This window comes from Pristiophorus japonicus, chromosome 12 (assembly GCF_044704955.1).
Source record: "Pristiophorus japonicus isolate sPriJap1 chromosome 12, sPriJap1.hap1, whole genome shotgun sequence".
Lineage (NCBI taxonomy): Eukaryota > Metazoa > Chordata > Chondrichthyes > Pristiophoridae > Pristiophorus > Pristiophorus japonicus.
In genome coordinates, this window is record NC_091988.1 from 204,000,834 (window position 1) to 204,269,415 (window position 268,582).

At 48.1% G+C, this 268,582-nt stretch overlaps 5 protein-coding genes across 18 annotated transcripts in view; all 5 read left to right on the top strand.

Annotated features, from left to right (window-relative positions):
- The first annotated feature begins 1,258 nt into the window (after window positions 1–1,258).
- On the top strand, window positions 1,259–14,669 carry mrgbp (MRG/MORF4L binding protein). 2 transcript variants are annotated; one of them, XM_070895142.1, is made up of 5 exons: window positions 1,259–1,441; window positions 4,426–4,547; window positions 7,080–7,161; window positions 13,342–13,416; window positions 13,905–14,669. In XM_070895142.1, exons 1-5 carry the CDS (start codon window positions 1,330–1,332, stop codon window positions 14,078–14,080), a joined length of 567 nt encoding a protein of 188 aa, XP_070751243.1. In that variant the 5' UTR covers window positions 1,259–1,329; the 3' UTR covers window positions 14,081–14,669. The 2 variants fall into 2 exon arrangements, with proteins under 2 accessions (XP_070751243.1, XP_070751244.1); XM_070895143.1 differs by having other exon boundaries at window positions 13,908–14,669.
- A 7,579-nt stretch (window positions 14,670–22,248) lies between these two features.
- LOC139277674 (tyrosine-protein kinase HCK-like) lies at window positions 22,249–94,172 on the top strand. Of its 5 annotated transcripts, XM_070896476.1 has the most exons (11): window positions 22,249–22,465; window positions 45,326–45,450; window positions 49,829–49,918; window positions 64,711–64,814; window positions 71,802–71,948; window positions 73,996–74,148; window positions 78,744–78,926; window positions 80,909–80,985; window positions 81,095–81,248; window positions 87,330–87,461; window positions 91,746–94,172. In XM_070896476.1, exons 1-11 carry the CDS (start codon window positions 22,451–22,453, stop codon window positions 91,910–91,912), a joined length of 1,347 nt encoding a protein of 448 aa, XP_070752577.1. In that variant the 5' UTR covers window positions 22,249–22,450; the 3' UTR covers window positions 91,913–94,172. The 5 variants fall into 5 exon arrangements, with proteins under 5 accessions (XP_070752577.1, XP_070752578.1, XP_070752579.1 ...); XM_070896477.1 differs by lacking the exon at window positions 73,996–74,148; XM_070896478.1 differs by lacking the exon at window positions 45,326–45,450 and having other exon boundaries at window positions 49,829–49,989.
- A 22,530-nt stretch (window positions 94,173–116,702) lies between these two features.
- On the top strand, window positions 116,703–240,800 carry cpne1 (copine I). 7 transcript variants are annotated; one of them, XM_070896469.1, is made up of 16 exons: window positions 116,703–116,780; window positions 205,462–205,617; window positions 206,178–206,357; window positions 207,211–207,285; window positions 208,200–208,271; window positions 209,770–209,853; window positions 214,330–214,419; window positions 216,094–216,192; window positions 218,938–219,024; window positions 219,563–219,622; window positions 222,085–222,218; window positions 223,619–223,673; window positions 225,260–225,311; window positions 228,094–228,227; window positions 232,627–232,863; window positions 236,970–240,800. In XM_070896469.1, the coding sequence occupies exons 2-16, from the start codon at window positions 205,486–205,488 to the stop codon at window positions 237,081–237,083; spliced, it is 1,605 nt and encodes a 534-aa protein (XP_070752570.1). In that variant the 5' UTR covers window positions 116,703–116,780; window positions 205,462–205,485; the 3' UTR covers window positions 237,084–240,800. The 7 variants fall into 7 exon arrangements, with proteins under 7 accessions (XP_070752570.1, XP_070752571.1, XP_070752574.1 ...); XM_070896470.1 differs by lacking the exon at window positions 116,703–116,780 and adding an exon at window positions 117,465–117,552; XM_070896473.1 differs by lacking the exon at window positions 116,703–116,780 and adding an exon at window positions 122,113–122,190.
- On the top strand, window positions 116,705–142,154 carry rbm12 (RNA binding motif protein 12). Of its 3 annotated transcripts, none has more exons than XM_070896465.1 (3): window positions 116,705–116,780; window positions 134,140–134,225; window positions 136,049–142,154. In XM_070896465.1, the coding sequence occupies exon 3, from the start codon at window positions 136,074–136,076 to the stop codon at window positions 138,573–138,575; it is 2,502 nt and encodes an 833-aa protein (XP_070752566.1). In that variant the 5' UTR covers window positions 116,705–116,780; window positions 134,140–134,225; window positions 136,049–136,073; the 3' UTR covers window positions 138,576–142,154. The 3 variants fall into 3 exon arrangements, with proteins under 3 accessions (XP_070752566.1, XP_070752568.1, XP_070752567.1); XM_070896467.1 differs by lacking the exon at window positions 116,705–116,780 and adding an exon at window positions 117,482–117,552; XM_070896466.1 differs by lacking the exon at window positions 116,705–116,780 and adding an exon at window positions 122,111–122,190.
- A 21,170-nt stretch (window positions 240,801–261,970) lies between the features above and the next one.
- The window catches only part of snta1 (syntrophin, alpha 1), a 50,667-nt gene continuing 44,055 nt past the window's right edge, over window positions 261,971–268,582 (top strand). Inside the window, 2 exon segments of the mRNA XM_070896481.1 lie at window positions 261,971–262,371; window positions 262,373–262,481. Of these exon segments, the coding sequence (XP_070752582.1) occupies window positions 262,018–262,371; window positions 262,373–262,481 (463 nt within the window). The 5' untranslated portion in view covers window positions 261,971–262,017.

A 268,582-nucleotide genomic window follows, 5' to 3' on the forward strand; every position in this document is an offset into this window, starting at 1 on the left:
CCCTTCAAGTCTTTATCCCTTTAGAAATTTCTGATTGAATCAGCTTCGAACACCTATCAGGCAGGGGGAGGGGTGGGGCAGCTCTGACCTTGAGTGACCTTTAGCACCTTTTTGTTATTCGTTCCCGGGATGTGGGCATCACCGGCAAGGCTGGCATTTATTGCCTATCCCTAATTGCCCTCAAAGGTGGTGGTGAGCCGCCTTCATGAATAAGTGGTTTACTGTTCTGTTTCAGAGGGCAGTTAAGAGTCAACCACACTATCGTGGGCCTGGAGTCACGTATCGGCCAGACCGGGTAAGGGCGGCAGATTTCCTTCACAAAAGAACATCGTGACCAGACCGGTCCGACAGCTTCATGGTCACCATTACTGACACTAGATTTTGATTCCAGAATTATTTTTATTTATTCGCTCCTGGGATGTGGGCGTCGCTGGCAAGACTGGCATTTATTTATTTTTTTTCCGTTGCCAATCTTTCCAATTCTTTGTCAGATCACAAACGCCAGAGGTCACCTTGCACATGCCAAGGATCACTCTGCGCCAATGCTCTTAGCCAAAAGGCCGAGAGCCACTGCACCGTTCCTGGAAGTACTGCAATACCAGGTTCGTGCCATGGAGGTGGATGGGTCAAGCCCCCCACACACACCTCCGTGGAGGTGGATGGGTCAAGCCCCCCACACACCTCCTATTTCCAAAAAGCAGAGGAGAACCACCTTCCTGATCCAGGGAGAACCACTTTGGGGTCATGGTTACTCCCCTGTCAGGTCAGTTACGCACGATCTTAGCCAAAAGCCCGGCATTTATTGCCCATCCCTAATTGCCCCTTGAACCGCTGCAGTCCGTGTGGTGAAGGTGCTCCCACAGTGCTGTTAGGGAGGGAGTTCCAGGATTGTGACCCAGCGACGATGAAGGAACGGCGATATATTTCCCAGTCGGGACGGGAACGTGGAGGTGGTGGTGTTCCCATGGACCTGGGGCTGATGGGATGAGTTTAATCAATTTCATTAACTGAATGGAATCTCCCAGCGGCGGGCTGCGATTGGTCACCGCGCCGCGTGATCCAGGGCGCTGCTCTGCTGCCCTCTAGCGGCTGGAGCCCGCAGTGCAGCGGGCGGGCGGCGCAGCGGCTTCTGGGAGTGCTGGCAAGGGGCGGCGCGGGGGCCGCCGGGAGTGCTGGCAAGGGGCGGCGCGGGGGCCGCCGGGAGTGCTGGCAAGGGGCGGCGCGGGGGCCGCCGGGAGTGCTGGCAAGGGGCGGCGCGGGGGCCGCCGGGAGTGCTGGCAAGGGGCGGCGCGGGGGCCGCTGGGTTTAGGCCTCAGGCCGCGGGCGGCGATGGCCGAGGTGGCGGTGGAGCGGGAGCGGGAGCGCGAGGAGGACGCGGTGTCGTGGACCCCCGAGGTGGAGGTTTGCCTTTTCCACGCCATGTTGGGCCACAAGCCGGTCGGTGAGTCCGCGGGCTCGGGAGCGCGAGCGGCGGCTCGGGGGCGGCGGGGGCGGGGCCCCCACTGACCGGCCCCGCCCCCTCCGGGCCCCGCCCCCTCCACAACTCACCCCTCGCTGCCCAGGGGTCACAACATGGGTCAAGGCCCCCGGGGGGGGGGGACACAAAGATTATTGGAAAAGCGGGTTGTGTAGAGGACACAGAGAGGCTGCAAGGAGATTTAGATAGGTTAAGCGAATGGGCTAAGGTTTGGCAGATGGAATACAATGTCGGAAAGTGTGAGGTCATCCACCTTGGGGAAAAACAGTAAAAGGGAATATTATTTGAATGGGGAGAAATTACAACATGCTGAGGTGCAGAGGGACCTGGGGATCCTTGTGCATGAATCCCAAAAAGTGAGTTTGCAGGTGCAGCAGGTAATCAGGAAGGCGAATGGAATGTTGGCCTTCATTGCGAGAGGGATGGAGTACAAAAGCAGGGAGGTCCTGCTGCAACTGTACAGGGTATTGGTGAGGCCGCACCTGGAGTACTGCGTGCAGTTTTGGTCACCTTACTTAAGGAAGGATATACTGGCTTTGGAAGGGGTACAGAGACGATTCACTAGGCTGATTCCGGAGATGAGGGGGTTACCTTATGATGATAGATTGAGTAGACTAGGTCTTTACTCGTTGGAGTTCAGAAGGATGAGGGGTGATCTTATAGAAACATTTAAAATAATGAAAGGGATAGACAAGATAGAGGCAGAGAGGTTGTTTCCACTGGTCGGGGAGACTAGAACTAGGGGGCACAGACTCAAAATACGGGGGAGCCAATTTAAAACCGAGTTGAGAAGGAATTTCTTCTCCCAGAGGGTTGTGAATCTGTGGAATTCTCTGCCCAAGGAAGCAGTTGAGGCTAGCTCATTGAATGTATTCAAATCACAGATAGATAGATTTTTAACCAATAAGGGAATTAAGGGTTATGGGGAGCGGGCGGGTCAGTGGAGCTGAGTCCACGGCCAGATCAGCCATGATCTTATTGAATGGCGGAGCAGGCTCGAGGGGCTAGATGGCCTACTCCTGTTCCTAATTCTTATGTTCTTATGGGTCACGGTGTGGGTCACAGCCTGGTCGGGGCTGCCAGGTAGTTGCAGTCCCCCTTGCAGCAGGCGGCACAGCCCCGCCCCTATAAGAGAAGCTCCTTGTCGCCATTGCCAGCTGCCCATGTCGGGCCCGGCACAGCAAGGATTGGCGGAAGGTCGAGGAACGCTGGCTCTTGGTTACCGTGCAGCAGGCGGTGACACTGCGCATAATGTGACTGGGCACCGTACGAGGAAGTGTCAACATTACACTCTGGCATTCGTGGATCTTTCTGGTGCCACTGGTTCTGCCGACTTGACTTCCTTTCGGAAAAGAATAATAAATAAAAATTACAGCGGCACAGAAGGAGGCCATTTGGCCCATCGTGTCCACGCTGGCAGACAAACAGCTATCCAGCCGAATCCCACTTTCCTGCTCTTGGTCCATAGCCTTGTAGGTGATGGCACTTCAAGTGCATCGTTTGCCAAAGTATGTTGACCGCTGCTCGCAGATGTAGATGTGAGCTATCGCTAGGTTGGCACAGAGTACCTGTCGAGCACTCTGACCTGGGGTGGCATCTTCCCCCGTCCATCTTTGACCCTCACCCCTTTAGTTCAAATTGAGAGATTCCTTAACCTTAACGGACTGTGTCCTTCCCGTCAGCTTGTGAATGCGCAACAGTACAGCAGTACCCTGGACCCCTATTGCACACACGACCAGCTCTGCACCACCAAACGCTGGGTCAAGTGAGCAGGAGATTCCAAGCCCCAAATTCATATTTAAATATAGTTACTCGCTCGCCCATTCCCAACTCCGCCATTCCCTGTCGATGGGAAATTGAGCACGGCAAAAGGTGGGCAGGGATCCTATGAGATGTGGTGCGGTGTGATTGAGACTAATGGGTGTGGAACTCTGAGCTTGTCTTTCTATTCATTGTGTCAGTGAGACTTGAGCATAAAAATCCAGGCTGACACGCCAGTGAGGGAGTGCCGCACTGTCGGAGGGGCAGTACTGAGGGAGTGCTGCACTGTCGGAGGGGCAGTACTGAGGGAGTGCTGCACGGTCGGAGGGGCAGTACTGAGGGAGTGCCGCACTGTCCGAGGGCCAGTACTGACGGGGGGGGCCGCACTGTCCGAGAGGCAGTATTGAGGGAGCGCCGCACTGTCGGAGGGGCAGTACTGAGGGAGCGCCGCAATGTCAGAGGGGCAGTACTGAGGGAGCGCCGCACTGTCGGAGGTGCAGTACTGAGGGAGCACCGCACTGTCCGAGGGGCAGTACTGAGGGAGCGCCGCAATGTCAGAGGTGCAGTACTGAGGGAGCGCCGCACTGTCGGAGGTGCAGTACTGATGAGCGCTGCACTGTCAGAGGGGCAGTACTGAGGGAGCACCGCACTGTCGGAGGGGCAGTACTGAGGGGGGGGGGGGGCAGTATTGAGGGAGCGCCGCAATGTCAGAGAGGCAGTATTGAGAGAGCGCCACAATGTCGGAGGGGCAGTACTGAGGGAGTGTTGCACTGTCGGAGGGGCAGTACAGATAGAGATCTGCACTGTCGGAGGGGCAGTACTGAGGGAGTACAGCGCTGTCGGAGGGGCAGTACTGAGGGAGTGCTGCACTGTCGGAGGGACAGTACTGAGGGAGTGCTGCACTGTCGGAGGGACAGTACTGAGGGAGTGCTGCACTGTCGGAGGGACAGTACTGAGGGAGTACCGCGCTGTCGGAGGGGCAGTACTGAGGAAGCGCTACAGTAAATCAGCCTTGTCACCAGTTCAGGTGGGTGTTGAAGATCCCATGGCTCTTTTCAGAGCAGAGCAGGGGACTTCTCCCACTATCCTGGGGCCGGCAGTCGTTTTTCACCGACACCACCAAAGGCAAATTAACTGGCCATTTATTTCATTGCTGATTAAATGCAGATTTCTCTCTCTCTCTCCAGGAGTTAACCGGCACTTCCACATGATCTGTATCCGGGACAAATTCAGTCAGAATATCGGACGCCAAGTCTCCTCAAAAATAGTTTGGGAACATCTGAATGTCATGTATGACATGCAAGCGCTAGTAAGCGGCGAGTTACAAATGTGCTTTAAGTTTGTGGTCTGGCGAGTTGACGGGTCACTGACGCATGGAGAAGTGCGATTGCACCCACATGGTAACACAAACCGCATCACACACGCCGTTGCATTTCACACCCGTCGAGATCTCAGTGTTGCAAGCAATTGGTCATAGAGTTATATAGAAATTGCAACACAGAAACTGACCATTCGGCCCAAGCAGTCAGTTGGTGTTTGCCCTCCTCATGAGCAGGATCCTAATCCCCTGTCGCAGCCCTATTCCTGTACCCCTTGATCCCCTTTCCTTCAACCACCTGTCTATAACCCATTCTCCAATACTGACCAATTCCGGAAGTGGATTTCGCAGCCCCCTGTGTAAAATAGTTTCTGCCGATCTCAAAATCTCTTAAATTTAGGCTTGTATCTGTATCCTATCGTTCTACACCCTTCAGTCACTGGACACGGGCTGCTTCTATCTATTCTTCTCATAGAATCATACAGCACAGAAGGAGGACCTTTGGCCCGTTGTTGAAGGGACAATCCAATCACTCCTACTCCCCTGCCCTTTCCCCATTGCCCTGCAAATGTTTCCTCTGCAAGTGTATTACTCTGTCCCATCCTTTCATAATTTTAAACACCTCTATAAAATCGCCCCTTAATCTCCTCTCTTGCCCCAATTTTTCAAGTCTTTGCATTTAGCATTTCCTCAAACCAGGCAGGATCCCAGTGAATCTGTGCTCCCGTCTTGTGCGCCAACACCCTTCCTATAGTGTGAAGCCTTGCTGTAAGGCACCTTATCACATCTCTCAGCACTTTACGTGCAATGAGTTATTGTGGAGTGTAGTACCTGCAACTATAGCTGTCACCCACGTGGGACCAAATGTAATGTCGAGCTGAAACAGCTTTCGAGGGCAGGGGGATAATTGGACCAGGGCATGCTGGGTAATTTGGACCCCCGTTACAAAGTCGTGCATTCGGTCCTTATTTTATATACATTTCCATGAAAATTGCTATGGTAATATTTATGCAAGAATTTATGTTAACTTGTCATGCTGTAGTTACACCCTCCCACCAGAGGTGGTGCTGCAACACCTCCTCCAGTGGGGCAAGGTGTCACTACACCGTGACATATTGACATAAGCAGGTTCCCAGTATAAATGTGGCAGAGCAATTTACAATGGGAGAGGTTGCCACAAGATGAAATAATTTTAATATTATTAATATTAAGGAAAGATAGGTAGTAAGGAAAGGCTGTTCTCTCATGAATGAAAGAAAACATGGTTTGCTAAGCACCTTTGCTTGAGGGTAATGCTCCTTTAAGTGTTTGAACTCTTAAAAGATATTTTCGCACAAATATTCTCTCATTGCTGTATGCTGAATTTACACATAGTGCTGTGGGTAAATAGATAGTGATTATCAATCATAACAGGAATGTAGTAAATTATCACTAACTGCAGAGTAACTTGCACAGTTAATGTTTGATTTAAAGGACATGTTTGTAGTGCATTAATTTTCATCACTGCTAGAAAAATGGCTGGTGTATGTGAGCAGGTTAGACTGTTTTGTGTTCCTGTGATTCAGCCAGTCTCAGTTTAGGGCCATTTGAAGTATTGATGACATTTGTATCACAATCTACTTAAAAACTGCCCTGCCCCAGTCTCCAGATTCCCCGGTCCCTCTTTCTCCTGAAGCCACTGCTTTAGGGCGGGTACAGTTCCACAGGCACCAGCAGTCCGCTCACACCTTCCAGCTGTCTGAGCATGGGCAATGTGGGCGGCCCTGGCCAGGCCGGCATTTATTGCCCATCCCTAGCGGACTTGAGAAGGTGGTGGTGAGCCGCCTTCTCGAACCGCTGCAGTCCGTGTGGTGAAGGTGCTCCCACAGTTAAAGGCACTATATAAATGCAAGTTGTTGCTGGTGTCAGGGAGCCATGGGAGTTTTGGAGGGAGGGACTGCAGCTTTTAAAGAGCCATTTTGCTACAAGCTGTTTGCCTTCTACAGTGAACAACAAGAAGTTATATTTATATAGCTCCGTCCGGGTAGGAAAACGCCCAAGATGCTTCACAGGAGCGATTTTATTTCCTCACGTCTCTACGAAGCAGTTTACGATATTTTTCTATATTTTGAGCATAAGAATTAGGAGCAGGAGTCGGCCATACGGCCCCTCGAGCCTGCTCCGCCATTCAATAAGATCATGGCTGATCTTCGACCTTGACTCCACTTTCCCACCCGATCCCCATATCCCTTGATTCCCTTAATATCCAAAAATCGATCGATCTCAGCCTTTTACATACGCAATGACTGAGCCTCCATAGCCCTCTGGGGCAGAAAATTCCAAAGATTCACCACCCTCTGAGTGAAGAAATTTCTCATCTCAGTCCTAAATGGCCGACCCCTTATTCTGAGACTGAGCCCTGGTCCTAGATGCTCCAGGGGGAAACATCCTCCCTGCATCTACCCTGTCAATCCCCCTCAGAATCGTTATAGAAATGCAGTGCTTTTATTTTCTAAGTTTGGAATCTCTTATCCTCTTTTCCAGCACGAGTCTGAAATCCTGCCTTTCCCAAATGGCGAGCGGAATTTTGTTCTTCCAGAAGAAATTATTCACGAAGTGAAAGAAGGTATGGAACTGTGAACAAGCAGAGTTCCTCACTCGCGGGCTGGCCTCTTTCTACTGGATACAGTTCTAACCCGCCTACGTCACCATCCTCCGCAGTAGGAGCTGCCCGTCTCCCCGGTGACTGAGCCTGGCACCCTGCCTGCATCGTGTGTATCAGGCTCGCCCTCACCTCTTGTCATGTGTGTGGGACGATCCTAGCCCACCCAGGCTGTATCAGGGCAATAGAAACATAGAAAATAGGTGCAGGAGTCGGCCATTCGGCCCTTCGAGCCTGCACCACCATTCAATAAGATCATGGCTGCTCATTCCCTCAGTACCCCTTGCCTGCTTTCTCTCCATACCCCTTGATCCCTTTAGCCGTAAGGGCCATATCTAACTCCCTCTTGAATATATCTAACAAAATGGCATCAACAACTCTGCGGTAGAGAATTCCACATGTTAACAACTCTCTGAGTGAAGAAGTTTCTCCTCATCTCGGTCCTAAATGGCTTACCCCTTATCCTTAGACTGTGACCCCTGGTTTTAGACTTCCCCAACATCGGGAACATTTTTCCTGCATTAACGATTTAGAAGAAGGAATTGAGTGTAATATCTCCAAGTTTGCAGATGACACTAAACTGGGTGGCAGTGTGAGCTGTGAGGGGGACGCTGAGAGGCTGCAGGGTGACTTGGATAGGTTAGGTGAGTGGGCAAATGCATGGCAGATGCAGTATAATGTGGATAAATGTGAGGTTATTCACTTTGGGGGCAAAAACACAAAGGCAGAATATTATCTGAATGGTGGCAGATTAGGAAAAGGGGAGGTGCAACGAGACCTGGGTGTCATGGTACATCAGTCATTGAAAGTTGGCATGCAGGTACAGCAGACGGTGAAGAAGGCAAATGGCATGTTGGCCTTCATAGCTAGCGGATTTGAGTATAGGAGCCGGGAGGTCTTATTGCAGTTGTACAGGGCCTTGGTGAGGCCTCACCTGGAATATTGTGTTCAGTTTTGGTCTCCTAACCTGAGGAAGGACGTTCTTGCTATTGAGGGAGTGCAGCGAAGGTTCACCAGACTGATTCCAGGGATGGCTGGACTGTCATATGAGGAAAGACTGGATCAACTGGGCCTTTACTCACTGGAGTTTAGAAGGATAAGAGGAGATCTCATAGAAATGTATAAGATTCTGACGGGACTGGACAAGTTAGATGCGGGAAGAATGTTCCCAGTGTTGGGGAAGTCCAGAACCAGGGGACATAGTCTTAGGATAAGGGGTAGGCCATTTAGGACCGAGATGAGAAGAAACTTCTTCACTCAAGAGAGTTGTTAACCTGTGGAATTCCCTGCCGCAGAGAGTTGTTGATGCCAGTTCATTGGATATATTCAATAGGGAGATAGATATGACATTTACGGCTTAGGGGATCAAGGGTTATGGAGAGAAAGCAGCAAATGGGTACTGAGGGAGTGATCAGCCATGATTTTATTGAATGGTGGTGCAGGCTTTAAGGGCCGAATGGCCTACTCCTGCACCTATTTTCTATGTTTCAATTTCCCTAATATAATTTCCTGACTAATAAGGATTTCCTTCAGTTCCTCCTTCTCGCTAGACCCTCGGTCCCCTAGTATTTCCGGAAAGTTATTTGTGTCTTCCTTCGTGAAGACAGAACTAAAGTATTTGTTCAGTTGGTCTGCCATTTCTTTGTTCCCCATTATAAATTCACCTGAATTTGACTGCAAGGGACCTACGTTTGTCTTCACTAATCTTTTTCTCTTCACATATCTATAGAAGCTTTTGCAGTCAGTTTTTATGTTCCCAGCAAGCTTCCTCTCGTACTCTATTTTCCCCTCCTAATTAAACCCTTTCTCCTCTTCTGCTGAATTCTAAATTTCTCCCAGTCCTCAGGTTTGCTGCTTTTTCTGGCCAATTTATATGCCTCTTCCTTGGATTTAACACTTTCTAATTTCCCTTGTTAGCCACAGTTGAGCCACCTTCCCCGTTTTATTTTTACTCCAGACAGAGATGGACAATTGTTGAAGTTCATCCATCTGATCTTTAAATGTTTGCCATTGCCTATCCAGCTTCAACCCTTAAAGTATCATTTGCCAATCTATTCTAGCCAATTCACGTCTCATACCATCGAAATTACCTATCCTTAAGTTCAGGACACTAGTCTCTGAATTAACTGTGTCACTCTCCATCTTAATAAAGAATTCTACCATATTATGGTCACTCTTCCCCATGGGGCCTCGCACAACAATATTGCTAATTAATCCTCTCTCATTACACAACATCCAGTCTAGGATGGCCAGCCCTCTAGTTGGCTCCTCGACATATTGGTCTAGAAAACCATCCCTAATACACTCCAGGAAATCCTCCTCCACCATATTGCTACCAGTTTGGTGAGCTCAATCTATATGTAGATTAAAGTCACCCATGATAACTGCTGTACCTTTATTGCACACATCCCCAACCTCACTACTACTGTTTGGTGATCTGTACACAACTCCCACTAGCGTTTTCTGCCCTTTGGTGTTCCGCAGCTCTACCCATACAGATTCCACATCATCCAAGCTAATGTCCTTCCTTACTGTTGCATTAATTTCCTCTTTAACCAGCAAAGCTACCCCACCTCCTTTTCCTTTCTGTTTATCCTTCCTGAATGTTGAATACCCCTGGATGTTGAGTTCCAGCCTTGGGAACTCTGGAGCCATGTCTCTGTAATCCCAATTATATCATAATCGTTAATAGCTGTCTGCGCAGTTAATTCGTCCACCTTATTACAAATACTCCTCGCATTGAGGCACAGAGCCCTTCAGGCTTGTCTTTTTAACACACTTTGTCCCTTTATAATTTTGCTGTAATGTGGCCCTTTTTGATTTTTGCCTTGGGTTTCTCTGCCCTCCACTTTTACTTTTCTTCTTTCTATCTTTTGCTTCTGCCCCCATTTTACTTCTCTCTGTCTCCCTGCATAGGTTCCCATCCTCCTGCCATATTAGTTTAACCCCTCCCCAACAGCACTAGCAAACACTCCCCCTAGGACATTGGTTCTGGTCCTGCCCAGGTGCAGACTGTCCGGTTTGTACTGGTCCCACCTCCCCCAGAACCGATTCCAATGTCCCAGGAATTTGAATCCCTCCCTCCTGCACCACTCCTCAAGCCACGTATTCTTCTGAGCTATCCTGCAATTTCTACTCTGACTAGCACATGGCACTGGTAGCAATCCTGAGATTACTACCTTTGAGGTCCTGCTTTTTAATTTAACTACTAGCTCCCTAAATTCAGCCACAGGGACAAGCTACCAGATCTGGGATTGTTGAATTATAAACCATTTTAGTTTTGTTATAATAGTTTTTTTGCTAAATCTTTAGAGTCCAAAATCGCCTCTTTGCTCAATTGTTCCTGTATCCCAGCAGTGCTGATTGGTGCCGGGACCGGTCCCTCTCTGGTGCCGAGACCGGTCCCTCTCTGGTGCCGAGACCGGTCCCTCTCTGGTGCCGAGACCGGTCCCTCTCTGGTGCCGAGACCGGTCCCTCTCTGGTGCCGAGACCGGTCCCTCTCTGGTGCCGAGACCGGTCCCTCTCTGGTGCCGAGACCGGTCCCTCTCTGGTGCCGAGACCGGTCCCTCTCTGGTGCCGAGACCGGTCCCTCTCTGGTGCCGAGACCGGTCCCTCTCTGGTGCCGAGACCGGTCCCTCTCTGGTGCCGAGACCGGTCCCTCTCTGGTGCCGAGACCGGTCCCTCTCTGGTGCCGAGACCGGTCCCTCTCTGGTGCCGAGACCGGTCCCTCTCTGGTGCCGAGACCGGTCCCTCTCTGGTGCCGAGACCGGTCCCTCTCTGGTGCCGAGACCGGTCCCTCTCTGGTGCCGAGACCGGTCCCTCTCTGGTGCCGAGACCGGTCCCTCTCTGGTGCCGAGACCGGTCCCTCTCTGGTGCCGAGACCGGTCCCTCTCTGGTGCCGAGACCGGTCCCTCTCTGGTGCCGAGACCGGTCCCTCTCTGGTGCCGAGACCGGTCCCTCTCTGGTGCCGAGACCGGTCCCTCTCTGGTGCCGAGACCGGTCCCTCTCTGGTGCCGAGACCGGTCCCTCTCTGGTGCCGAGACCGGTCCCTCTCTGGTGCCGAGACCGGTCCCTCTCTGGTGCCGAGACCGGTCCCTCTCTGGTGCCGAGACCGGTCCCTCTCTGGTGCCGAGACCGGTCCCTCTCTGGTGCCGAGACCGGTCCCTCTCTGGTGCCGAGACCGGTCCCTCTCTGGTGCCGAGACCGGTCCCTCTCTGGTGCCGAGACCGGTCCCTCTCTGGTGCCGAGACCGGTCCCTCTCTGGTGCCGAGACCGGTCCCTCTCTGGTGCCGAGACCGGTCCCTCTCTGGTGCCGAGACCGGTCCCTCTCTGGTGCCGAGACCGGTCCCTCTCTGGTGCCGAGACCGGTCCCTCTCTGGTGCCGAGACCGGTCCCTCTCTGGTGCCGAGACCGGTCCCTCTCTGGTGCCGAGACCGGTCCCTCTCTGGTGCCGAGACCGGTCCCTCTCTGGTGCCGAGACCGGTCCCTCTCTGGTGCCGAGACCGGTCCCTCTCTGGTGCCGAGACCGGTCCCTCTCTGGTGCCGAGACCGGTCCCTCTCTGGTGCCGAGACCGGTCCCTCTCTGGTGCCGAGACCGGTCCCTCTCTGGTGCCGAGACCGGTCCCTCTCTGGTGCCGAGACCGGTCCCTCTCTGGTGCCGAGACCGGTCCCTCTCTGGTGCCGAGACCGGTCCCTCTCTGGTGCCGAGACCGGTCCCTCTCTGGTGCCGAGACCGGTCCCTCTCTGGTGCCGAGACCGGTCCCTCTCTGGTGCCGAGACCGGTCCCTCTCTGGTGCCGAGACCGGTCCCTCTCTGGTGCCGAGACCGGTCCCTCTCTGGTGCCGAGACCGGTCCCTCTCTGGTGCCGAGACCGGTCCCTCTCTGGTGCCGAGACCGGTCCCTCTCTGGTGCCGAGACCGGTCCCTCTCTGGTGCCGGGACCGGTCCCTCTCTGGTGCCGGGACCGGTCCCTCTCTGGTGCCGGGACCGGTCCCTCTCTGGTGCCGGGACCGGTCCCTCTCTGGTGCCGGGAGCGGTCCCTCTCTGGTGCCGGGACCGGTCCCTCTCTGGTGCCGGGACCGGTCCCTCTCTGGTGCCGGGACCGGTCCCTCTCTGGTGCCGGGAGCGGTCCCTCTCTCTGGTGCCGGGAGCGGTCCCTCGCTGGTGCCGGGAGCGGTCCCTCTCGCTGGTGCCGGGAGCGGTCCCTCTCGCTGGTGCCGGGAGCGGTCCCTCTCGCTGGTGCCGGGAGCGGTCCCTCTCGCTGGTGCCGGGAGCGGTCCCTCTCGCTGGTGCCGGGAGCGGTCCCTCTCGCTGGTGCCGGGAGCGGTCCCTCTCGCTGGTGCCGGGAGCGGTCCCTCTCGCTGGTGCCGGGAGCGGTCCCTCTCGCTGGTGCCGGGAGCGGTCCCTCTCGCTGGTGCCGGGAGCGGTCCCTCTCGCTGGTGCCGGGAGCGGTCCCTCTCGCTGGTGCCGGGAGCGGTCCCTCTCGCTGGTGCCGGGAGCGGTCCCTCTCGCTGGTGCCGGGAGCGGTCCCTCTCGCTGGTGCCGGGAGCGGTCCCTCTCGCTGGTGCCGGGAGCGGTCCCTCTCGCTGGTGCCGGGAGCGGTCCCTCTCTGGTGCCGGGAGCGGTCCCTCTCTGGTGCCGGGAGCGGTCCCTCTCTGGTGCCGGGAGCGGTCCCTCTCGCTGGTGCCGGGAGCGGTCCCTCTCGCTGGTGCCGGGAGCGGTCCCTCTCTGGTGCCGGGAGCGGTCCCTCTCTGGTGCCGGGAGCGGTCCCTCTCTCTGGTGCCGGGAGCGGTCCCTCTCTGGTGCCGGGACCGGTCCCTCTCTGGTGCCGAGACCGGTCCCTCTCTGGTGCCGGGAGCGGTCCCTCTCTGGTGCCGGGAGCGGTCCCTCTCGCTGGTGCCGGGAGCGGTCCCTCTCGCTGGTGCCGGGAGCGGTCCCTCTCGCTGGTGCCGGGAGCGGTCCCTCTCGCTGGTGCCGGGAGCGGTCCCTCTCGCTGGTGCCGGGAGCGGTCCCTCTCGCTGGTGCCGGGAGCGGTCCCTCTCGCTGGTGCCGGGAGCGGTCCCTCTCGCTGGTGCCGGGAGCGGTCCCACCTTACAGTGGACGCTGTGAGTTCCGTGTGTGATATTTTGATAATCTTGCGTCATAGGGAAGAGCGGACCGGAGGAGGAGGTGAAGGATGAGCATAAGGAGGAATTGCCAGAGCCAGCACCTGTGGAGGAGGGTGAGTACCCACAATATGTGTTGCTGTGTTTCAGTGTCACGGTGAGAGGGAACGGTGCCCAGTAAGTCTTGGGTCGAGTTTAACATTGTTTGAGGGACATTAGCGAGTTTCCCCAGTCAGTCACTGAGCAGTCGAGACCAGGCCTGTGCAGAAAAACCTCACGGCCTTCTGACTCAGGCCGAGAGTGCTACCCACTGAGCTATGGCTGACATTTATTAATATAGATATACACACATTAATGAGAAAAGTAGGTGAATGCCCATTGTGCGAGGCACAATTGTGGTTAAAAAGCATAAAGGGGAAGAAGCAGTGGATGGAGGTGGGATGCGGTGACACCAGGTTCTACATTCAATAAGCAGTGTGCCATGGTTCAGTGCTGTGAGACCTGCCCGTCGGCACACTCTCACTGCCGGCACTCGTGTCTCTGCCCCACCTGTGGGATGCTCCCCTGTTATTTTGACAATGACCTGTTTAGATTCTTGCGTCAGCAGGTAATGTGAAGGTGGTGGAGAAGCCGGCGGTAAAGGAGAAGGCGCCAGTGCCCGGCGAGGCCGGGGCGAAGGAGGTCATCGACAAGCGCAAGCGGAACCGCGCCACCGCCAACCTGCTGAGCGTGAACAGTAACCCCTCCAGCCCCAGCGGGGCCAAGCGTCGGCGAGTGTAGCGGGCGCGTGGCTGCCATCGGCGCCATCGGCACCGTGCGGTCGGGGGGGTGGGGGAGGGGCGGTGCCGAGTGCGGACATGTCGGCATGTTGGGAATCTGCGGCTAACCGGCAGCAGGTGTGGGGAGGGAGGGAGGGAGAGGAAACAACATTTTGCAACAGGTACTCGGAGCTGTGGATGGATTGCGTGCAGCAGTTGGCTGTTTATCCAGACTGCACTAATTACGTGTCCTGTCACCGCTACATAATGACTGCGGAGCATACTGGCCACAGGGTGAGTACACTCTGTCTCTCGCCGTCCCCTTACTTTGATCTGTTACACGGTGCTCTGAGAGATCTTCTAATCCCGACTGCTGGTTCCTATTCGAGTGGCTGCCATGTTGGACTGGATGTCACTTTGCCATGAACTGTTTGGCCTCCATTTCTCTTGCAGCGACAGTTTGCAATTATTGGAAAGCGTGTGATGAACCCAGGGCGGGATTCTTCCATTTTAGCCTTATTCTGTTAGTCATGATTCCCAGTTATATCGCCACACCCAGTTGTGGATGCATTTTTCAAAGAATTTCATATTAAAACCAGATTGAAAATCTATTTTTGGATTGGCTTTGTGAGATTGGAGGGGCGGCTGTGACCTGGGAATGTGTTGTGCGAGGCCTGGGGCAGGGAGCTGGGTGCTGAACAAGTGACCCCTCGCACTGATACCGACAACCATCTCACCTGATTGACATCATTTTGGCGACTGTTGATCGACTGAAATAAGTTTGACAAACACTTTGTGAATAACTGATGGACCTTTCAAGGAATATATTTTGGATTTGTTTATTTTAAGTGAGGCCTGCTTTAAATTTAAAACGTTGCTGTCACTGTCACTGTCGAGTCAGACAATGGATCTTCTGGTTAGAATTTTATATGGTTCTACCACAATATAACCGGCTTTAAATGCATTTATTGGTTATCAGGGGAATTAAGCGTTTAATGATAACTATTATTAAGAATATAAGAATTAGGAGCAGCCTGCTCCGCCATTCAATAAGATCTTTGACCTCAACTCCACTTTCCCGCCCGATCCCCATATCCCTCGATTCCCCGAGGCTCCAAAAATCTATTGATCTCAGCCTTGAATATACTCAACGACAGAGCCTCCACAGCTCTCTGGGGCAGAGAATTCCAACGATTCATCACCCTCTGAGTGAAGAAGTTTCTCCTCATCTCAGTCCTAAATGGGCACCCCCTTATCCTGAGACTGTGACCCCCTGGTTCTAGACTCCCCAGCCCGGGGGAAACATCCTCCCTGCATCTACCCTGTCAATCCCCCTCACAATCTTATGTTTCAACGAGATCATCTCTCATAGTAACAATTACACATATACTTTGTGCCAACTTACTGATACAGGATTGGAGAATTCACCGTGTCACAGAATTCGAGCTGAAGCTATCCAGCTGTGGGGGGGGGGGTGTATCCCAGGTATCCAGCTGTAGGGGGAGGGGGCAGTATCCCAGGTATCCAGCTGTGGGGGGAGGGGGGGGAGTATCCCAGGTATCCAGCTGTGGGGGGAGGGGGCAGTATCCCAGGTATCCAGCTGTGGGGGGGGGGTGTATCCCAGGTATCCAGCTGTGGGGGGAGGGGGGGGGAGTATCCCAGGTATCCAGCTGTGGGGGGGGGTGTATCCCAGGTATCCAGCTGTGGGGGGAGGGGGGGGGGAGTATCCCAGGTATCCAGCTGTGGGGGGGGGGGGTGTATCCCAGGTATCCAGCTGTGGGGGGAGGGGGGGGGAGTATCCCAGGTATCCAGCTGTGGGGGGAGGGGGGGGGAGTATCCCAGGTATCCAGCTGTGGGGGGGGGGGTGTATCCCAGGTATCCAGCTGTGGGGGGAGGGGGGGAGTATCCCAGGTATCCAGCTGTGGGGGGGGGTGTATCCCAGGTATCCGCTGTGGGGGGAGGGGGGGGTGTATCCCAGGTATCCAGCTGTGGGGGGAGGGGGCATTATCCCAGGTATCCAGCTGTGGGGGGAGGGGGGGTGTATCCCAGGTATCCAGCTGTGGGGGGAGGGGGGGAGTATCCCAGGTATCCAGCTGTGGGGGGAGGGGGGGGAGTATCCCAGGTATCCAGCTGTGGGGGGAGGGGGGGGAGTATCCCAGGTATCCAGCTGTGGGGGGAGGGGGGGTGTATCCCAGGTATCCAGCTGTGGGGGGAGGGGGGGAGTATCCCAGGTATCCAGCTGTGGGGGGAGGGGGGGGAGTATCCCAGGTATCCAGCTGTGGGGGGAGGGGGGGGTGTATCCCAGGTATCCAGCTGTGGGGGGAGGGGGGGAGTATCCCAGGTATCCAGCTGTGGGGGGAGGGGGGAGTATCCCAGGTATCCAGCTGTGGGGGGAGGGGGGGAGTATCCCAGGTATCCAGCTGTGGGGGGAGGGGGGGAGTATCCCAGGTATCCAGCTGTGGAGGGAGGGGGGGGAGTATCCCAGGTATCCAGCTGTGGGGGGAGGGGGCAGTATCCCAGGTATCCAGCTGTGGGGGGAGGGGGGGGAGTATCCCAGGTATCCAGCTGTGGGGGGAGGGGGGGAGTATCCCAGGTATCCAGCTGTGGGGGGGGGGGGGGAGTATCCCAGCTATCCAGCTGTGGGGGGAGGGGGTGTATCCCAGGTATCCAGCTGTGGGGGGAGGGGGTGTATCCCAGGTATCCAGCTGTGGGGGGAGGGGGTGTATCCCAGGTATCCAGCTGTGGGGGGAGGGGGTGTATCCCAGGTATCCAGCTGTGGGGGGAGGGGGTGTATCCCAGGTATCCAGCTGTGGGGGGGGGGGAGTATCCCAGCTATCCAGCTGTGAGGGGGGGGGGAGGGGGGAGTATCCCAGCTATCCAGCTGTGGGGGGGGGAGGGGGTGTATCCCAGGTATCCAGCTGTGGGGGGGGGGGGGTGTATCTGGCCCCCATTCATAGTTCACAAACATTCCTTTCCCCGGGGATGTGGGACCTGGACAGCGATCAGGTTTGGGAACTGTGGATGTTTGATTTTATTTCCCCATCCCTAGTCCAAGGCACTGAGGCCAGCTGGGGGTCCAGCATGGAATGGAACTCTGACCCATGGACTCGACACAGACCGAGGATCGAAGCTTGGACTTCACACTTTTACTTTGCAGTCACATCGCCAACTCACAACGCACCAACCCCCCCTCACCAATGGCTCAACCCAATGTAGACTCATCACCAATGGCTCAACCCAATGTAGACCCATCACCAATGGCACTACCCAATGTAGAGCCCTCACCAATGGCACTACCCAATGTAGACCCATCACCAATGGCTCAACCCAATGTAGACCCATCACCAATGGCACTACCCAATGTAGAGCCCTCACCAATGGCACTACCCAATGTAGAGCCCTCACCAATGGCACTACCCAATGTAGACCAGCCTCCCTTGCTGAGCACACACTTTATGCTCAGTCTCCGGATATTCCTCCCGCCCTCAGATCTCCCATCATCGTTTTGTACATGCACTGAGCATTCTTCAGACACCAGACACACATAGGAACAGGAGGAGGCCATTCAGTCCCTTGAGCCTCTTCCACCATTCAGTGAGATCATGTCTGATCTGTATCTTAACTCTATCTACACACTGTGGTCCCATAACCATTAATACCCTTGCCTGTCAGAGGGGCAGTGCTGAGGGAGTGCTGCACTGTCGGAGGGGCAGTGCTCAGGGAGTGCCACACTGTCGGAGGGGCAGTACTCAGGGAGTGCCGCACTGTCGGAGGGGCGGTAGTGAGGGAGCGCCGCACTGTTGGAGGGAGAGTGCTGAGGGAGTGCCGCATTGTTGGAGGGGCAGTACTGAGGGAGTGCCGCACTGTCAGAGAGGCATAAGAACATAAGAAATAGGAACAGGTGTAGGTCATACAGCCCCTCGAGCCTGCTCCGCCATTCAGTAAGATCATGGCTGATCTGATGATGGACTCGGCTCCACTTCCCTGCCCCGCTCCCCATAACCCCTTATTCCCTTATCGTTTAAGAAACTGTCTATTTCTGTCTTAAATTTATTCAATGTCCCAGCTTCCACAGCTCTCTGAGGCAGCGAATTCCACAGATTTACAACCCTCTGAGAGAAGAAATTTCTCCTCATCTCTAATTTAAATGGGCGGCCCCTTATTCTAAAATTATGCCCTCTAGTTCTAGTCTCCCCCTTCAGTGGAAACATCCTCTCTGCATCCACCTTGTCAAGCCCCCTCATAATCTTATACGTTTCGATAAGATCACCTCTCATTCTTCTGAATTCCAATGAGTAGAGGCCCAACCTCCTCAACCTTTCCTCATAAATCAAACCCCTCATCCCCAGAATCAACCGAGTGAACCTTCTCTGAACTGCCTCCAAAGCAAGTATATCCTTTCATTAATATGGAAACCAAAATTGCACGCAGTATTCCAGGTGTGGTCTCACCAAGACCTTGTATAACTGTAGCAAGACTTCCCTGCTTTTATACTCCATCCCGTTTGCAATAAAGGCCAAGATACCATTGGCCTTCTTGATCACTTGCTGTACCTGCATACTATCCTTTTGTGTTTCATGCACAAGTACCCCCAGGTCCCGCTGTACTGCGGCACTTTGCAATCTTTCTCTGTTTAAATAATAACTTGCTTTTTGATTTTTTTTTCTGCCAAACTGCCTGACCTCACACTTTCTGACATTATATTCATCTGCCAAATTTTTGCCCATTCACTTAGCCTGTCTATGTCCTTTTGCATATTTTGTGTGTCCTCCTCACACATTGCTTTTCCTCCCATCTTTGTATCATCAGCAAACTTGGCTACGTTACACTCAGTCCCTTCTTCCAAGTCGTTAATATAGGTTGTAAATAGTTGGGGTCCCAGCACTGATCCCTGCGGCACCCCACTGGTTACTGGTTGCCAACCCGAGAATGAACCATTTATCCCGATTCTCTGTTTTCTGTTAGTTAGCCAATCCTCTATCCATGCTAATATATTACCCCCAACCCCGTGAACTTTTATCTTGTGCTGTAACCTTTTATGTGGCACCTTGTCAAATGCCTTCTGGAAGTCCAAATACACCACATCAACTGGTTCCCCTTTAACCACCCTGTTCATTACATCCTCAAAGAACTCCAGCAAATTTGTCAAACATGACTTCCCCTTCATAAATCCATGCTGACTCTGCCCGACCGAATTTTGCTTTTCCAAATGTCCTGCTACTGCTTCTTTAATAATGGACTCCAACATTTTCCCAAACACAAATGTTAGGCTAACTGGTCTATAGTTTCCTGCTTTTTGTCTGTCTCCTTTTTTAAAAGCGGGCTTTACATTTGCAGTTTTCCAATCTGCTGGGACCTCCCCAGAATCCAGGGAAATTTGGTAAATTACAACCAATGTATCCACAATCCCTGCCACTACTTCTCTTAAGACCCTAGGATGCAAGCCATCAGGTCCAGGGGATTTATCTGCCTTTAGTCCCATTATCTTACTGAGTACCACCTCCTTAGTGATTGTGATTGTGTTAAGTTCCTCCCCCCCCCCCCATAGCCCTTTGACTATCCACTGTCGGGATATTGTTAGTGCCCTCTGCCGTAAAGACTGATACAGAATATTTGTTCAGAGTTTCTGCCATCTCCATGTTCTCCATTACTAATTCCCCGGCCTCGTCCTCTAAGGGACCAACATTTACTTTAGCCGCTGCTCACTGTCGGAGGGGCAGTACTCGGGGAGTGCTGCACAGTTGGAGGTGTCATCATTTAGATGAGACATTAAACTGAGGCTCCGTCTGCCATCTCAGATGGACGTAAAAGATCCCACAACACTATTTCAAGAAAGAGCAGGGTAGTTCTCTTCCAGTTGCTCGTGCAGTGCCCCAAGCACTAAACGACTGCCCTGAAATAGACTGCAAGTGTTTGAAGAATGTGGGTCGGAGACTGTGCTTTCTCAAACAGTTTAACACACTTTGTGTGAGTCTCTCAGCCTGGTTTAGATCACACTGGCACTATACCTTCTACAGTGTGAGCTGTTCCCAGGGAGTTTCACCCCACCCCACTCTGCTGCCAGACTGGGAGTTGGCCTGGAGTTATACTGGAAGCTGCTGCGTACTATTACACACAAGGGCGGTGTTTCTCTTGGGGACCCCTGCAGTTTACTGGATAATGACACCAAATTCTACCGACCTAACCTGGGGTCAGATCCACCCATGTCCGATCGTGTGTGAGGAGGACACAAAAAATCTGTAAAAGGACATAAACAGGCTAAGTGAGTGGGCAAAAATTTGGCAGATGGAGTATAATGTCAGAAAGTATGAGGTCATGCAGTTTAGCAGAAGAAAATCAAAGAGCAAGTTATTATTTAAACGGAGAAAGATTGCAAGGTGCCACAGTACAACGGGACCTGGGGGTACTTGTGCATGAAACACAAAAGGATAGTATGCAGGTACAGCAAGTGATCAGGAAGGCCAATGGTATCTTGGCCTTTATTGTAAAGGGGATGGAGTATAGAAGCAGGGAAGCCTTACTACAGCTATATAAGGTATTGGTGAGGCCACACCTGGAATACTGCGTGCAGTTTTGGTTTCCATATTTACGAAAGGATATACTTGTTTTGGAGGCAGTTCAGAGAAGGTTCACTCGGTTGATTCCGGAGATGAGGGGGTTAGCTTATGAGGAAAGGTTGAGTAGGTTGGGCCTCTACTCATTGGAATTCAGAAGAATGAGAGGTGATCTTATCGAAACATATAAGATTATGAGGGGGCTTGACAAGGTGGATGCAGAGAGGATGTTTCCACTGAAGGGGGAGACTAGAACTAAGGGGCGTGATCTTAGAATAAGGGGCCGCCCATTTAAAACAGATGAGGAGAAATTTCTTCTCGGGGTTGTAAATCTGTGGAAGCTGGGACATTGAATAAATTTAAGACAGAAATAGACAGTTTCTTAAACGACAAGGGAATAAGGGGTTATGGGGAGTGGGCGGGGAAGTGGAGCTGAGTCCATGATCACATCAGCCATGATCTTATTGAATGGCGGAGCAGGCTCGAGGGACTGTATGGCCGACTCCTGCTCGTATTTCTTATGTTCTTATGTAAACAAGCATGTTTGTATTCGGTGATATAAAGGTGAAGTTGCTAGTGATCAATAAAGACTGGCTCCGAGTCCCCATGCTGTTGCACAGGATGCACAGTCCCAACACAGCCCCCCGGTCTCCACACACGGGTTGGAGGCCAGCAGCTTTTGCTTTACCCTCTGCGTTCTACTCTCAAGGTGTGAACATCGGAGTACTGGACTGCCAGGGTGGGAATGGCACGCCAAGTCCGGTCCCTTTGGACAATGCACTGCTGGGTTCAGCGATGTTCATGTGCACTGTGAAACATAAGAAACCTCTGCTAGCTAAACAAGCTCCCAACCTATGTGAGTGTTTGCTCATACTAAAGTGGGCTGCATTTTTGGCTTTACTCATTTCGGGGCGGTAAAGTTTGCGCCTGGGAACAGTTTGCGCCTCAGTCAGCTGGGCCCTGACTGTGGGGCGGAGCGCTAAGGGAGGCGGTGTGCACCACTCTGTCTGCTCGGCCAGCTGAGCAAGCGAAAATCCTGAGCTAAACAGCCGGCCTCGGAGCGCTCTGAGAGAGGCCTGGGGAGAGAAAAACACCAAAAACATTCCCGATAAATAACACACACCACCACAACATAAATCACAAGAAAAATAAACTCAAAGGCAATCGCACTTCCCTGAGGTGGACAGCTACAGCTACAGCTCGGAGCACCCGCTTTCCCAGGCGGTCCCAGCAGGGGGCGCTACGGGTCGGACAGGAGCCGAAAATTGAGCCGATGTCACAACCAGGGGTGTTACACAGTGGCTCGTCTCTCCCGGGCGTAATGCTCCGTTGCCCCATCCAAACCGGCCCCGAAAACCCCAGCGGGGCGCTGGGAGCTAGCCGTTCGCCCGGCAGAGCTCATTGCCGCCCCTCCTGGACAAAAACAGAGAAAAAAATCCAGCCCACTATGTCTGATATATAAAAACAGAAAATGCTGGAAGCACTCAGCAGGTCGGGCAATGTTAACTCTGTTTCTCTCTCCACAGATGCTGTCTGACCCGCTGAGCGTTTCCAGCATTTTTCTGTTTTTATTTCCGATTTCCAGCATCCGCGGTGTTGTGCTTTTGTGTGAGTGCTTGCTTAGTTCAGAGGCAAAGCTTCTGAAACGTCTTCTGCTCGAGGCAAGGTCTGATGTACTTTGCACTTTCTGGGCACTGATAAGATAGCTTTAGTTCCCGGGTGACTGGCCATTCCTCCAGTGTGACTGTGTGCGTTGTTTCAGTGTCACAGTCAGGACAGTTCTGGGACTGATTGATCGGCACGGGAACGCCTGGCACTGTGCGGGATCCCATTCATAGATGAGCCAGGAAACGGTGAGTTTACAGCCACCCCCAGTCCTTGTGTTATTTTGTTAATTCTGTTTGGCTTGATGCAGTGATTTGGGACTATTCAGTGGAGAATGTTCCAGATCCGGAAGCAACGAGCCCATTGCTTCGTCAGACAAAAAAACAATTGTTGCGAAAGTAGGAGTTTTCTGCACAATCAGACTCCTCGACCTAGAATTAACCCATTAGAATGATGTATTCCAAATGCTATTGCAATCTCATTTGACTTGTTTAATCAGCCCTGTTTCTGAACAATTAATCTCCCATGGTCCTTTGGCCACTCCCCTGCAACCATTTTGATTTATTAATTATTTCAACATTCAGCATAATAAGGTCAAAGAGAAATCTGTTTGTGGAACGGTGTAACGAGTTTGTGTAAATGTTGCAGCATCAACAGCTTGTGTTTATAGAGTGCCCTCTACACTCAGATAACACAGGGGGGCCATTCAAACCAAAACCAACCTCGAAACAAAGGAGGAGATTTTAGGGAGGGCGACTGAAAGCTTGGTCAGAGAGGCCGAGAAGTTTAGCGCTGCAATGTTTGCAAAGCTGTATACATTATGACCGGGTCTTTCCTGCCTGACTCACTGTCCTGCCATCGAGACTACACTCCTTGCCAGCACAGCTCCTCCCCAAACCGCATTCTTCCCTCAGCCTCCTCTCCCCACAAGCTGCTTCCCGACCTTGACCTTCCTAGCCTGGCTCCAAATAACTCCATTGCCCACTGCTTCTCTCCCTCTTTATTTCTCCCTTCCCCCCCTTTTTTCCCTGTCTCTCTCCCTCTCCCTACTTCTCCCCCTCTTACTTCGTACTTCCCTTCACTATATCTCCCCCTCCCTCTATCCCTACCTTTCTCCCTCCATCTCTCCCTCCTCCCCTCTCTCTCTCTCTCTCTCTCTCTCTCATTCATTTCTCATTGCCCACACGATTTACTGGAATCTTTTCAACATCTGCCATTCTCTTCCTTTATCATTCATTTTTGCTCCTGGTTTCTTTGCTGGTGGCACTGATCTTGTTGGGGTACACTGCCATTGCTGCCCTCCAATGCCTCTCCCAGTCAGCCACTCTTCATGTGTGAGTCCTGGCAGGCTAATCGACCATGGGGAGAATGGCTGCAAGCTGCTCCTGTCCTTGTCCACCATCCACCTGGGTGCACCTACCATCAGGGGGCACTGATTAGCTGCTTTGGAGCAGGAACTGTGGCTGATTGCTTCTCCCTGCTCTCCCTTTCTCCAGCTGTGGACAGTGAGGCCGATTACAACACCCGAGTCCCACCCCGGCTGCGATTGGCTAATTCAGCACGAATCCCGAATCTATCGGAGTCCTCCAGAGTAGCAATCCACTCCAAACCACAGTTTGGGTCTCCTTACCCAAGGACGGATATACAAGTATTTGCCTGAGAGGGGGTGCAGCAATGGCTCTCTAGATTGATTCCTGAGCTGAGAGGATTGTCCTGTGAGGAGAGATTGAGTAGATTGGGCTGCTACTCTCTGGAGTTAAAAGAATGAGAGGTAATCTCATAGAATCATAGAAATGTACAGCACAGAAGGAGGCCATTCGGCCCATCATGTCCGTGCTGGCCGACCAAGAGCTACCCACCCTAATCCCACTTCCCAGCTCTAGGTCCGTAGCCCTGCAGGTTACGGCACTCCAACAGCACATCCAAGTATTTTTAAATATGATGAGGGTTTCTGCCTCTACCACCCTTTCAGGCAGTGAGTTCCAGCCTCTGGGTGAAGAAATTTCCTCTAAACCTCTCCCCAATTACTTTAAATCTATGCCCTTTAGTTATTGACCCCTCTGCTAAGGGGAATAGGTCCTTCCTATCCACTCTATCCAGGCCCATTGTAATATTATACACCTCAATAAGGTCTCCTCTCAGCCGCCTCTGTTCCAAGGAAAACAACCCCAGCCTATCCAATCTTTCCTCATAGCCAAAATTCTCCAATCCAGGCAACATCCTCGTAAATCTCCTCTGCACCCTCTCTAGTGCAATCACATCTTTCCTGTAATGTGGTGACCAGAACTGCACGCAGTACTCCAGCTGTGGCCGAACCAGTGTTTTATACAGTTCAAGCATAACCTCCCTGCTCTTGTATTCTATGCCTCAGCCAATAAAGGCAAGTATCCCGTATGCCTTCTTAACCACCTTATCCACCTGGCCTGCTACCTTCAGGGATCTGTGAGCATACACTCCAAGGTCCCTTTGTTCCTCTACATTTCTCAGTGTCGTACCATTTAATGAGTATTCTCTTGTCTTGTTAGTCCTCTTACCTATCTTAGTCCATTCTTACTATCTAACTGTAGCCAGAGAATCTCCTGCAACAGTTTCTCTTCCTGCCCCCGCATCGTTACCCCTGGTGTACCCCAAGGATCTATCGTTGGCCCCCTCCTATTTCTCATCTATATGTTGCTCCTTGGCAACATCATAGAAACAGAAATTTACAGCGCAGAAAGAAGCCATTTCGGCCCATCGTGTCCTTGGTCAGCAGCCCTGAAGGTTACATAAAAACCTATGAACAATGGCAGAAAGGTAAACAGCATCCAGCCCAACCAGTCCGCCTCACACATGACATCCCTTGTACCGCAACATTCTACACTCTACCCGAACCGGAGCCACGCGATCTCCTGGGAGGCAAAAAACCCAGGCCAACTGGGGGAAAAAAATCTGGGAAAATTCCTCTCCGCCCCATCCAGGCGATCGAAACTAGTCCATCGTATCAACGCCGACCAACAAAAGGTCATCCAGTCTAATCCCACTGACCAGCTCTTGGTCCGTAACCCTGCAGGTTACGGCACTTTAAGGTCCCATCCAATCATCTCTTAAATGTGGTGAGGGTTTCTGCATCCACCACTCTTCCAGGTAGTGAGTTCCAGATCCCCACAACCCTCTGCGTGTAGAAGCCCCCCCTTCAAATCCCCTCTAAACCTTCCATCAACGATCTTAAAACTATGCCCCCTCGTAATTGACCCCTCCACCAAGGGAACTAGACCCTTGCTATCCACTATATCCAGGCCCCTCAAAATTTTATACACCTCAATGAGGTCTCCTCTCAGCCTCCTCTGTTCTAATGAGAACAAACCCAACCTATCCAATCTGTCCTCATAGCTAAGATTCTCCATTCCAGGCAGCATCCTCATAAATCTCTGCACCCTTTCTAGTGCAATCACATCCTTCCTATAATACGGCGACCAGAACTGCACGCAGTACTCCAACTGTGGCCTAACCAGAGTATTGTACAGTTTAAGCATAACATCCCTTGTCGTCTTGACTAATCCTTGCCACTGGACCAAGACCTAGCTCTGTCAAGCCCGTGTGGTGGCTGATGTGCAACGGCCATTACACATTTAAAAAATCCACGCACAGGCATCTTCCACCCTTCAACATGTAGATCTGGATCTGGAATATTAGGTCCTTCATTGAAACACCTGTGAACTCATCCCTTTTTGGTGTGGAAGCAAGTCATCCTCAATACGAGGGACTGCCTATGATGTATTCTATGCCTCGGCCAAAAAGGCAAACATTCCATATGCCTTCTTAACCAACTTATCCACCTGCTACTTTCAGGAATCTGTGGACAAGCACTCCCCTTAAGTGGCCTACCGTTTAATGTGTATACCCTTCTTAGCCCTCCCAAAGTGCATTACCTCACACTTCTCCGAATTAAATTCCATTTAGAACATAAGAACATCAGAAATAGGAGCAAGAGAAGGCCATATAGCCCCTCGAGCCTGCTCCGCCAGTTAATACGATCATGGCTGATCAGATCATGGATTCAGGTCCACTTCCCTGCTCACTCCCCATAACCCCTTATTCCCTTATCGTTTAAAAAACTGGGTATTTCTGTCTTAAATTTATTCAATGTCCCAGCTTCCACAGCTCTCTGAGGCAGCGAATTCCACAGATCCACAACCCTCTGAGAGAAGAAATTTCTCCTCATCTCAGTTTTAAATGGACGGCCCCTTATTCTAAGATTGTGCCCTCTAGTTCTAGTCTCTCCCCTATCAGTGGAAACATCCTCTCTGCATCCACCTTGTCAAGCCCCCTCATAATCTTACACGTTTCGATAAGATCACCTCTCATTCTTTTGAATTCCAATCAGTAGAGGTCCAACCGACGCAACCTTTCCTCATAAGTCAACCCCCTCATCTCTGGAATCAACCGAGTGAACCTTCTCTGAACTGCCTCAAAAGCAAGTATATCCTTTCATAAATATGGAAACCAAAACTGCACGCAGTATTCCAGGTGTGGCCTCACCAATACCCTGTATAACTGTAGCAAAACTTCCCTGCTTTTATACTCCATCCCCTTTGCAATAAAGGCCAAGATTCCATTGGCCTTCCTGATCACTTGCTGTACCTGCATACTATCCTTTTGTGTTTGCAATCTTTCTTCATTTAAATAATAACTTGCTCTTTGATTTTTTCTGCCAAAGTGCATAACCTCCAACATTATATTCCATCTGCCAAATTTTTGCCCACTCACTTAGTCTGTCTATGTCCTTTTGCAGATTTTTTGTGTCCTCCTCACACATTGCTTTTCCTCCCTTCTTTGTATCGTCAGCAAACTTGGCTACATTACACTCGGTCTCTTCCTCCAAGTCATTAATATAGATTGTAAATAGTTGGGGTCCCAGCACTGATCCCTGCGGCACCCCACTAGTTACTGATTGCTAACCAGAGAATGAACCATTTATCCCGACTCTGTTTTCTGTTCGTTAGCCAATCCTCTATCCATGCTAATATATTACCCCCAACCCAGTGAACTTTTATCTTGTGCAGTAACCTTTTATGTGGCACCTTGTCAAATGCCTTCTGGAAGTCCAAATACACCACATCCACTGGTTCCCCTTTATCCACCCTGTTCGTTACATCCTCAAAGAATTCTAGCAAATTTGGCAAACATGACTTCCCCTTCATAAATCCATGCTGACTCTGCCCGACTGAATTTTGCTTTTCCAAATGTCCTGCTACTGCTTTTTTATTAATGGATTCCAACATCTTCCTAACCACAGAATTTAGGCTAACTGGTCTATAGTTTCCTGCTTTTTGTCTGTCTCCTTTTTTTTTAAAAATAGGGATGTTACATTTGCAGTTTTCCAATCTGCTGGGACCTCCCCAGAATTCAGGGAATTTTGGTAAATTACAACCAATGCATCCACTATCCCTGCCGCTACTTCTCTGAAGACCCTAGGATGCAAGCCATCAGGTCCAGGGGATTTATCTGCCTTTAGTCCCATTATCTTACTTAGTGCCACTATTCTGCCCACCTGACCACTAGATTGATATCCTCCTGCAGTCCATGACTTTCCTCTTCATTATCAACCACATCCGAAAACACAGCGTCAGTTTCCACATGTACGCTGCTGACACCCAGCTCTACCTCACCACCACTTCTCTCGACCACCCCACGGTCTCTAAATTGTCAGACTGCTTGTCCGACATCCAGTTCTGGATGAGCAGAAATTTTCTCCAATTGAATATTGGGAAGACCAAAGCCATTGTTTTCGGTCCCCGCCACAAACTCCGTTCCCTCGCCACTGACTCCATCCCTCTCCCCAACTTCTGTCTGAGGCTGAACCAGACTGTTCGCAACCCTGGTGTCATATTTGACCCTGAAATGAGCTTTCCCCAGCATAACTAAGACAGTCTATTTCCACCTCCATAACATCGCCCGTCTCCGCCCTTGCCTCAGCTCATCCGCTGCTGAAGCCTTCTTCCGTGCCTTTGTTACCTCTAGACTTGACTATTCAAACGCACTCCTGGCTGGCCTCCCACATTCTACCCTACGTAAACTAGAGGTGATCGAAAACTCGTGTCCTAACTTGCACCGTCCCGTTCACCCATCACCCCTGTGCTCGCTGATCTACATTGGCTTCCAGTTAAACAACGTATTGATGTCAAAATACTCATCCTTATTTACAAATCCCTCCATGGCCTCGCCCCTCCGTCTCTAATCTCAACCAGCCCCACAACCTCCCGAAATGTCTGCACTCCTCTAATTCTGCCCTCTTGGCCATCGCTGATTATAATTGCTCCACCATTGGTGGCTGTGCCTTCTGTTGCCTAGGCCCCAAGCTCTGGAATTCCTTCCCTAAACCTCTCCGCCTCTCTAACTCTCTTTCCTCCTTCAAGACGCTAAAACATACCTCTTTGACCAAGCTTTTGGTCACGTGCACTAATTTGTACTTATGAGGCTTGATGTCTGTTGTGTTCCTAACACAGATGAGACTGCACACAGGTAAAGTAACAGTGACCTCAGTCTTTATTAAGACACTCCAGAGTGAGGAACAGGCCTTAGGGGCCGGCTTATATACAGTGCTCCAAAGGGATGCTGGGATCCCTTGGGACTTCAGGGGATGCGCTCCCTGGTGGCGGAACATGGGAGTGCATTCTTTACAGATACACAACAATGTCAAATTGTTTTATCTCATAACACTCCTGTGAAGCACTTTGGAATGTTTCACTACATTAAAGGCGCTATATAAATACACATTGTTGTTGCTACCTTCAGGGATCTGTGGACCTGCACTCCAAGGTCCCTCTATTCCTCTACACTTTTCAATGTCCTACCATTTAATGTGTATTCCCTTGCCTTGTTAGCCTTCCCCAGATGCATTACCTCATACTTCTCCACATTAGAAACATAGAAACATAGAAAATAGGTGCAGGAGCAGGCCATTCAGCTCTTCTAGCCTGCACCGCCATTCAATGAGTTCATGGCTGAACATGAAACTTCAGTACCCCCTTCCTGCTTTCTCGCCATAACCCTTGATCCCCCGAGTAGTAAGGACTTCATCTAACTCCCTTTTGAATATATTTAGTGAATTGGCCTCAACTACTTTCTGTGGTAGAGAATTCCACAGGTTCACCACTCTCTGGGTGAAGAAGTTTCTCCTCATCTCGGTCCTAAATGGCTTACCCCTTATCCTCAGATTGTGACCCCTGGTTCTGGACTTCCCCAACATTGGGAACATTCTTTCTGCATCTAACCTGTCTAAACCCGTCAGAATTTTAAACGTTTCTATGAGGTCCCCTCTCATTCTTCTGAACTCCAGTGAATACAAGCCCAGTTGATCCAATCTTTCTTGATAGGTCAGTCCCGCCATCCCGGGAATCAGTCTGGTGAACCTTCGCTGCACTCCCTCAATAGCAAGAATGTCCTTCCTCAAGTTAAGAGACCAAAACTGTACACAATACTCCAGGTGTGGCCTCACCAAGGCCCTGTACAACTGGAGCAACACCTCCCTGCCCCTGTATTCAAATCCCCTCGCTATGAAGGCCAACATGCCATTTGCTTTCTTAACCGCCTGCTGTACCTGCATGCTAACCTTCAATGACTGATGTACCATGACACCCAGGTCTCGTTGCACCTTCCCTTTTCCTAATCTGTCACCATTCAGATAATAGTCTGTCTCTCTGTTTTTACCACCAAAGTGGATAACCTCACATTTATCCACATTATACTTCATCTGCCATGCATTTGCCCACTCACCTAACCTATCCAAGTCACTCTGCAGCCTCATAGCATCCTCCTCGCAGCTCACACTGCCACCCAACTTAGTATCATCCGCAAATTTGGAGATACTGCATTTGATCCCCTCGTCTAAATCATTAATGTACAATGTAAACAGCTGGGGCCCCAGCACAGAACCTTGCGGCACTCCACTAGTCACTGCCTGCCATTCTGAAAAGTACCCGTTTACTCCTACTCTTTGCTTCCTGTCTGACAACCAGTTCTCAATCCACGTCAGCACACTACCCCCAATCCCATGTGCTTTAACTTTGCACATTAATCTCTTGTGTGGGACCTTGTCGAAAGCCTTCTGAAAGTCCAAATATACCACATCAACTGGTTCTCCTTTGTCCACTTTACTGGAAACATCCTCAAAAAATTCCAGAAGATTTGTCAAGCATGATTTCCCTTTCACAAATCCATGCTGACTTGGACCTATCATGTCACCATTTTCCAGATGCACTGCTATGACATCCTTAATAATTGATTCCATCATTTTACCCACTACTGAGGTCAGGCTGACCGGTCTATAATTCCCTGTTTTCTCTCTCCCTCCTTTTTTAAAAAGTGGGGTTACATTGGCTACCCTCCACTCCATAGGAACTGATCCAGAGTCAATGGAATGTTGGAAAATGACTGTCAATGCATCCGCTATTTCCAAGGCCACCTCCTTAAGTACTCTAGGATGCAGTCCATCAGGCCCTGGGGATTTATCGGCCTTCAATCCCATCAATTTCCCCAATACAATTTCCCGACTAATAAAGATTTCCCTCAGTTCCCCCTCCTTACTAGACCCTCTGACCCCTTTTATATCCGGAAGGTTGTTTGTATCCTCCTTAGTGAATACCGAACCAAAGTACTTGTTCAATTGGTCTGCCATTTCTTTGTTCCCCGTTATGACTTCCCCTGATTCTGACTGCAGGGGACCTACGTTTGTCTTCACCAACCTTTTTCTCTTTACATACCTATAGAAACTTTTGCAATCCGCCTTAATGTTCCCTGCAAGCTTCTTCTCGTACTCCATTTTCCCTGCCCTAATCAAACCCTTTGTCCTCCTCTGCTGAGTTCTAAATTTCTCCCAGTCCCCAGGTTCGCTGCTATTTCTGGCCAATTTGTATGCCACTTCCTTGGCTTTAATACTATCCCTGATTTCCCTTGATAGCCACGGTTGAGCCACCTTCCCTTTTTTATTTTTACGCCAGACAGGAATGTACAATTGTTGTAATTCATCCATGCGGTCTCTAAATGTCTGCCATTGCCCATCCACAGTCAACCCCCTAAGTATCATTCGCCAATCTATCCTAGCCAATTCACGCCTCATACCTTCAAAGTTACCCTTCTTTAAGTTCTGGACCATGGTCTCTGAAATTACTGTTTCATTCTCCATCCTAATGCAGAATTCCACCATATTATGGTCACTCTTCCCCAAGGGGCCTCGCACAATGAGATTGCTAATTAATCATCTCTCATTACACAACACCCAGTCTAAGATGGCCTCCCCCCTAGTTGGTTCCTCAACATATTGGTCTAAAAAACCATCCCTTATGCACTCCAGGAAATCCTCCTCCACCGTATTGCTTCCAGTTTGGCTAGCCCAATCTATGTGCATATTAAAGTCACCCATTATAACTGCTACACCTTTATTACATGCACCCCTAATTTCCTGTTTGATGCCCTCCCCAACATCCCTATTACTGTTTGGAGGTCTGTACACAACTCCTACTAACGTTTTTTGCCCTTTGGTGTTCTGCAGCTCTACCCATATAGATTCCACATCATCCAAGCTAATGTCTTTCCTAACTATTGCATTAATCTCCTCTTTAACCAGCAATGCTACCCCACCTCCTTTTCCTTTTATTCTATCCTTCCTGAATGTTGAATACCCCTGAATGTTGAGTTCCCAGCCCTGATCATCCTGGAGCCACGTCTCCGTAATCCCAATCACATCATATTTGTTAACATCTATTTGCACAATTAATTCATCCACCTTATTGCGGATACTCCTTGCATTAAGACACAAAGCCTTCAGGCTTGTTTTATTAACACCCTTTGTCCTTTTAGAATTTTGCTGTACAGTGGCCCTTTTTGTTCTTTGCCTTGGGTTTCTCTGCCCTCCACTTTTCCTCATCTCCTTTCTGTCTTTTGCTTTTGTCTCCTTTTTGTTTCCCTCTGTCTCCCTGCATTGGTTCCCATCCCCCTGCCATATTAGTTTAAATCCTCCCCAACAGCACTAGCAAACACTCCCCCTAGGACATTGGTTCCGGTCCTGCCCAGGTGCAGACCGTCCGGTTTGTACTGGTCCCACCTCCCCCAGAACCGGTCCCAATGCCCCAGGAATTTGAATCCCTCCCTGCTGCACCACTGCTCAAGCCACGTATTCATCTGCGCTATCCTGCGATTCCTACTCTGACTATCACGTGGCACTGGTAGCAATCCCGAGATTACTACTTTTGAGGTCCTACTTTTTAATTTAGCTCCTAGCTCCTTAAATTCGTTTCGTAGGACCTCATCCCTTTTTTTACCTATATCGTTGGTACCAATGTGCACCACGACAACTGGCTGTTCTCCCTCCCATTTCAGAATGTCCTGCACCCGCTCCGAGACATCCTTGACCCTTGCACCAGGGAGGCAACATACCATCCTGGAGTCTCGGTTGCGGCCGCAGAAACGCCTATCTATTCCCCTCACAATTGAATCCCCTATCACTATCGCTCTCCCACTCTTTTTCTTGCCCTCCTGTGCAGCAGAGCCAGCCACGGTGCCATGAACTTGGCTGCTGCTGCCCTCCCCTGATGAGTCATTCCCCTCAACAGTACCCAAAGCGGTGTATCTGTTTTGCAGGGGGATGACCACAGGGGACCCCTGCACTACCTTCCTTGCACTACTCTTCCTGCTGGTCTTCCATTCCCTATCTGGCTGTGGACCCTTTCCCTGCGGTAAGACCAACTCACTACACGTGATACTCACGTCATTCTCAGCATCGTGGATGCTCCAGAGTAAATCCACCCTCAGCTCCAACTCCGCAACGCGGTCGGTCAGGAGCTGGAGGTGGACACACTTCCCGCACGCGTAGTCGTCAGGGACACCGGAAGTGTCCCTGAGTTCCCACATGGTACAGGAGGAGCATAACACCCGACCGAGCTCTCCTGCCATGACTTAACCCTTAGATACACTTAAACTGGTAATAACAATGTTAAAAGTTACTGACCAATATAAGAAGAAAAAGAAAAACTACTCACCAATCACCAGCCAATCACTTACCCCCTAGGCTGTGACGTCACCTTTGTATCTTTGCCTTCTCCCTGTAGCTGCACCGGTACGCCTCTCGCCGACCCCGGACTCGCGCTGCTCCGAGCTCCCGCCTCCTCGACTGACTGCTCGAACTGCTCGACTCCCGCTGGCCTTTATAGGCCTCTCGCCGACCCCGGACTCGCGCTGCTCCGAGCTCCCGCCTCCTCGACTAACTGCCATTGAATTCCATTTGCCACTGTTCTGCCCACCTGACCAGTTCATTGATATCTTCCTGCAGTCTACGGCTTTCTTCTTCATTATCAACCACATGGCCAATTTTAGTATCATCTGCAAACTTCTTAATCATACCCCCAAACTAAACTCCAAATCATTAATATATACTACAAAAAGCAAGAGACCTAGTACTGAGCCCTGTGGAACCCCACTGGAAACATCCTTCCAGTCACAAAAACACCCATCAACCATTACCCTTTGCTTCCTGCCTCTGAGCCCATTTTGGATCCAACTTGCCACTTTGCCCTGGATCCCATGGGCAGTCTGCCATGTGGGACCTTATCAAAAGCCTTGCTAAAATCCATATACACTACATTAAACACACTACGCTCATTGACCCTTGTTACCTCCTTAAAAAATGCAATCAAGTTAGTCAGACATGACCTTCCCTTAACAAATCCATGCTGACTGTCCTTGATTAATCCATGTCTTTCTAAATGAAGATTTATCCTGTCCCTCAGAATTTTCTCCAATAATTTTCCCACCACCGAGGTTAGGCTGACTGGCCTGTAATTACTCGGTCTATCCCTTTCTCCCTTTTTAAACAACAGTACAATGTTAGCAGGCCTCCAGTCCTGTAGCCAGAGAGGATTGGAAAATGATAGTCAGAGCACTCTGTTATTTCCTCTCTTACTTCTCTTAACAATCTGGGATTCATTTCATCCGGGCCTGGGGATTTATCCACTTCGAAAGATGATAACCCCTCAATACTATGTTTTATTTCATCTAATATTTCACACTCCTCCTCCCTCATTGCAATGTCTGCATTGTCCGTCTCTTTTGTGAAAACAGATGCAAAGTATTGATTAAGAATCATACCCACATCTTCCGCCTCCACATATAGATTACCTTTATGGTCTCTAATAGACCCTACCCTTTCTTTAGCTATCCTCTTGCTCTTAATGTATTTATAAAACACCTTTGGGTTTTCCGTGATTTTATTTGCCCTCTCTTTGCTTTCCTAATTTCCTTTTTAATTTCACTCCGACACTTTCTATACTCTTCTAGGGTTTCTGCAGTATTGAGCCCTCGGTACCTGTCAAAAGCCTCCCTTTTCTTTATCCTACCCTGTATGTCCTTCGACATCCAGGGAGCTCTAGATTTGTTAATCCCATCCTTTTTCTTTAAGGGAACATACTTGCTCTGAACCCTGTGGATCTCCTCCTTGAATGCCTCCCACTGCTCTGACACTGATTTACCTTCAAGTAGCTGTTTCCAGTCCACTGTGGCTAAATCACATCTCAGCTTAGTAAAATTAGCTTTTCCCCAATTGAGAACTTTTATTCCTGGTCTATCCTTGTCCTTTTCCATAACTACCCTAAATCTAACTGAATTATGATCACTAGCACCTAAATGTTCTCCCACTGATACCCCTGCCATCTGCCCAGTTTCATTCCCTAAAACTAAATCCAGAACCGCCCCCTCTCTTGGGCTGATTACGTACTGGCTAAAAATGTTCTGAATGCATTTTAAGAATTCTGCTCCCTCCATATTTTTCACACTAATTCCATCCCAGTCACTATTACTGCCCTATTGTTTTCGCACTTCTCAGAAATGTGCCTACATATTTGCTCTTCTACCTCCCACTGACTGTTTGGGGGTCTATAGTACACTCCCAGCAGTGTGATCGCCCTTTTCTGTTCTTCAGTTCAACCCATATGGCCTCATTTGATGATCCTTCTAACATATCATCCCTTCTCACAAATGCAAAATAGATACACCGCTTTGAGTGCTGTTGAGGGGGATGACTCATCAGGGGAGGGCAGCAGCAGCCAAGTTCATGGCACCGTGGCTGGCTCGGCTGCACAGGAGGGCAGGAAAAAGGGTGGGAGAGCAATAGTGAAAGAGGATTCAATTGTAAGGGGAATAGATAGGCGTTTCTGCGGCCGCAACCGAGACTCCAGGATGGTATGTTGCCTCCCTGGTGCAAGGGTCAAGGATGACTCAGAGCGGGTGCAGGACATTCTGAAAAGGGAGGTTGAACAGCCAGTTGTCATGGTGCATATAGGTACCAATGACATAGGTAAAAAAAACGGGATGAGATCCCACGAGGCGAATTTAGGGAGCTAGGAGCTAAATTAAAAAGTAGGACCTCAAAAGTAGTAATCTCAGGATTGCTACCAGTGCCACGTGCTAGTCAGAGTAGGAATCGTAGGATAGCTCAGATGAATACGTGGCTTGAGGAGTGGTGCAGAAGGGAGCGATTCAAATTCCTGGGACATTGGAACAGGTTCTGGGGGAGGTGGGACCAGTACAAACTGGACGGTCTGCACCTGGGCAGGACCGGAACCAATGTCCTAGGGGAAGTGTTTGCTAGTGCAGTTGGGGAGGAATTAAACTAATATGGCAGGGGGATGGGAGACAGAGGGAAATAAAAAGGAGGCAGAAGCAAAATATAGAAAGGACAATAGTAAAAGTGGAGGGCAGAGAAACCCAAGGCAAAAAACAAAAGGGGTCACATTACAGCAAAATTCTAAAGGGTGAAAGTGTGTTTTAAAAAAAACAAGCCTGAAGGCTCTATGCCTCAAAGCGAGGAGTATTCGGAATAAGGTAGATGAATTAACTGCGCAGATAGCAGTTAATGGATACGATGTGATTGGCATCACAGAGACATGGCTCCAGGGGGACCAAGGCTAGGAACTCAACATCCAAGGGTATTCAGCATTTAGGAAGGATAGACAGAAAGGAAAAGGAGGTGGGGTGGCATTGCTGGTTAAAGATGAAATCAATGCAATTGTAAGGAAGGACATTAGCCTGGATGTGGGAAATTGGTATGGGTGGAGCTGCGGAATACCACAGGGCTGAATACGCTAGTGGATGTTGTGTATAGACCACCAAATAGTAGTAGTGAGGTTGGGGACAGCGTCAAGCAAGAAATAAGGGATGTGTGCAATAAAGGTACAGCAGTAATCATGGGCGACTTTAATCTACACATTGATTGGGCTAACCTAACTGGTAGCAATGCGGTGGAGGAGGATTTCCTGGAGTGTATTTCTCCGAAAACGGAAAAGAGTGACTGAAGTAAATGTTGGTCCCTTAGAAGATGAGAAGGGGGATTTAATAATGGGAAATGTGGAAATGGCTGAGACCTTAAACAATTATTTTGCTTCGGTCTTCACAGTGGAAGACACAAAAACCATGCCAGAAATTGCTGGTCACAGGAATGTGGGAAGGGAGGATCTTGAGACAATCACTATCACTAGTGGGGTAGTGCTGGACAGGCTAATGGGACTCAAGGTAGACAAGTCCCCTGGTCCTGATGAAATGCATCCCAGGGTATTAAAAGAGATGGCGGAAGTTATAGCAGATGCATTCGTTATAATCTACCAAAATTCTCTGGACTCTGGGGAGGTACCAGCGGATTGGAAAGCAGCTAATGTAACGCCTCTGTTTAAAAAAGGGGGCAGACAAAAGGCAGGTAACTATAGGCCGGTTAGTTTAACATCTGTAGTGGGGAAAATGCTTGAAGCTATCATTAAGGAAGAAATAGCGGGACATCTAGATAGGAATAGTGCAATCAAGCAGACGCAGCATGGATTCATGAAGGGGAAATCATGTTTAACTAATTTACTGGAATTCTTTGAGGATATAACGAGCATGGTGGATAGAGGTGTACCGATGGATGTGGTGTATTTAGATTTCCAAAAGGCATTCGATAAGGTGCCACACAAAAGGTTACTGCAGAAGATAAAGGTACGCGGAGTCAGAGGAAATCTATTAGCATGGATAGAGAATTGGCTGGCGAACAGAAAGCAGAGAGTCGGGATAAATGGGTCCTTTTCGGGTTGGAAATCGGTGGTTAGTGGTGTGCCACAGGGATCGGTGCTGGGACCACAACTGTTTACAATATACATAGATGACCTGGAAGAGGGGACAGAGTGTAGTGTAACAAAATTTGCAGATGACATAAAGATTAGTGGGAAAGCAGGTTGTGTAGAGGACACAGAGAGGCTGCAAAGAGATTTAGATAGGTTAAGCGAATGGGCTAAGGTTTGGCAGATGGAATACAATGTCGGAAAATGTGAGGTCATCCACCTTGGGGAAAAAAATACAGTAAAAGGGAATATTATTTGAATGGGGAGAAATTACAACATGCTGCGGTGCAGCGGGACCTGGGGGTCCTTGTGCATGAATCCCAAAAAGTTAGTTTGCAGGTGCAGCAAGTAATCAGGAAGGCGAATGGAATGTTGGCCTTCATTGCGAGAGGGATGTAGTGCAAAAGCAGGGAGGTCCTGCTGCAACTGTACAGGGTATTGGTGAGGCCGCACCTGGAGTACTGCGTGCAGTTTTGGTCACCTTACTAAAGGAAAGATATACTAGCTTTGGAGGGGGTACAGAGACGATTCACTAGGCTGTTTCCGGAGATGAGGGGGTTACCTTATGATGATAGATTGAGTAGATTGGGTCTTTACTCGTTGGAGTTCAGAAGAATGAGGGGTGTTCTTATAGAAACATTTAAAATATTGAAAAGGATAGACAAGATAAGAGGCGGAGAGGTTGTTTCCACTGGTCGGGGAGACTAGAACTAGGGGGCACAGCCTCAAAATACGGGGGAGCCAATTTAAAACCGAGTTGAGAAGGAATTTCTTCTCCCAGAGGGTTGTGAATCTGTGGAATTCTCTGCCCAAGGAAGCAGTTGAGGCTAGCTCATTGAATGTATTCAAGTCACAGATAGATAGATTTTTAACCAATAATAGAATTAAGGGTTACGGGGAGCGGGCGGGTAAGTGGAGCTGAGTCCACGGCCAGATCAGCCATGATCTTATTGAATGGCGGAGCAGGCTCGAGGGGCTAGATGGCCTACTCCTGTTCCTAATTCTTATGTTCTTATGTGGATTGGGGCCACTATCAAACTAACGTGTATAACTGCACAACAGAGGATATTGTTCTAAGCCAACACAATCACCAACAACAACTGACATTTATATAGCGTCTTTAACTCCGTAAAACATCCCAAGGAGCTTTACAGGAGCGATTATTAAACAAAATTTGACACCGAGCCACATAAGGAGATATTAACGCTGATGACCAAAAGCTTGATCAAAGAGGTAGGTTTTAAGCAGTGTCTTAAAGGAGGAGAAAAAAAGAAAGACTTAGATTTATATCACAATTTTCATGACCACCGGACGTCTCAAAGTCCTTCACAGCCAATGGAGTACTGTTGGAGTGCAGTTACTGTTGTAATGTAGGAAATGCGGCAGCCAATTTGCACACAAGCAAGCTCCCACAGACAGCAGTGTGATAATGACCAGTTATTCTGGCACCAATCTTATGGTCTACATCATCATCATTATCATAGGCAGTCCCTCGGAATCGAGGAAGACTTGCTTCCACTTTTAACATGAGTTCTTAGGTGGCTGAACAGTCCAATATGAGAGCCACAGTCCCTGTCACAGGTGGGACAGATAGTTGTTGAGGGAAGGAGTGGGTGGGACTGGTTTGCCTCACGCACTTTCCGCAGCCTACGCTTGATTTCTGCATGCTCTCGGCGACTAGATTCGAGGTGCTCAGTGCCCTCCCGGATGCTCTTCCTGCACTTAGGGCGGTCTTTGGCCAGGGACTCCCAGGTGTCAGTGGGGATGTTGCACTTTTATCAGGGAGGCTTTGAGAGAGGCTTGTAATATTTCCGCTGCTCACCTTTGGCTCATTTGCTGTGAAGGAGCTCCACATAGAGCGATTGCTATGGGAGTCTCGTGTCTGGCATGTGAATTATATGGCCTGCCCAGCAGAGCTGATCAAGTGTGGTCAGTGCTTCAATCTGTGGAATCTGTGGAATTCTCTGCCCAGGGAAGCAGTTGAGGCTAGCTCATTGAATGTATTCAAATCACAGATAGATTTTTAACCAATAAGGGAATTAAGGGTTATGGGGAGCGGGCGGGTAAGTGGAGCTGAGTCCACAGCCAGATCAGCCATGATTTTGTTGAATGGCGGAGCAGGCTCGAGGGGCTAGATGGCCTACTCCTGTTCCTAATTCTTATGTTCTATGTATTGGGGATGGTTTTCTGGACCAATATGTCAAGGAACCAACCAGGGAGCTGGCCATCCTAGACTGGGTATTGTGTAATGAGAAGGGACTAATTAGCAATCTTGTTGTACGAGGCCCCTTTGGGAAAAGTGACCATAATATGGTAGAATTCCTTATTAAGATGGAGAGTGACAAAGTTAATTCGGAAACTAGGGTCCTGAACTTAAGGAAAGGTAACTTCGATGGTATGAAGCGGGAATTGGCTACAATAGACTGGCAAACGATACTAAAAGGGTTGACGGTGGATAGGCAATGGCAAACATTTAAAGATCACATGGATGAACTTCAGCAAATGTACATCCCTGTCTGGAGTAAAAATAAAACTGGGAAGGTGGCTCAACCGTGGCTAACAAAGGAAATTAAGGATAATGTTAAAGCCAAGGAAGAGGCATATAAATTGGCTAGAAAAAGCAACAAACCTGAGGACTGGGAGAAATTTAGAATTCAACAGAGGAGGACTAAGGGATTAATTAAGAGGGGGGAAATAGAGTACGAGTGGAAGCTTGCAGGGAATATAAAAACTGCCTGCAAAAGCTTCTATAAATATGTGCAGAGAAAAAGATTAGTAAAGACAAATGTAGGTCCCTTGCAGTCGGATTCAGGTGAAATTATAATGGGAACAAAGAAATGGCAGACGAATTGAACCACTACTTCGCTTCTGTCTTCACGAAGGAAGATACAAATAACCTTCCGAAGGTACTAGGGGACAGCGGGTCTCGTGAGAAGGAGGAACTGAAGGATATCCTTATTAGGCGGGAAATTGTGTTAGGGAAATTGATGGGATTGAAGACCGATAAATCCCCGGGGCCTGATAGTCTGCATCCCAGAGTGCTCAAGGAAGTGGCCCTAGAAATAGTGGATGCATTGGTGATCATTTTCCAACAGTCTATCGACTCTGGATCAGTTCCCATGGACTGGAGGGTAGCTAATGTAACACCACTTTTTAAAAAAGGAGGGAGAGAGAAAACGGGTAATTATAGACCGGTTAGCTTGATATCAGTAGTGGGAAAAATGTTGGAATCGATCATGAAGGATGAAATAGCAGCGAATTTGGAAAGCGATGACAGGATCGGATCAAGTCCGCATGGATTTATGAAGGGGAAATCATGCTTGACGAATCTTCTGGAATTTTTTGTGGATGTAACTAACAGAGTGGACAAGGGAGAACCAGTGGATGTGTATTTGGACTTTCAGAAGGCTTTTGACAAGGTACCGCACAAGAGATTGTTGTGCAAAGTCAAAGCACATGGTATTGGGGGTAATATACTGATGTGGATAGGGAACTGGTTGGCAGACAGGAAGCAGAGAGTCGGGATAAACGGGTCCTTTTCAGAATGGCAGGCAGTGACTAGTGGAGTGCCGCAGGGCTCAGTGCTGGGACCCCAGCTCTTTACAATATACATTAACGATTTGGATGAAGGAATAGAGTGTAATATCTCCAAATTTGCAGATGACACTAAACTGGGGCGGTGTGAGCTGTGAGGAGGACGCTAAGAGGCTGCAGGGTGACTTGGACAGGTTAGGTGAGTGGGCAAATGCATGGCAGATGCAGTATAATGTGGATAAATGTGAGGTTATCCATTTTGGGGGCAAAAACACGAAGGCAGAATATTATCTGAATGGCGGCAGACTAGGAAAAGGGGAGGTGCAACGAGACCTGGGTGTCATGGTACATCAGTCATTGAAGGTTGGCATGCAGGTACAGCAGGCGGTGAAGAAAGCAAATGGTAGGTTGGCCTTCATAGCGAGGGGATTTGAATATAGAAGCAGGGAGGTCTTACTGCAGTTGTACAGGGCCTTGGTGAGGCCTCACCTGGAATATTGTGTTCAGTTTTGGTCTCCTATTCTGAGAAAAGACGTTCTTGCTATTGAGGGAGTGCAGCGAAGGTTCACCAGACTGATTCCAGGGATGGCTGGGCTGTAATATGAGGAGAGACTGGATCAACTGGGCCTTTATTCACTGGAGTTTAGAAGGATGAGAGGGGATCTCATAGAAACATGTAAGATTCTGACGGGACTGGACAGGTTAGATGCGGGAAGAATGTTCCTGATGTTGGGGAAGTCCAGGACCAGGGGACATAGTCTTAGGATAAGGGGTAAGCCATTTAGGACTGAGATGAGGAGAAACTTCTTCACTCAAGAGAGTTGTTAACCTGTGGAATTCCCTGCCGCAGAGAGTTGTTGATGCCAGTTCACTGGATATATTCAACAGGGAGTTAGATATGGCTCTTACGGTTAAGGGGATCAAGGGGTATGGAGAGAAAGCAGGAAAGGGGTACTGAAGGAATGATCAGCCATGATCTTATTGAATGGCGGTGCGGGCTCGAAGGGCTGAATGGCCTATTCCTTCACCTATTTTTCTATGTTTCTATGTAATTGTTTCTTTAATCAATACCGTGACCACCTCTTTTATCCCCCTCTCTATTCCGTCTGAAAACCCTGTAACTAGGAATGTTGAGCCGCCACCCCTGCCCTTCTTTCACCCATGTCTCAGTATTAGCTATAATATCATCCTCCCACATGTCTATCTGTGTCTCCAACTCATCTGCCTTATTCCCTAGACTCCTTGCATTGAAGTATATACCATTTAGCACTGCCAAACACCCTTGTCATCTATTTTCTAGCCTTTGTTTCCTCTGCCTTCCAAACTCGCTTACTAATTTTCTGCCTTCCATTTCCAACTTTTCTTTTCTCCCTTCTGAATCTACTCGTAGGTGCCCATCCCCTTGCCAAGCTAGTTTAAACCCTCCCTAACAGCACTAGCAAACCCCGTCCCTCGTGAATATATTGGTCCCGGCCCTATTGAGGTGCAACCTGTCCGGCTTGTACTGGTCCCACCTCCTCCAGAAACGATCCCAATGCCTCAGGAATCTAATGCCCTTCCTCCTGCACAACATATAAAATTCTTACAGGGCATGACAGGGCAGATGCTGAGAGATGTTTCCCCCGGGCTGGAGAGTCTAGAACCAGGAGTCATAGTCTCAGGATAAGGGGTCGGCCATTTAGGACTGAGTGAGCAGAAATTTCTTCACTCAGAGGGTGGTGAATCTTTGGAATTCTCTGCCCCAGAGGGCTGTGGAGGCTCAGTCATTGAGTATGTTCAAGACAGAGATCGATAGATTTTTGGACACTAAGGGAATTAAGGGATTATGGGGATAGGGGAGGAAAGTGAAGTTAAGGTTGAAGATCATCCATGATCTTATTGAATGGTGGAGCAGGCTCGAGGGGCCATATGGTCTACTCCTCTCCTAATTCTTATGTTCTTACGTAACGCTCTCTCCTCGGATCCAGAAGGTTGTGGGTTCGAGTCTCACTCAAGACTTGAGCACAAAATCCAGGTAGACACTCCCAGTGCAGTACTGAGGGAGTGCTGCACTGTTAAAAGTGCCATCTTTCAGATGAGACATTAAGCCGAGGCCCCGTCTGCTCTCTCAGGTGGATTTAAAAGATCCCGCAGCCACTGTTTGATGGAACAGCAAGTGAGTCCTGGCCATTATTGATCCCTCAACCAGATTAACTGATCATTACCTAATTGCTGTTTGTGGGAGTTTACTGTGTTCAAATTGTTGAAGGTTGGGCCTCTACTCATTGGAATTCAGAAGAATGAGAGGTGATCTTATCGAAACGTATAAGATTATGAGGGGACTTGACAAGGTGGATGCAGAGAGGATGTTTCCACTGATGGGAAGACTAGAACTAGAGGGCATGATCTTAGAATAAAGGGCCGCCTATTTAAAACAGAGATGAGGAGAAATTTCTTCTCTGAGGGTTGTAAATCTGTGGAATTTGCTGCCTCAGAGAACTGTGGAGACTGGGTCATTGAATAAATTTGAGACCGAGATAGACAGTTTCTTAACCGATAAGGGAATAAGTGGTTATGGGGAGCAGGCAGGGAAGTGGAGCTGAGTCCATGATCAGATCAGCCTGATCCTATTAAATGGCGGAGCAGGCTCGAGAGGCCGTATGGCCTTCCCCAGCTCCTATTTCTTATGTTCTTATGGCTGCTGCCTTTCCTACATTACGACAGTGACTGTTGTAGTCAGTATTGCTCGTTTCGAGGGACTGCCTATGATGATGAAGGTAGGAAACGCGGCAGCCAGTTTGCACACAAGCCCCCACAAACAGCAATGTCCAGATAATCTGACCAGGACACCGGGATAGCTCCCCTGCTCTTCTTCGAATAGTGCCATGGGAACTTCTACCTCCACTTGAGAGAGCAGACAGGGCCTCGGTTTAAAGTCTCATCCGAAAGACAGCACCTCCGACAGTGCAGCGCTCCTTGAGTACTGCCCCTTCGACAGTGCAGAGCTCCCTCAGTACTGCCCCTTCGACAGTGCGGTGCTTCCTCAGTACTGCCCCTCCGACAGTGCGGCGCGCTCTCTCAGTACTGCCCCTCCGACAGTGCAGCACTCTTTCAGTACTGCCCCTCCGACAGTGCAGCTCTCCCTCAGTACTGCTCCGACAGTGCAGCGCTCCCTCAGTACTGCCCCTCCAACAGTACAACGCTCCCTCAGTACTGCCCCTCCAACAGTACAGCGCTCCCCAAGTACTGCCCCTCTGACAGTGCCTCCAACAGTGCAGCGCTCCCTTAGGAGTGTCAGCCTAGATTTTGTGCTCAGGTCTCGGGAGTGGGACTTCAACCCACAACCTCCTAATTCGGAGGCGAGAGTGCTACCCACTGAGCCACAGCTGACACCAGTTATATGTGATATCGTTGACTCCTCATGCTCAGAGTGACTAGTCAGAGTGTTCTTGTACACCACTGAAAATAATGTAATTGGCAATATAAATATCGCACATTCACACACCCACTCACCTGCACACTTACACTTACACCACAGACACCCATGCACCCAGCACTTCAACAGCACCTCCCAAACCCGCAACCTCTACCACCTAGAAGGACAAGGGCAGCAGGCACATGGGAACACCACCACCTCCACGTTCCCCTCCGAGTCACACACCATCCTGACTGGGAAATATATCGCCCATTCCTTCATCGTCGCTGGGTCAAAATCCTGGAACTCCCTCCCTAACAGCACTGTGGGGGCACCTTCACCACACGGACTGCAGCGGTTCAAGAAGACGGCTCACCACCACCTTCCCGGGATGGCAGGACTGACATATCAAGAAAGACTGGATCAACTGGGCTTGTATTCACTGAAGTTCAGAAGAATGAGAGGGGATCTCATAGAAACATTTAAAATTCTGACGGGTTTAGACAGGTTAGATGCAGGAAGAATGTTCCCAATGTTGGGGAAGTCCAGAACCAGGGGTCACAGTCTAAGGATAAGGGGTAAGCCATTTAGGACCGAGATGAGGAGAAACTTCTTCACCCAGAGAGTGGTGAACCTGTGGAATTCTCTACCACAGAAAGTTGTTGAGGCCAATTCACTAAATATATTCAAAAAGGAGTTAGATATAGTCCTTACTACTAGGGGGATCAAGGGGTATGGCGAGAAAGCAGGATTGGGGTACTGAGGTTGCATGTTCAGCCATGAACTCATTGAATGGCGGTGCAGGCTCGAAGGGCCGAATGGCCTACTCCTGCACCTATTTTCTATGTTTCTATGTTTCTCAAGTGGCAATTGGGGACGGGCAATAAATGCCAGCCTTGCCAGTAACGCCCACATCCCATGAACGAAAAAAACCCACATGTGCATGCACACTCACACATACACTTACACCAACACTCACACAGTTTGAGTCTGTGAATACATTATGGAGGGACATTGTGTGATAAATACTAGAGAAGAGAGCGATTGAGTTTTCTCCATTTCAGATCAGTTCACTGGTGGCTTGCAAAGTCTCTGATAAGCAGGAGAGAAGGTTTGATCCCGAGCAACTGCGCGAGGAAGGGGAGCAGGAAGGTGAAGGGATGGATGGGACGGAGGAGAACAAGGAGAGGTAGGTTCCGGTGACTCCGTCTGTGTTATCCAGCTTGCGTCTGTGTCTAGTACATTTACGACACTAAGCTCAGGGACTAAGGTCCAGGGTTGGTGAGTAGCAGAGAAGGCGAGGTTCATTCGGAAGTCATGAATCGTGGGTTATAAAAATCTGTGGATTGTAGGAGGAGGAGAAAGCTGAGCAAAGCATGAAATTCCACAGCCTTGAGGTCGTAGGTAGGGATGGATTTCAGGAGCTGGTGCGATGAGCTTTGATTTCAACACACTGAGGATGTAAGGAGGAGGGAGGCGTTGGATGGGTCACACACAGAAACAGAACCATGGCCAGAGCCAACCTGGCTCCTTGCTGGAACCAACGGTAATTACCATTTGGCTGGTAGAGACTGACCAAACTGATCATACACAGAAAAACCCTTATAGCTGGGAGAGGAATCTTCCATCCCATCGATCTATGCAAAGTTCAGCGCTGAGCCCTGGTTTATGCTCATTTAGCTGCACTAGTCATTCCCCAGTTAGTTCCGAGTGTTAACGGTTTCATTACGGCATGCCATTCGTGTAGGCAGAATTGAAGTTGGCATGGAGTTTATTCAAAAGCTTTCTTTATAAGGCACTCGGCATTCAGATGACATCAAAAAATAACATGAATCTCGAGTTATTATTTAAATCACGAGAAAAGGTTAAAATAATTGGGTTTACTTGCTCTGTAAAACAGGAGATTGAAGTGATTAAATTGAAGTACAGGTATTATGAAGGTTTCAAATGTCAAAGTTAAAAATGAGGAAGTTCGAAAGCAGTCAGGTGGAATTGTTTCACCCAAATGGTGCTATCTTACACATCCAAACCAGGGCATGAGCCCCTAGGAATCTAGGGATCACTAGATGATAAAAGACCAAGGTCCATCTAATTCGCCTTCTACATAGAAACATAGACAATAGGAGCAGTAGTAGGCCATTCGGCCCTTCGAGTCTGCACTGCCATTCAATATGATCATGGCGGATCCTCTATCTCAACACCATATTCCTGCTTTTTCCCCATACCCCTTGATGCCTTTTGTGTCTAGAAATCTATCTATCTCCCTCTTAAATATATTCAGTGACTTGGCCTCCACAGCCTTCTGTGGTAGAGAATTCCACAGGTTCACCACCCTCTGAGTGAAACCATTTCTCCTCATCTCGGTCCTAAATTTCCTACCCTGTATCCTGAGACTGTGACCCCTTGTTCTAGACTTCCCAGCCCCGGGAAACATCCTCCCCGCATCCAGTCTATCCAGAATTTTGTACGTTTGAATGAGATCCCCTCTCATTCTTCTAAACTCTTGTGAATACAGGCCCAGTCGACCCAATCTCTCCTCATACAACAGTCCTGCCATCGCAGGAATCAGTCTGGTGAACCTTCGCTGCACTTCCTCTATGGCAAGTATATCCTTTCTTAGGCTCTGTGGGGGGAAGGAAATCAAAGATTGGCAGCGGTTACACTCTGAAATTTTTGAACTCAATGTTTGTAAAGTGCCTAAACGAAAGATGAGGTGCTGTTCCTCGAGCTTGTGTTGAGCTTCATTGGAACAGTTGGGGTGAAGGAGTGGCGAGGTCGGGGCGAAGGAGCGGCGAGAGATTGTAGAGGGACGTGATCGGGGCCCAGGGACAGCACGGCCCAGCCCACACTGCAATATGTGTGCGCACTGGGTCCGTGCAGCAGAGCTGGTCTCCAGTCGTCCTGGTTAATCCTTGATACTGGACCAAGACCTAGCTCTGTCAAGCCCGTGTGGTGGCTGGTGTGCAACGGCCACCACACGTTTAAAAAAATCCATGCACAGGCATCTTCCACCAAGATTTAGTTCGGGACCTGGAATTTTTAGGTCATTCATTGAAACACCTGTGAACTTTCTGACGTGGAAGCAAGTCATCCTCGATTCAAGGGACTGCCTATGATGATGATGATGATGATCCTTTCTTGGGTAAACTGCACACAATACTCCCGGTGCGGTCTCACCAAGGCCCTGTATAACTGGAGTAAGACATCCTTGCTTCTGCACTCAAATCCTCTTGAAATGAAGGCCAACATACCATTTGTCTTCCGACCTGCTTGCTGCACCGGCATGTTTGCTTTCACTGACTGGTGTACAAGGACACCCAGGTCCCTCTGTACATCCACACTTCCCAAGCTATCACCATTTAAATAATACTTTGTCCTTATGTTTTTCCTACCAAAGTGGATAACTTCACATTTATCCATATGTTTGCCCATTCACTATCTAAATCGCCTTCAGCGTCTTTGCATCCTCCTCACAACTCATGATCCCACCTAGTTTGGTGTCATCAGCAAACTTGGAATTATTACATCCTGGTAACCACCCGATACAGTGATAACACGTACATACGAAACATATGTACAATGACGGATAGGTAAAGACCACCTGATCCATTGAGCCTGTCCCACACAATTGCAATACCTTTGTATCACAACTTATACTCTCCACTCTACCTAGAAACATGTGATCTCCTGGGAGAAGTAAAAAAATAGCTAAAAACCCAAGCCAATTTGGGGGGAATGTATCTGGGAAATTCCTCTCCGACCTATCGAGGCGATCGAAGCTGGTCCAGGAGATCACTCTGGCCCTGAATTCCCACAGTGCCTATCCTTCTGTCCGAGGTGATCTCTGCCGCAGCCAGAAACAGTTCCAGCTTTTGCTCGAAGGAAGTCAGCGCGAGTCTGCATCCACCACGTGAAACAGCAGCTTGTTCCAGAGATCCACTATTCTCTGGGACAAGCACCACCTCCTGACGTCTAACCTAGATCTAGCCCATTGCAATTTATATCTGTGCCCCATGGTCCTGCCTAACCTGTTTAATTGGAACAAATTGTCAGCTGGAACACCATCTATTCCCTTCGTTATCTTATAAACCTCAATCAGACCCTCCCCCCGCCCCGGCCATAGTCTACGCTGCTCTAAGATATAGAGTCACAACTCTTTCAGCCTATTTGGATAATCGAGATGCTTTACACTGGGAATTAGTCCAGTGGCCCTCCTCTGCACTCTTTCCAGAGCCTCAATATCACCCACTGTCGAGGAGACCAAAACAGTACGCCTCGTCTTATACTCAATTGTCCGATGGATACACCCCAACACCCTATTTGCTCCAGCTATCGCTGCACGGCATTGCTCGTGTACCTTTAAGGACGTATTCACTAGAATGCCCAAATCTCTGTCTATCTCCACCATCTTTAATGTCTTTCCCTGGAGGGTGTATGAATGTTGAGCATTTGCCCTGCCCACATGCACAACACTGCACTTATCCAAGTTATACATAATTTTCCAGTCTTTAGCCCAATCTCCCAACACAATAATATCTGCCTGAATCAGACGAGCCTCTTCTACAGTTCTAGCACTCGCACAGATCTTGGTATCAGCAAATTTGCAAATTGTGCCGCCAACCCCTGAATCCAGATCATTAATAAATGGAGTGATTGACCAATCACGGTGATCGATCTCTATCAATGGGTCCACAACAGACCCAGACAGAAGGTGAGGAAACCCCCAGTGGGGGGAGAGCTTTGGGAACCACAGGTCCACAGTCACCTGTTCCCCCCCGAGCTCGCTGCACTCACCCCACGGCAGATACCGGAGCCCAAAATGTTCATTTCTGAAAGAAATCTCTTTCATTTCCATCTGAATGAATCCAAAGTGCTTGCCCCATCTCCCTAGGGAGCCTGTTCCCATAGATTGACCCATAGGCCAGGCTGACACTCTACATCAGTAGGGCACAGTATGTGGGAGCCCTACATTGTTGGAGGTGCCATCCTTCGGTTGAACTAAGACTCTGATTGCCTGTCGAGATGAGTGTTGAAGGAAAGCGACATGGTTTCCCGCTGTCCTGGCCAACATTCCTCCCGCAACCAGACCTCCAAAACAGCTTAACAGCTCCTTCATCACTGCTGCTTCTAGGACATTGCTACCGCCGTTACCTTCATAACACCAGTCAGTGCACGCCAAAGTAATTCATCATGTGAAACTCTTTGAAGCCTTCCAGCACAGTAAGGTGCTGTCTAAACTTAAAATCTATCTTTATAGATATAAGTTAGTCAGTAATAAATCTAATCAAGAATTCAGAAGAAACTTCTTTACCCAGAGAGGGGTGAGAATGTGGAACTCGCTGCCACAGGGAGGGGTTGAGGCGAATAGTGTCGATGCATTTAAGGGGAAGCTGGATAAACACATGAGGGAGAAATGAATAGAAGGATATGGTGATGGGGTGAGATGGAGAGGGGTGGGAGGGGGCTGGTGTTGAGAATAAACCCCGACACGGAGTGTGGGGCCGAATGGCCTGTTTCTGTGCTGTACATTGTGTGTAATGTTTATAATTTTGGTTTCCATATTTCAGACCAGAAAACTTTCAGCCTACACAGTCTCTGGCCAGGGGAGAGGATACGAGTGACCACTGTGCAGATATCAAGCCTTTGGAGGAGGAAAAGTAGGTGCCTGGCTGCTGTTAGCCAAACTGATTTAAATACATCTGAACCCACAGGAAATGCTCGAGGAAAGGTGAGTGAGTGAGTACGTGTTTGAGCAGTTTGAAGTTGCATTTATAAAGCAGAGGAGGGAGGCATCGTTTGAGATTGACAAGGTGATGAACAAAGCAGGAAAGGCAGGAGATGGTCAGGAGGGTCCATGCCAACAGGACCACCCCATGCACAGCAATGCAGTGCCCGACAGAGTTTAATGATCTTACCAGGTCAGGCAAGATAAGGGAGTCCACCACAGCTTTCAAGAATGTGCTAAACTAAGCAGATTACACAGAAACAGGCCTTTCGGCTCAATCCATCCATGTTGTGGTTTATCCTCCACACGAGCAGTATCCTAACCCCATGTGCCTGCCCAGTTCCCGTATTCGTTTAACCTCCTATACAGCATATTCCTAAGTATTGATGGAATCTTTGCTTCAATCACTAACTCATTCCACAGCCTCACAATCCTCTTGTGTAAAAAAAAAAGTTTCTCCTAATCTGTCTTAATTCTCTTACATTTATATTTATCTTATATTTATGTCCCGTTGTTCCATACCAATCAATCAATGGGAACGCTGCTTCTATCTACTCTGCCGCATCCCTTTTATATTCTATTCCTCTTGCCATAAACCCCTATAGTCCATTAGTTTTTTTATTGCCTTATCCACTTGTGCTGCTTTTAATGGGCTCAATTTTCCCCACGCCCGTTTTCTGGCGTATTGCCAGAGTTACGCCCATCTTTCTAGGCCAGAAATGCAACAGAAATATTTTACCAAAGTTTCCCCGATGTATAATTTGAATTTGGCGCCATGCAGCTTGTCCAGTCGCCTCGGGGGGTGGAGCCTACTGTCTGCGACGAAAAACAAAGCCGCACCTTCTGCACATGCACGGGAAAAAAAGTTATGTTTTTGACGTCGTTCCAATGGACGAGCACGCTCAGTACAGCTCTGAGTTGGCATTCGGCCGTTTTTAAAGAGCCAATTGTGTGTGTGAGAACGTTAAATGCTGTGTGAGAGGTGTCTACTGTATAAGGTCCATATCTCTGAGCCATACAGGAGGGCGGCCATGTAGAGTAGACACCTGAAGTCGCTGGAGAAATACCACCAATGATGCCTCCGCAAGATCCTACAAATCCCCTGGGAGCACCAACGTTAACGTTCTTGACCAGGCCAACATCGCCAGCATTGAAGCACTGACCACACTTGATCAACTCCGCTGGGCAGGCCACATTGTTCACATACCTGACACGAGACTCCCAAAGCAAGCGCTCTACTCTAAACTCCTTCATGGCAAACGAGCCAAAGGTGGACAGAGGAAACGTTACAAGGACACCCTCAAAGCCTCCTTGATAAAGTGCAGCATCTCCACCGACACCTGGGAGTCCCTGGCCAAAGACCAGTTCGCCGTAAGTGGAGGAAGTGCATCCGGGAGGGCGCTGAGCCTCGAGTCTCATCGCCGAAAGCGTGCAGAAACCAAGCACAGGCAGCGGAAAGAACGTGCGGCAAACCAGTCCCACCCACCCTTTCCCTCAATGTCTGTCTGTCCCACCTGTGACAGGGACTGTGGTTCTCATATTGGACTGTTCAGCCACCTAAGGACTCATTCTAAGATTGGAAGCAAGTCTTCCTCGATTCCGAGGGACTGCCTATGATGATGATGATGTGTGAGAGCATTGGGAAATCACAGCTGCAGCAGTACACGATGCAACACGGTGCAAGGACCAAGAATTTCCTACAGGGTGAAGTGGAGGCACTAGTTACTGTGAGTGAGATCAGGTGGCAGGAGCTGGACACCTGCAGAGGTCACATAAAAGTTCCACCCAAAGAAATGAAGAAACGTTGGAACCAAGGTGCAGAAGATTACTATGCAATGGTGACCACCACGAGATCTGGAAGCCAGTGTAAAAAGAAGTGGCAGGACCCTGGTCAAGTAGTTAGTGTAAGTAATATTTTCATTTATTCAATGGAATTGCAATTGCAATTGTAAATGTGACCAGCTGTATATGTCCCACCCAGCAGAAGACATCCTCTCTAAAAAGTTATATTTTCATCTTTGCAGAGGAAGGTGGCACATAATAAAAAGGAAAGAACTCGAACAGGAGGAGGCCCGGTAAATCTGCACCCACTGACACCCTGGGAAGAGAGGGTCGCTGCTTTGATGGGTCCTGCCTGGAAAAAAGCAATCATCACTGCACAAGCTGGGCCCACACTCGAGGGAGAGGGGAAGTCCTGCAAATTCATCGCGGTCCTTCAAATCAGCCTGCTGCGCTATGTGAGCCTACTCATGTCACCCACCCTGACCCCTCCTCTGCTGTTAACCATTTGACTGTTCTGTTAGATTTTGCAGAACTTGAGGCCAACCCTGACGATGCTGAAGAAGATTCAGTGGCGGACGAGCCTGAAGAGGAAAATATCTTCCAATCCATCCATGAGGGTGAGGGGGATGGGGAGGGGATGGAACTGGATGAAACTCCCACTGTTGTACTGACTTGGAGGAGGTGCTGCTCATTGTGATGACAGCTGCTTCCGTGACTAGTGGTTTGAGTGTTGGTGGGACATTCCACCTTCTGAGGCTGTGGGTCCCAGTGGTGGGGTGTGAACCACACCCAGGGTCCCCCCGTCCCAGGCTGTGGGTCCCAGTGGTGGGGTGTGAACCACACCCAGGGCCCCCCCGTCCCAGGCTGTGGGTCCCAGTGGTGGGGTGTGAGCCACACTCAGGGCCCCCCCCGTCCCAGGCTGTGGGTCCCAGTGGTGGGGTGTGAACCACACCCAGGGCCCCCCCCCCCGTCCCAGGCTGAGGGTCCCAGTGGTGGGGTGCAGCGAGGCACACCCAGGGCCCCCCCCGTCCCAGGCTGTGGGTCCCAGTGGTGGGGTGGGAGCCACACCCAGGGCCCCCCCGTCCCAGGCTGTGGGTCCCAGTGGTGGGGTGCAGCGAGGCACACCCAGGGCCTCCCCGTCCCAGGCTGTGGGTCCCAGTGGTGGGGTGCAGCGAGGCACACCCAGGGCCCCCCCCGTCCCAGGCTGTGGGTCCCAGTGGTGGGGTGGGAGCCACACCCAGGGCCCCCCCGTCCCAGGCTGTGGGTCCCAGTGGTGGGGTGCAGCGAGGCACACCCAGGGCCCCCCTGTCCCAGGCTGTGGGTCCCAGTGGTGGGGTGCAGCGAGGCACACCCAGGGTCCCCCCGCACCAGGCTGAGGGTCCCAGTGGTGGGGTGGGAGCCACACCCAGGGTCCCCCCGCCCCAGGCTGCGGGTCCCAGTGGTGGGGAAGGAGAGCTCAACCGCGCTCTCCTGAGGTGCAGGATGTAATAAATAGGGTTCAGATGATGTCATTGCGTGCGGGGAGCATTGACCTTACCTGATCACTCCTGGACACCATCAGTGGGGTGAGTGATGAGGTAGCAGTACTGTCGGGAGAAGTAACAGCAATGGCACGGGAAATGGGACGATATCTGGGACCATCAGTGAGGGAATAGTGGCCATGAGGAAGGGAAGGTCAGAGGTAGTGCAAACCACGTCAATGACCATGAAGGAGGGAATGTTACAGGTAGTTCAGGCAGTTTTGCTCAACATGAGGAAGGGAATGTTGCAGGCCATTGAGACACTGTTGGGACGCGTGAGGGACGGCATGTTGGAGTTAGCTGCTGCAATAAGGGAACACGCCCAGACCCCGCATCCATTGACAGAATCAACTGTCACTCGCACTCCAATCCCCACACCAGCCTCTGAAGAGCCCAAAGCCGGGCTCTCCACATTACCGCCTGGGCCCTCCAACTTACCGCCTGGGCCCTCCAACTTACCGCCTGGGCCCTCCAACTTACCGCCTGGGCCCTCCAACTTACCGCCTGACGCAGACGCCCCCCACCCTCAAGAGGTGCGCAGTGCCCGAGATGTTAGAAGGAATAAGCTTTGTACCAAGCCCAGAAACACTGCACCACCGCCTGCAGGCAGGGGTGATAGCGTGCGCAAGACCAAGCACAGCGGGCCGTCTTACAATAACGGGGAGGAGAGATGGGGCAGCCTTTCTTTGCTACTGCTGTTATTGTTATTATTGTTACTGTTGTAACTGTTCTCAAATTAAAAGTTTATTGTAAGTTATGTAAATTTACAAATTTATAAGTGATCTTAAAGTTTTTAAGTGATCTTAAAGAGTGATATTAAAGTAAAGTTTGATACAAGATTCATTTTAATAAAGTTAAGTACGTTGTAAACTTTTGAATAAAATATATTTTACATTAAAATGGAATCATGTTCCATTAACACTGTTGTGTATCTGTAAAGCATGCACTTCCATGTTCTGCCACCAGGGAGCTCATCCCCTGAAGTCCCAAAGGATCCCTTGGGAGCACTGTATATAAGCCGGCCCCTAAGCCTGTTCCTCACTCTGGAATGTCTTATTAAAGACTGAGGTCACTGTTACTTTAACCTCCCTGTGTGCAGCCTCATCTGGGTTAGGAACACAATAACTGGAGATGAGAATACGAATCCAACGCAAAGATGCAGCAAACTGTGGGCATCCTGGAGAAGTTCTCGGAGGGTGAGGACTGGGAAGCCTATGTCGAACGGCTAGACCAGTACTTTGTAGCCAACGAGCTGGACGGGGAAGGAAGCGCTGCAAAAAGGAGAGCGGTTCTCCTCACGGTCTGCGGGGCACCGACCAACAGCCTCATGAGGAATCTTCTGGCTCCGGTGAAACCCACAGATAAGTCGTATGAGGAGCTGTGTACACTGGTTCGGGAGCATCTTAACCCGAGGGAGAGCGTGCTGATGGTGAGGTATTGGTTCTACACGTGCCAGCGATCTGAAGGTCAGGAAGTGGCGAGCTACGTCGCCGAGCTAAGGTGACTTGCAGGACAATGTGAGTTTGATGGCTACCTGGAGCAAATGCTCAGAGACTTTTTTGTACTGGGCATTGGCCACGAGACCATCCTATGAAAACTTTTGACTGTAGAGACACTGACCCTCAGTAAGGTCATTGCGATAACACAGGCGTTTATATCCACCAGTGATAACACCAAACAAATCTCTCAGCACGCAAGTGCGAGCAATGTTCATAAATTAACTGGAACTGTGTTTGCGAGCAGAAATGTACAGGGCAGAAACCATGAGTCTGCAACTGCCAGCAAGCCTCAGGTGACCCAGATGACTGAGTCCCCAACAAAGGATGAATGCAAGGCAATTCACACCTTGTTGGCGTTGTGGAGGCTTCCATTCAGCCTAATCATGCCGTTTCAAAGGGTATGTTTGCAAGAGCTGTGGAACAATGGGGCACCTCCAACGAGCTTGCAAATGAGCTGCAAGCTCTGCAAAACCTGCTAACCACCACGTGGCAGAGGAACATCGGTCCATGGTGGATCAAAGCAATTTCAAGCCTCAGAGAGGAGGCAGATGCTGAAGTACACGGGGTGCACACATTTTCGACGAAATGTCCACCTATAATGCTAAACGTAAAATTGAATGGAGTACCTGTAGCCATGGAACTGGAAACTGGCGCTAGCCAATCCATCATGAGTAAAAAGATGTTTGAGAGACTGTGGTGCAACAAGGCATTCAGACCAGCCCTGAGCCCCATCCACACGAAACTGAGAACGTACACCAAAGAGCTTATCACTGTCCTGGGCAGCGCCATGGTCAAGGTCACCTACGAGGGCATGGTGCACGAACTGCCACTCTGGATTGTCCCGGGCAATGGCCCAACACTGCTTGGAAGGAGCTGGCTGGACAAAATCCATTGGAACTGGGATGACATCCGAGCGCTATCACATGTCGATGAGGCCTCATGTACCCAGGTTCTTAACAAATTTCCTTCCCTTTTTGAGCCAGGCATTGGAAACTTTTCCGGGGCGAAGGTGCGGATCCACTTGGTCCCAGAGGCACGACCCATTCACCACAAGGCGCGAGAGGTACCTCACATGATGAGGGAGAGAGTGGAAAACGAGCTGAACAGGCTGCAACGCGAGGGCATCATCTCCTCAGTGGAATTCAGCAAGTGGGCCAGCCCGATTGTTCCAGTACTCAAAAGTGATGGCACGGTCAGGATTTGCGGCGATTATAAAGTAATTATTAATCGTTTCTCGCTACAGGACCAATACCCGCTACCTAAGGTAGACGACCTATTTGCGACGCTGGCAGGAGGCAAGATGTTCACCAAGCTCGACCTGACTTTGGCCTACATGACGCAGGAGCTGGAGGAGTCTTCGAAGGGCCTCACCTGCATCAGCACGCACAAAGGACTGTTCATCTACAACAGATGCCCGTTTGGAATTTGGTCGGCTGCAGCGATCTTCCAGAGAAACATGGAGAACCTACTCAAGTCGGTACCACACACGGTGGTCTTTCAGGACGACATATTGGTCACGGGGTCGGGACACCGTCGAGCACCTACAAAACCTGAAGGAGGTCCTCCAGTGATTGGATCGCGTAGGGCTGTGGCTGAACAGGTCGAAATGCATCTTCATGGCAACAGAAGTGGAGTTTTTGGGGAGAAAGATCGCGGTGGATAGCATTCGGCCCACAGACGCCAAGACAGAGGCTATCAGGAACGCACCCAGGCCACAGAACGTCACGGAGCTGCGGTCGTTCCTGGGACTCCTCAACTATTTTGGTAACTTCCTACCGGGGTTAAGCACCCTTTTAGAGCCCCTACATGTGTTGTTGCGTAAAGGTGAGAATTGGGTATGGGGAAAAAAAACAAGTAATTGCTTTTGAGAAAGCCAGAAACATTTTATGCTCCAACAAGCTGCTTGTATTGTATAACCCGTGTAAAAGACTTGTGCTAGCATGTGACGCGTCGTCGTACGGAGTCGGGTGTGTATTACAACAAGTTAACGTTGCGGGGAAGTTGCAACCTGTCACCTATGCCTTGAGGAGCTTGTGTAAGGCCGAGAGGGCCGACAGCATGATTGAGAAAGAGGCATTAGCGTGTGTGTTTGGGGTAAAGAAAATGCATTAGTACCTGTTTAGCCTCAAATTTGAGCTGGAAACCGATCACAAGCCCCTCACATCCCTGTTCGCTGAAAACAAGGGGATAAATACTAATGCCTCAGCCCACATACAAAGGTGGGCACTCGCGCTATCAGCATATAACTATTCCATCCGCCACAGGCCAGGCACCGAGAACTGGCGGATGCTCTCAGTCTATTGAAAACAGAAGAAAAGCTGGATAAGCATGCAGGTTGACTTCTGGGTCTCAAATCTAGCCCAGATTAAAAAGGGATGAATGTCTTCTCTCATTGGGCTGCAAGGGTCCAACAAGGAAAGTCAGCCCAGTTCAACAGCACAAATAGTCCAAACCGACATGGAACTGAATTTATATTAAAGAGCCCATAAAGATGTCTGTTGTAAGAGATGCAACGGGGGTGGAAATGGTGCAGCCTGCAAACTTGTTGATGGTGGCGCAGCCCGCAGATTTGTTGATGGTCATGGAAGTGTTTGAAAATGATAAATCACCTGTCACGGCCTGCCAGATTAGGACTTGGACCAGCCAAGATCCTCTGCTGTCCCTAGTAAAAAAACTGTGTACTGCATGGGAGCTGGGCCAGCATCCCCGTTGAAATGCAAGAGCCAATCAAGCCGTTCCAGCGGCGAAAGGACGAGCTGCCCATTCAGGCAGACTGCCTGTTGTGGGGTAACCGCGTAGTGTTACCAAAAAAGGGCAGGGAAACGTTCATCTCGGATCTCCACAGCACACACCCGGGTATAATAATGTTGAAAGCGATAGCCAGATCCCACGTGTGGTGGCCTGGTATCAACTCTGACTTAGAGTCCTGTGTACAGCAATGCAGCGTGTGTGTTCAGTTGAGCAACGCGCCCAGAGAGGCACCACTAAGTTTGTGGTCCTGGCCCTCCAGACCATGGGCGAGGATCCATGTCGACTATGCGGGCCCGTTTCTCGGTAAAATGTTCCTGGTGGTGGTGGATGCTTTTTCAAAATGGATTGAATGTGAAATAATGTCGGGAAGCACCGCCACCGCCACCATTGAAAGCCTGAGGCCATGTTTGCCATCCATGGCCTGCCTGACATACTGGTCAGTGACAATGGGCCATGTTTCACCAGTGCTGAATTTAAAGAATTCATGACCCGCAATGGGATCAAACATGTCACCTTGGCAGCTTCCAATGGGCAGGCAGAGCGGGCAGTACAAAACATCAAACAGAGCCTTAAACGAGTCACAGAAGGCTCACTCCAAACCCGCCTGTCCCAAGTACTGCTCGAGACCCCACTCGCTCACAGGGGTGCCCGCGGCTGAGCTACTCATGAAAAGGACACAAAACCAGACTCTCGCTGGTTCACCCCAACCTGTATGATCCGATAGAGAGCAGGCGGCAGCAACAAAATGTAAACGATGGTCGTGCCACTGTGTCACGAGAAATTGATCTGAATGACCCTGTGTATGTGCTAAACTATGGACATGGTCCCAAGTGGATCGCGGGCACGTTGATAGCTAAAGAAGGGAGTAGGATGTTTGTCGTCAAACTAGACAATGGACAAATTTGCAGAAAGCACCTGGACCAAACGAGGCTGCAGTTCACAGACTGCCCTGAACAACCCACAGCAGACACCATCTTTTTCAAGTCCACAACACACACCCAAAGGATCAACGACACCATGCCGGACCAGGAAACCGAACCCATCATGCCCAACAGCCCAGCAAGACCAGGCTCACCTAGCAGCCCTGCAGGGCCAACAACACGCCAGCCCAGCGAGGGCACAGCCAACACACCAGAACAGACATTTGTACCGAGGCGGTCCACCAGGGAAAGAAAGGCTCCCGACCGCCTCACCTTGTAAATAGTTTTAACTTTGACTTTGGGCGGGGGGGGAGTGATGTTGTGTATCTGTAAAGCATGCACTCCCATGTTCCGTCACCAGGGAGCTCATCCCCTGAAGTCCCAAGGGATCCCAGCATCACTTGGGAGCACTGTATATAAGCCGGCCCCTAAGGCCTGTTACTCTGGAGTGTCTTATTAAAGACTGAGGTCACTGTTACTTTAACCTCCCTGTGTGCAGCCTCATCTGTGTTAGGAACATAATAAACACAACACAACATTACGGAACAGCTCCAAACAGTAAACATGTCCATGTGGAATAGTTGTCACTGAGCCCTCAGGCATCAGTAAAGCGTACATGGATGAGCTGCTGGCGTAAGGCTCGAGCAATCGTTAAAGGAGCACAATGTCCTGCCCTCCTTACCGTCGTGCTCCGGCCTATATGAATTTGGCGAAAAATCGACAGCAAAAGCATAAACTTTTGGACTTAAGTTTTGGACATTGCTTGGACACATTTGCTGTTACTGCAGAGAAGCAGGCAGCCTGATGTCCCACAGGAATACACATCAGGTGGGGAGGGGGCGCAGGAGTCAATGGTGGACGGGCCTTTTGTTGTGTAAACGGTGAGAGATTGGTCAGTGCTCAAGACACAAAGAAAGCTATTCGACCACCCAGATTGGTCGGAGCCTTATCGAGGAAACAGCCCAGTCACAAAGGAACAGGCCGAAGACATGATTTTGCTCTTTCAGTTACACTGCCTCAGGCGAAGGACAGTTGAACTTTAGGTGCGAGAAGATGCATTTTGCAGGTGGCAGGTTTTGGCTGCCATCTCTCTCTTTCCCCCCTCTTCTACGCCGGCTTGTGTCGTTCAATGCACAAGAACTGAGCACTCCGTCTGGGACAGAGAGAAGAAACACCATCGACGAGCAAAGAGAACCTCGCTACTTCGACTGGGAAGCTGACCTTGAGCCTGGACTTGAATAACACAGATTGGTACAGAACCAGAAGATACATCTCATCAGGAGAAGCAGCAAGTAAGCCAGAGAGGTAATTGGTGAGCATTTATCCCAGCCCACATATCTTTAAGACCACCGCATAGTGTGAAAGGGTGGCGTGTGTCTCAACCAAGCCTCAGAGGTTTAATGGGGAGGTTTTTGCAAGGATCATAAGTGTATGCACATTCTATTGGACAGAGTCAATGGTGCACTTCTGAATCCGAGCAGGGGTGTTTTAGACATGGGTACTTCGCTTTGGGGGCCTGTTTAGATGGGCCAGGGCTGTGTGTTGTACTGTGTTTGTTTGTCTTATACTACCAGGGTGTGTTTTACTTGGGTGCAGGTGTGTGCTTTAACGAATTAGAGCATTGTGACGGTTGAGACCAAAAGATCTGGCTATAACTGTGTATTTCTGTTCACCACTATAATTCCGGTGTCTAGAACTGTTGTAAGGGGGGTGATTCGAAACCACCATGGGCAAAACCACTTACAGGCCTCAGGTACTTGCATGGCTTCCTCATCCTCGTCATCCCCCTCCTCCTCCTGCTCGTCACCTGCATCTTCCACGTCATTATCATCAGCCACTCTCACCGCAGGTGGGTCTTCCACTACCAGCTGCTGCTGCCTCACGATGCCTAAGTTATGCAGCATGCAGCACACAACCGTGAACTGACCGACAATCTCAGGGGAGTACAGTAAGTAGCCTCTGGAATAGTCCAGGCATCGGAAACGCTGTTTCAATATACCAATGGTCCTCTCTATGATGCTGCGTGTTGCAATGTGCAACATGTTGTATTGACGGTCAACTTCCGTCTGGGTTACGCATGTCATCACACACGAGCTGCACATTAAAGGAGTGGAAGCCTTTTCTGTTCCTGTACATCTCAGAATTCTCCAAAGGTGCTCGCAAGGCAATGTGGGTACAATCAATGCAGCCCTGTACCTTTGAGAAACCAGCAATCCTGGAGAAGCGCACCGCCCTGTCATGGATTGCTTGGGGGGTCATGGGGAACTTTATGAAGTCACTCCTACACGCGTACAGTGCAGCCGTGACCTGCTGAATGCAGACATGTGTTGCATGTTGAGAGATGGTGCACACATCCCCAGTTGTAGCTTGAAACGATCTGGAGGCAAAGAATGAAAGTGCAGCTGTAACCTTCACTTCAACTGACAAAGCAGTTCTCCTGATGCTTCTATGTTGCAGGTCTGCTTTTGTCAACTCACAGATCTCAGCTACAACTTCTTTGCGGAAACGCAGCCTTCTGACACAGTCTGCATCACTCAGTTGCAGGTACGAACGTCTGTCTCGAGGTGGGCAAGGCCTCCTGCCCAGCACCCTATGGGCTCTGATGTTCCTGATGTGATGAAGTCAATCAATTGTCTCACACATAGCACCATGATGCAGAAAGCTCGGCATTGTCAGCATTGCCCCCATAGTTAAATTTAACCTTTGAAAGAAGCTCAAAACGGCAGGAAAGCAGGCATCACAGGTTCGCAGTTGTATCTCTCCAGGTCTGTATGGATGGACCACACCCAAGGTCGTAACTTCTCTCTTCCCCCGCCACCCCCCCGCTTGAGTCTTGTGACTTCTCTCTCTCTCTCTCTCTCCCCCTCCCCGGGCTCCAAGCCTTCCGATCAGTACCTTGCTCTCTCTCTCTCTCCCCCCCCCCCCCCCCACCCCCACGGCTTGTTTTGTAGCCGAGCCCCGTGTCTGGGCGCGGGGCCGATTCTGCCGGCCAAACCTACGACCATCCAGCCCCGCTTCAAGACATTCGGTGGTGGCGTGTGAGTGAGTAAAAAAAATGAGAAAACTTGTGAAATCCAACAAATGTACATTTACTACGTTGACAGGTTTAAAAAAAAAAGTTGAACATTATTATTGATTTTGACAGTGTTCTTGACTCCCTCCAAAATCTTCGATTCAGCACCGATTTGTGAATGTCCGCTGGTTTTCTTAACCCACCAGAAGGTTTTTCGGGAGTGGCCAGATACGTCGACTCCCAAACTGCGAAAAAACCGGCGCAGACATGAGGGAACATCAAAAAAAAAACTGGCCTAGAAAAATCGTAACTAAGTCAGTTATGCCGGCGCAGATAGGTCGCAGGGGGAAACTTGGAAACAAATAAATATGCCAAAAAAAAGGCGCGAATGACCGGGGAATATTGAGCCCAATGTCTTGTGAACCTCAGCCCCCAAATCCCTCTTCTCTTCCACATCACCTGTGCCACTCAAAATATTCTAATAATTTTTTTAAATCAAAATATATCGCCTCACATACTTCACTCAGAGGGTGGTGAATCTTTGGCATTCTCTGCCCCAGAGGGCTGTGGAGGCTCAGTCGTTGAGTATATTCAAGGCTGAGATCGATAGATTTTTGGACTCCAGGGGAATCGAGGGATATGGGGATCGGGCGGGAAAGTGGATTGAGGTAGAAGATCAGCCATGATCTTATTGAATGTTGGAGCGGGCTCGAAGGGCCAAATGGCCGACTCCTGCTCCGATTTCTTATGTTCTTATTTACTGACATTGAATTCCATCTGCCATTTCTTTGCCCATTCCACCATCTTATCCCCTTGCAGATCCCTTTGGTCCTCAGATTTATTTACACTGTCCCCTATTTTAGTATTGTCTGTAAGTTTTGAACCCCTAACCCTCTGGCCCAATATCAAATCATTGATGTACAGTGAACAGACACGGTCCCAGAACAAACCCTATGGAACACCACTACCCACTTGCAACCACTCCGAGAAACCGCCCTTAACTCCGACTCAATGTTTCCTCCCTTCTAACCGGTTTTTACTTTTCATAGAATCACACAGCACAGAAGGAGGCCATTCGGCCCATCGTGCCTGTGTCAGCTCCTTGAAAGAGCAATCCAATTAGTCCCACTCCCCCGCTTTTCCCCACAGACCTACCAATACTTACTTTTCAAGTATTTATCCAATTCTCATTTGAAAGTTATTATTGAATTTGCTTCCACCGCCCTTTCAGGCAGTTCATCTAGTGAATTTTATATCCTCACCCTAATTCCATGATCCTAATGTCCTCCAATAATTTCCTGTGTGGGAACTGAAAGCCCATGTACACCCCATCCACCACATTTCCCCCACTCATTATGCCTGCTACAACAACAACTTGTATTTATATAGCGCCTTTAACGCAGTACCTCCCAAGGTGCTTCACAGGAGTGTTATCAGACAACAACAAAATTTGACATAATCACCTCCCCTCTCTGTGTGAAAGTTCTTCAATGCCCATGTAGTATAGACCCTTACGCTCCCAACTTTACACCCACAAGTATTCATTAACTCACATCCGTTCATGGTTGTACCACGCCAAAACCAACCCCGCCCGCCATCACCACCCCTCCTCACCCCACTCAGCCACCGCCCCATCGTCTCAAATTGTTCGGTTTATTTGCCAGATTCAATAGTGACTTTCAGACGGGAATTGGATAAATACTTGAAAGGGAACAATTTTCAGGGTTGTGGGGAAAGAGTGGGGGAGTGGGACGAATTGGATCGCTCTGTCACAGAGCCAGCACAGGCTCGATGGACCGAACGGCCTCCTCCTGGGCTATATGAATCCGTGAGCTACCAGCTTGAGTTTGAGGTATCTGCTTTGCTATGTATCAACCAGCAGAACTCTATGATTGGATACCAGCCTGTAACCCACTCCTGGGTATTTATTACCTGTAACCTAACTGAAACAATTAAGTCAAATTTGTGTTTGTCGCAGTTTAGCCCTATGAATAGATTGCTACAATCCCGCAGTAAGTGTCAGCTTGGTTCAGAGTTTAGAAAGTCATGGGTTCAAGCTCCATTCCAGGGACTTGAGCACATAATCTAGTCTGACGCTCCCAGTGCAGCGCTGAGGGAACGCCGCACTGTCGGAGGGGCAGTACTGAGGGAGCGCCGCACTGTCGGAGGGGCAGTACTGAGGGAGAGCTGCACTGATGGAGGGGCAGTACTGAGGGAGCGCTGCACTGTTGGAGGGTCTGTACTGAGGGAGCGCCGCACTGTCGGAGGGGCAGTACTGAGAGAGCGCCTCACTGTCGGAGGGGCAGTACTGAGGGAGCGCCGCGCTGTCGGAGGGGCAGTACTGAGAGAGCGCCTCACTGTCGGAGGGGCAGTACTGAGGGAGCGCCGCGCTGTCGGAGGGGCAGTACTGAGGGAGTACTGCACTGTCGGAGGGGCAGTACTGAGGGAGTACTGCACTGTTGGAGGGGCAGTACTGAGGGAGTACTGCACTGTCGGAGGGGCAGTACTGAGGGAGCGCCGCACTGTCGGAGGGGCAGTACAGAGGGTACGCTGCGCTGTCAGAGGGGCAGTACTGAGGGAGAGCTGCACTGTCGGAGGGGCAGTACTGAGGGAGTGCTGTACTGTCAGAGGGACAGTTGAGAGGGAACGCTGTGCTGTCGGAGGGGCAGTGCTGAGGGAGCGCTGCACTGTCGGAGGGGCAGTAACTAAGGGAGAGCTGCACTGTTGGAGGGTCAGTACTGAGGGAGCGCCGCACTGTCGGAGGGGCAGTACTGAGGGAGTGCTGCACTGTCGGAGGGGCAGTACTGACGGAGTGCCGCACTGTCGGAGGGGCAGTACTGAGGGAGCGCTGCACTGTCGGAGTTGCCGTCTTTTGGATGAGACCCCTCGACCCCTCTGTTCTCTCAGGTAGATGTAAAAGATCCCATAGCATGATTTTGAAGAAGAGCAGGGGAGTTCTCCCCGGTGTCCTGGCCAATATCCATTCTTCAACCAACATCACTGAAACAGGTTAACTGGTGATTCATGTCACTTGTATTCATGGGATCTTGTGGTGAACAATTTGGTGGTAATATTTAACAACAACAACAGTGGCTGCACCCAAAGATTATTTGACTTTGGGATGACTTGAGGACATGAAAGGCGCTATATAAATGTGAGTTCTTTCTTAAAGGTAGAGTTTTGGATTTGCTGTTGTCCCATCAGAACTGGTGATGTAGTTTGTGATTGTTTACTCACAGGTGGTTCTTCAAAGCAATAAGTGGCAAAGAGGCAGAGAAAACAATTCTGGGACCAGAAAATAAAGTCGGATCTTTTCTGATCAGAGAGAGCCGATCAAATAAAGGTGACGATCATCGACTTTTCAGGAGTGTAAAATCTCCGATTAGACATAAGGAATAGGAGTAGGAGTTGGCCATTCGGCCCCTCGAGTCTGTTCCACCATTCAATGAGATCATGGCTGATCTGATCTTGGCCTCAATGCCACTTTCTTGCCCGCTCCCCATAACCCTTGACTCCCTATGTGAACCATGTGAACATGTGCTGGAAGCAGTTTGAGAACATAGGAGTTGTTTAAATCCCGACATGGCCTTGTCCTTTGAGCATAGTGGGTGGCACTTGCTCACTGTGACAGAGTGACAGTATATCTGGAATCCCCAGCAAGCTGGGCTTTTGGTCTCCCCTCTGCAGATGTGCACAGATATGGGGCATTCCTTTCTGAAGACCACTCGCACACTTCCTCCACCCCCCCCCCCCATAAGCTTGAGCTTGTCCAAACCTCTGCTGCCTGTGTCCTAACTCGCACCTTGCCCCGCTCACCCATCACCCCCTGTCTGCCTACGCTGACCCACGCTGGCTTCTTGTCCGGCAACACCTCGATTTTAAAATTCTCATCCTTATTTTCAAATCCCTCCATGGCCTCACCCCTCCCTGTCTCTGTAATCTCCTCCAGACCCACAGCCCTCCGAAATCTCTATGCTCCTTCAATTCTGGCCTCTTGCAAACCCCCAATTTTATATCGCTCCACCATCGGTGGCTTTTCCTTCAGCAGCCGAGGTCCTAAGCTCTGGAATTTCCCCCCCTAAACCTCTCTGCCTCTCTCTCTCTCTCTTTCTCTATAGTGTCAGCTGTACCTCAGTGGGCAGCACTCTCAACTTTAAGTCAGAAGGTTGTGGGTTCAAGTCCAACTCCCGGACTTGAGCACAACAAATCTAGGCTGAGACTCCAGTGCGGTGCTGAGGGAGCACTGCACTGTCGGAGGGGCAGTACTGAGCGAGCGGCACACTGTTGGAGGGGCAGTACTGAGGGAGCACTGCACTGTCGGAGGGGCAGTACTGAGCGAGCGGCACACTGTTGGAGGGGCAGTACTGAGGGAGTGCTGCACTGTCGGAGGGGCAGTACTGAGGGAGCGCCGCACTGTCAGAGGGGCAGTACTGAAAGAGTGCTGCACTGTCGTATGTGCCGTTTTTCAGATGAGACATTTAACTGAGCCCCTGTCTGCTCTCTCTAGTGGACATAAAAGATCTCATGGCATTATTTCGAAGAAGAGCAGTGGAGTTATCCCCAGTGTCCTGGCCAACATAACAAGAAAACATCATCATCATCATCATAGGCAGTCCCTCGAAATCGAGGAAGACTTGCTTCCACTCTAAAAGTGAGTTCTCAGGTTACTGTACAATTCAATACGGGAATTACAGTCTCTGTCACAGGTGGGACAGACAGTGGTTGAAGGAAAGGGTGGGTGGGGAGTCTGGTTTGCCGCACGCTCCTTCCGCTGCCTGCGCTTGATTTCAGCACGCTCTCGGCGACAAGACTCGAGGTGCTCAGTGCCCTCCCGGATGCTCTTCCTCCACTTAGGGCGGTCATTGGCCACAAATTACCAGGTGCCAGTGGGGATGTTGCATTTTATCAAGGAGGCTTTGAGGATGTCCTTAAAACGTTTCCTCTGCCCACCTGGCGCTTGCTTGCCGTGTAGGAGTTCCGAGTAGAGCACTTGCTTAGGGAGTCTCGTGTTGGGTATGAGGACGATGTGGCCCACCCAACGGAGCTGGTTGAGTGTGGTCAGTGCTTCAATGCTGGGGATGTTGGCCTGAGCGAGAACACTGACGTTGGTGCATCTGTCCTACCAGTGGATTTGCAGAACCTTGTGGTACTTCTCCAGCGCTTTGAGATGTCTGCTGTATAGGGACCACGTCTCTGACCCATTTTGGAGGGCAGGTATCACTACTGCCCTGTAGACGCCTGTGTCTGCACACATACAGAGGCTTAACTCCAGGACATAGTCGACGTATTTACTGAGGCGTACGAAAGCATGGGCCTTACGCTAAACATCAGTAAGACAAAGGTCCTCCACCAGCCTGTCCTCACCGCACAGCTCTGCCCCCAGTCATCAAAATTCATGGCACGGCCCTGGACAACATGGACAACTTCCCTTATCTCGGGAGCCTACTATCAACAAGAGCAGGCATTGATGACGAGATCCAACACTACCTCCAGTGCGCCAGTGCAGCCTTCGGCCGCCTGAGGAAAAGTGTTCGAAGACCAGGCCCTCAAAACTGTCACCAAGCTCATGGTAATACCCGCCTCCTGTATGGCTCAGAAGCATGGACCATGTACAGTAGACACCTCAAGCCACTGGAGAAATACCACCAACGATATTTCCGCAAGATCCTACAAATCCCCTGGGAGGACAATCCCCAGGGAGGACAAACGCACCAACATTAGCATCCTTGACCAGGCCAACAGCCCCAGCATTGAAGCACTGACCACACTTGATCAGCTCTGCTGGGCAGGCCATATAGTTCGCATGCCAGACACGAGACTCCCAAAGCAAGCGCTCTATGTGAAGCTCCTTCACAGCAAATGAGCCAAAGGTGGGCAGCAGAAATATTACAAGGACACTCTCAAAGCCTCCCTGATAAAAGTGCAACATCCCCACTGACACCTGGGAGTCCCTGGCCAAAGACCGCCCTAAGTGGAGGAAGAGCATCCGGGAGGGCACTGAGCACCTCGAATCTAGTCGCCGAGAGCATGCAGAAATCAAGCGCAGGCTGCGGAAAGAGCGTGCGGCAAACCAGTCCTACCCACTCCTTCCCTAAACAAATATCTGTCCCACCTGTGACAGGGACTGTGGCTCTCATATTGGACTGTTCAGCCACCTAAGAACTCATGATAAAAGTGGAAGCAAGTCTTCCTCGATTCCGAGGGACTGCCGATGATGATGATGACGTAGACCATAAGATTGGTGCCAGAATAACTGGTCATTATCACACTGCTGTCTGTGGGAGCTTGCTTGTGTGCAAATTGGCTGCCGCATTTCCTACATTACAACAGTAACTGCACTCCAACAGTACTCCATTGGCTGTGAAGGACTTTGAGACGTCCGGTAGTCATGAAAATTGTGATATAAATCTAAGTCTTTCTTTTTTTCTCCTCCTTTAAGACGCTGCTTAAAATCTACCTCTTTGATCAAGCTTTTGGTCATCAGCGTTAATATCTCCTTATGTGGCTCGGTGTCAAATTTTGTTTAATAATCGCTCCTGTAAAGCTCCTTGGGATGTTTTACGGAGTTAAAGGCGCTATATAAATGTCAGTTGTTGTTGGTGATTGTGTTGGCTTAGAACAATATCCTCTGTTGTGCAGTTACACACGTTAGTTTGATAGTGGCCCCAATCCACATAAGAACATAAGAACATAAGAATTAGGAACAGGAGTAGGCCATCTAGCCCCTCGAGCCTGCTCCGCCATTCAATACGATCATGGATGATCTGGCCGTGGACTCAGCTCCACTTACCCTCCCGCTCCCCGTAACCCTTAAATCCCTTATTGGTTAAAAATCTAGCTATCTGTGACTTGAATACATTCAATGAGCTAGCCTCAACTGCTTCCTTAGGCAGAGAATTCCACAGATTCACAACCCTCTGGGAGAAGAAATTCCTTCTCAACTCGGTTTTAAATTGGCTCCCCCGTATTTTGAGGCTGTGCCCCCTAGTTCTAGTCTCCCCGACCAGTGGAAACAACCTCTCCGCCTCTTATCTTGTCTATCCCTTTCATTATTTTAAATGTTTCTATAAGATCACCCCTCATCCTTCTGAACTCCAACGAATAAAGACCCAGTCTACTCAATCTATCATCATAAGGTAACCCCCTCATCTCCGGAATCAGCCTAGTGAATCGTCTCTGTACCCCCTCCAAAGCCAGTATATCCTTCCTTAAGTAAGGTGACCAAAACTGCACGCAGTACTCCAGGTGCGGCCTTACCAATACCGTATACAGTTGCAACAGGACCTCCCTGCTTTTGTACTCCATCCCTCTCGCAATGAAGGCCAACATTCCATTCGCCTTCCTGATTACCTGCTACACCTGCAAACTCACTTTTTGGGATTCATGCACAAGGACCCCCAGGTCCCTCTGCACCTCAGCATGTTGTAATTTCTCCCCATTCAAATAATATTCCCTTTTACTGTTTTTTTTCCCCCAAGGTGGATGACCTCACACTTTCCAACATTGTATTCCATCTGCCAAACCTTAGCCCATTCGCTTAACCTATCCAAATCTCTTTGCAGCCTCTCTGTGTCCTCTACACAACCCGCTTTCCCACTAATCTTTGTGTCATCTGCAAATTTTGTTACACTACACTCTGTCCCCTCTTCCAGGGCATCTATGTATATTGTAAACAGTTGTGGTCCCAGCACCGATCCCTGTGGCACACCACTAACCACCGATTTCCAACCCGAAAAGGACCCATTTATCCCGACTCTCTGCTTTCTGTTCGCCAGCCAATTCTCTATCCATGCTAATAGATTTCCTCTGACTCCGCGTACCTCTATCTTCTGCAGTAACCTTTTGTGTGGCACCTTATCGAATGCCTTTTGGAAATCTAAATACACCACATCCATCGGTACACCTCTATCCACCATGCTCGTTATATCCTCAAAGAATTCCAGTAAATTAGTTAAACATGATTTCCCCTTCATGAATCCATGCTGCGTCTGCTTGATTGCACTATTCCTATCTAGATGTCCCGCTATTTCTTCCTTAATGATAGTTTCAAGCATTTTCCCCACTACAGATATTAAACTAACCCGCCTATAGTTACCTGCCTTTTGTCTGCCCCCTTTTTTAAACAGAGGCGTTACATTAGCTGCTTTCCAATCCGCTGGTACCTCCCCAGAGTCCAGAGAATTTTGGTAGATTATAACGAATGCATCTGCTATAACTTCTGCCATCTCTTTTAATACCCTGGGATGCATTTCATCAGGACCAGGGGACTTGTCTCCCCTGAGTCCCATTAGCCTGTCCAGCACTACCCCCCTAGTGATAGTGATTGTCTCAAGGTCCTCCCTCCCCACATTTCTGTGACCAGCAATTTTTGGCATGGTTTCTGTGTCTTCCACTGTGAAGACCGAAGCAAAATAATTGTTTAACGTCTCAGCCATTTCCACATTTCCCATTATTAAATCCCCCTTCTCATCTTCTAAGGGACCAACATTTACTTCAGTCACTCTTTTCCGTTTTATATATCTGTAAAAGGTTTTACTGTCTGTATTTATGTTTTGCGCAAGTTTACCTTCGTAATCTATCTTTCCTTTCTTTATTGCTTTTTTAGACATTCTTTGCTGTTGTTTAAAATTTTCCCAATCTTCTAGTTTCCCACTAACCTTGGCCACCTTATACGCATTGGTCTTTGATTTGATACTCTCCTTTATTTCCTTGGTTATCCACGGCTGGTTATCCCTTCTCTTACCACCCTTCTTTTTCACTGGAATATATTTTTGTTGCGCACTATGAAAGAGCTCCTTAAAAGTCCTCCACTGTTCCTCAATTGTGCCACCGTTTAGTCTGTGTTTCCAGTCTACTTTAGCCAACTCTGCCCTCATCCACTGTAGTCCCCTTTGTTTAAGCATAGTACGCTCGTTTCTGACACAACTTCCTCACCCTCAATCTGTATTACAAATTCAACCATACTGTGATCACTCATTTCGAGAGGATCTTTTACTCGGAGATCGTTTATTTTTCCTGTCTCATTACACAGGACCAGATCTAAGATAGCTTGCTCCCTTGTAGGTTCTGTAACATACTGTTCTAAGAAACAATCCCATATGCATTCTATGAATTCCTCCTCCAGGCTACCCTGTGCGATTTGAGTTGACCAATCGATATATAGGTTAAAATCCCCCATGACTACTGCCGTTCCTTTTTCACATGCCTCCATTATTCCCTTAATTATTGCCCGCCCCACCATAAAGTTATTATTTATTACATGGTGTAATGGATGCAGTCTGTGTTTTTGATGCATGTTTTATGACCGATCCAGTCAGCTAAATGATTGACGCAGGAAGACATTGTTTCAGGGAATTCTCAGATTGTATTAAAGGGCTAATTCTGTCTGCCTGGTATCTGAGCCTCAATAAGACCAATCAAACCACAGACCAAGAAAGGCCATCAGCCCAACAAACCCACTCGTTCCACAACCAACGTACAATCCACCCGAGTATGGATTTTGGATCAGGATTCATCGAGATGTGCACAGTCCAGTTTTTGAGTTAAGCTATTCAGAAATACGTGAAATGCAAACAGGAAATCAGAGCAGGTCAGCGAGCACGGGGCGATGGGTGAAAGGGACGTGTTCAGAGTCAGGAGAGTTTGGGGTAACAACAGCCAGCGGTTAGTGCAGGAATCATCACAATACACATTACGGATCAGCAGAATGGATACCGAGCTGAAGCAGAGAGTTAGGGGAAGTGCAGAGAGGTAACAGCTAGGGTTTCCCACCCTCCAGGACTGCCCTTGGGAGTCTCCAGGAATTGAAGGTGAATCTCCAGGGCACTGCTGCCAGCAACATGCAGGAGATAAATCATCGGGCAATAAAAAACATTCCTGCACTGATGGTGTGGCAGGCACAAGGACGTTGCACCTGAGGCCAGAATTGGGGCGGCAGAGGGTGTGAGCTGGGCATGGAAGGAAGGTAGGGAGGGTGAGTCCCAGGAAGGGATTTGTAAATGAAGAGAAGGAATGAGGGGCCACAGTTGGTCAGTGGGGACAAACGACATAGACAAACGGTAGGATTAGACCATGCGAGGGAGAGATGGCGCAGGAGGATGGAATGGTCAACAATGTCAGACACTGCAGAGAGGGGGAAGAAGACAGAAAGGGAAAGTGCTCGCCAAGCATGCCATTGGTGTCCGACCACGGCAAGGGAAAACAGGCGGAAGATATTGGAACAGGAAGTGGGGGTGAGGTGAGCATGGAACTGGTGATGAAGATGCATTTGGGGATCTGAAACAGGTTTCTCCAATCTCCTGAAACATTTCTCTTGCCGTTGTTGCATTAGGTTGCTATGCTCTGTTGGTGAAACATTGGGATCCCAAGCTGGATGTCAGAGTGATGCATTACAAAATATCAACCAGTCCCAGTGGCTATTACATCAATTCACGAGTCAAGTTCATCACCCTACAGGAGTTAGTCAAGTATTACCACGGTAAGCTTTGGTCTTGCTTGCCTTTTCTGAAGAAGCATAATGGCTAGTGGGAATCAAGTACAGGTGCTGTCAGTTTGGGTGACTCTTATAATAAGACAGTGTAAAGAAAAATCATTTTTGATAGTTAATAAACCTGCAAGTTCCAAAAGACATTTAGTACTCAAAAGGGTCAATCTCCCCTCTCGGCTGGATGTAAAAGATCCCACGGCACTATTTTGAAGAAGAGCAGGGGAATTATCCCCGGTGCCCTGGGGCCAATATTTATCCCTCAATCAACATCACTTAAAAACTGATTGTCTGGCCATTATCACATTGCTGTTTCTGGGAGCTTGCTGTGCTCAAATTGGCTGCCATGTTTCCCACATTATAACAGTGACTACACTTCAAAAGTACTTCATTGGCTGTAAAGTGTTTTGGAGCGTCCTGAGGTTGTGAAAAGTGCTGTACAAATGCTAGTCTTTTAATTGGACAGCTCTTTCAAAGAGATGGTACAGGCACGATGGGCTGAACAGCCTCTGTGTGTATGAGTCTGTGAACTGGGGATTGAGCCTGGGTCCCTCCTCAATGGCCCAGTATCACACCACTCACATTTACTACTGCTCTGAGCTGAACACCTCTTCAACTTTTCATTTGCCTGGTTTATTTCCTTCCCACCTAAACTATCCACTCCTAAATCTCACTGCTGACTCTCGTTGGTGGATGGCTCGTTTGGGAGCCAGTCGCGGCCATGGGCTCCTCGCTCAGAGGTGGTCATTCCACGCACTTTGACCTGGACATTGTGCTGGTTGATCTTTGGTCAGGGAGGGGAGGTGGGAGGCACGAGGGGGAAGGGGGGGGTGGGAGGAGGGGGAGGGGAAGTGGTGGGTGGGGGAGGGGGTCCGGGGGTGAGCAACCACTGGCGGGCTAACCCTGATGCCCACACAGCACACTTCTGCATAGCGATCAGGGCTAATTTTTCCCCTTACTGGTGCCGAGGTCACTTGGAGTCCTTCTGCTGCCTGAGATGAGATAACCACTGTCCAGGGCGGAACTGGGACTTTCCTAGTCTCTTGGCTCAACTCCGTCCTCCTAACAGAGCCATTGGGGGGTCACGGAGAAAATTTTAAGGAAGAACCTGTGTTTGTATAGCGACTTTCACATCCTCAGGATGTCCCCAAGCACTCCACAGCCAATGAAGAACTTTTGAAGGATAGTCGCTGTTATGTAAAATTTCCAGCCAATTTGCACACAGCCAGTTCCCATAAACAGCAGTGAGATAAATCACCAGTTAATCTGTGTTGGTGATGTTAGTTAAGGTATAAATATTGGCCAGGACACCAGGAGAACTCCCCTGGTCCCGTTCAAAGTACCGCGGGATTTTTTATATCCATTTAAACAGACAGATGGGGACCTTGGTTTAATATCTTGCCTCCCAAAAAGAAAAGACTTGCATTTATAAAGCACCGTTCATGACCTCAAGACGTCCCAAAGTGCTTTGCAGCCAATGAAGTACTTTTGAAGTGTAGTCACTGTTGTAATGTAGAAAACATGGCAGATAATTTGCACACAGCAAGCTCCCACAAGCAGCAATGTGATAATGACCAGATAATCTGTTTTAGCGATGTTGATTGAGGAATAAATATTGGTCCGGAACACCGGGGTTAACTCCCCTGCTCTTCTTCTAAATGGTGCCGTGGGATCTTTTACATCCACCTGAGAGAGTAGACAGGGCGTGGGTTTAATGTCTCATCTGAAAGACAGCATATCCGACGGTGCAGCGCTCCCTCCGTACTGGAGACTCAGCCTCGTAATCTGTGCTCAAGTTTCTGGAGTGGGGCTTGAACCCACGATCTACTGGCGCAGAGGTGAGTGTGCCACCCACTGAGCCAAGCGCTCACTCCACTCAATGCTATTGCCAATTGGGCCATCAGGGGGAGCTGCAGAGTAAATGTTAGTTGGAGTTTCCCCGTGTACAGGAAGTGTACAGGAAGTGTGTTGTGGTGTCTGAGAGACCAAGCGTTGCACCATCAAGGCAGCTAACATGTCTGAACTGAACTTATCTCCTCAGGAGATGCGGATGGTCTGTGCCAAAGACTGGCAAGCCCCTCGTTCAAAAAGAAGACTAAAAATGTCTCAGAAGCTGATGACTTTGAGATTCCAAGAACGTCCATTACATTGGAAAGCAAACTTGAAATTGGACATCTTCGCGAGGCGAGGATGAGTATGTAAAGCTTTACACAATTAGGGTCTTGCCTTAAATTTTTAAAAATTCATTCTCAGGATGTGGGCATCGCTGGCAACGCCTACTTGCTCTGAGAAGCTGGTGGTGGGCCTTCATAAGAACATAATAACATAAGAAAGAGGAGCAGGAGTCGACCATTTGGCCCTTCAGGCCTGCTCAGCCATTCAATAAGATCATGGCTGGTCGGATCATGGACTGCACTTCCCCGCCCGCTCCCCGTAACTCTTTACTCCCTTATCGCTCAAAAATCTGTCTATCTCCGCCTTAAATATATTCAATGACCCAGCCGCCACAGCTCTCTGGGGCAGAGAATTCCACAGATTTACAATGGTCAAAGAAGAAATTCCTCCTCAGCTCAGTTTTAAATGGGAGGCCCCTTATTCTAAGACTATATCCCCTAGTTTTAGTTTCCCCTATGAGTATAAATATCCTCTCTGCATCCACCTTCTCGAGCTCACTAATTATCTTACATGTTTCGATAAGATCACTTCTCATTCTTCTGAACTCCAATGAGTATAGGCCCAACCTATCTATTCAACCTATCTTCATAAGTCAACCCCCTCATCTCAGGAATCAACCTAGTGAACCTTCTCTGAACAGCCTCCAATGCAAGTATATCCTTCCTTAAATACGGAGACCAAAACTGTACGCAGTACTCCAGGTGTGGCCTCACCAATACCCTGTACAGTTGTAGCAGGACTTCTCTGCTTTTATACTCTCTCCCCCTTACAATAAAGGCCAACATTCTATTTGCCTTCCTACTTGCTGTACCTGCATACTAACTTTTTGTGTTTCATGCACAAGGACCCCCAGGTCCCTCTGTACTGCAGCACTTGGCAATTTTTCTCCATTTATATTATAATTTGCATTTCTATTTTTTCTGCCAAAGTGGATAACCTCACATTTTCCCACATTATTCTCCATCTGCCAAATTTTTGCCCACTCACTTAGCCTGTCTATATCCCTCTGCAGATTTTTTGTGTCCTCCTTGCAATTTGCTCTCCCACCCATCTTTGTATCATCAGCAAACTTGGTTACATTACACTCGGTCTCTTCATTCAAGTCATTAATATAGATTGTAAATAGTTGGGGTTCCAGCACCGATCCCTGCGGCACCCCACTAGTTACTGGTTGCCAACCAGAAAATGACCCATTTATCCCGGCTCTCTGTTTTCTGTTAGTTAGCCAATCCTCTATCCATGCTAATATATTACCCCTAACCCCGTGAACTTTTATCTTGCGCAGTAACCTTTTATGTGGCACCTTATCAAATGCCTTCTGGAAATCCAAATACACCACATCCACTGGTTCCCCCTTATCCACCCTGCTCGTTACATCCTCAAAGAACTCCAGCAAATTTGTCAAACATGATTTCCCTTTCATAAAACCACGTTGACTCTGCTTGATTGAATCATGCTTTTCCAAATGTCCTGCTACTGCTTCTTTAATAATGGACTCCAGCATTTTCCCAACCACAGATGTTAGGCTAACTGGTCTATAGTTTCTTGCTTTCTGTCTGTCTTCGTTTTTAAATAGGGGCGTTACATTTGCGGTTTTCCAATCCGCTGGGACCGTCCCAGAATCCAGGGAATTTTGGTAGATTACAACCAGTGCATCCACTATCTCTGCAGCCACTTCTTTTAAGACCCTAGGATGCAGGCCATCAGGTCTCGGGGACTTGTCCGCCTTTAGTCCCATTAATTTACCGAGTACTACTTCATTAGTGACAGTGATTGTATTAAATTCCTCTCTCCCTATAACCCCTTGATTACCCACTATTGAGATGTTTTTAGTGTCTTCTACCGTGAAGACTGATACAAAATATTTGTTCAACGTCTCTGCCATTTCTCTGTTCCCCATTATTAATTCCCAGTCTCATCCTCTCGGGGACCAACATTTACTTTAGCCACTCTTTTCCTTTTTATGTACCTGTAGAAACTCTTTCTATGTTTTTATATTTCGTGCTAGTTTGCTTTCATAATCTACCTTCCATTTCTTAATCATTTTTTTAGTCGTTCTTTGCTAACTTTTAAGTTTCTCAATCCTCTGGCCTCCCAGTAGTCTTGGCCACTTTATATGCCCTTGTTTTCAATTTGATACCATTCCTTATTTCCTTAGTTAGCCACGGATGGTTATCCCTTCTCTTAGTCTTTCCTTCTCATTGGGATATATTTTTGTTAAGAGTTATGAAATATCTCCTTAAATGTCTGCCATTGCTCATCAATCGTACCACACTTTAATCTATTTTCCCAGTCCACTTTAGCCAATTCTGCCTTCAGACCTTTGTAGTCTCCTTTGTTTAAGCTTAGGACACTGGTTTGAGATCCAACTTTCTCACCCTCCATATGAATTTGAAATTCAACCATCCTTCCTGGAGGATCCTTTACTACAAGATCATTTATTAATCCTGTCTCATTACACAGGACCAGATCTAAGATAGCCTGCTCCCTGGTTGGTTCCACAACATACTGTTCAAGGAAACCATCCCGGATACACTCTATGAACTCTTCCTCAAGGCTGCCTTGGCCAATTTGCTTTGTCCAATCAATATGAAGGTTAAAATCGCCCATGATTATTGCCGTTCCTTTTTTACAAGCCTCCATTATTTCTTGATTTATACTCTGTCCAACAGTGTAGCTACTGTTAGGGGGCCTATGGACTACACCCACCAGCAACTTTTTCCCTTATTATTCCTTATCTCCACCCAACTGATTCAACATCTTGATCCTCTGAGCCAATATTGTTTCTCACTCACGCACTGATCTCATCCTTTATTAACAGTGCTACCCCACTTTCTTTTCCTTTCTGTCTGCCCTTCCGAATTGTCAAATACCCCTGAATATTTAGTTCCCAGTCCTGCAAACCACGTTTCTGTAATGGATATTAGATTATACCCATTTATATCTATTTGTGCCGTCAACTCATCTATTTTGTTACGAATACTGCGTGCATTCAGATAAAGAGCTTTAAAATGTGTTTTTTTACTATTTTTTTTTCTGTTTTGACCCCACTTTCTTCTTGAATCACTGTGGGTTTGATACTAATGTGGGGCTCAGTAAGCCACTTTAGAGAGCATTTAAGAGTCAACCGCGTTACTGTGGGACTGGAGTCACATATAGGCCCTGACTGGGTCAGGACAGCAGGTTTCATTCCCTAAAGGACATTAATGAACTGGTTCTCACGACAGTTCAATAGCTTCATGGTCACTTTTACTGATACCAGATTTTTATTTCTAGATTTTTTTAAAGTGAATCCAAATTCTGAAACTGCCAAGATGGGATTTGAACTCATTTTCTCTGGATTATTAGTCCAGGAATATAACCACTGCACTGCTGTACCCCTCAGCTACTCTCTCTCTCTCTGCTCGCTCCTGGTGGTGCTACGAGCTTCTTATATTTTAGAATGTGTTCCTATTGCCTACTATCTACATCCAAAACTTTGGTGCCGTACCGTAACTCGCTCCAAGTCCCGTTCACCCATCACCCCCTGTGCACGCTGACCTACGATGGCTCCCAGTCGGCAACACCTCGATTTTAACATTTTCATCCTTATTTTCAAATCCCCCCCATGGCCTCAGCCCTCCCTATCTCTGTAACTTCTTCCAGTCCCACAACCCTCTGAGATCTCTGCGCTCCTTCAATTCTGGCCTCTTATGCATCCCTGAATTCCATCGCTCCACCATTGCCTGCGGCAGCCTGGGCCCGAAGCTCTGGAATTCCCTCCCTAAAACTTTCCGCCTTTCTACCTCTCTTTCTTTCTTTAAGACGCTCCTTAAAACCCATCTGTTTTACCTGCCCTAATATCTCCTTATGTGGCTCGGTGTCAACTTTTGTTTGATAACACAGCTGTGAAGCACCTTGGGACGTTTTACTGTGGAAATAAACCATTCGGTCCATCTAGTCCATGTCAAATATTTCTAATCACATTTACTCACCCTGTTCCCATATCCCTTCAACCCTTTTTCCTTTATCCGCCTCTCCAATCTAATCCTGAATGTTGACACAGTTCCTGCCTCAGCCTCTGACGCTGGGAGTGAATCCCACAGCCTATGACTCTTTGTGTGATGATGTATCTTCTGCACTTTGTTCTAACCGTGTCAGGCAGGTGTCAGTGGGTAGCACTCACGCCTCAGTCAAAAGGCCGTGGGTTCAAGTCTTGGTCCAGCAACTTGAGCACAAAATCGAAGCTAACACTCCCAGTACAGAGCTGAGGGAGTGCTGCTCTGTCGGAGGTGCCGTCTTTCAGATGAGACGTTAAACCGAGGCCCCGTCTGGTCTCGAGGGTGGACGTAAAAGATCCCATAGCACAATTTTGAAGAGCAGGGGAGTTCTCCCCGGTGTCCTCAGCCAATATTAATCCCTCAGCCAACATCAGTAACACCGATTATCTGGTCCTTATCACATTGCTGTTTGTGGGAGCTTGCTGTGCGCAAATTGGCTGGTGTTTCCCACATTACAACAGTGACTACACTTCAAAAAGTACTTCATTGGCTATAAAGTGCTTTGGGACATCCCAAGGTGGTGAAAGGTGCTATATGAATGTTTAAATAACTCTTTATTTATTTATTTATTTAGCTTTGAACAACAGCTGTCTCAGAGTGTCTGTGAAGGTATGGAATGCGGAAAGCACCACAGCCGACTCCTTCCTCAAAGAGGTCAGCATTCGGAAAGCTCTTCGGCACGATCACCTGGTGCAGCTTCTCGGAGTGGTGACACGATCCGAGCCCATGCTCATCATCACCGAGTTCATGAGCCAAGGTAACACCGGAAGTCCTCTGGTAGGCTCGGACGTTCTAATATCCAGGTGCCACGTGTGCTGCCTGGGGTGGTACTCAGGCGTGTGGACCAAGGTCTATCCCTGGCCTGTGCTGAGCCAGGGAGCACATTAGGCAGGAGGAAGATCTGCTAATCATCATTCGTTGATCCTCCCTTAGAAGTGCTTGAGTTTGGATGTTCATAGCACAGGAGACCATTCGGCCTGAAACCATGTGCCAGCTCTTTGAAGGTTCTACACCCCAGCTTCTCCCAGAACCCTGCAAATGAGTCCTCTTCTGTAATTGTCCAATTCCCTTTTGAATGTTCCTATAGAATCTGCTTCCAATGCCCTTTCAAGTAGTGCGTTCCAGATCTTATCGACTGTATGCGTGAAGAAATCACTCCTCATTTTCCCTCTAGTTCTTTTGATCTAATGTCAGGTAATGGCACAATTGAACCTGGCTCTGGTGCCTCTCCCCATGGTTGGATAGTCTCCCAGTGCCCACTTTCTAGGCCTCCACTTGAGGAATAGCCAATTGTGTGAGGTAACAGAGGGCCCCCACACCAGTAGAACTGAACCCGAACAAAAAAAACACACAGTCTGATGAAAAATGGGAGAAAACTAAAAGTAACTCAATTCAATGATGGAGACCAACTCGCCAAAGCACCTTCGGCAGCACCTCCCAAACAAACCCGCGACCGTCACCACCTAGAGGGACAAGGGCAGCAGGCGCATGGGAGCATCACTATCTCCAAGTTCCCCTCCAAGTCACACACCATCCCGACCTGGAACTCCCTCCCTAACAGCACTGTGGGAGCACCTTCACCACACGGACTGCAGCAGTTCAAGAAGGCGACTCACCACCACCTTCTCAAGGGCAATTAGGGATGGGCAATAAATGTCTGCTTTGTCAATGACACCCACATCCCAAGAATTAATTAAAAAATAATAATCTTCGAGGTTTTCCATAATTCCACAGAAATTAAATCTCTACTTACAGTTGCCCAGACACTCATTACTTGTGGCTCGTTTATAAAGGACTGAATCATCACGGCCATTCTAGCCAATATTTCCTTGACGACAGTAGCACAGGATGTTGGACATTTAATTTCTGTGGGTCAATGGAATCCCAGGAAGTTATTATCTCCACTCTTGATGAACTGAAGAAAAAAGGATGAATTCTGGCAGAAATACTGACACAAGTGTGAAATAGATCGGCCTATCAGATACTGAACACAGCAAGATCCAGCAAGATAACCTGATCAGCTTCTATATTTAACGGACTGAAGGATTGCATCTGCCACAAAAAGCTACACTTGTCTTAAAAGTCAGGGCTGGATTTGAACCCATGACCGTAAGGTGAAAGAACTGTGTGCTCACCCACTGTCCCGCTCACCACCCCCATCATTGCCCCAAACTATGAACCTTGGGGTTTTTAGGAACAGGACAAAGATAGTTTGGCTCAAACAAACCTGCCCCATTTTCCCACAGATTAACGACGAATTAAAGCACAAAATCATCTTCATAATCTTCAGAATTTTTGCCATCTTCAAAAACTATTTCTTACCAGTCGACCCTCCGTGTATTTATACACAGGGAGTCAAGACTGAGTGTAGTTTTCAGGTGAACTGGGGTTAATCGATGAGGGTTAATATCAGGTGTAATTCAGTCTCCATTTTAAAGTTGTATACATTCTGTCTTTAATTTTATATATTTCCATGATAAATTTCAATGTCTACATTTAGAATGGCAAATGTGTATGTAAACTTGTCACACTGTAATTACACAACCCTGCCAGTGGGGGGAGGTGGGGGGCACTACAGAAATAAGGTGATATCTAAATGCAAGTCTTTCTTTTCTATTTCAATGTACCAGGACCCAGGGGGGGCGGGGGAATTTGGTTCAAGTGCCAATCAGTCTAAAGTCAGCACTTTAAACAAGGAGAATGATCACACTTGTGATAACAGATCTCTTTTTTCTGAAGGGAATCTAAACAGTTACTTAAGGAGCGATCTAGGCAGGCAGTTGGAGGTGGTGCTGCTGATTGACTTTGCAACACAGGCAAGTGTTTCTCATACCTGGGTGAAGTGCGGCAGCCTTCTGGTTGAACGGGACACTGTGGGAGAAAATGGAGTGAAAGCAAACTGAATAACGGCCTCCTTTTCAGCAGGTTGTGGATGGAATGATTTATATGGAAGAGAACGGTTACGTGCATCGGGATCTGAGGTCAGCCAACATTCTTCTGTCTGACACACTGGAGTGCAAGATTGGAGATTTCAGCCTAACTCAGAAACTCGAAGGCCACAGACACCTCCTCCTCAAAGGTACATGCCACTGAGATTATTTAATGGAAGATCAGAAACATGCTCTGGATAATAAAGAAGCTTAGAAAATGTATCCAATGCATAGCTGACCCCCGCAGATGAAGAAATTCCAGGTTTTATCTCCGCTCGGTGCTGGGTTACCCGACTCCAGCTAGGGCTTAGGTACAGAGGCGAAGCTAACCTCAGCACCCTTGAGCAAGGCAGAGGAACATAAATCACCCAGGCTTCCTGCTCCTGATTGGCCATGCACCCTGCTGGAAAGTGCCCTTGTGTGAAGATCAGCAAAGGTAGGATCAGGATGTGAGGCCTACAATGGTCAAATACCTAAATGACATTGAGTGCCTAGGGTCACACACTAACTATTGCCACCTGGGTCAGCCGTGGCTCAGTGGGCAGCACTCTCGCCTCTGAGTCACAAGGCCATGGATTCAGGTCCCACTCCAGAGACTTGAGCACAAAAACCTAGGCTGACACTCCGAGTGCAGTGCTGAGGGAGCACCGCATTTTCGGACGTGACGTCTTTCAGGTGAGACGTTAAACCAAGATCCCATGGCATTATTTCAAAGAAGAGCAAAGGAGTTCTCCCCGGTGTCCTGGCCAATATTTATCCTTCCTACAGTACAACAGTGACTACTCTCCAAAAGTACTTCATTGGCAGTAAAGTGCTTTGAGACGTCCGGTGGTCATAAAAAGGTGCTATATAAACCCAAGTCTTTCTTTCCATCCACACCCTGTGGAAAAGGGGGTCGTTATTCAGTTTGCTGCCGCTCCATTTTATGCCAACATTACTAAAAAAAAAAGATTATGTGGTCATTAACACATTGCTGTTTGTGGGAGCTTGCTGTGCGCAAGTTGGCTGCCGCGTTCCCCACATTACAACAGCGACTACACTCCAAAAGTACTTCATTAGCTGTGAAGCGCTTTAGGACATCGTGAAAGGGGTTGCAGAAATGCAAGTTCTTTCTTTCATCCATGGGACCCCCAATTTGCATTTTAAATTGGCCCTACCGCTCGACTCAACGTGCCGCTCCCGGGGGTGGGTGGGAGGGGGAGGAATGGACATTGCTACGGTAACAGGGCAGTAAGTCAAAAAGGGCAGTAAGTCTGAGGTTTGAGAGGATTTTAGAATTCAGCAAAGGAGTACCAAGCAATTAATAAAGAGAAGAGTACACTAGCGAGAGACATAAAAACAGACTATAAAAGCTTCTATAGGTATGTAAAAAGGAAAAGGTTAGTGAAAGTAAATGTGGGTCCCTTACAGGCTGAGACAGGAGAAATTATAATGGGGAATAAGGAAATGGCAGAGAAATTAAACAAATACTTTGTGTCTGTCTTCATGGAGAAAGATGCAAAAAACCTCCCGGAAATAGTGGAGAAGGGTCGAGCAAGAATGAGGAACTGAATGAGGAACTGAAAGAAACTGGCATTAATAAAAAAAATAGTACTGGAGAAATTAATGGGACTGAAAGCCGATAAATCCCCTGGACCTGATGGCCTACATCCTAGGGTTTTGAAAGAGGTGGCTATAGAGATAGTGGATGCATTGGTTGTCATCTTCCAAAATTCCGTAAACTCTAGAACGGTTCCCGCGGATTGGAAGGTAACAAATGTAATCCCACTATTTAAGATAAGAGGGAGAGAGAAAACGGGGAACTACTGACATCAGTAGTAGGGAAAATGCTAGATTCTATTATAATGGACATGGTAACAGGGAACTTAGAAAAGAATAATAGGATTGGTCAGAGTCATTACAGATTTATGAAAAGAAAATCAAGTTTGACAAATCTGTTGTAACTGGCAGGATAAGGGGAACCAGTGGATGAGGTGTATTTGGATTTTCAGAAGGCATTCGATAAGGTGCCACACAAGAGGTTATTAAACAAAATGAGGGCTCATGGGATTGGGGGTAATATACTAGCATGGATTGAGGATTGGTTAATGGACAGAAACAGAGAGTAGGAATAAACGGCTCATTTTCAGGTTGGCAGGCTGTAATTAGTGGGGTGTCGCAAGGAATGGTGCTTGGACCCCAGCTATTCACAATCCAAATCAATGATTTAGATGAGGGGACCAAATGTAATACAGGTGCAGCGCCCCGAATCCAGAACCCTCGTGACCGAGGCCGTTCCGGAGCTTTCATTTTGCCGAACTTTGGAACATCTTTCTGACATTGCGAATCCGGAAACACCCGAGCCCAGGTTCGGGTATTTCCAGATTTCGGAACGTCAGAAGGGGTGGGTGTGTGATGCTCACCGGGCAATGAGGTCGTCGGGCGGGGCCCCGTCACTGTGCAAGTGTTCGGGCCGGCCCCACCTAAGAGGAGCTGGTCGGGCGGGGCCCCGTCGTGGAGGAGGTGTTCGGGTGGGCGGCGAGGAGGTTCCGAGGTTGGGCAGCAGCGGCGAGGTGAGGCCCAAGGTCGGGCGGTGAGGGGTGGTGAGATGAGGTCGGGCGGCGGCGAGTTGTGGTGCAGCGAGGCCCGAGGATGGGCAGCGGCAGCTCCTCGAGGTCGACAGGGTCCGGATTCCGGAACATTTTACGGATTCCGGACGACCCTGCCACCAATCGGTCCGGAGTCCGGATTCCAGAACATTCTGGATTCCAGAACTCCGGATTTTGGCCACTGCACCTGTATATCCAAGTTTGCTGATGATACAAAGCTAGGTGGAATGTAAGTTGTGAGGAGGATGCAAAGAGGCTTCAAGGGGATGTAGACAGGCTCAGTGAAGGGCAAGAACATGGCAAATGGAATATAATGTGGAGAAATTTTAATTTATCCACTTTGGTAGGAATAACAGAAAAGCAGAGTATTGTTTAAATGGTGAGAGATTGGGAAATGTTGGTGTTCAGAGGGACCTGGGTGTCCTTATACACCAATCACTGAAAGTTAACATGCAGGTACAGCAAGTGATTAAGAAAGCAAATGGTATGTTGGCCTTTATTACAACAGGATTTGGGTGTAAGAGTAAAGACTTACTGCAATTATATAGGGCCCTGGTGAAACCGCACCTGGAGGATTGTGTACAGTTTGGGTCTCCTTACCTGACGAAGGATATACTTGCCATAGAAGGAGTGGACAAAGAAAGAAAGACTTGGATTTATATAGTGTCATGATCACTGGACATCTCAAAGCGCTTCACAGCCAATGAATTACCTTTAGAGTGTAGTCACTGTTGTAATAGAGGAAACGCGGCAGCCAATTTGTGCACAGCAAGCTCCCACAAACAGCAATGTGATAATGACCAGATAATCAGTTTTTTTGTCATGTTGATTGAGGGATAAATATTGGTTCACAATAAATAAAGGTTCATCAGACTGATTCCTGGGATGGGGGGATTGTCCAATGAGAGAGATTGAGTTGACAAGGCCTATATTCTCTAGAGTTTAGAAGAATGAGAGGTGATCTCACTGAAACATACAAAATTCCTACAGGGCTTGACAGGGTAGATGCAGGGAGGGTGTTTCCCCCGGGCTGGGGAGTCTCAGAATAAGGGGTTGGCCATTTATGACTGAGATGAGGAAAAATTTCTTCACTCAAAGGGTGGTGAATCTTAGAATTCTCTACCCCAGAGGGCTATGGAGGCTCTGTCGTTGAGTATATTCAAGACTGAGATCGATAGATTTTTGGATATTAAGGGAATCAAGGGATATGGGGATAGTGCAGGAAAGTGGAGTTGAGTTCGAAGATCAGCCATGATCTTATTGAATGGTGGAGCAGGTTCGAGGGGCCAAATAGCCGACTCCTGCTCCTAATTCTGATGTTCTTATGTCATTGCCTGCCATTGTCGGGATGTAGCCACCATGTTTCCGCGAGGTGGGATGCCACCCGTCTGTCTGTCTCAGTAGCACCACGACATGCATCCACCAGCTGCACTATCAACAGGGCCATTCATAGAATCGTAGAATCGTGCAGCACAGAAGGAGGTCTGTCTGGCGTAAAAATAAAAAAGGGAAGGTGGCTCAACCGTGGCTATCAAGGGAAATCAGGGATAGTATTAAAGCCAAGGAAATGGCATACAAATTGGCCAGAAATAGCAGCGAACCCGGGGACTGGGAGAAATTTAGAACTCAGCAGAGGAGGACAAAGGGTTTGATTAGGGCAGGGAAAATGGAGTACGAGAGGAAGCTTGCAGGGAACATTAAAACGGATTGCAAAAGCTTCTATAGATATGTAAAGAGAAAAAGGTTAGTAAAGACATACGTAGGTCTCCTGCAGTCAGAATCAGGGGAAGTCATAACGGAGAACAAAGAAATGGCAGACTAATTGAACAAGTACTTTGGTTCGGTATTCACTAAGGAGGACACAAACAATCTTCCGATATAAAAGGGATCAGAGGGTCTAATAAGGAGGAGGAACTGAGGGAAATCCTTATTAGTCGGGAAATTGTGTTGGGGAAATTGATGGGATTGAAGGCCGATAAATCCCCAGGGCCTGATGGTCTACATCCCAGAGTACTTAAGGAGGTGGCCTTGGAAATAGCGGATGCATTGACAGTCATTTTCCAACATTCCATAGACTCTGGATCAGTTCCTATGGAGTGGAGGGTAGCCAATGTAACCCCACTTTTTAAAAAAGGAGGGAGAGAGAAAACAGGGAATTATCGACTGGTCAGCCTGACATCGGTAGTGGGTAAAATGATGGAATCAATTATTAAGGATGTCATAGCAGCGCATTTGGAAAGAGGTGACATGATAGGTCCAAGTTTGCATGGATTTGTGAAAGGGAAATCATGCTTGACAAATCTTCTGGAATTTTTTGAGGATGTTTCCAGTAGAGTGGACAAGGGAGAACCAGTTGATGTGGTGTATTTGGACTTTCAGAAGGCTTTCGACAAGGTCCCACACAAGAGATTAATGTGCAAAGTTAAAGCACATGGGATTGGGGGTAGTGTGCTGATGTGGATTGAGAACTGGTTGGCAGACAGGAAGCAAAGAGTAGGAATAAATGGGTACTTTTCAGAATGGCAGGCAGTGACTCGTGGGATACCGCAAAGGTTCTGTGTTGGGGCTCCAGCTGTTTACATTGTACATTAATGATTTAGACGAGGGGATTAAATGTAGTATCTCCAAATTTGCGGATGACACTAAGTTGGGTGGCAGTGTGAGCTGCGAGGAAGATGCTATGAGGCTGCAGAGTGACTTGGATAGGTTAGGTGAGTGGGCAAATGCATGGCAGATGAAATATAATGTGTATAAATGTGAGGTTATCCACTTTGGTGGTAAAAACAGAGAGACAGACTATTATCTGAATGGTGACAGAAAAGGGGAGGTGCAACGAGACCTGGGTGTCATGGTACATCAGTCATTGAAGGTTGGCATGCAGGTACAGCAGGCGGTTAAGAAAGCAAATGGCATGTTGGCCTTCATAGCGAGGGGATGTGAGTACAGGGGCAGGGAGGTGTTGCTACAGTTGTACAGGGCCTTGGTGAGGCCACACCTGGAGTATTGTGTACAGTTCTGGTCTCCTAACTTGAGGAAGGACATTCTTGCTATTGAGGGAGTGCAGTGAATGTTCACCAGACTGATTCCCGGGATGGCGGGACTGACATATCAAGAAAGACTGGATCAACTGGGCTTGTATTCACTGGAGTTCAGAAGAATGAGAGGGGATCTCATAGAAACATTTAAAATTCTGATGGGTTTAGACAGGTTAGATGCAGGAAGAATGTTCACAATGTTGGGGAAGTCCAGAACCAGGGGTCACAGTCTTAGGATAAGGGGTAAGCCATTTAGGACCGAGATGAGGAGAAACTTCTTCACCCAGAGTGGTGAACCTGTGGAATTCTCTACCACAGAAAGTTGTTGAGGCCAATTCACTAAATATATTCAAAAAGGAGTTAGATGAAGTCCTTACTACTAGGGGGATCAAGGGGTATGGCGAGAAAGCAGGAATGGGGTACTGAAGTTGCATGTTCAGCCATGAACTCATTGAATGGCGGTGCAGGTGCGAAGGGCTGAATGGCCTACTCCTGCACCTATTTTCTATGTTTATAGGTCATTTGGCCCATCATACCTGTGCCGGCTCTTTGAAAGAGATATCCAATTAGTCCCACTGATTTCAATATTAATGTCTTGTGCTTCCAGATGAAAAAGTTGCAGTTAAATGGACAGCACCTGAAGTGTTCAGGGAAGAATCATACACCACAAAATCTGATGTCTGGTCCTTTGGGATTTTCTTAATGGAACTGGTGACATATGGGCAGACACCATATCCAGGTAAGTGACGCCTTTAACCCAAGGGGCCAATAATCTCAGTGGTAGAATGCTGCACTCGAAATTGCAGGCCAACAACAGTGTGTATGATCTACAAGACGCACTGCAGCAACTCGCCAAGGCTTCTTTGACAGCACCTCCCAAACCCGTGACCTCTACCACCTAGAAGGACAAGGGCAGCAGGCGCATGGGAACACCATCACCTCCACGTTCCCCTCCAAGTCACATGCCATCCTGACCTGGAAGTATATTGCCGTTCCTTCATCGTCGCTGGATCAAAATCCTGGAAATCCCTCCCTAACAGCACTGTGAGAGCACCTTCACCACACGGACTGCACCACCTCTCAAGGACAATTAAGGATTGTTGATTGATTGTTCATATAACATCAGCTGATAAAGCTTGAGTGTTGATGGGCAGGCATCAACCAATTCATTGTCTAGGGAATAAGGCAAATGAGCTGAGGATACAGATAGACATGTGGGAGTCTGATATTATAGCTAATACTGAGACATGGCTGAAAGAAGGGCAAGGGTGGTAGCTCAACATTCCTGGTTGCAGGGTTTTCAGACGGGATAGAGAGGGGGATAAAAGAGGGGGTCACGGTATTGATTAAAGAAACAATTACATTTGTGAGAAGGGATGATATGTTAGAAGAATCATCAAATGAGGCCATATGGGTTGAACTGAAGAACAATAAAGAGGTGATCACACTGTTGGGAGTGTACTATAGACCCCCAAATAGTGGGAGGGAGATAGAAGAGCAAATATGTCGGCACATTTCTGAGAAGTGCAAAAACTATAGGACAGTAATAGTAAGGTATTTCAACTCCCCGAATATTAACTGGGACAAAATTAGTGTGAAAGGTATAGAGGGAGCAGAATTCTTAAAATGCATTCAGGAGAACTTTTTTAGCCAGTACGTAGCAAGCCCAACAATGGAGGGGGTGGTTCCGGACTTAGTTTTAGGGAATGAATCTGGGCAGGTGGAAGGGGTATCAGTGGGAGAGCATTTTGGTAGTAGTGATCACAATTCAGTTAGATTTAGGGTAGTTATGGAAAAAGACCAGGAATAAAAGTTCTCAATTGGGGACAAGCTAATTTTACTAAGCTGAGATGTGATTTAGCCAAAGTGAACTGGAAACAGCTACTTAGAAACCTAGAAAAATGTTGACGATAAAATACTTGAAGGTAAATCAGTGTCAGAGCAGTGGGAGGCATTCAAGGAGAAGATCTGTCGGGTTCAGAGCAAGTTATGTTCCCTTAAAGAAAAAGGATGGGATTAACAAATCTAGAGCCCCATGGATGTTGAGGGACATACAGGGTAGGATAAAGAAAAGGGAGGTTTATGATAGATACCGAGGGCTCAATACTGCAGAAACCCTAGAGGAGGATAGAAAGTGCTGGGGTGAAATTAAAAAGATTAGGAAAGCAAAGAGAGAGCATGAAAAAATATTGGCAAGTAAAATCAAGGAAAACCCAAAGATGTTTTATAAATACATTAAGAGCAAGAGGATAACTAAAGAAAGGGTAGGGCTTATTAGTGACCGTGAGGGTAACCTGTGCTTGGAGGCGGAAGATGTGGGAATGGTTCTTAATGAATACTTTGCGTCTGTTTTCACAAAAGAGAGGGGCGATGCAGACACTGCAATCAGGGAGGAGGAGTGTGAAATATTAGATGAAATAAACAAAGTGAGAGAGGAAGTATTAAGGGGTTTAGCATTTTTGAAAGTGGATAAATCTCCAGGCCCGGATGAAATGAATCCCAGGCTGTTAAGAGAAGCAAGAGAGGAACTAGCAGAGGCTCTGACCATCATTTTCCAATCCTCTCTGGCTACAGGTGTGGTACCAGAGGACTGGAGGATTGCTAACATTGTACCTTTGTTTAAAAAGGGAGGAAGGGATAGACCGAGTAATTATAGGCCAGTCAGCCCAACCTCGGTGATGGGAAAATTATTGCAAAAATTCTGAGGGACAAGATAAATCTTCATTTAGAAAGACACGGATTAATCAAGGACAGTCAGCATGGAATTGTTAAGGGAAGGTCGTGTCTGACTAACTTGATTGAATTCTTTGAGGAGGTAATGAGGGTCAATGAGGGTACTGATTTTAGCAAGGCTTTTGATAAGGTCCCACATGGCAGACTGGTCACGAAAGTAAAAGTCCATGGGATCCAAGGTAAAGAGGCAAGTTGGATCCAAAATTGGCTCAGAGGCAGGAAGCAAAGGGTAATGGTTGATGGGTGTTTTTGTGACTGGAAGGATGTTTCCAGTCGGGTTCCACAGGGCTCAGTACTGGAACACTTGCTTTTTGTGGTATATATCAATAATTTGGACACGAATGTAGGGGGTATGATTAAGAAGTTTGCGGATGATACTAAAATAGGCTGTGTGGTGGATAGTGAAGAAGAAAGCTGTAGACTACAGGAAGATATCAATCAACTGGTCAGGTGGGCAGAACAGTGGTAAATGGAATTCAATCCAGAGAAGTGTGAGGTAATGCATTTGGAGAGGGCTAACAGGAAAGGGAATACACAATAAATGGTAGGACACTGAGAAGCATAGAGGAACAGAGGGACATTGGAGTGCAAGTCCACAGATCCCTGAAGGTAGGACAGGTAGATAAGGTGGTTAAGAAGGCATACAGGATACTTGCCCTTATTAACCGAGGCATAGAATAAAGAGCAGGGAGGTATGCTTGAGCTGTATAACACACTAGTTTGGACACAGCTGGAGTACTGTGTGCAATTCTGGTCATCACATTACAGGAAATATGTGATTGTACTGGAAAGGGTGCAGAGGAGATTTATGAGTATGTTGCCTGGACTGGAGAATTTTAGCTATGAGGAAAGATTGGATAGGCTAGGAGTGTTTTCTTTGGAACAGAGGAGGCTGAGGAAAGACCTAAATGAGGTGTATAAAATTATGAGGGGCTTGGATAGAGTGAATAGGAAAGACCTTATCCCCCTTAGCAGAGGGGTCAATAACCAGGGGGCATAGATTTAAAGTAATTGGTAGGAGTTTTAGAGGGGATTTGAGGAGAAATGTTTTCACCCAAGTGGTGGGGTCTGGAACTCACTGCCTGAAAGGATGATAGAGGCAGAAACCTTCATAGCATTTTAAAAGTACTTGGATGTGAACTTGAAGTGCTGTAAACTACAAAGCTACAGACCAAGAGCAGGCAAGTGGGATTAGGCCGGATAGCTCTTTGTCGGCCGGCGCGGACACAATGGGTCGAATGGCCTCATTGTGTGCTGTAAATTTATTTTATTTTATGATTGTATAAAATTGAATGATTTGGTGCATCATTAGGGAACTGAATGATGTGAAAGTCACAAAATCTTGGGCTCTGGAACCAGATAATTGACATGACCAGAGACCATTATAAATGAGCTGCTAGGCTGACTGAATTGTACACACCAGGAAGGCCCCAGGCTCTGGAGCTGGAATACAAATGGGTGGAAGTTATGTTGCAGTTGTATAAAGTACTGGTCAGACCCCATCTGGACACTGTGTTCAGTTCTGGGCCCTGCACCTCAGGAGGAATATATTGCCTTTGGGGTCCAGTCAGCCTAACTTCGGTGGTGGGGAAACAATAATCTGGGACAAAATTAATTGGCATTTGAAAAAGTGTTGGCTAATTAATGAAAGCCAACGTGAATTTGTTAAAGGCAAATCATGTCGACTAACTTGATCGAGTTATTTGAGGTTGTGTAAGTGAACTTACAAAAGGGGTTTGATGAAATGCCACAGAATAAACTTGTTAGCAAAATTGAAGCCCATGGGATTAAAGGGACTGTGGCAGCGGGGATACAAAATTGACTAAGGGACTGTAAGCAGAGAGCAGTGATGAACGGTTGTTTTTCAGACTAGAGGGAAGTATACAGTGGTGTTCCCCAGGGGTCAGTGTTAGGATCACTGCTCTTTTTGATATATATTAAAGGCCTGGACTCAGGTATACAGGGCACGATTTCAAAGTTTGCAGATGACACAAAATTCGGAAATGTAGTAATCAATGAGGTGGATGGTGATAGACTTCAGGAGGATATAGACAGACTGGTGAATGCGCTGTATAAATCCAACTTGTTGTTGGGATTTGAATAAATCTGTGGATTATTAGTCCAGACTTCTGGATGACTAGTCCAGTAACATAACCACTGCCCCCTGTGCCCCTCCCTTGCATGTGAAGGATGCTACCATTCAAAGAACAACAGAGGATCCCCCACAAGGTAGCTCCTGCAAGCTGCATTGTTACCACAGTGCAATTTACTGAAGTCTCATTTCTTTCAGGTCTAACCTTTGCCCAAACTGTTGACTTCTTGGAGAGTGGTCTTCGCATGCAACGGCCAGTGGGGTGCACAGAGGAGTTGTATCGTGTTATGTCGATGTGCTGGGAGGAACATTCTTGGTGTCGGCCATCGTTTAAACAACTGCGGAGCTTTCTGGAAAATCTTTGACCCTTTCGTTGCTGCCTCGCAATCCACAGTGTGACTGAAACCCCAATCAGATTAGAGCTGCCACTGTGTGTCTGAACCTTCCCCTCACTCTATTCGAGTTAGTCCGGTCTGGAAATCAGTGTGTCATGTCCCACCTGACTGACTTTCCTCCTTCCTGTCTCGACGGGGATTGAGATTATATGTAACCTGCCCGATTATTGCCTTGTCTGAGATCAGCATCCACTGTAAATCTAACCTAGGATGTCCCTCAGGAGAGGTCATTGGGAAGAGAAGGGGAGTGGCAGGCAATGCCTGTCATCATTAAACTTCTGGTCCTAGAAATTGGTTCGCATCGTACCCATATTTCAGGTGAAAAACTGGTGCTGATGGGTCAAAAATGGCGCACACACGGCTCCTTCCACGCCATATTAGTCAGGGAGCCCTGTAGTCTTCCAGGGCAGTCTCCTGAAACAGGCATCAGACCCACTGCCGATGCAGATTGGCGGCACAACTCCTGTTTCAGGCCAATTCCCGAAATTGGTCGGTGTCTGAGCGCGGTGTGCGCCGTGCGTGCTGCCGTTAATCCTCTTGGGCGCCAAGCGGCCAAATCAGTGTTTATAACAAGACCGCTGGGCCAGGAGTGCTCCTCCCAGATCCACATTAACACTGGGGACTGCTGCCAACCTCCGCTCGCCCCCACCCTCCCACCGCCGTTCCGATCGCCCCCACTCCCCCTTCTCGGGTTCTCCATTGCTCCGGTGCTGACTGGTACACTGCCCCATGGGGCGTGACTGGTACTCCACCCCCCCCCCCCCCCCCCCGCAGCTTGGGTCCCAATAACACACCAACAGTTCAGTTTCGACTTGGAGGTTCACGTAAAAAGAAAAAGACAGACTTGCATTTATATAATGACTGTCACGGCCTTAGGGCATCCCAAAGCACTTTACAGCCAATGAAGAACTTTATTTGATGTGTAATCATTGTTGTAGGAAACGTCTAGGCCTTGATACTGTTAAAGGGACAGATTCACACAATGAGATTCCAGGTCGAGTTAAAATGTTTTCTTTCAATGGCGAGAGAGAGAGAAAGCCCTTTTAAAAAATATATATCTGCTGCAACAACCAAACCCCTAGTCATTCACATTCGATAACTAATATCCCACATAGAAAAAGGACTTGCATTTATATAGCGCCTTTCACAACCTCAGGACGTCCCAAAGCGCTTTACAGCCAATGAGGTACTTTTGAAGTGTAGTCACTGTTGCAATGTGGGAAACGCAGCAGCCAGTTTGCACACAGCAAGCTCCCACAAACAGCAATTTGATAATGCCCAGATAATCTGTTTTAGTGATGTTGGTTGAAGATCAATTTTGGCCAGGACACCGGGGATAACTCCCCTGCTCTTTAGCCAAATAGTGGCTGTGGTGTCCTTACACCTTACTATAGAATCACACGAGGCATGTACTGCAGACAAGGTCACTACGTGACCTGAACCTTTATTCCCAGGACCAAGAAGTGCTGACCCATCGTGGAACCTCCCTTTATATACCTGGATGACCAGGTGAGGAGTGTCTCCCACAAGTTGATCCCCTGTGGTTAAGGTGTGCATTACTCAGGTGTATACAGTGTACAGTGTTGTTACATAAAGGTTACAGTTATGTGAAGGTTACAAACATGACAGTGGCCATGGGATCTTTTACAGCCACCGTGAAAGCAGACGAGGCCTCCGTTTAAAGTCGCATCCAAAAGACGGCATCTCCAACCGTGCAGCACTCTCTTGGTACTGCACTGGAGTGTCAGCCTAGATTTCGTGCTCGGGCCTCTGGAGTGGGACTTGAACCCACAACCTTCTGACTCAGAGGTAAACGTGCTACCCACTGAGCCATGCTGATGCCGAGAGAACGAAATCCACTCATCTGATATTTTAATGTGATTCTCCGCTCTCTATTTTTTTTTTACTTATCTGTGAAGCGGGATGGTAAAACTAAAATTGAAATATCCATCCAACCAATGGTGGATAGAAACAGGAAGCTAATCAGTTACATACCCATGCATCTGTGAACATGAAAATCGATGCAACTTAAAGCTACATTACAGAAAAGATGCAGACTCCGCAATTTCCAAATTTGCATCCATGTGTCAGTGTACTGTGCCCTGCCTCTTTAATTTGTTGAATAAAGACTCGGTAAGTGTGTTCTTACATTTAAATGAACTGTTTTTATTGTGTGCCCCACTCTTTGATAAATAAACAGCTCCGTACACTGTGTGGAACTTGAATTATAGTCTGGAGATCTTGCGTGTATTTATGGCTGAGGTGACACACAGATATAATCACACACATAGGAGTTCTCACACACACGGATTCTCAGATATTGTGGCTGAAAGGTCATCACATTCCTCCTGAAATAAAGCTCCAGCAATCGCACACTGCTGATTTGTACGAGAGCTTTGGCAGCTGATTGCTTACTAGTGCGGCAATTCAGGGTCAGTGACACAGGCATTTGCTGGAGATAAACTTTATTGTTTGCAGGGCTGAAAGTGCCTGACAAATCAAATCACAATGAATTATCTGAAATCATGAAGTGTGGCAGAGATAAGCAAGATGAGCAAATCAAAACCAATGTCTGAATGAAACCAGTTCGAATCTGCGAGTAGGGAAGATGGCTACTTTCTAAATCGGCAGTGTTCTTCAGTTGTGGCTTTCTAACTCAGGAGCAGTGGAACAAATTGTGATTTAAAGGCACATTACCTCTCTATTTTATTGCCCAGGCTCTCCTGAACTTGTTGGCTTACAATTGGAGTGCAGCTCCAACAACACTCAAGAATCCAACACCATCCAGGACAAAGCAGCCCGCTTGATCAACACCCCATCCACCACCTTCAACATTCACTCCCTCCACCACCGGCGCCCCCTGGCTGCAGTGTGTACCATCTACAAGATGCACTGCAGCAACTCGCCAAGGCTTCTTCGGCTGCACCTCCCAAACCCACGACCTCTACTGCCTGGAAGGAAAAGGACAAGGGCAGCAGGTGCTTGGGAACAGCACCACCTCCACGTTCCCCTCCAAGTCACACACCATCCTGACTTAGAAATATATCGGCCGTTCCTTCATTGTCGCTGGGATAAAATCCTGGAACTCCCTAACATCACTGTGGGAGCACCTTCACCACACGGACTGCAGCGGTTCAAAAAGACGGCTCACCACCACCTTCTCAAGGGGCAATTAGGGATGGGCAATAAATCTTAGGGGGCGAATTTAAAGGCACCATCTTTGGGAAAAAGATTAATTGGCCATTACTGTTTGCAACTTACTTTTACATAGGCAGACTGGCTTTTTGACAGGTTTCAGCTATTTTCAGTTGAAGGAGTGTTTGGACTTTCATTGAGGACAGATTTGAAACAACAACATTTATATCGTTTCATGGGGGCTGTGTTGCCACTCGACCTCCTGCTCTGACAACACCGACGGAGGCAACTTAGGCAGAGAGAAAGGAAGAGAGAAGGACAGCTAAATGTGGCCAGAGGGAGGAGGTCCAACAGGGCAGTCAACAGGAGAACGTACCCTCCCAGGGTTTTCTGGCAGCAATTCTCCTACATCAATCTCACTGAGGAACTGTGTGTTTGAAGGCTGCGCTTCAGCAAGGATGTGGTCACAGAGCTCTGCCATCTCCTGCACCCAGACCTGGAGCCTCAGATTAGGGTGAGGACAACTCAGTGGCAGTCAAGGTCACCTTCTCGCGCTCAATTTCTACGCCAGCAGATCCTTCCAGTGTGCAGAACATCTCCCAGTTTGCTGTCCATTGCTCCATCCGTGAGGTCTCAGATGCTCTGTACAGAAGGAGGAGAGACTACATTTCCTTCCCCATGAGCAGAGAGAAGCAGCACAAGTGTGTATGACACTTTCCCGGTTTAGCGGGCCTCCCCATTGACTGCACCCACATCGCTTTGCGGGCACCGCATCACAATCCTGAGGTATTCCGTAACGGTAAAGGCTACCACTCACTGAATGTGCAGTTGGTGTGCGACCACACACGCCGAATCCTCACCGTCAATGCTCGCTATCCTAGCCGCAGCCACGATGCCTTCATCCTGCGCCATCAGCACATCAATTTCCCCTTCCATACCACAATCCCAAAACTGGAATGAGAGACACCACCAAAGATGCAACATGCCAATTAAAATGTATCTCATAACATTTAACAATATAATAAACAACAATTATATTTAAGAATCACCTTTGTGCAATACCTTATATTCTCCTCTGAACTCTCGGTTCACCTATTCGAGAGCTCCTCCATAGTGTGTCCCCTGTAGCTGCAGCAGGGCTGGTGGAAGGCTGCTGTGTGTCAGGGCTAGAGACGACAGATGGCCTTGCAGGACGCCCTCGACCAGCACTGGGCTGCTGGGTAACAGGCAGCGACAAGTGAAATGGTGGTGTGGCAGTGGTGGAATCAGGAATGCTGTCATCCTGAGAGAGGACAACAGGTTCCTGCTCCACTGACCCACTGCCAATCCCGCAGGGCAGCACCTCAGCTGGAGCACAGACTGCTGGGCTGCTGCGACACTGTGAGATCCCCGGTGGACTGTGGTGGACCCAGCGGTGACAGCAGCAGTCAGAGCTCACGGGGCGTCCAGCTGAGACTGCACGAGAGCAGTCTGAGACTCAACGCCACCAATCACTGTCTGCAGTACAGCACAAAATGTTGCATTGCTTCCGCCTGTGCTGCAATGGAAGCTGCCACATCGCCCATGACACGCATCATGAGGTTTGGGTCCACACGGTCTCTCTGGGAGTCCACCATCCTCTGCAGACTGGAAATGATGGGCTCCATTGGGTGCGCAGAGCTCTGTGCAATGTTGGAGGCGGACTCCTTCATGCTCCTTACCATTGCCGACAGGCTCTCGGGCACCCTTGCCATTGCACCTATCATGTCGGAGTGCATGGCCATCACCCTTCTTGTGAATGCCTTCGTATCGAGGTCCTCATCTGAGTCCTGTGCAGCAGAACTCACATGCGAACTCTCCCTCTGGGGAGCTGGCTCTCTAGCTACCCTTTCCCCTTCACCGTGCTGCAGCCTGCTAGACCCCGATGCATCACCCTGTGTAGACCCCTCTACTAAGCTAACCTCTAAGGAGCGCATAGTGCCAGTCTCTGGGCTAGTGCCTGCGGGTGAGAGATGTAATGATGCAGTACTTGGCTCCTCCTCATCTCCCCCTCTTCTCCCTCATCAGTGGCGGGGGGGGGGGGGGGGGGCTCAGGTACAAGCTGCACATCTGCTTACTGATTATCTGAAAGCATAAATGGCACAAGACCTGCATTCAGGTGAGGGCAGCGGGGCAGGAATGGAGCAAGGATGGCAGACAGTATCAGGAGATGGAAAGTGATAAAGCCTTCTGGTGTGTCGAAGAAGTGGGATGAGAAAAAGAGAGAGGATAAAGATACCGTTGTTGCCCCTAGCGGGGTCGATGTCTCCACCGGCCACGGTGCCCACCACCTGCGGGCCAGCGAGCCGCAGCACTCTCTCCCCCAACTCAGACAGCTCCTGCTCCCTCTGATTATGTGACATTTTGGCCTGAAAAAGAAAGGAACTTGTGTGAGTAAGAGTCCAGCTATGTGTGTGGGAGATATGTCTACCGTCATTGAATAGCTGTGAATGTCGGCAAGGCGTGAGATGAGGATGTGAGTTTGAGTAGCTGCACATGTTTGGTGGGCGAGGGGTGCTTTGTGCAGTGTGCACAGACAGAGGTTCAGATACTGGGTGGGGGAGTGGTGGGTGTTGCGTATCTGTAAAGCATGCACTCCCATGTTCTGCCACCATGGAGTGCATCCCCTGAAGTCCCAAGCGATCCCAGCATCCCTTGGGAGCACTGTATATAAGCCGGCCCCTAAGGCCTGTTCCTCACTCTGGAGTGTCTTAATAGAGACTGAGGTCACTGTTACTTTAACCTCCCTGTGTGCAGCCTCATCTGTGTTACGAACACAATTAACTGGCGACGAGTATACGAATCCAATGCAAAGATGCAGCAAACTATGAGCATCCTGGAGAAGTTCTCGGAGGGTGAGGACTGGGAAGCCTATGTCGAACGGCTAGACCAGTACTTTGTAGCCAACAAGCTGGACGGGGAAGGAAGCGCTGCAAAAAGGAGAGCGGTCCTCCTCACGGTCTGCGGGGCACCGACCTACAACCTCATGAAGAATCTTCTGGCTCCGGTGAAACCCACAGATAAGTCGTATGAGGAGCTGTGTACACAGGTTCGGGAGCATCTTAACCCGATGGAGAGTGTGCTGATGGCGAGGTATCGGTTCTACATGTGCCAGTGATCTGAAGGTCAGGAAGTGGCGAGCTACGTTGCCGAGCTAAGGTGACTTGCAGGACAATGTGAGTTTGATGGCTACCTGGAGCAAATGCTCAGAGACTTTTTTTTACTGGACATTGGCCACGAGACCAGCCTACGAAAACTTTTGACTGTAGAGACACCGACCCTCAGTAAGGCCATTGCGATAGCACAGGCGTTTATGTCCACCAGTGATAACTCCAAACAAATCTCTCAGCACACAAGTGCTAGCAATGTTCATAAATTAACTGGAATTGTGCTTGCGAGCAGAAATGTACAGGGCAGAAACCACGAGTCTGCAACTGCCAGCAGGCCTCAGGTGACCCAGTTGACTCAGAGTCTGCAACAAAGGATGAATGCAAGGCAATTTACACCTTGTTGGCGTTGTGGAGGCTTCCATTCAGCCTATTCATGCCGCTTCAAAGGGTATGTTTGCAAGAGCTGTGGAACAATGGGGCACCTCCAACGAGCTTGCAGATGAGCTGCAAGCTCCTCAAAACCTGCTAACCACCACGTGGCAGAGGAAGATCGGTCCATGGTGGATCAAAGCAATTTCGAGCCTGAGAGAGAGGAGGCAGATGTTGAAGTACACGGGGTGCACACATTTTCAACGAAATGTCCACCTATAATGCTAAATGTAAAATTGAATGGCTTACCCGTAGCCATGGAACTGGACACTGGCGCTAGCCAATCCATCATGAGTAAAAAGATGTTTGAGAGACTGTGGTGCAACAAGGCACTCAGACCAGCCCTGAGCCCCATTCACACGAAACTGAGAACGTACACCAAAGAGCTCATCATTATCCTGGGCAGCGCCATGGTCAAGGTCACCTACGAGGGCACGGTGCACGAACTGCCACTCTGGATTGTCCCGGGCGATGGCTCCACACTGCTTGGAAGGAGCTGGCTGGGCAAAATCCACTAGAACTGGGATGACATCCGAGCGCTATCACATGTAATGAGGCCTCATGTACCCAGGTTCTTAACAAATTTCCTTCCCTTTTTGAGCCAGGCATTGGAAACTTTTCTGGGGCGAAGGTGCAGATCCACTTGGTCCCAGAGGCACGACCCATTCACCACAAGGCGTGAGCGGTACCTCACATGATAAGGGAGAGAGTGGAAATCGAGCTGGAAAGGCTGCACGCAAGGGCATCATCTCCCCAGTGGAATTCAGCGAATGGGCCAGCCCGATTGTTCCAAAAGTGATGGCACAGTCAGGATTTGTGGCGATTATAAAGTAACTATTAATTGTTTCTCGTTACAGGACCAATACCTGCTACCTAAGGCAGACGACCTATTTGCGACGCTGGCAGGAGGCAAGACGCTCACCAAGCTCGACCTGACTTCGGCCTACATGACGCAGGAGCTGGAGGAGTCTTCGAAGGGCCTCACCTGCATCAACACGCACAAAGGACTGTTCATCTACAACAGATGCCCGTTTGGAATTCGGTCGGCTGCAGCGATCTTCCAGAGAAACATGGAGAGCCTACTCAAGTCAGTACCACACACGGTAGTCTTTCAGGACGACATATTGGTCACAGGTCGGGACACTGCCGAACACCTACAAAACCTGGAGAAGGTCCTCCAGCGACTGGATCGCGTAGGGCTGCAGTTGAAGAGGTCGAAATGCGTCTTCATGGCAACAGAAGTGGAGTTTTTAGGGAGAAGGATCGGGGAGGATGGCCTTTGGCCCACAGACGCCAAGACAGAGGCTATCAGGAACGCGCCCAGGCCACAGAACGTCACAGAGCTGCGGTCGTTCCTGGGACTCCTCAACTATTTTGGTAACTTCCTACCGGGATTAAGCACCCTCTTAGAGCCCCTACATGTATTATTGCGTAAAGGTGAGAACTGGGTATGGGGAAAAAAACAAGTAATTGCTTTTGAGAAAGCCAAAAACATTTCATGCTCCAACAAGCTGCTTGTATTGTATAACCCCTGTAAAAGACTTGTGCTAGCATGTGATGCGTTGTCGTACGGAGTCGGGTGTGTATTACAACAAGCCAACTTTGCGGGGAAGTTGCAATCTATCGCCTATGCCTCCAGGAGCTTGTCTAAGGCCTAGAGGGTCTACAGCATGATTGAGAAAGAGGCATTAGCGTGTGTTCGGGGTAAAGAAAATGCATCAGTACCTGTTTGGCCTCAAATTTGAGCTGGAAACCGATCACAAGCCCCACATATCCCTGTTTACTGAAAACAAGGGGATAGATACTAATGTCTCAGCCCGCATACAAAGGTGAGCACTCACGCTGTCAATGTATAACTGTACCATCCGCCACAGGCCAGGCACCGAGAACTGTTCGGATACATAAGAACATAAGAATTAGGAACAGGAGTAGGGCATCTAGCCCATCGAGCCTGCTCCGCCATTCAATAAGATCATGGCTGATCTGGTCGTGGACTCAGCTCCACTTACCCGCCCTCTATCCGTAACCCTTAATTCCCTTATTGCTTAAAAATCTATCTATCTTTGACTTGAAAACATTCAATGAGCCAGCCTCAATTGCTTCCTTGGGCAGAGAATTCCACAGATTCACAACCCTCTGGGAGAAGAAATTCTTTCTCAACTCGGTTTTAAATTGGCTCCCCCGTATTTTGAGGCTGTGCCCCCTAGTTCTAGTCTCCCCGACCAATGGAAACCACCTCTCTGCCTCTATCTTGTCTATCCCTTTCATGATTTTAAATGTTTCTTTAAGATCACCCCTCATCCTTCTGAACTCCAAGGAGTAAAGTCCCAGTCTATTCAATCTATCATCATAAGGTAACCCCCTCATTTCTCGAATCAGCCTAGTGAATCGTCTCTGTACCCCCTCCAAAGCTAGTATATCCTTCCTTAAGTAAGGTGACCAAAACTGCACGCAGTACTCCAGGTGCGGCCTTACCAATACCTTATACAGTTGCAGCAACACCTCCCTGCTTTTGTACTCCATCCCTTTCGCAATGAAGGCCAACATTCCATTTGCCTTCCTGATTACCTGCTGCACCTGCAAACTAACCTTTTGGGATTATTGCACAAGGACCCCCAGGTCCCTCTGCACCACAGCATGTTGTAATTTCTCCCCATTCAAATAATATTCCCTTTTACTGTTTTTTTTCCCAAGGTGGATGACCTCACACTTTCCGACATTGTATTCCATCTGCCAAACCTTAGCCCATTCGCTTAACCTATCCAAATCTCCTTGCAGCCTCTCTGAGTCCTCTACACAACCCGCTTTCCTACTAATCTTAGTGTCATCTGCAAATTTTGTTGCACTACACTCTGTCCCCTCTTCTAGGTCATCTATGTATATTGTAAACAGTTGTGGTCCCAGTACTGATCCCTGTGGCACACCACTAACCACTGATTTCCAACCGAAAAAGGACCCATTTATCCCGACTCTCTGCTTTCTGTTCGCCAGCCAATTCTCTATCCATGCTAATAGATTTCCTCTGACTCCGCGTACCTTTATCTTCTGCAGTAACCTTTTGTGTGGCACCTTATCGAATGCCTTTTGGAAATCTAAATACACCACATCCATCGGTACACCTCTATCCACCATGCTCGTTATATCCTCAAAGAATTCCAGTAAGTTAGTTAAACATGATTTCCCTTTCATGAATCCATGCTGCGTCTGCTTGATTGCACTATTCCTATCCAGATGTCCCGCTATTTCTTCCTTAATGATAGTTTCAAGCATTTTCCCCACTACAGATGTTAAACTAACCGGCCTATAGTTACCTGCCTTTTGCCTGCCCCCTTTTTTAAACAGAGGCGTTACATTAGCTGCTTTCCAATCCGCTGGTACCTCCCCAGAGTCCAGAGAATTTTGGTAGATTATAACAAATGCATCTGCTATAACTTCCGCCATCTCTTTTAATACCCTGGGATGCATTTCATCAGGACCAGGGGACTTGTCTACCTTCAGTCCCATTAGTCTGTCCAGCACTACCTCCCTAGTGATAGTGATCATCTCAAGGTCCTCCTTTCTCACATTCCTATGACCAGCAATTTTTGGCATGTTTTTTGTGTCTTCCACTGTGAAGACGGAAACAAAATAATTGTTTAAGGTCTCAGCCATTTCCACATTTCCCATTATTAAATCCCCCTTTTCATCTTCTAAGGGACCATTTACTTTAGTCACTCTTTTCCGTTTTATATATCTGTAAAAGCTTTTACTATCTGTTTTTATGTTTTGCGCAAGTTTACCTTCGTAATCTATCTTCCCTTTCTTTATTGCTTTTTTAGTCATTCTTTGCTGTTGCTTAAAATTTTCCCAATCCTCTAGTTTCCCACTAACCTTGGCCACCTTATACGCATTGGTCTTTGATTTGATACTTTCCTTTATTTCCTTGGTTATCCACGGCTGGTTATCTCTTCTCTTGCCGCCCTTCTTTTTCACTGGAATACTCTCAGTCGGCTACCATTGCCCACCATGGGGGTGGAAATAGCGCAGCCTGCAAACTTGCTGATGGTCATGGAACTGTTTGAAAATGATAAATCACCTGTCACGGCCCGCCAGATTAGGACTTGGACGAGCCAGGATCCTCTGCTGTCCCTAGTCAAAAACTGTGTACTGCATGGGAGCTGGGCCAGCATCCCCGTTGAAATGCAAGAGCTAATCAAGCCATTCCAGCGGCGAAAGGACGAGCTGTCCATTCAGGCAGACTGCCTGTTGTGGGGTAACTCCGTAGTGCTACCCAAAAAGGGCAGGGAGACGTTCATCTCGCATCTCCACAGCACACACCAGGGTACAGTAATGATGAAAGCGATAGCCAGATCCCACGTGTGGTGGCCCGGTATCGACTCTGACTTAGAGTCCTGTGTACGACAATGCAGCGTGTGTGCTCAGTTGAGCAACGCGCCCAGAGAGGCACCACTAAGTTTGTAGTCCTGGCCCTCCAGACCATGGTCGAGGATCCATGTCAACTATGCGGGCCCGTTTCTCACTAAAATGTTCCTGGTGGTGGTGGATGCTTTTTCAAAATGGATTGAATGTGAAATAATGTCAGGAAGCACCGCCACCATTGAAAGCCTGAGGGCCATGTTTGCCACCCACGGCCTGCCTAACATACTGGTCAGTGACAACGGGCCATGTTTAAAGAATTCATGACCCACAATGGGATCAAACATGTCACCTCGGCCCCGTTTAAACCAGCTTCCAATGGGCAGGCAGAGCGGGTAGTACAAACATGAAACAGAGCCTTAAACGAGTCACAGAAGGCTCACTCCAAACCCGCCTGTCCCGAGTACTGCTCAGCTACCGCACGAGACCTCACTCACTCACAGGGGTGCCCCCGGCTGAGCTACTCATGAAAAGGACACAAAACCAGACTCTCGCTGGTTCACCCCAACCTGCATGATCAGGTAGAGAGCGGGCGGCAGCAACAAAATGTAAATTATGGTCGCACCACTGTGTCATGGGAAATTGATCTGAATTACCCTGTGTATGTGCTAAACTATGGACATGGTCCCAAGTGGATCACGGGCACGGTGATAGCTAAAGAAGGGAATAGGGTATTTGTAGTCAAACTAGACAATGGACAAATTTGCAGAAAGAACCAAGCGAGGCTGCAGTTCACAGACTGCCCTGAACAACCCACAGCAGACACCACCTTTTTCGAGCCCACAACACACACCCAAAGGATCAACGACACCACCCCGGACCAGGAAATTGAACCCATCATGCCCAACAGCCCAGCAAGGCCAGACTCACCCAGCAAGGCCAGGCTCACCCAGCAGTCCTGCAGGGCCAAATACACGCCAGCCCAGCGAGGGCACAGCCAACATACCAGAACAGACATTTGTACTGAGGCGGTCCACCAGGGAAAGAAAGGCTCCCAACTGCCTCACCTTGTAAATAGGAGGGGGGGAATGATGTTGTGTATCTGTAAAGCATGCACTCCCATGTTCTGCCACCAGGGAGCACATCCCCTGAAGTCCCAAGGGATCCCAGCATCCCTTGGGAGCACTGTATATAAGCCGCCCCTAAGGCCGGTTCCTCACTCTGGAGTGGCTTAATAAAGACTATTACTTTAACCTCCCTGTGTGCAGTCTCATCTGTGTTAGGAACACAATAGTGGGGAGTGGTGGTTCGCGCAGTGTGCACAGTCAGAGGTTCAGATACTGGGTGGGGGAGTGGTGGTTCGCGCAGTGTGCACAGGCAGAGGTTCAGAGGCTGGTATGGAGGTGTGGAAGCATGTACTCACCTTCACAACCCAACTGAGGTCCTTGAACTTCTTCCGGCACTGTGTGAGGGTTCGATCTACAACAGTACTGGCCGACACCTCCTTGGCCACTTCTCTCCACATGGCCCTGAAGATCTGTGGCAATGGCCTCCTTCCAGATGCAGGGAACAGCGTATCACTCCTTCTCTCCATTGCCCCCACCAATGCCTCCAATGCCACATCATTGAATCGTGTTGCCCTCTCCCTTCCGGCAGGATTTGCAGCAGCAATCCCAGAAAGTTGTTGCACTAGCTCACAGCTCTCCCTCAAATGCAGCATGGCTGAAAATGAGCAGGTGAAGCTTGATATAACCTTCCCTTTAAGAATTGGAATCAACCAGTGTCAAGGATTGAAGGATGATTGAATACAAGTTACCTGAAATTGGGTAATGCTCTGCTATTAGCGCCCCTGCAGTGCCCCACTAAGGTCATTAGCGCCTCATTAACCTCCCTTCCTTCCTGGGGTGCTAAAGCCCATTTAGCAGAAGTTAGGATTCATTTGCGCCTGGCACTAACTTTTCAAAATTTAAAAACTGAGGGCTACTGAATTTTCCCGCATAGAAACTTACAGCACAGGAGGCCCGTGGTACCCGTGCCAACTCTTTGAAAAGAGCAGTCATGCTCAGTCCCACACCCCCAGCTTTTTTGCGTAACCCTGTAAGGTCCTCATCCTCAAGCACCTGTCCAACTCTCTTTCAAAATTATTTATGGAATCAGCTTCCACCACCTTTTTAGACAGAGCCTTCCCGTCCCGACAACTCTCTGAGTGAAAAACATTCTCCTCATTTCTCCTCTAGATCGTTTGCCAATGACTGCTGTTATTAGCTGAGAACAGTTCATTAAAAGGGAGCTTCTCTTGGTTTTCTGCTCTTGCCTGATTGGCTTCCTGTACTTTTGGCTTGGTAGGATTGCTACCGACAGTTTTCTGGTATTTATGGATTAGGCTTTCTAACCGGGGGCCCTAGACCATCCCAGAGGTCCACGAGTCATCTGATATCTGTGCACATGATATCCGATTTCTGAATTTTTATTTACTAGCCTGCAGTTTTTAAAATTCAATCTCGGGATGTGGATGTCACTGGCAAAGCCAGCATTTATTGCCCATCCCTAGTTGCCCTGAGAAGGTGGTGGTGAGCCGCCTTCTTGAAGAAGCAAACCATTCTGTTGAAGCTTGGCTTGCTAAACCAGTTAAGAGGGCAGTTAAGAATCAACCACCTGAGAATCGTAGAATACTGCAGCACAGAAGGAGGTCATTCGGCCCATCGAGTCTGCGCCTGCTCTTTCGAAGCGGAATCCAGATTGTCCCACTTCCCCTCTCTTTGGTCATAGCCCTGCAATTTCTTTCTCCTTCAAGTATGACCTTGGACCAGGTAAGGATGACACGTAAAGAAAATTAGTGAACCAGTTGGGCTTTTACAACAATCTGGTAGCTTCATGGTGTGCTGTGTATTAATCAAATCATTTTTTGCAATGGGAGGCACTATTTTCCTTTGTGTACCTGGCATTATCTTCCAGGGCATCCTCGGGAGAGCGTCACTATTTGCAGGGGATCCCCACACAAAGAGGTTTGAAATTCTGGTTCATCTTTGACATTGAACTGGTGAAATATCAGTTTTAATAAAAAATAAATGATCAAAAAAGCAACCCTTAATGAAGCATTACCGCTTGGCATCAACAATAACATCTGCAACAGAGTATGAGAAACTATTAACGTTTCATATCGTTTCACATTATAAAAGGCTCCATTGATGGCGAGACAGCGAAAACTCTATTCTGCATCCCACATCTATCAGGCAGACATTCAGAAGAGCCTGTAAGTTTCACGCATCTAAGAATTGACAGTGCAATGGCTCTGATTTTAGCAGCACCAATAGCATGTTGTGGGGATGTACCCTGTAAAGGGCAGGAATTCCCTGTGGAGGGAAGGTACTGCCATTGGAATTCTCTACTGGGATGTCATGGTGTGTCAAGGATATCACTGGTCATTGCCGAGGAGCAAGTTGTAGGAGAAATGCCCCAAGAATTGTCTTAAATGTGTCCTCAAAATGGAGTCAGTAGAGAACTGAATGCTGGGAAAGAAAAGGGATAATGCTAGTTCTTTTTTTTATTCGTTCATGGGATGTGGGCACCACTGGCAAGGCTGGCATGTATTGCCCATCCCTAATTTCCCTTTGAGAAGGTGGTGGTGAGCCGCCTTCTTGAACCGCTGCAGTCCGTGTGGTGAAGGTGCTCCCACAGTGCTGTTAGGGAGGGAGTTCCAGGATTTTGACTCAGAACGATGAAGGAATGGCGATATATTTCCAAGTCAGGATGGTGTGTGACTGGGAGGGGAACGTGGAGGTGGTGGTACTCCCATGTGCCTGCTGCCCTTGTCCTTCAACCATGGAGGTTTATAGAAAGAAATTATTCCTTAGTGGGACAGAAAAACAACCTTCAGGACCACAGGCCTGGAGACATCCTGCCTTGTCTGGAATTGTGCGAGACCCTTTACTAACAGAGACCTGAAGTTGGGAAGTAACCAGGTGAGCTGGCATGTCTCAGCATTGGTACTTCATTGATTTAGATGTCATCAAGGGCAACAACATGGCTGTGGGCGATGATTGACACCAGAAGGGCTGAACTCTTGTGTCACTCAGATTGGTCAGTGGAACTGAGGAGGTTCCTTAGGAAATGAAGGATATGTAGATAGTCATTTTGACACTAAAGTTCAGTCTCACCTCTCAGTCTTTACTTTAGTTCCAATTCTTTTAGTAGTACTTTGTCTAGTATAGATGTAGAAATTGGAAGTGCCTCTCTGACAGAGAGAGGTTACAGCAGTTAAGATTGTACGCTCTCCCTGCCAGTTATAGGCAGAGATCAGTGTGTCGTCATTTAGATTCTTGTGTTCTTGAGATCGAGGGAGGTGAGATTTAAGTTAGCTAGTCGAGATCCAGCTACCAGTGTGTAAGGTGAGTTAACCAGGAGCAGAGGGTCTGGGAGGAACAGGTATTACCTCTCCAGATACCGGTTCATCACTCGGACACCTCAGGAGGCTAACACCATCATCCCAGAGGAAGGCAAGGCCAGCAGTTCATCTGGATCTGCTCACAAAGATGAAGTTGTATAAATTCTGGAAACATTGCTAACTACAAGAAAATAGACTGTAATCTATCCAATAGACTGTTAACTTGCCAGCTACCTGAAGATTCTAAGGAAAGGTCATTGACCTGTAACATTAACTCTGTTTCTCTCTCCACAGATGCTGCCTGATCTGGGCGGGGGCGGGAAACCAGGGAATTAGAGACCTGTTGGCGTCTGTTGTTGGAAAATTTCTAGCATCTATGGTTGGGAACAGGGTGAATGAAACACCTCAAAAATTTTCAGTTGATCAGAGAGAGCCAGCATGGATTTGTGAAAGGCAGGTCGTGCCGGACAAACCTGATTTAATTTTTTGAAGAGCTGACTAAAGTAGTGGACAGGGGAAGGAAAGTCTGTGGATGTTGTTTGTATGGACTTCCAGAAGGCATTTGATGGGGTCCCACATGGGAGAATATTGACTAAGGTAGAAACCCACAGACTTGAGGGCAAGTTATTGAGCTGGTTAGAAAATTGGCTGAGCAGTAGGAGTCAGGCAGTAGGGATGAAAGTCAGGTACTCAGGTGGTGACTAGTGATCCCGCAGGGGCCTCAACTATTCACAGTATTTATTGGCGACTTAGATGAAGGCACAGAAAGTCAGATAATCCAGATTTGCCGATGACACAAAGATAGGCGGCATTGTAGATGAAAACATGAAATTGCAGGTGTATATCGACAGATTGGGTGAATGGCAAATGGATTTAAATGTAGGCAAATGTGAGGTCATTTACTTTGGACCTAAAACAGATAGAACAGGGTACTTTCTAAATGGTGAAGGGCAAAAAACAGTGGATGTCCAAAGAAACTTGGGGGTCTCCAGGTACATAAGTAATTAAAATGTCATGAACAGGTACAGAAAATAATCAAAAAGGCTAATGGAATGCTGGCCTTTATATCTAGAGGACTAGAATACAAGGGGGTAGAAGTTATGCTACAGCTGTACAAAACCCTGGTTAGACCACACCTGGAGTATTGTAAGCAGTTCTGTGCACCACAATTTAGGAAGGAAAGTACTGTGAGCAGTTCTGTGCACCACACCGTAGGAAGGATGTACTGACCTTGGAGAGGGTGCAGCATAGGTTTACCAGAATGATACCTGCAATTCAAGGGTTAAGTTAGGAGGAAAGATTACACAAATTTGTGTTGTACAGGTGCAGAACCCTTGGGACTGAGGCCATTCCGGATTCTGGGCTTTCAATCATCTTTCTGATGTCACAAATCCGGAAATACACAAGCCCAGGTTTGAGTATCTCCGGATTTCGGAACGTCAGAAAGAGGGGGGGCGGGGGGTGGGTGGGGGGATCCCCGCCGAAGAGCTGTTTGTGCCGCCAGCTCGCCGAGGAGGAGGTGTTCGGATGGAGCCCCACCGAGGAGGAGGTGTTCGGGCGGAGCCCCACCGAGGAGGAGATGTTCGGGCGGAGCCCCACCGAGGAGGAGGTGTTCGGGCGGAGCCCCGCCGAGGAGGAGATGTTCGGGCGGAGCCCCACCGAGGAGGAGGTGTTCGGGCGGAGCCCCACCGAGGAGGAGATGTTCGGGCGGAGCCCCACCGAGGAGGAGATGTTCGGGCGGAGCCCCACCGAGGAGGAGATGTTCGGGCGGAGCCCCACCGAGGAGGAGGTGTTCGGGCGGAGCCCCGCCGAGGAGGAGATGTTCGGGCGGAGCCCCGCCAAGGAGGTGGTGTTCGGGCGGAGCCCCACCGAGGAGGAGGTGTTCGGGCGGAGCCCCGCCGAGGAGGAGATGTTCGGGCGGAGCCCCACCGAGGAGGAGATGTTCGGGCGGAGCCCCACCGAGGAGGAGATGTTCGGGCGGAGCCCCACCGAGGAGGAGGTGTTCGGGCGGAGCCCCGCCGAGGAGGAGATGTTCGGGCGGAGCCCCGCCGAGGAGGAGATGTTCGGGCGGAGCCCCACCGAGGAGGAGGTGTTCGGGCGGAGCCCCGCCGAGGAGGAGATGTTCGGGCGGAGCCCCGCCAAGGAGGAGATGTTCGGGCGGAGCCCCACCGAGGAGGAGGTGTTCGGGCGGAGCCCCGCCGAGGAGGAGATGTTCGGGCGGAGCCCCGCCGAGGAGGAGATGTTCGGGCGGAGCCCCGCCAAGGAGGAGATGTTCGGGCCGGCCAGTGAGGAGGCCCCGAGGTCGGCAGCATCGGCGGGTCTAGATTCCAGAACATTTTATGGATTCCGGACGACCCTCCCACTGATTGGTCCGGAGTCCAGATTCCGGAACTCCGGATTCTCGAAGCTGTACCTGTATTTCCTAGAATTTAGAAGGTTAAGGGGTGATCTGATCGAAGTTTTCAAGATATTAAGAGGAACAGATAGAAACGTAGAAGTCTACAACGCAGAAGGAGGCCATTTCGACCCATCGTGTCCGTGCCGGCCGACAAAGAGCCACACGGTCCTCGGTCAGCAGCCCTGAAGGTTACATATAAACCTATGAACAATGAACAACGACGGAAAGGTAGAGAGCACCCAGCCCAACCAGTCCGCCAGACACAGCTGCGATACCCAATGCATCGCAACATTCTACACTCCACCCCAACCGGGGCCATGCGATCTCCTGGGAGAGGCAAAAACCAGATAAAAACCTAGGCCAATTGGGGAAAAAGAAAATCTGGGAAAATTCTTCTCCGACCCATCCAGGCGATTGAAACTAGTCCAGGGGATCACCCTGGCCGTATTAGATTCTCTTAAGTATTTACTGATATGTCCTTACTATACAGTATAAATGCACACGAGGCCCATACTTGTGAGAAGGTCACTCTGTGACCAGTTACCTTTATTACCAAGACCTCAAGTGATGAAGGTGGGTGGAGCTTCCCCTTTTATACCTGAAAGTCCAGGTTAGGAGTGTCTCCCACAAGTTCACCCCTTGCGGTCAATGTTCTCAAGGTGTACAACTTAGGTCAGCTTATATATGAGTTACAATGATAGTTGAATACATGACATCACCTCCCCCCCAAAGTCTTATTGGGATCACAGGTTAAGTCTCTCTGGTGGTTTACGCTCCCTTGTAGAGCGCCTGAGTTGGGGCTCCGGTTGTTGGACGCTGGCCTGAGTGTCTGCTGTTTGCGGTGCCTCAGGCCTGTCCGGACTGCCCACAGTGACTGGGCTCTCCTCCCTTTGGTTCCGGTGTTCGGTCACCTGTGGTGGAGTAAACTCTACGTCGTGTTCTTCCTCTGCTTCTTCTATGGGGTTGCTGGACCTCCTTTTAGTTTGATCCACGTGTTTGCGGCAGATTTGTCCATTGGTAAGTTTAACTACCAAAACCCTATTCCCCTCTTTGGCAATCACAGTGCCTGCGAGCCATTTAGGCCCTGCAGCGTAATTAAGGACAAAAACAGGGTCATTGACATCAATACATCGCGCCCTCGCATTCTTGTCATGGTAGTCACATTGTGACTGACGCCTGCTCTCAACAATTTCTTTCATAGTAGGGTGTATAAGGGATAACCTGGTTTTGAGCGTCCTTTTCATTAGCAGCTCTGCGGGTGGAACCCCTGTGAGCGAGTGTGGTCGAGATCTATTGGCCAACAGGAGGCGTGATATGCGGCTTTGTAGGGAACCACCTTGTATTCTGAGCATCCCGTTTGATTATCTGCACTGCTCGTTCCGCCTGGCCGTTTGAGGCCGGCTTGAACGGTACCGTTCTGACACAGTTAATTCCATTGCCTGCCATGAAGCCCTGGAATTCAGTGCTTGTGAAGCACGGGCCATTGTCGCTGACCAAGACATCCAGTAGACCATGGGTGGCGAACATTGCCCGTAGAATTTAAAATGGCACTCAATCCATTTGGAGTAGGCATCTACTACAACCAAAAACATTTTTCCCATGAAAGGACCTGTGTAGTCCACATGGATGCGTGACCATGGCTTGGCGGGCCAGGACCAGGGGCTAAGGGGGGCTTCCCTGGGTGCGTTGCCCAGCTGATCACACGTGTTGCACCTGCAAACACAAAGTTCCAGGTCTGCATCTATTCCTGGCCACCAAACGTGTGACCTGGCAATTGCCTTCAACATGACAATGCCCGGGTGCTCATTGTGAACCACCTCTCTGCCCATCTGGGGCATGACTACTCGGTTTTCCCACAGTAGGCAACCGGCCTGAATCGAGAGTTCATCCTTGCGCCTATGAAACGGTTTAAATTCTTCAGGGCATGCCTCGTACGTGGATGCCCAGTACCCGTTCAGGACACATTTCTTAACTAAAGATAGTAGCGGGTCTTTATTTGTCAGACTTTAATCTGACGGGCTGTCACAGGTGAGCCTTTGCTTTCGAAAGCTTCAACAGCCATGACCATCTCAGCATCATGCTCAGTTGCCCCCTCATGGTGGCTAGTGGGAGCCTGCTGAGTGCATCGGCGCAGTTTTCAGTGCCCAGTCTGTGCCGAATTGTGTAGTCATAGGCGGCTAACATGAGTGCCCACCTCTGTATGCGGGCCGATGCATTTGCATTTATGGCCTTGTTGTCGGCCAAAAGGGACGTTCGGGATTTGTGATCTGTCTTCAGCTCAAATTTCCTGCCAAACAGGTACTGGTACATTTATTTACCGCATATACACATGCTAGCGCTTCCTTTTCTATCATCCCGTAGCCCCTTTCTGCCTGGGACAGACTTCTGGAGGCATAACCTACCGGCTGTAACTGACCATTGGCATTCACATGCTGCAACACACACCCGACCCCATAGGACGACGCATCGCACGTTAAAACAAGTTTCTTACACGTGTCATATAACGTTAACAGTTTATTGGAGCATAACAAATTGCGTGCTCTATCAAAAACCCTTTCCTGGCTGTCCCCCCAGACCCAATCGCGACCTTTGCGTAGGAGCACGTGTAGCGGCTCTAACAGCATGCTCAATTTGGGAAGAAAGTTACCAAAATAGTTTAGGAGCCCCAGGAACGAACGCAGCTCCATCGTGTTACAGGGGTCTGGGTGCTTTCTGGCTCGCTTCCATTTTGGACGCAGTAAGTCTGATCCCATCTGCTGCTACCTCCTCCCCAGGAATTCTACCTCTGGAGCTAAGAAGACGCACTTCGCCTTTTTCAGTCGCAGCCCTACCCGGTCCAGTTTGCGTAGCACCTCCTCCAGGTTGTGGAGGTGTTCTTCAGTATCGCGACCCGTGATGAGGATGTTATCTTGAAAAACCACCGTCCTTGGAATCGACTTGAGGAGGCTTTCCATATTTCGCTGAAAGATCGCGGCGGCCGAACGAATCCCGAACGGACATCTGTTATACTCAAACAACCCCTTGTGTGTCGTGATAGTGGTCAGCTTCTTCGACTCACTCGCCAGCTCCTGGGTCATGTAAGCTGAGGTCAGGTCCAATTTTGAAAAAAGTGTGCCACCGGATAGCGTCGCAAAGAGGTCCTTCGCTCTCGGTAGCGGGTATTGGTCTTGGAGTGACACCCGATTGATGGTGGCCTTGTAATCGCCACATATCCTGACCGACCTATCCGCCTTGAGCACCGGTACGATCGGGCTCGCCCAGTCACTGAATTCGACTGGCGAGATGATGCCTTCCCTCAACAGGCGGTCCAATTCGCCTTCTATCTTTTCCCGCATCACGTACTGCACCGCTCTGGCCTTGTGGTGTACTGGCCTGGTGTCTGACTTTATGTGAATCACTACCTTGGCCCCCATGAAAGTGCCGATGCCGGGTTGAAATAATGAGTCAAATTTGTCCAGGACCTGTGAGCATGATACTCGTTCCACAGCTCCACAGAAGAAATTGCATTGACATCACCCCATTTCCAGTTCATGACAGCAAGCCAACTGCTCCCCAGTAGTGCGGGACAATCCAGAGTGGCAACCTGTTCTCCGAATCTTTGTGGGTCACGACTACTGTGGTGCTGCCTAGCACCGGAATGATATCCTTTGTATATGTCCGTAGCTGTGCGTCATTCGGCAATAATTTTGGCCTCCTGGCCTCGGACGCCCACAAAATTTCGATCTGTTTGATACTCATCAGGGACTGGCTGGCCCCCGTGTCTAGCTCAATTAATACTGGGATGTTATTGAGGAGCACTTTCATCATTACCGGTGACGTCCTGGTATATGAACTGTATACGTGCTCCACATGAACTTGCTGAACTTCAGCTTCCAGTGATTTCCCCCAGTATTCATTTGGCCTTGTAGGGCTTACATCGGGCCCATCCTCCTCGTACATCAACCTGGCTGCAGGCTTCCTGCACATATGCGCCAAGTGACCGCTGACGTTGCAGTTTCTGCAGGTATATTGCAGATAACTGCAGGCTCTGGCTGGGTGTTTGGCTCCACACCTCGAGCATGAGCTAGAGGCCCCATTGTTGGAAACAAAAGGTCCATTACCAGTCTCTGACTGTCTCTGTAACTGTCCTTAAGCGCACCATTAACAGGTGTTGATGGCCCCATTACTGGCCGCATTGTCCATTGCGATGGCATGAATCGCCGTTCAGCTAGCCATTGTCTCTGTTGAATTCGCCCTTTGGGTTCAACTACATGCTCGGGCATGTCCGATTGCCCTTGTCTGCCTAGAGAACTGTGTGCCACGTTAACAATGTTGACTCCCTGATCGTTTGCCGCGTTTGAGCCAAGATTTTTGTCATACATAATTCTGGTCTCTTCCTCTCCTGAGATAAATGTCTGGGTTATCAGAGCCGCCGCTTCCAAGATCAAGTCTTTGGTCTCAATCAGTTTCCTGAAAACCCCAGCGTGCCCGATGCTCTCAATAAAAAAGTCTTGCAGTATCTCCGCTCTGCATGCACCTGGGAACTTACATAGGCTCGCCAGTCGCCGGAGGTCTGCCACGAAGTCTGGAACGCTTTGCCCTTCTCGCCGCCGGTGCGTGTAAAACCGGTGTCTCGCCATGTGCATGATGCTCGCCGGTTTAGGGTGTTCCCCGATCAACTTACTGAGCTCTTCGAACGTCTTGTCCGCTGACTTCTCTGGCGCTAGAAGGTCCTTCATCAGGGAGTACGTTCTGGATCCACAAACCGTCAGATGAGCCCTGTATTGGTCAGCCGAATCCTGTCCCAACCATTGCTTAGTGACAAAACTTTGCTGTAGTTTCTCAATAAAGTCGTCCCAATCATCACCAACACAGTACTTCTCTTCTGTGCTGCTAGTGGCCATGCTCGTGGTTTAAATCCCAGTTTCTCGACGCGAATGATATGTCCATATTTTACAGTATAAATGCACACAAGGCCCATACTTGAGAGAAGGTCACTCTGTGACCAGTTACCTTTATTACCAAGACCTAAAGTGATGAAGGTGGGTGGAGCTTCTCTTTTTATACCTGAAAGTCCAGGTTAGGAGTGTCTTCCACAAGTTCACCTTTGTGGTCAATGTTCTCAAGGTGTACAACTTAGGTCAGCTTATACATGGGTTACAATGATAGATGAATACATGACACTTACCATTGTATCTGCGCCGGCCAACAGGAGATTATCCAGTCTAATCCCACTTACCAGCTCTAGGTCCGTAACCCTGCAGGTTACTGCACTTTAAATGCCCATCCAAGCACCTTTTAAATGTGGTGAGGGTTTCTGCATCCACCACCCTTACAGGCAGTGAGTTCCAGATCCCCATAACCCTCTGCGTGAAGAAGCCTCCCCTCAAATCCCCTCTAAACCTTCCACTAACCACCTTAAACCTATGCCCCCTCGTAATTGACCTCTCCACCAAGGGAAATAGGCCCTTGCTATCCACTATATCCAGACCCCTCAAAATTTTATACATCTCAATGAGGTCTCCCCTCAGCCTCCTCTGTTCCATTGAGAACAAACCCAGCCTATCCAATCTGTCCTCATAACTAAGATAGGGCAGATAGAGAGAAATAATTTCTGCTGCTTGGGAATTCTAAGACTGGGGACACAGTCTACAAATAAGAGCCAGATCTTTCAAGAGTAGAATTAGGAAATACTTGTCATCATCATAATAGGCAGTCCCTCGAAAAAAGGATGACTTGCTTCCACGCCAAAAAATGATAAGTTCACAGGTGTTTCAATGAAGGACCTAATATTTCAGGTCCTGAACTACATCCTGAAGGGTGGAAGATGCCGGTACATGGATTTTTTAACGTGGGGTGGCCGTTGCACACCAGCCACCACACGGGCTTGACAGAGCTAGGTCTTGGTCCAGTGGCAAGGGTGAAATACTTCTACACTGCCTGAAAGGGTGGTGGCGGCAGACATAGAAACATAGAAAATAGGTGCATGAGTAGGCCATTGGGCCCTTTGAGCCTGCACCACCATTCAATAAGATCATGGCTGATCATCCCCTCAGTACTCCTTTCCTGCTTTCTCTCCATACCCCTTGATCCCTTCAGCCGTAAGGGCCATATCTAACTCCCTCTTGAATATATCCAATGAACTGGCATCAACAACTCTCTGTGGTAGAGAATTCCACAGGTTATCAACTCTCTGAGTGAAGAAGTTTCTCCTCATCTCGGTCCTAAATGGCTTACCCCTTATCCTTAGACTGTGTCTCCTGGTTCTGGACTTCCCCAACATCGGGAACATTCTTCCTGCATCTAACCCAGTCCCGTCAGAATTTTATATGTTTTTATGAGATCCTCTCTCACTCTTCTAAACGCCAGTGAATACAGGCCTAGTCGATCCAGTCTCTCCTCATATATCAGTCCTGCCATCCCGGGAATCAGTCTGGTGAACCTTCGCTGCACTCCCTCAATAGTAAGAACGTCCTTCCTCAGATTAGGAGACCAAAACTGAACACAATATTCCAGGTGAGGTCTCACCAAGGCCCTGTACAACTGTAGTAAGACCTCCCTGCTCCTATACTCAAATCCTCTAGCTATGAAGGCCAGCATGCCATTTGCCTTCTTCACCGCCTGCTGTACCTGCATGCCCACTTTCAACGACTGATGTACCTTATATAAGACTCAATCTTATTTTTTAAAACGGAGTTGGATAAGTACCGTAAGGATTTTTTTTGCAGGGCTACGGGGACAGGGCGGAGGAGGGGAGGGGAGTGGGAGTGAGTGGGAGTGGGAGTAGCTGAGGTGGTCGGGCTGGCAGGGCCCGGCTGTAACCATTTTCGGACCCTGGGCTGGAGGGTGCAATGACGTAAGGGGGTGTGATGACGCAATGACGTCCGGTGACGCAGGGCGCCGCCGCCGCCATGTTTGGCGAGTGAGGAATCGAGCGGGAGCGGCGCGAGCAGCCGGCCGTCCGCTCACACCCTCACAGCCGCCTCCGTCTTAAGCCCTTTTATCCCCTCCCTCCCCCCCGTGTCACCGGTAAGGGCTCGGTAACTCAGCTCCCTGCGGGGCCGCCGCGGGTTGTTTCTCTGTGTGTGTGTGTTTTATTAAATTAAATGCAGCTTTTTTTTTTCTTCCTTACCTCGGGAGTTTTGTGTGTGAGGTGGGAGAGAGGCAGCTAGGCCGCGGGGGCCCGGGGAGGCCTCACTCACTCACTCACTCGCCGACCGGCCGCTCCCCGGGGGGCTCGGCTCCCTTCTTCTCCTCCCCGGGGGGCTCGGCTCCCTTCTTCTCCTCCCCGGGGGGCTCGGCTCCCTTCATCTTCCCCCGGGGGGCTCGGCTCGGCTCCCTTCTTCTTCTTCTCCCCCGGGGGCTCGGCTCCCTTCTTCTCCCGCGGTGGGTGGTCGGGGCAATCCGCCAATGGGTTTGGGTGTGTGAGGAGCAGAACATGGCGGCGGCGGGGCTTCGAGGCGAGCCGCCCGCTCCGAGCGCGCCTCGGGAGCAGACAAAGAGTGTGCGGCCGCAGCAAGAGGGCCCGCTGAGGAGGAGGAGGAGGAGGAGGAGGAGGAGGGGAGGGGGGGGGGAGAGGCCGCGACACCGCCCGGGAGTCCTCCCAGCGCCCAGGCACACACTGCTGTTGCTCAAGCCCTCGCCACACGCTCCTCGGGCTGCTACTCACATATCTGATCTTGACACCCAGGGAGAGGATTTCAGCACCACCCATGTACTCTTTACCCCCCCACAGGCAGATTAATACCTTGGCCATTTTTTACTGTTCCAAGATTCAGAATGCGTGTCTCATAATCTGCAGGTATTTACCGGTTTCATTTTTGTTTTGTGTCTACTGCACCTTTTCGAAAAGCTGCGAGGTCTATTTGATCTAATGGTCGTGGTGTGAATCCCTTTCAGCGATCTCTGTATATGTTGGATCATGGCGCCTTCAGAACAGACACAATTCTGGTTTTTTTGCTAAATGGGTTTGAGTGCAGAACAAGTTAGAGGCTTATTTCAGTGATTTAAAAAAAAAATCTTGAGTATAAACAATGTTGGAGCAGAAAAAATTATTCGTCAAAAAGGAAGGGAGTTGATGCGCATTCCACTTGTTTTTATCGGACTGATCTGATTTGTGATCTAGGTTGTTCGTTTTCTTTTCGACCTGCTCCTTTTAAAAAAAAAAAAAATCAATTTGTATTCTACTTGCATTTTTAACGTTTTATTTTCTTCATTTAGGACCTTGCTGTAAAATGGATGTCAGCTAAGTCTGGTTTGTTGTGTGCCTTGCTTCTGGTGAAGCATTGTTAGAATATCTACTTTGTCACATCAGCTTGTCCCTGGAGCACACGTTAATTGTGTTTAGTCTGTACTTTAGAAAGTGTTCTTGTCCAATTGTATATTGGTTATACATTTGAATCACACAAACTAGAGTTCTTTAAAAACACATTTATAACCTTGTTTTCATCTACTTTACAAGATGTGAGTGAGGTGTAAGGTTCCTGTGTTTGACTTTATTTTTTTAGTGTGTATTTGTTGGAGTTTTTTTTTAAACAGAAGATTTTTAATAGGTATAAAAGGAAGCAGTAATGGTTTCATTTTTACAGTTAACGTGACATGAATCTTAAATCACATTCTTGGTAAGTTAAGTGTGCCAAGTACAGTAGTGCAGATGTCTTGTTTGTACATCTGGAACTGCTCCAGTTCAGGTGCATCACTGCTGGAAATGAGCAGAGCTAGCAGCATTTATGCTACTGCAGACTGTGTATATTTAGAACTCGGGTGTGGGATGGGGAAATCATTAGTGGTGATCACAGATTGATACAAGCACAGTTGGTTGCTCTTTTCATCAAATAGGTACTGCAGTCATCCCAGCACGGACTCTGGCTTTGCAAACAGCTTATGTGGACTCTGGTGTTAATTTGGAGTTTTGGTTAGTTTGGAATCATCTGTGCCATGTTTTGTTTGGTCTTGAATTTAGATAGCTATCGGGAACGGCAGTTTAGTGGTATATTACTGGACTAGTAATCAGAAAAGAGTTCAAATCCCACCAGGGCAGCTGTGGAATTTAAATTCAGTTAAATAAATCTGGAATTAAAAAGCTAGTAACTAGTCATGTAACTACTGGATTGTCAGAAAAACCCATCTGGCTCACTAATGTCCTTTTTAGGGAAGGAAATCTGCCACCCTTACCTGGGCTGGCCGATATGTGGTTGATTCTTAACTGCCCTCTGAACTGACCTAGCAAGACACTCCGTTGTATCAAACTGCTACGACAAAGTCAGCACTGGGAGTACCTTCATCCCACGGACTGCAGCGGTTCAAGAAGGCGGCTCACCACCACCTTCTCAAGGGCAATTATGCTGGCCTTGCCAGCGACTCCCACATCCTGTGAATGCATTAAAAAAAAAAGTGTGGGAAAGTTAAGAGCTGCTTTTCTCAATTTTTCCAATTCTAAACATTTAGTATTCTGCCTCCCAACCAAATAATGTGCCTTTTAGAAGAAATCAATATATAAATAGAGGTCATTTTAAAGCATTGGGGTTAATAACTCCAGGCAATTCCTCGCATATTTGGGGAGCTCTAACTAGCTCCATATGCACCTTTTATTAAAATGGATATAATTACCCAAGATCCTGGGTTTTATATTGACATTTTTTTTAAATTGGAGTAACGAATATTTGACTTAAAACTCTGTGTAGACTAAAATAAATCAGAAACCAATTGAGAGGGGATGGAGCTACTGAGAGAATATAGAGCAAATTTTAAGTGTTTTTAGAAACCTTAAATCTATGAAACATATTAAAATTCCCTGATCTTGACCATAGCAAAGGTGGACTTTGGAGGAGTCGGTCTGTTGCTCCTGCTTCTGTGCCAATGATTTCAGAATAAGTATTTATTTACAGGGAACACTGGCAAATTCAAAGGAACTGTAATAAGTGATATTTGGCGTTGCAGTCTACAATGCATCTACTGCCCTTTTTGTGTGTAGTAATATTTAAATATTTGAAGATTTTTGCCATTCTAATGTGGCAATTTATTTTCTCTGCCCATTTTTATTTTCTGTTTCTACTGAACATGCTGACTCCATGCCAGGTATAGTCCTGCAGGCATGAGGCACCCTTTGGTGCCTAACCCAAGTGACCATAATTTGCACATGATCCTCGATGATGAGTGTCAACGGGGCTATTCGATGGCGCCACGTCCGAGCCTGAATCTGTCTTCACATGTTATCCACAAATGAGCACATAGACTTTCAGGAGCAGGAATCTTTTTTACCACACCCCACCCCACCCACCTCACCGACTAAGATCTTGCCACTTTCCTGGTGTGTATGGCACAATACTTTCCAGATAACCTTGATGAGCCACCATGGAAGCCTGTGTGCCAGGCTTTAAATACCTTAGCAAGCTTCATCTTTCTCCAGATTTTCACCTCTCTCTAGGTTAGTCCGCACATACACTCTGCTTCTTTTGTTGGATATTTTAATCTGGACATTTAGTAATGCTAGTCCAGGACTGCTGTGTGGAGCCCATGGACACGATATGTACCACAGATTCACCAGACCGTTGCAAATTTAGTTATAAAAACAAATGATCACCGCTGTAGTACAGTTTTTCACCCCACACACATGTTAGAATCTGGAAAGCTTTATTGCAGGTTGCTACTGAAGTGAGTCGATCACAGTCTCTGAAAATAGAATTTGATAAACACTTGAACATAGGGTACAGAGAGCACAGACATTAATTAGAGCAGGTATCTCCAAAGTGGAGCTGGCACAAGCATGATGGGTTGAATGGCCTGTGTTGGAATTTTATGATTTTAAGTACCAAGAATTTTGAGTTTTTCGCTGTTAAGTTTTGTGCTAGTCTCTGACCGATGAGAAGGGCAGAATTTCAGTGTGATATGGAGTTGGGTTCTGTTCTCTTCTCCCTTCCAGCCCTGCAGCTTTAGGCATTGAATTTATTTTAATTTGGAAATTTAAAATGGGTTTGATGGTACAGCCTAAAACACAACCCTTTCACCGAGAACAGGATTGAATCTTGACCAGATTAATGGAACTATGTCTTCTCTCTGCACTAATTTACAAGGTGCTGAGTGAACCAATCTCGATCCAGTTGCTGGTGCATATGAATCCAGAGCACAGAACTACCCTTAAATTGATCTCACTAAGACTTGGAGATGAGTGGTGTGACGAACAGGAAACTCATGAAGAACCCATTGGATATGTTACTTATGCATAACTTGTGCATTATGTTCCGACTTTCCATCAAATTGAGTGTCTGTTGGATCCCAGTGTGTCACTGTTTAGACTTGAGTAAAATCAAAGAAAATCTTTAAACCCAATATTCAAATTGGAGTACAAACAAGTCTGGCTTACTGGAGATAAAGGTGATAAGACTCTCAGTGACATCATAGCAGACCTAACCGTTGACTATTTCAAAGAAAAAGCTATTGGCTCTACCCTTGCTTTTTGTATTACAACTGCAGGTACAGTTTGAATTGATAGTTATGGGCACTCTGTCCCATTGGCGGCATTGTGGTTTCTGGGGGAATGTTTGTTCTGCGCAGAATTTTCCTGAGTGTGTGGGTGGAAGGAAAACAGCTGTTAGAATGAGCTGAATGCATAAGCTACGGTGTGCTTGTTTATGGAATTAATAATAGCTGGTTAAGGTTTTTTAAAATTTTGGGCTATCTTGTGGTTTGAAAGCGGATATCGTGTTATTAGTAGAATTGTCCATACTCTTGAAGACATGTTGATTGAAGCACTCTGCACCCTGCCCCATGTTCCCCTTTCCCAGGTTTTCTCCCTTGCTTTCTGAAAGCATTGGCTTGCACTGAGGACCATCTTTGTGGATGCTGACTTTTGTTGGCGTGCCCAAGTGGCCACTCTTATCAGAGTGTCGGCAGGCTATTCAGTTGTGGGAGTCACAGTTCTGTGGTAGTGATGTTTCATTATGGGCCGATTCCACGATCCTGCTCTTCCGGCAGGGGGTACATCTTGGGAAATCACGTCCTATGAATTTTCTGTTCATTAAAATTAATTTCATGATCTTCTCCCCACTGGAATTGGTGGATTACTGAACCACTAGTGTATGTACAAGGTTTGCCAAAACATTTGAGAGGGTGACGGTGTAAGTTTTATTTAGAAGCAGGAAATTTGATTACTCACTTTTACTATATAAAATGTTACACTAAAAGGTATTTCAGGTGTTTTTAGAAGCATATAAATGTTCTCATTGTATTTGTTTGTATTTTTTAAATGCACTAAAGTGATACTGTAATAAGTGTTCATTATTGGGAAGAATGATTTGTGTGTGCATTGTTTGAAATTCTGTTGTAAACTTATTTTTCCCATCCAGCCTTCTTTTTTAGGCGTGTAATCCTGAGCACATGAATTATTTTGGCCCAATTCTGCTTCTAAATTGCTGGCAAGTGGCTTTGAAAGATATAGGAGGTATGTGCAGTACTATTTGGACTGAATGTTGTGCTTTGGTTATACAAACCTGACTGACAGAGGATACAGTGTCCTTTCACTGCTGTTGATGCAAGGTCTTGGCTTTGTAATGTAGAAAGATTGCTAGAAAATATATAATGTATGTTTTTCCAAAAATAGAGGACCCCTAATATTCCAATTCACTTTGTCATTTCATTGATTTCTCCTGTCATCTTTTCCTGGAAGAAACCATTATACTCCCATCTGTGAAATCTGATGCCAACCCGTAGACTAAAAAAAATGCACTGATGAAATTCTAAAATTACATTCTCTATATATATTATATATATATATATATAATTTATTAGCCAGTCAGATTAATTTTTAAAAGTGCGTTCATAGTGGATGGACATCTCATGGCTGGAAAGGTCCATGCATTGGTTGCAGTGCCGGAAATTGAAACTGATTTATTCTCAACATTATGTAACTGCGAGTTCCTGCAGCTGACTGAAGGAACTGAGCGGGATCTTATTATTTGCAGCCAGGGTATGCCATCTTACACTTTTTGCAATGTTAAAAGCATGTCTATAGGAGGGATTCCTGCCTTTAAGTTTAACATCCAAATGGCCATTCTTCATGCATTCGAGGAACAGCAGTGTAGTTGTTATGTTACTGAACTAATAAACCAGAGGACTGTAATAATCCATAGATTTAGAGTTCAACCCCCACCATTTGAGTTTTAAAAATCTGGTGTAAATAAAAGTGACCATGGAGCTGACAACTGGTTGATGAATCTACTTTAGGGAAGGAAGCATTCTAGATCTGGCCAATAAACGAATCCAGTCCCACACAAATCTGGTTGACTCTGAAGTGGCATAGTAAGATACTCCGTTACATCACCAACAATAAATACAGGCCTTGTCTGTGACAACCGCATCCTGAGCATGAATAAAAAATCATAATTACTATTCATACAATGTGGGTCATCGCGTCACAGCTGAGTCAACTCTACCCTTTTCCACATATTCGAGAGGGTCATTGGATAGCGATCAGTGCAGTTTCGTTCCCGAGCCAGCTCTTTTCTCCCCTTGGTCTCCTTCCTCTCCAAACCTGCAGTCCAATTCTAGAATCCCAAACCTTTCCCTTGTTGGAATCAGCACAGGCCATGAATCAAACCTGAGACTTCCCAGCACGTAAGGCCCAGTACCACCCTGAGGATTTCAGTCTGTATTCAAGGAACATTTTTCTCAGATAATCATGCAAAAAGGTGTTGTCCAGGTGGTTTTCAATTTGTCCAAATAGTGTAATTTACTGGTAGGTTATTTTCCTTTTACACAAGGATATAAAGCTTTTTTAAAGATCTTTCACCTTTGCTGCCAAAATATTCTAAAAATGCATGTAGTTAAAATCAGAAGTTATACATCATGAGAATTATCCTCACTCCAGTCTTCATACTACAATATTATGACCAGGATGTGTTTGGCCTCTAAGCTGCTGCTGGATAGTGTACAGGCTAAATTCAACTGACTTAAAGCTACTGGGTATTGTCTGTCTTTGACATCTATGTCTGTGTGAGAGGCTGAATTGCAAGATCCTTTACTGTTGACAGATGGAATATTTAAAGAAAAGGGGAATGGCTAAAGTTTAATTTGCCTTAAATTTGCAAGTAAACATGCAAATCGGCTTGTAATTTTCATCGGCCTGGTAACACGTACACTTTCTATATGTATGAGAATTAAGCAGCTTAAAAGATGATCTTGGAATATGACCTTTTTTTAGTGCTGGTGTTGAAATCCTCCTCCATTACTTCCAGTTAATAGAATTTGAAAAAATAATATTTTTTTCCCCTAACTACTTGAAAGGATTTGAAAATATAGACTGAATTTGTGCCCTTGAGTTGCATTTTGCCATGTGTTTAATTTCAGAATTGATTTTGGTTGTAGATGGATTTTTCATTGGGTATGAAGGTTGCTTGTTTTCTGAGAAACTTGTTTAAAATTGTAGCATTCCTCCTTTCTGTTTAAAAGATCAGTGATTGAGCAGAAGAAAGATCTTCTATTTCAGTGTGTAATCTTTTTCTTTAACCTTTTTAAGGATTAATGTAGCATTCTGCAGCAGAGATAAGTTAATTCTTGCAGGACTCTCTGGGCATGTGGTCCAGCATTCAAATGAGAAATGTTGAGAAATTGTGTGTATGTGTATGTATATGATATTCAACTTCCAAGCTGCAAAGAGCAGTTAATTCTCAAAAGGCTTAAGAAGCTTCTGCATTGTTGCGTGAAACTGGTTTACTGATGGTTGCTGTCCGAGGATAATTGTGGAAGCAGTGGTATGCTGTCTGCTTTGGTCTGAAATGCATGTGTATTTATTTATTTATGATCAGCATTTGGTTTTTAAAATAAAAAATATGTAACAAACACAGCTTTGTTTGCAGCTTTCAGAATATGTCTACTTTCAGCACTACAGCACCGTTGTTGCTCTGGCAATAAAAATATTGAATATTTTGAACGGAGTGTTTTAATTTGCAGTGATGTGCAAACAAGGGCTAAAGATTTTTGTAGTTCATATTGCTCTGTTGTGGATCAAGTTTTGATCAGTTGACCTTGAATGATGGGAAACTGATCTTAAATTGACCAACCCTTTGTTTGAAAATGATGTATTTGGCAAGGCCATGTTATTTTTCAGGTCAAGTAGCATTTGAAGCATGATTTTGTTTATTGAGCTTGGAATCTATAAGCTTTGTTCATTACTAATGGTTTTGTTTAGGGATGATGTATAAACTACTATGTTTACTATTTAACAAACTGAAGTTATAGTTTGTTTTGTGGCACTTAGAGTTTCATTTTATTTGCTATGCTGGTGATATAATTGCAAGATTCTGCCTTCTGTGAGCAATGTTGTGTTACAGTCTGCTGTGTGTTGAGAAAGTTATGCAATGATATTCTTTCTGATCACATTTCAGATAATCTGTATTCAAGAACTAAAGCAATTTAGTACGGAAGGTCTTCTGGTTTATAATAAGCTGAACCTTGCAGTAATTGTTTAAAAGTATGCTTGGTTTATTGTTCAAACTATTGCATTTTTAATGACGGGCTTGTGTAAATGTTGCTGTTTTTAATGTTTGTGTAATCCTTGAAAAGATGCCATTAACCTGAATGATTTACAATTGTGTAAAGCTTATTTCAAGTCCGCAGTTACAAGTTACAGTTTCTTCTGAAAATGTTCTGTTATGACTTGGTTTTTCTTTTGAGTAGCTGATTTAAGATTTTTGGGTTGGTGTTTCTGTTTAATGTCGTTGCTTGGTGCATATTGTGCATTCAGAGTTGTGTTAAATGAACAGTTTATTCTGGTTGGGGATTGTGTTGTAATAAATGGTAATACTGTTGGAATTCACTACATAGTTTGGAACTTTTCGGAGTGGTGGTTATTTCATCTGTCAACTATGATTGTAGGGAAGAGTTTCCCTGTGCTGTTGTGATTGTACAAGAAGGAGGACAATGATCAGAGGTCATTTGGCCACCAGCAAAAATGGTATCATGGAGCATTTTACATGTTGAGAAATTGCTGTCTGGACCAGTGACCATCTTGGCACGATGCACATTTTGTATTGATGATTTTGTGGCTCGAGTTGAATTTGTGCTGTGTAGCATGTTACTTTGGAACAAAATGCTGGTGATTTTAGGGGGCTTAAATATGCAAATGTTCGTGTTTTTTGTCATCTCAAACCTTCCTCTCGTCTTTGATAAGAGTTTATTTATGCACTTTTGTTGGGAGCTTAGCTCATTTGCCAGTATCTTCATTCAATGCTTTCAATTCAGCAAGGTAAAGGGGGGCATGTATGATTCCTCGCACTGCGCTTCTGATTTTGGTTGTGGCAGTGAGATAGTAAATAGCAGTGGCCAGGGAGGGAGGAGGAAATAGGAGTTGGGATTAATTTGCGCTTTACTCCCATAATAGTCTGTTTGGCATTGACAGAGAACCGGGAGTGGGGTACCTGGTTTTCCTATTCCTCAGGCAGTGATTCTTTTGTCTGTCCTGAGCAAAGGACTGTGTTGAGGTTGCTGCTTATCACTATTTGTGTGGGAGAAATCTATTTTCCCATCATATTTTAATTTTCACCGTATTTTCTTAACCCTCAGGTTAGTCTTGTGCCCCTGCTCTGCTCAGTCTGACGGATGAAGCAGGCCAGGCTGAAAACACCTCTTGTCTCTCCTTGGTCACAGCTAGGAAGGATGCTTGACTGGTGTAGGGAGTCATGGCCAGCCTTTCTGCTTCCTCTGCTGAATCCAACAGAAGTTGGTGTAAATCTCCCTCCATGGACCCAATGGAGTCTGGCATTTTTGAGAGATTAATGGTATTGTTTTCTAATCGGGCTGTGCCAGAAGTGATGTTTTAAAATTACAAAGCCGTAGTTCACAATCCGCAGAGCTAGCATTAACGGGCTGAAGGATTAGTGTCGGCTGTGGCTCAGTGGTAGCACCCTTGCCTGAGTCCAAAGATTGTGGGTTCAAGTCCCATACCAGAGCCTTGAGCACATAATCTAAGCTGACACTCGAGTGGAGTAGCAAGGGAGTGCTGCTGCACTGTCTGAGGTGCTGGCCATTGGATGAGACAATAAACTGAGTCTGTCCTCTCAGCTGGACACACAAGATTCCTTGACACAAAGTTCTCCATGGTATTTTGATCTGGTTGTTATCTATTGCTGTTTGTGGGATCTAGCTGTGCAGATTAGCTGATGGGTTTCCTACATTACAACAGTAACTGCTTTAAAAAGTTCTTTGTTGGCTGTAAAGTACTTTGGGATGTTCTGAGGTTGTGAAAGGTACTATATAAATGCAATTTTTTTTCTGTAGCTTTCACAAGAAGCCATTCTTTTTGGCTCAGCTTTGGTAAGTCTAGTGACAATCTGTAACAATGCAATGAACATAAGAGTACAGTACTTGAAATTACAATGCTTAAGAAAATATCCAATGGTGCTTGTGCAGCATGTCTTGGTTGTACTTGTTTGTAACGCTGGCACTCTGTTTAAGAAACAACACAATGGCCAATGGATTGGCTAGTCTGGCTGTGCTGGAGCAGGTAATTACGAGGTAGTTAGTTCGTGTAAGGAAGAACATCTTGCATAACTGGACCTTAAAGAATCAAGCATCTTAGATTTTACCCTCGTACTTGGTTCACTCGGAAACCTGGTGGTGGTCTGATTATTTAGCATGGTACTAATACACAGGATAAATTGCATTGATGTGACTATGATTTAATGTGCAATATGTTATGCAATGCTGTCAATTTTTCCCCACAACTAGTACTTCAGCCAAACATTAAACAACTCAGAAATTCATTCTCTGGACACAGCCCATGATTGGGAGGTAACATCTGTAATTGAACCCCTGTATGTTTTGCACAGTTCAGGTAGATGCATGAACATTGTGCATTCATCATTTTGCTTCACTGACATTCTAGTGATAGTCTCTGTAAGAGGAAACTTGGCAGTGATACCTGCCCCCACCAGAAAATAAACACATTGCACCACATTTTCTCTCTCCAAAAACTTCAAATATATGAATTGATCTTGTACTATGTGTCTGTCATTATGGGATGTATTGGGAGTACCTGATTCATAGTTCAGTTTTGTCAGGTGCAGTAATCGTTTGACATTGGAGTCAAGATTTTTGTGCGGTTGGGAACTAATGGGAAAAATGACCAGTGCAGAGGAACTATCAGCATTGAAACATGTGGGCTGTTATAGAAACCGTGGGCAGATGGCCAGTATAGAGGGCTTGAGGCATCACAATCCGTTGTATTCAATCCACAGCTACTGGTTATAGATGGACGGATCAATTGAACGTTGATATGTTTGTAATATATCTGTGTAAGTTTTGTCAAGGACTAAAGTGGAGCCCATCACTAAACTGATTCTGTGCTAAATTCATTTTCCTCTTAGAAGTCTTACTGTTGCAAATAAACCCAACTTGGTCTGAAGCCCTGCCCCTGCTTTCATTGCTTCATAGCATCACTGAGAGCTGACTGGCCTGTGACAGTGAGATAGCTGAGCTAGTGTCTTATCTGTGATCTGGATTTGACTCGGATTGGCACGATGCAAGAGCCATTGCTTGTACTGCAAAGTTGCAAGCTATCGTACAGATGTCTGGTTTCTCGTGGTGTGGATGCTGTCTGTTCTGGACTTGCGATCCAAGGACTCATTTGTGCAAGTAATGGGCGGCAGCATCAAGCATTGTAGAAATGGCAAATTCCGCTGCACTCTGAACTGACTGGTTTCAGGGAGTCTACCTGTGGGGGTTGCTTTTATCCCTAGATTAATCTGAAGATACAGAGACTGAGCATTTTATTAAATCTGGAACCTTGTTAGATTTGCTTTTCCATAAATCAAAAGTTAAAACATACAAATAGGAGTTTACATCGCTGAGAGTCAGCATCATTCGACCCACATATACGCAGGGTTCACAGGGAGCTAAGATGATGCATTCAAACTATTAATGCCCTATCTAATTGTACATTAGAGCATCTTGTACTTGGCTCAATACTGTTTGTACTACGCTGCGTGGCAGGTGAAGTTTTACAGATGATCTTTGCTGTTCAGTAACATTCATAATCTACTTGTTTTGAGTTTCTTGGAGTGCGCATTCCAAATCTAAAAACAATGTTTGTTTGTCTATAGCAGAAGAATCCTTTGAGTGTTCCTAATCTTTACCAACTTTTTTTTTTGGGGGTGGGTGGGGGAAGGTAGGGAATTATTACATTTCACTGGCCTGTGAAGACAGGAATAATAATCTTTGTAGTAAGATCCTTCCGTCTAGGCATTAACCTATCTAGTTGTAAACACAGCGGGCAGCTATTGGTTACCATCTCTATCATTTTCTTATTTAAAAATGTTTTTAATTAAAACTGAGTGTCATGGATTTTTGGAGAGGGTGGTTTACTTAAAAGGAAATGTTTGAGTATGGTGGAGCAGAATTAACATACGCCTTTTACTGGGGAAATTACTGGCTTTATGACTAGGGTTATTTCCACTCCTCTGCAGTTTCCCAAGAAACTCCTTTTAAGTCAGTACTCCCAATGATGTCGGTATTCTGTTTAAATTTAAAAGTGGCAAAGGAATGGAACGAACAAAAGGGATGTTTAATTTTTACGGGATTACGTTGATGACACTCCCTCTTTAAAGCATTAGTTACTCCATATCTTGTGCTGATTGTATAGAGTGATGTTTCTTCACTGGCTAAGGATTATTAATACCCAAAGAAATTGTCACCTGCACAGTTTACCAGAAAACATGGTCCTTTTGGGACGTTGGCTCCGTTTATGTTTAGTAACTTTTTTCTCCATTTATTGAACTTGCCTGGGCTGCCAGCTGACCTGTTTTTTAAAAAAAAATACAGTCCTTCAAATGTGGGACATAGGTTTAAATCCGGACATATTTACAAGTTTCTCCCTCCCCTCTGTTGGTAAGAATCTACATAACATGAGGTTGGGCATTTTTGACCTCAGATGCCCCAAATGTGGCACAATTAACACTAATTTGGCAGTTTCATTTGCATCACCAGGATAGCGTTGAGGGACCGAAAATGTCACATCAGTGCAGCGGGGGTGTTGAGGTTGAGTACAAGTTGTTTAGTTTGCAGGGTAGGGGAAGCTTTACTCAGCATTTGGCCATGCTGTATCTGACCTGAGCTTGCTCTATGCCGATACTGGCTGATTAAGGCAGGAAACGTTTTCTGTTCCTCAGTACTTCTAAGGAAAAACATACCCTAAAATAAAATAAATTTGACACATTCTGAGTAAGTTTTGTCTTGTTGCAACTCAAGCTCTCGAAGGATAATTGTCTTTTTGTTAAAATAAAAATAGACTTCTGCAATATGAACCCATCAGGTGACTGCCCCTTTTTAATCAGACATTTCAGCACAGAGGTCGGCCCTTCGGCACATCATTTTTGTCAGTGCCTGCTCCACATTGGAGCTCTCGACTCCAATCCAATTTTCTTGCACTTCAATATTTTCTTTCGGTCTTGAATTCTCTTAAATATTGTGATTGACTTGGCTTCAATAGTAACTTTTGATAACCTGTTCCATAAGCTAACAGCACTTGATATGAAAAAATTCTTCTAACTGTCCCCTAAATGTTTTAAGTCTAATTCTTCCTGTTTCCACATCCGTAATATTGTCCGTCTCCACTCCTGTCTCAGCTCATCTGCTGCTGAAACCCTCGTGCCTTTGTTACCTCCAGACTTGACTATTCCAACGCACTCCTGGCTCCTTTGGGACAGGCTTGATGGACCAGATGGTCTTTACCTGTCCATCATTTTTCATATGTTTTTATATTCTACCCTAGGTAAACATTAGGTCGTCCAAATCTCGGCAGCCTGTGCCCTAACTCGCACCACGTCCCGCTCTCACCCATCACCCCTGTGCTCATTGGCCTACATTGGCTCCCGGTTATGCAACGCCTCAATTTCAAAATTCTCATCCATGTTTACAAATCCTTCCATTGCCTTTCCCCTCCCTATCTCTGTAATCTCCTTCAGCCTCACAATCCCCCAGCGATGTCTGCGCTTGTGTAATTCTGCCCTCTTGAGCATCTCTGATTATAATCGCTTAACCCCATTGGTGGCTGTGCCGTCTGTTGTATCGGTCCCAAGTTCTGGAATTCCCTGCCTAAACCTCTCCGCTTCGCTACACCTCTTTTCCCCTTCAAAATGTTCCTTAAAACCTACCTCTTTAACCAAGCTTTTGGTCATCTGCCGTAATTTTTTCTTGTCTGACTTGGTGTTTTTTGTCTTGTAATACTCCTGTGAAGTGACTTGGGACGTTTTACTACGTTAAAGGCGCTATATAAATACAAGTTGATATTTTATATTTCTAATCAAATGAGCTTTAAATAAGGAGCCAGAACCATTGGTACAAACAAGGCAGGAGTTGCTATTCCTAGGGAAAGGAAGCTGTTTTATAGGATTAACGCAGGGAGGGAGAGGTATTGTGGACCTATTCAAAAATTTTAATAATGGAAAATTGTATATTTGCACAATGTCTACGTGGTCTTATGCATAAATTTACTGCATTTAAGTTGGAGGCATCACAGGAGTAGCTGATATAAGAAAAGAAACCCTAATTGATATAAGTGCAAAAATTCTACCAGGGAAGGGACGTGTAATTATTGTTCTAGATACTTGATCAAGTAGAAGCCCTGTTGTAAGATGTGCATATCCTCTGCACGCTTCACATTATTTACCTCTTGTAGCTGAATAGTAGTGCCTGTAACATGGTGCATATTGTGGGTCTGCAGTTATTACTTGTACAGAACATTCGTCATAATCTTCGAAGTGAAACCTGACTCACTAGGTTGCATTGAATACACTTACGCAGCTGATCAGTAGGAGAGAGTGGGCCTGGACCAGTGGAGCTTTACGTGAATCTCTGTGTGCTATCACAAGTAGAAAGCCTCGTGTGCCTCCTTTGAATGATCCATAACCAGCACCCATGTGTTACTGTGTCTTGCGTATATTTTTAATCACATTAATCGATGCCTGGTGAGGAGTAAAGTACTGAGAATCCACAATCTCATCTGATCGTCATTGTTACCTTAACTCAGTCGTACACCATATATGACTTATCACCCACTTTATAACTTTAAATTTGGCTCTTTTAGATCCTGTTTCAGATGATGACTGTCCATGCTAATTATTAAAAATGTAAGCAAATGGGTAGTTCTAAAAATTGCTCTTCAAAGAATCGCTTTTTTTACAGCAGTGTACTTTCCCCTGTGATCAGATTATTTTAACAATGCACTCCTTTTAACAAGTTGCAAAAACTTCAATTTGCAATTGAGTGTTGTACTCTGGCAGCTTACTTCCCAACTGGATTATCACAAACTCACGCTGATTGTCACAATTGTTAATCTTCACTGCATCTTTCAAGCCCATCAGTGACATTGGCAATAAAATTACCCGTTGGCTGGGAGCTCTATAGTAGACATTTTTCAAAATACCATGGCTGTCGTCTAATCTCTGGGTTCAGATAATGGCTGTAATTCAAGATTCACAGTTACGGCTAATCACTTAATGAGATTATTGCCTTTGTTACCACTACTGCGTCCGTTCTATATATAAACCGTCCAATCCTTTGTCAAGGTTACTGTCTTGTCATCACAGCTAGCTGGCCATTCCCTATTTCACAGTTTTGGATTCTTGACAGAATTTTTATGCTTTGGATAAACATTTTTCCATGAGTAATTGGTTAGTTTCTTGTTGAAGTATTCATAGGAAAAGTACAACCTGTGGAGACGCTGCAGTGAAATAAATGTGGAGCAGGAATTCTCAAGTCGATTGTGTTTCTAAAAGTTGTTGTTTGATAAGCTTCGAGTGATTTAGTCTAATTAAGTGAAATGCTTGCCCTTTATCACTGAACTAAATCCTTTGAATAGCATCTTCATGACCTGTGGGGAAAAATAGTGATTTGTGTAATGGTATGGGTGTAAATCATCACTGTAGATCTGATGAACATTGCTGTGTATCGTGCACACCCCTTCCTCACCTTGGCCTGTGAATTTAAGAGAAACTAATGGTATTTTAGATACATGTTAGTATCTGTTTAGAATGTGCAATTTTGTTTTTAGGGTGGAAGTTCATATGCATGAAGATTTATAGTAAATTCTCACAGCTAACCTCTTCAACTCGGGAGTAATTTGTGTAGCATTCCAATTTCATTATATTTATGGCATAGTAACAAATTTCATACAGCAGATGACGAGTGTCAGATACACCACAGTGATGTTTGTAAATAGATAATGGCCACACATTGTAGAAAGCCTGAGTTTCTCTTTGGTAAAACACAGCTGTCATCTCTCAATTCCAATTGTTCTGCACAATTTCCTAGAAGTTTACGGCACAGAAGGAGCCCATTGTGTCCATGTCGGTTGCAAAAGAGCTATCTAGCCTAATCCCACTTTCCAGCTCTAGGTCCGTAGCCCTCGAGGTTACAGCACTTCCAAGTGCATTTCCAAGTACTTTTTAAATGTGATGCAGGTTTCTGCCTCTACCACCCTTTCAGTGAAGGCAGATGTCTTCCAATTTAACATCTTCCTGAACAGATGTGTACAGTTGTAAAGATTTTTAAGCCATGACTAAATTCCAATAGTTATTTGTGGCCTCCTGTGAAACGAAAGTGCCTAGCCCCAGTGCTTCAAGATTGAAGACAGTCGCCCATCAGGTCTGATTCACTTGGGGAAATGAATATCATTCCCAGCCCCCCCATAGCTCAGAGAGAAATAGCTGAACTGTGCAGACCAGAAAAGTCCCAGGTTTGACCCCTGATCTTCAGTGAGTGGGTTGATCTTGGCTAGTGCAGCAGTAGGGCACTACCATTGGCATAGCGAATGGCAATCCTTCCTGGGTTCCAGCTCCTGGCTGCTATCCAGCGGCCCCTGTTGGGAATTGTATGTGCGAGCATCGGGCCGTGGTGGGTTTGAGCTCGGCTGTGTCTGCAAGGTCGACTAGCCAGCTGACGCTCGCTGTCTAGGCTTACACTAGCATGGCTACTTGGTTGAGATACCGGAGGGCCCCAGGCATCCATGGAGCTGTATCCCAGCAAAGAGTGAGCTCCTTCAGGAGGGAAAATTGCTTAGGGAAAACTGTTTTCAAAAGTTTCACTTGGGAAGAACCTTGGGCATCACATTTTTGTTGAATAACCTTCCTTTTCTGTGCTTTTCCTTACCACAACAATTAGTTCTGGAGGCTTGTGATTAAGATCTTGGATTTGAAGCGTCCTTTTTTAAATTTAGCCAGTGGAGATGTGATAGTTAATGCTGTATAACACAGGAAGTTGTGAGGAATTCTGAAATGTTCAGTTTGCGCTGATTCTGCAGGATGCGGTGTTACATGGTGACATTCGTGTACACGACAACAGCCTGATTGCATTGCGTATTGCAGACATTGATTTGTCATCCCGTTTATTCTTTCTGCAGTCTGTAAAGTTGGTTTAAATTGGTTGACAACAGGATTGGCTGGTGTCCTCAGCTGCTTAAGGGAAACGCCTCTGTTTTGGTCACAGGTAAGATTCTCTTCTGTAAAGGTTGTTTTAGACATAGAATTTTAAGATTTATATAGGCTCCATGTTAGTTGCTATCAAATTTTGAGCTGAAACATTGAGATTTTCAATTGGTATTTAGTAAAAAGGCATTAGCTTTTGGATTCGTGTAGACTATTCTGGTTTAAATATAGTATTTCAGATTCAAATTTTTTTGCTATTTTGTGTCTGAAGTGGTATTGTTTTTAAAAAAACCTCGCAAAGACATTTGACTTAAGTCTGTTTTAGGCTGAAAATTCTGTTTGAAGTGTTTGATTGGCATATTGTATTTAAATCTTCCTCTGCAACATTGTTATTTGAATGCATTGGGTTTGCAGAACCACTGGTCTGATCATCCTATCTTTAAAAATTGTAGAATTGGCTACTAGCACAGAGCACAGAAACAAAAAACCATAAGATTTATATGTAATCTAAACCTAATACAAGAGTTTGCTTACTGTAGTTGTCTTGTATGTCTGAAAAATAGTGTTCTTTACAAGTTGCGAGAATGATTTGAAATCTGAGTTGTAGTTTACTATTCTCAAACTGCTTGCTTTTGCATTCAAATTTAATGTTGCATATTGGCGTATCTGTAAAGAAGTTTGACATTAAAAGGAACATTTATCTGAAAACACAATGCCAGATTCTACATGTGCACTGACGGTACCTAGTTCTACCTCACCATCGCCTCTCTGGACCCCTCCACTGCCTCTGATTTGTCACGTTGCTTGTCTGACATCCAGTATTGGTCAAGCAGAACTTTCCTCCACTTAATTATTGGGATGACCAATAAAGCCATTGTCTTTATTCCCCACCACAAACTCTGTTTGCTAGCCACCGATGACATTTCCCCTCCTGAGGCAGAATCAGACTGTTCGTGGCCTCCTCATCCTACTAGATCCTGCGCTGAGCTTCCGCCTTGTATCCTCTCCATTTGCGAGACCACCTACTTCCACCTCCTGCCGTATCGCCCGACTCTGCCCTCATCTGCATCAGCTCATCTGCTGAAACCCTCATCAATGCCATTGTTACCTCCTAGATGTAACTATTCCACCGCTCTCCAGGATGGCATCCCAATTTGTACCCTCCATAAACTTGAGCTCATCTTAAATTCTGATCCCTATATCCCAACCCACACCAAGTCCTGTTCACCCATCATCCCTGCGCTCGCTGACCTACATTGGCTCCAGGTCTGGCAACGCCTCGATTTTAAAATTCTCATCCTTGTGTTCAAATTGATCCAAGGCCTCACCTCGCTCCTCCCTCCCTATCTTTGTAATTCCTCCAGTCCTACAACACTCAGATTACTGGGCTCCTCCACTTCAGGCCTCTCATCCCTGATTTTAATCGCTCCACCATTGGCGGCCGTGTCTTCAGCTGCCTAGACTCAATGCTCTGGAATTCCCTCCCTAAACCTCACTGCCTTTTGCTCCTTACAACCTGCCTCCTGCCCTAATGTTTCCTTATGTGACTCGGTGTCAAATTCTGTCTGATAACTCTCCTGTGAAGTGCCTTGGGACGTTATTATTTCGTTAAAAGGCGCTATATAAATGCAACTTGTAGTGGTAAAGCATTACTGTTGTGGTTTCTTCATTAAATTGCTACGCAATTAAGTTTTGGGTATTTATGCAAGTTGGACTCAAATTAATGCAATGTTTGATCAAGCCTGTCCTTAAAACTTCCTCTGCAAAGAATTTGCTGGTTTTTCTGTGATGGCTTATATTCTGTGCTAAGTACGTTTTACATTTCTGGTTAGGCTGGTTTTGTTCTAACACGTCTGACGTAGTTCGTGCCTTTTTCATCTGCAGGTGGTTGTTATTGATTGGGCTCAGCATGGCCGTGGTCATCCGCTTGCAGGGTCTCCCCATTGTGGCGGGGACCATGGATATCCGCCATTTCTTCTCTGGATTAACCATTCCTGATGGTGGCGTGCATATTGTAGGTGGTGAACTTGGTGAGGCTTTCATCGTTTTCTCCACAGATGAAGATGCACGGCTTGGTATGATGCGTGGTGGGGGTACAATTAAAGGATGCAAAGTATCACTCCTACTGAGTAGTAAAACTGAAATGCAAAATATGATTGAGCTCAGTCGTAGACGCTTTGAAACTGGTAATGTGGATATGCCACCAGTGGGCTCAAGCAGGCCAGGGCCACCGAGTAATGCTGGTATGAGTGGAAGGAGTAATTTGCCGACCACTATGCCTAACCTAAACACTCCCACTATGGTTACTACAGCTTCCTCGTTGCATGAAGGCATGGGAAATAAAAATGTGCCCACCTTTTCTGCTGCCAGCATGGGAAGCGCACCCTCGAGCCTCAATCCCACCTTTAGCAGCCCTGGGTTTAGCATGGGTTCCACTATGGCCAGTACCATGCCACCATTGAACACAATAAACTCCGTACCACCACTACCACCACTTCCTCCTTTACCTACAATGCCATCACTGCCGCCTATGCCTTCAATTCCTCCAGTTGGTATTTTGCCAACATTGCCACCAGTGCCTCCCCTTCCTCCTATAGCACCGCTTGCTCCTATTCCCCCAATGCCACCTATACCTCCTATGCCAAGTTTGCCACCCATGCCTCTGAATGCAGGTAGCACTCTTCCTCTAGGAAGCTCTGGACCCAGTGGAATGAATGGCTCTGGGTCTGCATTGGGCATCAGTGGTAGCATAAGTTCCATGTACATGGGTCCCATGGGTTCATTGAATCCCATGCACCCCATGAATTCCCATAGTTCAATGAATAAAGGACCACCGCCGATAAATCCAGATGATCTGTATGTCCATGTTTATGGGATGCCGTACTCTGCAATGGAATCAGATGTAAGAGATTTTTTTCATGGACTTCGAATTGATGCAGTGCACATGATGAAAGATCATTTGGGGCGTAATAACAGAGATGCGATGGTGAAGTTTTATGGTCCCTCAGACACTTTTGAAGCTCTGAAACGACATGGAAAAATGATGATGGGCCAGAGATTTGCCAGCGTGTTCCCTGCAACAGAGAGGCAGTGGATGAATACTACGGCTGGCTTTAATGTACCCAAAAGCATGGGTCCCCCACCAGCCATTGGGCATTATGGACAAAACCTACCTCCATTTCACACATCCAGGTCTGAATCTCCAAGCAGACGTGAAAGGTCACGATCACGTTCTCCTCATGACAAGGAGTTCTGCGTCTATTTGAAAGGCTTACCATATGAAGCTGAAAACAAGCACATCATGGAATTCTTCAATAAACTGGACCTCATAGAGGAGAGCATCTTCATAGCTTATGGACCAAATGGAAGAGCAACAGGTGAAGGATTTGTGGAATTTAAAAGTCCCACTGATTACCAAGCAGCGTTGTGTCGCCACAAGCAGTACATGGGCTTTCGTTTCATCCAGGTTCATCCAATCACTAAAAAATCAATGTTAGAAAAGCGAGAAATTATTCAGAAAAGAACACACAACTTTTTGCCAAATGAACAGAAGAGAGAAGTAACAATGAAAATTGAGGACATGTGTGGTTTACCAAAAATTTGTGGTCACATATGGAATATTCCTTACAATGTAACCAAAAGTGACGTGTACCAGTTTTTGGAAGGTATTGGACTGGCAGAAAATGGTGTCCAGATTCTTGTTGACTGTAATGGTCAAGGGCTAGGGCAAGCACTGGTACACTTCCTAACTGAAGAAGAGGCACAGAAGGCTGAGCAACTGCATCGCAAGAAATTAAACGGACGCAATGCATTTCTCCAACTAATCACTCTTGAGCAAATGCAAGACATGGAGATAAATCCACCATTTCAAGCCAAAGGTCATAAGAATCCAAACCAAGGGAGTCTTGATCTTCCTTTCCTTCCGTGTATTGGCGGAGACAGCATTTTTTCTCCGGGTGGCAGTTCAGGTAATCTTAATGGCCCTATACCACCATTCAACCCCATCAATAGCTTTAGTGGATCAAGTAATATGTTTGGAGCCGGACCAGGTCCTGGATCTGGGCTCAGTGGTAGTATTGGCGATGGTCTTGTTTTTGGAGGCAGCAGTATAGGCAGTTTCCCAGGACCAGGGGTTGAGCCAAGCTTTGGAGGTGGTCCTTTAAATACCAACAGCCCAACAGTGGTTAAAGTTCAGAATTTGCCCTTCAAAGTATCCGTGGATGAAATCTTGGATTTCTTTTATGGCTACCGTGTGATTCCTGACTCTGTGTGCCTGCAGTTCAATGAACAAGGCATGCCTACAGGTGAAGCAATGGTTGCTTTTGAATCCTGCGATGAAGCAATGTCAGCTGTAGTTGACCTCAGTGATAGACCAATGGGATCGAGGAAAGTTAAGCTAGTCTTGGGATAACCCCAAATTTTAAACTAAGGCTGTAGCTTATAGGCTTGCCTTTAGCGCAGCTATTTAATATGGAGGTTGTCTGAGCTTCTGATAGCCTAAAACTTGCAAGTGTTTGCAGCTGACTTTTTGACCCAGATTATTTGGAATCCGATGACAATGTTTAGGTGTCTAGTGGAAATTGTAAGTATGCCACTGATAGTGTAGACCTAGCAGAAGTGGATGTTTTGTGTAGATCCATGAAACTGTTAGCTTACTCATACACTAGGCAAGCATAAAGCCTATGCACAGATGCATATTAGATGCTAATGTAGCCATATTCCTTTGTTACAATGCATTTGTTTTAAGTTTTGGCACCCTGAATGTTGAGTGGGTAGAAGAAGCTCTGTCTCTGGCAACAAATCTGTAACTGCAGATAACTAACCTTGCATATGGAAATGATGCAATCAGAACTAAACCTAGGTTGGGCAGTTCTTTCTAAGTGATGTAAATTGTAGTATTTGTGCACTTGGGTGTCCTTGTCAGCTGTCATTAGACAGTGAAATGGTAGGAACTAGGGTACAAATCAGTTGGAAGCTCAGTTCTTAATGTGCATGTTGACCCTTTTGTTCTGGGCACAGTGTTTTTTTTTAATCTTTGAGTTTGAGAGCAGCCATTCTCTCTGATCGCTGAATATAAACAGCATACTGCAGATTATATTGTTTCATTTGTGTTCAATTCGACCATGTGCTAATGTATGATCCGAGGCTTGACATTCAACTGTTTGTAAAGCTCACTGTGTGCTAGTTACCTACTTGTTCTGCTAGGACCCACACTGTTCACATTGATGCTGCACCAGCGATGAATCTGTTCAGAGTACTGTGAGGAACTCTTATTTTGACCACTACAGGCTGCCAGTAGAAACGCTTCTTGCTGTAGGATTTGGCCAGCACCAACCGTTTAATGCTGACCCACTTGGTGGTAACATTTCTGCATTCATACTTTTTTAAAAATTTTGTTACTTGTGGTTGTTGGTTTGTAAAAGTATACAAAAAAACCTGAACTAAACCTATTCAAAGATTGAATGAAATCTTGTAACAATGTTTTTTTTAAAAAAAGAAGTCAAGCTGCAAATGTATTCCCCTCTGGCACTGGGAAAAGTTCATTGTATTCGTACCAGCATGCAGTGCTAGTAGAAATTTAGTGTAACTAGCATTTTGAAATGTATTTGTAAGCAAATATGTGCTGGATAGACACAGTGCCCTGTACTGGGAAATGCTGTACAGGCTTGTTAATGACCCATAACTAAATAATCCTACTGTATCATATCCCTAAGTTTTTTGTAAAAGATACAAAATGAATCAGTAAAAGTGTGATGCCATTTTTTAACAAAAAAAACAATGCGTATTACTTGTTTGAATTTTTGATGTGTTTTTGCAAATGATGTTGAGAGGAGATCTGAAACGTATGCAACACTACATTGTATAGTGAGAGAGGATTTTTATTGGTCTACTGAGCGTCCGTAATAGGTCCCAGTACATCTTGGGATGATGCATCCCTATGGATTTTCTATTTGGAGTCCCAGTCCCACGCTGTACTGTACCAGTGGAGCTTGGACCAGTTGGGGGGCGGGGGGGTGAATTTGGAACCGATTGATCTTGATTCACGAGCATAGCTTCAGCTCCCCTGCAAACTGGGTCTCAAAAGTAGCAGGATTTTTAAATTTACTTGGCAGTAATATCTAATGGTAATGTTGCTCTGAGCTCCTGCTGGTCGACCCGTGACCCAAATTTATCTCTTCAAATCTAAACCCAAGGTCTGCTCAGTGGACTAATGTGAAAAGTCCCCATAAACTACTTTTAAGAACTATTGTAAGAACTGCATTGTTCTTTGTGTGACCAGGATATCTGCAAATGCAACATATTAAGCGTCTTTGTATTGGCGCAGTTGCATTTAAAGATCATTTAATTTGCAGACTGATGAATTTTGCATTTACATCTATTTGGTGAGATCAGTAGGCAAAGTTTTGAACTGAACCATGATGTAAAAGAACAAGTTGTACATACACCATTATCTTCTCCAGCTTTCTGTCAATAAAATGCATTCCGTGACAAATAAAGGAAACAGCTCCTGTAGGTTTAGATGTAAAGCTTTGTGTTGCTTTTTTAAAAAGAAAATTAGGCCAGACAAATGGCATATTTGCTTGGCTGTCTTTGTGTTTTGTTTTCTTCAGTGTTTTGTGTGAGATAGTGAAGGACATTGTAGTGCACCTGATGTCTGAATCTGATGGCCTGGTGGGAACAAAGTTGTCCAAGACTGACTTAAATAGATGGGAGGGCCACAGCTATCTGACTGATTGCCTCATTGATCATCTATTAGTGCAATTGAATTTGCTTCTGAAATAACGAGGTAATGTTTTATACAAGAATTTCTTCGTTAATGAGCAGCTGAGGCAGTGATTTTCCATATGAAAAAGGTTTGCTGCTGCTGTTCATTGGGTTGAGAAAATCAACTAGCAACTGGGGGAAAAGTCATTTCAATTTTTCCCCTTTTGAAGTTCCTGTTTGGTAAGACTGGCTGTGTTACTTGTCTTCCCCATCTTCCTCCTCTCTTTCTACCCCCCCCCCCCCTCGTACAATGCTCAATTCTCCCCAAGGAGGAGTACAAATCCTATTTTGCTTTTACCTCATTTGCAATGCTCTTACACTCTTACAATTCCTGGAAAAAACATTGATGTGAATTCAAAAGAGAAGATCTATTGCTGGTTAGATTAGATTTATCTGTGGCAGAATACTGGCTGCTTCTCCCCTCCCCCCGCCCACAATTACTTTTTAAGGGTATGTGTTAGACTAAATTCTTGTTATCAAAAGAGAATGAGTGATTTTTTTTTTGGTCTGGCTTGTCCTAGTGGTATATTCTCAACTTAATTTCTTCAATTTTCAACAGAGAAGTTGTACATAATATTTACATGAAACTCCAGTGTCTTGTTCTACTGTTGTATGATCCTTAAACTGCATACATAAAATGGCAAAGAGTGACTCATTATCTGACTTGTCCAAATTGCTTGTGTCTGATTTACTTTTGCCTACTCATTGCTATATTGACATTGCTATAAGGACACTGGTGTGCTGCCTCCCAACATTGAGCTGACTCTTTGCATATACAGTTTGGAATCTGCCGTGTTTTCCTTCAGTGACTCAATAGGCATTCTGTGCACCAAATACAATTTGATGGCTTCAGTGCAGACGTTTAACATGAACATTCATTTGTCAGTGGTCCTATGCATTTATATATGTGGAATATATATAGTTCAACTCAAACGCATTGCTTGCATGGTGGCAAGTTCGATACTTTGCAGAGAATGTGTACTGATGTTGATCATCTGCAGAATGGGCATCAGTTTTAAATATTGCAAATGTGCTTGTGTTTCTCAAACTTATTCCATCTTTCTCTTCTCAACTTGGAACTGTCAATGTTGGCACAGAAAGGCATTTCCATTTTACAAATTGGGGTAATGTTGTAAAAGTTGCTTCCTTTTTTCAATGATCCAGCACTGGTTCTGTTGACTTAATATTTTCATAAATGTCCAAAGTTGGAATATGATGAAATAAAGACTCATGTGGTATTTGACTTTTTGAATGTGGTGTGCAAATGGTTTAAATGACAATGAAGTGCTTTGGCAAAGATGATGTTCATTAAGAGATACGATCTTGTGAATTGCTTTTTATATTTGGAAAAAGAAACTCCATCTACGAGACATTTTACAACACTTGTACCATCTGTTTATTGATTTATGCTCTTGATTGAACCATTTTGCAATTACTTCTGTTCGGTAGAAGTATCACGAGCGAACAAGCCACTGAATTTTGAATGTAATTTCGGAGCCATGGGACCTGAAGGAATGTACCAAATTAATCAAAAGGTCCATACGCTGCAAATGTAAAGGCTGAAATTGGTATGGAGAAAGCTGCTGAAGAGTGAGAGTATATATGTTCTGAATGGTGCTCCATTTCATTTATGTGCCACTGTTAGTTGGTGCCAGCATTACCATCAAGGTTGCCAATTTTGAAAACTTTGGCTTAGACCTAGCTGTGACCTGGCTGCCATCTGCAGTTCCTGCTGTCTCTCGCTGTTTAAGTGCTGAGATCAGACTTGTAAAGTCATTGGTGACGTCAACTGGGAAAAGGTAGGTTGACTGATATGTTTGGGAAGGAGAGGAGTAGTTGAATAAATCCAGTGACAGAAATTTGGCATTCATTTACATTGTGGTGGGCAGATGCTTTTTAATTTGTTCTCGGAATGTGGGTGACACTGCCAAGGCTGCATTTATTGCCCAGCCCGAGTTACACGGAGACGGTGGTAGTTTGCCACATTGATAGCAATCATTACGACTGAGAGGCTTGTTAGGCTGCTTGAGAGGACATGAAGAGTCAACAAAGTAATGAACTGTGTAGGCCAGACTGAGTAGGAATGGCAGTTTCGCTCTATTCTTAAGGACATTAGTGAACCAGTTGGATGTTCTTGTCTGGGAACTTACCACTTTTCCTGGTGCCAGCTGACCATTACCAGCCTTGCTGAATTCAGTTTTATAAATTGCCATACTGAGATTTGAACTTGCGACCTCGAGGTTGCTGGCCCAGTACTGTACCCAAGTGACTGAACTTACACAATGTACTCAAATATCCTCAGTGTGCAATTCCTAGCGGCTGGTTAAAGAGGGGCATTAATTTGGACTCGGGCTGGGCTTCCCACTTGGTCAGAATATGATGGAGAAATGCCACTTTCTTAGCAGCTGTTCCCAGTTCAGGCCAATATCAACATTTCCCCCACTACAAGTGTGACTGTTGTGTTTCTCATAACAGCTATCCTGTGGGTTCTGAGATTTCGCAATGTTCATTATAACTTTTGTACTGAGTTTGAGCTCCCTAAAACTAGTTTGAGACTGACCATAAGTTATTTTGCTTATCTCAGCCAGAAGGGAGAGCTGGCAGATGCATACAGCTCATGTGTCTGATGCAATGTACAATTTTCAGAGGTACAAGGATAGTGTGCCCAACCTATATGACTAGTCAGCCGAAGACCACTCGAGTTTGAACACACAAGTGACATATCTTTATCAGAGATATCAAACACCATGCTATTGAAAGAGTTTTGAAAGCAAACTTCTTTATGGTTCTAAAGACTTTCAAATTTCTGTGCACTCTTAATTTAACTCTGCTGTTAAGGGATCATTGTCAGCGATCGATTCCTCCAATTTTACTGTATAACTTGCCTGTCCTTAACCATCAGCACATGAACATACTGCTTCACGGTCAATTCTTGTGCTCATCCAGGCTAGATTGAGAAATAGAAATAATTTCCTTTTGTTAGCGTTGGCATTAAACCCTTCCAGGTTCAGATGTAAAGTAAAACTACATCTGCCCCACCAATATGTTAAGTCCACTCCCTCCCCTCTGTACAACTGTAATCACTTTTTGCATACCAGCTGTCTCCATGGTTGCCCTGGAGTGAGATTGCCAAGTTGTGGGTAATTTTTCTTTTTTTCAGTTTTCTCCACCGTTCTTCCTGAAGGCATTCCTCTTGGTGTGATTCCCCAGTGCCAGTCACCCTCTGCTACCTCGTTCATGTACCCATTCTGCACATGTTGGTGTTACTGTTGAATGGCGACTGTGCTGGAGTAAGAGACATTCTGTCCTCGCCTACATCCACAGACTTGTGCTTCCATCATGGGTCACTTGTTAACTAAAGAGCAGGATTCCTCCTTGACCCAGGGGAGCTGAGGTCATTTGTAGTACCTCTGCTGCTAACCTGGCCAAGGTTAGCTAATGGGTGCAATCCAGTGATCTTCCTGCTCCCTATGGCTCAGCTAGTTACTGGATAAACTGGCTGAGAATTTTGTGACTGTGTTCATTAGCGAGACTGACCCAAACCTTTCAGCCAGCAAAGCGAGGGGATGTTATCCTAGCACTCCAGTCCAAGAGGTTAGAGTGGCATTAATGATGAGTAATGTAATATGGCCATTAACCAATGACCCATGTACTGGTAACCTACATCTGACACCTGCACTCAGTTCACGCACACATTCTGCACAAGTCTGAGCAAGTGAAATTTAACTGACACCACGCTGTTTGTAAACCGGTCAAAGGTGAGAGATTTTGCCCCTGAAATACAACTATTGAGCTGACTTCTTTGGCAGTCAATAAGATAAACTAGCAGTGTTTTAGCATCATGCTTAAAATGGTTAATTCTAAAAGAGAACACAGACTTACGGCCTGCGTACCGATGAGCATTGCAGTTGATTGAGTTCTGTTTTTCTTTAGAAATACTCGTGTTTCGCTGCTCAAATGACCTGTTAAATAAAATGATAAGCCAAATCGCAGTGGACCAATTGTAGTAACTGTGAAAACTTTCTGAAAAGTGACAGCGTTGTGTCCGTTTGGGAGGTGGGAATAGTGCCACAAATAATAGACCAATCCCCAGCTGTTGGTGATAAATGAAAGAACGTTTTCACAGTGACTAAACATCGTTGTTCACATCCCCGACTCCTCTTCCGCAGTTTTATTGCTTGGCTTCTACAGACTAAATTGATTCAGCTAAGACTTCCTGCTTGCTTGCTGGGGTACAAGCCCTATACCCACTGCACTGCAGGTACGCTACACAATAACACGCAATTTTATATCCCGGAGGCAGACACACTCTCATCTACTTAAAACATGAGAAAATGTTAAAAACAGCAAATGCTGGAAATCTGAAATATAAACAGCAATATCTGGAAATGCACATCAGGCCAGTCAGCATCTGTAAAGAGAAAATACATTCATCAGGATGGAAGAGCAGAAGAGGAACAGTTATCTCTGAGGCTGGAAGCAAAGTGGGAGAGAAAGGGCATGGGGGTGGACAGAGAAAATCAACAGGTCCACCACCCCAGAGAGGGAGTCATGCAAACTGCTCCATAGAAAACTGCTAGAGACCATTCAAGATCACCAGGTAACGGAGGCACGCAACAATGACAAACGAATGGTGCAGGAGGGAGGCCCCACAGAAATCAAAGACTTGTATTTCTACAGTGCCTTTCACCACTTTTTGAAGTGTAGCCACTGTTGTGTAGGAATGGGGGAAAAGAGGAAAAATTATATCTGCTTCAATATTATGTATCTTTCTAAACTCGTGCATTTAGTAATTTGACACGATTGCCCCTTCCCGCAAATTATTTTTGTTCAGCCATTACAAAAATTGTTTACAAATCTTCGCAGTAATGTAAACCCAGCCAGCGCACCCAAGTGTCACCGTGGTGATAGCTGAGCATTATCCTGTACACCAACACCAGCCTTCAAAGTGATGATTTCCATTCTCGGAGCAGCCATTTCCTGCTTCAGACAGACCCATAGCAGCCATGAGATGCTGCAGTGTTACGTACTATTGGCTATAGTGCAGAAGAGAGGCTAACGTTTATTTTCCTAATTGCCTGTCCATCTCCGTCTCCGTCCCACCCCCCAACTACCCTCCCCATCCAGGCCAGATTGTGGGGAACATCACAGCCAGCCCCTGACCCTGCTGACACCGACACTTGCAGCAGGGATATCGTTTGGAAGTGCGACTGCCAACAATGGGGCTAATGCCAGAGACCAGTTAACTTGATGCAAACCAACAGATCAACCTTCCCCGTCTGTAATACTTCTCCGGGCACTCTCCAATAAATTGTAGAGGAGCAATGATAGATTTAAAACCAACTCGCTCATTGAAACGGAAGACTGTGTTAATGGCATTCCTGCAGTTTTAGAAGGGGAATAGGCCTAGACCCCTGCGATGCTCGTGTATCTCAGCCAGCAATGAAAGAAGGGTCACATCTCGATGGGTTTCTTAATAATTGCTTGTGATCTCTGCACAGCAATCTCAGCGCATTTCATTTGAAACCTGATTTTTCTCATGTAGTTGCAATGATGCCTAGTTCAGCACTAATTTATCATATCGTGGGAATCCTAATGAATACAGGTGGCTTACACCAATTCAAATTTGGATAGTTCAGTCCAGTCGATTTGCTTAACAGCAAAGAAAACAACTTGTCATTTGAAAATTGAAGCCTTTGAAGATTAACAGGCCAGTAGCAGTATGGATCCAATATTGGCTGAGACAGAAAGCAGGGAGTAGTGCTGAACTAAAAACAAGAAATGCTGGAATTACTCAGCTGGTCAGGCAGCATCTGTGGAGTGAGAAATAGAGTTCACGTTTCTGGTCGATGACCTTGCATTAGAACTGGAAACAGTTACGAGATGATGTAACCGGTTTTAAACAAGTACAGAGGTGGTGGTGGACGAGGGGGGGGGAGGTGGGAGAGGAGAAAATTAAAGGGGTCGTCGACCCGAAACGTTAATTTTGTTTTCTCTCGCCACAGATGCTGCCTGACCCACTGAGATTTCCAGCATTCTGTTTTTATTTCACATTCCAGCATCCGCAGTATTTTGCTTTTGAACTAAAGGGGAAGGTCTGTGATAGGATGGAAGGTAGGAGAGACTACACGACAAAAGGGTTGATGTATCTGCAAAAGGACATAGACAGGCTAAATGAGTGGGCAAAAAATTGGCAGATTTTGCTGGAAAGTGTGAGGTCATGCACTTTGGCAGAAAAAATCAGAGCAGGTTATTATTTAAATGGAGAAAGATTGCAAAGTGCTGCAGTACAGCGGGTCCTGGGGGTATTTGTGCATGAAACACAAAAGGATAGTATGCAGGTACAGCAAGTGATCAGGAAGGCCAATGGAATTGTGGCCTTGGCAAAGGGGATGGAGTATAAAAGCAAGGAAGTCTTGCTATTGGATCAACTAGGCTTATATTCACTGGAATTTAGAAGGTTGAGAGGAGATCTCATAGAAACATAACATTCTGACGGGATTGGATAGGTTAGATGCAGGAAGAATGTTCCCGATGTTGGAAGTCCAGAACCAGGGGTCACAGTCTAAGGATAAGGGGTAAGCCATTTAGGACCGAGATGAGGAGAAACTTCTTCACTGAGAATTGTGAACCTATGGAATTCTCTACAACAGAAAGTTGTTGAGGCCAGTTCGTTAGATATATTCAAAAGGGAGTTAGATGTGGCCCTTATGCCTAAAGGGATCAAGGGGTATGGAGAGAAAGCAGGAATGGGGTACTGAAGTTGCATGATCATATTGAATGGTGGTGCAGGCTCGAAGGGCCAAATGGCCTACTCCTGCACCTTACTTTCTATGTTTACAGCTATATAAGGTATTGGTGAGGCCACACCTGGAATACTGCATGCAGCTTTGGTTTCCATATTTACGAAAGGATATACTTACTTTGGAGGCAGTTCAGAGAAGGTTCACTAGGTTGATTCCGGGGATGAGGGGGTTGACTTATGAGGAAAGGTTGAGTAAGTTGGGCCTCTACTTATTGGAATTCGGAAGAATGAGAGGTGATCTTATCGAATCTTATCAAGTGGGCTTGCCAAGGTGGATGCAAAGAGGATGTTTCCACTGATGGGGGAGACTAGAACTAGAGGGCATAATCTTAGAATAAGGGGCCGCCCATTTAAAATAGATGAGAAATTTCTTCTCAGAGGGTTGTAAATCTGTGGAATTTGCTGTCTGAGAGCTGTGGAAGCTGGGACATTGAATAAGTTTAAGACAGAAATAGACAGTTTCATAAACGATAAGGGAATAAGGGGTTATGGAGAGTGGGCGGGGAAGTGGAGCTGAGACCATGATCTGATCAGCCATGATTTTATTGAATGGCAGAGCAGGCTCGAGGGGCCGTATGGCCTACTCCTCCTATTTCCTATGTTCTGATGTAAAAGGAGGTGGGAATGGGACAAGTAAAGAACAAAAGATGCATCCAGAGGAGGTGTAAATGGGAATAGCAGAATCATTGCCAATAGCTGGTGTCCAAAAAAATAGGAGCAGTGGTTATGATCTGAAATTGTTGAACTTAATATTGAGTTTGGAAAGATGAGATGCCGTTCCTCGAGCTTACGTTGAGCTTCATAGCAGCATCTCATCTTTCGATTAGGCACGTAACAGCCTTCCGGACTCCACATTTGGGTTAAACAATTTCAGATCCTAACCACTGCTTCCTTTTTTGGATAGCAGCTATTAATAATTTTGCTATTCCCATTTACACCTCCTCTAGACCCATCTTTTGTTGCTTTACTTATCCCATTACCACCCCTTTTGCCTTACAGCATCACCCCTATCACTGACCTCTTTTGTTCTTTCCTCCTTCCATCCCACCCCTTTTCCCTGCCTCTGCTTAAAGCCTCTTGCATCACTAACTTCTTCCAGTTGTAATGTCATCGACGTGAAACGTTAACTCAGTTTCTCGCTCCAAAGATGCTGCCTGACCTGAGTATTTCCAGCATTTTCTGTATTTATTTCAGATTTCTAACATCCTTTTGCTTTGATTAGTGTTGAAGGGTTGTTTATCAGACGGGAGGGCAGTATCGAGTGGTGTCCACCAGGGTTCGCTTTCATATATATTAATGACTTGAACTCTGGTATTCGGGGCATCATTTTATATTTGCAGATGACAACTCAGAAATGTAATCAGTGAGAATAGCTGCAGACTTCAGGAGCATATAGGGATACTGGTAAAATGGGCAGACACATGGCAGGTGACATTTAATGCAGAGAACTGTGGAGTTATACATTTTGGAAGGGAAATGATTGACAATGTAAATGAAATGGTGCAGTTTTAAAGGAGTTGCAGGAAGAGAGAGACCCGGGGGTTTAATGTATTGAAATCTGTTAAGGTGGCGGGACAAGCTGAGAAGGCTGTTTTTTTAAAATAAAAACATATAGGGTCGTTGGCTTTATTAATAGAGGAACTGAGTAAAAAAGCAAGGAAGTTATGCTAAACCTTTATAAAGTACTGGTTAGGCTTCAGCTGGATTAATATGTCCAATTCTGGGCACCACATTTTAGGAGGGATGTCAAGGCCTTGCAGCGGGTACAGAGGACGCATACTAGAATGCTACCAGGGTGAGGATCTTCAGTTATGTGGAGAAATTAGAGAAGCAGGGGATAGTCTTCGAGCAGAGAATGCTAAGAGCAGATTTAATAGTGGTGTTCAAAATCATGGAGGGTTTTGATGAGGATATAAACAACAACAACTTGTTTTTATATAATGCCTTTAAATGTAGTAAAATATCCCAAGGCACTTCACAGGAGTATTATGAGAGAAAACATTTTACACCGACCGAGCTACACGAGAAGTCCGGGCAGGTGACCAAAAGCTTGGTCTAAGAGGTAGGTTTTAAGGAGCGTCTTGAAGGAGGAAAGAGAGGAGAGGTTTAAGCAGGGAATTTTAAAAAAGGAAGGAGAGAGAAAACAGGGAATTATAGACCAGTTAGCCTGGCATCGGTAGTGGGGAAAATGCTGGAATCAATTATTAAAGATGTAATAGCAGCGCATTTGGAAAGCAGTGACAGGATCGGTCCAAGTCAGCATGGATTTATGAAAGGGAAATCATGCTTGACAAATCTAGAATTTTTTGAGGATGTAACTAGTAGAGTGGACAAGGGAGAACCAGTGGATGGATGTGGTGTATTTGGACTTTCTAAAGGCTTTTGACAAGGTCCCACACAAGAGATTAGTGTGCAAAATTAAGGCACATGGTATTGGGGGTAATGTATTGACGTGGATAGAGAACTGGTTGGCAGACAGGAAGCAAAGAGTGGGAATAAACTGATCCTTTTCAGAATGGCAGGCAGTGACTAGTGGGGTGCCGCAAGGTTCAGTGCTGGGACCCCAGCTATTTACAATATACATTAATGATTTAGACTAAGGTATTGAATGTAATATATCCAAGTTTGCAGATGACACTAACTGGGTGGCAGTGTGAGCTGTGAGGAGGATGCTAAGAGGCTGCAGGGTGACTTGGACAGGTTAGGTGAATGGGCAAATGCATAGCAGATGCAGTATAATGTGGATAAATGTGAGGTTATCTACTTTGGTGGCAAAAACATGAAGCCAGATTATTATCTGAATGATGACAGATTAGTAAAAGGGAAGGTGCAACGAGACCTGGGTGTCATGGTACATCAGTCACTGAAGGTAGGCATGCAGGTACAGCAGGCAGTAAAGAAAGCAAATGGCATGCTGGCTTTCATAACGAGAGGATTTGAGTATAGGAGCAGGGAGGTCTTATTGCAGTTGTACAGGGCCTTGGTGAGACCACACCTTGAGTATTGTGTGCAGTTTTGGTCTCCTAATCTGAGGAAGGACGTGCTTGCTTATTGAGGGAGTGCAGCGAAGGTTCACCAGACCAATTCCCGGGATGGCAGGACTGACATCTGAAGAAAGACTGGATGGGCTAGGCTTATACTCACTGGAATTTAGAAGAATGAGAGGGGATCTCATAGAAACATATAAAGTTATGACGGGACTGGACCGGTTAGATGCAGGAAGAATGTTTCCGATGTTGGGGAAGTCCAGAACCAGGGGTCACAGTCTAAGGATAAGGGGTAAGCCATTTAGGACCGCGATGAGAAACTTTTTCACCCAGAGAGTGGTGAACCTGCGGAATTCTCTACCACACAAAGTTGTTGAGCGCAGTTCATTGGATATATTCAAGAGGGAGTTAGATGTGGCCCTCACGGCTAAGGGGATCAGGGGGTATGGAGAGAAGACAGGAGTAGGGTACTGAAGTTGCATGATCAGCCATGGTCATATTGAATGGTGGTGCAGGCTCAAAGGGTCGAATGGCCTGCTCCTGCACCTATTTTCTATGTTTCCAGAGTTTAGGGCCTAGGCAACAGCAGGCACGGCCACCAATGGTTGAGCAATTATAATCGGATGTTCAAGAGGGCAAAATTAGAGGTGGGGGGCTCATTGGAGGGTTTTGAAATCAAGGCATAGTTTAACCGAGAGCCAATGTAAGTCAGAGAGCACAGGAGATAGGTGAGCGGGACATGGGAGTTAGGATACGGGCAGCCGAGTTTTGGATCGCCTCTAGTTTACGTAGGATAGGATGTGGGAGGCCAGCCAGGAGTGTGATGGAATAGTCAAGTCTAGAGGTAATAAAGGCACGGATGAGGGCTTCAACAACGGATGAGCTGAGGCAGGGGCGGAGACGGGCGATGTTATGGAGGTGGAAATAGGCGGATTTAGTTATGCTGTGGATATGTGGCCGAAAGCTCATTTTAGGGTCAAATATGACACCAAGGTTGCGAACAGTGTAGTTCAGCCTCAGACAGAAGTTGGAGAGAGGAATGGAGTCAGTGGCTAGAGAACAGAGTTTGTGGCTCAGACCGAAAAGAATGACTTCGGTATTCCCAATATTCAATTGGACAAAATTTCTGCTCATCCAGAACTGGATATTGGACAAGTCGTCTGACAATTTAGAGAACGTGGAGAGGTCAAGAGAAGTGGTGGTGAGGTAGAGCTGGGTGTCATCAACGTACATGTGGAAACTGATGCTGTGTTTTCGGATGATGTCGCCAAGATGAGAAGATGTAGATGAAAAATAGGAGGGGGCAAGGATAGAGCCTTGGGGGACACCAGAGTTAACGATGCAAGGACGGGAAGAGAAGCCGTTGCTAGTGATTCTCTGGCTACGATTAGGTAGATAAGAATGGAACCAGGCGAGTGCAGTCCTACCCAGCTGGCATTGGAGAAGGATAGAGTGGTCAACCATATCAAAGGCTGAGCGCAAGTCAAGAAGGACGAGAAAGAATAGTTTGCCTTTGTCAGTCACAAAGGATGACATTTGTGACTTTGAGAGCCGTTGCGATACTGTGGCAGGCGTGGAAACCGGATTGGAGGGATTTAAACATGGAATTGCGGGAAAGATGGACACTGATTTTGGGAGGTGACAACACGTTCAAGGATTTTGGAGATGGGTTGGTAGTTTGCAAGGATGGAGGACGCGAGGGTTTTTTTGGGGAGGGGGTGATGACGGCAGATTTGAGGGAGAGGGGGACAGTACCTAAGGAGATCCTTGACTCCGAGGGACTGCCTAAGAAGAGGAGGGACTGCCTAAGAAGAGAAGAGACGTGAGGAGAGAGAACCGTTAACAATGTCAGCTAACATGGGAGCCAGAAAAGGAAGTTGGTTGGTCAGCAGTTTGGTGGGAATAAAGTCAAGGGAGCAGGAAGGTGGGTCTCATGGACAGGATGAGCTCGGAAAGGTCATGAGGGGAGATCGGAGAGAAACTGGAGAAAGATGTGAGGTCAGAGCTAGAGCAGGAGGGATCCTTGGAGGAAGTGTGGCCCGGTGAGCTAGGGGAAGGGAAGAGGCAGAGGCGGCCGAATGGATGGTCTCAATCTTGGAGACAAACGTCCATGAATCTCCTCGCGTTTATTGTCGGAGGTGAGGGTGCAGTGGAGAATCGAAGCCAGGGTTTATCTTTGCATTCCAGAATGATTCTGGAATAGTGAGCAATCTTGGCAGATGAGAGCAGGACCCGATAATGCTTTGTGGTCCAGCCAGATCTAGCGGTGAATGGCTAAACCAGTTGTCCACCATATTCGTTCAAGTCTGCGTCCCTTGGACTTAAGGGAGCGAAGATCAGGGCTGTACCAGAGGGAACGGCCAGGGTGAGAGAGTAATTATTTTAACATGGAGTAGGGAATCAAAGTGGTGGTGGTGGTGGTGATGAGGGAGGGTGTGGTTGAGTGGATCGGTAGTTGCAGAAAAGTCATGGTGAATGGAAGGCCAAAAGCTGGACAGTTAGGAGTTGATAAGTGCAGTTGTGAGAGTCGGGAGAGAATTTTTTGCAGGGGCGGACACAGGAGGTAGGGTTGGGGGGGGTTGGAAGAGAGATGTGGGTGGAGAGCATTACAGGGAAGTGGTCAGAGATGGCCTTATCTGAGATTGATAAGATGGCCGTAGCGAGGCTGTGAGAGATGGCAAGGTCAAGGGGGTAGCTGTGAATATAGGTTGAGGAGTTTACATGGAGAAATAAGGAGAAATTGTTTCCAATGGCACTAGGATCGGTAACTAGACGACACAGATTTAAGGTAATCGGCAAAAAAGTGTAGTTTTGTTTTACGCAGCGAGTTGTGATCGGGATTGTGCTGCCTGAAAGAGTGGAGGAAGCAGATTCAATAGTAACTTTCAAAAGGGGAATTGAATAAATACTTGAAAGGAAAAATTGCAGGGCTGTGGGGAAAGAGCTGGGGGAGTGGGACTAATTGGATCGCTCTTTTCCAGAGCCGGCACAGGCTCGATGGGCCAAATGGGCTCATTCTGTGCTATCCTTCATTTGCTGTTGATTGAGTTGACGATTGTAATAGTAATGTCTGCCCTAGTGACTGTAAATTAAAGATTTGTTTCAACATCGAATTCCTTCTGAATAACTTTTACAAGGGCATTTCCAGAAGCAGTTTGCTTCTCAACAATATGTGCTCATCTCGCCTTGTCCTTTAAACTGAGACTTGAATTTTGTCAAGTCTAATCTCCAGGCTTATTTAATGTATTAGTACCAATAAGGGATAGCAAAATCACAACGTGGGATAACAAAAGCACAATTGAAGCAATCCACTTTATTGTACAATAGGTTTATATGGCGCTCCTAATTAAATCATCAAAAGTTGTCCCCATTTATTCCCAGCACCAGAACCTTACGTGCTGTATCGCTTAAAACACTCCAAATACAACCTAAATTCGAAAGAACAATGTGTAATGTAAGGATGCTGACACTGCAAGTTGAGCAGCAGCATGAAGCAGCTTGGCTTCGTATTGTCGGTTAATTATATGGTACAAATCGAGGGGCAAAGCCCAAACTGCATCTAAAATGAAGCAGAGTTAGACTACCACTCCCTCCAGGGAGTCTCACTTGGCATCTCAGAATTGAGGCTACATTTACCCTAAAATTAAAGTTGATAGGACTGAGATCTGCTTTATTTGCACAGCTTAAGTGGACATTAAATTGCACTTCCAAAATATTTGGTGAAACACCTACAGTGCAGATCTCTGCGCACCTCCAATTCTGGCCTCTTGTGCATCCCCCATTTTAAGCGTTCCATCATTGGTGGCCCCTGCCTTCAGCTGCCGAGGCCCGAAGCTCTGGAATTCCCTCTTAAACCTCTCTGCCTCCCTACCCCTCCTTCCTCCTTTTAAGATGTCCCTTAAAACCAATATGCCCTTATGTGACTTGGTGTCAAATTCTGTTTGATAACGCTGCTGTGAAGCACCTTGTACCAAGTCAAAGATGCTATATAAATACAATTTGTTTCTCTCTCAATATTTCACACTCACTCACTCACTCAATGTGACCCGCATTTAATTCCTAGTGACGGTGGTGTTTAATTGGGGCTGTCTTATGATGAAAGATTGTGTATAATAGGCCTATACTCTCTGGAGTTTGAGAAGTGATCTCATTGAAACATACAAGATTCTGAGGGGATTGACAGGTAGATGCTGAGGTTGTTTCCTCGGGCAGGAGTGTCTAGAACTAGGGGGCACAGTCTTGCTTTAAGGGGTAGGCCATTTAAGACAGATGAGGAGGAATTTCTTCACTCATGAGAGTTGTGAATCTTTGGAATTCTCTGCCCCAGAGGGCTGTGGAAGCTGAGGCTCGGAGTATATTCAAGGCTGAGATCAATAGATTTTTGGACTCCAGGGGATTCAAGGGATATGGGGATCGGGCGGGAAAGTGGAGTTGAGGTCGATGATCAGCCATGATCTCATTGAATGGCAGAGCCGGCTTGAGGGGCCGTATGGCTGACTCCTGCTCCTAATTCTTATGTTCTTACGTTCTAATTAGCTGCTGGGTTCTTTTCAAAAACCAATGGGCTGAATCTTCAATAGTCAACCATGCCACCATAAATCAACCGAGCCGGCACAATCTATCATCCAACTTTGGACACCCCAGTTAACTACTCGCTATCGCACAAAGTCGGTGCCGTTGAGACCATAACATTGACTTTTTAAAAAATCTTAGGTTTAACCATACCTCTTGAGATGCCCAGTACCGAGTGTGTTTTCTCAAGGATTCCTCCAGCTTTCTAAAGCTGCGAGGCTTTAACCCTGCCACTCTGAGGTGTCTGAGGGAGTCAGTAGAAAGTTCTGTGCACAACATGTATTAATAGTGCTTCGCATTTTGAAGAAACAAGGCTGGAGCGGAATGGTGCGTGGTTGATCTCATATTGAATCTCTTGTTCCCAATATGGTGCGAGTAAGGATTCACTTCTTGCACTAGCGTACATACAAATTGTATAGTCCCTGACTCCATTTCCTGAACCGTGCTGTAGCTATTTATAATGACACACAAACCCCAAATTAAAACAGGATGTTGCTTATTAATTGCCTGCTTAGCAGTAGATTTTGTTAAATGGTCTTTGGTGCCATGTTCATTCAGTCAAATTCTTTAACAAGGCTACGAGAGCGGATGGAATCCCTACTGCGGCACGAAAGTATGGCCGAGAGGCACCGTTGGCGCGAATGCACAACCTCATCTCTCTCATCTGGAGGGAGGAGAGTATGCCGGGGATCTCAGAGATGCAGTGATTGTGACCATCTTTAAAAAAGGAGACCAGTCCGACTGCGGCAACTACAGAGGAATCTCCGTTATCAGCCACTGGGAAAGTCGTCGTTAGAGTTCTCTTCAACTGTCTTCTCCCTGCGGCCGAGGGGCTCCTCCCGGAGTCACTGCAGATTTCGTCCCCTGCGGGGCACAACGGACATGATTTTTGCAGCGCAACAGCTGCAGGAAAAATGCAGGGAACAGCACCAGCCCTTCTACACAGCCGCCTTCGACCTTACAAAGGCCTTTGACACTGTCAACCGCAAGGGTCTATGGAGCGTCCTCCTCTGTTTCAGATGCCCCCAAAAGTTCGTCAACATCCTCCACCTGCTCCACGACGATATGCAGGCCGTGATCCTTACCAACAGATCCATTACAGACCCAATCCACATCTGGACCGGGGTCAAGCGAGGCTGCGTCATCGCTCCAACCCTCTTCTCAATCTTTCTCTCTGCCATGCTCCACCTCACAGTCGACAAGCTCCCTGCTGGAGTGGAACTAAACTACAGAACCAGTGGGAACCTGTTCAACCTGCGCCGCCTCCAGGCCAGGTCCAAGACCGTCCCAATCTCTCGTCGGGCTACAGTACGTGACGACGCCTGCGTCTGCGCACATACAAAGGCTAACCTCCTGGACATGGTCGACGTATTTACTGAGGCGCACGAAAACATGGGCCTTACGCTAAACAACAGTAAGACAAGAGTCCTCCACCAGCCTGTCCTCGCCGCACAGCACTGCCCCCCCCAGTCATCAAGATGCATGGCACTGGACACCGTGGACCACTTCCCTTATCTTGGGAGCCTCCTATCAACAAGAGCAGGCATTGACGACGAGATCCAACACCGCCTCCAGTGCAGCCTGAGGAAAAGTGTGTTTGAAGACCAGGCCCTCAAAACTGTCACCAAGCTCATTGTCTGCAGGGCTGTAGTAGTACCCGCCCTCCTGTATGGCTCAGAAACATGGGCCATGTACAGTAGACGCCTTGAGTCGCTGGAGAAATATCACCAATGATGTCTCCGCAAGATCCTACAAATCCCCTGGGAGGACAGACGCACCAACGTTAGCGTTCTCGACCAGGCCAACTTCCCCAGCATTGAAGCACTGACCACACTTGATCAGCTCCGCTGGCAGGCCACATTGTTTGCATGCCAGACACTAGACTCCCAAAGCAAACGCTCTACTCTGAACTCCTTCACAGCAAACGAGCCGAAGGTGGGCAGTGGAAACGTTACAAAGACACCCTCAAAGCCTCCCTGATAAAGTGCAACATCCCCACTGACACCTGGGAGTCCCTGGCCAAAGACCGCCCTAAGTGGAGGAAGTGCATCCGGGAGGGCGCTGAGCACCTGAGTCTCGTCGCCGAGAGCATGCAGAAATCAAGCGCAGGCAGCGGAAAGAGCGTGCGGCAAACCTGTCCCACCCACCCCTTCCCTCAATGACTATCTGCCCACCTGTGACAGAGACTGTGGTTCTCGTATTGGACTGTTCAGCCACCTAAAAACTCATTAAGAGTGGAAGCAAGTCTTCCTCGATTCCGAGAGACTGCCTATGATGATGATGACATTTATTAGCTAACCTTTGATAAAAATGATAGAATGCATTGTTATGGGGAAGAAACTTGAGAGAAGATTGAAAGCCATTAATTAAATCAAAGTTAATGATTGGAATACAGACTGAGAATTACAAACATTGGCACTTGAGAGGTGTGCAGTAACTTGCCACCTTATTGTGAAAATGTAAGTACATTGTATCTGATGTGTGGTTTAACACATTTATCAGCCTTGGTTCATGCTAAAGATTGATCTGTAACTCTCATAACCAGCTGCCAAATGCTTAAGGGCACTTTGTGGGGGTGAAAAATCAGTTAATTTCCTTTTGATTAAAAGCACATTTCATCGAGGCACCAAAACAACTTTAAAAAAGACTAGTGTGTTTTTTAAACCTTTTATTTAAAGATGAGCTGTCCGTTTTTGCTTCCTATCTGCTGATGGTAATCTGCCCGAATCCATTTTATCTAAACAGTTCTCCGTTTGCCTGCTGATTTGGATTGGCAACGTGTATTTCCATTCTTGGTTTTGATTGACTTTTAAAATAATTTGTGACTTTTTCTCTTCCCCTACCTCTGTGGACTCTGAGGAGGACTTCATCTTACTGTGGTGCTGTGAATGTATGCACAATGTGATCACAACAGAAATGACCCTACTGACTCCCAGGAAGACAACTGACTATGCAAATATTGTCTGGGCCCAAGATCACAAGCACCTGAAAGAGCCACCATAACAACATAAGAAATAGGAGCCAGGAGTAGGCCATTTGGCCCCTCGAGCCTGCTCCACCATTCAATAAGATCATGGCCGATCTGATCTTTGCCTCGGCTCCACTTCCCTGCCCGCTCCCCATAACCCTTTACTCCCTTATCGCTCAAAAATCTGTCTATCTCCACCTTAAATATATTCAATGACCCAGCCTCCACAGCTCTCTGGGGCAGAGAATTCCACAGATTTACAACCCTCAGAAGAAATTCCTCCTCATCTTCGTTTTAAATGGGCAACCCCTTATTCTGAGACTATGTCCCCTAGTTCTAGATTTCCCCACGAGGGGAAACATCCTCTGCATTTACCCAGTCAAGCCCCCTAATAATCTTATGATTCAATAAGATCACCTCTCATTCTTCTAAACTCCAATGAATATAGGCCTAACCTGCTCAACCTTTCTTCATAAGACAACCCTTTCATCTCGGGAATCAACCTGGTGAACCTCTGAACTGCCTCCAGTACAAGTATATCCCTCCTTAAATAAGGATACCAAAACTGTACGCAGTACTCCAGCAGGACTTCCCTGCTTTTATTCTCCATCTCCCTTGCAATAAAGGCCAACATTCCATTTGCCTTCCTAATTATTTGCTGTACCTGCATACTAACCTGTTTCATGTACGAGGTTCCCCCAGGTCTGTCTGTACCGCAGCATTCTGTAATCTCTCTCCAATTAAATAATAATTAGCTTTTTTATTTTTCATACCAAAGTGGATAACCTCACACTTTCCCACATTATATTCCATTTGCCAAATGTTTGCCCACTCACTTAGCTTGTCTACATCCCTTTGCAGATTTTTTGTCCTCACAACTTGCTTTCCCTCCTATCTTTGTATCATCAAAAAATTTGGCTACATTAAACTGTTCTTTCATCCAAGTCATTAATATAGATTGTAAATATCGAATTTAATTTTGGGGTCAAGGTGTTGGGGAACTGAAGGCTTGGTAAAGTGAGAAACCATTGAGAGACAGAATCTTGGCTGCAGGGTTATCAAAAATGAGAATTTTGATTCTGGAACTGACGACTCCAAATCTGGAGTTAAATATTTTAAGAGCAATGGGTTTAATCCAATCTGGGGAGCCAAATCCCCTTTTTTAGTATATTGGAGCTTCCTTGGTCTTAATGTGCATTTATATAGCGCCTTAACATAGTATAATGTCCCAAGGCGATTCACAGGAGCGATTATCAAAACATTTGGCACTGAGCCACAAGGAGATATCGGGGCAGGTGGCCAAAAACTTGGTCAAAGGAGGAGGGAGCGGTTTAGCGAGGCAATTCCAGAGCTTGGGCCTAGGCAACTGAAGGCATAACCGCCAATGGTGGAGCGATTCAAATCAGGGGGACACAAGAGGCCAGAATTGGATGAGCGGATAGTTCCTTGGGGGTTGTAGGATTGCAGGAGGTTCGAGATGGGGAGGGGCAAGGCTAAAGAGGAATTTGAAACCAAAGATGAGAATTTTAAAGTTGAGCCTTTGGTGACCGGGAGCCAATGGAACTTGGTGTGAGTTGGGATACAGACAGTTTTGGATGAGCTCAAGTTTATGAAGGGTGCAAGGTGGCAGGCCAACCAGGAGTACGTTGGAATAGTTAAGTCAAGAGGTAACAAAGGCTTTGGATGAGGGTTTCAGCTGCAGATGAGCTGAGCCAGGAATGGAGTCGGGCGATGTTATGGAGGTTGTAGGGGATCTTAGTGATGGAGAGGATATCGGAAGCTCAGCTCAGGGTCAAACAGGACGGCACGGTTGCAAACAGTCTGGTTCAGCTTCAGACAGTGGCCAGGGTATTGGATGGAGTCGGTGGCTAGGGAACTGAGTTGTGGCGGGGACCGAGACAATGGCTTCGGTCTTCCCAATATAAGATGCAACATAAGGAATTTACCTGATTTATCTATCCTTTAAAGTGTAATCATGATCCAGTATTACGTAACACCATTCATTCTGATATTCAGCTTTAAGTTGCAGTTAGTTGCAGATGTGTGCATCCACCTGAGATTTAACGAGACCCTAAAAATACAAAGTACAACATGTATATATTTTTTTATACTGTTTATTCCTTGGTCTTTAGCCTTTGTACCATTCTTGGTTACTGGGGAAAGAAGTTGACCTGCTAGATGTATAGAGCTAATGCTGAGACTCTTAAGGGCACAATCGGTGTGAATCCAGTTCCCACCATGTTACTGTACCACACATTGCTACCACTTAGTCTCACAATCTGAGTGTCAGCCGTGGCTCAGTGGGTCGCACTCTCGTCTGAGTCAGAAGGTTGTGGGTTTGAGTCCCACTCCAGGGACTTAACACAAAAATCTAAGCTGGCAGTCCCAGTGCAGTGCTGAAGGAGTGCTGCATTGTTGGAGGTCCCGTCTTTCAGATGAGACGTTAAACTGAGGCCCCGACTGTCCCCTCAAGTGAACGTAAAAGAGACCATGGCACTATTTCTAAAACGAGTAGGGGAGTTATCCCCAGTGTCTTAGCCAATATTTATCCCTCAGCCAACATCACCAAAAGAAATGATCTGGTCATTTTCTCATTGCTGTGTGTGGGAGCTTGGAGTGAGCAAATTGGCTGCTGCATTTCCTATATAACACTGACTATACTTCAACAGTACTTCATTGGCTGTAAAGTGCTTTGAGATGTCGTGAGGCCATGAAAGGTGCTATATAAATGCATTTCCTTCCTTTTATTTTCTTTCTAGAAGGGAAGGTCTGCAATAGGGTGGAAGGCAGGAGAGATTAAATGACAAAATTTAACCAGAATTAATGTGCGCATACAAACACAACTGAATGAAGGTTTAACTGATGCTAGAGTCCTGTACACGTTTAATTTATTGTAGTGTTCTTTATACAAATGCTCTCTTCCCTGTAATGTATCACTTTAAAAATCAATGCCGCTCAATCTATCCACACTGCAATCCTCATTTTATCAACCAATCTTGCTCCCTCCAACCAATCTCAACCAAATTTTAAATAACAAGTGTCCTACTGGGTTGGGTTTGATTTTTGTATTTTGGAGTCGGGTTATAAACGTGAAATAGTCAAACTGGCTGAATGCCCGGGTCACGTGACACTGAGCCCAAATGCCTTGTTTTAATTGCTTGGGTGAAAAAATGCATGCACAGGCATCTTCCACCCTTTTAATATGTAGTTCGGGACCTGGAATATCAGGGCCCTCATTGAAACGCCTGTGAATTCATCCCTTTTTGGTGTGGAAGCAAGTCATCCTCTATGAGGGACTGCCTAATACTATATAATGGGTGTCAACAGGGTTGAAATCCATCTGGAATTCCTGCTTTTCTAGTGGTGATTCCAAGCACAAGTGTCCTGATTTTAACTCTTCTGATCTGATTTGTTAATCTGAATTTTCCGATCTTGATTGAATGTCTGCAAAACAAATATTGATCAGCTTTAAAGAAAAGTTGCACTTTTTAGGAATTTGCCAGATTCTTGGAAACTTCCTGGGCTCAGATGACTACTGGTGACCTGGACTCCTCTGTCCATAGTCTGAAGCTCCTTTTAATGGTACAAATGATGTGCCTTAGTCACCTTGGGCTGGGGGTGAATATTAAATGTTGGGGCTCCAACAGGCTGAGAGAGTCTGAGATTCACAAGGATTGTTTGCCTCGCCAGCATCTGTTACCAAGTTTCACATTATGAACTTCAGCCAATGGTACAAAAGTATTTTTTAGGACTGGTCCACTATTTCCTGGTGCTTTTGGTCATGTTGTGTTCACAAGATGCAGGAAGGGAGATATTTTAGCCTGTGAAAGATTTATAGAATGGATTTATATATAAAACAGACCTGATTGAGATCTGTTGGAAACCTTGGGGAGGAATAGGGTAGAAGACCTCATTTTGACCCAAGTCTGACTGTGCCCCTGTGCCACAACACTCATTGTAAGCTGTAAACGTTGCAGCGACTTCTCGAAGACCCCGAGCAGACTGCTCAGCCCTGGTTTTACAATGGGCACAAACATGTGCAAGTACCAACAGAATGTAGTCCCACACATTCAGTAAGATAACAGTTGTGCTGAATGCTGTGAATAAAGTAGTAGACAGGGAATATCTATGGACGTAATTTACAGGGACTTCCAGAAGAAAGAGAGTAGGGAAAATGGATATGTTCTCAAATTGGAAGTAAGTGACTAGTCGTGTCCCACAAAGATCAGCTGGGGCCTCAACTATTTACTGCATTTATTAGTGACCTCGATAACACACTAGAGAGCCATATATTCAAGTTTGCCGATGAGACAAAGATTGGTGGTATAGTAAGTAGTGTAGACAGGAGTCTAAAATTACAAAGAGACATTAATAGATTGTGAGTAGTCAAAACTATGATGGATGGATTTCAGGTAGGTGTGAGGTCATCCATTTTGGACCATAAAAGGATAGATCCGAGTATTTTTTAAATGGTGAAAAGCTAGGAACAGTGGAGGCCCAAAGAGATTTAGGGGTCCATATACACAGATCACTAAAATGGAGTGGTCAGGTACAAAAACAGGTCAGGCTAATGGAATGTTGGCCTTTATAACTAGAGGGCTGGAATATAAAGAGGAGGATGTTTTCTACAGCTTATACAAAGCCCTGGTTAGACCACATCTGGAGCACTGTGCACAGTTCTGGGCACCGTACCTTAGAAAGGATAGATTGGCCTTGGAAGGAGAGCAGTGCAGATTCACCAGAATGTTACCAGGGCTCCAAGGGTTAGATTATGGGGAGAGATCCCCTAAACTGGACTTGTATTCCCTGGGATATAAGTTATGGGGTGATTTGATTGAGGTTTTAGAATTTTGGAACGAATTGAGGGTAGATAGAGAAACGTTTTCCTCTGGTAGTGGGAGTCTAGCACAAGGAGACATAATCTTAAGATCAGAGCCAGGCTGTTCAGGAGAAAAGTTGGGAAACGATTCTTCACATGAAGTGGGGTAGAAGTGTGGAACCAACAACAAAGCAGTAGATGAGAGCGCCATTTATTTAAAATCTGAGGTTGATAGTTTTTTGCTAGACAAGGGTATTAAGGGATATGGAGCCAAAGTGGATGGATAGAGTTAGGGATACAGATCAGTCATAATCTCATTGAATGGCGGAACAGGCTCGAGGGACTGAATGGCCTCCTATTCTGATGACGTTTTAGGGAATCTGATGACTACAAACTTGCTTAAGCTTCATGTGTGTGGTTTGGCAGCAGAACCATTTTGAGAAATTGAGGTTAAAGGCAAAAGCCCCATAGTAAAGGACACGGACAAAACTGGAAAGAGGCGAAGGAGAGGTCAATCGAACAGTAGTAAGTGATGGACAGCTGTGGTTTTAAAAGCTGGAAGATTGTATGAGGAAGGCTATGACCGAGGGAAACCAAAGCGTTTCACGGTTTGGAGCTCCTGGGTAAGTATTAAGAATGAGACTGTGAGATGAATCTTGCTTTCAAAACAGTGAGAACATAGAAAGGAGGCTGAATGTGTAGGATGGTACACTTGTACTTGGAAAGAATCAAAAGAGAAGCAATGGCCATAATTGTACTGATGGGATTGACAAGTTTCTGAATGCAGTATTCTAATCCCCCTGGACTGATCAGTACAGTCCCAATATTGGATTACAGGAGGCTATAATCTGACCACACTCTACCTTGCTGGCAAGAAAAGGCAAATCGTATTGCCACATGTGTTTGCGATTGGCAAGTTGTCTCGCTCTGTGCTGACCTGTGTTATGCAACATGGGAAAAAATGGGAAATAAACCAGCCATGAACAAAAATACTATTTTTATCCTGACGTTTGAAGTATTTGAGTTGGGTGGGATTTTCTGCTCGGCTTGTTCTTTGCAAGCTGTCATGTGCGAATTGCAAGATTTAAAACCAAATCAATACATATATTGATTATATATATTGAGCATATATTTTCATTCTTTGCAAACTGAAATGGTTAAATTACTTTGCACCTCGTGCAAACTTTCCACAGAGACCAGTGTCAAATAACTTGCATCGCATTTGTCTTTCTTTGGTTGATACTGACATTCCAAAATTGATTTTCTGTCATCAGTTTTCTTTTCTCCCTCTTGGCCCCATCTAAAGATGTTGACTCCTGCTCCTTCCTATTCCTGGGAATCTGAGGTTTACTGTAATACTATCACTACACTTATGAACTCCCAACTCTCCAGCCGTTGGCCCTCCATTCACCATGACACTTCTGCAGCTACCGTTCTCAATCACACCCTCACCACCTTTGATGCCCTAGTCCGTTCAACTGCCTCTGCCTCTTCCTTGCCCGAGCCCAACTTCCCTGCACGCGCATCTTTCTCCAGTTCCCCCTCGCCCTCAAATCTGCCGTCATCACCTTGCTCCTCAAAAAAAAAAACCTCCATTCTTGCAAGCTGCTGCCCCATCTCCAGCCTCTCTTTCCTCTCAAGTCCTTGAACGTGTTGTCACCTCCCACATCTGTGCCCATCTTTCCCGCAATTCCATGTTTGAATCCCTGCCACAGTATAGCAACGGCTCTCATCAAAGTCACAAATGACATCCTTTGTGACTGACAAAGGCAAACTATCCCTCCTCATCCTCCTGGACGTGTCTGTAGCCGTTGACACGGTTGATCACTATATCCTTCTCCAATGCCTCTCCACCATCGTCCAGCTGGATGGGACTGCACTCACCTGGTTCCATTCTTATCTATTTAATCGTAGCCAGAGCATCACCTGCAATGGCTTCTCTTCCCGCTCCCGCGTTGTACCCCAAGGATCTGTCCTTGGCCCCTCCTATTTCTCATCTACATGTTGCCCCTTGGCAACATCATCTGAAAACACAGCATCAGTTTCCACATGTACAGTGATGACGCCCAGCTCTACCTCACTACCACTTCCCTTCGACCCCTCCACGGTCTCTAAGTTGTCAGACTGCTTGTCCAACATCCAATTCGGGATGAGTAGAAATTTTCTCCAGTTCAATATCTGGAAGACCAAAGCCATTGTTTTCTGTCCCCACCACAAACTCCATTCCCTAGCTGCTGACTCCATCCCTCTCTCCAACTTCTGTCTGAGACTGAACCACACTGTTTGCAACCTTGGTGTCACATTTGACCTCAATGAGCTTTTGACCACATAGCCGCAGCATAACTAAGACTGCCAATTTGCAACTCTGTAACATTCTCCGCCACTTGCCTCAGCTCATCCGCTATTGAAGCCCTCATCCATGCCTTTGTTATCTCTAGACTCAACTACTCCAACGCACTCCGGGCTGGCCTCCCACGTTCTATCCTACTAGAGGTGATCCAAAACCCGGCTGCCCCGTGTCCTAACTATCTGTGGGTAGAGCTGCGGAACACCAAAGGGCAGAAAAAGCTAGTGGGAGTTGTGTACAGACCAAACAGTATAGTGAGATTGGGGATGGCATCAAACAGGAAATTAGGGATTCGTGCAATAAAGGAACAGCAGTTATCATGGATGACTTTAATTTACATATCGATTGGGCTAACCAAACTGGTAGCAATACGGTGGAGGAGGATTTCCTGTGTATAAGGGATGGTTTTCTAGACCAATATGTCGAGGAACCAACTAGAGGGCTGGCCATCCTAGACTGGGTGTTGTGTAATGAGAGGGGATTAATTAGCAATCTTGTTGTGCGAGGCCCCTTGGGGAAGAGTGACCATAATATGGTGGAATTCTGCATTAAGATGGAGAGTGACACAGTTAATACAGAGACGAGAGTCCTGAACTGAAAGGTAACTTCGACGGTATGAGATGTAAATTGGCTAGGATAGACTGGCGAATGATACTTAAAGGGTTGAAGGTGGATAGGCAATGGCAGACATTTAAAGATCACATGGATGAACTTCAACAATTGTACATCCCTGTCTGGAGTAAAAATAAAACTGGGAAGGTGGCTCAACCGTGGCTAACAAGGGAAATTAAGAATAGTATTAAATCCAAGCAAGAGGCATATAAATTGGCCAGCAAAAGCAGCAAACCTGAGGACTGGGAGAAATTTAGAATTCAGCAGAGGAGGACAAAAGGGGAAATTAGGAGGGGGAAAATAGAGTATGAGAGTAAGCTTGCAGGGAACATAAAAACTGACTGCAGAAGCTTCTACAGATACGTGAAGAGAAAAAGATTAGTGAAGGCAAATGTAGATCCCGTACAGTCAGAATCAGGTGAAGTGATAATGGTTAACAAAGAAATGGCAGACCAATTGAACAAATACTTTGGTTCTGTCTTCACGAAGGAAGACACAAATAACCTTCCGAAAATACTACGGGAACAAGGGTCTAGCGAGAAGGAGGAACTAAAGGAAATCCTTATTCGTCAGGAAATTGTGTGAGGGAAATTTTGATGAGATTGAAGGCCGATAAATTCCCAGGGCCTGATAGTCTGCATCCCAGAGTACTTAAGGAAGTGACCCTAGAAATATTCTAACATTCTATAGACTCTGGATCAGTTCCTATGGACTGGAGGGTAGCTAATGTAACTCTACTTTTTAAAAAAGGAGGGAGAGAGAAAACAGGGAATTATAGACCGGTTAGCCTGACATTGGTGGTGGAGAAAATGTTGGAATCAATTATTAAAGATGTAATAGCAACATATTTGGAAAGCAGTGACAGGATCGGTCCAAGTCAGCATGGATTTATGAAAGGGAAATCATGCTTGACAAATCTTCTAGAATTTTTTGAGGATGTAACTAATAGAGTGGACATGGGGGAGCCAGTGGATGTGGTGTATTTAAACTTTCAAAAGGCTTTTGACAAGGTCCCATATAAGAGATTAGTGTGCAAAATTAAAGCACGTGGTATTGGGGGTAATGTACTGACGTGGATAGAGAACTGGTTGGCAGACAGGAAGCAGAGAGTAGGAATAAACGGGTCCTTTTCAGAATGGCAGGCAGTGACTAGTGGGATACCGCAATGTTCAGTGCTGGGACCCCAGCTATTTACAATATACATTAATGATTTCGACAAAGGAATTGAATGTAATACCTCCAAGTTTGCAGGTGAGACAAAGCTGGGTAGCAGTGTGAGATGTGAGGAGGATGCTAAGAGGCTGCAGGGTGACTTGGACAGGTTAGGTGAGTGGGCAAGTACATGGCAGATGTGGTATAATGTGGATAAATGTGAGGTTATCCACTTTGGTGGCAAAAACAGGAGGGCTGATTATTATCTGAATGGTGACAGATTGGTAAAGGGGGAGGTGCAACGAGACCTGGGTGTCATGGTACATCAGTCATTGAAGGTTGACATACAGGTGCAGCAGGCGGTGAAGAAGGCAAATGGCATGTTGTACAGGGCCTTGGTAAGGCCACACCTTGACTATTGTGTACAGTTTTGGTCTCCTAATCTGAGGAAGGACATTCTTGCTATTGAGGGAGTGCAGCGAAGGTTCACCAGACTGATTCCCGGGATGACAGGACTGACATGAAGAAAGACTGGATCGACTTGGCTTATATTCACTTGAATTTAGAAGAATGAAAGGGGATCTCATAGAAACATATAAAATTCTGACGGGATTGGACAGTTAGATGCAGGAAGAATGTTCCCAATGTTGGAAGTCCAGAACCAGGGGTCACAGTCTAACGATAAGGGGGTAAGCCATTTAGGACCAAGATGAGAAGAAACTTTTTCACTGGGCATGTGGGAATTATTTACCACAGAAAATTGTTGGGGCCAGTTCGTTGGATATATTCAAAAGGGAGTTAGATATGGCCCTCATGGCTAAAGGGATCAAGGGGTATGGAGAGAAAGCAGGAATGGGGTACTGAAATGCATGATCAGCCATGATATTGAATGGTGGTGCAGGCTCAAAGAGCTGAATGGCCTACTCCTGCACCTATTTTCTATGTTTCACCCCCTGTGCTCGCTGACCTACATTGGCTCCCGGTTAAGCAACGTGTTGATTTCACAATTCTCATCCTTGTTTTCAAATCCCGCCATCGCATCGCCCCCTATCTCTAATCTTCAGCCTCACAGCCCCCCAAGATGTCTGCGTTCCTCCAATTCTGCCCTCTTGAGCATCGCTTATTATAATCGCTCAACCATTGGTGGTCGTGCCTTCTGTTGCCTGGGCCCCAAACGCTGGAACTCCCTGCCTAAACCTCTCCGCCTCTCTCCCTCTCTTTCCTCATTCAAGAAGCTTCTTAAAACCTATTTTTTTGACCAAGCTTTTGGTCACCTGCCCTAATTTCTTGTTGCATGGCTCGGTGTCAAATTCCGTTTTTAAAAAATATCAACGCTCCAGTGAAGTGCCTTGGGTCATTTCACGACATTAAAGGCGCTATATAAATACAAGTTATTGTTGTACTAAAACAAAAGCAGAATACTGCGGATGCTGGAAATCTGAGTTGCGTTAACTCATTACTTAACATAGGAAATATGAGCAGGAGTCGGCCATTCGGGCCCCTCAAGCCTGCTCCGCCATTTAATAAGACCATGGCTTGCCTTCAACCTCAACTCCACTTTCCCGCCCAATCCCCATATCTCTTGATTCCCATGGTGTCCAAAAATCTATCGATCTCAGCCTTGTTTATACTCAACGACAGCCTCCACAGCCCTCTGGGGTAGAGAGCTCCAAAGATTCACCACCCTCTGAGTGAAGAAGTTTCTCCTGATCACAGTTCTAAATGGTCGACCCCCTTATCATGGTTTGTGTGGCTCAGTACCATAAGGAGAGTGCAATTAGCTTGTTGGTGGAACAACTTCCGTGGTTAAGTTAATTTTTAACGTGCATACCTGTCGTTCCATGTTTTTTTAATTTAAGAAAAGTCTCATGGTCATCAAGTTTTAAAATAACTTCTGAACGCTTTTTACCGCATGTCACTGTAATTTACGTGACTGCACTGCTCTTGGCTAAATTGGAAACGGATGTGAGGTTGCAGGAGTCACTCCTCGTGCCATTTAGTTCCCATTTTAGATCTACACTCGTCATTTAATTACTTTAAAGTGGTTCTAACATAATTAGATATACATGAGGAAGGCCATTTGGCCCATCCTAGTTCATCCATGCAAGCAACCTCCTCCCATCCCAGCATCTGGCTGTCTGAAATAATCCCAGGACTTTTGCCTCCCAATACCCTCCCCAGAAGCACATTGCCTGTGGTTCTTGCTCTGTCTGACCATCACTTCTTGACATCAGTGCTAAATTTACCCATCACCTGTGCCGCCTCCGTCTGTCATTCAGTTGGCAGTAGTGTTACCAATTTACCTTGCTCCCCATTGTTTACTATCTCATAAGCCCCCGTGGTCCCCTCTTAGTGGGGATGTATGTGAGGAGCTGTAAGCATGATTTGAAGGGCTTAGAGTTTAAGTTATGAAGACAGATTAGAATCTTACAGTACAGGAGGCCATTTGGTCCATTATGCCTGTGCCAGCTCTTTGAAAGTGCTATCCAATTTAGGCCCACACCCCAGCTTTTCCCCTACAAGTGAGGTCTCTTCAAATACATTGCCCTTTGAAAGTTCCTATGGAATCTGCTTCCATCACCTTTTTCAGGTCGTGCGTCCAGATCACAACAACCCTCTAAATACATTTCTTCTTGTGTCCCCTCCAGGTCTTTTGCTAATTATGTTAAATCTGTGATCTCTAGTTCCTTACCCGCTTGCCAGAGGGAAAAAGTTTCTCACTTGCTCTACCGAAACCTTTCATTATTTTGAACACCTATTAGTTCTCCCCTTGACCACCTCTGCTCACATAACTGAAGTCCCTCAAGCCTGGTTTCATCCCAGTAAACTTCCTCTGCACTTCCAAGGCCTTGACATCCTTAAGTGTGAGGCCCAGAATGTATACAATACTCCAGCTGCAGTCGAATCAGTGATTTGTCAAGGTTTGTATTCCCTTGAGCTTTGAAGGTTGAGGGCGGATCTAATTGAGGTGTTTAAAATGTTAAAGGGATTCGATCGGGTGGGGGAGAATCCAGCAAGGGAACACAGTCTTAAAATTAGAGCTCGGCCATGCAAGAGTGATGTCAGGAAGCATTTTTCACAAAGGGCAGTGGGAATCTGGAACCCTTTCCCACAGAGTATGGATGCTGGGAGACAGTTGGAGCTTTCAAGACTGCGATTGATGGATTTTGTTTGGAAAGGAGGTCACGGGATATGGATCAAAAGCGGGTAAATGGAGTTGAGGTACAGATCAGCCCTCATGGTGGAACAAGCTGGAGGGGCTGAATGGCCTCGTCCTGTCCCTATGATACACTGGGAGGCTGACTGGGATTTTGGCGATTTATTACCAGCCTACTTGTGTGATTGAATCTTGTGGCTGCTGATGGTGTATCCTGTGTTAATATTTTCCCAATCGGTGTCTAAGGTTGAGCGGAGTGCTCCCAGGTAAAAGTTTCAAGCCTTTTTTTTAAAAAAAAGAAAATGACTTGATAAATGATATTGAGCACAAGTGACATCTACTTTCAAACGCTGCTGTGAATCCAGTTCATGCTCCCGATATAAAGCGAGAACAATAAAGTACAGTCAGACAGCAAACTGCAACCTGCCAAATTGTCGGGTAAAAGCTTCGGACTGAGATGGACAAACAACATTTCATCTTGTTAAGAGAAAAGAAAGAACTTGCATTTCTATGGCATATTTCACAACATCGGGACCCTCCCAAAGTGTTTCACAGCCTGTGATGTACTTTTTGAAGTGTAGTCACTGTTATAATGTAGGGAATGCAGCAGCCAATTTGTATACAGCAAACTTCCACAAACAGTAAAGTTAAGGGATTAATGTTGACCATAAGAGGGTAGTTGAAGAAAATCTATTTCCTCTGCTGGGGAAATCCAGAACAAGGGGGCATAATCATAAAATTATAGCTAGGTCGTTTAGGAGAGAAATCAGGAAGCTGTTTTGCAAACAAAGTGCAGTGGAAATGTGGAACATTCATCCCCAAAAAGCTGTGCAGGATGACTAACTTGAAGTCGGCATGACTGAGATCAATAGATTTTTGTTGGGTCAAATGGATTTGAGATACAGATCAGCCACGATCTAATTGAATGGCAAAACAGGCTCAAGGGACTGAATGGCCTCCTCCTGTTCCCATGTTCTGCGCACAGTGCTGTGGGATCTTTTACATCCACCTGAGAGGGCAGATGGGGCCTCAGTTGTACATCTTATCTGACAAACGGCACCTCCAACAGTGCTGTTAGAGTCCAATCCATGTGCAGTCCGATCATAATACAGTCAAGCAGAGTCAACATGGCTTTATGAAAGGGAAATCATGTTTGACAAATTTATTAGTTCTTTGAGCATGTAATGAGCAGGGTGGATCAAGGGAACCAGTGGATGTGGTGTATTTGGATTTCGATAAGATGCCACGTAAAAGGTTACTGCACAAGATAAGAACTCACGGATTGGGGGTAATATATTAGCATGGATAGAGAATTTGTTTTCTGTTAGTTAGCCGAGAGTCGGGATAAATGGGTCATTTTCAGGTGGGCAAACCGTAACTAGTGGGGTGCTGCAGGGATCAGTGCTGGGGCCTCAACTATTTACAATCTGTATTAATGACTTGGATGAAGGGACTGAGTGTAATGTAGCCAAATTTGCTGCCTATACAAGGCTAGGCGGGAAAGCAAGTTGTGAGGAGGACACGAGTCTGCAAAGGGATATAGACAGGTGGGCAAAATTTGGCAGATGGAGTATAATGTGGGAAAATGTGAGGTTATCCACCTTGGTAGGAAGAATAGAAAAGCAGAATATGATTTAAATGGAGAAAGATTACAGAATGCTGCACTACAGCGGGATCTGGGTGTCCTCGTATATGAAACACAAAACGTTAGTATGCAGGTACAGCAAGTAATCAGGAAGACAAATGGAATGTTGGCCTTTATTGCAAGGGGGATGGAGTATAAAAGCAGAGAAGTCCTGCTACAAAGTCCTGTACAGGGTATTGGTGAGGCCAGACCTAGAGTACTGCATACAGTTTTAGTCTCCGTATTTAAGGAAGGATATACTTGCATTGGAGGCTGTTCAGTGAAGGTTCACTAGATTGATTCCGGAGATGAGGGGGTTGACTTATGAAGATAGGTTGAGTAGGTTGGGCCTATATACATTGGAATTCAGAAGAATGAGATGTGATCTTATCGAAACGTATAAGATAATGAGGGGCTTGACAGGGTAGATGCAGAGAGGATATTTCCCCTCATGGGGGAATCTAGAACTAGGGCGTATAGTTTCAGAATAAGGGGTTGCCCATTTGAGATGGAAATGAGGAGGAATTTCTTCTGAGGGTTATGAATGTTTGGAATTCTCTGCCCCAGAGAGCTGTGGAGGCTGGGTCATTGAATATATTCAAGGTGGAGATAGACAGATTTTTGAACTATAGGGGAGTCGAGAGTTATGTGGAGCGGGTAGGGAAGTGGAGTTGAGTCCATGATCAGATCAGCCATGATCTTATTGAATGATGGAGCAGGCTCGAGCGGCCGTATGGCCGACTCCTGCTATTACTTAGGTAATTACGCAGCGCTCCCTCAGAACTGCACTGGAGTGCCAGCCTGGATTATGTGCTCAGGTCTCTGGGATGGGGCTGGAAAGCCACGAACCTTGTGACTCCGAGACAAGAGTGCTACCCACTGAGCCAGGGATCACACTTTGTAACAAGTGGTTTCGCTAACATGTAGCCACGGTGTAATTTTACTGAAGCAGTTCAGTATATTTAGTGTGATCAGTTAGCAGTATTGTTTGTCAACTAATAAATCTCAGTAATCTTAAAATGGTAAGAGGTTAGTGCATTCTGTTTTTAACATAGAAGTCAATATACCGAGGATGGGGGTTGAAACTGGAACTAGTGTGGGACTCAAACAGAGACCATACAATAACAAATTAATTCACTCCATTGCCATTCCAGTCAGAAATAAAACCAGGAAATGCACAACAATAACAACTTGCATTTATAAACGCCTTTGCCATAGTAAAACGTCCCAAGGTGCTTCACAGGAGTGTTGTCGAACAAAATTTGACACCGAGCCACATAAGGAGATATTAGGACAGGTGACCAAAAGCTTGGTCTAAGTATTAGGTTTTAACGAGCGTCTCAAAGGAGGAGAGCGAGAGAGAGAGAGGACGAGGCGGAGAGGTTTAGGGAGGGAATTTCAAAGCTTGGGGCCGAATCAGCTGAAGGCATAGCCACCGATGGTCGGGCGAAGGTAATTAGGGATGCACAAGAGGGCAGAAATGGAATGCAGAGTTCGTGGAGGCTTGTAGGGCTGGAGGAGGGAGGTAGGGAGGGGTGAGACCCTCAAGGAGAATTTTAAATTTGAGGCATTGCTGAATGGGGAGCCAATGTAGGTCCGTGAGTACAGTAGGTGATGGGTGAACGGGACTTGTGCGAGTTGGGATAAGGGGCAGCAGAATTTCGGATGAGCTGAATTTTAGAGGGTGGTAGGTAGGAGGGCTGTAAGATTAGGATCACAGGTCACATACAGATTACCCAAAGAGTCTTAGGAGTCATAAGGCATTTTATTAAGGAGTGATCATTCAAATATAGCCGAACACAACACACAATCAGGATAGACATATGATCATGACAAGTAACTGGTATCGGTCCCGATCAGATAGGTGGTGGCACAAACAGTTCTTCTCTGCACTGTCGGCCCTGGAAAGCTCTTTAGAGATATCTCTTCTGCTTTTGGGGTGGGCCTGGGGTAAAATAATGGACAGGACCATTTAACCTACAAGGGCTCTCTCCAAACCAGGGTGTCCAATGGCTCGTCGAGTTCTTTGTCTCAACTCTTAGGTGAAACTCTCTTTCACATGTCTTTCCTATTTATACTTTCTGAAGGCCCATCCATCTGATTTCCAACTATCTCTCCTGTGCTATCCTTCCACGGTTGGAGTCAGACAGTCCATTCTTGGCCTTCAGATGTTTGTAGCTGCCGGTTATCAGTTATTTATGTTCATGCTGTTCAAATAGCTTTAGCTATTGTACCTTGGAATGAATCATTAAATGTTATAACATCTGCAGGGAATCAAACATAAGAAAATTCTAAGCATCTATCCAATTATTCTACCAGTCTGGAGAGACTTTTTTTATCTCAAGTTATTTCTTTCAATCCACGATTTCTTGCAGGTCGGCCAGGAGAGTATTGGAATAGTCGAGTCTAGAGGTAACAAAGGCATGGGGAAGAGTTTCAGCAGCAAATGAGCTGAGGAACGAGTGGTGATGGGCGACATTACAGAGGTGGAAGTAGGCGGCCCTGATAATGAGAGGATATGGGATGGAAGCTCAGCGCAGAGTCGAATGGGATGCAGAGATTGCGAACAGCCTGGTTCAGCCCCACAGTGGCCAGGGTGTTGGATGGAGTTGGTGGCGGGGATCGAAGACAATGCCTTTGATCTTCCCAACATTTAATTGGAGAATATTTCTGCTTATCCAATACTGGATGTCAGACAAGCAGCATGACAAATCTGAGACAAGTAGGTACACGTGGCTCAGCTTCTCACTTGAGAAACTCTCAGCCACTTTGTATAATTTTTCTCATGGGATAATTGGCTGTTTGGTCCAGTATAATTCACCTCGGTACAATTGGCGCATCAGATGGATTATTATACTACAGGTTGAACCTCTCAAAACCGGCACACACTCATCCAGCAATCTCCCTTGTCCGGTATCATTCCTGGCCCGGCGTCGGGGGTGGGGTGGGGGGCAGCGCATGCACAGAACGCAGGGTCGTTGACATCAGTGTTGCCAGCATTACTTTTCGTCGACGTTTAACACAGCAGCTGCTTTCTGTTCTTTACTTTTTTTCTCCTCTCTCCAGCGCGCGCGCTTCTTCTCCCGCTCCCCGCCCGAAATGCTAGGTTTCTGCACAACGTCGTCAGCAGTGGGTGAATCAGGACTAAATGCTGCGCAGTAGCCGCCTGCGCAGCCCATGCGCAAATCTAGCTTCGTGGCCGGGACGCCATCTTGTGAGCAACGCTGAGAAGGAGCGGGAGTTTTTGAGCTGGAGCGTGGCGGAGGAGGTCAGGGGCACGAGCGTTGTCATCAGGACCCGGTAGGTCGAGGCTCGGCGTGACCTTCCGTCGTCAGGCACAGCCCAGGTCCCGAGGGTGTTGGATAAGGGAGGTTTAACCTGTATGGCGGCCTTGTCCTGTGCACTAGCCACGAGCCATGTGGCTAATTGGGAACACGGGTATGGCCAATTACATTCCTGATTAGTAAATAAAAAGTGAGGAACCGACACAGCCATTGGTTACGTGACCTCAATACTCACTCTCACAGCGTGTGCAGGTGAACTTAACCCTTCTGAGCAGTTGTTGGTAAAATTGTAAGATGAAAAGTAGATTGTGTGAGTATTCTTTGATCGTTGTGGCTGCTTTATTCCCTTGGCTGCCATTATCTGCTAAAATGTTGTGTAACATGGGTAAAAACGCTGAACTTCAGCACCATGGGAACACCAACACATTATATGGAGAGAAGAGCTGTTACATGCTCAGCTCAACCAATTGGAACAACCGCTACAGGCCAACACATGAAAGCCCAACCAATAACCAGCAGCTCCAACAGGGCAAAGGTCAAGCACAACCAACTGCGTTATGGATGGAGGACATGGTGGGGGCTGGACGGATTGAGGCCGGTGTGGGTGGTGTCCGGATCAAGGTGGGGGAGGGTCCGGATTGAGGTGGGGTCCGGATCGAAGAGTGGGGGTGGGGGTGGGTCCGGAGTGTCTCGTGCATTCACTCAAAAGTACCGCTCGCAACTGCTGGACAAAAACTTGAAAGGTCACTAAGATCAAAAGCAAAAAAATACTGTGGATGCTGGAATGTGAAATAAAAACAGAAAATGCTGGAAATCTCTAGGTCAGGCAGCATCTGTGGAGAGAGAAACAGAGTTAACGTTTCAGGTCGATTACACTTCATCGCTAAGATGTTTGGTGTGGATAAACTCATGCCTGATTTCCAACTTTGGTGAATGAGAAAGTCAAAGTTTGGCACTGAATGGTGGTAATGTTTGTTGAGTAAATGTACGCATGTGAAGTACATTTAGCTGGATTGTGTGAGAGGGGTTTTCTACTAAATTTGGTGCATGAGGCTAGTCAGTGTTTTTATCGGACAGCACTGGACTGTACAACTTGCGCAGCTTTAGAATTCAATCCCAGGGTTCACGGTTGAGGCAGAAACTCTCAGCATTCAAGATTAGATTGGACAGGTGGTTGAAAAGATATAGGAACAGGATAAGCAAATGTGATCGGGACAGTTTGCTCACAAGGAGGGTAAATGCCAGCAGCATGAACTGGTTGGGCCAAAAGGCCTGTTTCTGTCTGATAACTTCTACGTCTTTCTGTATTTGAGTGATGCAAGATACTGGACATCCATTATAGTGCACATGACTTCCATTGAAATGAAATGTTATCGTGTTACTGAAAGTCGGAATGGGACTCTTATTGTAGGGAGCTGAGTACAAGAGTAAGTAGATTGTAATCTTTCTCTCGGTGTCCCACCACTGCTATCTGCATGTCCCAGTGAAATAATTTCTAATAAAACAATATGGGGGTAATCAGAACTTCATTCCATCTAAAATGTAAAAAAAAGAGAAACCTGAATTACGTAGAATGTGCAGAAACAGGACATTAAGGAAAGGTAACTTCGATGATATGCGACGTGAATTGGCTAGGATAGACTGGCAAATGATACTTGGAGGGTTGATGGTGGATAGGCAATGGCAGACATTTATAGATTACATGGATGAACTTCAACAATTGAACATCCCTGTCTGGAGTAAAAATGAACCGTGGCTAACAAGGGAAATTAGGGATAGTGTTAAATCCAAGGAAGAGGCATATAAATTGGCCATAAAAAGCAGCAAACCTGAGGACTGGGAGAAATTTAGAATTCAGCAGAGGACGAAAAAGGGTCCAATTAGGAGGGAGAAAATAAAGTATGAGAGGTTGCTTGCAGGGAACATAAAAACTAACTGCAAAAGCTTCTATAGATATGTGAAGAGAAAAAGATTAGTGAAGACCAACGTAGGTCCTTTGCAGACAGAATCAGGTGAATTTATAATGGGGAGCAAAGAAATGGCAGACCAGTTGAACAAATACTTTGGATCTGTCTTCACTAAGGAAGATACAAATAACCTTCCGGAAATACTAGAGGTTCGAGGGTCTAGCGAAAAGGAGGAACTGAAGGAAATCCTTACTCGTCAGGAAATTGTGTGGAATTTCAATTAGAGAAATTGATGGGATTGAAGGCCAAAAAATCCCCAGGGCCTGATAGTCTGCATCCCAGAGTACTTAAGGAAGTGGCCCTAGAAATAGTGGATGCATTGGTGATCATTTTCCAACATTCTATAGACTCTGGATCAGTTTCTATGGACAGGAGGATAGCTAATGTAACACCACTTTTTTAAAAAGGAGGGAGAGAGAAAACTGGGAATTATAGACCAGTTAGCCTGACATTGGTGGTGGGGAAAATGTTGGATTCAATTATTAAAGATGTAACAGCAGCGCATTTGGAAAGCAGTGACAGGATCGGTCCAAGTCAGCATGGATTTATGAAAGGGAAAACATGCTTGACAAATCTTCTAGAATTTTTTGAGGATGTAACTAGTAGAGTGGACAAGGGAGAACCAGTGGATGGATGTGGTGTATTTGGACTTTCAAAATGCTTTTGACAAGGTCCCACACAAGAGATTAGTGTGCAAAATTAAAGCACATGGTATTGGGGGAAATGTATTGACGTGGATAGAGAACTGGTTGGCAGACAGGAAGCAGAGAGCCGGAATAAACTGATCCTTTTCAGAAAAGCAGGCAGTGACCAGTGGGGTGCCGCAGGGTTCAGTGCTGGGATCCCAGCTATTTATAATATACATCAATGATTTAGACGAAGGAATTGAATGTAATATCTCCAAGATGACACTAAGCTGGGTGGCAGTGTGAGCTGTGAGGATGCCAAGAGGCTACAGGGTGACTTGGACAGGTTAGGTGAGTGTGCAAATGCATGGCAGATGCAGTATAATGTGGATAAATGTGAGGTTATCCACTTTGGTGGCAAAAACAGGAAGACAGAACATTATCTTAATGGTGACAGATTAGGAAAAGGGGAGGTGCAACGAGACCTGGGTGTCATGGTACATCAGTCTTGAAGGTTGGCATGCAGGTACAGCAGGCAGTGAAGAAGGCAAATGGCACGTTGGCAGTTGTACAGAGCCTCGGTGAGGCCACAACTGGAATATTATGTTCAGTTTTGGTCTCCTAATCTGAGGAAGGATGTTCTTGCTATTGAGGGAGTACAGCGAAGATTCACCAGATTGATTCCCAGGATATCAGGACTGACATGAGGAGAGACTGGATCAACTGGACTTGTATCTACTAGAGTTTAGAAGAATGAGAGGGCATCTCATAAAAACATATAAAATTCTGACGGGATTGGACGGGTTAGAGGCAGGAAGAATGTTCCCGTTGCTGGGAAGTTCCAGAACCAGGGATCACAGTCTAAGAATAAAGGGTAAGCCATTTAGGACCGAGATGAGGAGAAACTTCTTCACTCAGAGAATTGTGAACCTGTGGAATTCTCTACTGCAGAAAGTTGTTGAGGCCAGTTCGTTAGATATATTCAAAAGGGAGTTAGATATGGCCCTTACGGCCAAAGGGATCAAGGGGTATGGAGTGAAAGCAGGCAAGTGGTACTGAGGTTGAATGATCAACCATGATCTTATTGAATGGCGGTGCAGGCTCGAAGGGCATTTTCTATGTTTCTATGTGGCTCTCATTAGTTTGCCTGCGATGCAGGGGTGTTGCACAGGTCCCACACGTCGTTTCCCACAGGACAGGGTCTGTTTTTTTTCTACATGCGTTCTGTAGAAACTACGGGCGTCCAGCATGGCTGGACTTTTCAGACTCCCTCAGTGTTCCTTTATCCAGCAGGACCATGAACTGCCGGAGATTAGACTGTGTGAAGTCTGTATAATCCAGGCTTCTATGCTGCAGTCATTACAAGGTATTCCAGATTGGCTCTCCAGGTCTCCTTGGCTCTGTTGCATGCATGGAATGGGTTTTTTTAGGTGTCAGCGTTTGCACACATCAAATCCAACACTTGTATTTCTCTAGACATCATCTCCTGCTAGTTTCTCTGTTCCATGCCCAGCTCGGGGCTCAGACAGTTCAGAGTCTGAATTGTTTGGCAATGTTCCAATGGTGACTGATCTAATTAGCAGATGGCCCCATTAACCTAATTTACACAGGCTTTCTGTATGTAACCTGGTTGGTTCAATGGTGAGCACATTGACCCAATTAACTGGCCTGACGACTTGTACTGTGCATGTACTATAACAAGCAGTCTTTAATTGGATTTATGAATGAAGTATTGTGTGATTTGTTTGGGAAACAATACACGAGCAATCTCATGAAACATTTGATCTTATATGGGAAAGGCAACTATTGAGAGTTCTCACAAATATTTGTTTTGCCGATTTAAGGATTTAAAACAGGTCATGTAAAAGAGGCAGAGATTCTTTCAACGGTGGCTTGCAGAGGGAGTTAGAATAGTGCCTGAAGAGAGAACACTTGCAGGGCTGTGGGGGAGTGGGACTAGCTGAGGTGCTCTTGCAGAGAACCGGCATGGGCCGAATGGCCCCCTGGGCTGTAACCATTTTATGATTCTATTCTACGATTCACTGTCTGAACATATGGAGAGCCACTCAGTACATGGGAGGAATAAAGCATCAAGCTGGTGCTCAAAAGGAACTGAATTTGTCGAAATGACCAAACCTTCATTCATCTAATTAACAGATTTTTGAACTAAAGCAGGCGCTGTACTAATTGAGGGTAATTAACCCGTTGCAGGAAATCTCATTTTGTGCATGTTGTACTTTTACTGCTGTTTGGAAGTAGTTTCATGGCTTTTGTTTGTAAATGTCTGGGCCTGGTGATATCAGTCAGTTCAAAGAGTGGTGTAAAACACCTTGAAATCCAGGAGCCAATAATTGCAACTGGGGGGACTGTTGATGCTTCAGTCTTTACGGTGGAGGACACTAAAAAATATCCCAACAGTGCATAGTCTAGGGGCTATAGGGGGGAGGAACTTAACACAATCATAATCACTAAGGAGGTGGTATTCAGTAAAATAATGGGAGTAAAGGCAGATAAATCCCCTGGACCTGATGGCTTGCATCCTAGGGTCTTAAGAGAAGTAGCGGCAGGGATTGTGGATGCATTGGTTGTAATTTACCAAAATTCCCTGGATTCTGGGGAGGTCCCAGCAGGTTGGAAAACTGCAAATGTAACACCCCTATTTAAAAAAAAAGGAGACAGACAAAAAGCAGGAAACTATAGACCAGTTAGCCTAACATCTGTGGTTAGGAAAATGTTGGAGTCCATTCTTGAAGAAGCAATAGCAGGACATTTGGAAAAGCATAATTCAGTCAGGCAGAGTCAGCATGGATTTATGAAGGGGAAGTCATTCATGTTTGACAAATTTGTTGGAATTATTTGAGGATGTAACGAACAGGGTGGATAAAGGAACCAGTGGATGTGATGTATTTGGACTTCCAGAAAGCATTTGACAAGGTGCCACATAAAAGGTCACTGCACAAGATAAAAGTTCACGGGGTTGGGGGTAATATATTAGCATGGATAGAGGATTGGCTAACTAACAGAAAACAGAGAGTCAGGATAAATGGGTCATTCTCGGGTTGGCAGTCAGTAACTAGTGGGGTGCCGCAGGGATCGATGCTGAGACCCCAACTGTTTACAATCTATATTAATGACTTAGATGAAGGGACTGAGTGTAACGTAGCCAAGTTTGCTGACGATACAAGGTTGTGAGGAAAAGCAATGTGTGAGGAGGACACAAAAAACCTGCAAAAGGACATAGACAGGCTAAGTGAGTGGGCAAACATTTGGCAGATGGAGTACGTATAATGTTGGAAAGTGAAGTTATTGCACTTTGGCAGAAAAAACTGAGGAGCAATTTATTATTTAAATGGAGAAAAATTGCAAAGTGCTGCAGTACAGCAGGACCCGGGGGTACTTGTGCATGAAACACAAAAGGTTAGTATGCAGGTACAGCAAGTGATCAGGAAGGCCAATGGAATCTTGGCCTTTATTGTAAAGGGGATAGAGTATAAAAGCAGGGAAGTCTTGCTACAGTTATACAGGGTATTGGTGAGGCCACACCTAGAATAATGCATGCAGTTTTAGTTTTCATATTTACAAAAGGATATACTTGCTTTGGAGGCAGTTCAGAGAAGGTTCACTCGGTTGATTTCGGAGATGAGGGGGTTGACTTATGAGGAAAGGTTGAATAGGTTGGGCCTCTACTCATTGGAATTCAGAAGAATGAGAGGTGATCTTATCAAATGGTATAAGATTATGAGGGGGCTTGACAAGGTGGATGCAGAGAGGATGTTTCCACTGAAGGGGGAGACTAGAACTAGAGGGCATAATCTTAGAATAAGGGGCCTCCCATTTAAAACAGATGAGGAGAAATTTCTTAGAGGGTTGTAAATCTGTGGAATTCGCTGCCTCAGAGGGCTGTGGAAGCTGGGTCATTGAATAAATTTAAGACAGAAATAGACAGTTTCTTAACCGATAAAGGGAATAAGGGGTTATAGGGAGCGGGCGGGGAAGTCGAGCTGAGTCCATGATCGGATCAGCCATGATCATATTAAATGGAAGAGCAGGATCGAGAGGCCATATGGCCAACTCCTGCTCTTATTTCTTATGTTCTTATGATGGAATAAATAAGGAGAAATTGTTTCTAGTGACAGACAGTCTGGTATCCAGAGGACACAGACTTCAGGTACTTGGCAAAGAACCTGAGGTGACATGAGAAAAACAAATATTTTACACGGCGAGTTATGATCGGGAACACGCTGCCTGAAAAGGAGGTGGAAGCAAATTCAATAGTAACTTTCAAAAGTGAATTGGATGGGAAAATTAGCAGGACTATAGGGAAAGAGCAGGGGCAGTGGGACTAATTGGACAGCTCTTTCACTGAGCTGTCACGTACACGATGGGCTGAACGGCCTCCTTTTGTAATGTACGACTGATTCTCTACTTTGAACGGTAGAAGACTGGGTGATGTGGAAGAGCAGAGGGATTGAGGGGTTCAAATTCACAGGACATTGAAAGCAGCACGTTAAGTGGCTAACGCCATTTTTAAAAACCTAATGCGAGTACTGGGTTGTATGATCAGAGGTGCTGAGATGTAATTTTGTGAATCTATATATAACCTTAGTAGGACCGCAGTTAGATTACTGTGTGTAGTTTTGGGCTCCACACTATAGGAAGGATGAGCGGGTACAGATTCAGTCTGTCTGTTATTGGGGAATACAAATATAAAGGACTTAAAAACTGAGGCTATTTTCATTACAACAGAGGATTAAGTGGTGATTTGGTAAAGCTGTTTAAAAATTATGGAGATGGGACAAGGTAGTTAGAAATAGACTGTTGCCATTGGTTGAGGGCTAGAACGAGGGGATGTAGACATAAGATTAAATGTAGGAGATTTAGAAGAAAGAGCAGGAGAAATATTTTTGTTTACACAGTGGGTTGTCAGTCTGTGGAATCCACTGCCAGAGTTGGTAATTATAGCGGAGACCATGACAATGGTTAGGAATAGGTTAGAGAGGAGGTTGAAGGCAGGGGATAAAGGGCTACAGGAACAGGGTGGGCACATGGGATTAGGTTACGTCTCGTTTGAAGGATAAACACCAACATGGACTGGTTGGACTGAACGGCCTGTGTCTGTGTTGTGATTCCTATATAATGCAAGAGACTTTCCATAAGGTTCATGCAATTGACATGGAGGAGGCGGTGCAGCAAACAGTAAGATACGGACGGCAGCGCCTCGGGCAGATACGAAGGGGCAGGGAACATGTGGTGGAAGAGCTGTCAGCACCAGGATGGAAACAAAAGGGATGGTTAGCACCTACACTGGGCTCCAGGCAGCAAGTAGTTACTTGGGGGAGAGCAAAGAACAGATAAGATTAAAGGTGGTTGTTTCGTATGATGGGATGTGTATTTTGGCTCTTCATTCAAGGGCCTCCTGAGATGCTGAGTGGAGAAATGAGATGCCTCCTGCAACAGATCTCAGTGGGCCGGTCGATGTGAGGTGTTCCAGGGTCTGGGACCCACAGATCTCAGTGGGCCGGATGATCGAGGTGTTCCAGGGTCTGGGACCCACAGATCTCAGTGGGCCGGATGATGTGAGGTGTTCCAGGGTCTGGGACTTAGGGCCACAGTCGCACTTCGGGCCGTCCCTCACCTTCCCCGTGTGGAGCAGGTGGGCACAGCGTCCGTGCCCCGTGTGGATTGGGTCAAGCACTCGCTGCCCACTGTCTCCGAGGGAAGGCGAGGCCAGGGACCTCTGCTGGTGGGTCAGCGATGAGGCATTTGTTCTTTGTTGCTGGCATCCCACGATTCCGTCCATCTGGATAGTGGGTCGATACCAGCTGCGTGAATATTGGCCGCTGTTTCCCAGAATGGCTGGGGCGAGGGGATTCCAGAGTAAGGGGATTGAGAGTGTCTTCAAGTACAACGGAGAGTCCTGAGTAGTATGGTGTCTCACAGCTGCCAGGAATTGGGGCTTGGTCGTGGGTCCTACAATCCAGAGCTTGTGGTTCATCCAAGAACCAGTGGTATAGGTAAGTGCAGGATGAAGTCCAGCAAATGGAATTTCAGGAGTTAGAGAAACAAAGGGCTTCCAGGGAAGTAATGTCATGATTACTCTCCACACCATGCGTTGGACCGATTGGAGAGAGATTTAGCAGGTCAATGCGTGGCTCAACATGTGCTTTAGGATGAAAGGGTTCACATTCTTGACTCATTGGGACCATTTTTGCGGGAAGGAAAAGACATACCACCTAGGATGGCTTTCACAAAGCAAGGAGGCACCTACATCTTGGCAGATAGAATAAATATAACAACTTGCATTTATATATCACTTTTAACATTAAACGTCCCAAGACGCTTCACAGGAGTGTTATGTCAAAAATTGACACCGAGCCAAAGAAGGAAATACAAGAAAGAAAGCCTTTCATTTATATAGCGCCGTTCACAACCTCAGGACATCCCAGCGCACTTTACAGCCAATAAAGTACTCTTGAAGTGTAGTGACTGCTGTAATCTAGGAAACATGGCAGTTATTTTGTACACAGCAAGCTCCGACAAACAGCAATCTGACAATGACCGGATAATCTCTTTTAGCGATGTTGATTGAGGGATAAATATTGGCCAGAACACTAGGGAGAACTCCCCTGCTCTTCTTTGAAATAGTGTTTTGGAATCTTTTATGTCCATCTGCGAGAGCAGACGGGGCCTCAGTTTAACGTCTCATTAGGAAGGGAACGAGATAGGCTTTAAGGAGCGCCTTAAAGGAGAGAGTGATGCAGAGAGGTTTAGGGAGAGAATTCCAGAGTTTAGGGCTCAGACAACTGAAGACCCGGCTGCCAATGGTGGAGCGAAATAAGTGGCAGTCTCCCAAGAAGCAGAGTTGGAGGGTTGGAGGGCTGGATGAGGATATAGAGATTGGGGGCAGTTGGGAAGGGTTTAACCTATGGAAGTTGGGTGAGGGATAGGTTACGGTGTGGGCTAATGATTAAGAAGAGTCAGGTAACTATAGTAAGGAGGGGAAAGAATGAGCGGAGATGTATTGAGATGAATATCAGGACTGTAAGAAATAAAATGGTGACTTAGACGTGATGGTAATCAGAGAGCCAATAGACGACATGCAAGCCGTGATCTTTACCAACGGATCCATCACAGACCCAATTCACGTCCAGACCGGGGTCAAGCAGGGCTGCGTCATCGCCCCAACCCGCTTCTCAATCTTCCTCGCTGCCATGCTCCACCTCACAATTGATAAGCTCCCCGCAAGAGTGGAACTAAACTACAGAACCAGTGGGAAACTGTTCAACCTTCGCCGTCTCCAGGCCAGGTCCAAGACCACCCCAACCTGTCGTCGAGCTACAATACGTGGATGATGCCTGCGTCTGTGCACACACAGAAGCTGAACTCCAGGACATAGTCGATGTATTTGCCGAGGCGTATGAAAGCATGGGCCTTACGCTAAACATTAGTAAGACAAAGGTCCTCCACCAGCCTGTCCTCGCCGCACAGCACTGCCCCCTAGACATCAAGATCCACGGCGTGGCCCTGGACAACGTGGACCACTTTCCCTATCTCGGGAGCCCCCTATCAACAAGAGCAGGCATCGACAACGAGATCCAACACCGCCTCCAGTGCAGCCTTCGGCCGCCTGAGGAAAAGAGTGTTTGAAGACCAGTCCCTCAAAACTGTCACCAAGCTCATGGTCTACAGGGCCGTAGTAATACCCGCCCTCCTGTAAGGCACAGAGACGTGGACCATGTACAGTAGACACCAAGTCGCTGGAGAAATACCACCAACATCCCCAGCATTGAAGCACTGACCACACTCAACCAGCTCCGCTGGGCAGGCCACATGGTTCGCATGCCAGACACGAGACTCCCAAAGCAAGCGCTCTACTCGGAACTCATCCACGGCAAACGAACCAAAGGCAGGCAATGTTACAAGAACATCCTCAAAGCCTCACTGATAAAGTGCAACATCCCCACTGAAACCTGGGAGTCCCTGGCCATAGGCTGCCCTAAGTGGAGGAAGTGCATTCGGGAGGGTGCTGAGCTCCTCGAGTATCATCGTCAAGAGCATGCAGAAATCAAGCGCAGCGGAAGGAGCGTGTGCCAACCAGGCTCCCCACCCACCCTTTCCCTCAACGACTGTCTGTCCCACCTGTGACAGAGACTGTGGTTCTCGTATTGGACTGTACAGCCACCTAAGAACTCATGCTAAGAGTGGAAGCAAGTCTTCCTCGATCCCGAGGGGCTGCCTATGATAATGAGATATCCTGGGAGTTATTGAAATCTATCTGAAGGAAGAGGATGTGAGAAATCTGTGGAGAAGTGTGTATGTCAGGAGGGGTAGTGTAGGAAAGCTGGGAGTAGGGTATCCCTGTTTATCGGGGGGAGGAAGTAATTGGGAATTGGTACAGAGTCTCTGGGCTGATCTGGGAGATGGAAAGGGAAATTATTTAGTGGTAGGAATATGCTCCAGGGCAGCACAGAATAAAAGCGATGGGGATGGACTGCAGGGTGGGCGGTGAAGGTTTGTGCCAAGGCCCCAGTTATAATCATGGAGGTTTCAAATCTCGGATAGACTGGAACTTGCACTGGGGACAATACGGGAGTTCATCGAACCAATCCAAGAATCTTTTCAACAGCAGGTGAAGGAAATTCACACGGGGCGGACAAGTTTGAATTAGTCCTCAGTGAGGGGAGAGAAATAAACTGAATGCAAAGGAACATTGGGATCCAGTATTCATGAAATCGTTAGTTTTAAGATTGAAATGAGGACGGAGCAAAAGTAGTAAATGATTAGATTTGAGGAGCTGAAAAGCTGCACGAAAGGAATTAAATGGGAAATATTATTTAAAGGGAAGGATGTGGAGAGAAAATAAAGCTTAAAGCAGGTGTGGACTTAATGTTGAGACAGCTTATCTCAAAGGCTGAAGGAGAGTAAAACCAGTGTGGATGAAAAAGGAAGTTCTGGAAGGGATCGGGATGTGACAGATGGCGAAGTATTAGGCTGGACTGATGTGTAGACAGGCATCAGTATGGAAACCAGTTGCCAACAGAATCCCAGAGGGTTAGTGGTTGGCCCTGCGATAAATTATTTAAATATTGTTTTTAAGTTTGTGGATAACACTACATTACAACAGTGACTACATTTCAGAAGTACTGAATTGGCTGTAAAGTGCTTTGGGATGCCCTGAGGTTGTGAAAGGCACTATACAAATGCTCCTCTTCGAAATAGTGGCATTGGATCTTTTACATCTACCACAGAAAGCAGACGGAGCTTCGGTTTAACAGCAGTTCTGACAGTACAGCACTCCCCCAGTACCACACCTCAGCACTCCCAGCCTAGACTTTTGTGCTCAAGTCTCTCGAGTGGGATTTGAACCCACAACCTTCTGACTTGGAGGCAAGTGTGCTGCCCACTGAGCCACAGCTGACCCATGACAAAAGCAAATATAATGTTGTGATGTATAGCTAGGGTATGATTTATAGGTAAGAGGTGATTATGAACTTATACCTGACCTTGGCATCTGGAACAGTGCCTTTGGTTTTGGTGCCTGTATTACAGGAAAGATGGAGAGATTCCAGATTCGGTTACGTCTGATTCCTAAACTCAAGACAGCTGGAGAAAGATTGTTTCACCTGGAACCTCATTCAGTGGGGAACAGGATCATGATCCCTGTATAAAAAATATTGTGTTTGGAAGTTCCCTGTGTAACAAGCATTGTTTGGAAGTTTCCTGTATACAATGCATTGAGTTTAGAAGTTTCCTGTATAAGGAAAGCAAGTTGTGAGAAGGACACGAAGAATTTGCAAAGGAATATAAACAGGCTAAGTGAGTGTGCAAACATTTGGCAGATGGAGTATAATGTGGGAAAGTGTGAGGTTATTCACTTTGGCAGGAAAAATAAAAAAGCAAATTATTATTGAAATGGAGAGAGATTACAAAGTGGTGCAGTACAGAGGGACCTGGGGGTCCTTGTGCACAAAACACAAATAGTATGCAGGTATAGCAAGTAATCAGGAAGGCAAATGGAATGTTGGCCTTTATTGCAAGGGGGATAGAGTATAAAAGCAGAGAAGTCCTGCTACAACTGTACAGGGTATTGGTGAGGTCACACCTAGAGTACTGCGTACAGTTTTGGTCTCCGTATTTAAGGAAGGATCATAGGTCGTCCCTCGAAATCGAAGAAGACTTGCTTCCACTCCAAAAATTAGTTCTCAGGTGACTGTACAGTCCAATACGGGAATTACAGTCTCTGTCACAGGTGGGAAAGACAATGGTTGAAGGAAAGGGTGGTTGGGGAGTCTGGTTTGCCGCACGCTCCTTCCACTGCCTGCGCTTGGTTTCTGCATGTTCTCGGCGACGAGACTTGAAGTGCTCAGCGCCTTCCCGGATGCTCTTCCTCCACTTAAGGCGGTCTTTGGCCAGGGACTCCTAGGTGTCGTTGGGGATGTTGCACTTTATCAAGGCGGTTTTGAGGGTGTACTTGAAACATTTCCTCTGCCTACCTGGGGCTCGCTTGCCGTGTAGGAGTTTCGAGTAGAGCGCTTGCTTTGGGATTCTTGTGTTGGGCATGCGGATAATGTGGCCCGCCCAGCGGAGCTGGTCAAGTGTGGTCGGTGCTTCGATGCTGGGGATGTGGCCTGATCGAGAACACTGACGTTGGTGCGTCTATCCTCCCAGTGGATTTGCAGGATCTTGCGGAGGTAGCGTTGGTGATATTTCTCCAGTGCTTTGAGGTGTCTACTGTATATGGTCCATGTCTCTGAGCCATATAGGAGGGCTGGTATCCCCACAGCCCTGTAGACCATAAGAACAAACTTCCCCCTGGCTATCTGCTGCCATCCTTCACCCTTCTCTCCCTCAATCTCTCTCTCTCTCTCTCTCTCTCTCTCTCTCTCTCTCTCTCTCTCTCTCTCTCTCTCTCTCTCTTCTCCCCCCCCCCCCCCCCCCCCCCCCGGTATATCCCTTACCCCTAAAACCCATGCTGCAAGGGCAGCTACCTGGGCCCACTGCCCATCCCCGAATCAAGACTTACCTTCCAGATTGACCTCCCTGCTACCAAGACCTTCCAACTGGACCTTAGCTTTTCGCTTCCCACTGGACATGGCCGACTCAGCTGCTCCTCCCGATCCCAAACGGCGGCGAGCCTCCGACCACAGGTTTGAGCCCCACCTTGTCTCTCCGCCCTCACGCACAGGCCTTCCTCCGGCGACGTAAGGAAGGATATACTTGCATTGGAGGCAGTTCAGAGAAGGTTCAATAGGTTGATTCTTGAGATGAAGGGGTTGCCTTCTGAAGGCAGGTTGGGTCTGTACTCATTGGAGTTTAGAAGAATGAGAGGTGATCTTATTGAAACATATAAGGTACTGAGGGAGCGCGTCAAGGTGGATGCAGAGAGGATGTTTCCCCCTCATGGTGGAATCTAGAACGAGGGGGCATAGTTTAAGAATAAGGGGTCACCCATTTAGAACTTCTTCTCTGACTGTCGTAAATCTGTGGAATTCTCTGCCCCAGAGAGCTGTGGAGGCTGGGTCATTGAATATATTTAAGGTGGAGATAGACAGATTTTTGAGTGATAAGGGGGAGTGAAGGGTTATGGGGAGCGGGCGGGGAAGTGCAGCTGAGCCCAAGATCAGATCATTCATGATCGTATTGAATGGCGGAGCAGGCTCGAGGGGCCAAATGGCCGACTTCTGCTCCTATTTCTTATGTTCTTGAAAAGAATATTGTCTGGCAGTTTCCTGTGTACAATCCATTGAGTTTGGAAGTTTCCTATATACAATGCATTGTTGGCTAACTAACAGAAAACAGAGAGTCAGGATAAATGGGTAATTTTCCGGTTGGCAAACAGTGACTAATGGGGTGCCGCAGGGATCGGTGCTGGGTCCTCAACTATTTACAATCTATATTAATGACTTGGATGAAGGGACCGAGTGTAATGTAGCCAAGTTTGCTGATGATATAAAGATGGGTGGGAAAGCAAATTGTGAGGAGGACACAAAATCTGCAAAGGGACATAGACAGGCTAAGTGAGTGAGCAAAAATTTGGCAGATGGAGTACAATGTGGCAAAATGTGAGGTTATCCACTTTGGCAGAAAAAATAGAAAAGCAAATTATAGTTTAAATGGAGAAAAATTGCGAAGTGCTGCAGTACAGAGAGACCTGGGGGTTGTCGAAATCTTGACCGCCGAAAAAAATGACTCCGACACTTTCAGCTCCGGCAGAAGTTTCTTTAATTTACTTGCTAGCAAGGGGCAGGTTACACTCAGTCAATGGCTAAGTGAACACCCCCGCAATGGTACAGTTTCACGAGATATTTATACAGTAAAACCCAAGTTATGGCCTCTCCCTGTGTATTGGCTCTGTCTCGTAGTCAGTGAATACAGATAAAGAGTTAATTACTACATCCTTGTCCTGACATGGTTTCCAGATATTTCCTTTTGTCAGGGTTATTAGTTGGCCAGCCGGCCATTACTCCATGAGAGTGTGGTAATGAGCTATTGCCTGTCTTGCATTGTGTCAGGATTGTCCAGTTTCCTAGTCAGTTATCTTTTTGCATCAAATGGATGAGGTCTCTACAAGAGATAATGGCTGGTGGTTTGAGTACTTCGAAAAGGGTGGGGTGACATGGAACTGGTGTCGTATAGACAATAGGATTGTGGATGATAACTGCAATGAAAACTTGGATTAATCTGTAAAGCTTTACACATTTCCCTTATAACAGTTCCCGTGAAATGTGACCCATTTTCACTAGAAAGCTTAGCAGGGATTCTGAAGCACGGTACGATTTCTTTTAACAAACATTTAGCAACAGTAGTGGCATCGGCCTTTTTACATGGAAAGGCTTCAATCCATCTAGAGAACACATCTACAATAACTAATACATACTTGAATCCCATACACATAGGTAATTCAATAAAATCCATTTGTAAATGTACAAAAGGCCCGACTGGATTTGGGTGGGAGGCAGATTCTACTTTTTCCGTCTTACCCGGATTCATTGTCTGACAGGTAACACAATTTTCACAGATTTGTTTTGCGATTGCCGAAATACCTGGTGCATACCAAGTTGCCAAAATATAATCTGCCATTCCCCCTTTGCCTGCATGTGTGAATGTATGAACACATCGGGCAATCCATGGAAGTAAGGATCTGGGGGCCACCACGCGGCCGTCGTGGTGAACCCATATTCCTTCTAGATTTTTATAACATTGATCCTTCGTCCAGGTCACCACCTCCTCCGTACTGGCCTGTGTCTGAAAGGCCAGCATATCATTAATAGTGGGTGGTGGGTCTGAGCAATTATTTTTCCTTAGTGGGAACAATGACACCTGCATCCCCCCTTTTGACAGAGCTGCTAACTTAGCTGCATTATCAGCTCTGGCATTCCCAAGTGCCACCTCATTCGACTGGCCTGTATGTGCTTGGCATTTGATAATGGCAAGTTTCAAGGGGCATTGAATGGCTCGCAGAAGATTTTCCACTTGTTCTGCATTTTTGATAGGGGTTCCTGAAGAAGTCAGGTACCCGCGAATCTTCTAAATTTGTCTATAATTATGTGATACCCCAAAAGCGTACCTGGAATCAGTGTAGATATTAACTGTTTGTCCTTCAGCCAGAATACAGGCTCGAGTTAATGCAAACAATTCGGCTTGTTGGACTGAAAAGGAGTCTGGAAGAGAGGCTGTTTCGACAACATTAAACTGGGTTACAATTGCATAAGCCGCTCTAGGTTGGCCCCTATCATTTCGTAGGGCTGATCCGTCAACATAGTACACTAGATCAGGGTTACACATTGGTATATCTGTTAGATTGATATGTGGTTTAGTCACTAATTTGGTTACCATTTCACATGAATGGGGTTCGCCGTCTTCTTCCGTGGGGAGTAGAGTGGCTGGATTTAAGGTAGTGCATCTTTTGATAAGGTTCGGATTTGATAACAGTTCGACCTCCTATTTAGTGGTTCTTGCAGAGGTTAGGTGTTGGGTGGCACACTTAGTAAGTAAAATCTCGACAGAGTGTGGGATATACAAAATGGTCTGATGATTTAGAATTATTGTCTGAGCCTGTTGCATAGCATAATAAGCTGCTGCCAACGAAGGAAGACATCCTGGTAATCCGCGTGCCACTGGGTCTAGTTGGGTACTGAAATACGCTACCGGTCGCTGCCTGTCCCCATGTAACTGAGTCAAAACAGATTGTGCAAAACCCGACTTGTGATGCACAAATAAGTTGAATAGCTTAGTGTAATCTGGTAATCCCAAGGCGGGTGCTGAAGTGAGGGACTGTTTAAGGTTCTGGAAAGCATTCCGGGATACCTCATTCCAAATCAACTTCTCTGGTAGTGCGGGTATGGACATGTCTAACAATCTCGGAATAACTCATAACCCATTGCCGGCAGTATCCTGTCATGCCGAAGAGGTGTTTCATTTCTCTCTTGGTTACTGGTAATGGGGCAGAGCAGATTGCTTTTACTCGGTCTTGTGTCAATTGTCTCGTATCTCTGACCAATTCGTGCCCTAGATACCGAACCTTTTCTGAGACAAATTGTAACTTTGCCTTTGACACCTTGTGTCCTTTCGAGGCCAGGGCTTTTAATAACACAAGGGAGTCCGTTTCGCAGGCCAATTTGGAGGGTGAGGCGAGCAATAAGTCATCAACATACTGCACAAGTGTAGAACCTGCTGGTAAAATTACATCTTCCAGATCCCTCTTTAGGCATTGTGAGAATATAGTAGGGCTCTCGGTAAATCCCTGCGGGAGTCTTGTCCATGTATATTGTCGTCCTTTATACGTGAAGGCAAACAGGAATTGAGACTCTGGGTGAATGGGTATTGAGAAAAATGCTGAACACAGATCAATTACTGTGTAATACGTTGAGGATGCCGGAATACTGGCAAGTATAATTGCCGGGTTGGGTACCACCGGATAAGTTGGGAATACAGAATGATTCACAGCTCGTAGGTCTTGGACAAATCTCCATTTGTCACTATTGGGCTTCTGCACCGGAAAGATCGGTGTGTTACATGGACTTCTAGTTGGAACGATTATTCCCTAGGCCAGCAGGGACTTAATGACTGGCTCGATACCTTGTTCTGCGGCTGGGGACAAGGGGTATTGGGGCTTCTTGGGGAGTGGGGCGGTTGAATTGATCGCTACCTTATATGGTTGGGCGGTGAGCATCTTTCCTACTTCATTAGCGTGTGTAGACCATAGTTGCTCTGGAACCTTAGCAAGAAGTTCTACTGTACTTTGTTGTAATGGGAAGCTAGTGGCTGAAAGCATCCTTTCTTCTAAGACAGCATCGAAGTATATTTTCCCATTCAACTTGACAGAATAGCCTCCCCCCCTTTCATGTTGCCCCAAAGTTCCATTAAGTGTGTGCCATTCCTCTTGTACTGGGGATCCTTGCATTCTTTTAACCATTCGTCCCAAATCCTGGGGCTTATGTGTGCCTGCAACCGCAAGGGTGCAGTGTGGAACGCTCCCTTTAACCCTAAACAAGCTCTGACTGTGGGAGGATAATTCAACCCCTGCCGCTATGCCTTCAGGTCCGATAAAAATTTGTTCGATCATCAATTGATGTTTCTGGTGCAGGAATGGTTGCTGAAAGATTTGTGCTGTAGCGTCTGATCCCGTGTTGTCACAATATGCTGTGCAGTGTAATGTTTCGTACCAATTTCCCAAGGTTTGAGATTTGAGGTTGTCTGTGATTAACCTTGTTACGCACCAATATGAACCAACCAAATAGGATAATGTTTTGCTTAGTGTGGGGTCCAAATTTTTCCAGGCATACAATATGGGAGTTGTGGGTTGAAGTAGTGGATATGCGCCACATTTATCTATGGGGACTTGAACCTCCATACCGGCAGTGGAACAGAGGATCGCGGCACTCATTTTACATAATAGGTCACGTCCACACAGATTCACTGGAACCTCCTTAGACAGTAGGAAGGAATGATTATCTTCGTAATCTTCTAATTGTACATTGATAGGGTTGGAGAAAAACATTTGCTGCGCGTGTCCAGATAGTCGAATCACTGAGGTTTGATTAGTGGAAGTGGGAATTCCCCTCGTATCCTCCCTTGAAAGGACCGAATAGGTGGCACCAGTATCCACTAGGAATGGGATATCCTTTCCTTGTATTCGTATTTTTACTTCAGGTTCTCCTATGGCATTTAACGAAACGACGGGTAGCTGTTTGTTCGCAGCACTCGGGTCTGGGATTGGGCGTCATTGATCATTATACGGGCAATTTGGTTGCTGGCCAAATTGCTTTTGATTCTGTGATCCAAATGGATCTTGAACAGAGAAATTAGTCTGAGGTCTAGCATGTACCTGGACTTGGGTCGCATACGGGTTGGGTCCTGGAGGGGGAGGGGGTGCTCTATTACCTGCCTGTTGAGTCCAATCATCATTTGGTTGTTACTGTTTTGCCCGGCAATTTCTAGCCCAGTGTCCAATCTGACCACAATTGTAACAGGTATCATATTGTTCCCGCCCTGCACCTCCTCTCCCTCTTCCCCTGAAATTTCCTCCTCTGCCTCGCCCTCTTCCTCTACCCTGGGGGGGGCTGTAGGACGGTGTCACCGTGGTGGGTGTTGTTGGAGCTGCTTGTTCCACAAACACGGTGACCTTGCTTTTAGATTCTCTATTTCGCTCTTGTATGTCCTTTAACATAGATACAACCTTGGATAGCGATTCCTGTCGCCATCCGAGACAAACTAGTTTAAAGGGATCTCCGAGTTTGGGTCGTAGCCTGTTTACCACGGCGCTGATCATAGGAGCTTCTGCCTCCTCTGTTTTCATGCCTGAACATTGGTTCATGATTTCTCGCACTCTTTCTACATAATCCTCAACATCCTCCTCCTTTCTTTGTGTAGTTTCCATAATTTTGGACCAATTCGTTTTTCTTGGGAACACCGAATGTAAGGCTTCCTAACATCTTTCCCAGAACCCCTCTCCTGGCTTCGTGCTGGGATCTGCATCTGGAGCCTCTCGATGGATTTTAAAATTTTTGAATTTTATCTCGTTCGGCAAATTTCGTGTCCTTTAACCATACTTTCAGTAAGATTTGACCATCTAATATACTGGGTTCGTGGCACAAGATGATCACTTTTAACTAGTCTATGGCCTTTTCAGTATTGGTTTTAGGGTCTGCCAATCCTTCCACAATTATTCTTAACTCACTTGGTGACCATGGTCGATAAATAGGGACCGGAGCCCCCCCCAGAGAGTGGACTGGGAAAAAGTCTTACTGGGTATGCAGATGATGATGGCTCCAGGGCACTGGGCCCTTGTCCACGGGTAAGATTTCGTGTGCCACCTGCAAGGCCGTCATGGTATTGATTCCCTTGTGACTGATCTATTTTTCTTGCAGCCTGCATTGTTGGGAGCGGGTGTTACCCCATTTCCCTGTGCTCCGGCCCGAGGATCGTCTCCTCCTTGTTGGCCTGGAGAGCCCCCCAGGGGTGGAACATACAGCGGTGGTCGATGGCTGTAGGGAGTCCAATCCTCGTCCCAGTCCTCATTCTCATCTTTTTCCCAACCCTTAGGGGCACTTGGTGAGTGTGCCTTTGTCTCTTTAGCAACCATAACAGATGGATGTTTGCTGTGTCGAGGGCGATTCACCTGCTCTACTCGTTCATCCACCTGCTTTCTCCCTCTAGTACACTGCTTGCTAACTCTTAGGCTCTTCTCGTGTCATTCCTCAGCTTCCCTTTTCCAATCTCCAAACGCTGACCAATTCACTTTCTTTTTACCTCTTCTACCTGGGTCTCTGTCTATGAGGCATTCTTCTGGACATGTTATTCTCTCTAAATTGAATGAACCATCGGGTGGAAATGGCCTGTTTTCACCCTTAGTCCACTTTACCCATTCTCTTAGGTGGTCAATTGAAGACTGACCACAATTCTGGAGCATAAAATGGGCTGGCTGGGGTCCCTTTTGGTGGTGGTTTACTTGCTCCAGCCCCCATTCTGGATGATTAAGATTTTCCACAGTTTCTGTTCTCACAATCCTTTCGGCCAACCGAGTTCTCTACGCCCACTTCTCCTGGCCGTTACGTGGCCTGAAAAGGCTCTTAATTCAGGCTCAGTCTGGGTGTGTGAGATATGTTGGCACGAACCAACCATAGTTGATCAATCAGTTACTGTTTCTTTTCTTAATCAATCCTTGTTTTTTTTTTCCGAATCACAATTTTCCCTAGTGACTCTTCCCGTTTCTTTAATGGCAATGTCGCACAAAGGTATTGCACACAACAGTATAACAAGGACAACTAGGACAAACAATATTCACGCGAGTACACAAATCATAATCTCTAAACTCTATCTAAACAAATAATCAATTCTCAGTCTGCGTTGTATGCCACTACAGACCGAGTCCTTAACTTATCCTAATAAAACTTATAAAACTGATAAAGCTTATGGTTCCATTACCCTAACTCTTATCACATAAGAACCTTCGATCGATTGCGCTTCTTTTTTTTTTCCTACTCTTATCACATGAGAACCTTTTCCTAATTAAAAACAATTAACTCTTATCACATAAGAACCTTCGATCGATTAGCGCTTTTTTTTCCTACTCTTATCACATAAGAACCCTTTCCTAATTAAAAACAATAAAAATCTTATCACATAAGAACCTTTGATCCATTAGCGCTTTTTTTTTTCTAATCTTATCACATAAGAAACTTCAGGAACCTTTTTCGATTGACTAGCGCTGTTTCTACCTTACCTGCTGAAACCTTCCCCGGACTGTTTTGAGATTTTTCCAGAACCCATTCCCTTCTGCTTGCAAGCTGAGAAAGAAATGGTTAAAAAAAATAACGTTAGCTTTTAAATGTCGAGTCTTGTAGATTGCAGTACCTCCCCTGTGGACAACAGATTACATAGGCGATTCAACAGTGAAGAAACCTCTTGTGAGCAAAAGGCTCACCTTGTTTGGCCACTGAAGCCTTTCACTGGAGAGGCACTATGCCTGTATCCATTTTACTCACAGGACAGAGAGTATGCATCTCGGTGGAACCTCCAAGAAGTAACTGTCGAAATCTCGACCCGAAAAAAATGACTCCGACACTTACAGCTCCGGCAGAAGTTTCTTTAATTTACTTGCTAGCAAGGGACAGGTCACACTCAGTCAAGGGCTAAGTGAACACCTCCGCAATGGTACAGTTTCACAAGATATTTATACAGTAAAACCCAAGTTATGGCCTCTCCCTGTGTATTGGCTCTGTCTCGTAGTCAGTGAATACAGATAAAGAGTTAATTACTACATCCTTGTCCTGACATGGTTTCCAGATATTTCCTTTTGTCAGGGTTATTAGTTGGCCAGCCGGCCATTACTCCATGAGAGTGTGGTAATGAGCTATTACCTGCCTTGCATTGTGTCAGGATTGTCCAGTTTCCTAGTCAGTTATCTGTTTGCATCAAATGGATGAGGTCTCTACAAGAGATAATGGCTGGTGGTTTGAGTACTTCGAAAAGGGTGGGGTGACATGGAACTCCTGTCGTGTAGACAATAGGAGAGCACCATGGTGGGTGGGTGGGGGGGGGGGGGGGGGTACTTGTCTCAGCATGACTTGTCTCCTAGCTGTCTGATGGCCATCAGCCATCTCAAACCAGGTTTAGCTGTTTATGCAAGCCGACTGCTTTTATGCAGAAAGTTCTGGAAGGACCAGGACTCCATTTTGTTATATATATATTGCAAAGGGCACACAAATACCGTGTGGTATCAGCTTAGATAAAAAAAATACATTTCCACAGGGTCCTTGTGCATGAAACACACAAAGTTAATATGCAGGTACAGCAAGTAATCATGAAGGCAAATGGAATGTTGGCCTTTATTGTAAGGGGGATAAGAGTATAAAAGCAGAGAAGTCCTGCTACAACTGTACAGGGTATTGGTGAGGCCACACCTGAGTACTGCATACAGTTTTGGTCTCCGTATTTAAGGAAGGATATACTTGCATTGGAGGCTGTTCAGAGAAGGTTCACTAGGTTGATTCTGGAGATGAGGAGATTGACTTATGAGGATAGGTTGAGTAGTTTGGGCCTATACAGATTGGAGTTCAGAAGAATGAGAGGTGATCTTATCAAACCATATATAATGAGGGGGCTCGACAAGGTGGATGCATGGAGGATATTTCCACTCGTGGGGGAAAACTAAAATAGGGGACATAGTCTTAGAATAAGGGGCCACCCACTTAAAACTGATCTGAGGGTTGTAAATCTGTGGAATTCCCTGCCCGAGAGAGCTGTGGAGGCTGGGTCATTGAATATATTAAGGCGGAGATTGACAGATTTTTGAGCGATAAGGGAGTAAAGGGTTATGGGGAGCAGGGCAGGGAAGTGGAGCTGAGTCCATGATCAGATCAGCCATGATCTTATTGAATGGCGGAGCAGGCTCGAGGGGCCAAATGGCCAACTCCTGCTCCTATTTATGATATTGTTTCGAAGTTTCCTGTATAAAGAGCATTGTTTTTCAGATCCCTGTATGCATTGCACTGCTTGGAGTTTCCTGCATACAATGCAGTGTGTTTGGAAGTTGAGCACCGGTGTAATGAGCTGCTGTATTTGCAGCCGGGCTGGGGATTTGTCGCGGTGTGCGCGCGGCTCTAGAAAGGCGGAAGTTAGATTTGTGAGCGTGACTTTGATTGACAGGGAAATGGACCAATGGCTCAGGCCGGTTCCTCAATAGCTGCCCAATGACAACTATGGGCGGGGCGGGGCGGGACTAGATGTATCTCCGGGTGGAGCTGGGCCGCGGGACCGAGGAAAGGCAGAGAGAGCCGAGACCCTGACAGAGCGGCACCCTTGTACTGTGGTTGTAAGTGTTGCAGTTACATTGATACACTGGCTGTTGGTGGCATTGAGTGTTAAACTGATACACTGGGTTGCATTGTGATCCAGTGGGTGTTCGCAACAGGAGCTGAAATATTCCCTCGAGCCTGCTCCACCTTTTGATAAGATCATGGCTGATCTGTGACCTAACTCCATCCACCCACCTTTGCCCCATATTCCTTAATACATTTGGTTTAACAGAAATCTATCAGCGCTAAAATTAACAATTGATCCAGAATCAGTTGCCATTGCGAAAGAGAGTACCAAACTTCTACCCACTGTGCATACAAGTGTTTTCTAACTGCCCCCTAGTCCTCGACTCTTTCTTCCCCCCCCCCCCCTTATTAGTTCCCCTTAATATCTTGAAAATTTTTATCAAATCACCCCTTAAGCTTCTAAATTCCAAAGAAACACCCCTAATTGGTGTAAACCTAACCCCTGGAGTCTGGGTATGATTCAGGTAAACCTACGCTGCACTCCCTCAAAGGCCAACATATCCTTCCTCAGGTGTGGTGCTCCGAGCTTGTCACAGTGCTCCAGGTGTGGTCGAACCAGGGCATTGTACAGATGCAGCATAACTTCTACCGCCCTGTTTCTGGTCTTCTAGATTTCGAGGCAGCATCCCATGAGGCTTTCTGATTATTTTCTGTAGGTGTGTTACACTGATACGATGGGTGTTGCAGTGCAAGCCGGTGTCCAGGGCCCAAGCTCTAAACCTGGCTCTTTCACTGTGCCGTTAGGCAATGATCACACAGTCCAGCCCATTTTTTGCCATTGCCTCAGTAAATGTGCCTGGAATTGTTCGATCATTGTGTTTCTGGGCTCGGTTCTGTACTCGGGCTGTTTATACCATGCAAGCAGTCTGAGCTGCTCAGCATCTGGGAGGAGAGACACAAGCTGCTCCTTTCTAAAGGAGGTGACCAGTGAGCCTTTCCCTCTGTTTTGTCGTGTAGGTAAAGGCTGTCGAGGGTGATTCAACATCTTCTGATGGAGCTGTTGAAAAGTGAGCAGTTTGCTGTTTCCTGGTTATGGGAGGGGCTGGAGAGCAGGTTGTGACCTGAAACAGTGTCTGCAGGGAGAGATGGTGTGTGCTGTACTATCATCATGTGTTCACCGGTGTGTCTTGGACAGGATTATCTCCAGCCTCTGCACCAACTGGCTTTTTTGAAAGTGATGGTTATATATCTGTAAATGTGAACGAGTTTCTGGGGAAAGCTGTCCAGGAGGAGAAAATTGGAACTTGCTCTCGGCATTATTAGTTCAGTAACATAAAGCCTTTCCTCCCCACCCTCTCCCCACTGCCCCCCTGCACACCTCACCTGCACCAGCAGCAACACTGTACACAAACTGGAACTCTATACATAAACTGTGCTGCTCCACCCCACCCAGCTTACTGATGTCGTCTAATCTCTCCACGACCTCATTCCAGTCTCTCCCCTCCCCACACTACAGTGCCTCCAGCCTCGCCTCGCTTTCTGAACATCTGATTGGCGTGCTCTTCCCTCTTGAGTCAGAAGGTTGTGGGTTCAAGTCCCATTCCAGAGACTTGAGCACAAAATCTAGGCTGACACTCCCAGTGCATTGCTGAGGGAGTGCCGCACTGTTGGAGGTGTCATCTTTTGGATGAGACGTTAAATTGAGGTCCCGTCTATTCTCTCAGGTGGACGTAAAAGATTACATGGCAATTTGCCCCGAGTGTCCTGGCCAATGTTTATCCCTAAATCAACATCACTAAAAAACAGATTATCTGGTCATTATCACACTGGTGTTTGTGGGAGCTTGCTGTGCAAAAATGGCAGACACATTTGCCTGCACAATAGTGACTACACTGCAAAAGTAATTCTTTGTCTGTGAAGCGCTTTGGGACGTCCTGAGAATGTGTTTCATATTTGTGTTTTTCTTTTCTTGCTAAACTTCTTGCCCTTCTTTAAAACAGCTTCTCAAAACTTATCTCTCCAACCATGCCTTCTGTCACCTCCCAAGTGTTTCTTGCTTCTTGTGTCCACTGAATCCCCAAAAGCTGCTGCATGGGAAGGAGATGGACTGTGTGTGATTTTTATCATACTGACATCACACACAAGCGATAATGCATTTTATACAATCATAAAGAAAGACTTGCATTTATATAGCGCCTTTCACGACCACTGGATGTCTCAAAGCGCTTTACAGCCAATGAAGTACTTTTGGAATGTAGTCACTGTTGTAATGTAGGAAACACGGCAGCCAACTTGCACACACCAAGCTCCCACAACAGCAATGTGATAATGACCAGATCATCTTTTATTATGTAGATTGAGGGATAAATATTGGCCAGGACACCGGGGATAACTCTCCTGTTCTTCTTTGAAATAGTGCCATGGGATCTTTTACGTCCACCTGAGACAAACAGAGTCTCGGTTTATCATCTCATCCGAGAAATGGCACCCCCGATAGCGCAGCGCTCCCTCAGCTGGAGTGTCAGCCTCGATTTTATGTGCTCAAGTTGCTAGAGTGGGACTTGAATCCATAGCGTTCTGACTCAGACGAGTGTGCTACCCACTGAGCCACAGCTGACACTAAGCTGACATAGAGTACTGAAGGAGGCTGTTCAGCCTATCCTGCCTGTGCCAGCTCTTTGATGTTATCCATTTCGTCCCACTCCCCCTGCTCTTTCCCTGGAGCCCTGCACATTTTCCTCTTCAGATATTTATCCAATTTCCTTTTTGAAGGTTGCTATGTTACAGATTTATAAACTAATGGAGAGAGCATGGTTTTATTCTTCATGAAATACAGTGGCCTTTTAAAGCTGGCACTGATCTCCTGGGCTGCCCAGGCCTGCCTCCCTGCAGAGCAGCTCGAGTTACCGGTTTGATCAGTGACTCAGGATGTTTACCCGGAGTGAGCACATCTCCCGTCTAACTCTCGGAGAAAGGGTGGAGTGCACCCTGCTCATTGAGCAGCTGGCTTGCAGTGCAGTTTAAATATAAAGCAGATGCCTGCAGCTATTGGTGTATCTCGGTCATCATTTATTCCTCTTTTATGCTTTAAAAATGAGCATTTCAGGCAGACATTTTGTGTCGAATTCTCTCCAGTATGGAATGCTGTGAGCAGCACTTCCAGTCCATGATATCACTGGGTAGGGCGTGGTTCTCACTGTCTGCTCACAGGCTGCTGTACTCATACTCTCTCACAGGCACACACACACTCATACTTTCTCTCTCTCTCTCTCTCTCTCTCTCTCCTCTCTCTCTCTCTCTCTCTCTCAGGCACACACACACCTCACTCACTCTCTCTCTCTCTCTCTCTCTCTCTCTCTCTCTCTCTCGGGCGCGCACACACTCTCTCTCTCTCTCTCTCTCTCCTCTCTCTCTCTCCTCTCTCTCTCTCTCTCTCTCTCTCTCTCTCTCTCTCTCTCAGGCACACACACTCACTCACTCACTCTCTCAGGCACACACACACCTCACTCTCTCTCGGGCGCGCGCACACTCTCTCTCTCTCTCTCTCTCTCTCTCTCTCTCTCTCAGGCGCACGCACACTCTCTCTCTCTCTCTCTCTCTCTCTCTCTCTCTCTCTCAGGCGCGCACACACACACTTTCTCTCTCTCTCTCTCTCTCTCTCTCTCTCTCTGGCACACACACTCTCTCTCTCTCTCTGGCACACACACTCTCTCTCTCAGGCACATACACACACTCTCTCTCTCTGGCACACACACACTCTCTCTCTCTCTCTCTCTCTCTCTCGCACACACACACTCTCTCTCTCTCTCTCTCTCTCTCTCTCTCTCTCTCTCTCAGGCACACACACTCTCTCTCTCTCTCTCTCTCTCTCTCTCTCTCTCTCTCAGGCTCTCGCGCTCTCGCTCTCGCTCTCTCGCTCTCGCTCTCTCTCTCGCTCTCTCGCTCTCTCGCTCTCTCGCTCTCTCGCTCTCTCGCTCTCTCTCTCTCTCAGGCACACACACACTCCTCGCTCTCCCTCACAGGCGCACGTGCACACACCGCACACATTCATCATCATAGTCGGTCCTTCAAAATGGAGGAAGACTTGCTTCCACTCCAGAAGTGAGTTCTTGGGTTACAGTCCAATACGGGAATTACAGTCTCTGTCACAGGTGGGGCAGACAGTGGTTGAAGGAAAGGGTGGGTGGGGAGTCTGGTTTGCCGCACGCTCCTTCCGCTGCCTGCGCTTGATCTCGGCGATGAGACTCGAAGTGCTCAGCGCCCACCTGGATTCTCTTCCTCCACTTAGGGCGGTCTTTGGCCAAGGACTCCCAGGTGTCGGTGGGGATGTTACATTTTATCAAGGAGTCTTTGAGCGTGTCCTTGAAACGTTTCCTCTGCCCACCTGGGACTCGCTTGCCGTGTAGGAGTTCCGAGTAGAGCGCTTGCTTTGGGAGTCTCGTGACAGGCATGCGGACAATGTGGCCCGCCCAATGGAGCTGGTCGAGTGTGGTCAGTGCTTCGATGCTGGGGATGTTGGCCTGGTCGAGGACACTGACGTTGGTGACTATGACAGACAGACACTCACTTGCATATGCAGATTGGAAAGTGTTATTGATGGGGTAGGGTTGGATCGGGATTTCAGCAGGTGTAGAAGGTGTAACTGCTGTCATTGTGTTTGAGTAATTGTGCGTGAAGTTGGTGTGATGCAATGCAATATATCTGCATCTTTTGCAGAACTTGCTGTGAAGGGGAAGGAGGTGCAGGGTTTGTAAAACAGGTTCTCATTAAGTTTGTAGTGCTCATGCTCCTGAGCAGCGAGGAGATTTTTGAAAGACAGCAGCATGTGCTCAAACAAACCTGTGGGCAGGTCCCTGCACAGTGAACCATCCTCAAACATGGCCTCCTACACATTCTCACAAGCAAGCAGTACCAGTCTGCGCTCCATAGAAGTGCAATGTTACAACTTGCGACCTGTTGCTAGACTTTAGCATTCACATGTTAGTTGCTGGCAGGGGGAGAGGGAGGAGAGTGAAGCAGACTGGGCTTCATGACTGGAGCTTCAATATTTTTTTTAATAGGGAAGCAAACTGGGACGTATAAATAACTTGTGTCTCCAGCCTCCCGGGGCAGCCCTCGCTGGGTTACTCTTGCCCCGACCTGGCGGGGTCTGTTGGTGGAGACTGTTATGAAATGTTGGGTATTCTCTGAGCTACTATTGATTTTTACCCATTTGTACACGGACTTTCGCCTGTGGTTTCAAACAGCTCTTGATGCTTGGCTGTGGGTGTTGTATTGAGCTGTGGAGTCCCAATCCTGCTGCTCATTTACTCTAGAACAACAGTGCCAATTTATGCTGAATTATTCCATCTGTCAGGTGTGGGATGTGAAAATGTCACTCTGCATTGTGCTGGGGCCTCAGCTTTTCAGCATATATATCAATGACTTGGATGAAGGAATTAAGATTTTCATATCCAGATTTCGAGTCAACACTAAATGACAGGAGGCACAGTAAGTTGTGTAGATAAGAGCAGGAGTTACAAAGGGACACACAAATTAAATGAGTGGGCAAAACTGGGGCAGATGGAGTTCAATGAGGGGAAATGTGAGATCATCCATTTTGGATCCAAGAAAGACAAATTGGAATGTTAATGGTGAGAGACGAGGAGCAGTGGAAGAGTTCAGGGATTTGGGTGTCCATGTACACTAATCTAGTGCCCAACAACAATCTATCGATCTCGGTCTGCAAAGCTCCAATTGTCCGCCACCATCCACTCTCTGTGGGAGAGTTCCAGTGTGTGGAGAAAGTACTTCCTGATTTCACTCGCGAATTAGTTCCTGTATTCAAGCACCTGGCTTTCTGGGGGTTGTGAGGTGCCTGGGCCATGACCAAGGGCATGGTGAGAAGCTTCATGGGTTTAACCTGGCAGTACAACTGGCAGGAGGGGTCTCCCTTGTAGTCTGAGGGTTTTACAGCAGTGCTGGGCTGTCTTTTCTCTCGGTGTGTGAGCTGTAAATGCCAAGTGCAGCGAGGCATCACTAGGTCTGTGCGTTTAAATATTTGCAAGCTTGATCAGCAGAGGCACAGGATTGTTACTAGGGGAATTTGTTTAAATTACCATACTGTGTAAAGGAGGAATTTGTCAAATTACTATACTGTGTTCAGATTAATCACAAACTGAATCCGCGCAGTACAATTAATTTTATCCCTCCAAACTTAAAGGGGAAAAAATTACAGGGATATGGGGAAAGAGCAGGTGATGAGGAGGACTAACTGGATCACTCTTCACAAGAGCCGATGCAGATTCAGTGGGCCCTCCTGTACTATACTATTCTATGAAACTTGGTTAGTAGCAGGAGTATTTTGTGTTGTGTAACAGTTGGGCAGGTCAGTCACAGCCTGTGGAACCATTTGGTGAGTGAATAGTTTCTGGCAGCTTGGAGCTGTGTGTTGGTGGACCTCCCGTGGAGCTGTTCAGCGTAGAATTGGATGTTGCGTTGTCTGGAAAGCCAGCAGTATTGTAGGACCAGAAAATGAGCTATGTAATCTGTTGCTTGGGTGAAACTCGTGTCACTTTATTGTGTAAGCAGTTGAATTGTTTGTCGGATTGGAAAATGCTTAAGTTTGAGGCTGCAGTTCGCGACCGTGCAGTAAACAGCAGTCGTTCATTTTCAAACCATTGTTTCTATGGGTCTGCAGTAAGTGATGGACAGAATATGCTCCAGGGGCACAGGTTCATGTGGTGCTGGTCGTGCAGTGTTACCAATGGGTTGAATGAGCCTGCTGAGAGAATCTGCCGTGTTGGAGGATTATTCACTTGTTTGCCAAATGCCTTTTTCAATCATCTTTTTTTCTTTCTCTTTTAAGGACACCCAACCGTCTCTCTTCCCAATGGCGCAGTGTGTGACGAAAGTCCAGTTGACCATCTCCTGTGAGAATTTGATGGACAAAGATGTCGGCTCACTGTCTGACCCGCTGTGCATCTTACTTCAAAACACTGGAGCCGACGACCAATGGATGGAGGTAATACTGTCGTCAAGGAGCCTTCGGGTGTGTTGAAGCAACTCGCGACAAATTGTGTGCTTTTGCTGTGTGAGATTACATTGCACTAGAGCCAGTTGTCTAGATGACGGTGAATTTTCCTGTAATCACCAACAACTTGCATTTATATAGCATCTTTAATGTAGTAAACCGTCCCACTTCTCTGGAGCGATTATCAAACAAAATTTAACATGGCCACATAACGAGATATTGGGGCAGGTGAGCGTGAGATTGGTCAAAGAGGTTTTAAGGAGCGTCTTAAAGGAGGAGAGACTTAGGGAGGAAATTCCAGAGCTTAGGGCCCAGGCAGCTGACAGTGCGGCACTCCCTCAGTATCGCACTGGAGTGTCAGCCTAGATTTTTGTGCTCAAATCTCTGGAATGGTGCTCGAACCCACAACCTTCTGTCCTAGAAGCGAGGGTGCTGCCCACTGAACCACGGCTGGCTCCCAATGAGTCCGACAGATTTGCTATTCTGTGCACAGTGACAAATTGAACTTGAGGTTGGAAAATTCTTAACTCCCTTTGGTCTCCTCCCAACAGCTGGATAGAACCGAGAGGGTAAAAAACTGCCAGAAACCGCAGTTTGCCAAGAAGCTGCAGGTGGACTATTACTTTGAGCGCGTGCAGAAACTGAAGTTTGGCGTTTACGATATCGACAATAAATCCACGGCCCTGAATGATGACGACTACCTGGGAGGAGTGGAGTGCACCCTGGGGCAGGTGAGCTGCTTTGTGTGTTGGGCTCATTACCTACACTGAGCTTTGATTCTCTCTGCTCCCTACACCAGCATGAGGAAGCTGCCAGCGGGATTGTCTCGGGGATACTGGTCAGGTGTTACTGTGGCCGGCACTGCCAGGTGGGGAGTTGGTGGCTGGAACACATGGAGCACCTGAACTCACTTCCTTTTTACTTTTTCTTCTCCCTTTAATCATTGTTCTTGCACTGAGCTGGGAGTCTCCTGTTGCTGAAGGTGGAGAGTTTGATTTGAATGCTGTAATCAATTGGGGCCAGTACTGCTCAAGAAGGGTGAAAATGCAAGTTATTATATGGTCTGATGATGCCAGGAATTGCAGACTATAGTTATGAAGAAAAAGACTCGCGATCCTGGGACTGTTTTCACTGGAGCAGAGAAGGCCGAGAGGAGACTTATTGGAGGTTTTTAAACTAGAGGTTGATCGTGAATAGGAAAAGATAATTTCCTCTGGTTGGGGAGTTAGGAATGAGGGGAGATCAATTAAAAATTATAATTAAGTGCACGAGGAGCAAGGTTCGGAGAAATGTCTTTACATAGAGGTCTATAGCTTTACCACAGTGAATGGTTGAGGCAGAGAGCACTGCATCTTTTAATGGAACAGTGTGTAAATATTTGAAGATGAGGAAAATACAGGGCTATGGGGAGAGAGCGGGGCAGTGGGATTAGTTTGGGGATTGATACAGGGCTATGGGGAGAGAGCGGGGCAGTGGGATTAGTTTGGGGATTGATACAGGGCTATGGGGAGAGAGCGGGGCAGTGGGATTAGTTTGGGGATTGATATATTGGCCATTCAATGACCCTCTTCCTGTTTCTTCCAGGTTGTCTCGAGTAAGACATTCACTCGACCTCTGCAGTTGAAGAAGGGGAAGTTGGCTGGAAAGGGGAACATCACTGTGAGTAAAATCCCACCCCCACCCCTCACTGGCGCAGCCCCTCCTCCTCCTCCTCCTCATCGCGCCCACCCCCTTGCTGTCCTGCCCTCTGGAAAGGCGAAGTACACTCAAGTTCACTTCAGGTTAAATTTGAGCTCTGGATCCCTTATATGCTATCCTCTCCCAGCGCTGGAGGGTCGACTCCACCTGATAGAGTTGTGTAGAAGTGGTGGCTGTGGTACCATTGGAGCTGCTGTTATTTTCACTAGATGATGAATCTGTTGAGTCAGTAGGTTATCCTGTGTCAATATATTGATTATTTTTATGTTGTACTTTCTTGACACTCTACAAACATTCAATCATGCACAATCATATCAACCGTTTATAGTTCCATTTGTAGTGGCTGCATGAGCTAATGTTCAGTGGATTGGATGATGTGTTGTGTCCTCACCTCTGGAATCCGGTTTAACTCCAGATTAAACTGCTGAGTGAAAGTTCACTCACGAGGCTGAGATCAAATTGTTAAAAGGGTATGAGCCCGCAACACACAACTCAGCTGACAATCTGAGGCATTAGACGGACAGATGATGTTGGAAATGACAGTCGTACACCAATAGATGCACTTCAGATTCGATGAGGCACGTTTTTTGGGACAGTGGGACTCTATCTAACCCCGTGCTGTACCTGCCCTGGGAGTGTTTGATGGGACAGTGTAGAGGGAGCTTTACTCTGTATCTAACCCCGTGCTGTACCTGCCCTGGGAGTGTTTGATGGGACAGTGTAGAGGGAGCTTTACTATATACCTGTCCTGACAGTGCTTGGTGCTGACACTGGATGCTCTGAATAAATTCTAGTGAAAGCTGCACCACCGCAATGTGTGAAGTCCTGTTGAGTTTTTGAGATTCTGATGTGAGACTTTTGATTCCTGTGCTCAGGTTATAGCTGAGGAGCTTCGGGATAAACGGGCAGCAGTTCTGCAACTGGAGGCAAGGAACCTGGACAACAAGGTGTGGAGCGATGGATTCGGGGTTTGGGTTGCCATTCACCTTTCACTTCGTGGTTGGAGCCGCTGTGAGGAGATGGCTTAAAAAAAATGTTTCTATGTGATGCGAAGTGTGATTATAGTCAGAGGCAGTGGTCGGCGTGTGTCCCGAGAGCAAGGAACACACGATGGGAGTGGTGTACAGATTTTCCTGGTGGGCCAGATGGATGGCACTGGTCTCCTTGCAGTGCCAATCCCAGTAGCGATGCAGGGAAGGTGTGTTGGTCTCGCCGATCACAAATTGATGGCACTGGGCATAAGCCCGATCAATGGAGCCCCCAGTAAATCTGCCCTTTCTCCATACACTGGCTCTCGCCCTGCAGCTGTGTTGTCGCGGGCGTCTGTCAGTGCCGCCTACGTGTTGCCATCAGGGAACTCTAAGCATGACCCTCCTTTTCAGTTGGCTGGTATTGCACATCCTGAGCATAAATACAGGACGGATTTCAAACTCTGCTTTAGTGGCATGCGCTGACCTTTTACTTTGGAGACCAGGGTTTAAATCGAGCCCGGAAGTGAGGGGGCTGAAAGCATCCTCTCTCCGCTCGTTGTGAGGCTCCTGGTTGAAGTTATTTTGAGCTTTCTCCATCCAGTACCTAATGGCTATGGAGCCACTGCAGAAAACTATCCCGATTCCGCACTCAATGGGCACATTTGCTCAGAGAAGGCGCTGGTGCATTAGTGGATGACTCGGCTCACACTCCAGTGCAGTGCTGAGGGAGCGCCGCACTGTCGGAGGAGCAGTGCTGAGGGAGCGCCGCACTGTCGGAGGGGCAGTGCTGAGGGAGCGCCGCACTGTCGGAGGGGCAGTGCTGAGGGAGTGCTGCACTGTCGGAGGGGCAGTGCTGAGGGAGCGCCGCACTGTCGGAGGTGCCGTCTTTCTGATGAGATGTTAAACCGAGGCCCCGACTGCTCTCTCAGGTGGACGTGATAGATCCCATGGCACTATTTCAAAGAAGGGCAGGGGAGTTCACCCCGTGTCCTGGCCAATATTTATCCCTCAATCAACATAACAAAAAAACAGCTTATCTGGTCATTATCACATTGCTGTTTGTGGGAGCTTGCTGTACACGAATTGGTGTTTCCTACATTACAACAGTGAGTAAACTCCAAAAGTACTTCATTGGCTCTGAAGCACTTTGAGGCGAATGGTGGTTTGGAAAGGTGCTATATAAATCCAAGTCTTTCTTTTTGATGTCTGAGAATGTGGTTGGAGCACATGGTTGGAGCAGTGAAGAGGGCAGAGTCCGGGTACAGTGTGTAACCCGTGCTGTACCTGACCTCCGAGGCGGCTCAATGTTAACACTGAGTGCCTGAATGGAAAGGGTCCTTTCTCTAGTGCCCGCACACTCAAACACCAACTTCACTTCATTTAGTATCGCTGGGCAGGTTTGAACAGGTCTGCTGTTTGAAAATGTTTTTTCTTTTTGTGTGGCTAACGTGATTTTCTTTGTGTCTTTTAAAAGGATTTTATGGGGAAATCTGACCCTTTTCTGGAGCTGTACAGGCAAGGAGACGGTGATAGCTGGCAGCTAGCCTACCGGTCAGAGGTAAAGGCCTTCGAACATTACCTGCAACATTCCGCATTTAGCATAGAATCCTGCAGCACAGCAGGAGGCCATTCGGCCCATCGTGCCTGTGCCGGCTCTGTGAAAGTGATCCAGTAATCCCCTGCTCTTTCCCCGTAGCCCTGCACATTTTTCTTTTTCAAGTATTTATTACATTTCCTAACAATAGAATGTGTAAATATGCCCTAAAAGGTGGTTTTTACTTTAATACTTGAGATACCAGGTGAGTGATGGAGGCCAGTCGGGTCGGGCAGCACCAGAGTATAGCAGGTAGCCCTGCAATTTCATCTTCTGTGTGTGTGGGTTCATTTCCTGTTTTCGACAAACTCGTTTTAACCGCAGGGAAGCTGATGCAAGTAGTTCTTTTTTTGTCACTCTTCGAGGTGAGAGAGGCATAGCTAGGGTGATGAATCGCAGTTTGGGCAGCTATGTGCGTGGAATCGAGCGAAACTCAGGATTCCTGTGTCCGTTTGCTGCCAGTCACCAAAGTTCAGGTCCAGGGTGCCTCCAACCATCCATGCAGAGAACCGGCATGGGCTCGACGGCCAAATGGTCGCCTTCTGTGCTGTAACCATTCAATGATTCTAATAGTTACATTGGCCCCAAGTTTCGTGCCGCGGCGAAAACAGCGCACCTCCGAGCTGGGTGCCTGTTTTTCGTGCCGAAAACTGCGCCTAAAAAAAAAATCCGATATTCTCGAGCTCCTTGGAGCTCGATGTCTGTTCGGCGCGGCGCGCTCTTCGCAGCAGGGGGCGGAGCCTAACACTCGCGCCGATTTTCTAAGCAGCAGGGGGCGAGTACAATTTAAATTAGCCTTCGTGGTGCCGGCAACCCTGCGCGTGCACATTGGAGCGTGCGCGCACGCGCAGTCTCACACAAACATTGGCACGCGGCCATTTTTAAAAATACTGCAGAAAAAGTGAAGATTTGTTTCTTGGACCCCTGCAAAGGCTTGTAATTTAATTTTTTTTGATATTTCTGTGTGTGAGGGAGTGCTTTTAGCAGCACTGCTGAATAAATCACCTGCTGAAATCAGTGAGTTCAGCTTTTCACTGCTAAACTTGCAGAACCGGTGCTGCATTGGTGCATGCAAATTAAGGACTGTGTGTTTGGAGAAATAAGAGTGCCAATTCAACTTTGTAATAATATGTGGTGTTGACAATGCAGCACCCATTCTGCAAATTTAAATATAAAACTGCCGATGTGGCTGCCTCTCCCTGTCCAAATGGCCTCAGTCCCCCTCACAGCTCGAAGGCTGCTGCTGTATCTTCGGCTGCCGGCCAGCCACTGACGCCGCCCCTAAAGCGTGGCCGAATGGCCTCAAGAACCTTAATGAGCTGCGTGTGTCCTGCGTTGATTCTTCGGCTGCCGGCCAGCCACTGACGCCGTTGCTATCTCATGGCCGAATGGCCTCACATTGGTCCGCTGATTCTTCGGCTGCCGGCCAGCCACTGACGCCGCTGATATCTCATGGCCGAATGGCCTCGGGTCCGTCCGGTGTTGCTTCTTCGCGGCCAGCCACGACGAGAATGAAGGCCTGCCTCAAGCACCGCAGCTCAGCTCGAAGCTTGCTGCCGCTGCCGTCGAGACACTGTCGCCACACCGCTGCCTGTCTCCAACATGAAAGGCCTGCCTGAAGCACTTTCACACAGGTAGGAACATGGTTTATTTAATCTTTTCTTTGCTTATAAATTTTTATTCAGGTTGGATTTATTTGTATAATATTTGTATAAGTATAACTAAGGATTGATTGTAGAATTTAATTACTTCCCTTCCCCCCCCCCCCCCCCCCCACCTCGTTCCCTACGCCTGATTTTCTAAAGTGTAGACAAGGTTTTTTCGAGCGTACAAAAATATTTACTTACTCCATTCTAAGTTAGTTTGGAGTAAGTTTTCACTCACGAAACTTTGAAAACAGGCGTAAGTGGCCGGACACGCCCCCTTTTGGAAAAAAAAATTCTGTTCCAAAGTGAAACTGTTCTACCTGACTAGAACTGGAGCAAACTAAATGTGGAGAATTCCGATTTCTAAGATAGTCCGTTCTACACCAGTTGCTCCTAAAAATCAGGAGCAAATCATGTGGAAACTTGGGGCCATAGATTGTACAGCACAGAAACAGGCCATTGGGCCCCACGCTCCGTGCCGGTGTTTATACTGCACACCAGCCCCCTCCCACCCCTCTCCATCTCACCCCATCACCATATCGCTCTATTCCTTTCCCCCTCATGTGTTTATCCAGCTTCCCCTTAAATGCATTGATACTATTCACCTCAACCCTTCCCTGTGGCAGCGAGTTCCACATTCTCACCACTCTCTGGGTAAAGAAGTTTCTCCTGAATTCCCCATTGGATTTACTAGTAACTGTCTTATATTTATGGTCTCTACAATTGGAAATATCTTCTCCACGTTGACCCTATCAAACCCCTTCAGAATTTTAATGGCCTCTATCTGGTCACCCCTCAGCCTTCTCTTTGCTGGAGAAAAGAGCCCCAGCCTGTTCAACATTTTCTGATAATTATAACCTCTTATTTCTGATATCGTCCTTGTGAATCTCTTTGCACCTTCTCCAGTGCCTTGATATCCTAAAGTTGAGTTTATATTACATCTTGCTGTGCTGCACTTTTATGTGGAGCCGAGTGGGAAGGATGCTGTCCCACTGACAGCTCCCTGAGCCAGGCTGGATGGCTGTTCGAGCATCAACAGCACCTGGAGTGCTCCAGGGCTTCCTGGCTCGGATATCCAGGCCTGGGCCACAGCAAATAGCCAACAGGTCTGTTGCACATCCTGTGATAATCCTGTCTGGAATTCCTTACTGCACTCATTACACAGAGATTGCAACAGGGGAATTTGGACAAGTGCCACAACAGGGAAATCTGAATGAGGGGGAGCTCTTTATCCCAGGACTGGATATTTCCATGAGGTTTTGAAGGATCATTTCACACCGTATCTGGAGTCTCTTTGGGACCCGGTGGCAATGGGAGATTGCAACAACAACTTGCTATTATATAGCGCCTTTAACGTAGTAAAACATCCCAAGGCGCTTCACTGGAGCTTTAACAAACACAATTTGACACCGAGCCACAGACGGAGATATTGGAACAGGTGAGAGGTCGGTTTTAAGGAGCATCTTAAGGGAGGCGGAGAGGTTTAGGGAGGGAATTCGAGCTTGGGGTCCAGATGGCTGCTAATGGTGGAGTGATGGAAATTCGTGATGCACAAGAGGCCAGAAATGGAGGACGCAGAGATCTTGGAGGGTTGGAGGGCCGGAGGGAGTTGGAGATAGGGAGGTGCGAGGCTGTGCAGGGATTGGAAAACTGCTGAAAATGTTACAACTCTCGGGCGTGGGGCAGACTCTGATAGCTAATCCAGGACTCTGGCAGGTCCCTGTGGATACGGGGTGATGGTGATGGACAGCCAACTTGCTCCCTGGGGATGGTTCCCGTTCTGCTCTGGATAGCCCAATGGTAGATGGTCCTGAATGGGTAAGAAACAGGAGCTTTACCAGGACTCTGTGTTGGTAAGCTGCATGGTGCACTGCGGGAGCATCTTTGCCACACGGACTGCAGCGGTTGAAGAAGGCGGTTCACCACTACCTTCTCGGGGCAGCTAGCGATGGACAATAAATGGCGGCCTTGCCAGCAACGCCCACATCCCGAGAGTGAATAAAAAGCCAAACGACAGAGCACCTGTGACCTCACTCGTGGCTCCATAGAGTTCCCTGAGCTTGGGTAAGCGGGCAGAGTGCACTGTACAGCGGACTTGATGTGGATTGCTCAGTCGGTATGTGACTGAGGATGATGATGATGGGATTCATATCGGCTCCCATCGCTAACTCACAGAAAATCACAAAATGTCATAATTGCCACCAACAAACTGGATTTCTTCATTTTAAAAGGGTGCAGGGGAGATTGACCAGAATGGTCCCAGGGATGAGGGACTTCAGTTACGTGGATAGACTGGAGAAGCTGGGGCTGTTCTCCTTAGAGCAGAGATGGTTAAGAGGAGATTTAATAGCGATGTTCAAAATTATGAAGGGTTTTGACGGTGTGAATAAGGAGAAACTGTTTCCAGTGGTGGGAGGCTCGGTAATCAGAGGGACACAGGTGATTGGCAAAAGAACCAGAGGGGGAGGTGAGGAGAATTTTCTTTTTAATGCAGCGAGTTGTGATCGGGAACACGCTGCCTGAAAGGGCGGTGGGAGCGGATTCAATAGTAACTTTCAAACGGGAATTTGCTAAATACTTGGAGAAATTTGCAGGGCTATGAGGATAAAACAGGGGGGAGTGGGACTAATGGGATAGTTCTACCAAAGAGCCAACACAGGCTCGATGGGCCGAATGGCCTGCTTCTGTGCTGTAAGACTACGAATACTACCTGTGACTCATTGCAGTAAAGGGTGTAAATGCTGGCCGTTGTCTTCTAACATTATTCTGTCCCTTTGTCGTTTCTTGGTTGCAGGTCATTAAGAACAACCTGAATCCAAACTGGAAGACTTTCTCTGTGTCCTTGCAGTCTCTGTGTAATGGAGATTTGCAGAAGCCCATTAAGGTACATGTTTTGAGTCTTTTTCTGTGCTGTCTACATTGCAACTTTTAATCAAGTACAGGAGAGCGGTGAGCGTTCACTAGATTCCAGGACTTCATCCCGTTGGGGGCTGGTCTCTTGGGCAGTGCAGGAATGATGTGCATGCAATACCAGCACAGGTGATAGTTGAGGAAAGGGTTGGAGGCAGGACAAAGTTCAGTAGACGGCGCTGTATATGTTACAGAAGGATTTCATGTTCTGCCTGGCTTATTCATTCAGATTTAAATGATGTGACTCTAAGCTGTCTCAGTTTTCCGCAATTCTTGGGTCCACAGCTATTCCATGCTCTGAACCATTGGAACAGGAGGAGGCCATTCAGCCCTTGAGCCTGTTCTTCCATTCAGTGAGATCATGGCTGATCTGTATCTTAAATCCATCTACCTGCCTTTGCTTAAGTTGCGTATGTAAGAGAGTCACGATTGGGAGATGTTCAAACTATTTGAAGCCCAGCTGGTTTGAATGGTCATCTGAGCCCCAGACATAAGGCCTCCAGCCCGCTCGCAGGCGGCGGGTGATATTTCCCACTGAGGTGTCTCCGTGGGGTTCTGGGCTGAGAGATTTACAGAGTGAGAGCGGGACCTTGGAGTGCTGACTCTCTGCCTGGGTCCCCCGGAACAAACGGCCCTCCTTCCCAGGTGGCTCCATTGGTTGGTGCACTGCCTGCCTGGTGTGGTACTGAGGCTCGATTCTGCTTTGCTGGGGGGCAGTTAGCGATGTTCCAATCACTCTCGGTTACCCTGGGCAGGGAAGAAGGGAGAAGAGCAGCCCTGCTGATCACACTCACTCCAGTGATCCATGCTGGAGAGAGCTTTTGTGTAGATATTGGATGTGGACAAGATTGTGCTTGGCTGTGATGCTCCCACAGTTGAATAGCCTGCCAACAGTCACCAGTTAAACTCACGCCAGAAGAATGGCCGATTGGGTGATGACCCAGAGGACTGTTGACCCCTGTGGAACTGAACCCCCCTCTTTTCTCCCCCCCCCCCCCCCCCCCCAAATCACCCCTGGGTGGATACCACAGGCCAGAGGGTAGGGGCTTTAACCCAGGCCCAGGGTGTGCCCGGGAGGGTCGACTGTTGCACCCCGGTTAGTGGTGGTACACCTGGGGCGGGGGGGGGGGTAGCCTTTACCCCAGGGTGAGGGTGGCCTTTACCCCAGGTCGCGGCGTGGGGTTTTACCCCTGCTCGGGGTGGGGAAGGTAGTGGGGTGGCTTTTACCCCAGGTCTGGGGGGCGGGCTTTACTCCTGGTCGTGGGGGGGGGGGGGGGAGGGTGAGGGGGCCTTTACCCGTGGGTGGGGGGGGGAGCTTTTACCCCAGGGTCAGGGAGGTTACCTGGGGGGTGGGTGGGGGGGGTGCTTTATCCTGGGGAAGGGTGGGTTTAACCCCTTCCCACCGCGGGCCGGCACCTTCTGCTCTGGAGTCCTCCGGAGCATTTTGGGTGTGGGCTCTTGGCTCCAGTTTCTGTGCTGACTCGGTGTTTGTTTGCTGTCAGGTGGCTTGTAACGATATGGATGAGAGCACGAGCTCCGATTTGATCGGGGAGTTCACTGTGCCCGTTCAGGAGCTGTTGGAAGCAACTGACAAAGTGGTGAGCCCCTCTCTCTAACTCTTCCTATTGGCTGTCCTCTTCCCCTGTAGGTCACCTGCTCTGACTATGATGGTGACGGCTCACATGATCTGATAGGACTTTTTGAAACTAGCTTCTCTAACCTGCAGCAAGTGGAAGCTGGGACCCCGGTGAGAACCCTCTTTATTTCTCTCCAATCTTTACAGGTGTCGTGTGCTTTTTATTTCAAACCCTTCTTCCGCTGTAACACTGTGGACACTATGAAATGCTCAAGTGTTGTCTGCAGTTATTGATGAATTGTAACATTCGACATTGCACTTCCTGTAAATGTATAATTATTTGTGTATTCTTTTTCTGTCTTTCCTCTTCTCTCTCGCTGTCCCGCACCCTCGCTCTCCCGCACCCTTGCTAGCCCTTCCCCTCTGCTGGCTGTTGTGATCCTGCGTGTAAATGATGTTGGGTTAGCTGTGGGTGGGCGCAGGCCCGCAGCACAGAACTGCCCAGTTCGGCACTGGGGCTGTGGGTTAGGGTCTCCATTGAAGAGGCAATATTGGGGAAACTGAGGGGGGAAACTCAAATCACACTGGGGCTGTCGGGGGTAATGGCAGGTTTTGTGAGCTTGGTTTCTGAGGCACATTGTTGCGGCAGAATAGATGTAGACTAGAAATGGCCCCCTCGGTCCATCACACAAGGAGGCCGTTCGGCCCATCATGCTTGTGCTTACTCTGAAAGAGCGATCAGTTAGTCCCACTCCCCTGCTCTTTCTCCATAGTCCTGCCAATTTTTCCTTTTTAACTATTTATCCAATTCCCTTTTGAGAGTTATTATTGAATCTGCTCCCACTGCCCTTCCAGTGTGTTTCAGTCTGTGTTTCCCCACGTAAGGCTACATAGTCCAACCCTACTCTCCTGATTGCTGCTGACTTCATCATCTTTCAAGTGACTAATTCCCTTTTAAGTGGATGTCTGGCACTGTTCGACAAGGCTTTGTGATGAGGGTGTTACACATTCTAACCACCATCTGTGCAAAAAATCTCTTCTATCCTCCTCTTCAATTATTTCTGTAGTTATAAATGTGTACCTTCTCACCAGCCAGTGGAAATGGCCTGTCACTCATTGCCCTATTATAACCTGTCTTAAGACCTCTACCCAGTGACCCCTGAACTTTCTCGGCTTGAGTGACAACGTCTGACCTTCTCAAGTGTCTCCCATCACTGGAGCCCCCTCACCCCTGGTAACAGTCTAGCTACACTGCACCTTTTCCATCGATTGTATATCCTTCCTGTAATGGAATCCCCAGAAAAACTGTTCACAACACTCCATGGGCACCCTAACTCCGGGCAGGTACAAGCTCAACATTACTCTCCTTGCTTCTGTGTCTATCTCTAGAAGCAAAACCAAGGATTCTGTTTGCTTTTACAGTCTTAGCTATCCATATATCTTCATGCCAAGATCCCTCTGCTCCTCGATTCCTTGTAGAACTTTGAGATTCTCTCTTCTCCATCCCTTCCGCTCTGCTCCTTCTCCACCCCCCTTCCCTCCCCCAGTTGAATTGGGTGCAGCAGACTGTACGATGCCAACACTAAATGTTGCATTGTCCAATGTTGATGACCCTCCGTTCCAGCACACGCTAAAGAGGATTATGGTACATCTCCCCTCCCCTTCACCACCTCTTCCTGTGGTCTGTTTCCTCTCTGACTCTGGGTGTCATCTCTGCCTCTGTCTCTCACTTTCAGCACCAGCCAGCAATCGATGCAGTGCCGCTGGTTTGGGCCTTCGGTTAGTGTGGCCTGCCCCATCGTGTAGCTCAGCCGAGGAGCTGCAGAAATCCCCCAGGGAAATACTGCGTCTTACACTGACTGGCAATGGGCTTCACACCTTTCCCTTGCGTTAATTCCGTTTTCATCTGATTTATTGATTGCGCACGGAGGAGGGTCACCCAGGCAGGGAAATGAGGAGGGCAGTGATTACCATATATACTGATCATGTGTACACTGTCTTAATGTCCCTGTTTTTGGGGCTAAAATGAAGGATTGTCTAATCAGATCTATCCTGCTGGCCATCTCTGATTTAAAATCTGCAGTGACAGTGTGGAAGTCGGGGAAGTTGTAATTGAAGTATCTCGGTGTGGAGCCAAGCACCTTCCTGCTCCTCCATCACTGTGACAGTGAAATTGCAAAGCTCCTTTCTGACTTTCAGAAACATGCGTCCCGTTGCTGATTTAAAAAAAAAATAACAATTGGGAGTAAATCCCGGCTGGACAGAAGCCAAGAGAGGAGATCCAGAGTCAGCCGTGCGATGCAAGAGGGGCGGGAAAGTTGTCATTGGCGATCGCAGCACTCGCGGAGCTGATTGGCATAAAATGGGAAAGAATGGAGGGTAGGGGGAATATTTGTGCTCAGCAGTTGCAAGGATTTGGGTGAACAGCGTTTTACTATTGGCACTGGTCTTGAATGAGCTTAATTCTATTCGATGGAATTTGGCGGGGTGGGGGAGGAAAACCATATTGTACACGAGCCCATACGGTGGGTGATGTCAAGCTAGGGTTTCCAGAGCATGTAGATTGTCATAGGAAGGGAGACGAGGAATTCCATGGTCCTACTATCCTGGGTAAGAATGGGTGAGCACCGTTGTGATTGGTCTTTAATTGAAGAGAAGTCAGCTTTTTGGAGCTCAGGAGGAAAGAGGCGAAGGTTCGGAGGGTATTGACTCAGCAGAGACGAGCAGGATTGCTACAGTGGGGGAGACTGGAGCCTTGAGGTGGGCGAGGAATCCGACGGCAAGCTGTTATTGCTGCAAGCGGTGATGGGAGAGGCAGCCCAGATATGGGAGAGGAGTTGGGGTCTGGAGTGAAGGATTTAAATACGCGATAATGCTGAGGGCGGTTTTCCTGATTGGTGTGTTTTTTTCCTGAAGATTGAGTTTGAATGTATTCACCCGGAGAAGAAAAAGAAGAAGAAAAGCTACAAGAATTCCGGCATTGTTCGGGTCCGATCTTGTAAGGTGTGTAAATCCACAATCGAGTTACCTGTGAGAGTGCGGTCTGTGTGTGTGGGATCGTTGACTCCCCGTGGGTCTCTTTCTTCCGCCCGTTTCCCCCACTCCCTGGATTGTCTTGTGAAGGAACGATGATCCAAAGTGTCACAGGGATGGGAGGCAGCCCATTCACCCCCTCGGGTCCTTTCCATCATTCAATCAGATGATGACTGATCTGTACCTCAACTCCACCGACCTGCCTTTGCTCGATATCCATTAATACCCCTTGCCCAACAAACATCTACCGCTCAGTTTTTGACCCCCAGCATCCACAGCTTTTGGGGGAGAGAGTTCCAGATTCCCAGCACCCTTTGTGTGAAGAAGTGCCTTCTGACATCACCCCTGAACAGCCTGGCTCTAATTTTAAGGTTAAACACCCTTGTTCTGGACTCTTTTTTTCCCCCCCACCAGAGGAAATCGTTTTTTTCTCTCTCTCTACCGATTCCCTTCAACATCAGGCCAACCGTCACCAGTTGTACTGATTACATCCAGTTTATTTTTACAGATAGAAATTGACTACTCTTTCCTGGATTACGTGATGGGAGGATGTCAGATCAATTTCACCGTGAGTAAATTTCAGTGGTATTTGAACGAGTTGATGAGGCCCCCGGGAGAGGGCTGAGGGACATGCGTTTCCCTAAGTCTGTCGCTCTGCGACCGGTTCTACGATGCAGCTCTGATGTAAGACGGTCGGGCCCTAGAGGGTTTGAGACTGAAAACGGTTCCATTTTTTGCCTCACCCGCTGGTGCCTTTCACACTCCAAGATTTGAATTCTGTACGGGTCAGAGCAGCAATTGGAACCCTTAGAGGGGCACGGTAGTGTCGTGGTTGAGCCATTAGTGATTCAGAGGGCTCGACTAATAATCCGGTGAGCGTGTGTTCAATCTTCCCAGGGCAGTTTGAGAAGATAAATTCAGTTTGGGGAAAAAAAAATCTAGAAATAAAAATACATATCGGTCGAAGTGACCATGAAGCAGTCGGATTGTCGTATAAACACAACTGGTTCACTGATGTCCTCTTTACAATATACATCAATGATTTGGATGAAGGAATTGAGTGTAATATCTCCAAGTTTGCAGATGACACTAAACTGGGTGGCGGTGTGAGCTGTGAGGGGGACGCTAAGAGGCTGCAGGGTGACTTGGACAGGTTAGGTGAGTGGGCAAATGCATGGCAGATGCAGTATAATGTGGATAAATGTGAGGTTATCCACTTTGGGGGAAAAAACGCAAAGACAGAATATTATCTGAATGGTGGCAGATTAGGAAAAGGGGAGGTGCAACGAGACCTGGGTGTCATGGTTCATCAGTCATTGAAAGTTGGCATGCAGGTACAGAAGGCAAATGGTATATTGGCCTTCATAGCTAGGGGATTTGAGTATAGGAGCAGGGAGGTCTTACTGCAGTGTACAGGGCCTTGGTGAGGCATCACCTGGAATATTGTCTTCAGTTTTGGTCTCCTAATCTGAGGAAGGATGTTCTTGCTATTGAGGGACTGCAGCGAAGGTTCACCAGACTGATTCCTGGGATGGTTGGACTGACATATGAGAAGAGACTGGATCAACTGGGCCTTTATACATTGGAATTTAGAAGGATGAGAGGGGATCTCATAGAAACATACAAGATTCTGACGGGACGGGACAGGTTAGATGCGGGCAGATTGTTCCCGATGCTGGGGAAGTCCAGAACCAGGGGACACAGTTTTAGGATAAGGGGTAGGCCATTTAGGACTGAGATGAGGAGAAACTTCTTCACTCAGAGAGTTGTTAACCTGTGGAATTCCCTGCCGCAGAGTTGTTGATGCCAGTTCATTGGATATAGTCAAGAGGGAGTTAGATGTGGCCCTTACGGCTAAAGGGATCAAGGGGTATGGAGAGAAAGCAGGAAAGGGGTACTGAGGGAATGATCAGCCATGATCTTATTGAATGGTGGTGCAGGCTCGAAGGGCCGAATGGCCTCCTCCTGCACCTATTTTCTATGTTTAGGGAATGAAATCTGCCATCCTTACCCAGTCTGGACCTGTACGTGACTCAAGACCCAAACCAACGTGGTTGACTGTTGACTGCCCTCCAGTGGGCCGAGCGAGACACTCAGTTGGCCCACCAACACCCGGGCAACTACTGATGGGCAATAACTACCAGCCTCGGCAGCAACGCCCACATCCCAAGAACGACTTTTTTTTTTTATAAAGTCAATCAGACCGGTTTAAAGGAGGCTGTTACTGAGGGCCAGCGGTTTTACATATTGCTGTTCTTTACCTAGAAGGTGTTGGCGTATGTGACATTGATAGAAGATGGTGTAGGATGCAGTGTATGTGGAACATGAGCACGTAGGGGCACGACCTCGATGACACCAGCGGCATTTTCATGTCCCGGATTTTCTCGCGTGTTTGTTGTGACAAGTGTGGCTGAGATGAGCCCGAATCGAGCGGTCAGACTGAAGGAAAAGATGGCAAATGTATCGTGTGGGTCGTCCCTTCTGAGGGAGCCGATAACATCTGATCAGACTCGATGAACCTTTCTCGGGTGGTGCTTGACCTGTGTACATCTGGCATTTTCTTTTGTCTTGGACTGGTCACTCTCTCCTAGTGTTGGTCATTGGGAGTCGAGAGCAAGGGCCATCATCATGTGAAGTGGTGACCGAGGGCGGGCTAAAAATGGACAAGGTGGAATTCAGTCGGCATTTTTAAGCCATACATTCATACTTGGTTTTGTATAATAATTTGAGTTTATATTTGTAGTTGATTAGTAAATTGTAGGGCAATGTGGGAAGTAGAGGAGAGTAGGTTTGAGCAGAGACATTGGAAGGTGCAAAACCTAAAGTACTACAGCACCGTGGGAGGGTGTAATTACAATGGGGACTGGTTTACATAGCCTGTCCCCATTATAAATGTGGACATAGGAATGTTGACCAGAGGAACCTTTGTAAATGGGTTGTGCACACGGGCTTTAGGTTTCTTTATATAGATTTGCAGTGTTCTGTTCTTTCCCTTTCGTTAAATGTTCTTTACCATTCCGCCTCTCGCAGGTTGGCATAGACTTCACTGGGTCCAATGGAGATCCTCGCTCGCCAGACTCCCTGCATTTTATCAGCCCGAATGGAGTCAACGAGTACCTGACTGCTATCTGGTCTGTCGGGCAGGTTGTGCAGGATTATGATACGTAAGATTTCCTCGTTTCATTCCATCGTTTTGTGGTTTCAAAGTGCCCCTGGTTGGTGGACGAGTGAAGTGAGCAACAAGGTTCAGAGGGGATTTGGGGGGGGGTGGGGGGCTTCACGCAGAGGGTTGTGGGGGAGAGTGGGGGGGTCTGGAACTCACTGATTGAAAAGGTGGTGGATGCAGAAACCCTCATCATATTTAAAAGGTGCTTGGATGGGCACTTCCAAGCACTGTAATCTGCAGGGTTACGGACCCAGAGCTGGTAATTGGGATTAGACTAGATAACCTCTTGTTGGCTGGAGCAGATACGATGATAAACACTGTAGGGAATCGAATACGGCCAGGGTAATCTGGACTTGTTTCGATCGCCTGGATGGTTAAGAAAGCAAATGGCATGTTGGCCTTCATAGCGAGGGGATTTGAGTACAGGGGCAGGGAGGTGTTGCTACAGTTGTACAGGGCCTTGGTGAGGCCACACCTGGAGTATTGTGTACAGTTTTGGTCTCCTAACTTGAGGAAGGACATTCTTGCTATTGATGGAGTGCAGCGAAGATTCACCAGACTGATTCCTGGGATGGTGGGACTGACCTATCAAGAAAGACTGGATCAACTGGGCTTGTATTCACTCGAGTTCAGAAGAATGAGAGGGGACCTCATAGAAACGTTTAAAATTCTGATGGGTTTAGACAGGTTAGATGCAGGAAGACTGTTCCCAATGTTGGGGAAGTCCAGAACCAGGGGTCACAGTCTAAGGATAAGGGGTAAGCCATTTAGGACCGAGATGAGGAGAAACTTCTTCACCTAGAGAGTGGTGAACCTGTGGAATTCTCTACCACAGGAAGTAGTTGAGGCCAATTCACTCAATATATTCAAAAGGGAGTTAGATGAAGTCCTTACTACTCGGGGGATCAAGGGGTATGGTGAGAAAGCAGGAAGGGGGTACTGAAGTTTCATGTTCAGCCATGAACTCATTGAATGGCGGTGCAGGCTAGAAGGGCTGAATGGCCTGCTCCTGCACCTATTTTCTATGTTTCTATGGGTCGGAGAGCAATTTTCCTAGATTTTTTTTTCCCCAATTGGCCTGGGTTTTTATTTGGTTTTTGCCTCTTCCAGGAGATCACATGGCCCCGGTTGGGGTGGAGTGTAAAATGTTTCAGTGCAAGGGGTGTCGCAGTTGTGTGGGGCGGACTGGTTGGGTTGGGTGCTCTTTACCTGTCCGCCATTGTTCATGGGTTTATATGTAACCTTCAGGGCTGCTGACCGAGGGCCGTGTGTCTCTTAGTCGGCCGGCGGGACACGATGGGCTGAAGTGGCCTCTTTCTGCGCTGTAACTTTCTATGTTTCTAACAAGCTGACTGCATTTCGTTCTGCCTCCTCATTCTGCTCTCCCTGTCTCCACAGAGATAAGCTGTTCCCTGCCTTTGGATTTGGTGCTCAAGTCCCTCCCAACTGGAAGGTAAGAGCAACCGTGAGGCTCAGTCCTGGTTTGAGTGTTCTAATGCAATGGCCACTGTGTCCCATTCTTTACGTGCAGTGTTACAGGAGCTGTCTGACCTTCCCCCGCCCCCATTGAATTCTGCTTATGAATGGTATCAGGTTTTTTTTCTACAATGCATTTATCAATTAAGAAAAGAAAGATTTGGATTTATAGAGCGCCTTTCACAACCACCGGACGTGTCAAAGTGCTTTACAGCCAATGAAGTACTTTTGGAGTGCAGTCACTGTTGCAATGTGGGAAACGCGGCAACCATTTGCGCACAGCAAGCTCCCACAAGCAGCAATGTGATGACCAGATAAACTGTTTTTATTATGTTGATTGAAGGATAAATATTGGCGCCAGGCCACCGGGGATAACTCCCCTGCTCTTCTTCGAAATAATGCCATGGGATCTTTTACATCCACCTGAGCGAGCAGATGGGGCCTCGATTTAATATCTCATCTGAAAGATGGCACCTCCGACAGTGCGGCGCTCCCTCAGCACTGCACTGGAGTGTCAGTCGAGATTTTATGCTCAAGTCCCTGGAGTGGGATTTGAACCCACAACCTTTTGATTCGGAGGCGAGTGTGCTGCCCACTGAGCCACAGCTGACACTGTGAGAAAGAAAGAGCTTGCCTTTATAACATAATGAGTAGTCTGTGCCATTTGTGCTTCAGATTTACTGCTGCTCCAAATATCGCAGTCCCCCATGCTGTTCCTGCAACCTCACTGTGTGTTGAAATTAAGACTTTTACTGCACTGTCTTCTACTCTAATGCATAATGTAAAGCTTGCTCAACCTGCCCTCACTCTCTGACATTCTACAAACTGAAGCCTGCAGTCACCTAACCACCACTTCCTGATTGTCCTTTCTGCAATCTTCACAACATGGGCTTTCTTGGTGGAAGGGAGCTGTGAAGCATTGAAGTTCCTAAACCCCTACACCTCTGAATGTTCTGAAGCTGGCCGTTACACTCTGCCCTGGAATCTCCAGCAGGACCTGGGCTCCCAAGCAGAGCTCAGATACCTCTGGCCCTGAGCTGGAGGTTGCTGGTCTCTGTGGGTCATTGTGTGGAGGGATCTGGTTGTGGCATTGTTCCGACTCATGCCACCTTACTCTGGGGTTTATCCAGGAGTGAGATTGATGGAGCCTCAAACCATTGCGTCATCATCCATCGTCATCATAGGCGGTCCCTCGAACGAGGATGACTTGTTTCCACACGAGTTCACAGATGTTTCAATGAAGGAGCCGATGTTCCAGTCCTGAACTCCAATTGAAGATTGCAAGATGCCTGTACGTGAATTTTTTTAATGTGTGGTGACCGTTGCACACCAGCCACCACACGGGCTTGACCAGCTAGGCCTTTATCCAGTGGCAGGAGTTCGGCGAATGTTTGGTGCAGTGGTGCAGCGGGAGATTGTGGCGGAATCATTGAGCAGTGCAACTTCGGGGCACTGACCCGGAGAGAGGGAGTGAAACTAGGGGAAAAAAACTATAGTTGAGACAATTTTAGTAAGGACGATTTTGGACCAAAGAACCTAAATGCTACATCTTACTTTTCTCAGGTATCCCACGAGTTTTCATTGAATTTTGATCCCAACAACCCATACTGCCAAGGTAGGAAATTTCTCCTTCAAATCTGTTGGGGTGAATCAGTGTGCTGGGGTCACTGGTGGTCCAGGGCAAGGGCCGAGTCGGGGAAGGGCCGAGTCGGGTAAGGGCTGCCGGGGCACCTTATGGATAACCTTGGCAAACCTGCCTGCCCAGTTTGGGTTTCATTCCCCCCAGAGCTACCTGGTGGCCTGAGTTTCATGGAGGTACAACGTACATTCCAAATTGGAACATAGGAAAAGGAGGCCACTCAGCCCCTCGAGCCTGTTGCACCGTTCAGTTAGATCATGGCTGGTATGTATCTCAGCTCCAGCATACCGCTTTGCTTCCGTAACCCTTCGTCCCCTTGCTGACGATAAATCTATCCGTCTCTTTGCACTTTGGTGGGAACTGGCACTGCCACTCTGCCGAGCTCACTGTCTGCCAGTTGCATTTTTTTGGAGGCCGGGGATTGAGCTCGAGCAATGCCGCTCTCAGCTACCCACTAAAACCTGCCTGTTCACAACCTCGTGGTCCCGTTGGGCACAGAACTAAGCTTCTGAACCCATATCCTCCCTTTCATCGACTGCTGACTTCCACTCCGCTCCTGCGTCAGCTCATCTGCTGTTGAAACCCTCATCCGTGCCTTTGTTACCTTCAGACCTGACTATTCCAACGCACTCCTGGCTGGCCTCCCTTCATAGATTGGAGCTCATTTAAATCTCTGCCCATATCCTAACTCTCATCGAGTTCCGCTCACCCATCACCCCTGCGCTCACTGCCCCGTGTCCTAACTCACACCAAGTCCCGCTCACCCATCACCTCTGTGTTCGTTGCCCATATCCTAACTCTCACCCATCACCCCTGCGCTCACTGCCCTGTGTCCTAACTCGCATCGAGTCCTGCTCACCCATCATCCCCTGTGCTCTCTGACCTACATTGGCTCCCAGTCCACCAGTGCCTTCAGTTTAAAATTCTCATCCTTGTGTTTAAATCCCCCCATGGCCTTATCCTTCCCTAACTTTGTAACCTACTCTATCCCACCAACACACCACCCCTGAACTTCCCGTTCCTCTGACTCTGGCCTCTTGGGCATCTCCCCACCATTGGTGGCCGTGCTTTCAGCCGCCTGGTACCAAGCTCTGGAATTCCCTCCCCAAACCTCTCCGCCCGCGAGTGCAGCTGGTGAAGCGAAGCCTCGTCCCTTGTTAAATGATCAGTCCATCGAGCTGCTGACGTCGCTCACACCTTGTTACAGCCTCCTCTTTCTAGTCTCAAGGGATGCACTCTGAGCAGAGGTGGGAGTGTGCACACTGCCTGACGGCTCCCCCCAACCCCGCCCTTGCTGGCTTCGGGGCCGATTGGTCGGAATATTATCCTGGGATTGAGCTAGGAGGTGAACCATGTGGAGCAAATTCAGGATTGGGAGAATGGTGTATAACCCATGGCATGAGAAATTGCAGGGGTACTGTACCCCCTTTCCCCACCCCACAGTACTTCTGCCCACTGGGAAATATCTAACCACATCTGCTCCTCCCATGCACCACATCACAGCCAGTTGAAAACCTTCGAATTTCATTTCAAGGGCACTCTTGTGCAGTGGAAAGAACATAAGAACATAAGAATTAGGAACAGGAGTTGGCCATCTAGCCTCTCGAGCCTGCTCCGCCATTCAACAAGATCATGGCTGATCTGGCCGTGGACTCAGCTCCACTTACCCGCCCGCTCCCTGTAACCCTTAATTCTCTTATTGGTTAAAATAAGTGTTGTCCCTCGCCCATTGGCCCCGCCCTCGCCTGTTGACCCCCCCCCCAACCTTCACCCTCTGGCACTCCACACTCAGAATCTTCCCCCTTGTGTAGGGTACGGTGCCATAGTGCTTATGTTACTGGACCAGTAATCCAAAAGACCGGGACGAATGAACTCTGGACACGAGTTGAAATCCCACCATGGCAACTGGGGGAAAATAAAATCTGCAGTCATAACATAAGAAAAAGGAGCAGGAGTCGGCCATACGGCCCCTCGAGCCTGCTCCGCCATTCAATGAGATCATGGCTGATCTGATCACTGACTCAGGTCCACTTCCCTGCCCGCTCCCCATAACCCCTTATTCCTTTATCGGTTAAGAAACTGTCTATTTCTGTCTTAAATTTATTCAATGTCCCAGCTTCCACAGCTCTCTGAGGCGGTGAATTCCACAGATTTACAATCCTCATCTCAGTTTTAAATGGACGGCCCTTTATTCTAAGATCATGCCCTCTAGTTCTAGTCTTCCCCTTCAGTGGAAACATCCACTCTGCATCCACCTTGTCAAGCCCCCTCATAATCTTATACGTTTCGATAAGATCACCTCTCATTCTTCTGAATTCTAATGAGTAGAGGCCCAACCTACTCAACCTTTCCTCATAAGTCAACTCCCTCCGTAATGGTGACCATGAAACTGCCGGATTGTTATAAAAACCCATCGGGTTCACTAATGCCCCTTTAGGGAAGGAAACCTGCCATCCTTACCCGGTCTGGGCCTATACGTGACTCCAGACCCACAGCAATGGGGTTGACACTGAAATGGCCCAGCGAGACACTCTGTTGCATAAGGCGGCTCACCACCACCTTCTCCAGGGCAACTAGGGATGGGCAATAAATGCTGGCCTTGCAGCAATGCCCACATCCCAAGAATTAATTTGTTAAATTCTTGAGTTGAAGTTGAGTTCTGACCATGACGTTAGCTTTGACCTGGCGTTAGTTTACTTGTGATTATGACCTTGTACGGTGCCGTTTCGGACGGGCTAACGGTGCTCTCTCTCGACAGGGGTGCAGGGTATTATTGATGCTTACCGCAATGCCATCGTCAACGTGAGGCTCTACGGGCCAACCAACTTCTCGCCCATTATAACCCACGTGTCCCAATTCGCTGCAGCTGCCGCTCAGCAACCGACTGCTACAGTGAGTACCGACCGACCGAGCCACGGCACGGACCGGGGTATGGGGGGCAACGCCAGGTCTGTTCACCAAGAGTCCTCGCTCCCCGCTCCCCGCAGCCCGCCCGCTTCACACCGCAGAAGCTGAGGTCCTTCTCCTCGGAGCGGAGAAGGTTACCGGGAGATTTAATACAGGTGTTCAAAATTATGAAAGGTTTCGATAGAGAAAATCAGGAGAAACTGTTCCCAGGGGCGGGAGGGTCGGTAACCAGAGGATCAGGGCTGGGAACTCAACATCCAGGGGTATTCAACATTCAGGAAGGATAGAATAAAAGGAAAAGGAGGTGGGGTAGCATTGCTGGTTAAAGAGGAGATTAGTGCAATAGTTAGGAAGGACATTAGTTTGGATGATGTGGAATCTATATGGGTAGAGCTGCAGAACACCAAAGGGCAAAAAACGTTAGTGGGAGTTGTGTACAGACCTCCAAACAGTAGTAGTGATGTTGGGGAGGGCATCAAACAGGAAATTAGGGGTGCATGCAATAAAGGTGCAGCAGTTATAATGGGTGACTTTAATATGCACATAGATTGGGCGAGCCAAACTGGAAGCAATACGATGGAGGAGGATTTCCTGGAGTGCATAAGGGATGGTTTTCTAGACCAATATGTCGAGGAACCAACTAGGGGGGAGGCCATCTTAGACTGGGTGTTGTGTAATGAGAGAGGATTAATTAACAATCTCGTTGTGCGAGGCCCCTTGGGGAAGAGTGACCATAATATGGTGGAATTCTGCATTAGGATGGAGAATGAAACAGTTAATTCAGAGACCATGGTCCAGAACTTAAAGAAGGGTAACTTTGAAGGTATGAGGTGTGAATTGGCTAGGATAGATTGGCGAATGATACTTAAGGGGTTGACTGTGGATGGGCAATGGCAGACATTTAGAGACCGCATGGATGAACTACAACAATTGTACATTCCTGTCTGGCGTAAAAATAAAAAAGGGAAGGTGGCTCAACCGTGGCTATCAAGGGAAATCAGGGCTAGTATTAAAGCCAAGGCAGTGGCATACAAATTGGCCAGAAATAGCAGCAAACCCGGGGACTGGGAGAAATTTAGAACTCAGCAGAGGAGTACAAAGGGTTTGATTAGGGCAAGGAAAATAGAGTACGAGAAGAAGCTTGCAGGGAACATTAAGGCGGATTGCAAAAGTTTCTATAGGTATGTAAAGAGAAAAAGGTTAGTAAAGACAAACGTAGGTCCGCTGCAGTCAGAATCAGGGGAAGTCATAACGGGGAACAAAGAAATGGCAGACCAATTGAACAAGTACTTTGGTTCGGTATTCACTAAGGAGGACACCAACAACCTTCCGGATATAAAAGGGGTCAGAGGGTCTAGTAAGGAGGAGGAACTGAGGGAAATCCTTATTAGTCGGGAAATTGTGTTGGGGAAATTGATGGGATTGAAGGCCGATAAATCCCCAGGGCCTGATGGACTGCATCCCAGAGTACTTAAGGAGGTGGCCTTGGAAATAGCGGATGCATTGACAGTCATTTTCCAACATTCCATTGACTCTGGATCAGTTCCTATGGAGTGGAGGGTAGCCAATGTAACCCCACTTTTTAAAAAAGGAGGGAGAGAGAAAACAGGGAATTATAGACCGGTCAGCCTGACCTCAGTAGTGGGTAAAATGATGGAATCAATTATTAAGGATGTCATAGCAGTGCATTTGGAAAATGGTAACATGATAGGTCCAAGTCAGCATGGATTTGTGAAAGGGAAATCATGCTTGACAAACCTCCTGGAATTTTTTGAGGATGTTTCCAGTAAAGTGGACAAGAGAGAACCAGTTGATGTGGTATATTTGGACTTTCAGAAGGCTTTCGACAAGGTCCCACACAAGAGATTAATGTGCAAAGTTAAAGCACATGGGATTGGGGGTAGTGTGCTGACGTGGATTGAGAACTGGTTGGCAGACAAGAAGCAAAGAGTAGGAGTAAATGGGTACTTTTCAGAATGGCAGGCAGTGACTAGTGGGATACCGCAAGGTTCTGTGCTGGGGCCCCAGCTGTTTACATTGTACATTAATGATTTAGACGAGGGGATTAAATGTAGTATCTCCAAATTTGCGGATGACACTAAGTTGGGTGGCAGTGTGAGCTGCGAGGAGGATGCTATGAGGCTGCAGAGTGACTTGGATAGGTTAGGTGAGTGGGCAAATGCATGGCAGATGAAGTATAATGTGGATAAATGTGAGGTTATCCACTTTGCTGGTAAAAACAGAGAGACAGACTATTATCTGAATGGTGACAGATTAGGAAAAGGGGAGGTGCAACGAGACCTGGGTGTCATGGTACATCAGTCATTGAAGGTTGGCATGCAGGTACAGCAGGCAGTTAAGAAAGCAAATGGCATGTTGGCCTTCATAGCGAGGGGATTTGAGTACAGGGGCAGGGATGTGTTGCTACAATTGTACAGGGCCTTGGTGAGGCCACACCTGGAGTATTGTGTACAGTTTTGGTCTCCTAACTTGAGGAAGGACATTCTTGCTATTGAGGGAGTGCAGCGAAGATTCACCAGACTGATTCCCGGGATGGTGGGACTGACCTATCAAGAAAGATTGGATCAACTGGGCTTGTATTCACTGGAGTTCAGAAGAATGAGAGGGGACCTCATAGAAACGTTTAAAATACTGACGGGTTTAGACAGGTTAGATGCAGGAAGAATGTTCCTAATGTTGGGGAAGTCCAGAACCAGGGGTCACAGTCTAAGGATAAGGGGTAAGCCATTTAGGACCGAGATGAGGAGAAACTTCTTCACCCAGAGAGTGGTGAACCTGTGGAATTCTCTACCACAGAAAGTTGTTGAGGCCAATTCACTAAATATATTCAAAAGGGAGTTAGATGAAGTCCTTACTACTCGGGGGATCAAGGGGTATGGCGAGAAAGCAGGAAGTGGGTACTGAAGTTGCATGTTCAGCCATGAACTAATTGAATGGCGGTGCAGGCTAGAGGGGCTGAATGGCCTACTCCTGCACCTATTTTCTATGTTTCTATGTTTACGGTGATTGGTGAAAGCACCAGAGGGGAGATGAGTGGTTTTTTTACGCAGCGAGTGTTTGTGATCGGCAATGCGCTGGCTGAAAGGGCGGTGGGAGCAGATTCAATAGTAACTTTCAAATGGGAATTGGATAAATAGTTGAAAAGCAAAAGATTGGCAGGGCTGTGGGGAAAGAGCGGGGGGAGCGGGACTGATTGGATCGCTCTGTCACAGAGCCGGCACAGCCTCGATGGGCTGAATGGCCTCCTGTGCTGTATGATTCTAAGATACTGGGTTAATTGGCATGATGGGAATTCCAGCCGCTGGCTAGCTGTAAGTGGGTCAGTGCAGGGATCCCCGGCCAGAGTGTGGTGGGTGGGAGAGGCAGATTGAGCTGGGGGATGTGGAGGTGTAGAGAAGCTTGTAGCTTCTGCCAGCCTCGCTGGACTGAGCTGCCAAACAGAGGTGAGAAACCGCGGAGCAGCAGAGGCTGGAATATCGAGGGGACAACCGTGCTGGACAGCTGGTGCCAAATGTTTGCCTACACAATCCAAAGTACCATTTTTTTGTTGTGTGGCAAGATATTTATTATCTTGAAGACATCTCTCTAATCCGATCATCCATGCCTTGAGAGTAGTGCAGTTAGTACAATCCAGAGTTTGAATCTCACCGGGACTAGTTGTGAAATTGAATTCAATAAATCTGGTCAATGTTGCGGCCAGCACCAGAAAAAGTCACCGCGAAAACTGTCGGATTGTTGTAAAACCCCAATTGGTTCACTGATGCCCTTAATTCTGCTGTCCTTACCCGGTCTGGCCTGCAGATGTACCCGCTGCCCTCGTCCTTCTAGGTGGCAACGGTCGCGGGTTTGGGAGGTACGGCCGAAGAAACCTTGGCGAGTTGCTGCAGTGCATCTCTTGGTCGGTTCTAAATAAGGGGGAGAGCTGTGGTTCCATTAATGGATTTGGGCCTGTCCACTGTGCAATGAGTACAGGCCAACAGGGCCCGTGTGTGCTGGGTTAGAAGGGATGGTGTATTCATCTTCCGTGCCTATGGGCTACATGGGGGTGGGGGGCGGCTAGGTTTTATGGCCAAGGTTCTTGCTCCAGTGACCCCCACACTGAGAGGTTTGCGTCTCAGGGCCTTGGGAAGGGTTGGGTTTGCGTGTGGTTCCCTCCACAGTTGAGTAGCCTGACAACGGTCACCTGGGATGGAGGACGGTCGGTACCTGTGCAGCTGTATTCTATCTCTTCTCTTCTCTTACCGCCTCCCCCCCCCCCCCCCCAGCCCACAAAATCACCCCCCATGGGGAACGAGGGGAGGAAAGTTCCTGGGATTTTCCCCATCCACTTCTGCTTACTCTCTCTCTCTTTCTTCCCCTTCAGCAATATTACGTCCTGTTGATTATCACCGATGGCGAGATAACTGATTTGGACCAGACGAGGAATGCAATTGTTGAATCCTCCAAGTTGCCGATGTCCATCATCATCGTGGGTGTCGGTGGGGCGGATTTCAAGGCCATGGAGGTTCTGGATGGTGATGATGGGGTGCTGAAGTCGCTGACTGGTGAACCTGTTGCCCGAGACATTGTGCAGTTTGTGCCTTTCAGGCAGTTTCAGAACGTAAGTACAGCCTTGATGGTGGGGAAGCGTTTAGAAACCATAATCAGGGACAAAATTAACAGTCACTTGGACAAGTGTGAATTAATTAAGTAAATCCAGTACAGATTTGTTAAAGGCAAATCATGTTTAACTAACTTGATTGAGTTTTTTTGATGAGGCGTACATGAACTTCCAAAAGGCGTTCGACAAAGTGCCTCAGAATAAGCTTGACAGTGGCAGCATGGATACGGGATTGGCTCAATGACAGGAAACAGAGAGTAGTGGTGAATGGTTGTTTTTCGGACCGGAGGAAGGTATACAGTGGTGTTCCCCAAGGGTCGGTTCTAGGACCACTGCTTTTCTTGATATATATTAATGACTTGGATGTGGGTGTACAGGGCACAATTTCAAAATCTGCAGATGACACAAAACTTGGAAGTATAGTGAACAGTGAGGGGGAGAGTGATCGACTTCAGGAGGACACAGACAGGCTGGTGGAATGGGCGGGCACGGGGCAGATGGAATTTAACGCAGAAAAGTGTGAAGTGAAGTGAACATTTTGGTAGAAAAAAGGGGGACAGGCAATATAAACTAAAGGGTACAATCCTAAAGGGGGTGCATGAACAGAGAGACCCTGGGGGTATATGGGCACATATCGTTGAAGGGGGCAGTGCAGGTTGAGAAACGATTAAAAAGCTTATGGAATCCTGGGCTTCATCAATAGAGACATGGAGTACAAAAGTTTGGAAATTATGATGAACCTGTATAAAACGCTGGTTCGTCTTCAACTGGAGTATTGTGTCCAATTCTGGGCACCACACTTTAGGAAGGATGTGAAGGCCTCAGAGAGGGAGCAGAAACGATTTACGAGAATGATTCCAGGGATGAGGGACTTCAGTTATGTGAATAGACTGGAGAAGCTGGGGCTGTTCTCCTTAGAGCAGAGAAGGTTAAGAGGAGATTTGATTGACGTGTTCCAAATCATAAGTGGTCTGGACAGAGTAGATAGAGAAACTGTTCCCATTGACAGAATGGTTGAGAACCAGAGGACACGGATTTAAGGTGATTGGCAAAAGAACCAAAGGCGACATAAGAGAGAACTTTTTTACGCAGCGAGTGGTTAGGATCTGGAATACGCTGCCTGAGAGTGAGGTGGAGGCAGACTCAATCATGGCTTTCAAAAGGGAGTTGGATAAGTACCTGAAGGAAAAAAATGTGCAGGGCTCCGGGGAAAGGGCGGGGGAGTTGGACTGTCTGAGGTGCTCTCGCAGAGAGCTGGCATGGGCTCGACGGGCCGAATGGCCTTCCGTGCTGTAACCATTCTATGATTCTATGACAGACTTGGAGGTACAGTGTAGGCACAGCTTCTGTCTGCCCCCCAGACCAGTGCCATGTGCCATGTAGCGCTCCCTTGGCATTAATCTATCCGTATGCCTGAACTCCACTCACCTCGTCTTTTGCTGTTAGCTGTGGCTCAGTGGGTAGCATGCTCGCCTCCGGGTCAGAAGGTTGTGGGTTCAAGTCCCACTCCAGGGATGTGAGCACAGTATCCAGGCTCTCTCTTAAAACACTTTCTGATGAGACTTTAAACCAAGGCCCTGTCTGCCCCCTCAGGTGGATGTAAAAGATCCCATGGCACTATTTTGAAGAAGAACAGGGGAATTCTCCCCGGTGTCCTGGGCCAATATTTAACCCTCAACCATCATTACTAAAAGCAGATTATCTGATCATTATCACATTGCTGTTTATGGGAGCTTGCTGTGCGCCAATTGGCTGCTGCGTTTTCCCCCACTACAACAGTGACGACACTTCATTGGCTGTGAAGCACTTTGAGATGTTGTGAAAGGCGCTATCGAAATGCAAGTCTTTTCACTGACTGTACTTGCATTGAGTCCACAGAGGTGATTCCTCTTCTGGGTGTGTTGGCAGAACTTCCATTGCTGGTCTGAGCAGACTTACCGTGGACATTCCCCCGGGGTAAGGTGGTGAGAGGATCAGCCAAGGCTGAGCACTGTCCAGCAGCACTGCTTAACAATGTACTTGAATGGGTGTCCGATTAGGTCAGCATTAGGCTTGGCTGAGCATCCCTGTGTTGTAACACAGGAACAGGAGGAGGCCTCTCAGCCCCTTGAGCCTATTCCGCCATTCAGTGAGATCAGCCATGATCTGTACTCGTAACAATCGATCAATTTCGATCTTGAAAATTTCAATTCCCCCCCCCCCCCCCCCCCCCCCCCCCACAACATCCACAGCCTGATGGAGACTTCAGGCAGCTGATGTGTTTGGCGTGACATCAGACCAACCTCTGCTACAATAGCTTGGTTCATTCAGCTGGATTCGCTGTCACCGTTTAAACTACGATACAACTGTAGGTAGAATCTTCAGCACAGAAACAGGCCATTCGCCCAGATGGTCTGTGCTGGTGTTTCTGCTCCACACGAGCTTGCTAGCATTCTCATTTACCACTTCCCACCCTGCCCCCATATCGCCCTATCCCCACTCCCCCAATGCCATCTGCTCCAACCACTCCACATGGCAGGGAGTTCCATATTCCCACCACTTTGTGTAAAGTAGTTCCTTCTAAATTCTTTATTCGATGTGTTGGTGGCTCGTTTATATTTATGTCTATTTGTTCTGGTCTTGCCCACAGGTCTCGTAAACAGCTTTGTTGCTTTTGTAATATACCTGCCTTGTTCACCGGCCTAGCTGGCCTCCCACATTCTACCCTACATAAACTAGAGGTGATCCAAACCTCAGCTGCCCGTGTCCTGACTCGCACCGAGTCCAGCTCACCCATCACCCCTGTGCTCACTGACCTACATTGGCTTCTGGTTAAGCAACATCTCGATTTCAAAATTCTCATCGTTGTTTTCAAATCCCTCCATGGCCTCGCCCCTCCCTATCTCTCTAATCTCCCCCAGCCCCACAACCCCCCGAGATGTCTGCGCTCCTCTAATTCTTCCCTTCTGAGCATCCCTGATTATAATCGCTCAACCATTGATGGCTGTGCCTTCAGCTGCTTGGACCCCAAGCCCTGGAACTCCCTCCCTAAACCTCTCCGCCTCTCTTTCCTCCTTCAAGACACTCCTTAAAACCTACCTCTGACCAAGCACTGCCCTAATTTCTACTTGTGTGGCTCAGTGTCAAATTTTTATTGCATAATACTCCTGTGAAGTGCCTTGGGACTTTTCACTATGTTAAAGGCGCTATATAAATACAGGTTGTTGTCTAACACATCACTGAACCTGACAGTCCTTTGTTGTATGTGTTTGTGTGGGGATTGCCAAGGTGCTGTGTAAAAGCCAGTGTTTCTTTCTGTTGATGGTAACAGAGTTGTACATGAAACTCTTTTAGAGTTTATCTGTAAAACAAAACATTAAACCGTGCCACCCGAACTGGGTGATAATGTTCCAAAAAGTTAGTTTGCAGGTGCAGCAGGTAATCAGGAAGGCGAATGGAATGTTGGCCTTCATTGCGAGAGGGATGGAGTACAAAAGCAGGGAGGTCCTGCTGCAACTGTACAGGGTATTGGTAAGGCCGCACCTGGAGTACTGCGTGCAGTTTTGGTCACCTTACTTAAGGAAGGATATACTGGCTTTGGAGGGGGTACAGAGACAATTCACTAGGTTGATTCCGGAGATGAGGGGATTACCTTATGATGATAGATTGAGTAGACTGGGTCTTTACTCGTTGGAGTTCAGAAGGATGAGGTGTGATCTTATAGATACATTTAAAATAATGAAAGGGATAGACAAGATAGAGGCAGAGAGGTTGTTTCCACTGGTCGGGGAGACTAGAACTAGGGGGCACAGCCTCAAAATACGGGGGAGCCAATTTAAAACCGAGTTGAGAAGGAATTTCTTCTCCCAGAGGGTTGTGAATCTGTGGAATTCTCTGCCCAAGGAAGCAGTTGAGGCTAGCTCATTGAATGTATTCAAGTCACAGAAAGATTTTTAACCAATCAGGGAATTAAGGGTTACGGGGAGCGGGCGGGTAAGTGGAGCTGAGTCCACGGCCAGATCAGCCATGATCTTGTTGAATGGCGGAGCAGGCTCAAGGGGCTAGATGGCCTACTCCTGTTCCTAATTCTTATGTTCTTATGAGTTTTTAATCCTTCTCTTTCTCAGGCTCCGAGGGAAGCCCTGGCCCAGACTGTTCTGGCTGAGGTGCCGAAGCAGTTGGTGTCTTACTTCAGGATGAGGAACCTGGCCCCGGTGAATCCCCCGAACCCGACCCAATAACCACGCTCAGGCGTGTAGGTGCACTGCGCTCGGTATAACCCTGATCCCCTTCCCCGACCCAGTAACCACGCTCGGGTGTGTAGGTGCACTGCGTATAACCGTGATCCCCTTTCCCAAACCCGACCCACTAACCACGCTCAGGCATGTAGGTGCACTGCACTCGGTATACCCGTGACTCCCTACTCAGACCCAGTAACCATGCTCAGGCATGTAGGTGCACTGCGCTTGCTATAACCGTGACCCCCTTCCCCTGTGCACACACCCACACACGCCTGCTGATGGTGACTAGGATACGGATGATTCCACATGCTGGCCTGCATGGACCGGGGTCAGCCTCTCCCGTGGTGACTGACGCACACGCAAGCAGTTCCAGCATCCCCAACATTCGCGAGTTACAGAGGGCTTTTTTTGTAAATGCTTGACCTTAACGTGGAAAGTACAAAATTTAATTTTCCGTATCGATCTCCCGTGTGACCCGCAATCACCAGAGCAAGTTTAAATGCTTGGGTCCGGCCGGGGGACAGTCCTGGGGGGACTCGCCAGTGTTGGCAATGCTAACCACAGGGACTTAACTACTAACCCAACTTAGCAGACTTAAAATCATCATCTTTTACTGCCCAGTTATGGTGGGGTTAAACATTGGCTGAGTTCTCAGTGGGAGCTGTTAGAAGATTGGCATGCTTCGATCTGATCTGTCTGAAAATATTCCTTGATTTCAGAGAGGTTTGGTTTGGATCATGAGCTCAGCATGTTCACCGGCTTTTACACTGTTTAACGGGACCGCGCGTTGAGAGGGACAGAACAAAGCGCAGCTTCCAGGTACATTGGCCAGGAGTGCGCTGACAGCACTCTGTCTGCGGATTCTCTGGTCAATAGCGGGGTTGATTGGGGTCTAACCCAGGCTGGGCTGTGCTGTTGGAAGCTCCATCTCCCACTGTTCACGGACCCTCGATTGTTCGCATCATTGCGAATCTGTTCAAAACGGGAACAGTGTCTCACACACTCTAAAGCAAAGTATGCACGCGCTGAGCTGATTGTGTGGCTCTGACCCTGGACAAGGCAAGCACCAAGCATCTCGTCCGCACCCGATATCACCGATTAGACACCGTGCACGCGATTGACTCTCACTGTTTGCTGAATCCTCTGCTGCCTTGCACACCGGACTTCCAAAGCTTTATTCGCCGGTGGTGCATGCACTTTATATAACCGTGCCTGTTACAGTGTGCTACTTGTATCTATGCATTGCAACCCGTTCATTCTCAATGGTAGTCACCTTTAGAATGCGTTACTCTATTGTGTGTTACCGCAAGCAGTGAATGATTGTATTAAGATGTTGCCATCTGTGACCATCTTACTGCTTATAACTTGGATTTAATTTGTTCCAGCTTGCAAACCCTTTATTGACCATTCACCCCGGCTTGTTTTATACTTATTCTCGCTGCACTGCCTGTTTAGTGTACTTTGGCCCCCTCAGCCTGCGGGCACTGGCAAATGTTGTGTGTGTTGGCAGGTTGAGGGTTCAGAAATTCCACAACGTACCTTGTGATTGAAGGGGACAAAAGCCATCTTTTTCTTCCCTCGAAATGTCTATCAGCACTTTGGCTTTGAATTCTCAGCTATGTTTTTATACTTTACGCAACTTTAAAATGCAAAAAAGGTCATTTTCTGCTGAAGAAAAGTGGGGTGGGGGTGGAAGCAGAGATGTGATGGGATCCTGATTTGCTGAAATGAAAAGCCCCCCCTCTTCTGGTTGAATTATTTGAATGTTTCCCATTAGATTGTCCCCAGGACGGCTCCACCCTCGTACCCTGGAGTGCTTGAGCCTCCTCCCACTGCTCCCCCCTATCGGGAAGCATCAGGCGACACAGCTCCTTCACACCCCCCTCTCCCTTGCCCCACTCCCCCAACACAGTATTACTCTAGTGAATGACACTAGCCCACTACTGTAATAGCAAAACTGCACAGCCAACACATCCATGGGTGAATAAACTGAAACGTTTCCTGGTGACAGTCTGCAGATTAAATGCCAGTCACCCCACAGCGATTACTCCAACATTTCCCCAAGGAACTGTAGCATTGAGTCTCTGCTGCCAGTCAGGGGCTAGAGGAATGCAGCAAGAATAATCCTAAATGCACAAAAACTCCCAAAGTTCAACACACAGCATTCACTAAATAACTGATCTCCTCTTTGGAGAAGCGCATGAGCTGCTAGTATATAATCCACCCCCCCATCCCTCTTCTCCTTTCTTTTCCCCCCTCCCCCTCCTGTTCCCGCCCCCATCCCTCTCCTCCTCCTCCTCCTCCTCCTCCTCCTCCTCCTCCCCTGGGCCCCCCTCCCCCTCCTGTTCCCCCGGGCCTCTCCCCCACCCCCCTGGATCCCACTCCTGTTCCCCGGGGTCCCTATCTGGTTTGCTCGCTGCCCTTTCACAACTCCTGTATTTTCACAGTGAAGTCAGGCTCTCCGGTCTGTTGCAAACACACTTCCAGCATATTAATGATGCACTTTGAAAATGGCTGCTCGCCTTTACAGATTTGACAATCCACAAATTGTATTTTTTGATGAAATGTTTCTGCCCTTTTACACCACAATGGGATGTGGTGTTGGTTTACAGTGGGGCAAAGGGGCACACCCCACTGATGGTCATGCAGCCACATCACATTTGTTCTTTTTGAAGTAACCTATATGAATAGTTCCTCTCTGCAACTTATCATTGTGGCTACGGGTTTGGCACTGACTGTGGCCGAGCGTAGAACATCCTGACAAATATTTACTTACTATCAGCGTATGTAGTTATTGGGATGTGGGTAGCGGTTAATGTTTAAACCCTTGCACTGCACTAATTAGCTGGGAGTAAAGCTGTGGGTGTGTGATGGTGCACAAACCCCCTGCCGCTGGATCACGCAGTATCCCTTCAGCGATGGCCCAAGCCCTGGCACCTGCTGCAATCCTCCGTCAGTCCCTGCCCCACACACGGGCTCCGACTGCTCTCCGACCCAATTCCAGTCGCCTGCGACTGACGGTGTGAAGGTTCCGCTGCTGCCAGCCTCATGGAGACCTCACTGCCTGTCGGGGACAGTGGTAGCTCATGGTGCTCTCCCCCACTGCTGTCTGTGGGAGGTGTCACTGATCCATCAGCCTGTGCTCACAACTCTGAGTACACTTTGTGCCAAACCAGTTTATCCACGTTCAGTCTCGCAACATTTGATTCCTTGTGAACCTGCCAAATCACGCTTGGTTTGAGTTAAATAGTCACCTATTTTGCCCTTAAATATTCATTCATAAAATTCCAAACAGTGTCATGTGTTAAATGTGATCTGTCTCCCTCTTTCAGACCTTCAATCTCTGTTTATTTAAGGAATGGGAGGCGAGGATTATTTCACATAGTTATTCAATTGTTGGTCTTCCCCTTCCCGCTTCTTCCTCCTCCCCCTTCCCGCTTCTTCCTCCTCCCCCTTCCCGCTTCTTCCTCCTCCCCCTTCCCGCTTCTTCCTCCTCCCCCTTCCCGCTTCTTCCTCCTCCCCCATCCCGCTTCTTCCTCCTCCTCCTCCCCACCCCCTTCCTTTCATTCCTTTTCCAAACGGATGGAACCAGGCAGTCCCATTGAGACCAAACGTTGAGTCAAAGCAAATGGCCTTTAGTAGAACCTGACCAGTTACTGTTTAAATACAACTGTTTTTACTATGATTATGGGTTTCGAATAAATAATTATAAATCTCTCATTGTGTGTGTGTGTGTGTATGAATCATTGGCTAATGAGGTTGGGGCAGAGAATATGTCCACAATTTGCTGCTCCATGATTGGTCGAAGTTACAGTGCAGCGACTCACTGAGCCAGTTTTTTCCAGACCCAGAAGCCTGGCTGGTGCAGGTTTGTGTTTTATGCCTGATATTCTGCTCTGGTTCAGTCACTGATCATTCCTGTCACAGGCCCTGCCATCCACAGCCAGTCTTTACCTGGGCAATATTTAGCTGAAGAACTGAGTGAGCCTGTGGCACTACTCCTTGTGCGTCTCTGCACCTTGCCGTGTTGGATCAGATTGAGTATACTTGTGCTGCAAACTGTCTTTACAGTAGTTTACCAGCTTTGTTACCCTTCACAATATAGCGAAACAATAAGCACGCACCCTGAGCTTCTGCGATCTCAGGAAACGGTAGCACACGTCACATGTGGAAAGATACTACCATGGGACCTACCCCGGGCTGTACTGTGACGGACGTGGCCCAGGCTTAGAATGTAGAGCACAGAAACAGGCCATTGGGCCCCCCCGCTCCGTGCCGGGGTTTATGCTCCACACCAGTCCCCTCCCACCCCTCTCCATCTCACCCCATCACCATATCCCTCTATTCCTTTCTCCCTCATGTGTTTATCCAACCTCCCCTTAAATACATCGATACTATTCACCTCAACCACTCCCTGTGGCAACACTACATATATCCATAATGGGGAAAAGAACATAAGTTAGGAGCAGGAGTCGGCCATTCAATGAGATCATGGCTGATCTACCTCAACTCCACAATGCTACACTATCACCATATCCCTTGATTCCCTTAGTGTCCAAAAATCTATCTATATCCATCTTGAATATGCTCAACGATTAAGCCTCCACAGCTCTCTGGGGCAGAGAATTCCAAAGATTCACCATCCTCTGAGTGAAGAAGTTTCTCATCTCAGTCCTAAATGGCCATCCCCTTATTCTGAGACTCTGACCCCTGGTTCTAGACCCCTCCCCCCCAGCCAGGGGAAAACATTCTCCCTGCATCTACTCTGTCGAGCCCTGTAAGAATTGTGCGTCACAGAGCTGCTAATCAAAGTCACCACCTCGGGTGTTTGATTCTTTGACCTATGCCAGGTAACTTGCCCGATCCTGTGTGAGATCTGTTGAGGATATGTCACAACAAAAGACGTATTACTTTAATTACAGCGATTAGTTGCCAAGTGCTCTCAATACTTGTGCTGGCTCTCGATTAATCCATGGCATTATTTGACAGACCATCGGGTCTGCTTTGACAATATTAGCATGTTAATCTCTGACACAAACCAAAACTCTCATGCCGATCAATTCAGCCTGCCTGGGCACCCCCCTGGGCGGACCGACGGACCCCCGCACCCCCGGACGGGCGGACCCCTGCGCCCTGGACAGGCCCCCCACACTCGACCTTACAGGGATGGACAATGCAAACCAGGGTAACCCTGTGTAAATACAAGTTGTTGACTCGCGCGTGACATAAGGAGAGAACTGGACATTTAACACGGCCTGGCCTGCCTGCGAACGAGGACAGATAAGTTGCTGTTTCAGGTGGGATGGTTACAGCACAGAATGAGGCCATTCGACCCGGCGTTTGAAGCAATGGAAAGCCCAACCCTGAGCTTGAAGCTGTCTCCATCTCGGATGCTGGCAGATTGATTTTTGCATTTCCAGCATTTTATGTTACTTCCACCGGTGAAATGTTCTGATTAATTGCCCCATGAGACGCGAACCTTCCCACTGCCAGTTTTGTAGGTGGGGCATGTCAAGATATTTCCCACCAGTACTTCCCCCAAGCCCCCCCAACAACTTGTATTTATATAGTGCCTTTAACCTATTAAAATGTCCCAACCCGCTTCACAGGAACATTTAACAAACAATGTGACACCGAGCCACTTGAGATATTAGGGCAGATGACCAAAAGCTTGATCGAAGAGGCAGAGACATAGACAGGCGGAAATGGACAGACACATGGCACATGAAATTTAATGCAGAAAAGTGTGAAGTGATATATTTTGGTAGAAAGAATGAGGAGAGGAAATATAAATTAAAAGTACAATCCTAAAGGGGGTGCATGAACAGAGACCTGGGTATATGTACACAAATCACTGAACGTGGCAGGGCAGGTTGAGAAAGTGGTTAAATAAGCATACGGGATCCTGGGCTTCATCAATAGAGGCACAGAGTATAAAAGTGTGGAAATTATGATGAACCTGTATAAAACACTGGTTCGGCCCCAACTGGAGTACTGTGTCCATTTTGGGCACCGCACTTTAGGAAGGATGTGAAGGCCTTAGAGAGGGAGCAGAAAAGATTTATGAGAGTGGTTCCAGGGATGAGGGACTTCGGTGACGTGGAGAAGCTGGGGTTGTTCCCCTTGGAGCAGAGAAGGGTGAGAGGAGATTTGATGGAGATGTTCAAAATCATGAGGGGTCTGGACAGAGTAGATCGAGAGAAACTGTTCCCATTGGTGGAGGGGTGGAGAACCAGAGGGCACAGGTTTAAGGTGATTGGCAGAAGAACCAAAGGCAACAAGGAGAAACATTTTTCCGCAGCGAGTGGTTAGGATCTGGAATGCGCTGCCTGAGAGGGTGGTGGAGGCAGACTCAATTTTACCTTTCAAAAGGGAGTTGGATAAGTACCTGAAGGAAAAAGATATGCAAGGCTACGGGGAAAGGGTGGGGAGTGGGACTGGCTGAGAGTTGGGATGGGCTGAATGGCTGCCTTCCGTGCTGTAACCATTCTATATTATATAAGGTAGGTTTTAAGGAGCGTCTTAAAGGAGAAGAGAGATTTAGGGAGGGAATTCCAGAGCTTAGGGCCCAGGCAGCTGAAGGCACGGCCACCACTGGTAGAGCAAAGAAAACCGGCGCTGTGCAAGAGGCCAGAGCTTGAGAAATGCAGAGACCTGGGAGGGGTGTTGGGCTGGAAGAGTTTGCAAATTACTGCACTGCCTTGGATTATGGGCTCGGCTCCAATTCAGTTCTGGTTTTGTTGTATTCCACCCAGTTTTCTGAGAAAATTAAAACTAGTGGCCTTGGTCACAGATCAATTATCCAATCTTCTTAAACAGTAATTAAACCTCTTAATCGTGAGTTAGAAAAATGCAGTAAAACAAAAATGTCTTCCCGCCCCCCTCGGCACGTCTGGGTCAAACACTTCAGTATTGTGTGAGGATAAGCACCAGCTCTTGCCCTCCGGGCCTTTCAAATCTGTCTTTTACTGCAGAAATTCCCCACAATCTGTGGTGCTACATCCTCGGAATGTCCTTCCTGGGCTTAGGCTGGTGAGTGGCAGGGCGTTTGCAACCAAATAATTTCTCAAAAAGCCATGTTCAGCTTTTGAACAATGGCAGCTCGTAACTGATGACTGAGCTCGCCCACTTGTTGGTGTGAGGAAGTGGTGAGTGGCGATCTCATGACTCAGTCTTTGGAGCAGCCTCTTCCTGAACACTTCCATAAAGGAAATTCCCCTCCTCCTCCCTGCAGACCAGGCACATTCTCTGCTTTAAATCACCAATCTCGGCCTCTGATAATCTATTTAATGTCGTGTGCCCTCAAGATGCAATATGGCTAAAACAATAAACTCTGTATATTTTTGTCAGTTCTGAAAAGAAAGACTTGCATTTATATAGCGCCTTTCATGGCCATCAGACATCCCAAAGCGCTTTACAGCCAATGAAGTATTTTAGAAGTTTAGTTACAAGGAATGTAGGAAATGCGGCAGCCAATTTGTCCCACAAACAATGTGATAATGCCCAGATAATCTGTTTTAATGATGTTGACTGAGCACTCTTCGAAATAGTGCCTTGGGATCTTTTACATCCATCTGAGACTGGGCCTCGGTTTAACACCTCATCCGAAAGACGGCACCTCCGACAGTGCGGCGCTCCCTCAGTACTGCCCCTCCGACAGTGCGGCGCTCCCTCAGTACTGCCCCTCCGACAGTGCGGCACTCCCTCAGTACTGCCCCTCCGACAGTGCGGCACTCCCTCAGTACTGCCCCTCCGACAGTGCGGCGCTCCCTCAGTACTGCCCCTCCGACAGTGCGGCGCTCCCTCAATACTGCCCCTCCGACAGTGCGGCGCTCCCTCAGTACTGCCCCTCCGACAGTGCGACGCTCCCTCAGTACTGCCCCTCCGACAGTGCAGCACTCCCTCAGTACTGCCCCTCCGACAGTGCGGCACTCCCTCAGTACTGCCCCTCCGACAGTGCGGCACTCCCTCAGTACTGCCCCTCCCTTAAGCAGCACCACCCACCCTGTCGAATAGCCTGTTGCACTCACTGTCACGGGTCACGAACCGGCAGTGAGCCAGATACCAGAGTGCTGAAGTGAAGCCTGATCTCAGCACAAAGCAGGACCTTCCAGGAGAGAACAAGCTGTGGTCTGCACAGTGGGGAGCAGTAATAAGCATTGTTGGCCACCAGGCAGCAGCAGAGACCTATAACTGGCCGACAAAAAATAGCTTTTTAATATTTTGATGGATTTAACTTGCGTTTTTACAGCCCTTTTAACATAGTAACATGTCCCAAGGCGTTTCACAGGAGCCAATATCAGACAAAATTTGAAACCGAGCAACTATAAGTAGGGCAGGTGACCAAAAGTTTGGTCAAAGAGGTCGGTTTTAAGGAGCATCTTAAAAGGAGGAGAGAGAGGTGGAGAGGTTTAGGGAGGGAGTTCCAGAGCTTGGGGCCCAGGCAGCTGAAGGCACGGCCACCGATGGTGGAGCGATTAAAATCAGGAATGTTCAAGAAGTTCAAATTGGAGGAGCGCAGAGATCTTGGAGGGGGTTGTGGGGCTGGGGAAGATTACAGCAATAGGTGGGTATATATATCTGTGTATGTCTCATTACAAATATATATATTTATATACGTGTATGTATTAATATACTATATTGTATTTAATTTGTACTAGGACTCAGTGGGAACCTGTTTACTCAAAGTCCAGCCCGTACACTGATTGGTTGGGTGCGATGATCGGTAACACAAACTAAATGGTCCATCAGAACCATGTAAACGAACTTAACACCTTTCTGCTTCAATCACCTCCCTGATCTGGACAAACAGTTTCTGAAGTTCTGATGGGGTTTTAGATCTAGTCACATTGCCATTTCTAGAGCAGAGATCAGGTGAAGGCAGGGTCACAGTTAGTATTGATCCACTTGGTCGCTCAGGTGGGACAGAGAGCGGAGAGAGATTCAGAAAGCATGCGGCACTGCAATGTAATGTGCTAATCAATTAAAAGGCACAGGTTTCCACTAATTTTTCAGCGCCTGCTGTGATACAGAGAAATACTGACCAGGAGAGCTGGAGCTGTTTCGGGCTGCGGCGGAGATCACCTCTGACAGAAGGATAGGCACTGCAGGGAATTCAGGGCCAGAGTGATCTCCTCGCCTCGCTTCGATCACCTCGCTGGGTCGGAGAGGAATTTCCCAGATTTATTTTTCCCAAATTGCCCTGGGCTTTGGTCTTTTTTTGCCTCTTCCCAGGGGATCACAGGGTTTGGGGTGGGGTGGAGTGCACATGTTGTGATACACAAGGTATCGCAATTGTGTGGGACAGGCTCGATGGACCAGAGAGTCTTCACCTGTCCGTCATTGTTCATAGGCAGTGCCAGATTCAGTCTCTGGTCTCTGCTGATCCCAGTCAGGAACAATAATTGAGTGGGTGTTACTGTCGATGGGTGCTGCAAAGTGTGTATTTCTCAGCTGTGACACCCCCCACACCTCCCCCATTCTGATATCTGTCCAAGCTCATGTGCAAAGAATGGTGGGAGGCTGGAGGCTGTCCTCTGACTTGTGTCCAACAGGAGCAAGGGGACCGGACACACGGGTCCAACATCTGCTTAGCAGCAGCTGTGTGGAGACATCAGCCAGGATGGAGTCTGCGGCCAGAGACTGCGTAATCAGAGAACTGTGAGAATGATCCAATCTCAGTCGCTGCAGTCCTCTCCGAGATGCATCTTTGGAATTCTATCCCAATAGTTTATTCCTGACTTACAAAGCTATTCATGCAGCAACTGAATCACTCGCTAAATTAGACACACATACAAGTTCCATAGAAGTAAAGAACATGCATCTCGGTAGTGCTTTTCACAACCTCAGAACATCCCAAAGCGTTTTAGAGCCAGTAAAGTAATTTTGAAGTGTAGTCACTGTCGTAATGTAGGCCAAAGTTTCACAAACGGAAATGTGATAAATGACCAGATAATCTGTCTTTCAGTGATGTTGGTTGAGGGATAAATATTAGTCGAGGCACCGGGGAGAACTCCCCTGCTCTTCTTCCAATACTGGCCGTGGGATCTTTTACATCCACCCGAGAGAGCAGACGGGGCCTCGGCTTAGCGTCTCATCCAGAAGATCAACGCTGTTAAATTCTCTCACCGCTTGCCTGTCATCTTGGCCCCAGCGTGTACTCCAACTTCCTGAAGGGCTTCAAGAGACGGCCTAGTTTGGGCCTGCTCAGAGGCTTCTAATCTCCCTGAGTGGCCCCAGTGTATACTCCAACTTCCTGAGGGGCTTCAAGAGACGGCCTAGTTTGGGCCTGCTCAGAGGCTTCTAATCTCCCTCAGTGGGCGCGGACACACCCCTCGGTGGTGAAGCAGGGGTTGAGTGAAGTGATCACCCTGGACTGGAGGAAAGTGCAAAACAATTGTCTGGATCTACACAGGAACAGGAGGAGGCCATTCAGCCCCTTGAGCCTGTTCCGCCATTTAATCAGATCACGGCTGATCTGTGCCTCAACCCCATTTACCCGCCTGTGCCCCACATCCCCAATACCCTTACCCAACAAACATCTATCGATCTCTGTGTTGAAAGCTCCAAGTGACCCTCAGCATCCACAGCCTTTTGGGGGAGAGAGTTTCAGATTCCCACTGCCCTATGTCTGAAGAAGTGCTTCCTGTCATCACCCTGAACGGCCGGGCTATGATTTTAAGGTGATGCCCCTTGTTCTGGGCTCCCCCCGCCAGAGGACACAGTTTCTCTCGGTCTAGCCTACATACTGCTGGCAAGACTGACCGCTGGTTATTGTCATTTTCTACAAATGAGGCACGTGGGTCAACAAGCCGAGGTGAGTGGGCATCACATTCAGAACCTGAACCAAGAGAACCTTTTCAATAATGTTTACAACCACCGTTCTCTGATCAAAGGCCTAATCTGAAGAAATGATTCCCAAAATGTAATTCCAATTTTTCAGTGTAAAGATCGAAAGAAAAACTTGGATTTATATAGCGCCTGTCACGACCACCAGATGTCTCAAAGCGCTTTACAGCCAATGAAGCTAATAGGGGCAGTGATATAAGAACATAAGAATTAGGAACAGGAGTAGGCCATCTAGCACCTCGAGCCTGCTCCGCCATTCAATAAGATCATGGCTGATCTGGTCGTGGACTCAGCTCCACTTACCCGCCCTCTCCCCGTAACCCTTAATTCCCTTATTGCTTAAAAATCTATCTATCTTTGACTTGAAAACATTGAATGAGCTAGCCTCAACTGCTTCCTTGGGCAGAGAATTCCACAGATTCACAACCCTCTGGGAGAAGAAATTCCTTCTCAACTCGGTTTTAAATTGGCTCCTCCGTATTTTGAGGCTGTGCCCCCTAGTTCTAGTCTCCCCGACCAGTGGAAACAACCTCTCTGCCTCTATCTTGTCTATCCCTTTCATGATTTTAAATGTTTCTATAAGATCACCCCTCATCCTTCTGAACTCCAACGAGTAAAGACCCAGTCTACTCAATCTATCATCATAAGGTAACCCCCTCATCTCCGGATCAGCCTAGTGAATTGTCTCTGTACCCCCTCCAAAGCCAGTATATCCTTCCTTAAGTAAGGTGACCAAAACTGCACACAGTACTCCAGGTGCGGCCTTACCAATACCTTATACAGTTGCAGCAAGACCTCCCTGCTTTTGTACTCCATCCCTCTCGCAATGAAGTCCAACATTCCATTCGCCTTCCTGATTACCTGCTGCACCTGCAAACTAACCTTTTGGGATTCATGCACAAGGACCCCCAGGTCCCTCTGCACCGCAGCATGTTGTAATTTCTCCCCATTCAAATAATATTCCCTTTTACTGTTTTTTTTCCCAAGGTGGATGACGTCATACTTTCCGACATTGTATTCCATCTGTCAAACCTTAGCCCATTCGCTTAACCTATCCAAATCTCCTTGCAGCCTCTCTGAGTCCTCTACACAACCCGCTTTCCCACTAATCTTAGTGTCATCTGCAAATTTTGTTGCACTACACTCTGTCCCCTCTTCCAGGTCATCTATGTATATTGTAAACAGTTGTGGTCCCAGTACTGATCCCTGTGGCACACCACTAACCACCGATTTCCAACCCGAAAAAGACCCATTTATCCCGACTCTCTGCTTTCTGTTAGCCAGCCAATTCTCTATCCATGCTAATACATTTCCACTGACCCCGCGTACCTCTATCTTCTGCAGTAACCTTTTGTGTGGCACCTTATCGAATGCCTTTTGGAAATCTAAATACACCACATCCATATGATAACCAGAGTGTGACAGAAAGGGACAGAGCGTATACACTAGACAAAATTAAAAGCTCGATATCTGAATGCACACAGCATTTGTAACAAGATAGATGAGTTGACGGCACAAGTAGAAATCAATGGGTATGATCTGATTGCCATTACAGAGATGTGGTTGCAAGGTGACCAAGGATGGGAACTGAATATTCAGGGGTATTTGCTATTTCGTAAGGATAAGCAGAAAGGAGCTGGGATAGCTCTGTTAATAAAGGATGAGATCAGTGCAGTAGTGAGAAATGATATTAGCTCAGAAGATCAAGATGTAGAATCAGTTTGGGTGGAGATAAGAAATAATAAGGATAGGAAGTCAGTAGGGAGTGGTCTACTAGGTCCGTGCAGCAGAGCTGGTCTCCAGTCATCCTGGTTAATCCTTGCCACTGGACCAAGACCTCGCTCTGTCAAGCCCGTGTGGTGGCTGGTGTGCAACGGTCACCCCACGTTAAAAAAATCCACCCACAGGCATCTTCTACCCTTCAGGATGTAGTTCGGGATTCGGAATATTAGGTCCTTCATGAAACACCTGTGAACTCATCCTTTTTTAGCGTGGAAGTTTCGAGGGACTGCCTATGATGATGATGATGAGGATGCATTGGTTGTAATCTACCAAAATTTCCTGGATTCTGGAGAGGTCCCAGCGGACTGGCAAACTGCAAATGTAATGCTCCTATTTAAGAAAGGAGGGAGACAGAAAGCAGGAAACTACAGACCAGTTAGCCTAACATCTGTCATAGGGAAAATACTGGAGTCCATTATTAAGTAATAGCAGGACATTTAGAGAATCATATTGCAGTCAAGCAGAGTCAGCATGGTTTTATGAAAGGGAAATCATGTTTGACAAATTTGCTGGAGTTCTTTGAGGATGTAATGAGCAGGGTGGATAAGGGGGAACCAGTAAATGTGGTGTATTTGACTTCCAGAAGGCATTTGATAAGGTGCCACATAAAAGGTCATTGGACAAGATAAAAGTTCACGGGGTTGGGGGTAATATATTAGCATGGATAGAGGATTGGCTAACTAACAGAAAACAGAGAGTCGGGATAAATGGTTCATTCTCGAGTTGGCAGTCAGTAACTAGTGGGGTGCCACAGGGATCAGTGCTGGGGCCTCAACTATATACAATTTATATTAATGACTTGGATGAAGGGACCGAGTGTAATGTAGCCAAATTTGCTGATGGTACAAAGATGGGTGGGAAAGCAAATTGTGAGGAGGACACAAAGAATCTACAAAGGGATATAGACAGGCTAAGTGAGTGGGCAACATTTGGTGGATGGAGTATAATGTGGGAAAATGTGAGGCTATCCACTTTGGTAGGAAAAATAAAAATGTTAATTATTATTTAAATGGGGAGAGATTAAAAAATGTGGTGGTACAGAGGGACCTGGGGGTCCTTGTACATGAAACGCAAAAAGTTTGCATGCAGTTACAGCAAGTAATCAGGAAGGCAAATGGAATTTTGGCCTTTATTGCAAGGGGGATGGAGTATAAAAGCAGAGAAGTCCTGCTACAACTGTGCAGGGTATTGGTGAGGCCACACCTGGAGTGTTGCGTACAGTTTTGGTCTCCGTATTTAAGGAAGGATATACTTGCATTGGAGGCAGTTCAGAGAAGGTTGATTCATGAGAGGAAGGGGTTGTCATATGAAGAAAGTTGAGCATTGGAGTTTAGAAGACTTAGAGGTAATTTTATTGAAACGTATAAGCTTCTAAGGGGGCTTAACAGGATAGATGCAGGGAGGATGTTTCCCCTTGTGAGGGAATCTAGAACTAGGGGACATAGTTTCAGAATAAGGGGCCGCCCATTTAAAACAGAAACGAGGAGGAATTTCTTCTCTCAGAGGGTCATGAATCTTTGGAATTCTCTGCCCCAAAGAGCTGTGGAAGCTGGGTCACTGAATATATTTAAGGCGGAGATAGACAGATTTTTGAGTGATAAGGGAGTAAAAGGTTTATGGGGAATGGGCAGAGAAGTGGAGTTGAGTCCATGATCAGATCAGCCATGATCTTATTGAATGGCAGAGCAGGCTCGAGGGGCCGAATGGCCGACTCCTGCTCCTATTTCTTATGATCTTATGTAAGTACTTTTGGAGTGTAGTCACTGCTGTAATGTAGGAGATTAATAGTTAGTCATAGCAGGTACGGAAAAGCTGAACTAAACCTATAAGATGCACTGGCAGAAGAAGGAAAGATTTGTATTTATAGAAACATAGAAAATAGGTGCAGGAGTAGGCCATTCGGCCCTTCTAGCCTGCACCGCCATTCAATGAGTTCATGGCTGAACATGCAACTTCAGTACCCCATTCCTGCTTTCTCACCATACCCCTTGATTCCCCTAGTAGTAAGGACTTCATCTAACTCCTTTTTGAATATATTTAGTGAATTGGCCTCAACAACTTTCTGTGGTAGAGAATTCCACAGGTTCACCACTCTCTGGGTGAAGAAATTCCTCCTCATCTCGGTCCTAAATGGCTTCCCCCTTATCCTTAGACTGTGTCCCCTGGTTCTGGACTTCCCCAACATTGGGAACATTCTTCCTGCATCTAACCTGTCTAACCCCGTCAGAATTTTAAACGTTTCTATGAGGTCCCCTCTCATTCTTCTGAACTCCAGTGAATACAAGCCCAGTTGATCCAGTCTTTCTTGATAGGTCAGTCCCGCCATCCCGGGAATCAGTCTGGTGAACCTTCGCTGCACTCCCTCAATAGCAAGAATGTCCTTCCTCAGGTTAGGAGACCAAAACTGTACACAATACTCCAGGTGTGGCCTCACCAAGGCCCTGTACAATTGTAGCAACACCTCCCTGCCCTTGTACTCAAATCCCCTCGCTATGAAGGCCAACATGCCATTTGCTTTCTTAACCGCCTGCTGTACCTGCATGCCAACCTTCAATGACTGATGTACCATGACACCCAGGTCTCTTTGCACCTGCCCTTTTCCTAATCTGTCACCATTCAGATAATAGTCTGTCTCTCTGTTTTTACCACCAAAGTGGATACCCTCACATTTATCCACATTATACTTCATCTGCCATGCATTTGCCCACTCACCTAACCTATCCAAGTCGCTCTGCAGCCTCATAGCATCCTCCTCGCAGCTCACACTGCCACCCAACTTAGTGTCATCCGCAAATTTGGAGATACTACATTTAATCCCCTCGTCTAAATCATTAATGTACAGTGTAAACAGCTGGGGCCCCAGCACAGAACCTTGCGGTACCCCACTAGTCACTGCCTGCCATTCTGAAAAGTCCCCATTTACTCCTACTCTTTGCTTCCTATCTGACAACCAGTTCTCAATCCATGTCAGCACACTACCCCCAATCCCATGTGCTTTAACTTTGCACATTAATCTCTTGTGTGGGACCTTGTCGAAAGCCTTCTGAAAGTCCAAATATACCACATCAAATGGTTCTCCCTTGTCCACTCTACTGGAAACATCCTCAAAAAATTCCAGGAGGTTTGTCAAGCATGATTTCCCTTTCACAAATCCATGCTGACTTGGACCTATCATGTCACCTCTTTCCAAATGCGCTGCTATGACATCCTTAATAATTGATTCCATCATTTTACCCACTACCGATGTCAGGCTGACTGGTCTATAATTCCGTTTTCTTTCTCCCTCCTTTTTTAAAAAGTGGGGTTACATTGGCTACCCTCCACTCCATAGGAACTAATCCAGAGTCTTATCAGGTCTCAGATCTGGCTCAGTGCTTCACGTACTTTGAAATTTAGCAGCTATTTTGTGCCCAATCGGTTGATCTGTCGTTTAAAGGAAGAATGTTGGCTGGAATACCAAGGTCACTTCATGCTCTTCGCAGAGAATTCAGAGATTTACTAGAGTGATACTAAAGATGCGGGACTTATGTGGAGAGCTTGAAGAAGCTGATGTTGTTCTCTTTAGAGCGGAGAAAGTTAAGGGGAGATTTGATAGAAGTGTTCAAAATTACCACGGGGTTTTGATCGAGTGAATAAGGAGAAACTGTTTCCACTGGCAGGAGGGTCGGTAACCAGAGGCACAGGTTTAAAAATAATTGTCGAAAGAACCAGAGGGAGTAGATGTGGATAAATTATTTTTTACGCAGCGAGTTGTTGTGACCGGGAACGCGCTGCCTGAAAGGGCAGTGGGAGCAGATTCAATAGTAACTTTCAAACAGGGAATTGGATAAATAGTTGAAAAGGAAAACAATTTGCAGGGAAAGGGCAGGGGGCTGGGGGGATGGGACTAACCAGATCGCTCTTTCAAACAGCCGGCACAGGCAGGATGGCCCGAATGGCCTCTTTCTGTGCTGTATGATTCTATGAACAGTTCAATGCGATCCTTAACATCCAGGTGAATCAATGAGAATGGTGTCTCAATTTTAATGAAGGTGATGACACTGTTGTGATTCGAGGTTGTTCCCAATGTGTTTGCTGATGTCCGATGTAAAGGACCATTTTACAGGTAGGCCCTTTCTCCCAATGAACTGGACTCTGACCGACTGTACAGAGTACCTCGGGAGGTCAGGACAAACATTGAATCCTTTCACCATTAAGGCATGCACTGACATGGAGTTTCACTGTACACTCTTGATCTCTGGGACTGACTGCCAGAAAACACACTGACAAAGCTGAATCTATCAGGCTAAAACTGTAAATCTGGTTTATTAAGATGTAAAATTAAACAGAATCGCTAATCCAAAAGCAGATTTTTTTTGGACTCCGGGGAATCAAGGAATATGGGAATCGGACGGGAAAGTGTTGAGGTCAAAGATCAGCCACGATCTTATTGAATGGCGGAGCAGGGTCAACAGGACCATATGGCCTACTTCTGCTCCTAATTCTTATGTTCTTATCTGTTGCCCATCTTTAATTGCCCTAAAAAGGTGCCAATTTGGTCACTTACTTGTATCAATTAAATAAGTTACCAATTACTTTTTTTTTACAACTGAGTGCTTGCCAGATAATTTCCCAGCCACACTACTTGTCTTACATTCCTAACTTCTGGCTATGAAAGAAGAGTTTAAAAAGACGGCATAAGACAGACAAAAAGTAAGAGGAGGGAAAATCCTGAGTGTGAAAAAATGCAGATAACAGGGGGAGTAGAATTAATATTTACATTCTTTAAATTTCAGTTAAAAGTGTGCCTAAACCTCTGGGCCTCATTCTCTCTCTCCTGACCTTCAGAAACTCTGTCCTCTTAGCTTTCTCTCCTGCCTCCGGCTCCGTGACACCTTGTCAAGGAAACCGTGTTGCACCGAACCAGTTCTCGAGAACATATGTCCTGTGGAGACTCTCTGCTCTTATGCTCAATGTCCAGGGCTCCAAACCTTCGTCACTCAGTACAGTGGCAGTTTGGTCAGGGAAAGCTTCACTTCTTCAACCTATTCCTGATCCCCACGTGACTGTTGAGGTGCCTCGTGATTGTTCCTGTCTGTGTTTGCCGACATCAGTGCACCCAATGTCACTGCACTGTGAGAGCCTTTACACACAGCGTGGGTTAGAGTCACGCCTTTATTTATACTCCACCTGTTGTTTGTTCATCATTGCACTTAATCCCCTGGAGATTTATATCTGGTACTGCCTCCACTCTGAGAAGCAACTGGGAGAGAGCGAGAAACAGAGGGAGAGACACTTGGGGGGTGGGGGGGGAAGAGGGGGAGACTGGGGGGGGGAGAGGGGGAGACTGGGGGGGAGAGGGGGAGACTGAGGGGGGAGAGGGAGAGACTGGGGGGAGAGGGACTGGGGGTGGGGGGGGGAGAGGGAGAGACTTGGGGGGGGGGGGGGGAGGAGAGAGGGAGAGACTGGGGGGGGAGAGGGAGAGAGAGACTGCGGGGGGGGAGGAGAGAGGGAGAGACTGGGGGGGGGAGAGGGAGAGAGAGACTGGGGGGGAGGGGAGAGGAGAGGGAGAGACTGGGGGGGGGAGGGGAGAGGGAGAGACTGGGGGGGGGGGGGGAGAGGGAGGGAGAGACTGGGAGGGGGAGAGGGAGGGAGAGACTGGGGGGGGGAGAGGGAGGGAGAGACTGGGGGGGGGAGAGGGAGGGAGAGACTGGGGGGGGAGGGAAGAGGGAGAGACTAGGGGAGGGAGAGACTAGGGGAGAGAGAGAGGGAGAGACCAGGGGAGGGAGAGAGACTAGGGGGGGGGGAGAAGAGAGGGAGAGACTAGGGCGGGGGGAAAGAGAGGATAGACTAGGGGAGAGAGAGAGGGAGAGACTAGGGGGGGGAAGAGAGGGAGAGACTAGGGGGGGGGAAGAGAGGGAGATACTAGGGGGGGAGATAGGGAGAGACTAGGGGGGGAGATAGGGAGAGACTAGGGGGGGAAAGAGAGGGAGAGACTGGGGTGGGGGGGGAAGAGAGGGAGAGACTGGGGAGAGAGTGAGAGAGACTGGGGGGGTGGGGGGGAGAGAGAGACTGGGGGGGTGGGGGGTGAGAGAGACTGGGGGGGGGGAGAGAGAGAGACTGGGGGGAGAGAGAGAGAGACTAGGGGAGGGAGAGAGGGAGACGTGGAGGGAGAGAGGGGGAGAGAGAGAGGGAGACGTGGGGGGAGAGAGGGGGAGAGAGAGACTGTGAGGGGAAGAGAGAGAGAGACTAGGGGGGGGAGAGAGGGAGACGTGGAGAGAGAGAGAGGGAGACGTGGGGAGAGAGAGGGGGAGAGAGAGACTGTGAGGGGAAGAGAGAGAGAGACTGGGGGGAGTGAGAGAGAGACTGTGGGGGAGAGAGAGTGAGAGAAAAAGAGAGACTGGGGGGAGAGAAAAAGAGACTGGGGAGAGAGAGAGAGAGACTGGGGGGAGAGAGAGAGGGAGACTGGGGGGGAGAGAGAGGGAGTGGGGGGGAGAGAGAGAATGTGAGACTGGGGGGAGAGAGAGCGAGACTGGGGAAAGAGAGCGAGACTGGGGGAGAGAGAGAGAGCAAGAGACTGGGGGAGAGAGAGAGAGAGAGACTGGAGGGGGAGAGAGAGAAAGAGACTGGGGGGGGAGAGAGAGAGAGAGAGAGACTGGGGAGGGAGAGGGGGAGACTGAGGGAGAGAGAGAGAGACTGGAGGGGGAGAGGGAGAGAGACTGGGGGGGGGGAGAGGGAGAGACGGGGGAAGAGAGAGGGAGAGAGAGAGAGCAACTGGGGGAGAGAGAGAGAGAAAGAGATAGAGACTGAGGGAGAGAGAGAGAGAGACTGGGGGAAAGAGAGAGAGACTGAGGGGAGAGAGAGATTGTGGGGGGAGAGAGAGAGAGAAACTGGGGGGAGCGGGAGGGAGAGACTGGAGGGGGAGCGGGAGGGAGAGACTGGGGGGGGAGAGGGAGGGAGAGACTGGGGGAGAGCGAGGGAGAGACTAGGGGGGGAGAGAGTGAGAGACTGGGGGGGGAGAGGGAGGGAGAGACTCGGGGGGAGAGGGAGAGACTGGGGTGAAGCGAGGGAGAGACTAGGGGGGGAGAGAGGGAGAGACTGGGGGGGGAGAGAGGGAGAGACTAGGGGGGGGGAGAGAGGGAGAGACTAGGGGAGGGAGAGAGGGAGAGACTAGGGGAGGGAGTGAGGGAGAGACTAGGGGAGGGAGAGAGGGAGAGACTAGGGGAGGGAGAGAGGGAGAGACTAGGGGAGGGAGAGAGGGAGAGACTAGGGGGGGAGAGAGGGAGAGACTAGGGGGGGAGAGAGGGAGAGACTAGGGGGAGATAGGGAGAGACTGGGGGAGGAAGAGAGGGAGAGACTGGGGGGGGTGAAGAGAGGGAGAGACTGGGGGGGAAGAGAGGGAGAGACTGGGGGGGGAGTGAGAGAGACTGGGGGGGTGGGGGAGAGAGAGACGGGGGGAGAGAGAGAGAGAGAGAGAAAGAGAAAGAGACACTGGGGGGGGGGGGGGGGGGGAGAGAAAGAACATAAGAATTAGGAACAGGAGTAGGCCATCTAGCCCCTCGAGCCTGCTCCGCCATTCAACAAGATCATGGCTGATCTGGCCGTGGACTCAGCTCCACTTACCCGCCCGCTCCCCGTAACCCTTAATTCCCTTATTGGTTAAAAATCTATCTATCTGTGACTTGAATACATTCAATGAGCTAGCCTCAACTGCTTCCTTGGGCAGAGAATTCCACAGATTCACAACCCTCTGGGAGAAGAAATTCCTTCTCAACTCGGTTTTAAATTGGCTCCCCCGTATTTTGAGGTGTGCCCCCTAGTTCTAGTCTCCCCTACTGGGGGAACAGAGAGAGAGAGGGAGAGAGAGAGAGCAACTGGGGGGAGAGAGAGAGACTGGGGTAGAGAGAGAGAGGGATACTGGGGGGGCGGGGAGAGAGAGAACGTGAGACTGGGGGGAGAGAGACTGCGCGAGACTGGGGAGAGAGAGAGAGACTGGGGGGGGAGAGAGACTGGGGGAGAGAGAGAGAGGGATACTGGGGGGGCGGGGAGAGAGAGAACGCGAGACTGGGGGGAGAGAGACTGCGCGAGACTGGGGAGAGAGAGACTGGGGCAAGAGAGAGAGACTGAGGGAGAGAGAGAGAGACTGGGGGAGGGAGGGAGAGAGAGAGAGAGACTGGGGGGGGAGAGAGAGAGAGACTGGGGGGGGAGAGAGAGAGACTCGGGGGTGGGGGGAGAGAGGGGAAGAGAGAGACTGGGGGGGGAAGAGAGAGAGAGACTAGGGGGGGGGAGAGAGAGAGGGAGACGTGGGGGGAGAGAGAGAGGGAGACGTGGGGGGGAGAGAGGGGGAGAGCGAGACTGTGGGGGGAAGAGAGAGAGGGAGACTGGGGGGGAGAGAGAGAGGGAGACTGGGGGGGAGAGAGAGGGAGTGGGGGGGGAGAGAGAGAATGCGAGACTGGGGGGAGAGAGAGTGAGACTGGGGAAAGAGAGCGAGACTGGGGGAGAGAGAGAGAGCAAGAGACTGGGGGAGAGAGAGAGAGAGACTGGGGCAAGAGAGAGAGACTGAGGGAGAGAGAGAGACTGGAGGGGGGAGAGAGAGAGAGAGAGACTGGGGGGGGAGAGAGAGAGAGAGACTGGGGGGGGAGAGAGAGAGAGAGAGAGAGAGAGACTGGGGGGGCGTGGGAGAGACTGAGGGAGAGAGAGAGAGACTGGAGGGGGGAGAGAGAGGGACTGGGGGGGGGAGAGGGAGAGACGGGGGAAGAGAGAGGGAGAGAGAGAGAGCAACTGGGGGGAGAGAGAGAGAGACTGGGGAGAGAGAGAGAGAGAGAAAGACGGGGAGAGAGAGAGAGAGACTGGGGGAAAGAGAGAGAGAGACTGAGGGGAGAGAGAGATTGTGGGGAGAGAGAGAGAGAAACTGGGGGGAGAGACTGGGGGGAAAAAGAGACTGGGTGAGAGAGACTAGAGCAGGTGGGGGGTGGGGTGTGGGAGGGGGAGAAGAGAGAGATTGGGTGAGAGAGAGAGAGGGAAAGAGAGTAATTGGGAGAGAAGAAAAAATCTGCAAAAGGATATAGACAGGCTAAGTGAGTGGACAAAAATTTGGCAGATGGAGTATAATGTGGGAAAATGTGAGGTTATCCACTTTGGCAGAAATAATAGAAAAGCAAATTATAATTTAAATGGAGAAAAATTGCAAAGTGCTGCAGTACAGAGGGACCTGGGGGTCCTTGTGCATGAAACACAAAAAGTTAGTATGTAGGTACAGCAAGTAATCAGGAAGGCAAATGGAATGTTGGCCTTTATTGCAAGGGGCATAGAGTATAAAAGCAGAGAAGTCCTGCTACAACTGTACAGGGTATTGGTGAGGCCACACCTGGAGTACTGCGTACAGTTTTGGTCTCCGTATTTAAGGAAGGATATACTTGCATTGGAGGCAGTTCAGAGAAGGTTCACTTGGTTGATTCCGGAGATGAGGGGGTTGACTTATGAGGAAAGGTTGAGTAAGTTAGACCTATACACAATGGAGTTCAGAAGAATGAGAGGTGATCTTATTGAAACTTATAAGATAATGAGGGGGCTCGACAAGGTGGATACAGAGAGGATATTTCCACTCATAGGGGAAACTAAAACTAGGGGACATAGTCTCAGAATAAGGGGCCGCCCATTTAAAACTGAGATGAGGAGGAATTTCTTCTCTCAGAGGGTTGTAAATCTTTGGAATTCTCTGCCCCAGAGAGCTGTGGAGGCTGGGTCATTGAATATATTTAAGGCGGAGATAAACAGATTATTGAGCGATAAGGGAGTAAAGGGTTATGGGGAGCGGGCAGGGAAGTGGAGCTGAGTCCATGATCAGATCAGCCATGATCTTACTGAATGGCAGAGCAGGCTCGAGGGGCCGAATGGCTGACTCCTGCTCGTATTTCTTATGCAAGTGGATGATGTGAGAGAGAGAATAACTAGCCGTCTCCCAGTCTGTGAATTTCTGTCTGGAGTCTTCCAGTTTACAGGATTAACGATGACCACTGAGGTTCAGAGCGAGATTTGTTTCATGAAATCTCAACCGCCCTCCCAGCTCGCAATTTTCTCTCCCTCTCTCTCTTTCTTTCTGTCTGTCCCTCGCTCTCTCTCTCCTCTCCTCTCCTCTCCCTCCCTCTCTCTCTGTCTCTCTCTGTGCCCCCCTCTCTCCCTCCCTCTCCCTGTCCCTCTCTGTGTGTGTCTCTCTCTCACTCTCTCTCTCCCTCTGTCTCTCTCACCCAGCCCCTCTCTCCTTCTCTCCCTCGCTCTCTCCCCCCCTCAGTCTCGCTCTCTCTCTCTCTCTGTCCCTCTCTCTCTCTCACCCAGTTCTAAAAGGTCACTGACCTGAAACGTTAACTCCGTTCCTCTCTCCACAGTCGCTGCCTGACCTGCTGAGATTTTCCAGCATTTTCTGTTTTTATTTCAGATTTCCACCATTTGCGATTCTGCTGCCTGTTCACTGTGTCTCTCCACCTCTTGTGCTCACTTTTTCACAGTGGGCACAGTACTGACTGACCTCTGACCCACATGGTGCATCCTCACCTCAGTGGCCTTATATTCCAGCCCAGCTCCACATCCCAGCATTCGATCAGGTGTCATCCAGTCTCCTCTCTAATCCCCAGCTTTCACTCCAAACCTGCTTTGGATTTGATGCAATTCGCAGGCTGGCTCTCGATAACTCTAATATGACCTGTTTAAATAAAATCTAACCTAGCTATGATTAGGAATTGCCAGATTACAGTCTGCCTCTGTGCCTGTGTTATTTGGCAGATGTTTAAGTGCTTGGTTAATGACCCATCTCCCTAATGGTGCTGTTTTCTGGTAATAGAAATGGAGTGGGGGAGGGGGAGATTTCAAACTCTACACAGACCTGAGATTCTGTGAGTCAAGGGAAAGGCGTTTTTTTTTAACCAGTGATCAAGAATAATTAGTTGCCGATGTCAGCAGGGCGGCAGACATTCGAGCACTTAATGCAGGCTGACACACGTGCAGTACTGAAGGAGCACTGCACTGTTGGAGGGGCAGTACTGGGGGTGCGCCGCACTGTCGGAGGGGCAGTGCTGAGGGAGCCCCACACTGTCGGAGGGGCAGCGCTGAGGGAGCGCCGCACTGAGGGAGCACCGCACTGTCGGAGAGGCAGTACTGAGGGAGCACCGCACTGTCGGAGGGGCAGTACTGAAGGAGCACCGCACTGTCGGAGGGGCAGTACTGAGGGAGCACCGCACTGTCGGAGGGGCAGTACTGAAGGAGCACTGCACTGTCGGAGGAGCAGTACTGAGGGAGCACCGCACTGTCGGAGGGGCAGTACTGAGGGAGTGCCGCACTGTCGGAGGGTCAGTACTGAGGGAGCGCCGCACTGTCGGAGGGTCAGTACTGAGGGAGCGCCGCACTGTCGGAGGGACAGTACTGAGGGAGCACCGCTGAAGGTGTAAATAATCCAATCACACTATTGAAAGTAGAGCAGGTGAGTTCCCCGCGGCGTCCGGGCCAATATTCGCCCATCAAATAAATAATTATTACTAAATAATATTATCTGGTCATTGCTGTATGTGGGAGCTTGTTGTGCACAAGGATTGCTGCATTTTCTATTATAACAGTGACTACACTTCAAAAGTATTTAATTGGCTGTAAAATGTTTTGGGACGACCTGAGGCGGTTTATAAATGCAAGTTCTCTTCAAAAATTGATTTGAATGATGCAGTAAATTTGAATTCCGCCATTTACAGCAGACGCGAAAATGGAAATTCGGTGCAAAAACAGTTTGAATGATCAGATAATTTGAATGAGTGAGTTTGGACGAAGAACAGACTCCAGGTCCTGAGCCCAGGTGAACAGGTGTAACTCCGGGCATCACAGCGGACTGTCCGGCCGGTGTGACCCAGAGCTCCGGGCGGCCTTTGTGGAAAAGTTGATCGAAAGTTTCCGCGGACCCGAGGAGCCCCGGGGAGGGAGCTGCCCGCCGATGCGGCACGCTTTGCAAAAGTATGGCGAAAGGTTTTCATAAAGTTTGTAAAACATTTGGGGAAAAGTTTGGAAAAATTTGGAAAGAAGTAAAAAGTTTATGAAAGGTTTGGAAAATATTTGGATATAGTGTAGAAAAGGTTTTGGAAAGTAGTGAAAAGTTTTTGGAAAGTTGTGAGAAGTTTTGGGAAGTTGTGAGAAGTTTTGGGAAGTTGCGCCAAGTTTGGGAAAGTTTTGCTGGAGTTGCTGCGGCCGCGGCCCCTTTAACTGTGGGCGGGGAGCGGGCTGGGCCGGCCCTGGGGAGGGGGGAGACGAGCTCCCGGCCCAGGACAGTGTGACCGAGCCGGGCGGAGGGATGGTGGTGCGGAGCGGGCTGCTGGAGGTGCGGAGCCCGGAGCCGGAGCCCGAGCGCTGGCGGCGGCTCCTCGCCTCGTTGTCCGAGGACTCGCTGCGGCTGAGCCCGACCGGAGCTCCCGGGGGGCCGGCGGTGAGTAACGGCGAGCCCGAGCCCCCGCCGCCGCCGCCCCAGCCTCACCCGGACTCGGAGCCCGGCTCCGGCCGCAAGCGCACGGTCCGCATCGTCAAACAGGAGGCGGGCGGCCTGGGCATCAGCATCAAGGGCGGCCGCGAGAACCACATGCCCATCCTCATCTCCAAGATCTTCCGCGGCCTGGCCGCCGACCAGAGCGGAGAGCTGTTCGTGGGGGACGCCATCCTGTCACGCCATCCTGTCGGTCAACGGCACCGACCTGCGGGAAGCCTCGCACGACCAGGCGGTGCAGGCGCTGAAAAAAACGGGCAAGGAGGTACTGCTGGAAGGTAGGACCCCCGGGAATGGGGGAGCCCCCCAGGGAAATGGGGGAGTCCCCGGGGATTGGGGGAGCCCGGGGAATGGGGTAAAGGGGGAGTGGGGGACCCCGGGGAATGGGGTAAAAGGGGGAGTGGGGGACCCCGGTAAAGGGGGAGTGGGAGACCCCGGGGAATGGGGTAAAGGGAGTGGGGGACCCCGGGGAATGGGGTAAAGGGAGTGGGGGACCCCGGGGAATGGGGTAAAGGGAGTGGGGGACCCGGGGAATGGGGTAAAAGGGGCAGTGGGGGAGCCTAGGGAATGGGGTAAAGGGGAGTGGGACCCGGGGAATGGGGTAAAAGGGGGAGTGGGGGACCCCGGGGAATGGGGTAAAAGGGGGAGTGGGGACCCCGGGGAATGGGGTAAAAGGGGGAGTGGGGGACCCCGGGGAATGGGGTAAAAGGGGGAGTGGGGACCCCGGGAAATGGGGTAAAAGGGAGTGGGGGACCCCGGGGAATGGGGTAAAAGGGGGAGTGGGGGACCCCGGGGAATGGGGTAAAAGGAGTGGGGGACCCCGGGGAATGGGTAAAAGGGGGAGTGAGGGACCCCGGGGAATGGGGTAAAAGGGGGAGTGGGGGACCCCGGGGAATGGGGTAAAAGGGGGAGTGGGGGACCCCGGGGAATGGGGTAAAGGGGAGTGGGGGACCCCGGGGAATGGGGTAAAGGGAGTGGGGGACCCCGGGTAAAGGGGGAGTGGGGGACCCCGGGGAATGGGGTAAAGGGGGGAGTGGGGGACCCCGGGGAATGGGGTAAAGGGAGTGGGGACCCCGGGGAATGGGTAAAAGGGGGAGTGGGGGGACCCCGAGGAATGGGGTAAAAGGGGGAGTGGTGGACCCCGGGGAATGGGGGAGTGGGGGACCCCGGGGAATGGGGTAAAGGGAGTGGGGGACCCCGGGGAATGGGGTAAAGGGAGTGGGGGACCCCGGTAAAGGGGGAGTGGGGGACCCCGGGGAATGGGGTAAAGGGAGTGGGGACCCGGTAAAGGGGGAGTGGGGGACCCCGGGGAATGGGGTAAAGGGGGAGTGGGGGACCCCGGTAAAGGGGGAGTGGGGGACCCCGGGGAATGGGGTAAAGGGGGAGTGGGGGACCCGGGGATGGGTAAAGGGGGAGTGGGGACCCCGGGGAATGGGGTAAAAGGGGGAGTGGGGGACCCCGGGGAATGGGTAAAAGGGGGAGTGGGGGACCCCGGGGAATGGGGTAAAAGGGGGAGTGGGGACCCCGGGGAATGGGGTAAAAGGGGGAGTGGGGGACCCCGGGGAATGGGGTAAAAGGGGGAGTGGGGGACCCCGGGGAATGGGGTAAAAGGGGGAGTGGTGGACCCCGGGGAATGGGGTAAAGGGAGTGGGGGACCCCGGGGAATGGGGTAAAGGGAGTGGGGGACCCCGGGGTATGGGGTAAAGGGAGTGGGGGACCCCCGAGGAATGGGGTAAAGGGAGTGGGGGACCCGGGGTATGGGGTAAAGGGAGTGGGGGACCCCCGAGGAATGGGGTAAAGGGAGTGGGGACCCCGGGGAATGGGGTAAAAGGGGAGTGGGACCCCGGGGAATGGGGTAAAAGGGGGAGTGGGGGGACCCCCGGGGAGTGGGGGACCCTGGTAAAGGGGGAGTGGGGGACCCCCTGGGAAGTAGGGCAGCCCCCAGGAAGTGGGGGACCCTGGGGTTGGGGTAATGGGGGGGACCCCGGGGAATGGGGAGGACCCCGGGGAACGCGGTTAAAGGGGTAATGGGGGAGCCCCCGGGGAATGGGGTAATGGAGTCCACCCCCTCCCCTCAGGCAGGATGGACTCGGTCTCAGGGTCACTCTGAGCCCCTCGCTTGTCCGTTTATTTTTACCTCCAGTTCCTGTCTCCAGCTGCTTTCTGTAATCGAGGCTCCCTCGCTCTGGGGTCTGTTCTAAAAGTTGCTGCAAATCTTCGTCTCTGTTTTATAACCCAGCAGATTGATTTACACATCACTTCAAACAGGGCAACGTGAAATATTGGAGCAGGCGACTGGTGTTTGAGAGAGTCGTAAACCCTCGGCTCCACAACACGAGCACAGTCCGCCCACATCGCCCCCCCACCGAACCTCCCCTCGCCCCCCTCCCCTCGCCCCCCCTCCGCTCCCTCGCCCCCCCCTCCGCTCCCTCGCCTCCCCCTCCGCTTCCTCGCCTCCCCCTCCGCTTCCTCGCCCCCCTCCTCCGCTCCCTCGCCCCCCTCCGCTTCCTCGCCCCCCCTCCGCTCCCTCGCCCCCCCCTCCGCTCCCTCGCCCCCCCTCCGCTTCCTCGCCCCCCTCCTCCGCTCCCTCGCCCCCCCTCCGCTCCCTCGCCCCCCCCTCCGCTCCCTCGCCCCCCCCTCCGCTCCCTCGCCCCCCCTCCGCTCCCTCGCCCCCCCCTCCGCTCCCTCGCCCCCCCCTCCGCTCCCTCGCCCCCCCCTCCGCTCCCTCGCCCCCCCTCCGCTCCCTCGCCCCCCCCTCCGCTCCCTCGCCCCCCTCCTCCGCTCCCTCGCCCCCCCTCCGCGTCCTCGCCCCCCCTCCGCTCCCTCGCCCCCCCTCCGCTTCCTCGCCCCCCTCCTCCGCTCCCTCGCCCCCCCCTCCGCTCCCTCGCCCCCCCCTCCGCTCCCTCGCCCCCCCCTCCGCTCCCTCGCCCCCCCCTCCGCTCCCTCTCCCCCCCTCCGCTCCCTCTCCCCCCCCTCCGCTCCCTCTCCCCCCCCTCCGCTCCCTCTCCCCCCCCTCCGCTCCCTCGCCCCCCCCTCCGCTCCCTCGCCCCCCCCTCCGCTCCCTCGCCCCCCCCTCCGCTCCCTCGCCCCCCCTCCGCTCCCTCGCCCCCCCCTCCGCTCCCTCGCCCCCCCCTCCGCTCCCTCGCCCCCCCCTCCGCTCCCTCGCCCCCCCCTCCGCTCCCTCGCCCCCCCCTCCGCTCCCTCGCCCCCCCCTCCGCTCCCTCGCCCCCCCCTCCGCTCCCTCGCCCCCCCCTCCGCTCCCTCGCCCCCCCCTCCGCTCCCTCGCCCCCCCCTCCGCTCCCTCGCCCCCCCCTCCGCTCCCTCGCCCCCCCCTCCGCTCCCTCGCCCCCCCCTCCGCTCCCTCGCCCCCCCCTCCGCTCCCTCGCCCCCCCCTCCGCTCCCTCGCCCCCCCCTCCGCTCCCTCGCCCCCCCCTCCGCTCCCTCGCCCCCCCCTCCGCTCCCTCGCCCCCCCCTCCGCTCCCTCGCCCCCCCCTCCGCTCCCTCGCCCCCCCCTCCGCTCCCTCGCCCCCCCCTCCGCTCCCTCGCCCCCCCCTCCGCTCCCTCGCCCCCCCCTCCGCTCCCTCGCCCCCCCTCCGCTCCCTCGCCCCCCCCTCCGCTCCCTCGCCCCCCCCTCCGCTCCCTCGCCCCCCCCTCCGCTCCCTCGCCCCCCCCTCCGCTCCCTCGCCCCCCCCTCCGCTCCCTCGCCCCCCCCTCCGCTCCCTCGCCCCCCCCTCCGCTCCCTCGCCCCCCCCTCCGCTCCCTCGCCCCCCCCTCCGCTCCCTCGCCCCCCCCTCCGCTCCCTCGCCCCCCCCTCCGCTCCCTCGCCCCCCCCTCCGCTCCCTCGCCCCCCCCTCCGCTCCCTCGCCCCCCCCTCCGCTCCCTCGCCCCCCCCTCCGCTCCCTCGCCCCCCCCCTCCGCTCCCTCGCCCCCCCCTCCGCTCCCTCGCCCCCCCCTCCGCTCCCTCGCCCCCCCCTCCGCTCCCTCGCCCCCCCCTCCGCTCCCTCGCCCCCCCCTCCGCTCCCTCGCCCCCCCTCCGCTCCCTCGCCCCCCCCTCCGCTCCCTCGCCCCCCCCCTCCGCTCCCTCGCCCCCCCTCCGCTCCCTCGCCCCCCCCTCCGCTCCCTCGCCCCCCCTCCCCTCCCTCGCCCTCTCGCCCCCCCTCCGCTCCCTCGCCCCCCCCTCCGCTCCCTCGCCCCCCCCTCCGCTCCCTCGCCCCCCCCTCCGCTCCCTCGCCCCCCCCTCCGCTCCCTCGCCCCCCCTCCGCTCCCTCGCCCCCCCCTCCGCTCCCTCGCCCCCCCCTCCGCTCCCTCGCCCCCCCTCCGCTCCCTCGCCCCCCCCTCCGCTCCCTCGCCCCCCCCTCCGCTCCCTCGCCCCCCCCCCTCCGCTCCCTCGCCCCCCCCTCCGCTCCCTCGCCCCCCCCTCCGCTCCCTCGCCCCCCCCTCCGCTCCCTCGCCCCCCCCTCCGCTCCCTCGCCCCCCCCTCCGCTCCCTCGCCCCCCCCTCCGCTCCCTCGCCCCCCCCTCCGCTCCCTCGCCCCCCCCTCCGCTCCCTCGCCCCCCCCTCCGCTCCCTCGCCCCCCCCTCCGCTCCCTCGCCCCCCCTCCGCTCCCTCGCCCCCCCCTCCGCTCCCTCGCCCCCCCCTCCGCTCCCTCGCCCCCCCCTCCGCTCCCTCGCCCCCCCCTCCGCTCCCTCGCCCCCCCCTCCGCTCCCTCGCCCCCCCCTCCGCTCCCTCGCCCCCCCCTCCGCTCCCTCGCCCCCCCCTCCGCTCCCTCGCCCCCCCCTCCGCTCCCTCGCCCCCCCCTCCGCTCCCTCGCCCCCCCCTCCGCTCCCTCGCCCCCCCCCTCCGCTCCCTCGCCCCCCCCCTCCGCTCCCTCGCCCCCCCCTCCGCTCCCTCGCCCCCCCCTCCGCTCCCTCGCCCCCCCCTCCGCTCCCTCGCCCCCCCCTCCGCTCCCTCGCCCCCCCTCCGCTCCCTCGCCCCCCCCTCCGCTCCCTCGCCCCCCCCTCCGCTCCCTCGCCCCCCCCTCCGCTCCCTCGCCCCCCCCTCCGCTCCCTCGCCCCCCCCTCCGCTCCCTCGCCCCCCCCTCCGCTCCCTCGCCCCCCCCTCCGCTCCCTCGCCCCCCCCTCCGCTCCCTCGCCCCCCCCTCCGCTCCCTCGCCCCCCCCTCCGCTCCCTCGCCCCCCCCTCCGCTCCCTCGCCCCCCCCTCCGCTCCCTCGCCCCCCCCTCCGCTCCCTCGCCCCCCCCTCCGCTCCCTCGCCCCCCCCTCCGCTCCCTCGCCCCCCCCTCCGCTCCCTCGCCCCCCCCTCCGCTCCCTCGCCCCCCCCTCCGCTCCCTCGCCCCCCCCTCCGCTCCCTCGCCCCCCCCTCCGCTCCCTCGCCCCCCCCTCCGCTCCCTCGCCCCCCCCTCCGCTCCCTCGCCCCCCCCTCCGCTCCCTCGCCCCCCCCTCCGCTCCCTCGCCCCCCCCTCCGCTCCCTCGCCCCCCCCTCCGCTCCCTCGCCCCCCCCTCCGCTCCCTCGCCCCCCCCTCCGCTCCCTCGCCCCCCCCTCCGCTCCCTCGCCCCCCCCTCCGCTCCCTCGCCCCCCCCTCCGCTCCCTCGCCCCCCCCTCCGCTCCCTCGCCCCCCCCTCCGCTCCCTCGCCCCCCCCTCCGCTCCCTCGCCCCCCCTCCGCTCCCTCGCCCCCCCCTCCGCTCCCTCGCCCCCCCCTCCGCTCCCTCGCCCCCCCCTCCGCTCCCTCGCCCCCCCCTCCGCTCCCTCGCCCCCCCCTCCGCTCCCTCGCCCCCCCCTCCGCTCCCTCGCCCCCCCCTCCGCTCCCTCGCCCCCCCCTCCGCTCCCTCGCCCCCCCCCTCCGCTCCCTCGCCCCCCCCTCCGCTCCCTCGCCCCCCCCTCCGCTCCCTCGCCCCCCCCTCCGCTCCCTCGCCCCCCCCTCCGCTCCCTCGCCCCCCCCTCCGCTCCCTCGCCCCCCCCTCCGCTCCCTCGCCCCCCCCTCCGCTCCCTCGCCCCCCCTCCGCTCCCTCGCCCCCCCCTCCGCTCCCTCGCCCCCCCCTCCGCTCCCTCGCCCCCCCCTCCGCTCCCTCGCCCCCCCCTCCGCTCCCTCGCCCCCCCCTCCGCTCCCTCGCCCCCCCCTCCGCTCCCTCGCCCCCCCCTCCGCTCCCTCGCCCCCCCCTCCGCTCCCTCGCCCCCCCCTCCGCTCCCTCGCCCCCCCCTCCGCTCCCTCGCCCCCCCCCTCCGCTCCCTCGCCCCCCCCTCCGCTCCCTCGCCCCCCCCTCCGCTCCCTCGCCCCCCCCTCCGCTCCCTCCTCTATGATCTCTCTGCTCCCTCGCCCCCCCCCTCCGCTCCCTCGCCCCCCCCCTCCGCTCCCTCGCCCCCGCAGCCCCCCCCCCCCCCC

What these genes read in the sequence shown, in the direction of transcription:
- rbm12 (XM_070896465.1), top strand. Translation starts at nt 136,074, where the DNA reads ATGGCCGTGGTCATCCGCTTGCAGGGTCTCCCCATTGTGGCGGGGACC.
- mrgbp (XM_070895142.1), top strand. Translation starts at nt 1,330, where the DNA reads ATGGCCGAGGTGGCGGTGGAGCGGGAGCGGGAGCGCGAGGAGGACGCG. An exon ending in TATTCACGAAGTGAAAGAAG is followed by an intron (nt 7,162 to 13,341) that starts GTATGGAACTGT and finishes CTTGCGTCATAG; the next exon opens with GGAAGAGCGGACCGGAGGAG. An exon ending in GCCAGCACCTGTGGAGGAGG is followed by an intron (nt 13,417 to 13,904) that starts GTGAGTACCCAC and finishes TTCTTGCGTCAG; the next exon opens with CAGGTAATGTGAAGGTGGTG.
- cpne1 (XM_070896469.1), top strand. Translation starts at nt 205,486, where the DNA reads ATGGCGCAGTGTGTGACGAAAGTCCAGTTGACCATCTCCTGTGAGAAT. An exon ending in TGGAGTGCACCCTGGGGCAG is followed by an intron (nt 206,358 to 207,210) that starts GTGAGCTGCTTT and finishes TGTTTCTTCCAG; the next exon opens with GTTGTCTCGAGTAAGACATT. An exon ending in AAGTGGAAGCTGGGACCCCG is followed by an intron (nt 216,193 to 218,937) that starts GTGAGAACCCTC and finishes TTTTTCCTGAAG; the next exon opens with ATTGAGTTTGAATGTATTCA.
- LOC139277674 (XM_070896476.1), top strand. An exon ending in AGAGAGCCGATCAAATAAAG is followed by an intron (nt 64,815 to 71,801) that starts GTGACGATCATC and finishes TTGTTGCATTAG; the next exon opens with GTTGCTATGCTCTGTTGGTG. An exon ending in GTTAGTCAAGTATTACCACG is followed by an intron (nt 71,949 to 73,995) that starts GTAAGCTTTGGT and finishes TTATCTCCTCAG; the next exon opens with GAGATGCGGATGGTCTGTGC.